Source organism: Panthera leo, chromosome E1 (genome assembly GCF_018350215.1).
Source record: "Panthera leo isolate Ple1 chromosome E1, P.leo_Ple1_pat1.1, whole genome shotgun sequence".
Taxonomy (NCBI): Eukaryota; Metazoa; Chordata; class Mammalia; order Carnivora; family Felidae; genus Panthera; species Panthera leo.
In genome coordinates, this window is record NC_056692.1 from 34383378 (window position 1) to 34671065 (window position 287688).

General features: G+C 45.3%; 3 protein-coding genes, 3 long non-coding RNA genes and 1 pseudogene across 12 annotated transcripts; 3 read left to right on the plus strand and 4 right to left on the minus strand.

Moving 5' to 3' along the window:
* Window positions 1-23125: 23125 nt before the first annotated feature.
* Window positions 23126-155214, plus strand: SPAG9 (sperm associated antigen 9). 5 transcript variants are annotated; one of them, XM_042917270.1, is made up of 30 exons: window positions 23126-23534; window positions 56705-56825; window positions 74870-74940; window positions 82209-82303; window positions 87867-88017; window positions 107097-107304; window positions 107814-107913; window positions 113319-113440; window positions 119984-120041; window positions 121049-121201; window positions 121636-121687; window positions 124401-124531; window positions 126832-126888; window positions 127908-128081; window positions 129175-129304; window positions 131194-131283; window positions 131840-132007; window positions 132448-132619; window positions 134636-134854; window positions 135135-135330; window positions 136712-136837; window positions 138103-138183; window positions 139139-139206; window positions 141407-141555; window positions 142851-143022; window positions 144902-145015; window positions 146662-146700; window positions 147646-147822; window positions 149547-149696; window positions 151629-155214. In XM_042917270.1, the coding sequence occupies exons 1-30, from the start codon at window positions 23232-23234 to the stop codon at window positions 151742-151744; spliced, it is 3963 nt and encodes a 1320-aa protein (XP_042773204.1). In that variant the 5' UTR covers window positions 23126-23231; the 3' UTR covers window positions 151745-155214. The 5 variants fall into 5 exon arrangements, with proteins under 5 accessions (XP_042773204.1, XP_042773205.1, XP_042773207.1 ...); XM_042917271.1 differs by lacking the exon at window positions 146662-146700 and having other exon boundaries at window positions 23127-23534; XM_042917273.1 differs by lacking the exons at window positions 23126-23534; window positions 56705-56825 and adding an exon at window positions 58544-58678.
* LOC122207421 lies at window positions 45710-45810 on the minus strand (annotated as a pseudogene).
* A 2894-nt stretch (window positions 155215-158108) lies between the features above and the next one.
* Window positions 158109-164491, minus strand: LOC122206667. 2 transcript variants are annotated; one of them, XR_006196546.1, is made up of 3 exons: window positions 164337-164491; window positions 158849-158998; window positions 158109-158400 (listed from the first exon to the last, which is right to left on the minus strand). It is a non-coding gene; the product is annotated as an uncharacterized LOC122206667 (long non-coding RNA). The 2 variants fall into 2 exon arrangements; XR_006196547.1 differs by lacking the exon at window positions 164337-164491 and adding an exon at window positions 162380-162410.
* A 52739-nt stretch (window positions 164492-217230) lies between these two features.
* LOC122206644 lies at window positions 217231-240555 on the minus strand. Its single transcript, XR_006196538.1, has 2 exons — window positions 240129-240555; window positions 217231-217891 (listed from the first exon to the last, which is right to left on the minus strand). It is a non-coding gene; the product is annotated as an uncharacterized LOC122206644 (long non-coding RNA).
* TOB1 (transducer of ERBB2, 1) lies at window positions 239684-244599 on the plus strand. 2 transcript variants are annotated; one of them, XM_042916024.1, is made up of 2 exons: window positions 239684-239868; window positions 243251-244599. In XM_042916024.1, the coding sequence occupies exon 2, from the start codon at window positions 243402-243404 to the stop codon at window positions 244437-244439; it is 1038 nt and encodes a 345-aa protein (XP_042771958.1). In that variant the 5' UTR covers window positions 239684-239868; window positions 243251-243401; the 3' UTR covers window positions 244440-244599. The 2 variants fall into 2 exon arrangements, with proteins under 2 accessions (XP_042771958.1, XP_042771957.1); XM_042916023.1 differs by lacking the exon at window positions 239684-239868 and adding an exon at window positions 241009-241301.
* An 8893-nt stretch (window positions 244600-253492) lies between these two features.
* LOC122206643 lies at window positions 253493-254301 on the plus strand. The gene is made up of 2 exons (XR_006196537.1): window positions 253493-253676; window positions 254129-254301. It is a non-coding gene; the product is annotated as an uncharacterized LOC122206643 (long non-coding RNA).
* Window positions 254302-261188: 6887 nt separating this feature from the next.
* On the minus strand, window positions 261189-267644 carry WFIKKN2 (WAP, follistatin/kazal, immunoglobulin, kunitz and netrin domain containing 2). The gene is given in 3 exon segments (XM_042916890.1): window positions 261189-263668; window positions 263671-264070; window positions 266780-267644. Coding segments are annotated over 3 exon segments (1719 nt in total). The 5' UTR covers window positions 266981-267644; the 3' UTR covers window positions 261189-262550.
* Between the last annotated feature and the right edge of the window lie 20044 nt (window positions 267645-287688).

The following is a 287688-nucleotide window of genomic DNA, read 5'->3' on the forward strand; positions in this document are numbered from 1 at the left end:
GTCCCCCCCTCTCTCTGCCCCTCCACTGCTCAGAAATAAATAAACATTTTTTTTTAAAAAGAAGGGAACTTAAAAAATTATTTGTAATATTTTGATTTTTTTTTAAGAGAAAGAGAGAGAGTTTGAGCTGGGAGAGGGGCAGAAGGAGAGAGAGAGAGAGAGAGAGAGAGAGAGAGAGAGAGAGAGAGAATCTTAAGCAGGCTCCATGCTCAGCTCAGAGCCTGAAGTGGGGCTCGATCCCATGACTTGTGAGATCATGACCTGAGCCTGAATCAAGAGTGTTCAACCAAGTGAAACACCCAGGTGTCCCCCCACCACCAAAAATCTTTAAATGGAATGAGAAAAACTGATTGAGACTACACTGTTAATCCAAGTGGGAGATGATGGTTATGACAAAGGAGAGAGAGAGACAAATGGTTGGTGCGGGATATATATTCAAGGTTAAGCCCATAGGTCTTACTGATGGATAGGATATGAGATATGAGGGGGGGAAAATGGATGTTGGCTCCTAGTTTTCTTTCCTTTTTTTTTTTTTTTTAAGCTTTTTAAAAAATTTAAAAAATTTTTATTTTACAGAGAACGAGAGTGTGTGAGCTGGGGAAAGGGGCGGGGGGAGAGAGAGAGAATCTTAAGCAGGCTCCACCCTCAGTGCAGAGCCTGATGTGGGGCTCGATCCCATGACCCTGGGATCATGACCTGAGCCAAAATCAAGAGTAGGACACTCAACCAGCTGAGCCACCCAGGCATCCCAATTTTATTTTAGTTTTTTTTATACTTTTTTTTTTAAGTTTATTTACTTTGGAGGGGGAGTGGGCAGAGATAGAAATAGAGAGAGAATTCCAAGCAGGCTCTGCATTGTCAGCTTGGAGCCCATGGTGGGACTCAAACTCACAAACCGTGAGACCATGACCTGAGCCAAAACCAAGAATTGAACTCCTAGCCAAATGAACCACCCAGGTACCCTTACTTTAGTTTTTTTAAAGGGTGGTTTTGTTTTGTTTTTGCCTTTAAACTTTTTATCTTTAAGCAATCTCTACGTCCAACATGGGGCTCAAACCCACAACCCTGAGATCAAGAGTCACACCCTCCACTGACTAAGCCAGCCAGGCACCCTTAAGATTTTATTTTTAAGTAATCTCTATACCCAATGTGGGACTGGAATGTGTAGCCCCAAGATCAAGAGTCACAAGCTCTACTGGCTGAGCCAGCCGGGTGTCCCCTAGGTTTCTTCTTTTTCTTTTATTTGGAGGGATGCATTAAATATGAGTTCAATAGAGTTATCTACAAAGGTCCTTCTTAAGTGGCTGGGGTCCAGTGCAGTAATGCTTCTAAAACCTCTATGTACAAACAAGTCATTTGTGGAATTGTTAAAATGCAAACTCTTGATTCAGTAGATCCAGAGTGAAGCCTGAGAGTTTGATGATTCAAATGTTGTTGACTGATAAACTCTACAAGACCGTGTCCTAGAGCCAGGTTCTTTTAAAGACGTTTAAGCCTTATTAGGTGGGGAGGATCTTGCCCAGGCAGATGCTGGGGAAGAGGAATGGGCAGTAAAAAATGTGAAGATCTCATCTCTTCCTGGAAGCCATCCTAATTACATGACTCAGCCTCACCTTCCTTTCCCAACCCAACCCTTCAGGCTTCCATAGGTAAATGCTTCAGCAAACCAAATCAGAAAACAGCAAGCTTTAAAGCTAACAGTAACCTTTTTTTTTTTAAGTTTTATTTATTCATTTAAGAATTTCTACACCCAGCATGGACTCAAACTCATGACCCAGAGATCAAGAATCCCATGCTTTTCTGCTGAGCCAGCCAGGCGCCCCTAAACTAACAGTAATCTGAATGGGCATATGGATCGATCTCTCCAGAAACCCTGGCAAAGGGTTCCAGTTTCTGCTTGAAATCTCCAAGAATAGGAATTCACTACCTCAGACATCTGATCCCCGGCCTTCCACCCTCCCCTTGCTTAAACAGCAACAACAATAAACTTGCAAATTGAATATATTCACCTGCCCCCAAAATTAATAACAGGAGTAATGTTTAGTGAACTGCACTAATGATATCAACTATTGTGGAGAAAGGAAAGAGTGGTCACTGGGCTCCCTTGATAGAGAAGGAGGAACGGGGCACCTGGGTGGCTCAGTCGGTTAAGCATGTGACTTTTTGGCTCAGGTCATGTTCTCATTTCGTGGGTTTGAGCCCCACATCAGGCTCTGTGCTGACAGCTCAGAGCTGAAATCTGCTTCAGATTCTGTGTCTCCCTCTCTCTCTGCTTTCCTCTGCTCACGCTGTGTCTCTCTGTCTCAAAAATAAATAGCAAACATTTTTAAAATTTTTAATACATAAATAAACGTTAAAAAATTTAAAAAAAAAATCAGGGGTGCCTGGGTGGCTCAGTCGGTTGAGTGACCGACTTCGGCTCAGGTCATGATCTCACAGGTCGTGAGTTCGAGCCCCATGTCAGGCTCTGTGCTGACAGCTCAGAGCCTGGTGCCTGTCAGATTCTGTGTCTCCCTCTCTCTCTGCTCCTCCTCTGCTCACACACTGTCTCTCTCTATCTCTCAAAAATAAATAAACATTACAAAAAAGTTGGGACTGTAGTTAATGGAAATTCACAGAATCTTTGAGGGTAAAACAGTGACACGAGAAACATCTTAAAATTCTAGAACTCAGCGGTTCCTGGGTGGTTCAGTTACTTGAGCATCAGACTCTTGGTTTCAGCTCAGGTCATGATCCACAATTCATGGGTTCAAGCCCTGCATTGGGCTCTGCACTGAAATGCAGAGCGTGCTTGGGATTCTCTCTCTCTCTCTCTCTACTCCCTCCACTTGCATGCATTCTCTGTCTCTCTCTCACTCTCTCTCTCTCAAAGAAAGAAAGAAAGAAAGAAAGAAAGAAAGAAAGAAAAAGAAAACCCGTCATAGCTACCTAATTCACTCCCTTTACAGAGATACACACAGACCAAAAGAGATGACTCAATTTATTCTAGATTACAGGTGTTTATGGGGAAAGTTCTGCTTTAGAACAGCGAAGAATCTAGCTATAGTTTGGAGGCTAGATTGGACGGGGAGAGGCTGGAAGCAAAGACTCCCATAAGGAAGATACCGGCATCACCAATAATCAAGATATGAGGACTGAAGTGGTCAAAGGAATGTGTGTGCTAAAATTCATAGGATAAACCCACAAGATTTGGGAACTGATTAAGTACAATTAACAAAGGATGGAGAGAAACTCTATCCCAGCAATGATAGTGCTGAAGGTCATGAATCTGTTCTCAAAAGATGTAGAGGCACTTCTTAGCTCAACCACATGTTAGTTATGTGACCTTGGACAAGATATTCAACATCACCAAGCAAATCTCAGTTTCTGTTTGTTAAATGGGAGTAAGAATAGTCACAACATCTTAAGAGTATTGTGAGGATTACATAAAGTAATGCAATGAAAATTTTAGCAGTGCCTGGCACATAGTATATAATAAATGTCAGCTGTTTGGGCTTTTTTTTTTTTTTTTTATAGCTCAGGGTGACAGAATCTTACACCTAAGAACTGTGACAATTATGATATTAACAGAAATAGGGAAGACTAGAAAAAACCAGCTAGAGGAAAATGAGTTTGGTGTAATGCAGTTGATGCAGGGAGATACAAGAGAGAAAATATACAGTAATCAATTGGAGACATTTATCTGGGGGTCAGAAGCGATGCTAAGGCTTAGGAGAGACATGAGGGGATTATTTGCATAAAAGTGATCTGTAAATGCCTTGAAGCTAAACACAAAGCATTGGCAAGATTCTTTTTTTTTTTTTAAAGGCAGACTTTTTTGTGGTTGTGCAGGTATGAATTCCAATGATATTTTATAACTAACATGCATACTAACAAGATGTCACATTTATACAATTATACATTATGTGCTATAATTTGCTGAGCCTAGAGTCTTTTAGAAGTGAAATTATTAAAAAAAAATTATTTTAGGGGGACCTGGGTGGCTCAGTCGGTTAAGCATCCAACCTCGGCTCAGGTCATGATCTCACGTTTCGTGAGTTCTAGTCCTGCATCAGGCTCTGTGCTGACAGCTCAGAGCCTGGAGCCTGCTTTGGGTTCTTTCTCCCTCTCTCTCTGCCCCTCCCCCACTCACGCTCTATCTTTCTCTGTCTCTCAAAAATAAATAAATGTTAGAAATAATTTTGGGGGGCGCTTGGGTGGCTCAGACGGTTAAGCGTCCGACTTCAACTCAGGTCATGATCTCGCAGTCCGTGGGTTTAAGCCCCGCAATGGGCTCTGTGCTGACAGCTCAGAGCCTGGAGCCTGTTTCAGATTCTGTGTCTCCCTCTTCCTATGACCCTCCCCTGTTCATGCTCTATCTCTCTCTGTCTCAAAAATAAATTAACTTAAATTTTTTTAACTTAATTTTTAACTTAAAAAACTAAAAATTTTTAAATTATTTTACTATTCTAATGTACGTTATCTAAAACTGACAGGGGTGTCTGGGTGGCTCAGTTGGTTAAGCATCTGACTTTGGCTCCGGTCCTGACCTCGCAGTTTGTGAGTTCGAGCCCCACATTGGGCTCTGTGTTGACAGCTCGGAGCCTGGAGCCTGCTTCGGATTCTGGGTCTCTCTCTCTCTCTCTCTCTCTCTCTCTCTCTCTCTCAAAATAAATAAATAAACATTTTTAAATTTAATTAAAAAATAAATAAAACTGACATTAATTATACTGCTATTAAAATAGTCTTAGAAAAAAAGGTGACCTGTGATATTAAAAATTATCTTTTAGTTTTAGTAGGCTCCACACTCAAGGTGGGGCTTGAATTCATGAACCTGAGATCAAGAGTTGGATGCTTTACCGACTGAGCCAACCAGGTGCCCCTATTACACAGTATCTTAGGGGGCACCTGGGTGACTCAGTTCATTAAGCCTCAGACTCCTGGTCTCAGCCCAAGTCATGATGTCACCGTTCATGAGATCCAGCCCCAGAGAATCTGCTTGGGATTCTCTCTCTGCCCCTCCCCCTTTCTTTCTCTCTCTCAAAATAAATACATAAACTTTTTAAAAAAAGTATCTTAAAAGAAGTAATAATTACCATTCGTTACACAAACATGAGTAATAATGGCCAACCTTTACTGGAAGAAGATTGCTCTGTGCCAGGCGCAAAGTGCTTTGTGTATTGTAATGTGTACAACTGCATAATGAGGTTAATATTATTTTTTTTAGGTGGGGAAACTGAAGCTCGTGGCGGGTAGGTGATTTGCCCGAGTTCAGACAGCTAGGAGGAATGGAACTAGGATTTAAAGCCAGTCACTGTGAGGTGCAAAGAAATCATAATTTGAAACCAGTGAGATAGCTAGTTCTAACACGGGGCAAAGAATAGGACTGATTCAGATCATGACTTTCCTGCTATAAATGATTTATGGAATCAGAGCAACTAATGCATTATGCCCACGTGTGAGAAACAGAAAGGCATCTTGGGATGCAGGGCAAAGAGAGGCCATTCATAATACTAATTAGGAATGAGTCCCGAGGGAATCTTCACTGCCCATAATCAAGAATGAAGAATGAAGCCTCCCACTTTTGACTCCAGAGTCAAACTACAAATCAAGCAGCAGGATCATTCAGTGAAGGTAATTGCCTCTGCTTCACAAAAACTACACACAGGTCATCTGTCTGTCTCTGGCTCTACAATATGCATAAGAAAACTGCCTCCTCAATCTTCTGAGCGACATGCTGATCCTTGAGGGAGGGAGGGGAGGCGATTTGGGGGAAACCTGCAAAATTTGCTGATTGGGACAAGAAGTCGTAAGGGACTTCTCACGTAGTCTGATGCAACAGCCGTATGAGGTGGGTCTGATTCTAATTCCAATTTTACAAATGGAGAAAATGAGGCACAGGAAGGTTCAATAACTTGCCCGAGGCCACAAAACCCCTAAGCGGCAGAGACTGGCTGTGACTCTATCTCACTCTTGCTCCAGCTCCCATGCTTAACTACCATGCTGTGCCGTGGGACATCATGTCCTCAGAAATTATACACTTCCCTGGCCCAGTGAGACCACAAGGATTACAATGCAACCCAAATTATATCAGTCATCTCTTTTCTTTCTATTCAACTGTACCGCCTTCCTCTGACTTTCTGCTCTTGACTACGAGCAATGACTCTAATACCATTGATTTCTTTCTCCGTAAGCTCCTCAATCCCATTTATTTTTACATTCTCTTACAACCCTCCTCTTGTTTCCACTTTCTAAACTTAGATATAATAAAGCCTTGAGCAAAGACATGGGCTCTTTGCCTGTAACAGTCTTTCCACTTGCCTTGACCCAGGTCTAGTCTTTCCGACTAAAACTCTCTGGGGGGGGAGGATTACATGGCTGAAGAGGCTCCACATTCCGAACAGCGATTTCACATTAGTCTCCCTCTTGCTTTCTTGTAGTTTGATTCCCCAGGGCCCCTAGTGGGAGTCTTTGACACGGGCCTGGTGTCTTTTGTCAATGACCATGACACTGGGACTGGTTCGATTTGTCTCCCCAGTCTCTCCAGATTACGGTTGAATGTCACATGATCTGTAATTCCTCTGATACTATGATTGGAGTGCCTTTTGTATTTGTCGGGATAGGCTACCGTGTGCTACAGCCGAAAATCAATCACAAGGCTCAGTGGTTTAATGCCTTGGTCCATCAGACTTGTATAAAAAACCACAATGGACTGGGTGACTGCTAAACAACAAACAACTTCATTTCTCACAGTTTTGGAGACCGGGAAGTCCAAGATCATGATGCTGACAGATTCAGCATCAGCAGATTTCCGGTAAGTTTGGTTTAGTTCAGTGCAGTGGACTGAATGTTTACATGTGGTCTGGTGAGAGGCCCCTTCTTCCCTTCCCACTGCAACCTCACGTGGTAAAAGGGGTGAGGGCTCTCTCCGAGGAGGTTTTTTTACACTGGCACTGCTGGGGAGCAAGAATTTCCTGTCCCTTTCAAAAGTCCTTTGAAGGCTGGACAAAGAACGAAATTGACACGAGACGGATTAAGAGGAGAAAATCAAATTTCATTTCATGCCTACGGGGAATCCACACAGACATGGAAACTCCAAAGACAGTCAGGCAAAATGAGGTATATATGTCAGCCTGAACTCAGGAGAAAGGGGGAGGGGGTCTGGGACTTTGAAGAGTAGGAATGCAATTTATAGGGCTGTAAGAAAAAGAGATGTTTGCTAATTAAATGTTTGCCCTACAGATGAGTCACTCAGATAAATTTATCTCTGTTTCTAATCATTATTCTGGGAAAGACCCCCAATTTTAGAATTTTTTTTTCTTTTAGATTCTTCCATGTAGTTAAGGGAAGGGCAAAAAGTTTCTCTTGAGCCTGCAGGCTCTCAATATTGCCTTCAGCTCAGAAAAAGATTCATGCTAAAATGGTCCACCTTGGGGTGGCCCCTGTACCACTAATCCCATTCATGAGGGGCCCACCCTCAGGCCTGATCACCTCCCAAAGGGTCCACCTCCTATTTTTTTTTTTTTTTTTATGTTTATTTAATCTTGACAGAGACAGAGACAGCAGGAGTGGGGAAGGGGCAAGGGAAAGAGGGAGAGAGAAAATCCCAAGCAGGCTCAGCACTGCCAGCACAGAGCCCGACACAGGGCTCGAACCCAAGAAACAGTGAGATCATGACCTGAGCTGAAACCAAGAGTAGGATGCTTAACCAACTGAGCCACCAAGGAACGCCCCCCAACATTTTTTTAATGTTTATTTTTGAGAGAGACAGAGACAGAGCACAAGTGGGGGAGGGGCAGAGAGAGAGGGAGACACAGAATCTGATGCAGGCTCCAGGCTCTGAGCTGTCAGCACAGAGCCTGATACGGGGCTCGAACCCACAAACCACGAGATTGTGACCTGAGCTGAGGTCCAGCAAACGCTTCACCGACTGAGCCACTCAGGCGCCCCTAGGCTCCACCTCCTAATCCCATCACCTGGGGGGGTTAAGATTTCACTATATGAATTTTGGAGGAAACATGGATTCCATTGCCTTGAACAAAACCAAACTTACCCAAAATCTGCAGGGCTAGCACCTCTGCAGTTAGATGCCCCTCTTCTAGGGATTCTGAGAACCTGTTTTTTTTCCAATCTGTCATCTCAATACAAAGCCTATACGCAGCACAAGAGGGCAGAGATAGCTAGGTGGGGGGTGTCTTACAGTAGCTCTTAAACGGTTGGCTTAGGAGTCGAGCACCTGACTTTGGCTCAAGTCATGATCTCGTCATTCATGAGTTCTGCTGTCAGTGTAGAGCCCGCTTCTCTCTCCCTCTCTCTCTGCCCCTCGTCTGGCCTGTGTTCTCTCTCTCTCAATCTCTCTCTCTCTCTCAAACATAAATAAACACTAAAGAAAAAAAAAGAACAAAAAGAAAGTGGTTGCCTTGGCCTGGAGGTCACTGCTCCTTCCGACCCATTCCCCAGAACTAGTCGATTGGCCCTATAACTCTAAGGCCCCTAGAAAATACAGAGGACCACACAGCATTCTGTGGGCAGGAAATGTCTCTGCCTTCTTCTCATTCCTGTATCCTACAGTGTAATCCCATCTCTTCTTTTCCCAGTCTGGTCCCAGCCATCAGCCTGTACCTTGAACTTTAACCTTCGACCTCTAAATCCACAAATTATAGTTTATTCCAGTTCTTGTTCTTTGGAGTATTTTAACTCCTGCCAAGTGACCCTGCCTCTGCCCTTTCCCTGGCATATGCCTCGTGATCGGAATGTTTTCTCCTTCATCCCCATGTCTCATTTTGCATCTAGTCATTTTCCAGGAGCCACACCTCCGAGAGTGGTCTGGAAAGACCTCCCCAAACTTTCTAAAATCAAAACTGAAGTTATTGGGGTGCCTGGCTGACTCAGTCGGTTGAGCATTGGACTTTGGCTCAGGTCATGATCTCACGGTTCATGGGTTCAAGCCCCACAGCGGGCTTTATGCTGACAGTGCAGAGCCTGTTTTGGATTCTCTGTCTCCCTCTCTCTGCCCCTCCCCTGCTCTTTTCTTTTTCTCACTGTCTCTCTCAAAAATAAATAAACACTAAAAAAAAAACCAAAACACACCTGAAGTTATTAAGCCTAAGAAACATTCTTTCTCAGTGGAGTAAAGAAAAGGAGATGGAGGGGACACTGAAAAGATAAAAACGGGTGGAAAGCCCAGAGCCCGGAGCCTGGAAGCCAGAGCCAGGAGTCACCCCTGGTCCCCAACTATCTCCCTAGGACAGTTTTTTTTTTTTAAATTTTTTTAATGTTTTATTCATTTTTGAGACAGAGAGACAGAGCACGAATGGGGGAGGGTCAGAGAGAGAGGGAGACACAGAATCTGAAACAGGCGCCAGCCTCGGAGCTGTCAGCACAGAGCCCGACGCGGGGCTCGAACTCACCTACCGTGAGATCACGACCTGAGCCGAAGTCGGACGCTCAACCGACAGAGCCGCCCAGGTGCCCCTCCTTAGGACAGTTTAATACAGATCAGAGGCGCCTGGGTGGCTCAGTCAGTTGGGCATCCGACTTTGGCTCAGGTCATGATCTCATGGTTCATGGGTTCGAGCCCTGCTTCAGGCTCTGTGCTGACAGCGCAGAGCCTGGAGCCTGCTTTGGATTCTGTGTCTCCCTCTCTCTCTGCTCCTCCCCCACTTGCATGTACACTCTCTCTCTCCCTCTCAAAAATAAGTAAATAAACATTTAAGAAATCTCTACACCCAACATGGGGCTCAAACTTACAACCCTGAGATGGAGACCCTGGGATCAAGAGTCACATGCTCTTTCGAATGAGTCAGCCAGGCATCCCAACATGTTTGTGATTATACCAAACATATCTTAGCAAACAAACAAACAAATAAACAACTGTAGTGACCATAACCTTGCAAACAAATTCTTTTAAACGGATGTATCACTGAGAAAAAAAACACATAAAGTGAATGACTTAGTCATTTATATTTTAGTAAGAATTAGCTTGGGGAGCATTTTTTTTTTTTTTTTTTAACAGCTGCTTGGGATCACTGAAAGTTGGATACAGAAGGAGGTGTAGGCAGCTGGTGGGTCTCTGTGAAGTACTGTGGTATATGACTTTGGGTAGCCCATGGCAGCATGCAGTCACTGGGCCTTGGGGAATGGAGGGCCAATGAGAGTAGAATATTCGAATTTTAAAAGTAGTGGAAAAAGGGAAATGGTGGACTCCAAAAGCAAATTTTGCCAACCTAATAATTTTTTTAAGTTTATCTATTTCAGGGTGCCTGGGTGGCTCAGTTGGTTGAGCATACGATTTCAGCTCAGGTCACAATCTCTGGGTTCATGAGTTCAAGCCCCGTGATAGGCTCTGGGCTGACCACTCGGAGCCTGGAGTCTACTTCAGATTCTGTGTCTTCCTCTCTCTCTGCCCCTCCCTTGCTAGTGCTCTGTCTGTCTGTGTCTCTCTCTCTCACTCTCTCAAAAATAAATAAACATTAAAAAAAATAAAATTTATTTATTTTGAGAAAGAGAGAAGAATGAGCAAGGGAGGGGCAGAGGGAGACAAAGGCTCCCAAGCAGGCTCTGTGCTGTCAGCACAGAGCCCAATGCAGGGCTCGAACTGGTAAACCATGAGATCATGACCTGCACTGAGGTTGGAAGCTTAACCAACTGAGCCACCCAGGTGCCCCGTGCCAGCCTAATTATTTTATTTTATTTTATTTTATTTTATTTTATTTTATTTATTTTATTTTATTGTTTAAAACAACAGACTCTTAAAAAAAATTTTTTTTTGATGTTTATTTACTTTTGAGAGAGACAGAGCAACAGAGTGCGAGAGGGGGAGGGGCAGAGAAAGAGGGAGACGCAGCAGAATCCGAAGCAGGCTCCAGGCTCTGAGCTGTCAGCACAGAGCCTGACGCGGGGCTTGAACTCACGAAACACGAGATCATGACCTGAGCCCAAGTTGGATGTTTAACCGACTGAGCCATCCAGGTGCCCTGTGCCAGACTAATAATTTTAACATCACACATATAGTGAACAGGATCTTGAAACTCACCCATTCCAGCTCCCTTCTTGTTTCCCTTGACCATATTGAAGGAGGACCCTGGCTGCCTCCATTTTGACTTCAAACTTTCTTGGGTTCTTCTTTCCAGCTTGTCTCTTGGCTCAGGCAGAAGACCCTGAGGGCAAAGCATCCCCTGATGGGAACCAAAACTCCCCCTCGAACAAGGAGGACTGCCCCAGTCAGCAAGACCCAACTTGTGAATGACTCCGAGATCCATTTGACATTCACTTATTGCCCTGAGCATCAGCTCCAGCATCCCTGATACGTGCTGCCCACACTAGGCTTGAAGAGCCCCAGTGCTGGCGACTCCGCTATTTCTCAAGATTCCCCCTAACCATTGTTTTAAAGATTTATTTATTTATTTATTTATTTAATCTCTACACCCAATGTGGGGCTTGAACTCACAACCCTGAGATCAAGATTCACGTGCTAGGGGCACCTGGGTGGCTCAGCGGGGTAAGCATCCGACTTTGGCTCACGTCATGATCTCACCATTCGTGAATTCTAGCCCCGCGTCGGGTTCTGTGCTGACAGCTCAGAGCCTGGAGCCTGCTTCAGATTCTGTATCTCTCTTTCTCTGACCCTCCCCTGCTCACGTTCTGTCTCTCTCACTCTCTCCAAAATGAATAAACTTTAAACAAGTAAAAATCAAAAAAAATTCGAAAAGTCACATGCTCTACTGACTGAGCCAAGCCAGGGACCCCCGCTCCCAAGCCATTTTTGGACAACTTCTATTGACTCAAAAAAATTTTCTTTTTTGTTTTAAATTCCAACTTTAAAAAAAAGTAAAAAAATAAATTTCAGCTTTATTGAGATTTAAAAAAAAAGGTGTTGTTTTTTTTTTTAATTAAAGGTTTTTTTCTTAGAAAAAAATGCACTTCCTCACAGGTTTGTTTATAATCCTACCTCTAGTCCTCCTGTAGAGGACATGCTATTTGAAGGAATCTCCTCAAAAGCTGTCTTCAGTAGGGTAATCAGGTTTAGTTACTTCGAGCATCCTTCTAGTGGCCAGTTTGGTTTTTTTTTTAATGCTTATTTTTGAGAGAGAGAGAGAGAGAGAGAACGAGCAGGGGAGGGGCAGAGAGAGGGAGAGAAAGAATCCCAAGCAGGATCTGAGCCGGCAGCCTGAAGTGGGGCTCGAACCCACAAACCATGTGATCACGACCTCAGCCCGCAGTCAAGAGTCGGAGGCTTACCCCACTGAGCCCCCCAGGTGCCCCTTGTGTCCAGGTTTTAAGTTCCAACTCCAACCGTGCCCCTTGTCCCCTGGACATACGTGGTGGCCTCTGTAGTTTTCAATGGATATAATCCCATAGAAATCCTTCCAAGAGAATGGAGACACTGCTATAGACATACAGGGTGTGATTTTGACACAGGACTTGTCACAAGAAGAGATGCCCATAGGAGGTGGAACTGAACTTGGCTCCTTGCTAATAATTCAACAGGAATTAAAAAAAAAAAAAAAAAAACTCAACAGGAATTAATAATGTAGCTCGCGTTTACCGAGTACTTCTGGGCCAGCCGCCATTCAAAAACGCTTTGTGTGCATTATCTCAGTGAAGCTTCACTACAACCCTGTGGGATGGGGACTCTTATTCTCAACCTCATTTTACAGAAGAGGAAACTGAGGTGCAGAGAGTAACTTGTCTAAGACAGCCACAGCTGGTGTGTAGCACATTTCAGACCCCAGCAACGAATTCCAGACCGCTCGGACTCTCTCAGTCACTGGGGTTCGTGGCTTTGTGCGTGGCCAAGATTTTGAATTTTAGCATTGTTACAAAGCAGTAAAGAATATCTTCCTCTCTGTCTTGATTTCTGCTAATCTGATAGTAAATAATATTATTCCCTTATAGCAACATTTACACAGCAGTAGAATGGGACATAGGTCCTCTTCTTCCAGACTTATGAGCTTGTATCCAATGTACTGTATCATTTGGCTTCTGACTTCAGAATTTGAAAAAACAGAGGTCGAACGTGACATTGAACTGGGTCCAGAGTTCCGGATACTAAGTCCAATGCAGTCAGAAGCTGACACGTGACCATGGGTGATCCCTCAGTTGTAAAAGGAGGGCATTGGATTCCACCCTGCGCTAGCTAAGGGATCTCCTAATGCTCAGATCTCACGTCCAAAAGAGTAACTCTCTGCGGGGGGGGTTTCCCGGGAACTGCGGCAGAAGGAAAGAGCAAACATGTATCTTGAAAAAGGCCGACTCTCCGGTGCCCCTTGAGTCACACACAACAAATTGAAATGAACAAATGAGTATCTGTTCCCTGCTTCTGATGTGTGAGACTGTCAGTTGGCAATGGTTACTATGCTTAGGTTTTTCACTGGCTCTGTTGCCCCTACTAAAAATAAGCTGCCAGTGTTGGGGTTGAGTCATTTTCATACATGAATATGTGGAGGAAAAAAGTGACAAAGGTCATAGAGGCTCTGTGTACGATGATTTCCCTTCTGACCAGATACCACACCTTGTTCCCAACACCCAGCCCCTCTTTTTTGTTTTACTTCAGATAAGCCATATGCCTCAAATAGAAAAAATATTTGACCATATGTTATTATGTTTTAGATTGTGCATATCCTGTTCTCTGCTTGTGGATTGGCCTTGTCCTTATTTTTTAGCTTTTCTGAGGAACAGAGGTTGATATTAACAGCATTTGTAACTGAACTTTATAGTTTGCACAGTGATTGCATATGCATATATACATATGCATGGTTTCTTTGGAATAGTCAGCCATGCCTCTGGTGATGTGGCAATCTGACGATGGGTTCCCGGCATTCTTTAAGGGTGGTAAAGTCTTATCAGGACAGGATCCATCCCAGGCAATTTGTAAAGTAACGTCTTGTTTTAAGGGAATCTTTCTATTTTATTATTTTTTAGAATATATATGTATATATATATATATGTTTTAAGTTTTGTTTTTTGTTTTTGTTTTTTTGTTTTTGTTTTGAAGTAGAGAGAGTGATTTGGGAGGGACAGAGAGACGGGGAGAGAGAAAGAATCCCAAGCAGGCTCCACATTGTCAGCATGGAGCCAGATGAAGGGCTCAAACTCATGAACCCCAAGATCATGACCTGAGCTGAAATCAAGAGTCAGATGCTCAACCAACAGAGCCACCCACATGCCCACTTAATATATTTTGTAATGTTATTTATTTACTTTGGAGGGAGAGGGGCAAAGAGAGAGGAAGAAAGAGAATCCCAGGCAGGGTGCACTAATGTCTCAGAGCCCAGTGCAGGGCTCGACCTCATGAACTGCAAGATCATGACTCAAGTGGAAACCAAGAGTCACTCAACTACTGAGCCACCCAGGTGCCTCCCCTTATCATCTTTCTTTGTGATCCAGTACAGAAGGTCTTCAAATAAAAGTGTCCAAAGCAAACATTTTATTTTAAAAAGCAAACTTCCTCCCTGAATTAGCTCTCTTGATTGGGGGTATCACCATCTACTCATTTGCCCAAGCCAGAAACCCGTGAGTCCCTTTCTGTCACCTTCTAAATCCAGCAAGTTCTGTCCATTGGTTCTCTCACATATTTTGCACACCCATAACCACTGCCATTACCTTAACATGGGGATGGGGAGGCAGGGAGGGAGATTAGACAGATACTGATGGAATGCTAAGAGAAATATCTGAGATCAGTTGAAGCATATACACCAAGACGTTAAGCTGGCAAACCAGACAACATTTTTGTCCCCTACCCACAGTATTCTGCTTCCCCCTCAACATATCAGTAGCTTCACCTGCAGAGCTCCCAAGATGGAAAAAAAATACTTTTATTTATTTATTTTAATTTTTTTTTTACATTTATTTATTTTTGAGAGAGAGACAGAGTGTGAGCAGGGGACAGGCAGAGAGAGAGGGAGACACAGAATGTGAAGCACGCTCCAGGCTCTGAGCTGTCAGCACAGAGCCCTATCTATGTGGGGCTCGAACTCACAAACAGTGAGATCATGACCTAAGCCGAAGTCGGACGCTTAACGGCTGAGCCACCCAGGCGCTCCGAGAAAAAATACTTTTAATCACTGCTAAGACTTAACCAGGAGTTGAGATAGAAAAAGAACATAGGGGAAAAGTCCTCACTATTCGGACTAGAAGATTGGTAGGACGGAGGGAAGGAAAACAGGTGTGAAGAAAATAAAACTATCAGATGTAGAATCCACATTTTTCGAAGTCCACGTTTTGTCCCAGGGAGTAAGAGGTGTGTCGAATAAACGAACGTACCACTGACGACTCCACCCTCCTCTCCTCTGGGGCTCAGGAAGATGCTACTCTGAAGACCACCCATAGCAACCTGGGGAACAAGTGCATCAAGTTGCCTGTGCTGCGTGGTTAGGTCCTGGGAGGCCTAGCTTTGCAAGCTAGGCTTAGTTTTGCAAGCCTAGCCTGGGAACTTGGTGGCGGAAGTGGATGGTAGGCAGCAGGTGGCTCTGAGGTGAGGGCTGCAGGGAAGGCTGCCATCACAGCCGGACTTCAGAGACATCTCACATAACATCGGAGTCAAAAGAGGCCAGATGAGACCGGGAGTGATACATGGGGGGGTGGGGAGGGAGGCCTGAGTTGCAGTAGTTCAAAACTTCAACTTTAAAGGCCAGCTGAGTATCTAGAGACCAGGAAAGCAAGGAATATCACTTGCTTGAGACCAGCAAGAGACCAGAAGACTGAGAGCAAAGATCCCTGTGTGGATTCCGAATCCCTGAGAACTTCCTCCAAATAATATACACAAATGAATTGGCATTTAGAAATTGGCCCATCAAGTGGGCCAAAGACACGCTTCTCCCTCGTACTCTAAGGACTCCTAAGGGGACGACCAGGCAGGGGAGGAGTTAGCTAAAAGTCTCCGTATTCTTGTGCAAGGTTGACCACACACGCTTAGGTCCTAAAGGGACTGTTTCAATAATCCCTTTACACCAAGCTTTCATTTGACCTAGGTCTGTTCTGTGAGTGAGGTCTCAGGAAGTAGGTCAGCTTAGGTTCAGACAAGACAAATCATTTTTTCTCTGCTTATCTGAATCTGTGAGTTAACCTCCTAGTCAAATCTCTGTCAGATTACTTTCCCCTTGGTAAAATCCTCCAGGATACCTTCACCTAAATAACCTCCAGAGAGAACTTTCTTCCCTCTTTACCATCACCATACCTTGTACATATTTAGATTGCACTAAGCACGTGGTTTATGCTTCCCAGGCCTGCCTCCCTCACTAGACTGCTCATCTTTTTTTTTTTTTTAATTTTTTTAATGTTTATTTATTTTTGTGAGACAGAGTGTGAGTGGGGGAGGGGCAGAGAGAGAGAGAGAGAAGGACACAGAATCTGAAGAGCCTCCAGGCTCTGAGCTGTCAGCACAGAGCCCGACGAGGGGCTCGAACTCACAAGCCGTGAGATCATGACCTGAGCCGAAGTCAGACGCTTAACCGACTGAGCCACCCAGGCGCCCCTAGGCTGCTCATCTTAAGGGAAAGTACCATGCCTGATTTATCTTTTAAAAAAAAATATTTTTATTTTATTTTATTATTATTTTTTAATGTTTATTTACTTTTGAGAGAGACAGAGACAGAATGCAAGTGGGTTTAGGGGCAGAGAGAGAGGGAGACACAGATCTGAAGCAGGATCCAGGCTCTGAGCTGTCAGCACAGAGCCGGATGCCGGGCTCGAACCCACAAGCCACGAGATCATTACCTGAGCTGAAGTCGGCCACCCAACCAACTGAGCCACCCATGTGCCCCCCCAAAATTTTTATTTTAAAGAGAGAGAGTGCAAGTGGGGGAGAGGGGCAGAGGGAGAGAGAGAATCTCAGGCAGACTCCATGCTGAGCACAGAGCCTGATACAGGGCTTAATCCCACGACCCTGAGATCATGACCTGAGCCAAAATCAAGAGTTGGACTGAGCCAACCAAACAACTGAGCCACCCAGGCACTCCTGGGTGTAGGTATTTATCTTAATCTTGGCCTAGAACCTTCACCCTGGGTCTAGCATAGGACCCAGCATTTACTAACAAATGTTGGCTGAATTGCACTGAGTTCTCAAAGATGGTGAATTTCAAGAGTGTTGTTTGGGATCACTGAGAACTTCCTCCAAATAATATACACAAATGAATTGGCGTTTAGAAAACATAATTTCTTCTCATCTCCATTCCTTTCCTTAGCATGCCTGTTAATAAGTGTGTCAAAATTAATTTCTCAACCAAAATGAATTTGCAGTGTAATCCCCAATGAAATCTTTTAAACACTTTTGGAAATGGGCTTTGGGTTTGTCTGATGTTTCCTAAAATTCTAATCTATTTCTTTCTCATCTATTTACTTAGGAGACTCAAGTGAGGAAGTGGGGGTAGAGTGGGGACCAAAATTCAGGTTTCTTGCAGCAAGTCTCACTGGATGCTTACTTACTCCAGAGAAAACAAGTCCCCTTGTACATACTGGACTCCTCTCCCCAAGGACATTGAAGATGTCCTGGATCGCCCTATAGATTGCCAAATGTTAACCATATGATGTCTGGAAGATGGGATTGTATGGGTGATTTTAATTTTCTTCTCTGTGCTTTTTTGCACTGAGCACATTTTCTATAGTGAGTATGCATCTGTCTGTAATTGGGGGGAAATCCAACCCACTATTTAAAAAATTTATCTTTTAGGGGCATCTGGGTGGCTCAATTTGTTAAGCGTCTAACTCCTGATTTTGGCTCAGGTTATAATCTCACGGTTCATGAGTTTGAGCAGTGCATCAGGCTCCACGCATAGAGTGCAAAGCCTGCTTGGAATTCTCTCTCTCCCTGCCCCTTCTCCCTAGCTCACTTTCACTTTCAAAATAAAGAAATGAACTTAAAAAAAAAAATATATATATATATATATATCTTTTATTCCCAGAATGAACTTCAGTTCTATGTGTAAAAAACATACAGAGGTAGGTGATGGGCCTTTTCTTTCATTTAACCCAAGTCAGAAGGAAGTGGAGAAAAAAACTGACCTGAACACAAATATGACCAATACACCTTGGACCCATTAAAAAGAGCCTTAGATACTGGGATTCTTGCTTCAACCATATGTTCAGCCTCTTCATTTTATTTTTATTTTGTTAAAGTAAGCTCTAGGCCCACTGTGGGGCTTGAACTCAGGACCTCACGATCAAGAATCAAGCGCTCCACCACCTGAACCAGACAGGTGCCCCACAGTCTGCTCATTTTAGCAGCAGTTTCTGCTAGTCTAAAGTTCCAAGTGTGTGTGTGTGTGTGTGTGTGTGTGTGTGCGCGCGCGCGCGCGCGCTGCGCGCGCGTGCACGCGGAGTAGGGGGGCAGTGTTAAGGGGAATAGCTCTTGCCTAGAGGCCTTCTTGCAACTAGAAGCTGGACAGATTTACACATTTTTAAAAAATGTTTATTTATTTTTGAAGGAGAGAGAGACAGAGTGTGAGTGGGGGAGGGGCAGAGAGAGAGACACACACACATACACAGAATCCGAAGCAGGCTCCAGGCTCTAAGCTGTCAGCACAGAGCCCGACGCGGGGCTCCAACTCACAAACCACGAGACCGTGACCTGAGCCGAAGTTGGAGGCTCAACCGACTGAGCCACCCAGGCACCCCCAGATTTATGCAACTTATTCTGACACAAAGACTTTTGAACTCCTCTGAAACTTTTTAAGAGAATTCCACAGCTAGACTGTCTCACCAAGAATATTCAGGTTTGTGCTCTAGTTTGTGATCACTCATCATTTCACACAGCCATAGGTGGAGGGTCTTGGGCACTGGGAGTCCTCGTTTCTCTTCTTCTTTCAGTGACCCTCTCTCCACCTGTGAGCAAATGTAGTTTGTGAAACTGGAGAACTTGATTCACACAGAAATAACTGTAAAATTTCCAGAAGGCTAGACAAACAACAGGACTAGTGATTTCAGTCTCCCAGTGATTATAGTTATTGTGCTTAGGAAGAAACACCTCCCTTCCTGCCCCCATCAACTCCTCCCCTCTGCTTGCCCACACTAGTGTCCTCACTATTTTTGTAAGGCCAAAGAATCTCTTAAAATGGGATTTCCTTCCTTTTAGGAATCAAGAGTAAGCATTGGCTCTAAAGTTCACAACGTGACCTGTTTTCCTGAATGACTCGTAGTCTTAAACAATAATATCAGCCCTAGTGGGTGCTGGAGATTTATCCAGGTGGTTTACAAAAGGAGGTAGGATTACTGTCTACGCAATTAGGTGTTGACTAATGGGACTAAATCTCAAGGCCCTTGCTCCTGTCTTTCACTCCCACCTACAAATGAGAATAGGATTGTAGAATTGCAAGAAATCTTTACAGATTCTGTAACATACCTCGTCATTATGCAGATGAAGCTGAGGCTGGTAGTCCTTACTGCAGCGAATGGCACCCAGTAGGTACTCAGTAACTACAGGCTTTTTTTGTTTTTGGCCTCAGTTGTTCAAGTCCATACCAGTCCATACTAGAACTAGAAGTTTCTCCATGTAAAAGCCATTTTCTTTCTGCTCTATCATATTGTTATGTGCTTCTATTGAGTTTACTATAAAGCCATTATCTTCATAAATTTTATTTAACAGCTTTACTGAGATATAATTCATATACCCCACAATTCACCTTTTTATTTGTTTTTATTATTTTTTTAATGTTTATATATTTTTGACAGAGGGAGCACAAGCAGGGGCGGGGGGCAGAGAGAGAGGGGGACAGAGGATCCCCTCTGTCAGGGGCTTGAACTCATGAACCATGAGATCATAACCTAAGCCACAGTTGGATGCCTTACTGACTGAGCTACCCAAGCACCTCACAATTCACTTAAAAAAATTTTTATGTTTATTTATTTTTGAGAGAGAGAGAGAGACAGTGCATAAGCGGGGGAAGGGGACGGGGGGAGCAGAGAGAGACAGAAACACAGAATCCCAAGCAGGCTCCAGTCTCTGACTGTCAGCACAGAGCCTGATGCAGGGCTCGAACTCGTGAACCATGAGATCATGACCTGAGCCGAAGTCGGACACTCAACCGACTGAGCCACCCAGGTGCCCCCCACAATTCACCTTTTACAATTCAGGGGTACCTGGGTGGCTCAGTCAGTTGAGTGTCTGACTTTGGCTCAGGTCATGATCTCATGGTTCATGAGTTTGACCCCCTCATGGGGCTCGCTGCTGTTAGCATGGAGCCTGCTTCAGATCCTCTGCCCCCTCTCTCTAGGCCCTTCCCTTGCTTGTGCTATCTCAAAAATAAATAAACACTAAAAATAATAATAATAAAGTGTACAATTCAATGGCTTTTAGTATACTCGGAGTCATGTACAATCAATTTTAGAGCATTTTCATTACCCTCAAAAGAAACCCCATACTCATTAGCATCACTCGTTTTCCCTCATTCCCCCACCCAGCCCAAAGCAACCACTGATCTTTCATATGTGGTCCTTTGTAACTGGTTTCTTCTACTTAGAAAAATATTTTCAAGGTCCATCTCTGTGTAACATGTACTTTCTTTTTATTGACGAATGATAAATATTCCAAGATAGACATAGACCATTTATATCTATTCAACATTTGATGTATATTTGGCTGGATTTTATTTTAAACAAATATGGCCTTTGAGAGCTAGCAGAAGCTTAAAATCAAGATATAAACATATGTCATATCTTCCTTTTTAAAGTTTATTTATTTATTTTAAGAGAGAGAAAGTGTGTGCGTTGCATACATGCAAGCGGCTGGGAGGGGTGCAAGGAAAAGGAGAGAGAGAATCCAAGTAGGCTCCTCTGTGCTGTCTGCGAGAGCCTGACACAAGGCTCCACCCCATGGACTGTGAGATCATGACTTGAGCTGAAATCAAGAGTTGGACACTTAATCCACTGAGCCACCTAGGCGCCCCTCTCATATCTTTCTTCTTTGAATTCTTTATATCTATCTATCTATCTATCTATCTATCTAGAGATATAGAGAGAGAATGTTAGCAGGGGAGGGGCAGAGAGGGGAGAGACAGAATCCCAAGCAGGCTCTGTTATGATAGCCAATTTGGGCTCCTACTCAGGAACCATGAGATCATGACCCGAGTCAAAATCAAGAGTCGGTGGCTTTACTGTCAGAGCCACCCCGGTGTCCCCTTTTTAAAATTCTTATTTTAGAGAGATTGTGGGCACGCGAGTGGGGGAGAGGGGCAGAGGGAGAGAATCTTGAGCACAGAGCCCAACAGGGGCTCAATCCCCAGACCCTGGGATCATGACCTGAGTCGAAATCAAGAGCCTGATGCTCAACTGACTGAGCCACCCAGACGCCTTTATAACTCATATCTTTCTTCTTTCAACATTCTTTCAACGTTCTTTCTATGTTGAATTTATGCCTAAAGGAGCATACTTATGAAAACTTTATTATAAACTCATATCTAAAAACCAACACTTCCCCCCTAAATTTTCTTTTTTCCTTGTCTTTCTTTAGTAATCTCCATGCCCAAGGTGGGGCTGGAACTCATGAGCCACTGGGAGATCAAGAGTAGCACGCTCTAACAACTAAGCTAGCCAGGCACGCCTCCACTAAATTTTTTGATGTGTATGATAATATCGTGGAAAGACAAAGTACAGCTTTGCCCTAGCTTTTCCTGCTCCTCTGACTCCCAGGAAAATAAGGATATGTATATTTATATGTATGTATATAAATACCTAGGGGAAAAAAGAAAATATCGGGAGCAAGACTCTTGACACAGTCATATACACTAACAATATAAGGGTGGATGTGGGGTGAGGTGAGAAAGGGGGGCAGTATAGACTGCTATAAGGCTTAGTATTTTCTTTTTCGTCCTTCTGAGTTTACAGGTTGGCCTTCGTCCAACTTCCATATCGTTTTTGTGGGTCTCCAGGTGGGTCCAGATTGGAAGACGTTGGGGGACTAGTTCAAACCTGGTAGGAAGAACTTGAAGTTGTAAACAAGTCAAGGGTATTTATGATCACGGGAGTGGCCTATTCCTCCCCCTAAACCTTCGTTTATCCAAGTCCTGCCTTTTCTTCCCTATTCTTAGAAGAGACCGGACGCAATACGCCTTGAGTCACCTGCCGCGGAGGAAAGGAATTTTTGGGAGTGTCTCCCGCCTCCTCTAGGGAGGGCAAAGAAGACCGGAAGGCGATCTTTGACTCAGCCCGCCGGAGGCTTGGGTGTTGTGTCATTCCCCACACGTGATGCTCTCCCAGGCGGCGGAGATCTCCCGTATCAGGGGACTTATTCACCCCAGTCTCCACCCCTTTCCTCCTGGACTCCCTAACCCCTCCCTTCCCCGCTTTGCCCCTCTTCAAGACTAGAAGAAAGTAGGCTGGCTGGAGCCAGGAAATACCACTCTCCCAAGTTGGACGGGAGAAGCCCCGAAACTCAGTGTTTGGGAAAGTGCGAGATGTGGCGTTGCAGTTTTATCCTCCAGAATGCTTTGCACTTCCTCTGTTTCAGGCTATCCTTACTCTCGTTATCCCCAAATAGTTGTATCGAGACCACCTTATCACTCAGGGAGACCTCGCCTTAGTAAGGTTGCTGTTCCTCTCCCTCAGTTTCCCACTTTTCTCTGAGCCTGAGATTCTTAACCTACACCGGTTTGAGCCCCACATCAGCCTCCTTCCCGTTCTAGCTGCGTGACCTTGAGTGAACCACAACTTTTCCGGGCCTACTTTCCTTGTCTGTGAGACGAACGTCTACCGCACCACGCCTGGTGTGAGGAACAAATGAGAAAGCCCTTTGTGAGCTTAAAAAGGCAGTAGAAATGTTAGCTATGTTAATTCTGGACTGCTAGTCACTCTTCCAGAACCCCTCCCTTTCCTTTGGGACCCGCCCAGCAAATCCCGCCGGGGGCTGACAGTTCTCGCCACCCTCCTCCCGCAGCCTTTCCCATTGGCGAACGCGCCCGCCGCGCGGCGCCCAGTGGTGACGCCACGGCGCCCCCTCCGCCGGCGCACGATGACGCATGGCCCCGCCCCCGGCCGCGCCTGGCCTCCCGCGGGGCCCCGCCCATCGGGCCGACGCGGCGCGGGTCCCGCCCCGCAGGTGACGTGTGGCGCGCGCGGCCCGGCCGCCCCGGCAGTTGGTGCAGCGGCCGTTGGGCTGAGTGCGCTCACCCCACCCCTCCCCTCCTCGGGCCCGGGCCCCCCACCCCGCCGGGCGCAGCCCCAGCCCCAGCCCTAGCCCCAGCCCTAGCCCCAGCCGGGCCCGTCCCGTGCGGGCCCGTGCCGCCTCCTCAGCCGGCGACGCCCCGGGCCGCCCGCCCGCCACCATGGAGCTGGAGGACGGTGTGGTGTACCAGGAGGAGCCCGGCGGCTCCGGGGCCGTGATGTCGGAGCGGGTGTCCGGCCTGGCCGGCTCCATCTACCGCGAGTTCGAGCGGCTCATCGGGCGCTACGACGAGGAGGTGGTCAAGGAGCTGATGCCACTGGTGGTGGCCGTGCTGGAGAACCTGGACTCGGTGTTCGCGCAGGACCAGGAGCACCAGGTGGAGCTGGAGCTGCTGCGGGACGACAACGAGCAGCTCATCACCCAGTACGAGCGGGAGAAGGCGCTGCGCAAGCACGCCGAGGAGGTGAGGGCCCGCCGGCGGGGAGGGCGGGGGCCGGGCCCGAGGGCAGGCCGGGGGGCCGGGGGTCGCGGCCCGGCCCGGCCCGGGAGGGGGCGCGCCGGGCCTCCTGGAGGCGGGCCCGAGGCCGAAGCCCCCCGGGCCGAGCCCGCGGCCGCGAGGTCCTCAGGACCCCGGCCGGCGTCGGAAGCCGAGGCAGGCGAGTGAGTGTCCGGGGGAAGGGAGGGAGGTGAGGAGGCAAGGCCCGGGGAGGAAGCCGCAGCTTGGCCTGAGGGCACCTGAGGTTGACTGAGGGCGATTTTAGTGTGGCTGGCTCTCGCTTGTAGTTTAGGGAAGTTTCCGACCACCGTAGGATAGTCAGATGGCAGTTCAAACTTTTACCATGGTGTGTGTGTGTGCGTGTGTGTGTGTGGAAGGGGGGGGTGTATTTAAACACTTCTGTCCTGGATATGTAACTTCCGCTGGTTCCAGTACCTTTCCAGGGGGTTGCTGCTTTGGGAAGTTAGAGATCTCCCTCTTTCGGTCAGTTTCTTCTTGACGTCTTAGCCCTGTTGAAAAAGAGGTTTTATTTTGTTTTATGTGCCTTGGTTGACACTTTGTCAGCACTTAGATGTTGTAGAGCAACACTCTGTAAATATAGAGAGTGTACAGTTTTATTTTGTTGGTATCTCACACCAAAGCGTTCCTCCGTGTCAGGTGATCACCTTGGACAGTTCCCCGTAAAAACCCTCCCGTTTATTTATAAAGAGGACCGGGGGCGGGGCGGGGTTGAGGAGGTGTAGGCGACTGTGGGCAACCTTGTTCAGACTGCAATTTACAGGTGCCCTTGGCCGGCTGTTAACCCTAGCATCTCTGCAGTGACCTCGGCGCCCTCACTTCGAGTCTGAACCTTTTGGAGCTCTGGAGTAGCAAGTGATAGGCCTTGGACTTCTTGAGACAGTCAAGGATTTAAGCTTTCAGGCTGTGCTGGCATTATTTCTCTTGAACTTAACTAATGCAGGGGAAGTGTCTGTTCATCTTTGTTTGTGAGCATCTAGCACACCTAGCTAAATACCTGGTGATAGAAGGAAGCTAAGTAAGTAATTATTGAACCAACAATATGCTCTCTTTCAAAAATGCTTGAAAAGTTATTAGGATGTGAGATTTTTTCGCAGCTTATTTCCTAGCCCTAATTTAAACTTTTAATTTTGTCACATATACCTTTGTATTAGGTCCAGTAGTTCCTTTTTCTTCTCCTTTAAAAAAAATTGTTTTAAATTTATTTTAGAGAGCACCAGAGTGGGGGGGAGGGGCAGAGAGAGAGAGAGAGAGAGAGAGGGGTGGGGGGCGGGGGGAGAGGGGAAATCTTAAGTAGGCTCCACACTAGGAGCAGAGCCCAATGCAGGGCTGGATCCCAGGACCCTAAGATCATGACCCTGAGCCAAAATCAGGTCCAATGCCCCACTGCCTGAGCCACCCGGGAGCACCATTTCTTCTCTCTCTCTCTTTTTTTCATGTTTATTTATTTTTGAGAGAAGGAGAGAGTGTTGAGTGGGGGAAGGGCAGAGAGAGAGAGGGAGACACAGAATCTGAAGCAGGCTCCAGGCTCTGAGCTGTCAGTGCAGAGTGATGCGGGGCTCGTACTCACAGACTGCGAGATCATGGCCTGAGCCGAAGTCAGACACTTAACTGACTGAGCCACCCAGGCATTCCTCTTCTCTTTTTTTAAAGCTGGACTATAGCAATGATTTTTAGTTCTGATTTTGTGATCCATTTGTCTCAAAGCAATGGCATTGGATTTGCCAAGCAAACTTGGTTTTATTTCAAGAGTATTTCCAAGTACATAGGGAGGAAGGGATTGAAAAAAAATCTAAAGATGGGATTGTGGAGCGCCTGGGTGGCTCACTTGGTTAAGTGTCCACTCTTGATTTTGGCTCAGGTCATGATCTCACGGTTCATGAGTTCAAGCCCCACATTGGGCTCTGTGCTGACAGCATGGAGCCTACTTGGGATTCTCGCTCTCTGCCCCACCTGTGTGTGTTCTCTCACTCTCTCCTCTCTCTCAAAATAAAAAGCAACAACAACAAAAAGATGGGATTGCGATTTCTAGTTTATTAGCACTGTTTATAGAACAGGGGTGTTATACTACCACTGCAGTGGCCTGCTGTGTCTTCATCCTCGTGCAGACCCTCCCCAGTATTGGGTAATGGGAGGTACTGGGAAGAGACATATATACACAGGTGAGGAGCAACCCCAGCATGAACCTATCACCTTGGATAAAAGCAATGCTCCCTCAAGTTTTAAATTCCTTTAGGGCTGTGTGAACATGGCAAAAGGCCAGGATCACACGTGCTAAGAAAAACATCTGCCACAGGTTGCAGAATCAGAAAATAAAACTAACTGCCAGGCACTGGACTGTATATTAATTTCATAAGTAAGTGACTTTTTTTTTTTTTTTTAAATTTGGTCTTGGGAGAGAGAGTGTGTGTGTCATCGAGAGCATAAGCGGGGGAGGGGCAGAGAGCAAGAGAGAATCCCAAACAGACTCCACACTGTCAGCAAGGAGCCCAACACAGGGCTCTAACCCAGGAACCCTGAGATTTACCTCAACAGAAATCAAGAGTCAGACGCTCAGTCGAGCCACCCAGGTGCCCCAGTAAATGACTTTTAAAAAATGAGTTGTCCGATGACTTTTTTTGTAACTGATACTTTTTCAAACATGTCTGTAAATTCTAATGAAACCTTTGGGCAAAGAGCCATGACCTGAGAATAGAGAGCATTGATGAAATGCTAGATGAGCCAATTCCCGGAACATAAAAACATAAAACCACCTTGTTATCCCTTTTCATGTAAGATGATAAATCAAGATTTACCCAGTCTCCAGAAATTCAGTCTTTCTTAGGCCAACATGCAGAAGTGAATTCTGTGTTTAATTTTTTGTGAGTGCTCTGTTTGTGGCCTTTAATATGGAGCCTAAGAGTCTGCTATTACAGCAAAAGTGCCTCCGGGTATTTACAGCAAAAGTATTTGAAAGCCTGGAAATTGTCCATTACTAGAAAGTGTAAAGGAAATTCTGAGCACCTTTGTGGAAATTTAGGAGGGTATATAAATGGTGAGAATGTTTTAGGGGGTATAAAGCACTTTAATCTCTTGCTTGCAGGAATTCTCAGCAAGGGATCGGAAATTTAATCTTTATTCTAGTGGTATTACTTAATTTGAATACTTTTTGTCTTTTTCTTTGCTTTTATTTGAATTTTTTTGTGTGTAGTTAGTCTGCTATTTTTGTGAATCTTTAAAAACGACCCAAAGGAGGGGTGTCTGGGTGGCTCAGTTGGTTGACATCCAAGTCTCAATTTTGGTTCAGATCATGATCCCAGAGTAGTGGGATCAAGTCCGAGCTGAGCATGGAACCTGCGTGAGATTCTCTCTCTCCTTTTCTCTCTCTGTCTCTATCTCTCTATTTCTCTCTCCCTCCCTCCCTCGTGCTGCCCCTCTCCCCACCTCATGCTCTCGCTCTCAAAAAGAAAAAATTAAAAACAACATAAGAAGGGCTGATTTTAGACAAATTTATGATCAGTTTCGAATGCTAATCAAGATATCTATCATCTTATTACTTGCTACTCTCCCCTATGGGCTCTCTGCTCATCTTACATCTTTCTATTTCTTATCTAAGTCCTATGTGATGCCTTTGCCGATGCTGTTCCCTTGGCCTAGAATGATTTTCTTTCTTTTTTTTTTAATGTTTAATTATTTATTTTTGAGAGTGAGAGAGAGAGAGAGAGAGCGAGAGCGAGCAGTGGAGGGGGAGAGAGTTAAGATTTTATTTTTAAGTAATCTCTACCTCCAATGTGGGGCTCAAACTTATGACCCTGAGGTCAAGAGTGGTATGCTCTACTAACTGAGCCAGCCAGGCGCCCCCAATCAGTGTTTTTGTTTTTGTTTTTGTTTTGTAATATATATTTTAAGTTTATTTATTTTGAGAGAGAGTGCAAGTGGGGGAGAGGCAGAGAGAGAGGGAGAGAGAATCCATAGCGGGCTCTGCACTGTCAGTGTGGAGCCCCATGTGAGGCTCCAACTTACCAACTTCAAGATCACGAACTGAGCCAAAATCAAGAGTTGGACGCTTGATCGACTAAGCCACTCAGATGCCCCTATTCGTGATTTTTGAAAACAAAAGTTTTTATACAGAGTGATCTGGAGAGAGATGTTATTCTTGGGAAGAATATGTTAGTGTTTTGATGTTTTTGTTTGTGCAAGTTCTGATTCTTTTAAAATAAACATGATTGCTTTGAGTAACTAAAAAAATGACAATACTTTTCTGATAAGTAGGCAAATGAGTTTAAGAGCCCTTTCCTTAGAAGTTTAGTTCCAAGGGATTCTGTGGGCCTTGTTTCTCATCACCATTATTTTCAAAGTGAGAGTTTATTTAGCATGATTGAATAGAGGGAGACTGCACATAAAAATAAAGGTGCACCCTTTTCAATCCTCCCTTTCCTTCCTGCACTATAGAAGCACGTCTGAAGAGAATGAGCTGAGGAGAGAATATCCTTGCTGGGAGGAAGATTTGCATGATGTTATGACTGCTTTTCTGTGGCTTTTTGCTTAAAAAATTGAGGTGATTAAATGATGAGGTGAGGGGCACCTGGGTGGCTCAGTTGGTTAAGCGTCTGACTTCAGCTCAGGGCATGATCTCGCGGTTCTTGAGTTGGAGCCCCGCGTCGGGCTCTGTGCTGACAGCTCAGAGCCTGGAGCCTGTTTCAGATTCTGTGTCTCCCTCTCTCTCTGCCCCTCCCCTGTTCACTCTCTGTCTCTGTCTCAAGAATAAATAAACATTAAAAAAAATAATAATAAAAAATGCTGAGGTGAGAGAGACCACCAAGAATTTTCAAATTAACTTTTCCCCAGTGAATCAGCACTTAAAGCAGAAACAAAATTGATGTTTTATATGAAGACTTTAATCAAATTGTTTTCTTTGGAAGTGTGTGAACATGGGAGTGATAAGATTTTGGGGCAGGAAAGCAGGCATGGATATTCAGTGTTCTTTTTATTGATATAGTTCTCATTCATAAGAAATATTTTATTTTTTAAAATGTTTATTTATTTTTGAGAGAGAAAGATAGAAAAAGAGAGAGAGGTAGAGAGAATCCCAAGCAGGCTCTGTGCGGTTAGTGCAAAGATTGACATGGGGCTCAAACTCACGAACCAGGAGATAGTGACTTGTGCCGAAACCAAGAGTCGGGTGCTTAACTGACTGAGCTACTCAAGTGCCTATCATAAAAAATATTTTAATCAAACCTGTTGAAGAAGTTAATTTTTTTAAAAATGTGTTTTTATTTATTTTGAGAGGAGAGAGAGTGGGGCAGTGGCAGAGAGAGAAAGAGAATCCCAAACAGGCTTCTCACTGTCAGCACAGAGCCTGATTCAGGGCTTGATCCCATGAAACATGAGATCATGACCTAAGCAGAAACCAGCAGCTGGACACTTAAGAGGCTAAGCCACCCAGGCACCTTGAAGAAGTTAATTTTGATTTGTTTGCAAGGTAATTTACAATGACAGTTAAGTTCATCTCTTTAATAAACACTTAAAAAGGAAAATTTGATGTCTCTTCACTGAGTTATGTGACTTTTTATCAAGGAATAGGAGTGAAGAGTAATTTTGCATACTTATGACTTAAATTTTGTTGATAGTGGCTGCTGAAGACTTAGTTGAAGAACTGAAATTACACGTCTGCCTCAACATTAAGTTTATTTTGTGCCTTTAGTACTGTTGTTATTTAAGTCAGTAATTGTGATGGTTCTTCAGACTTCTAGCCTTAATTCTGTCAACTCTATTGGCTTAAAGAATTGAACTTTGGAGTGCCTGGGTGGCTCAGTCAGTTGGGCCTCCGACTTCGACTCAGGTCATGATCTCATGGTTCGTGGGTTTGAGCCCCTCATGGGGCTCTGTGCTTATAGCTCCGAGCCTAGAGCCTGCCTCTGCTTCTGTGTCTCCCTCTCTCTCCGCCCCTCCCCTGCTCACGCTGTCTCTGTCTGTCAAAAATAAATAAATGTAAAAAAAAAAAAAAAAAAAAAAAGTGAACTTTGCTGCTTTATTTCACAAAAGTAGAGCATTAGGAGAGGGTGGCCAAATGTCAGTACAGGAGAGCAAATTGGTGTCCAGGGAGTATCAGCATTTGTCATCTTACATGTTTGAATATACGTGCTATTTATTAGCTTTCAAACTCCTTCTATTTATTTATTTTTTAAATGTTTATTTATTTTGAGAGAGAGAGAGAGGGCGAGAGAGAAAATCTGACAGTGCATAGCAACGTGGGGCTTGAACTCACGAACTGCGAGATCATGACCTGAGCCAAAATCAAGCATTGGACCTTAACTGACTGAGCTACCCAGGAGCCCCCATATTTTCATATTTTTTTTTTTTTTTTTTTTTTAATTTTTTTTTAACGTTTATTTATTTTATAGACAGAGAGAGACAGAGCATGAACGGGGGAGGGTCGGAGAGAGGGAGACACAGAATCCGAAACAGGCTCCAGGCTCTGAGCTGTCAGCACAGAGCCCGACGCGGGGCTCGAACTCACAGACCGCGAGATCGTGACCTGAGCCGAAGTCGGCCGCTTAACCGACTGAGCCACCCAGGCGCCCCCCATATTTTCATATTTTAAAAAATACTATTGTTGGGGCACCAGGCTAGCTCAGTCGGTAGAGCATGTGACCCTTGATCTCAGAGTTGGGAGTTCAAGCCCCAGTTTGGGCCTAGAGTTTACTTAAAAACAAGCAAACAAATTTTTTTTTCTTGAACCATTTGAATAAACTTCATGCTGCTCCTAGTCAGTCCCTATTTCGAGACCCTTTCTGAAATGAACAATCTGTTTGTTCTCTAGGTGCGTGTTTGAATGTGGTGGCGTTAGGTTGTTGTCTTTTGAAATGGCAGTCACTTAACCATTGATGGTTATTAACTCTTAAGACAGATCTTATCCTTTTTTTACCTTCAGAGATTTCTGAATGTAGGTATATAAGTGAGATACCATTATGTGTCCTTGCTTTAGGGACATTCACATTTTCATTTGGTTAAAATCACAAAAGAGAGGGCATCTGGCTGGCTCTGTCAGAAGAGTGTGATCTCTGTCTGTGAGTTTGAGCCCCATGTTTGGGTGTAGAGATTACTAAAAGAAACAAAAACTTTTTTATTTTTTTTAAATTTTATTTATTTATTTTTTTAACGTTTATTTATTTTTGAGACAGAGAGAGACAGAGTATGAACGGGGGAGGGTCAGAGAGAGGGAGACATAAAATCTGAAACAGGCTCCAGGCTCTGAGCTGTCAGCACAGAGACCGACGCGGGGCTTGAACTTACGGACCGCGAGATCATGACCTGAGCCGAAGTCGGCCGCTTAACCGACTGAGCCACCCAGGCGCCCCAACAAAAACTTTTTTAAAACAAACTTCTTTCTTTCTTTCTTTCTTTCTTTCTTTCTTTCTTTCTTTCTTTCTTTCTTTCTTTCTTTCTTCCTTTCTTTTTTAATTTTTATTTTGAGAGAGAGAGAGAGAGCAAGAGAGACAGTGCACAAGCGGGGGAGCAACAGAAAGGGAGAGAGAGAAAATCCTAAGCAGGCTCCACACTGGCAGCATATGGCCGGATGTGAGAACTCCGAACCTCGAGATCATGACCTGAGCCGAAGTCAATACTCGGACACGTAATTGACTGAGCCATCCCGGTGCCCCAACAAAAACTCTAAAATCACAAGAGAGAATATAAAAACGGTAAGGTACCTAGCTAGATCAGGTAGATCTCTAATGAGAGGATGGATTAGTAGAGTAAGGACTGCTCACTAGGTTACTGTGGTATGTGCCATAGCTTGGTGATCCCGTTCTGTGCCTGAGTCTGCTTCCTGTTTCTCGGACTCCTTAGCTTACGGTTCACTACACACTGCATATTTCAATCATATGGAGACTTTGGTTCCCAGTGGAGATAGTATTAGAATCTAGCCAAAAAATGTGTTTTGTTGGCCAAGTTAATGGCTGAGTTATTTTAAAAATAGTTTTTTGCTGTGTTCAACACTCATAATGAATACAGCTCTTACCTAAATAAATTACTATTTGGTGGAGATCAAATATATCAACATAGACCCAGTTTAATAATATATGTAATGTGTCTATTCAGAAAAGCTGATATTTAAAAGTATGTGCATATAATACTATACATTTTGAGATTTTAGCCAGTGGTATTTATTTATTTATTTTTAGTAATCTCTACACCCAGTGTGGGGCTTGAACTCAGGAACCTGAGATCAAGAATTGTATGCTCTTCCCACTGAGCCAGCCAGGCCATATTTAGTTATTAGGTTTTTGTTTTTTTTTTTTAATTTTATAAGTTTATTTATTTTGAGAGAGAGAGACAGAGACAGAGCGAGAGAGAGAGAGAGGACGAATGGGGTAGAGGCAGAGAGAGAAAGGGAGAGAGAATTCCAAGCAGGCTCAGTGCTGTCAGTGCAGAGCCTGTCAAGGGGCTCAAACTCATGCATTGTGAGATTGTGACCTGAGCTGAGATCAAGAGTCGGATGCTTAACCCACTGGGCCACCCAGGCACCCCTAGTTATCTGAATGCAAGACTGTTTTATTCACTTAGGGATTGTAGTATCTAATAGTTTGGCATAATAGGTGCCTCCAAAAATTTTGGAACTCAACCATGGGAATTTACATATATATTTTTTAATTCATTTCATTTCATTTCATTTCTTTTGAGAGAGGTAACGAGCGTGAGTTGGGGAGGGGTTAGAGAGAGGTGGGGAGAGAGAATCCCACGCAGGTCCATGCTAACAGCCTTGGGGGAAGGGGGGCACTTGGCTTCATCCCACAAACTGAGATCATGACCTGAGCTGAAATCAAGATGCTTAACGGACTGAGCCACCCAGGGGCCCTGGGGAATCTACCTATTAATACAATAGAGAAGTTTCCAAGTTGAGGATATAGAGTTATTAGGAACTTTGAAATATTGTTGTTTTTTTTTTTTTTTAAGTCAGTAAACTTTTTCAGTAAATCCTTCCCCCTGGCTTTTTGTTAGGAAGATGTTCAAACATACAGGAAAACTAAAAGTGCATTGATCATCTGTATATACATCACTTAGATTCAGCAGTTGTTGTATTTATCTATATATGTGTATGTGTTGTATGTGTATACATATACATTTATAGATACATACACTCAAAATTTACACACTTTTAAATTGCTGAACATGTCAAAGTAAATTGCAGATGTTCTGACATTTCACCTTGGTTCAGTTAGTGGAGCATGGGACTCCTGATCTCAGGGTGGCTGGTGAGTTCTAGCCCCAAACTGAGCATAGAAACTATTTAAAAAAAATAAAAATAATTAAAAAAAATTAAATATAATTTGAAAAAGAGCATTCTTACCACATAACCACAATATTATTTACACTGAGAACATTTTCTGATATTATCTAATATTCTATTTGAATTAATTTTTAAGAGGATAGTATTATGTCTGTTACAAAGATAAATAAGTTAGTATTTTTATAATGATCTAATGTACTCATCTGGAAAGGAAGAAATAATTGCAGTTTAGATACTTTTCTATAAGGAATTTAAATCTGAGACCTTTAAGACTGAGAAGTTGGTTAAGATTTTTTATTTAAAGTTACAGCATAAAAATATGAGGGATTGTTTTTCCCCTTTGAAGCCAGAATACAGAAATTGAGAAACTAACCCTATGGTAAATGTTTTCTCTAGTAACCCTTTTTTAGACTTATAATATATTTTCTAGGATATCTCATCTGACTGCTTACCTGCTCCAGTAGGATTATAGATCCTGAGAATTTTTTATTTGGGACTCTGCTGATTGGATTCCCTGAGATAGGTTGAGATTTTCTGTGATACTGCATTCTGTTATTGTTCTTTAAAATGTATTTTCACTGGCCCTTCCTGAAGTTATTTTTTAAGAGCTGGGAGGAAACTCCCATGATCTTCTGGTTCTTTCCTATCCCATTTCCATAGGTAGATAGAAAGATAAAAAGATACACAGATGATCAGAAAGAAGAGGGACACTTGGGTGGCTCAGTTGAGTGTCTGACTCTTGATTTTGGCTCAGGTCATGATCTCACGGTTCGTGGGATTGACCCTTACACTGGTTGGTCTCTGTGCTGACAACACAGAGCCTGCTTGGAGTTCTCTCTCCCTCTCTCTCTGCTCCTCCCCTGTTCTTCTCTCTCTCTCTTTCTCTCTTTCTCTCTTTCTCTCAAATAAATAAACATTTAAAAAATTTTTAAAAGACGCTTAACAAGAAAAAAATAAAAATAAAATTAAAAAAAGAACAAATATTTATTGAGCCAGGCAGTGTTGTAGGCTCTGGGAATATAGCTACAAACAAAACAGACAAGGAAGGTAGCCTGTGCTTTTTTTGGAGTTTATATTATACTAAAGAATAAACAAGCCAGTCACTGTAGTTATAGATTGTGATAGATGCCACACAGAAGTAAAAAAAGGTGATGTGATAAAGAGTAAAGAGGCTGGCACTTTAGATGGAACAAACAAGTTTATAGAAAGGTAAGCTGCCCATGCATGAAAGAAGCCATCTCATAAGAGTAAGGTTTTAGACCTGAAACTTTAGATGTATATAGTCAGTTTCTCCTACCCTTTCATTTTTCTTGAAAATTCAGAAAAGTAAGCAGCTCTCATAAGTGCATTTCTTCTGTTTTTTTTTTTGTTTTGTTTTCTCATACTTCTCAGCAACGTTTGATTCTTTTGGTCACTTAAGAAATATCATACACTCACACTATATATACGATATATATATCGTATACATATATACATTTTTATTTAAATTCCAGTTAATTCCAGTGTAATATTAGTTTTGGGTGTACAATATAGTGATTCACCAATTCCGTACAACACCCTATGCTCATCACAACAAGCACACTCCTTAATCCCCATCACCTGTTTTACCCGTCCCCTCCACCCGCCTCCCCTCTGGTAATCATCAATTTGTTCTCTATAGTTAAGAGTCTGAAGAAACATATTTTGATTCTGTGGCTTTCAACTCTCTTGGTTTTCTGCTCTTTTCTTCTTTTTCCTCCTCCTCCTCCCTCTCCTCCTCTCTATACCCAACTTGGGGCTTGAACTCACAAACCTGAGAATAAGAGCTGCATGCTCCACCAACTGAGCCAGCCAGGCACTCCAGTTTTCCTCTTTTCTGACCACTCTGGATTCCTCTTACGTTGTTAACTTTGGTATTCCTTGGAGTTCTTTCTGAGCTCCCCTCTAGTTCTCATTTTGTGCCCTGCCTAAGTGATACTGTTCATTCCCGTGGGTTTAGTTACCGTTTGTTGACCATTCCAAAATGTATATCCCATTCATTCATTTCATAGATATTTAGAGAGTGCTGCCTGTGTGCCTGGTGTCCACTGGGGATACAGTGGTGAGCAAAGACAAGATTCTTCTCTCATGAAGTTGACGGCCTGTTAAGAACTTTAGGGCCAGATCTGTCTGTCTGGAGTTTCAGATCCACATTGCTGGTGTTTCTTGGATATGAATGTCTCCTGACGTGTCCAGACCTGAACTTCCCTACCAAGCCTGCTGCTGCTCTGTTCTCTTTGTGAGGGATACCGCTGTCTGCCTGGCCAGATAGCTCATTACCATCCTTAAGTCTTCTCTCTCCTTCACCCCCATTGCTACCTTCTTTTGTTTCCTTTTAAATATTTCTTTTTATTTTATTATTGTTATTTTATTTTTTCCAACTTTTAAATATTTCTGGATTCTCTTCTTCCAAATCCACTTCTTCTACTCAGATACAGACTGCCAATGTCTCTTGGCCTGAATCCAAATTCCGAAGAGGTGGGACTTTGTGTCATTCACATTGTCTACCAGTATCTAGCACGAAGAAAGCATCCAGTGAATATCTCTGAATAAATGAATGGGCAACTAAAACTGTCCCCTAACTGATCTATCTGCTTCTAGTATTGCAAACCAATAAATTGCCCATCATACTGTACCAAGTCTTTCCAAAGTGGAGATCTAATCAGATCTTTCTGTACTTAAAAGCCTTTAGTGGCTCTGTCTAAAGTTCTTGAAATGTCTAAAGTTCTTAGGAGACAAGGCATTGTGATCTGGCCACTCCTTATCTCACCAGCCTCATCTTTTCGTTTTTGAGCCCTACTGAACACTTGGGAGTTTGTTTGCAAATAGTGTTCTCTCCAGGCCTTCTTAAAAGCTGCCTCTTTGCTTGGCACTCTGTTTCTCTTCTGTTGCCTGGCTAGCAGTATTCATCTTTTCTTTTTCTTTTTTTTTTTTAATGTTTATTTATTTTTTTTGAGAGAGAGAAAGAGTGAGTGGGTGAGGGGCAGAGAGAGAGGGAGGGGACAGAGGATCTGAAACAGGCTGTTTGCTGACAGCCCAGAGACCCGACTTGGGGCTCAGTAAACTCATGAACCATGAGATCATGACCTCAGCCGAAGTTGGATGCTCAACTGACTGAACCACTCAGGCACCCCTAACAGTATTCATCTTTCAGATTTCAATTCTGGAAAGCCTTTTATGAACACCTAGGTGTGGTTTGTGCCCCTCTTATATTGTCCCACAGCATACCCTGCTTCTCTTCTCGTAGCACTTCCAGTGTTATAGCAAACTAACTGATGGCTTTAATTCCCCCACTAAGCTACTGGGATGCAGTAGGTATTTAATAGATATTTGTTGGTTGGTTGGAGGGATGGATGAATATGCTGAAGGTCAAATGGCTAAGCCTAAGTATTTAAAGTTCTCTTTTGTGCATTCAAGTTATTTGTCCTTACCATTGGTGCCAAGTTATGCTAAAACTTCCAAAAAATTCTTCAATAAGTCCTTTGACTTTTGTATGTAAAAAAGCCCCATGACTTCTGAGGAGAGTTCTTGCAGACACTTTACCTACATTGTCCTATACATAGCAGATATTCCAGAACTATTTATGCGTTTAAAAAACCGAAATGTTAAAATCGTAGGCATTACTTCTGCATTTGCAAAGGTTGGGCTAGGTGATCTTTCTTTTCATTTATCATTTCTAAAAATTTATTTTTTATTTTGTTTTTGTCTTTGTTTTGTTGTTTTCTGTTTGTTTTTGGAGGAGGGCTAGGTGATTTTAAAAGTCACGTTAGCATCGTGATTCTCTGATTATTTTAAACTTAATGTGGTTTTCTTTTGTACTTTAATTCACTTTAGATTTGTTTGAATTGCTGCTTGAGAAATAAGTTTGTCTGAATAAAATTTTCACAGAAATGAACGTTAAGTGCCCAAACTGAATTTTAACTGTTTGCTTAGAATCTTTTGATAGACATTTCTAATTAGGATACAGCAGTAGTACTTACAGTAACAAATAAAATAGTAAAACATTTATTTTTGAAGAAAAGTTCGTCCTGAAGAATAGTGAATATTCTATTTCTTTTTATTTTATTATTAATATTTTTTAACGTTTACCTATTTTTGAGAGACATAGCATGAGCGGGGAGGGGCAGAGAGGGAGGGAGACATAGAATCTTGAAGCAGACTCCAGGCTCTGAGCTGTCAGCACAAAGCCCAGAGTGGGGCTTGAACCCACCAACCTTGCGATCATGACCTGAGTCAAAGTCGGACGCTCAACTGACTGAGCCACCCAAGGGCCCCATGAATATTCTATTTCTTGGGCATTGAAACATATTGGTTAAAAGCATCTGCTAGGCTATTATGGTATAAATAAAGTTTATAATTTTTTTTAATTTTAGAGAGAGCACGTGTGTGCAAGCTGGGGAGGGGGAGGGTCAGAAGGAGAAACTTTAAATGTTTTTAAAATTTATTTTTGAGAGAGCGAGCATGAGTGGGGGAGGGGCAGAGAAAGAGGGGGACAGAGGATCTGAAGTGGGCTCTGTGCTGACAGCAGCAAGCCTGACGTAGGCCAAACCCATGAATTGCAAAATCATGACCCGAGCTGAAGTTAGACACTCAATCTACTGAGCCGCCCAGGCGCCTGTAAAATTTCTAATTTCAGTGATCAAATCCTCAATTTGAATTTTCTTTCAGTTACCTGTTGCCCTAGCCTCATTTTTTGTTACTGCTACCTATTTGTAAACAAATACCTCTTAAAAAATTCAACAGGTTGCATAGAAGTGTGGAATCAAGTAAACAGGCTTTTGTAAAACCAGAAGGGTAACTTTTTCAAAAGGCTATTGTTTGTCTATGGTTCTACTATGAAAATAGTCTACTTGAACTTGTTTGATATGATTTGGGAAACATTTGACAGAAATTACCCACGTATTTGTGGCTCTGTTCAGTTTTAAATCTTTAAAGAATACTTTTATACTAGGATAGGAATTCATCTAGTAATTTACTCAGTTGTTAACCACCTCAAAGCTAGCTGAGGGCCAGGAAGTGAACAAAGATTTCTGAATAGCTAAAATGACTATCTCAAAGTCTGTGTAATAAAGTTCATGATCTTGGCCTCCTGAATAAACATTTAAAGGCAAAGTACTTGTTCATAGTATCCTTATTTTATTTTTTTGTTATTTATCAAAAAAATTTTTTTTAATGTTTGTTTATTTTTGAGAGAGAGAGCTACAGAGTGTGCGCAGAGGAGGGGGCAGAGAGAGAGGGAGACACAATCTGAAGCAGGCTCCAGGCTCTGAGCTCTGAGGTGTCAGCACAGAACCCAACACCAGGCTCGAACTCAGAGCCAGGAGATCATAACCTGATCTGAAGTCTGATGATGCTTAACCTACTGAACTACCCAGGTGCCCCCATAGTATCCTTATTTTATTTTATTTTATTTTATTTTATTTTATTTTATTTTATTTTATTTTATTATTATTTTTTCATAGTATCTTTATTTTAAATAAAATAGTTTCTTAGCCCTCACCAGGTTGTAAACAGCAAATTAACAGAGTATCTATTAGAGGGATGCCTAGGTGGCTTAGTCAGTTAAGCGTCCAACTTTGGCTCAGGTCATAATCTTGTGGTTGGTGGGTTTGAGCCCTGTATGGGGCTCTCCACTGGTGGTGGGGAACCTGCTCGGAATTCTCTCTTCCTCTCTGCTCCTCCCCAACTTGTGTGCGCTCTCTTTCTCTTAAATAAATAAATACACTTGAAAAAAGGTGCCCTGGTCAGGGGCAAGGGCAGTGGGGTCAGATTGCCTTAGTTCAAGTCCTGGCTCTGTTACATTCTAACTCTGTAAGGATGGACAGGTTTCTTAATGCCAAACCTCAATTTCTTAATTGTAAATAAGGATAATAATAGTAACTTCCTTACAGGAATATTGTGAGGATTATACAAGAAAAATGAGCTTTTCAAAGCTCTAGGCATTTGGTTAAGTACTAAATGTTACCTGGATGTCTGATACCAACCTACCTATCCATCCTTCTCATTTACTCATTTGTAAAAGAGATGTTAATTAAACACTTTGTGCCCAGACGTGAGGTACAAGAATGAATAGTCTAGGGTCTTGCCATCGAGGAGCTCATAGTCTGGTGGGAAGGCTAATGTAAATAAGTAGGGCAGCTTTACGTAAGCATTTTAAACAAGTCCTGTTTAGGGGCGCCTGGGTGGCGCAGTCGGTTAAGCGTCCGACTTCAGCCAGGTCACGATCTCACGGTCCATGAGTTCGAGCCCCGCGTCAGGCTCTGGGCTGATGGCTCGGAGCCTGGAGCCTGTTTCCGATTCTGTGTCTCCCTCTCTCTCTGCCCCTCCCCCGTTCATGCTATGTCTCTCTCTGTCCCAAAAATAAATTAAAAAAAAAAAAAAAAAAATTTAAAAAAAAAAAAAAAAAAAAAAAAAAAAAAAAAAATAAACAAGTCCTGTTTATACGAGATGCTAAAAGCCTAACAACCTGAGGGATAGCTTTCACAGAGACAGGGTGGCATTTAACTGGGTTATGTGTCACAGATCCAAAGCATGAGAGGCTTGGGGCACCTGGTTGGCTCAGGTAGTGGAGCATGCGACTCTTGATCTCAGGGTCGTGAGTTTGAGCCCCATGTTCGGTGTAGAGATTACTTAAAAATAAAATCTTTGAACAAAAAAAAACCTCTGAGAGGTTTAAAGTGTGTAACATATTCAGAAAACTACAAAACCTGACATTTATTTTTTTGGTATATTTAAGTAGTAAATATTAGTTTTCCATATGTTCTTTAAAAGAATGTACTAGTACTTATGCCATATAGGGGTAGCAAGAATTGAGGTTTAACATAATCAAGAGTCAGAAATTAAGGGACAGGTATTGTCAAATTTGGGTTTTTATCTGGAAGGCATTACTTACTATAATACAGTATGGCTTATAATCATGATTCACGGTGATTCATAATGATGCTTCTTATCAACATAAGGTTACATTTTATTTGATATGCTTCTTTCAAGGAGGTAAGTATATATGAAACTCTAGAAACTTTTTTCTGTTGGTGGAGAAACCTCTTACATTTTATTTTATTTTCTGTAACAAATTCTAGAAACATTTTTAATTGAAATATGTGATAGGTGATAAGGTTTTGGGATGATGGTGGGGTTCAGAGCTGATGGCCAAGAAAGAATTCTTGAAGAAGTCGTTGGTGCAAAAAGGTGATTTTATTAAAGCATGGAACAGGACACAAGGGCAGAAAGAGCTGCAATGGAGTGGTGAAGAGTGGCTCCCCAAATACTGTGGAGCTCGGGGAGGTAAAGTCAAAAGGGAAGTTTCCAAAGAGATTTTCATATGCTCAAGATGCACTGATTTCTGGAGGCCTGGCTATTGTCAAGCCAAGGTTGTTTTTATGTCTAGCAAAGCATTAACATTAAGGTAGTAGGGAGTTCCTGGAGAAATGTTTCACTCTGCCTGCCTTAAGTATTTGTCAGTGGGCTGCAAGTTATAAGCAAACTTAATTTTGTCTGCCAGTTCCTTCTTGCCTTTGTTCCCCACATCACTATGGAGGGGAGGGTGATACTGAGGCTCCAGGAAACTGAGTCTATAGGTTTCTGGAGATGGGGCTATTGGTAAGATTGCCTTTTTCTTGTCATTTACTAAGATATTTGTATACTGAGACTCTATCAGTTTAACCATTTGTTTTCTGTTGTTTCCTTTGTCCTTGGGCAGCCTGGAGTGCCTGAGTAATGTCACACATACCCCACCTGGTGGGAGGTGGGTAATGCTAGCTTGTGCTTGGGCCTCAGCTTGTCTTATGCTCCCTCATCAATAGGGGGGCCCCTGGGTGGCTCAGTCAGTTAAGTGTCCCAACTCTTTTTTTTTTTTTTTAAGTTTATTTATTTATTTTGAGAAGACAGTGACAGCACCATTGTGGGGGGGGGGCGGTTTGCAGAGAAAGGGGGTTACAAAATCCCAAGCAGGCTCCATGCAGAGACTGACGTGGGGCTCAAACTCATGAAACTATGAGATCATGACCTGAGCTGAAACCAAGAGTCAAGACAAACAGCCGACCGAGCCACCCAGGTGCCCCAAGTGTCCAACTCTTGATTTCGGCTCAGGTTGTGATCTCATGGTTTGTGGGATCGAGCCCCGAGTCAGGCTCTGCATGGACAGTGCAAAGCCTGCTTGGAATTCTATCTCTCCCTCTCTTTCTCCCACTCATGTGTTCTTTGTCTCAAAAAATAAATGAATATGCTTAAAAAAAGTAAGATAGTTGTGATAGAAATGTTTTGGTGTTTCAGCTTTTTCTTAATAATATGGTTATGAAGACTACTTCATTTCTTAGTGATACTAATCAACTGATAGTATTAATATTGTTGACTTTGAAAATTTTCATTTCTGGGGCGCCTGGGTGGCTCACTTGGTTAAGTGTCTGATTCTTGATTTTGGCTCAGGTCATGATCTCACAGTTTGTGGGTTCAAGCCCCACATTGGGCTCTGTGCTGACAGCTCAGAGCCTGCTTGGGATTCTCTGTTTCCCTCTCTTTCTGCCTCTTTCCTGCTGGCTCTGTCTCTCTCTCAAGAAACATAAACATTTTTTAAAAAAGAAAATTTTCGTTCCCTCAACAGACTGCATGTATTTAATTAGATTAACCTGATTTTTTCTTTCTGTGAAAATTGCACTTTATATAGTTGTCAACATATTTTTTCCTTAAAAATTTTTATTGTGATAAAATATACACAACATAAAATTTATCATTTTAACCACTTTTAAGTGCATAATTCAGTGGTATTAAATACATTCCTATTGTGCAACTGGAAGCTCCTTCCATCTCTAGAACTTTTTCATCATCTGAAATTGAAACTCCATACCAACGAAACTGTAGTTCCTGGTTCTCCCTTCTCGCCACTGGCAACTATCGTTCTGTTTTCTGTTCTTACGAATTTGACTACTTTAGGTACTTGGTGTAAATGGAAATATTTGCCCTTTTGTGTCTGACTCATTTCACTTAACATGTTTTTAGGGCTCATCCCTCTGTAATATGTATCCTAATTTCATTCCTTTTTAAGGCTGAATAATGTTCCATTATATGTATATACAAGTCTCTTATCAGATATATAACTTGCTAATATTTTCTCCCATTCTGTGGGTTGTCTTTTTACTTGTTTTTTTTTTTTTTTACTTTATTTTTTTCTAAGTTTATTTAAGTAATTTCTTCACCCAATGTGGGGCTTGAATTCATGACCCTGAAATCAAGAGCCGCACTCCCTTTGGACTGAGCCAGCCAGGCGCCCCTAAATTAACAGTAATCTGAATGGATATATGGACCAATCTCTCCAGAAACCCTGGCAAAGGGTTCCAGTTTCTGTTTGAAACGTGGGGCTCAAACTCACGACCCTGAGACCCAAGAGCTGGATGCTATTCCGAGCCAGCCAGTTGGCCTTTGAGTTATTTATTTTGAAAGAGAAAGGGTGGGGGGGGAGAGAGAGAGAGAGAGGGAAGGAGAGAGAAAATGAATGGGGGAGGGGCAGAGAGAGAATCCCAAGAGCCCACAGGGAGCTCGATCTCATGACCATGAGATCATGACCTGAGCTGAAATCCAGTGCCCCATTGAGTTACTTTTTATATGTGGAGTTCAAATTAATTCCTTTGCGTGTGGAAATTCAGTTCCCCAGTGGCATTTGTTGATGAGACTGTTCTTTTCCCATTGAATTTTCTTGATACCCTTGTTGAAATACAATTGACCATAAATCTGAGGGTTTATTTCTGGACTCTTAATTTTAGCCTTTTGATCTATATATCTGTCCTTAAGCCAATACCACCCTGTTGTGGTTACTGTCATTTTTTTTTTTTTTAATGCTTATTTATTTTTGAGAGAGACAGAGTGTGAGTGGGGGAGGGGCAGAGAGAGAGGGAGGCACAGAGTCTGAAGCAGGCTCCAGGCTCTGAGCTGTAGACACAGAACCTGACACGGGGCTCGAACCCACCCACGAGCAGTAAGATCAGGACCTGAGCTGAAGTTGACCACTTAACCAACTGAGCCACCCAGGGGCCCTGGTTACTGTCATTTTGTAATAAGTTTTGAAATTGAGGCGCATGTCCTCCAATTGTGGTTTTTTTAAAGATTACTTTGGTAAAAGCAAAACAAAACAAAAATAAAGATTACTTTGGTTATTCTGGGTCCCCCTAATTTCCATATGAATTTTAGGGTCAGTTTGTCAATTTCTGCAAAGGAGCAGCTTGGATTTTCATAGGGACTTTGTTGAATTTGTAGGTCAGTTTGAGGACTATTGTCATCTTACCAATATTAGGTCTCCTGATTCACGAACATGGGATGGCTTTCCATTTATTTAAATTTTGTTTCTTTCAACAATGTTTTGTTGTTGTTAGAATAAAAGTTTTACATTTTTTTTGTTAAATTTATGTCTAGGCATTTAGTTCTTTTTGATACAATCGTAAATGGAATTGTTTCCTTAATTTCATTAAAAAAAAAATTTATTTTAAAGGTAAACTCTACCCCCAACGTGGGGCTTGAACTCATGACCCCAAGATCAAGAGTCAGATGCACTGCTGACTGAATTGCAGCTTAATTTCATTTTCTGATCATTGAAAGTGTTTAGAAGCACACTTGATTTTTGTATATCGATCTTTTATCCTGCCGAGCTTATTTATTCTAATAGGTTATTTACATTTGAGAAAGAGAGAGAGAGAGAGAGAGAGAGAGAGAGACACTGTGAGTGGGGGAGGGGCAGAAAGAGAGGGAGACAGAACCTGAAGCAGGCTCCAAGCTGTCAGCAAGGAGCATGACGTGGGGCTCAACCCCACAAACTGTGAGACCAGGACCTGAGCCAAATTTGGACATTTAACTGACTTGAGCTACCCAGGAGCCCCAAGCATCTGACTCTTGATTTTGGCTCAGAGAGCCCAATGCAGGGCTCCAACTCCTGAACTGTGAGATCACGACCTGAGCTGAAGTCGGAAGCTAAACAGACTGAGCCACCCAGGCACCCATAGCTGTTTATTTTTACTTAAGATACTTATCATAAATAAAAATACAGAACATTGGGGCACCTGGCTGGTTCAGTCGGTTGTGTGTTTGACTTCCGCTCAGGTCATGATTTTGCGGTTCTTGAGTTTGAACCCCGCATCGGGCTCTCTGCTGACAGCTCACAGTCTGGAGCCTGCTTGGGATTCTGTGTCTCCTTCTCTCTCTGCCCCTCTCCTGCTCACGCTCTGTCTCAATCCTTCTCAAAAATAAATAAACATTAAAAAAAACTTTTTTTAAAATACAGAACATTAAAGACAAAGGTAAAGTTGCCTTCTGGAAGGGCAGTGGTACTGGAAGGAAAATAAAGGTGACCTATGAATTTGGTGTATATTTTATCTTTTTTTTTTTTTTAGACATTTTCTACAGATCATCTATAAATTATGTGCCGTATTGCTTTGGGATTTTTTTGGGATAAGTATTTTTTCCCTAAATATTATTACATTTTCATATAATTTTATAGTTTGTTTATTCATTGTTTTTTTTTAACCTGTCTATGATGATACATACATATATATCTAGTTCTTTTGTTTTAACTGCTGTGCATACCATCATATGAATGTGCCATATGCCATTATCCATCCTTCTATTGATGAAAGTTCTGAGTTATTTCCTATGTTATATATTACCACATTATGTACTACAAACTCTGCTGCAGTAACATTCAGTGGACATGTAAGAGCTTCTCAAAGATACATACTTTAAAATAAGCTGCCAGATTTTAGAATATTTGTAAACTTAGCTAGGTATGGCCACAGAACTTGTCAATGGGGTGTAGTGATTTATATTCCAACTAGGAGTGTGTAAGAGTTACTTTCCTGTATCTGCCAACACTTGACACACTCAGACTTTTTGGCTTTAGTTTCTAATCTAATATTTGTGAAACAAGCTTTTGTTTTAATTTGCTTTTCTCAGATCACTAGTGTGGTTGAGCATATTTTCTTACATTTATTCTCCCTTCCTTTTCTGTGAATTGCCTGTTCAGTTTCATTTACTCATAACTGGCAACAACCTATGACTAGATAGATCAAAATTATACTTTACAGTGGCTTTATAGTATTCCCTTATATGATCGTCACTGGGGAACCTGTACTTAATTTTTAATCTTAATTTTATTTATTTTTATTAAATTCTTTTTTAATGTTTATTTTTGAGAGAGAGACAGAATACAAGTGAGGGAGGGGCAGAGAGAGAGGGAGACACAGAATCCCAAGCAGGCTCCAGGCTCCAAGCTGTCAGCACAGAGCCTGACACGGGGCTCCAACCCACTAAACGTGAGATCATGACCTGAGCTGAAGTCAGAAGCTTAACTGACTGAGCCACCCAGGTGCCCCAATTTTTTTATTTTGAGACAGAGAGAGAGAGAGAGAGAAAGTGTGTGAGCAGGGGAAAGGGACAGAGGGAGTGAGAGAATCCCAAGCAGGCTCCATGCTCAACGTGGAGCCCAAGGTGGGCTTGATCTCATGACCCTGGGATCATGACCTGAGCTGAAATCAAGAGTTGGATGCTCAACTGACTGAGCCACCGAGATGCCCCTGTACTTAATTTTTAAATTTTATTTTAAAGTTTTACTTACTTATTTTGAGAGAGAGAGAGAGAGAGAGAGAGCGAGAGAGAGCAGGGGGAGATTAGAAAGGGAAGGAGGGAGAGGATCCCAAGCAGACTCCATACTGCCAGCAGAGCCTGATGTGGGGCTTGATCTCATGAACCGTGAGATCATGATCTGAGCTGAAACCAAGAGTTAGATGCTTAACCAACTGAGCCACCCAGGTGCCCCAATTTTATTTAAAAGAAAGTTTAATTCCAGTACAGTTAACATAAATATATGGAATGCTTCAGAAATTTGTGTGTCATCCTTGCACAGAGCCATGCTAATTTTCTCTGTATGTTTCTATTTTATTTTTATTTTTGAGAGAGAGAGAGAGCGAGCGTGCACATGAGCAGGGAAGGGGCAGAGAGAGAGGGTGACACAGAATCTGAAGCAGGCTCTAGGCTCTGAGCTGTCGGCACAGAGCCCGACTCGGGGCTCGAACTCAAAGACAGTGAGATCATCCCAGAGCAGAAGTCAGATGCTCAACCGGCTGAGCCACCCAGGCACCCCCCATCTCTCTGTTTTATGTGTGCTGCTGAAGTGAGCGTGGGGAATCTGTACTTTAAGAGTCCTAAGAGATGTATCATCCAAATGCAACGTAGGCACTTTGGATCCTGGCCGTGAACATTCATGAGATAACCAGGAAAATCTGAATGGTGACTGGATATTCCCTATTATTTCATTAAGGATTGGGAAATGGTGCTATTCTAACTCAGTTATTCCTTCAGCATTTTTACCTGATTTTCTTATAAAAGAGAACTTCTCCCTTATCAACTGTTCAATTACCTAAGGTATAGTTTGTACACGGAAGATAGGCTAAAGTGCTCTATTCTTCAGTTCATACTTTTATAATCTCTAAGAGCTCTTCCTTGTTCTTGTTCTTCCCCTGCCCCCACCTCTTTCTAAAAATAGCATACTGTTCCGGTTTCATGGATGCAGTGAGTTTTCTTTGGTCTCTGAGTATATTAATTATAGTTTTCATTTGTTCCCTGTTTTGTCTGTTTCCTCAGAGTCCCATTTTTTTTCTGATAGTTTTGGTCTCTTTTTCAGGTTTGAGCTTCAAGTGCCTGATAACCCTTAATTATCTCTTCATGTTATAAGCGTGAGGCACTAAAAAAAGGACGGCCAGAAGCTTTGTGTATCTGGAAGCAGTTTATTGCCTATTGGGAACCCAGATTTCAGTATCCCATGGTCTTATATCTCAGAGGTATTTGAGTTTTGCCAAGGAAAGATATTCTCAGGAGGAGTGAGTGGTAGAGAAGCTGAGTCACTTGAGAATCTGGGTGAGGGCAGGAATGGGAAGGGGACGGTCAGTATTGCTACTTGGTATGTAGATTTTTACTTACTTCATTTCTTTCCATTTGGCACCTATTTGTTACCGCTATTTCCTTGTCTAGCATCTCTCTTACTGAGTTTATTCTGAAAACACACTTCCCGTGTAGGTGGACAGAAGAACCACCTGGGTGCTCTGGGATGGCACTGGGGATGTATTAGGGATGTTACTACTAACTTTTACTAGTTCTTTTAGACTTCCACTTTTCCCCCATTTTAGCCCCATCCTCACCCCAGCTCTCTAATTACATAGTTTTCATCATATGCCTCTGTCATAATGTATTTATCCACTATCTGTTGATGGACATTGAATTACCTTCCAGTTTTTAGCTTTTATTACAAATAGTGCTTCAATGAATATTCTTGTACATGTGCCTTTGTACATACTTATTTGATTAAAAAAATTTTTTTTTAATTTTTTAACATTTATTTATTATTGAGAGACAAAGAGACACAGCGTGAGCAGGGGCAGGCTCCAGGCTCTGAGCTTTCAGCACAGAGCCCGACGTGGGGCTCCAACTCACGAACTGTGAGATCATGACCTGAGCCGAAGTCGGACACTCAACTGATGGAGCCACCCAAGCGTCCCAAATTATTTCTTTTTTTTAAAGTTTATTTATTCATTTTCAGAGGCAGGGGAGAGGACAGAGAGAGGCTCAGTCTCAGAAACCATGAGCTCATGTATGACCTGAACCAAAATCAAGAGTTGGACGCTTAACTAACTGAGCCACTCAGGTGCCCAATAAATGATTTCTTAATAATATTTAATGTTTAATCAGTATACACATTTCTCAGTTGTCTCATAAAAATAGTTTTTAAAAATTATTTTATTTTATTTATTTTTATTTTTGAGAGAGAGAGAGAGAGAGAGAGATAGAGACAGAGTGCAAGCAGGGGAGGAGCAGAGAGAGAGAGGGAGACAGAATCCGAAGCAGGCTGTAGTCTCCAGGCTCTGAGCTGTCAGCCAGAGTCCAGCGTGAGGCTCGAACTCATGAACTGCGAGATCATGACCTGAGCTGAAGTCAGTCGCTCAACTGACTGAGCCACCCAGGCACCCCAAACAAATATATTTTTTAAAATGTTTATTTATTTCTGAGACAGAGAGAGACAGAGCATGAGTGGGGGAAGGGCAGAGAGAGAGGGAGACAGAATCTGAAGCAGGCCCCAGGCTCTGAGCTGTCAGCACAGAGCCCGACGTGGGGCTCGAACTCACGACCTGTGAGATCATGACCTGAGCTGACGTCGATCACTCAACCAACTGAGCCACCCAGGCGCCCCTCAAAGTTACTATTTTAAAGGGCTTTTCTTTTTTTGGCTCTTGAATCTTTACTCCAATTAGGAACAGTCCCTAGGGTTTTTTTTTTTGTTTTTTTTTTTTAAACTTTGTGAGCTTAGCTTTTCAAAGTATTCATTTGTTTTTTTCTCCACAACAGTGGAGAAAAACAGCCCCTATAGGCCATCTGGACTTGAAACCATTTTGCTTCATCACAAAGCTTATTCTTTTTAGATCCTAACATAAGTCTGTATTGTCTATGGAGTTTTTGTTTTGTTTTGTTTTTTGTTTTTGTTTTTTTAACAGTGTCTAGTTGGTCTCAGGAGAGTTGTGTCTGAAGTTAATGTCAGTGTTGTTGGCTGATTAGTAATTGAGAGGGGCAAAGGGTATCTAGTGAAGAGGGATTTATCATACATGCTAAAAAAAAAAAGCCATGTATGCATGGGCTCTTACTCTCCCCACCGCACACTTTTTTAAAGAAGTGTGTTGGTGACAGAGGACATAAAGAGGGAGACAAAAAGGGGTGAAGGGAGGGATGTGTACTCCACAGCAACATACCTGAGTGGCTCTGACAGACTCCCGTGCTGGAGGGGAGTAGCTAGAGTTTTCCAGGGTTGGATGCTTTTGTAATTTGAAAAACTGCCCTTCTCCTGCCTTGATTTTGATATTGCCCTAACCCCAGCATTTGCTAAATGTAGTGGAGGCAGACCAGCTTCATGAAGTTATTCCACTGGCAAGAAGTAAAGTCACACTTAATCAATTATGAATGCCCATAGGCTTCTATTTTTAAAATAATATATACTGTTTATGTTTGGGAGAGAGAAAGAGACAGAGACAGAGTGCAAGCAGGGAAGCGGGCAGAGAGAGAGGGAGACTGAATCTGAAGCAGGCTCCAGGCTCTGAGCTGTCAGCACAGAGCCCGACACAGGGCTCGAACCTATGAACCTTGAGATCATGACCAGAGTCAAAGTCACTTAATCGAAGTGAGCCACCCAGGCACCCTGCCAATAGGCTTCTTTTTAGTATCCATTTACTTTGTTTTTGAGCATGTACTTACTTTCCCCGCCCCCTCCTTCAAAATGTCTCCCGCTGGGATAAAGCCTCAAGACCTGTAAAAATACAGCATTAGATGCAGATTTGGGTTGATAAAAGGAAATCTAGTTGTAATTGGAACTCTCTTGTAAGTACCTTTATAGGAAAGAATGATATCTATAAAATGAATCTATTTTCTACATTCTTTTTAGAGTCTTTCTGGGATGGATCCACACTTCTATATCTTAGTGCTGACATACTCCACCCTGTATTGTAACTTTTGACTTCAACAGATCTAGTGTAAGGTCATGGCATATAGCATGAACTGTATATAATTAAAGTGGAATTCTCCCTTCACACTGATTTTCCTCTCTCAGTATCCTATTTCAGAGTATGGTTTTGATTAATTGTATTTAGAAAAGCACCCATAATCATTTTTGGTTAGTTAAGCGGTAATATTAATGTTTAATTTGGCAACTTTCTAAGCTGAAATGTAAATGAAGGTTCATGTTTAGCTTCACTACCATTGAGGAGGTATAAGCCTTCAGTATGCGTTTTTCCACTTTCCTTTATTCTTTTAAAATAATGTAAATAATACATATTTATTGTACGAAAAAAACCCCAACAAACAATGCAACTTTAGGCTACTTAAGGATAAGGGCTATTAAAAAAGATAAAATCACCTTTAATCCCACCACTGCTAAATAACCACTATGAGCATTTTAATATATGCTTCCACATCTTTTCTTTTGCTTATTTATTCCTTCAGTATATAAATTTAGGATCATGCTACATATAACAAAGTCCTTAAAGAATATATGAAAAATAACACTGCTCTCATACGTTCTTTAAAGCCTGTGATCCATATTGCTAACCTGCAGGTGGGTTGTGCTAGTTACACTCCAAATAATGAGATAACTTATTTACAAATAAAAATCCCAAGGGGCAGTTGCCTTAATCAATTAAAAAAAAATCAATTTTACGGGCACCTGGTGACTTAGTTGGTTAAGCATCTGACTTTAGCTCAGGTCATGATCTCACGGTTCATGTGTTCGGGCCCCAAGTCAGGCTCTGTGGTGACAGCCTGGAGCCTGCTTCAGATTCTGTTTCCCTCTGTCTCTACTCCTCCCCCGCTCATGCTCTGTCTGTCTCTCAGAAATAAACATTAAAAAAATATATATCAATTGTATTATATTAACTTTTACCTACTTCCTTTGCTGTTTTAGTTTTTACTTAAATTCCAGTTAATGTACAGTTTAATATTAATTTCAGGTGTACAATATAATGATTCGACATTTCCATACATGACCCGGTGTTCATCACAAGTGTTACCAAGTCTGTTTCTTTGTTTGCCTCTCTCTCTTTTTCCCTTTGCTCATTTTGTTTCTCAAATTCCACATATGAGTAAAATCATATGGTATTTGTCTTTCTCTGACTTACTTCACTGAGCATTATATTCTCTACCTCCATCCATGTTGTTGCAGATGGCAAGATTTCATTCTTTTTTTATGGCTGAGTAATATTCCAGTGTATACATATATGCCACATCTTCTTTATCCATTCTTCAATTGGTGGACAGTGAGGCTGTTTCCATAATTTGGCTATTGTAGCTTTGTTTATTTCAGATAAGCAATATCACCAGCTCCATCATTGGTTAAGCCGGAAATCGGTCTTCTTTCCTCATTTTTCCTTCTCTCTTCTCCCTTACGTTCTTTCAGTCACCAATTGTGTATATTTTCCCTCCAACAAATTATCTTGAATTCATCCTTGTCTCCATTCTCCCTGCCACTGTTCATAATCCTCTCTCATTTGGACTATTGTGGTGACCTTTGGTCTCTCTCCCTTTACACACCCTGGTTCTCCTTTCAAACTCCCTCAGCTCCCTCCATTGAATTTCCCATATGGTCTCACACTGAGCTTTCCAAAGGAGGAGTGGAGTTCAGTATCTCTGATATGATCCAGTATTCTGCAAGGTCCTGTAGGATTTGGTCCTTAATTGCCCAGCCTCATCTCCAGCCATCCTCTTTAACTTGTCTTTGAGCTTGGCCATTCTGGATGCCCTTGGTTTCTTTCAGCCTCTCTTTGCTTGATGAATTTTTATTTATCTTTCAGGTCTCAGCTCAAATGTCTCAGGAAGGTTTTCCCATAGTCTCTCGTATCAAGTTAGTCCCCCATTTTATACTTCTCTTTTTTTTTTTTCAATTTTTAATCAGTTTGTTTGTTCGTTTGTTTATAATGTTTCTTTATTTTTGAGAGAGAGAGAGAGAGAGAGAGAGAGAGAGAGAGCGTGCGCGAGTGTGGGGGAGGGGCAGAGAGAGAGAGAGAGAGAGAGAGAGACAGTGGGCTCGGCAAGGACAGCAGAGAGCCCCATGTGGGCTTGAACTCACAAACCGTGAGATCATGACCTGAGCTGAAGTCGGGTGCTTACCCGACTGAGCCACCCAGGCGCTCCCCTGCCCGCATCATTAGTATTTTAAATGAGGGTGGCAGATGTACATTTCCAAACCAAGATATAATAACACATTTAAAATTGGGACTTTTATGAACAGAGAGAATTTTAAAAGATGATTTTAAAAGAAATCAACATTGACTATTTTTATAAATGGTGGAAAATCATTCTTGATTTCTTGTAGACCTTGAAGATGCACTAAGTCTGCGTAGTTTTATCTTTCATATATTTGTCTTCCTGAGGAAAGGATCTATTTTCATAAGATTCTCCAAGGAGTTCATGATTCCAAAAAGCTTAATTTAGGATCTGCTGTTTAGAATAAGAAAGAAAACAAACATATACACCCTTGTGAGAGATGGTAGTTCGTTTTGTACTCTCTAAGTTTATGTTTTAATTTGCTTGAAGGAAAGGACTGGCATTATGTATTTGCTTTGCAATATTTTCATTATTGCCAGTCCCTTCCCGTGAAGGGAAACTGCAGAAACAAGAGATTTACATTTGGAGATACATAGCCCTGCCAGTCCGTGAACTGTCACGTCATTTTGGGGCGGGGGAGGGGGGGATCTCTTTTTTTTTCTTTTGCTGTATTTACTTGAGGTGATATAGATATAAAGCCTCAGTAGTCATAAAAAAATGTGAACAATATTGAAACATGAATCATCTAGGTAGGTGTAAATAATGCTTGTACAGTAAGCAGATAGTAGTGTAGTGACTGCTAAACGGTTATGGATTATTCATGCCCTTCTGTAGCCAAACTGGGTCGCTAAGAAACAAAGCAAACATGAAGCTGTGTGTTCATGATGATGTTTCTTCTATCAGAGGTTCTGAATAGGCAGAATAGTAGTAAGGCTTTTTTTTTTTTCCAGCTTTATTGAGAAATAATTGATGTATAACATTGTGGAAGGTTAAGGTGTACAGTGTAATGAGTTTTAAAAAAATGTTTATTTATTTTAAGAGAGAGAGCAAGGGTGAGCCTGGGAGCAGCAGGGAGACGGGGAGAGAATCGTATGCAGGATTCTGAGCTGTCAGCTCAGATCCCGACACAGAGCTCGATCCCACCAACCGTGAGGTCATGACCTGAGCTGAAACGAAGAGCCAGATGCCCAACCCACTGAGCCACCCAGGCAACCCTATAATGATTTGAGATATGTATATATTGCAAAATGATTACCACAAGTAAGGTTAGTTAATATCATGTCACATAATTAGTTTTTGTTTTTGTGGTGAGAACTTACAAAATCTTCTTTTAGTGACTTTCAAATGTATAGTTCAGTGGTGTTATCTATAATCACCATTCTGTACATTACATCCCCAGAACTTACTCATCTTGTAACTGAAGTTTGTGCCCTTTGACCACCTTCACCATTTTCCCCTACCCCTACCCTTACCCCCTGCTCCTGGCAACTACCAATCTGTTAGTGGTAAAGATTTTTGTTAGAAGTTCAGTAGCACGTCATTAAAAATTTTTTTCTTAACATTTATTTATTATTGAGAGACAGGGAGAGACAGAGCATGAGGATGGGAGAGGCAGAGGGAGGAGGAGACACAGAATCTGAAGCAGGCTCCAGGCTCTGAGCTGTCAGCACAGAGCCTGATGCGGGGCTCAAACTCACAAACTGCAAGATCATGACCTGAGCCAAAGTCAGACACTTAACCGACTGAGCCACCCAGGTGCCCAGTAGCACATCATTTTAAATGTTACTTGGTAAACATCTACTGCATGTTTTTTTTTTTAAATTTTATTTTTTTAAATTTACATCCAAATTAGTTAGCATATAGTGCAATAATGATTTCAGGTCTACTGTCTGTTCTTTAAAACAGCCTTTTATCCATAGCACAAAAGAAGCCTAAAATTTCTGCTTGCTTAACCCAGATATAGCAGTTCAGTTAGCCATGGGAGCATCATTTTCAAAGCAGGCCAAAAAATAATTACTTTTTCTTATTAATTCTTAGTCTTTGCTTGTATCCTCTGGCAAAATGTTGAAATAATTTATACAGACTTCATCAGCAACATCCTATTATATAGCTATTGATTTTCTGTTCAACATAACCTTTATATCTCCTGTTTGCATTCAGTTTGTAGCCAGTGAACACCTTCTGAAGGCAGGGATAGTGTGGTAATCACAGTCATGTTCCATGTGCCCTGCACAGAGTAGATAGGAGACATTTTTTGAATGAATGAATGAATGATTTGTCCAGTTGCCTCTTGTCTTACATTTACTGAAACTTTTACCCCTTTTACTTAGGGTCATCTTTGGGTTAGTATTCTGGAAAAGTAAACAATGGTGGTTTGAGGCTTCCCAGAAGCCTCACAAATATGGAATATGTTAATAAAATGTATAGGGCATGGGTGCTAAATGTGTGGTTTGTGGAAGGACTTAAGGGCTCCCTGAGTCTCTGAGAAAAAATAGGCAGAACTCGGGTTGGATGCAGGCATTTTTTCTGGGGAAACATGGTTCATGGATATATCAAATTACCAAATGGGTCTGTGAACCTCTGGATGATTAAGAACCAATGTTTCCGAGGTTATAGGTTTCAAACGTCCAAAGATCAGGAAAATGTTCTCTAATATAAGGAAATCAAATGGCTCTTGAGGGAAAGTAGATGAGTATGTTAGGGTTCTTTCAGTTTCTTATGCTAGAAGCCATCTCAAATAAGCTTATGTAAAATAGGAATGCATTGGGTTATGTAACTGAAAAAATAAAAACGACTGGAAAATGCTGGCTCCAAGAACTACTGAATCTAGGACTCAAATAGTACCTTTGATTAGGATTTTATTCCTCCTTGCTCTTTGTTTTTCTTTATATTGGCTTCATTTCTCAGGCTCGTTCTTTCCATATGTTGGAAAAAAGATGTCCCTCTGCAGCTTAAGCCTGCTAATAAATTCTTAAGAGTTTGTGATTCCAGAGGAAAAGAGGTAATATTCTTTCTAATAACTGGCAGGTACCCTGGAGAATGACCTGTCTGGCTCAAGTCATATGCCCACCTCTAGGGAGATGGAGTCCTCACCAATTAAATTATATGGACTGAATAGAGTTAGCGTGGAACTGGAGAGAAGTTACAAAGGAGGGCAATGTGTGCAGACAAAAAACAGTGTCCACTATAGTGACTGAAAAGTTTCAGGACAGATAAAGCAAGTAATGAACAAGAAATTTCATATTAAAACTAGGGTGTATTTAGTGATATCTAAGTTTTCTTGTGAACTCTATATTTTTCTATAGGGGCTTCAGTTTTTTACTCTGAAAGTTTTTTAAAAATTTGTTTATTCATTCATTTCTTTAACAAATATTTGAGCTGTCATCATTCTTTGTACCGGGAATACAACAGCAAACAAAACAAAAATCCCTACCCTCATGGAGTCTACATTCTAGTGAGACAAAGCAGATAATAAATAATTACCGAAATTTATAGTATGTTAGATGAGAGTAAATGCTGGAGAGAAGAAAAGCAGAGAGGTAAGTAGGGACTGGGTAACTGCAGTTTTAAATACCACATGGAAATCTTAGTAAGAAGGTGACATTTGAACAAAGATGTTAAGGAGGTGAGGAGGAAGCAAGCCAATTGGATATGTGGAGGAAGAGATTCCAGACTGTAGCAAGCAACTGCAAAGGTTCTTCAGGGAAGCTTGAACTAGACTGTGAGGGAGGTGGGGTGGGGAGAAGAAAAGTAGAAGAGGATGATGTAGATTGTGTTGGTCATGGGAAGCTATGGTAAAGATTTTGGTAGAACGTAAGTAATCTGAGGATTTTGAGCAGAGGAGTAAAGTGATCTGACTTACCCCCCTTTTTTTTAAAGTATTTATTCGTTTCGTAAAGTAATCTCTACACCCAACATGGGGCTTGAACTCAAGACCCTGAAATCAAGAGTTGAATGCTCTACCAACTGAGCCAGCCAGGCGCCCCATCTGACTTACTTGTTAAAGGTTCACTCTCACTACTGTGTTGAGAATGTGTTGTAGGGGCAATGGTGGAAGTAAGGACATTGGCTAGGAGGCAGTTACTGTGGCCTTAATCCAGGCAATAGATAATGGTAGCACAGACCACGCTGATGGTGGTGATGATGAAAAGTAGTTGGATCTGAAGGTAGATTTGCTAATGGATTGGATATGAGGTGTTAGAGAAAGAGAAGACTCAAAGCTGACTCAAGTTTTGAGCCTGAACAATTGACCACAGTAATTAAATGAGCTAGCTAGCACCAAGAGGAGCAAGCTTTGACATGTTGAGGTTAAGATGCTTATTAGACATTCAGATGAAGTTGTTCAGTAGGCAGTTGGACATGTAAATCTGGAATTGAGGTCTAGGCTAGAGACTGGACTAGAAATTTGGAGGTTGTCAGCATATAGTTAGTATAGTTAGCCATGGAACTGGATGAGATCATCAGAGAATAAGAGTAAACAATGAAGAGAAAAAGTTATCCAAGGACTGACCTTGTGAATGTTAAGAAATTGGGGAGAACAGAAAGAACCAACAAAGAAGACCAAGAAGGAACCACCAGTAAAGTAGAAGGAAAACAAAGTCCTGGAAGCCAAATTAAAAAAAAAAAAAAAAAAGAAGTTTTAAGGAGTGAGTGATCAGATGTCAAATGATACTGATAGAAGAATTAAGATGAAGAGACTGAGATTTAGTGATAATCTTCTTGACAAGAACAGTTTCAGTAAATTGAATTTTTGGTGAAGTTATTTCTAGTGAGTGCTCTTTTTCTCAGGAATTTAAACTCCATAGTTCAGGTAATCTAGAATCATTAAACAATTGAACAAATATTTATTGACACATCATCATTCTATAGTTCTCCATTTGTTGCACATGTTCTGTACAGCAATATGTAAAAAATTGTCTTTAACTCATGAATATGCAAATATGCTAGTTAAAGTATTCATAAATTTGGAGTAGGATGTGTGTATTTTCTTTGGAATGCCAATGATATGAAGTAGAAGCACTTCATAAACTACTGTGTCATCTTTTTCCTTCTATATTTGGATGTTTTTATAGAGAAACTAAAAATCAACCTAAGTTCCTGATTCTGAGATCTTTCTGGGTAGTTAATGCCTAATTGTGATTCTTGATACCAAGAAACACAGGAATTGATAATGTTAAAAAATTTTCATTTCTCTAATGAAAATAATTTCTTTTTCTATTAGAAATTCATTGAATTTGAAGACTCTCAAGAACAGGAAAAAAAGGATTTACAGACCCGAGTGGAATCTTTAGAATCTCAAACAAGACAACTTGAACTCAAAGCAAAAAACTATGCTGACCAGAGTAAGTAAAAATACTTCTCCTCTGTAATTGCACATTAAAGAGTGGGCTCTAATAGTGCAATGACTCATCTTGACATTTGACTGGTGTTCCAAGTATATGCTTGGAATTGTCATCCCAGGCTGAAGAGTGAGACCTGGAAGCTAGGCTTAGTCCTTTTTTGTTCACATTTTCACATGGTACTGATGTCTACAGAAATGACTAAATCAAAGATACATTTAAGACTCTCTTCTTCAATTTAGCTCTGAGCCTTTGTTGGTGGTTAACATTATACTATATCCATTATTCAGGATTCTGATGTGTGTGCATGTGGATCATTTCTTCTGATTTTGATCAGTTACACAAAGTGCCATTGCTTTCTGTATTGCTTTGAAATTTAAAAATGTGACAAAAACTCTAGCTCTGAAGTGTGTGTAATAGAATTACTGACTTCTGGGGGCATCTGGCTGACTTGGTAGGGCATGTGACTCTTAATCTCGGGGTCGTGAGTTCAGGCTCCACTTCGGGCACAGAGTTTACTTAAAAAAAAAAATACTGACTTCTTCATTTCGTTTTTTTCTAGTGGAAAACCGAGGGAGTTTAAAGGAACAGAATATCATTTTTCAGAATTATTTCATTTTTAAGTACAATTTTATCTTATTTTTGATTTAAAAATAACTATTGTTTCAAACTCCGAGGATGATTTCTCTTTTTGGCTAATGAAAGTGGACCTAATTAAGTCAAAATTAGAAAAAGAAATGGGGAGAAACTTCATGGCCTATTTTCGTGTTTGATTTGGGCAGGCAGAGGAGCTCTCCAGTTTTCCCTCCCAGCACTGTAAACTCTCAGAATCCTTGGGAGTGAGAGGTGGCCCATAGTTCTTCCTGCATCAACCATTAAGGCTACATAGTGACATCTGCTGTCAAGGACAGGAATTCGTGGTGGCTAAACCTCACTGACTACCAGGCTTGGAGTGTGATAACTGACTGCTTCTTCTAGCATTCTGGAATGGCCTAATAGAGCTAAATCTTGAATCACTTGGAATCTGGAGTTCAATCATTGTAGAATTCAAGGAGAACTGACATGGCTATTAAGCAGATGTCATAGAAGGGAGCCAGTGGATGTTTGGTTACAGAAGCCAAATACAGTGAGACAAAATGAGCCATATGTCTTCTCTTTGTACTTTTAGGCTTGTAGATACCTAGAGGGCCCTATCTTTTCCTTTTTTCACATTGAATGTATCGAATGACTTCTGTGATTCCACTATAGAAATTTAAGGGGGGTAGGCGCCTGACTGGCTCAGAGTGTGATCAAGACTGGCTCTTGTAAGCCAGTTGTGAGTTCAAGCCCCAGGTTGCATGTAGAGCCTTCTTAGAATAGAAAAGAATGGATTGGAATGAATTGGAATGGATTGGAATGGATTGGAATGCAATAGAATGGAATGGAATGGAATGGAATGGAATGGAATGGAATGGAATGGAATGGAATGGAATAAATTATTTCAGGAATTTAAGGTCTTAGAGAGCTGGATGATGGACTCCACAGTGCATACACTAATAAATATATTACTGGAGTCACATTGCTGAGTACCACTCCTCTAGAGAAACAGTCTTGTGGCAGTCGCAAGCTTTTGGTACATTTCAAGAGTTGAGCATTCTCTATTTAAAGAAGAAAAATTAGCTGTTGAGATAATATTTTAATCCTAACTTGATTGTGTTTTATATCAGAGATTGTATTGTATTTTAGAACCAGACACTAAAGGCACAGTTGACAACCTCATTGTTCTACTTACTGTATTTTCCTCTTGATTCCTGAAGAGTTCCAAATTTTGGATTAAGACCTAGAAAGGAACTTCTTGTCTAGAATCCTTTTATACAGTAAGTAATCTGTTCGAATGATAAGGGAGATATTATAGGAAGAATTCCCCTGAAGCATTTTTCTTACGTTCAAAGGAAATACTGCTACTTTTTTCACAAAAGTACCTAATTGGCATAAATTACTAATTTTTTTCACATACACTTTATCCCTTTAATTACTAAAATTTCAAAAACCTGCTTCCTGTTCCTTTCTAGTAAATATAAACAAAATAAGCAATCTCTTAATTAAGATTTGTTATCCAGTCCAGTGAATCATATACAACTTTTTTGGAATTGTCATGCTGGGTGGTATCTTTCTTCTCATTTCTCTCTGAGAAGTACTGATTACTAGTGTTTTCCATCTTAATTTAAAGTAATTAAAAAAATAAGGTATCATTTAAAAAATAATTGCTAATTCTCTAGGCAATTGATGAAGAAATTCTTCAAGTAGATGTGGTCTTTGAGCTAAATTTAATCTGAAACTTTTTATTTAATTTTGTTAATAATGTAATATCCCACCAAGAAATTCTCTCCCTGGGAGTTTATCCCAGTTTGAAATAAATCTTGGTGTCTAAATAACAGTTAAAAAGAACTTGTAACTGTGGTTAATCAAAATTGACCGTTCAGATGCACAAAGCTTGTAACACTAGATTTCTTGGCTTGTGAGCTGAGGCTTTAATGAGTCGTGTTTTATTAATGCTTGTCTCCTCCCTTTTCCTTTGATATCTTGGAATATTTTTCTTTTGCATCTGGTTGCTTTCTTCTCTCTTCCTTCTGTTTTTTCTTTAAGCTTTAACCGGGCATAATATGAAATCTTAGTGTATTTTAAAATTTTCTTCCAAGACTTTATTTAACCACATTTAAATATCTGAAAAAAATTAGGGGAGGAAAATAATTTGAATGTTTTTTCATTTTATGCTCTTAGTTTTTCTCTCCCTCTGATCTCTAAATGAGTCAAAGCTCCTTATTTTTAAAAAAGGTGGTGGTAGGAGGTAATCTTTTCATTTATATTTTTACCCTTCCCGACTTACTGAGATGTAATTGACAAATAAGATGGTATATATTTCAAGGGTGCAGTGTGACAACTTGATATACATATACGTTACAAAAGGACTCTCACAATCAAGTTAACAAATCCGTCACCTGAGAATTATGTTTTTTTTAATTTTAATTTTTGTGGTGAGAATGCTTAAGATTTAGTCTCTTAAAAATCCAAATATATACTGCAATATTATTAACTGTAGTCACCATGTGATATGTGAGATCCTAAGAATGTATTCATCTTATAACTTAAAGTTTGTAGGCTTTGGCCTAGATCTCTGATAGGAGATAATCTTTAAGTATCACCAGTTCCCTACCCTTTTGGAAAACCAGGATGGGAAATATGTTTTTTAAAAGATGAAAACAGGTGCCTGGCTGGCTCAGTCGGTTAAGCGTCCGACCCTTGATTTTGGCTCAGGTCATGATCTCATGGTTCACAAGATTGAGCCCTCTGTTGGGCCCTGCACTGATGGCATGGAGCCTGCTTGGGATTCTCTCTCTCCATCTCTCTGTGCCCCCACCTCACTCGTGCATCTCTCTCTGTCAAAATAAATAAACTTAAAAAAAAAAAAAGATGAAAAAAATGTAAACCAGTGTACGTAAAAGAGTATATGAATACTTTTTTGTATGATAGGCAACAGAATATCCAGACTACTTAATCTTATCAGTTTTTTAAAAGAATATATCGTGATTGTTACAGTTACTGTAATGCAATATATATTTGTATTGTCTTAAACTTTCAGTTTTGAGTGTATTTTTTGTGTTTCTAACATCTGTAATAAAAACTTAAGGCCACAGAAATTACTGATAATGATATTTATAATAGAGGAGGGATGGGTGCAATTTTTTGTTTAGTGCCATTTTTTGCGTACAATATGATAGCAGTATCTTGTCTAATTTCTATGTTTATATTTGTATGTTAAGAGTCTTTAATTTTAGAGACTCTCTGTCACTTGTGATTAATATGTTTTAGGACACATATCCTCTTTAAAAAGTAGCCACAATGAAAGTCCCAAGTTCTGCTTTGAAGATTACTTCCTGTATTAAAAGGGGAAATTTTGGTTGTAGTCACTTGCTGTTGAGAAGCAAGAAAACATCAAGAAATAGGAACTGAATTAAAGCACATACTTTATGGCTTTTGATAGCATGGAATCTCTCAGGTTGTGGTATGATTTCACAATGTTGAGAAGTTGAGTCTATAAAAATTTTGTTACAGTTTTGTGGTCATGTTTAATTTTGGAGATTTCTAGTTGCTCTCTTTTCAAAATTTGAACTATGTAGGATATGTTTTGGTTTTTCCAACATGAATAAAGCATTTTTTAAAATGCCACTTTATATGATTTCTTATCTGGGAGTAACAATAATGCTTCTTTGTAGTTAATGTCTTGTGAGCCTTAAGGAAGAATCAGAAACATATATGGAGTGGAAAAATGAAATTGTGGGTTGAGAAAGGCCTGTCGGTTCTTGACAACTATGCAAGGAGTCTATAATCAGCCTTGCTATTCAAGATGTGGCATAATGGGTTCTTCATCACAAAATATTTATATTCGTTAGTTCTTTTGTATATTGAGTACTTCTGTCTTGTAAGCCAAATATTACCTTAAATGAGCCAAGTAAATATAGATAGTTTAAAATATCATACTACTGTATGCCTGGCATTTAGCTTGGTACAGAAGAGTATGTTTGTGGTACAGAAGAATGTAATATGGTCATTGCAGTCAAAGAACTCCATATCGTGGGGGGAAGGGCTGTATGTGACCATCTAGTCTTTTCCCACATGTGCTATGTTTTTATATCACTTCAGTTAGAGTGTATGTATAACTTTGTATCTTTTCCTTAACTCTGTCATGTTTCTCTTGTATAATCTTTATTCTTTTTTAAATATGTGCCTACACCCATCATCCGGAAGCTATGCCATCTATTATCAATTCTTGTTTTCTCTGGAGAACTATGTTTTCTCCTTTATTCTAGTGAGCATCATTTAATGGCCACTTTGTTTTTTTACCTTGGCTTCTGGAAACTCAGAACAAACTTAGAAGTGCAACCATAAGGACTAGTTTGTTGGACCTTACCTGGTTGGCATTTTTAAATTGTTTCTTTTTTTTTTTTTTTTTTTAATCTGTATTTTACACACTTATAATGAATTGTTAGGATATGTTCTTATAAGCTATCTCAAATCCTTTGTGGAATGAAAGAATGAATCATGGTAAAAATAAATACAGGTAAACTAAAACAAATTTCTGTTGGCTAGTTGGACACTTTTTCCAGTGTAGTGAATCATATTGGAGTAAATATTTTTTCAAACCAATAGGGTTCTTTATCTTTTGGTAATTTTCTTAGAATATATTTAAGGAAGCAGGGCAAGGAAGAGGAATATTTTAGTGGTTCTTGATTTATAATAGTGTTTGGTCATTTTTAATATGAACAGAATTGGAGAAGTAAGGTTTACTAGCATATTTCATTTTGTTCATCATAACTTATGACTTTGACTCATTATTTGCAACATTAACACACAGAGCTGATATGGAATCATTTATTGTTTGATTCTCTCTTGAGAAAACTGTTTCCCTTAAGCTCCTTGAATTTATAACAGGTGACTTTCCCTTGAACTGTGGAGATGATGGCAGTGATTTTAAGCTACTTAGGAAGTATTCTCTGAATCTGGTCTTCCTTCCTTTGAATACAAACCTATTTTTAAAAATTAAACGGAAAAATGATTTTTGGATAATTGATGACATTTGTGGTGGAGCTGTATTCTGACCTTTATCTCTTTCCACCCCCTCCCCCCAAATAACATCCATTTGTTTTTTAAATTTGGTATCAAGGTCATAGTCTAATAAGTAACTTTCAAATACCTTGAAACATATATTATTATTGGAAGGAAAACACTTTATAAGTATTAGCATATACTAGGTGGAAAGCATGGGGAGGTATTAAAATTATTAATGTACATATTTTCTTATTTTAAAGGAATAAGAGGATTAGGACAGACTTCTAATTCGAGGATTATTCATAAGCCAGGTCTGTCTGTTAATAATGTGAATGGTCAATTGAGAATTTTCACAACACAGAAGAAAGAGAAACCATTTTTAAGTTACCAGGTATAGATTCATACCAGTTAATAGTTAGAAGAGCCTAAATATTTTCTGTCACTGTTTTTCAAATCACTTAGAAAAAATGCCTTCAGGTTAAGAAAAGGCTTTATTAGTGCCTTTCCTGGGCTTTGTGATTGGCAGTAAATGTTAATATTCTGAGAATTTGAATAATATTGTAATAAGTCACTTTTTCCACTTTAATTTTTTCTTGTCATTAGGCAATCTCTTCTGTGTTATTTTTACAATTATTAAAATAGAAAACTGATGATTTGTATTTTTGTTGAAGGCACATTTTTAATAAGGCGGCTTTAGGAGTTTTATATCTCCTGATTTAAAAAAATGGCAAAATAAGGAGTGCCTGGGTGGGCTCAGTCACTTAAGTGTCTGACTCTTGATTTCAGCTCAGGTCATGTTCTCACAGTGCATGAGATGGAGCCCCACGTCCCGAGCGCAGAGCCTGCTTGGGATTTTCTCTCTCTCTCAAAAATAAATAAATAAACTTTACCCAAAAAAAAAAAAAAAAAAAGGAATACATTATACAGAAAGTTTGTTGTTTTTTTTTTTAAGTCACCTTTGGGGCATTTGAATGGCTCAGTTGGTTGAAAGTTCCAGTTCTTGATTTCAACTCAGGTCATGATCCCAGAGTTGTGGGATTGAGCCCCACGTCAGGCTCCACGCAGAACTTGGAGCCTGCTTAAGAGTCTCTCTCTCTCTTTTTCCCCTCTCCCCCTCCCCCCAATAAAAAATAATAAAAAACTAAAAAATATTTTAAATAGCTACTTTTTAAGTTCATTTAGCTTAAATCTACTTCTTTGCAATATTAAGAACCTCTATATGTTTAATAAATTTTATACAAGGGTTTCTTTTTTAAGAGCCTATATCTGAGAGGGAAAGTAGAAAATTAAGCACAGGATAATTGATGCAAACACTAGCATTTTATTACTTCTGCTTCATTAAGTAATATCCTATGTGGTCTTCAGATCTGTTTTGTGTTTCATTGTCTGTATTTGGACTCTCTCATTTCTGTAGTCTAGTGTTGTCTATTGAGAAGCTTAAGGTTATAGTTTATAATTAATATCCAGAGCTAAAGTTTCAGAGAAAATTAATTTTATGACTAACGGTGAAGGGATTTATGGTGATTTAGCTTAGAGAACAGAATAAAAAATGATTTGATTACTTCAAACATGTAAAGTTATAGGTAAAGAAGATACCAAGTTGTTTTTCTGTAATTTTGGAAGGTTAAATTAGAGAAAATATATTTGTTGGTTTTGGTTGATCATGAGGAAGTATTTCTTAACCTTGAAGGTAAGGTGATACATAGGAATGTGTGCTAGGGGAAAGCATGGACTCTTCCTACATAGAGACAGGTAGGAGAGTAGCCACCTTTCGGACGTGGATGGATTAGGTAACATCTTCAAGACAGAGACTAGGTCAGATCTCTACCATGGAGATTCTTTGAAGTTACTCTACTCTGTTTTTAGGATAGGATCATCAATTCATGAGAATTCTTTAGCATTTCATGTTGTCATTGATTAATAACATCTATCTGTCTGAAAGTCTTTTGAATTTTAGAGACACGGTGTAGGACGTAGTTGGCAGAGGAGAGGCTTTTATTACTGTTTTGGTGTGGTTGTCTGAGATTTGTTTTCTCTTAAGTCAGCATTTGATTCTTGCTTACCTGTTGAGACTTCTGATGCTCAATTGTTCAAGGAAAGGCTTCTGAAAGACCATTGCCAATCTTTTGAGGCCAAATAACCATTGGATTATCTGCCTTCCATGAACAGTAAGCACTGATGATTCCTTTTGAGAAGGCAAATAATGAGTTGGATACGGCATTCTAGCAGGTCTGTTTCTCTTTCTTCCCCCCATAGGCCTATCAGCAGTCTGATGGGGCAGAAGACAACAGAGATGGAAGGTGTTCCAAACTTGGCAAAGGCCATCAATCTGAGGAGGTAAGCTCTGATTTTGAGCAGGCAGAGCAGGTGGCTCTTCCTGCCTTAATCATGTCGTCTTGCTCTTTGGAAAGATGGATAGAAAGAAAGAGCATTCAAAACAAGGCTGAATTATCTCTGTTAGCTATTAAAAGGGGAAATTTTTGGATTAGTCTTTTGATTCTTCTATTTTCTTGCCCTCTTCCCCCTTTTCTTTTTAGATGTCCTGATTCATTTGATTTATTTGTTCTTCAGAATAGTACCAGTTTTTTAAAAAATGGCAGATTAGTTTATTTGTTGCTTTAGGGTAGGAAGGATGAGCAGAATCTTGTTTATTTCCTCTTAATCTCAGGTTGTGACTAGTTTGATGAATAAAATGACAAGGCTTTAGGATTTTTCCTGGGATAATTGTCACATTTGGGTACACATGGGAACTATGAAACAAGAAAAGATCTTTTACGACACCTCAGATATAATGCAGCAATAATGGACAGAGGTGAACTTCATGGTACCTGAGGCTTTCGGGGGTGTCCGCCATCCTTGCCCAGCCGGGCCTTTCTCTCCTGCTTTTCCCGGTCCATCCCGCTTCCCTTTTCTTTCCCCTTTACTGATTATTTAGTGGCATTCAGGACTTTGAAGAGGTGGTTCTTCCCAGCATTTTTAAAAGTACTTCTCTGTTAAACACCATTCTATCTCATGTGGCCTAGGCCTTGAGAAAATGGAGTCCATTGACTATGCTGTGCCGAGTATTTGAAGTATTTTCAAAAGAGTGAGAGGTTCTGAATTTGTATTACCTGATCTTGGTGGTTAACTCATATACCTAAAAAAATAATACTAATATTTTGAATTACAGGAGAGGTAAAGAAAACATGAAATACAGTCGTAGATAGTTTCTACCAAGGTACTTTGCTGGAGGTTTTAGGTTGGAGAAAATCATCACCTTTAGAAAAACGTCCAGAAAATCATCCAAAATAACAAATTCATAAACTGTTTAAAATCACCATGGGGTAACATACCTTCGATGATTTAGAACGTTTAAGAGAATTTAGATTTAATGAGTGTTTATAAGCTGATTTATGGGTTAAAGTAACTGTAGTTGCTATAGTAACCAAGCCACAAAATACATATGTAATGACTCCAATGTTATGTTATTTCTTGTTCATGTGAAGTTTTAAACAGATGTTTCCAGTAGAGATGCAGGCTCTTTCCAACTTCTGGCTCCCAAGTTCATCATACTCGCTTGCAGTAAGGTAGAGGAGAGGGGAAAGGGAATGGACAGTTGTGTATGGAAGGTTTCTTTTGGACCAGGCCTCAGGAGTGGCGCACAACAGCATTTGCATCTACTTCAGTGGCTGTAACTCAGTCAGGAGCTAACTGTAGAGGCGGGGGCATGCCATCGAGCAGGGTGTCTAAGAGAAAGAGGAAATTGATTAGTATCTGGCCAGTCTTTGCCTCAGTTTAAGAGCTTTAGTAGGTGGCGCATGACTTTGCTCAAGTGTTGAGGCAAGAGAGTGAATGTACCTACAGCTTAGCGATAATCTGCCTGTTCTTTCTACTTGTGATTTATCTGAGGAAGGAGAGATGGCAAATTTTAATGAAAATATAGTATTTATAATTTGTGCTCTTATATAATCTGATTTTTAAAAAATTAATTTATTGTTTCTGAGAGAGAGAGAGAGAGAGAGAGAGAAGACACAAGACACAAGCAGGGGCGGGACAGAGAGAGGGAAACACAGAATCTGAAGCAGGCTCCAAGTTCTGGGCTGTCAGCACAGAGCCTGGCGTGGGGCTCTGCGAGATCACGACCTGAGCCGAAGTCAGACACTTAACCAACTGAGCCCCTGAAATCTGAGTTTTAAATAACTTCAGTGTTATTCTGGCTTAATTTTTATTATCACTTTAAAATTCTTCGCTGCATTTTCATTTACTCAACAAACATTTACTAAGTGTTGAGATTTTCTTTTGTTCTCTTATCATTTGACTTCCTGTCTTTTCCTTTAAAAAATAGGTTACTACTCAATTATGTCATTTTCTGCTGCTTGTGTTAGGAATAGGTTTTGAATGACATCTTGTCACTTTAAAAAAATATATAATTCGCAAGGTGCCTGGCTGGCTCAACTGGTGGAGCTTGCAACTGTTAATCTCAGGGTCTTGAGTTCAAGCCCCATGCTGGGTGTGGAGCCTGCTTAAAATAAAAAAAAATATATATATATATATATAATTCACATACTGTTCAATCCACCTTTTTAAGAGTGTACAAATCAGGGGTTTTTAGTATATTCACAAGGTTGTACAGCCACCACAAGCACCTTAATTCTACATCACTTTCGCCATTCCACATAGAAACCCATACCTATGGTACCTGCTCCTCGTGCCCTTCCTCCCCCAGCCCCTGGCAGCCACTAATCTGTTTTCTGTTTCTATGGATTTGCCTATTCTGGACATCTCATGTAGGCGGAATCATACAGAATGTGGTCTTTTGTAACTGGCTTCTTTCCCCTGGCAGAAGGCTCATCCGTGTTGGAGCGTGTATCAGTAGTACTTCATTCTGTCTCAGGGCTGAATGATATTCCATTATGGGGACCTACCTTTGTGGACCCCTCCCCTTTCCCCCTGCCTTTTAATTGCCTGTGTATCCGCTAGTCTCAGAACCAGAAAAAAAACCAAACTCTAACTTGGCCATCTGAAAGCCTATGTAGTTTTGCAGAGTTGAGGATAATGAACAACCCCTTTGGGAAGATATCCCTTGGGATTCCGATATCCTGGCTTGTTTAGTTCTGAGTTCATGCATGAGAAAGTGGATAACTTAACGTATGAACCATCTTTGTAATGGTGTGGCTACTACTTAATAGGTAATGTATTTTGGTGTTTTGTTTTGATATATATAATTAGCTGTCAATGATACATTCTGGATATAATGATATAAAGTAACAAATTTAAGTTTTCTGCTTAATCATAATGGGATACAGAAACAAATCACTTAAGAACCTCAAGTAAATAGACTGAGATGAATAGACTATAATTTATTCTTACACTGGAGTAGAGAGGAGGGTGAAAGTGGATGATACTTAGGCTAGAGACGCTGATTATCATTTCTACAAGTTTAAATCTATCTTATGCAGACATTCTAACCATGAGATAATTTGCCTGTTTTTATTTTAAAACTCAAGGTGGAGGGGCGCCTGGGTGGCTCAGTTGGTTAAGCATCTGACTCTTGGTTTCGGCTCAAGTCATGATCTCGCGGTTCGTGGGTTCAAGCCTCATGTCGAGCTCCTTGCTGATAGTGCAGAGCCTGCTTGGGATTTCTGTGTCGTCCTCCTCCTCCTCCTCCTCCTCCTCCTCCTCCTCCTCCTCCTCCTCCTCTCCCTCCTCCTCCTCCTCCTCCTTCTTCTTCTTTCTTTTTTAAATTAATTAATTTATTTTTAAGAGAGAGAGAGAGAGTGTGAGTGGGGCAGGGGCTGAGAGAGAGGGGGACAGAAGATCTGAAGCAGGCTCTGTGTTGATAGCAGAGAGCCCAATGTGGGGCTTGAACCCATGAACGTGAGATTATGACCTGAGCTGAAGGCAGACACTTAACCGACTGAGACACCCAGGCGCCCCTCTCTGTCCCTCTCCTGCCTGCTCTTGCTCTCTCTCTCTCTCTCTGTCTCAAGATAAATATAAAATTAAGAAATAATAAAATAAATTTAAAAAATAGGGAAATGAGAGATCAAGCCCTGAAAAGATACCGAGGAACCCCAAATGCGTATTACAGAGTAAAAGAAGCCAATGTGAAAAGGCTACATACCGTGTGATTCCAGCTCTGTAGAGATTCTGGAAAAGGTAAAACTATGGAGACAGTAAAAAAGATCAGTTGCTGCTAAGGTTAAAGGAGAGGGATGAATAGGTGGAGCACAGGAATTTTAAGGCAGTTAAACTATTTTTATGAAACTATAGTGGTGGTTACATGTCATATATATTTGTCCAAATCTGTAGAATATTCCACACAAAGAGTAAATCCTAATGTACATTATATATGGACTTTGGGTGATAATGATGTGTCAGTGTAGGTTCATTGACTGTAACGAACATACCACTCTTGTGCAGGATGTGAATAGTGGAGGAGGTTGTGGCAGGCGGGGGAGGTGGGTATATGGGCGCTATGTACTTCCCACTCAATTTTGCTGTGAACTTAAAACTGCTATAAAAAATAAAGTTGAGGGGCACCTGGGTGGCTTACTTGGTTAAGTGTCTGAGTCTTGATTTTAGCTTAGGTCATGGTCTTGAGGTTTGTGGGTTCAAGCCCTATGTTGGGCTCTGTGCTGACAGTGCAGAGCCTGCTTGGGATTCTCTCCCTCTCTCTCCGCCCCTCTCCTCTCTAAAATAAATAAGTAAACATTAAAAAAACAATAATAAAGTTGAAAAAAAAAAGAAAGTTGATTAATAAAAATAACAAACAGGGTAAGGGGCAAGTCATGTGTCACCAAATGTAGTTTGCATGTGCTAAATGCCTTTTTTTTCTTTAACTTTTTGACATTTATTTTTTAGAGAGAGAGAGAGAGAGAGAGCGAGCGAGCAGGGAAGAGGCAGAGAGAGGGAGACACAGGATCCGAAGCAGGCTCCAGGCTCTGAGCTGTCAGATCTGAGCTGTCAGCACAGTCCAACGTGGGGCTTGAACTCACGAACTGTGAGATCACGACCTGAGCCGAAGTTGGACACCCAACCGACTGAGCCACCCAGATGCCCCTAAATGCCTTTTTTTGTATGATGTATGCTAAGAAAAATAGAAATGGACAATTTCTATGAGATTAGTAAGTATATTTTGAAAGAGGTGGTTAGAAAATGGGTTGATAATCACATGTTATTTTTGAGGCAAAAGTAAGAATGTGATGTCAAATGGAAATCAATTAAGCAGAAACCCGAATGGGCTAGAAAACTATGGGCGGAGGCTTAAGGAAGTATAGATAGGGATAATCCAAAATGTTTAAGGGAGAGCAAAATGATTAATAGGACTTCTAAGGAATATTTATAGATGAAGCTAAGCCAGTTTCAACAATAGTCATGTTCATTAAGGTAAATGTAGGAAATCTCTGCCAATCATGGTATACTGGGGTTTTATATCTCCTTTCACACGGTCTTGTTAAGTAGTAATACACTGCAACAAAGCCAAACCAACATTGATAACCAAATTGCCATCAAACCAGCGAGGACCTGTTTCTGTAAGCTTTAAGCCCAGCTCTGTCCACATCACTTGTACAAACTTCAAGCTTCTTTCCAAGGTGACGTTGATGCTTCGTTTCCTATATTGCTCTGCTAGGGCTGCCGCAACAAAATACCCTAGAAATTTATTTTCTCACTGTTCTGGAGGCCGGAAGTCCAAGATCAAAGTGTTGGCAGGTTTGCTCTCTTCTGAGGTCTCTCTCCTTGGCTTGCAGATAGCTGCCTTCTCTCTGTGTCTTCATATGGTCTTTTCTCTTTGCATGTATGGAGAAAAAGAGCTTTTATAAGGATACCAATCCTATTGGATGAGGATTCCACCTTTATTTTTTATTTTAAGATATAGCAATGTACATTCAACACCCTTCCGTTCAGTTCTAGGCGCCACCCCATGTCAGCACATGTATATACAGCGCATTCCTTTTAACAGTACCTTTGCTGAATTTGAAAAACACATGTGTGCCAGGTGCTATTCCTGATACCAGCTCTAATGTACTGTCATTATTTGTCGAGTATAAGTAAGGACACTAAGGCCCAGAGAGATTGATATACTCAAGGTAACATAGCTAGGAAGTAGCAAAGCCACCACGTCATGTCCATTGTATGATTATTATAAATCACATCACCAACCAGCTAATGACAAATTTGGTTCCAATTTGGGAGTTGTTATAAAATGTATTGCATGGAACATCCATTTTCACATCTTTGGGCTTTGCTGTGCTTCTGTAGGGGTAAGTAAGAGTAGTAGTGCTGAGTCAAAGAATATATACATCCCTTATTTTATTAGATATCACCAATATGACCTTCAAGTGGGTGATTCCAATATATTTTCCCATGATGCCCATCTTTTTTCTTTCTTTCTTTTTATAATTCTCCATTCTGGTAACATTTTGCTCATCTCCCTATACTTTTTTTTTTTTTTTTTTTTAGTTTATTTATTTATTTTGAGAAAGGGAGAGAGAGTGAGAGTGGGGGAGAAGCAGAGAGAGGGAGAGAGAGAGAGAGAGAATCTGCACTGTCAACGCAGAGCCTGTTGCGGGGCTTAAACTCAGGAACTGTGAAATCATGACCTGAGCGAAACCAAGAGTTTGACGCTTAACTAACTGAGCCACCCAGGCATTCCTTATATCCCTGTACATTTTATTTATTAAAAAAATTTTTTTTTAATGTTTGTTTATTTTTGAGAGAGAGACAGAGACAGAGACAGAGCATGAGTGGGGGACGGGCAGAGAGAGAGGGAGACACGGAATCCAAAGCAGGCTCCAAGCTCCAAGCTCTCAGCACGGAGCCCAGTGTGGGGCTTGAACTCACAAATGGTGAGGTCATGACCTGAGCTGCAATTGGATGCTTAACTGACTGAGCAACCCAGGCACCTCTCCTTATACATTTTAATGGAAAATTGGCACAATTTGTTTGTAATGGTTCTGAATAGTCTGTTTAAATCCTCTGCTAGATGTTGAACTCACAGAAGTTGTTGGATAACATAAAGAATAATGAGTATTGAAGTCAAAGAAAATACCTATGTGAGTAGGTGTACATTGTATTTGGACTAGGGTAGGGTGGGATTGTACACACAGTAAATTAATCAGGTCACTAACTCCTCCCCAAAGGTAACCACTACCCTGACTTCTGACACTTCAGATTAATTTCAGATTAGCTGTGTTTCTTTGAACTTTGTATTCTTTGGCTTCTCCTTCTTTCCCTCAGTCTCCTGTGTGTGATATTCGTCCATGATGTGTGCAAATAAGTTCTTCATTCTCAGGGTTGAATAGTATTCCAGTACAGGAATGTTTATCCATTCTGCTGTTGATGGACATTCGGGTTGTTTCCAGGTTTGGATTATTACAAATAATGCTGCTTCGAGCATTGTTTTAAATGCCTTTAGGTTGGGGGTGCCTGGGTGGCTCAGTCAGTTGAGCGTCCAACCTAGGGTCAGGTCGTGATTTCATGGTTTTTGGGTTCGAGCCCTGCATCAGGCTGTCTGCTGTCAGCACAGAACCCACTTTGGATCCTCTGTCTCCCTCTCTTTCTGCCCCTCACCTGCATTCTCTCTCTCTCTCAAAAATAAACATTAAAAAATTTTTTTTAAAAATGCCTTATGCATTTCCTGGCAATGAACTTGTTTTGTCACGGGGTTGGCAAATAGACAACTCTATCAAATCTTGCCAAACAGTGTTCAGATTGGGTCTACCGGTTTTTATTCCCACAGCAGTATATGAGAGTCCCATCTTGCTCCTTATTCTTACCAGAAGTCGGTGTATCGTGTTTCTCATTTTAGCTGTTCTGATGGGCATGCAACAACTGTGTTACATGTTGGTTTTAATGTGCACTTCCCTGATGATTAATAAAGTTAGAGCCGTATTTTTCTTGGCGGTTTGATACCTTTCAGCCATAGTGTCTGTGGCTAGGTTCTTTCCATAAGAATGGAGGGTGTTTTTGTTTGAAGCCAAAGGAGCAGTGTCTATACAATTTTCCCCCAAGTGAAATTTTAAAGTAGTCTCCGATATATGAACAGATTAAAAGGAGTATTTCTTGAGAGGCAACATAGCATGGTAATTAAAAACAGATTCTGGACCCAGACTCCTCCATTAGGAATCTTATAGTTTTGCCATTTACTAACTGTGTGTGACTTCGGACAAGTTGTTTAACCTCTGTTTGCTTCAGTTTTCTCATCTCCAAAATGAACGTAGTATTAATATTTCATCAGAAGGTTCATGTCAGGCTCAAATAAATTTGTGTATAGAAAGCACATAGGACAGTGCATGGTCCGTAATAAGCACTATAAAATGTTAGCTTCTATTAGTAGTGGTGGTGATGCTGATGTCAATCTGTTTTATGAATTCATGTCGAGTGAGCTGATGAAAATAATGAGGCTGTACTGTTGGGCACAAATTTAAACTAGAAGTTTATGGATGATAGTTGAAATTTTACTTCAGACTCAACCTCCAATTTTAGTTTTGTTGCACGATACCAAGAAGATCTTGATAAACACAGATGAACACTTAAAAATAGATAAGGTTTGGGTCGCCTGGGTGGCTCAGTCGGTCAGTTGTCTGACTCTCGATTTCAGCTCAGGTCATGATCTTACAGTTCGTGGGTTCGAGTGCCGCATCGGGCTCTGCACTGACAGTGAGGACCCTGCTTGGGATTTTCTCTCTCCCTCTCTCTTTGCCCCTCCCCCACATGGGCTGTCTCACTTTCTCTCTCACAATAAATAAAAACTTAAAAAAAAAAAAAGATTAAGGTTCACCCAGTAGTCTCAGGTTTAAGGTTTTAGATCAATTTAATTGACCAAAAATAGTAGAAAACATTGACATTTTTTACATTTTTTTACATTTTTTACATTTTTACATTTACATTTACATTTTACATTTTTGAAATTGTAACTAAATATCTATAATTTGCTTGGATTTCCTGTGTGTAAATGAAAATCACAGAAGCAGCACTAAAAATTATTATGGTTTCGGTATCTACTGTGTTATCACAATACCTCTGCATTACAAGTTTGCTTCTCATTGCTTTCAGCCACAGGCCTACAGTTTCTCTAATTAAAGACATTTTCAAGATATTCAAACAAAGGTGGCAAGTAAAAACGCACAGACCAGAGATGAGGGTCCTGGCAGCACAAGTTAGTCACTGTTCGGGGTGCGCCGTGTGAACATTCGGTGTAGGAAAACATTTCGTGCGTGCACTGTTCTGCTTCGTAGTGGTTACTCAGACAGCCATCTGCCTCGGTCACAGGCCGCGGCTTCCGAGCGGCCTTGCATGTCTGCAGCTTGCTGACCCTCCCTCACACCAGAACATTTCCAGTTAATCTGTCTTTTAAACAGACTTCAATGAGTATCTTGACAAGCTCCTGTGGCACCAGCTTTATTTTTCCCCATCAGATTGTCCCTCACTGCCCCTTAGCTAGTACGGGCTGCTCTGGGCTGGCCAGTCTCCCCTCTGCCTCGCCACCATCGTGGTTTTGTGTCCCCTTCTCTGTGGTAACGGTGCCCGTACATTCTCATCACCATCTGTCCTGAATACTGGAATTTAATTTCTTTGTGGTCCTGCTTGAACTCCACGTTCTCTCGGAATCAATCCTGGCTGATACCATTATTTCCTATGAAATCCTGTCCTTATATTCTATATCTCAGGATCTAAAACTTTAAAAAAAAAAAAAAAAAAAAAAAAGTATTGTAAAGATGTACTCTGTGAGCACTGCCCCAAATCAGTGCCACGCACAAACTCCAGCAGGGGGAGCTAAATAAAAGAAGATGAGTCCCTGAAATTACGACCTGAAGCAGAAAAAGTACTTGTAAACAATGATGATTTCGCATACTGCTCAGTAGTGGAAAAGAGCTTGAATAATGTTAGAAATCAATGATTTGGGACCACAGAAGTTAAAACTTCTATGAGGGGATTTGTAAAGTACTTTTGAAAGAGGATTCTGTATCATGTTGAAAACTTATGTAAGTGGGATGACTTTATAAACATCTGTATATTAGGAGAAGCAATTTGATGTTTAAATTAAAAAAAATTTTTTTTAACATTTATTTATTGTTGAGAGAGAGAGAGAGACAGAGTGAGAGCGGGGGGGGGGGGGTGGGAAGAGAGAGAGGGTGACACGGAATCCGAAGCAGGCTCCAGGGTCTGAGCACAGAGCCTGACTTGGGGCTTGAACCCACGAACCCATGAGATCATAACCTGAGCCGAAGTTAGATGCTTAACAGACTGAGCCCCCCAGGCGCCCCATAGGGGCTTTTTTTTTTTTTTTTAAAGCCAGTTTATCCCCCGTACCTGAAAGTTTTATTTATCAAGGATGGTGAAATGAGCTTGATTTTGAGAAGCAATGAGTCCTAAAGTTGCTAAGACTTAGGGATAATCTATTCCAGGTTTTAGAGATGGGATTTTCAAGTAAATTTCTTATATTTTGTTCTGATTAAATATATGTATCTTAATTTCAGTTAGCAGACTTGAAGAAAGAGAAGCAGAACTGAAGAAGGAATATAATGCATTACATCAGAGACACACTGAGGTGGGTTTCTGGGTTCTTATCATGCTAATAATTAAATAAAGCCATTAACCTTAGAAGTTATGTCTTGATTTTTCTTTGAAAGTGAGCTGGTATAATTTTGGGCGGATTATGTCCAGAAAACATTAAATTTCCTGTAGTATTTACCTCATTACCAAATGTTGACTTTTATTGTTTTTTGTTTTTTTTTTTTAATCTGGAATTAACTTTTCATGTGAATTAGTGTGCCACAGAATAATGCAATTGTTGACAGTTCCAATAGTTGTTTCTTTGACTGGCTAATATGTGCATAATAAAAAGTCTACATGATGCTAATATGACAGAATTAATTTGTTACCGGTTGGGATATGATGGATTGGTAAATTATTGGTAAGAGTTTCTGTATTTATAATCCAGTATAAAGGACTTATTTGCACTAAGCTCATAACAAATAACATGAACACAAATGGTGTATTAAATCAGAATGACTCTAAAACAGGTTTTCTGCATGAAATTTCATTATTTTAAATTAATAACTTTAGCATATAATCTCTCCAACGCAAATAAGAAAATGTACCCGAGCATTTTTTTTAACCTTTTTATGATTCTCTGTCAGCCTTTCATATGTTGTTGTTGTTACAGTCTCCTTAACATGGAAATGATTTTTGTGTTTCATGGTCAGTCTGGGGTTCACAAGACTCAATAAAATAGACTTTTCATAGACTCAAGCATTGTTGGTTATATGAAAAAAGTAACTCCTCTTTTTTTCCCCTTTCTCATCCAAATCTCTCCCAAGATATGCAGATGGTTCCAATTTTCAGCTTCCATTTTTCTTTCACTAGTTTGTGATCTCTTAGCCTGCCCGTGGTGGGAACCTATATTGTTGCTTTTAAGGAAGATAAAACCCCACTGCGTCCAGTTTCATTTGCTTTGGAATAATGTGCTTAATACTTTCTTGAGGAGGGGATGGAATTTCTGACATATGAGGTTTGATTATTACGATTTTAGTTTTTCTAGCCACACATGAAGAATTGACACTCAGTGATGGAGGGAAAAGATTGGCCACAGAGGGCTGGACCCAGAGGGCTGGAACCGTGGAGCCCTGAGAAGACAGGAATAGCTTAAGCAGCAGCCTTTTCAGTGTGTGAAAAATACCCACATTTAATAAGATGACATTTGGTGGATACTAAGACTACTCAAAACCAGTTGATGGGTAATCTTGTTGTTGGTTCTTTTTACACCAGACCAGTGCCTGAACAACCCCCAGTGCTCATCAGTGCTGTAATTAGAAATATGTCTGGGGTGCCTGGCTGGCTCAGGCAGTGAAGCAGCTGACTCTTGATTTCATCTCGGGTAATGATCTTGGGGTTCGTGGAACTGGACCCATGTCGGGTTCTGTGCTGACAGCATGGAGCCTGCTTAGGATTCTCTCTCTGCCCCTCTCCAGCACACATGTGCGCTGTCTCCCTCTCTCTCTCTCATAAAATAAATAAACTTTAAAAAATAGAAATATGTTTGGGGGAATATGTTTATTGCCACAGATAATCGATAGTGATGAATAATGAAGAATCATTTTGTTTTCTCGTCGACGTTCTAACCTGTGTAATAATTGAGGATTGTTAAATTGAAGTATGTATAAAATGAATATATGATTTAAAAAAATTACTGTGAAGTGAAATTTCATATTTTTCTCATTTATTTAATAAAAGTGAAGATATGTTCCTACAGAAAAAAGTCTGACATCTTAACTTCTAATGAAAAGATGTAATAAGTTTCCTATTTCTCTATTCCTTCAGAGAATGACACTCTAGGAAGAAAAAGAGATCTCAGGAAGATCTTAAATACCAAGTTAGAGTTGGGCCAGTCCAGTGTCTAAGACAGGTTTCACATGTAGTACACAGCTTTCCCCACGGGGTCCCCTCCCTCAATCATAAGCAACTTCTTTTCCTCTGCCCTGATGGGCTCCTCTTATTTTGCTCTGCCCTCAGGAAGACTTATGTAACACAGATGTAGCTGCTTTGAAATATGGGTCTGTCTGCCTTAGACCACATTTTCCTGTGTTTGCACATCTGTACTAGAAATGCCATTATTAATTTAGCAATTAAAAATAGCTATCTATGCTAATGAACTAGATATCCTGAAGGTAAATTCTGGAGACCTTTGGGGAAAGGAAGTTTGAAGGATTTAACCTTATTTTTTTATTATCACTTGCAACTAAGGTAACCTTTTTATGCTCACATAAAAGAATTGTTTAAATTTAAGGCACTTTTGGGGTGCCTGGGTGGCTCAGTTGATTAAAAGTCTGACTCTTGATTTTGGCTTAGGTGATGATCTCAGGGTTTGTGAGATTGAGCCCCACGTCAGGCTCTGTGCTGACAGCGCAATCCTGCTTGGGATTCTCTCTCTCTCTTTCTCTGCCCCTCCTCTTCTCTCTCTCTCTTTCTCTCTCAAATAAACTTTAAAAAAAATAAATAGCACTTTTATCAAATACCTTGTTTTCTGCCTAAGAGAAATCTCCTATGGTTCTTTTTATAACGTGAATAACTGCTCTGTCTAAACAAATCAAAAATTTTGTACCAATTACTGAATATACTTAAAAGAAGATATTGCCTTCAAGAGGGCAGTGGAGGAAATAAAAACATTAAGTAATTGTGAGGCACTTGGGACACATGTGTACATACTCTTATATTAGTTACCCAAAACTTGAACTCTGGTGTTACATCAGGGAGTGTTTAAATGCATTCTTATTTCATCCTGTGGCCAAACTCCCATCATCCACCCCACTTTACAGATTGAAGTTTAGAAAGGGAATATGAAGTGATTTGTTCCAAATTCCATGCTAGTATGTGACTGGATTTGAACCTACGTCTTCATATTCTGTTGCCTGAATCAATCTTTTTTTCTTTCTTTCTTTCTTTCTATTTTTTTTTAGGTTTATTTATTTATTTTGAGAGAGACAGAGTTGGGGGGGGGGCAGAGAGAAAGGGAGAGAGAGAGAGAGAGAGAGAGAGAAAATCCATGCTGTCAGCATGGAGCCCACTGTGGGTCTCAAACCCAAGAAATGGCGAGATCATGACCTGAGCCGAAACCATAGTCACCCAGGCGCCCCTGTTGACTGAATTTTCTTTTATTTTTTTATTAAAAAAATTTTTTTTAACGTTTACCTATTTTTGAGAGAGAGAGACAGAGCGTGAGCAGGGGAGGGGCTGCGAGCGAAGGGGACACAGAATCCAAAGCTGACTTTAGGCTCCAAGCTGTCAGGACAGAGCCCGATGTGGGGCTCGAACTCACAAACCATGAGATCATGACCTGAGCCAAAGTCAGAAGTTTAACCGACTTAGACATCCAGGTGCCGCTGCCTGAATTTTCAATAACACTTTTAGGTACGGAACATATAAATGTTAAAAACACTAGAAATTTTTCTGTGCCTCTTTGCCTTCCTTATGGCATTGCAACAACTTTAAGAATAGTGGCTTTGCAGGTATAGATCTATGATTCTTGGGCTGCATATGGAGAGATTCACGACAACACGATTAGAGGAATACATGCCACTTGTCTCCAAAACCTCGCTTACTGCCTTACTTTTCAGTTTTAGCCAAGATCAAGATGACAGTCAACCTCGGTAGTGATGTCTCTATGTGGTGGGGATTTAGGGTTTTCCAGACAGTGTGCTTGGGATCCTTCTTCATGACTCCCTATTGTTTGTTGCTGAATCGACTTCTGAATATGTGTGAATTACTGTGCTTACCTGAGAAAATGGAGAATTACAGCTAATGAGATCAGGAGGGATAGGGCCAGTGGACCCAATAGTAGATTATCTAAAGCATGTCTTCTTTTACTTTCTTACCTCTCTCTTCTGTCTGGCAGCACTGATCCTACCCTCCCACTCACTTTTTTTTTTTTTTTTTTTAAACAGAGCTATATTGTGAAGCCCTGTAATTAGAATCAAGATTTTTATGTGCAGTTTATTTTTTCTACTTTTTTGGTGCATTTACAGAATATAGTGCATATTTTATTTCAGATGTCAGGAAATGCTTTAGGGTGTGGGGTTTTCTTGTGGGTGTGAGGAAGAAAGAACAATGAGCTTACCGCCTGCCTAGGAAATTGACTAAAAGGGCAAATACAAAACCAGTCCTGTAATGCTTAACTTCTTAAGTCCACTGTGTCAGAGGGACCTGAGTTTTGGCCCTAAAGCCAACTAGCTAATGGCTGTTAGAACACAGTTGATCATTAACTAGGTGGTCAAATTGGTTGGGCAAGTTATTTTAACCATAAGTTGGAGTTTATAAAACTGTAATATTGTTGTGAGGATTAAATGAAACAGTAGCTGTAAATGCACTGACTGAGTTGTGCTCAATAAATGTTAGCTGCCATTTTGTTATTATTCTGTACTTTATACAGAATACCTAATATATCTGGGATATGTCATTTGAAGAAGGGGTCAGTCTTTTGAAGAAGGTTTAGAATTCAACATTATGTATAAACAAATAATTCAACATGGTATAAATGAAAAACTATTTAAATTTAATCATTTAAGATAAGAGTCAATCCATAGAATGGACTGTTTGAGGGCGGGGGTAGAATGGATTCTGTCTTTGCATTTATAATTTTTATTTTTCTATATTGAATAAATAGATTACTCTAAAGGCAGTCTAGGGGAGGTGTCTATTTTCATCATCTGAATGCTTAGGGAAACAGATTCTTTCATCTGAGTTAATCAGTTGCATATGATTACTCTCTGGTTTATAAGAATTCAACTTAGGTTTTCTAAAATCTTTTGAAAATTTAAGTTGTTACATATTTGGCCCAGTCATCACTTTGTTATATTAGTTTCATTTTTTTTCCTTAAAGTTCATTGTGATACAAAAAGAAAACAGTTCATTATTTCTGATGTGCTGACACAGAATCATAAACTGTATTTCTGCAAGTATGTTCCTTAAATGAGGTTAAAGAGAAAAATCTGTACATTTAAAATAGAAAAGGGGGTGCCTGGATGGCTCAGTCATTTGAATGTCTGACTACTGATTTCAGCTCAGGTCATGCTTGGGATTCTCTCTCTCTCCCCCTCTGCTGCTCCCTGACTTGTGCTCTCTCTCTAAAAAATAAAATGTTAAAAAATGGAAAGTGTGTTTAAATTTAAAACTTCAAAAATTGCTTTCAGGAGCGTTTGAGTAGCTCAGTTTAGTGTCCTACTCTTGATCTCGCTCAGGTCTTAATCTCAGGGTTATGAGTTCTAGCCCTGCTTTGGGCTCTGGATGGAACCTAATGTCTACTTAAAAAAAAAAATGCTTCCATATACCATATCCCTGTAATTCTACATTAATTTTTCTTTGCCCGAAATAATTCTTGTTTAGACTAGTCTTAATTGGGAAGCAGCTGATTAATTTCCTCAGTTTTTTTTCTTATTTGATCCCGCGAACCACAAGATCAGGACTTCAGCCAAAATCAAGAGTCGGATGCTCTAGTGACTAAGCCACCCAATTAATCCCTGATTAATTCTTTTATAATGTTTGACTTGACAGATTACTTGCTTAATTCATGCATCAGTTCGGCCTTTTGTTTATTTGAAGTAAATAACACTTTCAAGCTGATTTACATATTTCTTAATTTTTGTACATGCATGCCAAGTAAAAATTTCCCCATAAAACGTGCTTTTTAAAAATTTTGTAGATTTGGGGCATCTGGGTGGCTCAGTTGGGTGAACATCCAACTTTGCTCAGGTCATGATCTTGCCGTTTTTGAGTTTGAGCCCTGTGTTGGGCTCAGTGCTGACAGCTCAGAGCCTGGAGCCTTCTCAGATTCTGTCTCTCTCTCTCTCTCTCTCTCTCTCTCTCTCTCTCTCTCTGTCCCTCCCCCATTTTTTCTCTTTCTCTCCAAAATAAACATTAAAAAAAATCTAAACAGAAATTTTATAAATTTGTTCAAAATCTCATTTCTTTCAATAGTTATCCTTTTAATGTGCTACAGTGCATATTTTGTTATAGTTGAGATGAAATCCATGATCATAACAGCTAAAGTTTAGAAGCTTACAAAGCTGTTCCATGCTTTCAAGCATTCAAAGAACATTCAAATTTTAAGAATTCAAGGGATAGTCCTCAGAAAGACAGTAACCTTTTCTTGTTTACTTTTCAAATTTACATTCCTTTAGATTGCTAACATATCTTTTTTTTTCCTTTAAATTCATTTTTTCTTATAGCACATTAGTATCTAGCAAAGGCCTTTTGAGTTTATGATTAAAATTGCATTTTACATGTTATAATGCCAGATTTAGGATTCTTTTTAAAAATTTTTTCAAAGTGTATTTATTTTTGAGAGAGAGAGAGAGGGAGACTGTGCATGGGCAGAGAGGGAGAGAGAATCTCAAGCAGGCTCCACGCTGGCAGTGTGGAGCCCAAAACGGGACCTGATCTCAGGAACTGTGAGATCATGACCTGAGCTGAAATCAAGAGTTGGTTGCTTAACCAATGAGCCACTCAGGCACCCCAGATTTAGGTTTCTTAAAAGTGAAACTATAGATGACCAACAATTAAATAGAAATACTGGATTTCTTGGCAGTTTATATACTTGATACTCTTGAACATATTCAGTTGTCTATCTTATGGCTCCTTATCCAAGATTTAAAATCAAAATGCTGTGATTTTTCATTTACCTTGCTATTATTATAGATGATTACATCAAACAGTGATACCAATAAATTAACAATCAAACAAAAGAGAAAATATTTTAGCATCCTTTCAATGAAGTCTGTAAACACAAGAAATAAACATCCTGGTATTAAGTTAAATTAAATTAAATTACTTAATTAAATTAAATTGAAAGTGATAATACTCTGAGTTCTTTGTAAAATGGGAAAAGATCACCACATAAGGAAGGGTACAGTTTCTTCTCAAGTTTCACATTAATTTCTTTTTTGTTTCCCGGTTTAGTGCATGGATTTCTCAGATGCCCTCTATTATTTTTAATCAGTGATCTCTTATCACTGGCTCCACAATGTCTGTATCCTAACTTGTGGTATTTATGTCAAAATTATATCTTTTGGTAACATCACATATTAAAAAAAGGTTTTTGCTATGCTAAGCAACATGATGGCTACTTCTTTGGATAGCAGCATCCCTAAATGTAAGCATTTGCATATTCCTTTGCCATTAAAATTTTTTTCATACTTAATAATCTTTTACATAGAACTGTGGGTAGTCTGGTAAATAAGTTTCTACAAAAATGTTTCCCTTGTTGTTTTCATTCCAGATATTAGCCTTAAAATTTTGCATATTTTTTTTCTTTCTTCAAAATAGATGATCCATAATTATATGGAACACTTAGAAAGAACAAAACTTCATCAGCTCTCAGGGAGTGATCAACTAGAGTCCACAGCTCATAGTAGAATTAGGTAAGCTTTGTTAAACATTTTGCCTTGAGAAAAATCGAAATAATCTGTTTGTTTCTGTTTCTCTCTGTTCTTTAATCCTGGAACAATAGTTAGGCTGATTCAAAAAGCTCTCTACTATGGTTGGAATGCTATAGGAGAGAATAGCATAGAAAAATAGAAACAGCCCTCACTGTTGAAAAGGTAAATCGTGAGCCATACCATATAAGCAGCATATGCATACCGAGGTATTTTGATTGTTTTGTAATACTTAATGGAGATTATACTAGGTTTAAGTTTTTCTGATTCATGGGAGTGCTGAAAGATTTTCATTTCTCCTGTATAACTGGTTTAAAGTCCTTTTTGTGTACAGAGGCGTGTTTGAAAGGGTTAGACTGGTGTTTGATGGAGGAGTGTGAATAAATTATGTAGATCTCCCAAGCACTGTAGCCAATGAGCTAAGCCAGGACTCTGAGCGGAGAGGAAAATAGTTAATAGGCTGGCTGTCGCTCTAGATTGCTGCATAAATGCTAGGAGCAGCAGCTCTATGGTTGTGCGGTGGGGAGGGGAGAGCAGGATGACGTCATCGCTTCGGGGCTGCTGCAGGATGGAGTGGAAAGCTGCTGCTGATGGCATTGTTTTTGTGGCAGCAGCTGAATGACAGATCCTCACTACAAAGATATCCCTTTGGCCCCTGTGTAGGCCTCCTGGTTCGGGTGTTTCACCATGCCAGCACAGCGCCATGAGTCCTGGATGCATGCTGCTGTTTGTGTTTGGCTTTGTTGGCGGGGCGGTGGTCATTAATTCTGCTATCTTAGTATCTCTCTCTGTTTTGCTGCTTGTGCACTTTTCTATTTCTACCGGTGTGCCAGCTCTGACGCAGAACCTACCAAGGATACTCAGGTACTCTAGTCTCTCTTAGAAGCCCCTGTTTAGTTGGTTTTTCTCAAATTTTTAGCTTCACAGGTCTGCTTTGTAACCATTTCTGTTGCAGATTGAAACAATGGAAAATGGCCTGAAGCTAGGATTTCTGTTCTTATTTATAGTAATTTATAGGCCATCACCTAGGGACGCGGCTTTGTCTTTGGAAACCGCCGACTTACGAAAAGGATTTTCATAATTGTACTTATACACAAGTACAAGGTCAGTGTGGTCTTGTTTTAAGCAGTGTTCAGAGAGTAAAGGGAGAGCAAGAGTAAAACACCGGGTCCAAGTTTATACAGCCTCTGCGTTTAGCATATGAGCATTTAGGGGCAAATATCTCTTATGCTTAGACTTGTAGTCAATTAGACACAGGCTCTAGGTATTATTCTGTTCAGTTATCCTTTGACTGAAGAACATGCAGGCGTCAATTTTGCAGTTTTTGGTAATAACTCCCAGGACCGGACAATTTAAATATTTTCTTTCTAAAACAAAATATATTTTAAAGTGAAAGGATTTAAACCTTTTAAGGCCAGGAATGCGGCTTCCCTGCATTATTTACACATCAAAGTTGTGAAAGCTTTACAAAGCCTATTCACTATTGTTTTGTCAGATGGTGCCCTTTCTTTGTAGACTTGGGTGACAAATATCCGTGCCTGCTTGTGGGGGTAGTCATTAATCTCCAGAGCTTTGCTGCTGTTCACTCTCCTTTGCACCCTGTGAGAACCATCTTCTACATTTCAGATATTTAAGGGTTTGGTTGCCTTTTGTTTCCTAATTCATCACACCAAAAGCATCTGATTTGTTCAGATTTCTGCCTTGTGCGCGGTTTTAAATGAAGGCTCATGGTGTGTAGCTTTTATTATTTAAATGTTTCCTTAAAATTCTCAACTTCTAATTGTGGATTTAGATAAATTAAGATGAATTAAACTAGTAAATTCCCTCAATGTGTTCTTTATATTCATAGATCAGTTCATGTTTAATATTAAGGCCCAGAAATTAAAATTTCATCTGTGGTCTAAAATTAGATACTTGGTCATTTATTTTCTTTCCTCATTTTATAAAAATCAGAAGAGATCTAACTACTTTTATATGTTGAGTACATAAAAGATTTGTTTATATGTATATTTAGGCTTTTAGGAAGTTAAAAAGACCTTAACTCAAGAATATATAGAATATTGAAATAAGACTAATTTGAAAGGGCCGTCTTAGGTTTGGGTTCTGTCTGAGAAGGCAGTGCCGCGCAGTGGGCTTTGGAGCTGGGCTGCCTTGCCAATAAATGCTCTGCCACATGTGTGCTGTAGGACCCTTCTTACCCCCTTTGGATAGTTTTAAAAATTGTGAGATTATTGTTTTGTCTTCAGTCAGTTGCAAGATATTTAGTAAGCCAAACAAGTAAATAATTTGCAGTCACTTACACGTACCCCATCTGTAGCAGAACTATTTCCCAGAACTTTAGCTATTTTACTGATAAAATACCTTATGACTAAATTCAAACAGTTTCTTGATGCAAAAATTGCCGATGATCTGCTTGAATAAAGATATTAAAATCTTCAACATTAAAATTAAATTGTCAAGAAAATAGGTAGGTTCCAAGGAAGCTACATGCGCCTTGGAGGGCAACAGGTCTGATTCTGAGTCCCGCTTCTGTGGATCACTAGTGCCTCATGTCTCTGAGCATCACTTTTCCTAATTTGACAACTGGGAAATAATTCCTATTTTCTTATGAGGGTTAAATGAGATAATGTAGCCAGACCATCCTTCTTAGGGCTTGCCACATGATGAGTGTTGAACAATCCTTTAAAAATTTTATTTATGGTTATTTGTTTTAAATGTCTGTATAGCCAAAAAGCTGTTTCAAAACCTAATTGGGAATTTATACACAGCTAACATTTAAATAACCAACTGAGAAGCGGAAATATGGAACAAAGCCAGTTTTTAAAAGAATGTAACAAGGGTTCTGATAGTCAAAGATGGCTTTGTTTCTAGACCGTAATAGCATATGGAAACACCAGGCATTTAAACCTGTCACTTGATATTTTCCCACATTGTATCCCATTCTTTGGTTTCTTCTGTGAGTTTCACTGGAGCATTTAACGTGTAGAGTATTAAACACGCAACAAACATTCAACTTTCAGTGTTTTTTTAAAAGTAGGATTCTGATTGACTTGCATAATTGCATGTCCTTCCTCCACTTAACTCTCATATAACTTCTCAGTAAATAAGGAGAGAAGGCATGGATGTAGTAATATTTTTTCCAGAGTTGGAATCTTATAACCCAGATCGTCAGGTCTTGATCAGGTCTCTGAAGAAAAATGCCCTCCCTATAGAGCAGTTTCTAAATGATTAAGAAAAGCAATATAAACAGGTACAAATTCTACTGGTATTTTGGATTATAGGCTTAGTTAACAGGAGGGGAAAAGCAAAACTTGGATCTATAGCAGGCTCCTTCCTCCAGTTGTTTCTACTTTTACAGTACTTGCTATGTGTGAAAATGAAGTGCTGTCATTCGTATAGGAAGAGAAGTCTAACTAACGCCTGGCCTGTGTTTTGATTTCTGTTAGCAGTGTGATGGATTTGCATGAAGTCTGTATTATCTTCCTGGGTGGGTTAGAGAACTTTCCATTGAACTATCTGATTAAATTCACACCTTTTTGCTTAAGTTATTAAGATATGTTAAAAAATAAGTGAGTGGGGCGCCTGAGTGGCTTAGTCCGTTAAGCGTCCGACTTTGGCTCAGGTCACGATCTCATAGTTCTTGAGTTCGAGCCCTGCATCAGGTTCTGTGGTGACAGCTCAGAGCCTGGAGCTTGCTTTGGATTCTGTGTCTCGCTCTCTCTCTGTCCCTTCCCCACTCGTGCTCTGTCTCTCTCTGTCTCTCTCTCTCAAAAATAAATAAACATTAACCAAAAAAAAAAAAAAAAAAAGTAAGTCATCTATCTAAGTAGCACTTAGACCCTCAGATTTTTGGTTCCCAAAATATATTCTTCCCAAATTGAGGGATAAACATCAGGTTAACAACTTTTTATTTTGTCAGGTATGGACATTAAAACAAAATTTGCTTTCTAAACGTTGTCACCATCGTTTGATGAAAAGGGATTTTAAAATCAAGGAAGCAGAAAAGATGTAGAAAAAATCCATCATTCTCAGGAAGGACCAGGTTCTATGATATATGGAAATGTATATGTGTACAATATGGCCTATGTTATCCAATAAGGATATTATAAATAATGTCTCTTTTCACTACAGACTTATAAAAACTTTACTGCTGAGGCAGCAGTAGGGAATAACTGGTCTAAACAGAATAGCTGAGTAGTTAATTTCGTTTTTGTCGTTTGGATGTTCTGGAAGCTCATAGATTGTTTATAAACAAATTTGTTTTAAAATCTAGCCTTTTATTGTCCTCCCTACCTGCATTTGAATTTTCCCAAATCAAATGGGAAGAGTATTCCACATGTAAAGAAATGATCAATAAGTAATAGAGAAAAGTCCTGTTTTACTTTCTGGTGCACACACCTTTGACAAAATGCAGTCTCTCAATCCTTTTCCTTCATCCAGTCTTTAAGAAGGTGTTCTAGCAATTTTACTAATCCTTTGATTGTAGTTTGGAATGGAAGAGCATATATCCTTTGTGTTAAGTGAGGGCACATTTCAAGTGGCTTAAGTTTCTTGGTATAAAAATGAGTTTAGAGAATAACTTAGCAAAACGGAGTATTTTCCCGCTTTTATTTACAGCCTTAGTGTTTCTATTCTAATTTACATTCTTACCAGTAGAGGTATGAGTTCCAGGAGGCCCCAAACTTTTAGTGTCTCCTTTCTTGCCAGTTTCCACTCTTTTGAGTTAATGACCCAGGATGACCTCTTCCTAGGCTGGTTTCCACCCTATAAAAAGTCCTTTGATTTGTAATCTGCTATGCCTCACCAAAGGATGTGTTTCTAGTTGAAATTCTATTCTTATTAAAATTGTAACTCTTGTTCATTGAAATTTCCCACAAAGCACTGGAAACTCTACAGTCTTTTATAGAATTTTTTTGGCCTCCTTGTTTGGAAAAACTGACAATGGTTTTCTCATAAGTACTGTGATTGAAAGGAATGCATATACTGGTTCTGTAGAAAAATACCGCTTTCCTGCTGTTAAGGATTAAAACTCTCTTGAGTTCTTTTTATCAATTAATTGGTAGTCCTGGTTTAGATTATACACAGATTTTCCTCTAGGCAGAAAAGATGTACCCTGAAGAAGCTTGGGTAAGCATCTAGGTATGAGTTTGAGGATTTGGGAAGTCTAGAAGCAAGGCTTGTACTTCCTTCCAAAGGAGGAGGTTGGCAGTTTCCCGATGGCTAATGTAAGCGGGAATGAAAATTTAGTAGCTTTTGTTGCTATGAAACCAGACCACTGACTGCTTCCCGGGGAAGGAACTCATCAGTAACTTAGAAGGTTTCTTAAACTATTAGTTATTACTTTTCTTAATTAATTTCTTGGGGCTAATTTGAACTTCTGAGACTGTCCTTTCTCTTTAGTAAGTCTACTTACTTGTTTAGATAGGCAGACAGTATTTTTTAAGAGTTATTATTCCAAACCAGTGACAGCCCAGGCTTATTACTTATAGTCATGATAATTAAAATAAAAAATGAATGAATGCTTAATTTTTTCTCCCCTCTTCAATAGAAAAGAACGTCCTATATCATTAGGGATTTTCCCATTACCTGCTGGAGACGGATTGCTTACACCAGATACTCAGAAAGGTGGAGAGACCCCTGGATCAGAGCAATGGAAATTTCAGGATTTAAGTCAACCACGTTCTCATGCCAGCCTGAAGGTAAGCTTAATTTTGATGAAATCTTAATTTACATTGTGATGAAGTTTTGGGGTCATGGTTGGGGGGTGAACCAGAGCCGACAGCCAAGAAAAAATTCTTGAAGACGTCTTTGGTGCAAAAAGGTGATTTTATTATAGCATGGGGGCAGGACCTGTGCGCCGGAAGAGCTGCATTGGGGTTGTGGTGGGTAACCCATTACATACCCTCAGGTTGGGAGGGGGTCAGGGATAGAGCAAGTCGCGAAGGAATTTTGGAAGCAAGGTTTCCAGGACCTTGAGGGGCTAGATGTTGCTAAGGAAACACCATGTATTAATGTTTAGTAAAACCTCAGTCATGAGACCCTTCAGATGTATATTGGGGGCCCTAAGCTTGGAGTATGTTTGCCAGCATATATCTTGGGGGAGTTGAGATAAAGGACGTTTCCAAAGGAATTTTTATATGTTAAAATAGACTTACAGGTTCCTGAGAGGGGCGTCTGGATATTGTTAAGCCAAGATTCTCTTTTGCCCCTAGCAAAGTGTTATCATCATCCAGGCTCCTCCTAGAGGGAGATTATTCTGCCCATTTCAAGGACTTGTCAGTGGCCTGTAGGCAGTAAGGGAGTTTAATTTTTCATTTGCCTTAGTTTCCCACATCACCATGGCAAGCACTTAAACCCCTTTCCTTTGTTCTTGGGCAACCAGGAGCATCCGAGGAATATCACACATATTCCACCTGGTGGGGGGAGGGGGGACAGGGCAGGCTGGGGCAGGCAGGGGCAGGGAACTGTTAGCCTGTACTTTGCCCTTAGCTTGCCCTATGCTCCCTCAACACATTGTATAAACTTTCTAACCCAAATTAGAAGTGCTAGACAGCTGAAACATAGTAAAATGAAAGTTTGTATGCATTTTAGCTTGTAAAACTAATGCCTTTGTTTTAAATTAGCAATGAGTTCTTCCCAAAGAGTTAGTGTTTTACTGTTCCTTTCAGGTTATATAGGAAAACAAAGTCAAGCATTGTTATATCTTGATTAGTATACTAATGACATTAATAACCAAAATTTCTATTTGATTTAGGCTATTTTGATTTTTATTTGATCATATAAATTTTAGATGGGGTGACTAGTGAGTGTAATGTTTTTTAGAAATGAAAATCATTGGTGCTTGAAATCCTTGGTTCACTGTTGGAAGCTTCACAATTTAGTAGGGCTTCACTTTTTTTTTTTTTTTTTTTAATGTTTATTTATTTTTGAGAGAGAGAAAGAGCATGAACAGGGGAGGAGCAGAGAGATAGGGAGACAGAGAATCAGAAGCAAGCTCCAGGCTCTGAGCTGTTAGCACAGAGCCTGATGCAAGGCTGGAACTCACGGACCACGAGATCATGACCTGAGTCGAAGTCAGACATTTAACTGACTGAGCCACCCAGGCGCGCCTTCACTTTTTTTTCTAAACATGTTTTTTTCCCCTCAAAATCCTTCATAAAGCAATATTCAAAAGTGCATTGTGTTTAGCTAAAAGGCCTTGTGGTTAGTTATTATAGATTATATTCTTGACCAAGAACATATCAAATAAATTATAATTAATAATAAACTCTAAGAGGGGAGATATACTAATAGTTAAAAAATATATGAAGTTATATTTTGTACCTTACAAAGTGATATATTTTATAAAAATATGTATATATTATATATGTACATACATACATATACATATACATTATATATACATATATATTATATATATATGTATATATAATTTTTTTAATGTTTATTTTTGAGAGAGAGAGAGAGCACCCAAGTAAACAGGGGAGGGGCAGAGAGAGAGGGAGACACAGAATTTGAACAGACTCCAGGCTCTGAGCTGTCAGCACAGACCCTGATGTGGGGCTCAGACTCACAAACTTTGAGATCATGGCCTGGGTCGAAGTCAAACCCTTAACTGACTGAGCCACTCTGGCGTCCCTGGGTTATATATTTTTTATGTTTATTTATTTATTTTGAGAGAGAGAGAAAGAGGAGAAACCCAAGCAGTCTGTTCTATCAGTGCAGAGCCCGATGTGGGGCTCAAACTCACAAATCATGACCTCATGAGATCATGACCTGAACTGAAATCAAGAATCGGACATTTAACCAATTGAGCCACCCAGGCGCCCCCTGCGAATATTGATTCTAAAAGAACCTTGTTATATTATAAAATCTACTCTATAATAAAACAGATAGGCTACCTACAATGAATACAAATAAATTTCTTACATCTTATCTCCTGTTCTTTCTTCCCCCCCCCCCCCAAAGTACTTATCATGGTCTAAGTACTTTAAAGGTAACTCTGATACTTTTAAAATACTAAGCCATTTACTTATTTAGTATATTTCCCTCCACTTAAAATCCATGTGATTTAGTTACTACTGTATCTTTAGCATTTAGAAAAGTGCCTAGCACATAGTGCCCACTCAGAATGTGTTTGTTAAGTGAATTATTTGTTTTAGATGTTAGGAAGACTTTTTTTGGATAATATAAATGGTCTGTCAGCTCCAGTAAGTGGAGGTTTTGTGTTTTTTGTATTTTGTGTGGTTTGTTTTTTGGTTTTTGTAGGGGCATTTAGAATCATTCCATTGATCTTTGATATGTGCTCGAAACAGTAAGCAGTCAATAAATATTTGATAGCTTTTCTCCCACTGAAAAGTATTTTTAACAGTAAGACTGACTTCACCTTTTCCCCTTCTCTCTTCCGTATCGTTCAATTTATTAGAATCTAACCATGCGTATGCTTGGTGGCAGTCCACATCGATGCCTCTAGGAGACTCTCTAATTCTTCACTGCTACTCCACTCTAGCTTTTTTAAAGCATGCCTGTAGGTTTAATAGATCTTCCAGAACACCCCTCCCTCAATACACCTACTTACTGTGTCCCTTTCCCAAAACAAAATTAAGTAGGAGGGATACTTTTAGTACATCAAAAATATATACCATATGGTAACTATATTTTACTTATATTCCAAAAAGGAACCTTAAAGAAATGATGATTGTAATTCTCTTATTTATTTAATCCAGCAACATGCTGTGCCAGAACTTCACTGACAAGTTATAAACTGATTAACAGATTATTAATATGGACTTAAACCTGGGAGGGTTTTTTTTGTATCCTTCCTAGAGATACTAAGGCAAGTATTTCCCATAGAGTTTCTAGAATAAAATCCTATCTCTTTCTACTCTGGACACAGAGCCTCTAAATGATATAAAGGTCTCAACTAATAATTTCCAGGAGTGAAGTGGTACATTACAAAATAACAAAAGTCTAGTTTCTAAAGTTTGTCTAATAATTAGAACATACTTTGTTATTTACCTAGGCCCTTGTCATAAGCCAGACGGCTTTCTCTAACTTTACAAAAGGCTAGGAGTTGGGTTGAGGAGTTTAGAATTTTTTTTAACATTTATTTATTACTGAGAGACAGAGACAGAGCCTGAGCATGGGAGGGGCAGAGAGAGGGGGAGACACAGAATCCGAAGCAGGCTCCAGGCTCTGAGCTGCCAGCACAGAGCCTGACGCGGGGCTCGAACTCACAAACCGTGAGATCATGACCCGAGCTGGAGTCGAACGCTTAACCGACTGAGCCACCTGGGTTTAGGAGTTTTAATGATGGACCACTGGTCTTGGTGTCCATGTATGACAGGAAGTGGGCTAGGCTATCTCTGATTTAAAGTTTTCTACAACTTTCATTTCTCTGAGAACTTTGGGGATGACCTAGCTGGATTTAGGGTATGCTCTGCCATTGTGAACAAGAAATTGAAGGTGAGAATTATAATTAATATTAATTTTACTAAACAGTTTTCTCTGAAGTAACGTTAAAGTAAAAATGTTCTGTGAGAAAACCACATGATGGGTTATAACCAAGGAACATATAGGTTCCTATAGGAAGCTTCGTGGCAGAAGAATGGCAGTACGGGGGGGTTGCCAATGATTCTAACATTACGGACCTTCTTTGTTGCTGTATTGCACAGTTCGTACCGCCAGAGAATTGTAGTCAATAAGGTTGTATCTTCAGAGGCGCTTGCGTTGCTCAGTTGGTTAAGCGGCCCACTTTGGCTCAGGTCATGATCTCACGGTTCATGGGTTTGAGCCCTGCGTTGAGCTCTGTGCTGACAGTGCAGAGCCTGCTTGGGATTCTCTCTCTCTGCCCCTCCCCTGCTTGTGCTCACGTGCATGGTCTCTCAAAGTAAATAAATAAACTTAAAAACAATAAGGTTGTATCTTCAGGTACTAGAAGATCTTTCAGGAATGATGCATCCAGAAAAATGTTTAAGTTGCCCTTAAAAAGTGTTTGTACATGTTATTCCTTCATGTATCGTATTCTTGTAGGAGAGATTAACAAATAAATGAAGTAACAGATTTCAAGTATTGTGATTTACTGTCTTGTGTGTGTGATATACTGTTTTGAGAAAGCAAGGTGTAAGGGGCTAAAAAGTAATTAGTGGGGAAGGGTGTTTACTTAGGAAGGCCTCTTGGAGGAGGTGATTTGCATCCTGACGGGAGGGATGTACGGGTGTACAGAACAGTCTAGAGGAATACATGTTTCAGGATGACCAAATAGCATCTGTAAAGGCTCTGAGGCAGGGACAAACTGGCATGTTTGAGGAATGGTTTTCACTTCTCTTCTCTGAGACTTTTTGTTTTAACTACTGTGTTGACTTAACCCTTTTGTAAGGGTTACCCAGAACATCCATCTTTACAAATATAAGGGGAAATTCTCATTCCCACCCTACCTTGTAGCAGCATTGACACACTCAAATACTTTGAACTTCTTGAAATGCTTTCTTCCCTTTGCTTCCAGGACACCCCCTCCCCTGGTGGCTCCTGGACCTCTAAGTGTTGGAGTTCCCCAGAGCTTAAAGCTCAGCCCTCCTCTCTACATAATCTGGGTAGCTCAAGTCCCATGTCTGTAAATGCCCTCCACACGTCTGTTCACAGATTTGAATCTCCGGCCCTCAAGCCTTTCCTGAACTGCTGCATCCAGTTGCTTTCTTTTATAATTTTCCCACATATATATTTCTGACCTGCTTAGGTTACCCCCAGTAGAAATAGCCTTCTTTGAAGGCCAATCAAAATGCCACAGTTTATGCAAAGCCTCACCTGACACCCTGTTAATGACCCTCAGATCTAGTTTAGAGATCAGTTCAAGGCAGAAGTTTATATTGCATCATTAACAGACATTTCTTCCTGGAAGTGCTTCTAGTGAAATAGGTCAGAAGCAACTTGTGTTGAATCACCTAAGCTGTTCTGCTAAAAATGTATTATAGGGGCACCTGGGTGGCTCAGCTGGTTCAGCGTTGGGCTGTTGGTTTCAGCTCAAGTCATGATCTCACAGTTCAAGGATTCGAGCCCCGAGTCAGACTCTGTGCTGATAGCACAGAGCCTGCTTGAGATTCCCTCTGTCTCCTTCTCTTTCTGACCAACCCCCCCCCCCCCACGCTTGTGCATGCTCTCTTTCTCTTTCAAAATAAATGAACTTAAATAAATAGGTAAGTAAGTAAATAAAGTATTGTTAAAGTGCTAAGTCTGGGAATGGGCAAAAAATGTTACGGTAGGGTTGTTCATCCAACTGAATTATATTCACCAACAAGCTGCAAAGAAAGAAGGCTTGGAGACCAAAAGACCAAGAATAACCCAAGACAGTCCTGAAGAAGAACAATAAAAACACTAACCTGCCCTACTAGATATCAAGACTTACTATAAAGCTGTAATTATTTATATTTTGTAGTATTGCATCATCTGCCCTTCCTGTGTCCTTTCTGCACAATTTAGTGCTAAAGCTGGTAGTTAGGGCAGAGCAGTATGAAGCACCATAGGGTGAAGTGGGGTGGGGGTTGGGCAGTATGTAACCCACACAAGCTTGGGAGTATATCATGAGGGAATAACCTAGTGGAGAGAGGTGCCAGGGCCCTGGCAGCGTGAAGGACATCCATGCAAAGGGGCAGGCTGGCTTTGGGTGTCAGATCTTAAACAGGGTGACAAAGACCTCCCCAAGAAAGACACCCTAGGCATAGGGTGTGAGAGCCTGAGCAGGTGAGGAAGGCAGCATCCACATAGAGTGGGGATGGGGGAAATCTGGACTGGAGACTCAGAAGATGTATGTGGAGAGAAGGACACTGGCTGGAAGTGGCAAGAAAGAGAGACCGCAAAAGATTGTGGCCCTGGAAGTCAAAGGATGAGAGGGCTTTAGAATGGAAGCAGTCGTTAGCAGGCTCAGCTGGTGTGGAGACGTCATGTAGGATGAAGATCGAATTTGTAGGTGTAGGTTTGAGCAGTTTGAGTTGCAGGGCCAGTAACAGGAGTGAATGTTGAAGTCAAGAAAAGAGGAACAAGAAAGTGTCAGGGACTCAAAACAGGTAGTTGTAATGGGAAGAGGGAAAAGGACAATGTGAGTTGCCTGAGCAGTGGAGGGGGTGGGAGGGAAGGTACTCTTAGTATGGGAGGGACCTTGTTGCTTGTGTACTTAGAAGGGTCCAGTAGAAAGAGAAATTGAAAACAAAGTAGTGAAGGAAGATCATTGATTTATCAGAATCCTGGAGGAAGGGCGGAGGCGAAGGGTTCACATATCCTGGCTATAATTAAAATCTACTTTGATGGGACACCCCAGTTTTTCCTAGTCCTTTGCTATTATAAACAATGCTGTAGTGAATAACCTTACACATAATTTTATGCTTGTATTTATGATTCCTGTAAGTGGGATTGCTGGATCAAAACATACATTTAAAATTTTGATAGACATTGCCAAACTGCCTGCCAAGAGCCCTTTGTCCTCTCACTGGTGATGTATCGTACGAGTTCTTTACTGTTGGACACATTTCGAGTTCAGACATCCCTTCCTTACGCACAGCTATGGAAAGAGAGAGAATGAGGTATTTAAAGAATCCTGTACTGTACATAATGTTTTCATGCTGTTTTCTAGCATATACTCCCCCCCCCCCCCCCCCCACCAAATATCTTTTTCTTCAAAGAGTATCCCAGGTTGGTGATTGTTAGTGGAATATGACGTTTAGAATTGAGAAAAACAATTTCAAATAAAAAGCAATTGGAGGGGGACCTACTTGTCAAAAGTTTAAGAGTTCTTTTAAAACCATATGACTTGAAATACTTTTGGACTGCTGTGAAAAGCTCTTGTTAGCAGGGTTTGGTATGTGAAGCCAGCCAGTGGTCAGTGTGTGGCTGCATTCTTCAGGGGATGTGCTTAGCATACAGAACAGGAAGTGGTAACAGAGCCAGCATTCTTGTGCAGAAGAATCTTCCATCCTCCTCCATTTGTGGTTGACCATTTAGTTCCTATTTCTTCACTTTTTCCAAACTTGAATTTGTATAGTAGTTGAACCTTATCCTGTAATCTTTTGTGATTAAAGATTCCTACTATAAAATGTGTGTAGTTAAAAATATCTAAACAGTTAAAGGGCTCAGTTTTTTTTTTAACTTCTCATTTTGAAATATTTTAGACTTTCAGAAAAATTGCTAAAGCAGTACAGAATTCCTGGTTACCCATCACTCATCATCAAGTGTTAACTAACCATAGTATATACAGTTATTAAAACAGACAGTTGAATGGGTACAATATCATTAGCTAAACTGTAGACTTATATTAGGATTTTGCCAGTTTTTCCACTACTGTCTTCTGGTTCAGGATCCAGTCCAGCATCCCACCTTGCACTGAGTTAAGTGTCCCCAGTCTCTTCCAACATGTGACAGTTCGTCAGTCTTGACCTTGAGGCGTGAAGAGTATTGGTTAATTATATTGTAAAATGTCCCACGGTTTGAGCTTCTCTGGTGATTTTTCGTGATTAGATTGAGGTTATACGTTTTGACAAGAATGCTGCAGAAGCAGTGTGCCTTAGTGGTGACTACTAACTTAGATTGCTTGGTGTAGCTGGTATGTGTTGGCTTTCTCCACCGTCGTTGCTGTTTTTCCCTTTATAGTTCATAAGTGTCTTGGGGGATCTCCTCGGAGACTGTGCAAATATCCCGTTTCTCTTCAAACTTTCAGCTACTTATTTTAGTATCCGTCACTGGATCTTACAGTCATTACTGTAGTGATCCAATGCTTATTTTCTGTTTTCTTCATCCATTCTACATTAACTTTAATTCTTCTGTGAGGGTGAGCCCCTTCCTCCCTTCTGCCTGCCTGCCTTCCTTCCTTCCTTCCTTCCTTCCTTCCTTCCTTCCTTCCTTCCTTGAACTCACGGATATTTATTTTATTCTGTAGGTTATCTAGTGGTATCATTTATTTTGTTGCTCAAATTGTTACAGCTTTAGAATTGGGGAGCTTTTTTCAGGTTGACTTATGTATCTTTCACTTCCTTTCTGGCACCAGCAGATGCCCCCCGCTCTTTTATTTTTCTGTGTCCCCTCACTACAGTTCACTGCTGCTCAGGGATTGAATGTGCTTGTTGATTGAAACGTGATTGCCTGTAGCATTTCTTTGATGCTTATGTTGTGTTTTTCCATTTGTTTACACTATATATTACCTCCTTTTGGATTTTTGTAGTAGCGTTTAGAATAGGGTAAAATAAAATACAATTTTAAGAAAAATGGATTATATGTTGTAATATTTCATGATTTTGCTTGTGACAAAGGATAAGGAATTTCTTCTGTAACTTCATTTATTGTATATAAGCTTTTTTCCTCACATATATCCTCATATGATAAGTTCAGGAACCAGCCACAGCTGATGGTTGGGGTTCGAAGAGAATAAAAGATGGAAAATTTACTGCTTTTAATCTTCAGTACTTTCTCCCTATTTATTAATTAATTAATTTATTTATTCATCCATCCATTCCTTCGTCTTTACTGAGGTACAACTGACAAAATTGTAAGGTATATACGTTCTCCCCCTTTAAAATCTTGCTTGGAGAGGGGCGCCTGGGTGGCTCAGTTGGTTAAGTGACTGACTTCGGCTTAGGTCATCATCTCACGGTTCGTGGGTTCTAGCCCCGCATCGGGCTCTGTGCTGACAGCTCAGAGCCTGGAGCCTGCTTCAGATTCTGTGTCTCTTTCTTTTCTCTGTCCTTTGCCAGCATGTGCCCTATCTCACTCTGTCTCTCAACAATAAATAGATGTAAAAAAATAAGTAACTAAAATCTTGCTTGAGAAGGGAAAATGGAATTAGTTCCTTCTTAGTGGGTGTTTGAAGTGAGATTTTTTTTCTTTTTGGCATACTTACTGGGTAGTGTGTTGACCAAGGTGCTAATGTATGTTGAGAATGAAAATTGGTAAAAATATAAATAAAACCATTTGAAAATTATGGTTTTTTAAAGCTTGCATCAAAGATGGCTTCTTTTGAAGTAATTGGCACTTAAGTATTTATTATATTCTTATTGATATTTAATGTTTAGACAAGCTTTTAGAATAGGAAAAATAACTAATAATTTCATGTTGAAAACTGAGTACTTTGCTTTTTGTGTTAAAAAGTATTTATTGGGTGCCTGGGTGGCTCAGTTGGTTAAGTGTTCGAACTCGGCTCAGGTCATGATCTCACGGTTTGTGGATTTGAGCCCCACATCAGGCTCTGTGCTGGCAGCTCAGAGCCTGGAGCCTGCTTCAGATTCTGTCTGTCTGTCTGTCTGTCTGTCTCTCTCTCTCTCTCTCAAAAATAAATAAACATTAAAATCTAAAAAAAAAAGTATTTATTTAGTGCCCACTATACCAGATACTAGAAATATTATTAAGGTGCTCTCTGTGTCCAAATATTTTATAAAACAGTATTCATAATTTTTTAATATTAACTCAATTTCCCAATTTTAAATAATATTGAAGAATCTAGACTAAAATTTCTCCAAGCCTAAATTCCCTACTTTTCTGTAGTCATTGTGAATCGTTGGCATATCTGTCCTTAGACCTTTTTCTTTTATATATGCACATAGATAATAAATACTTATAATATCTTTGTAAGATAAATGGCTATATACTCTTAAGTATTTTCCTGTAGTTTGCTGTTTGTTTTTTATTAAAAAATGTGTGTTCACAGTTTTTCCATTTTGATAAAGAGCCACCCAAAGCCCCCCCCCCACCCCACCCCCCTGCCAGCTTTTGATAAATTGAACAGTTGAGAAGGGTTAAAGATGATGATGACCCAGAGTCAAAGATCATATAACAAACATTGAAAGGCAGTGTGTTTTTTATAAAGTGAATCATGCCTTGATAATCTATGGCTTTTTGAGAGAATTAACAGAGAGCTAGCAGCCGTATTTTAGGCTTTGAAAAACACTTTGATGAATTTCCAGACCAAGAATATTTAAAGCTTATGGTTGCTTTGTGTTTGAGAGAAACACTTGTCTCATAGAGGGCAAATGTAGAGATAGAAACAAAGAAAATGAACAAATAGTTGTTTTTGTGAAAAAGGATTTCAATCTTGGTCACCCTTCGATTATTAGTGATATCTAACAGTTCCAGATATGGCAGTGGGGTGAGAGGAGGGTGCAGTAAACATTTCCAAGTGTACTGGAATGTTTTGCATGTTAAATATGCAAGATGATTAGAATAGATTTCAGGAGGGTTTCAGAGTTGTGTGAAAAGACGAAAGGATTAAATGGTGTGCCATTTATTGGTAAAGAGTTAGGTAAGACATGATCCAAGTGCTGATTTCTGAGCCATGATTATCTTTTAAACTAGAGGCTTAAGGAGGTGTTTTTAAATCAAATTAAAACAAAGCCCCAAACCCTCATTTTAACAGAGTAGATTATGGAGCACCTGGGTGGCTCGTTCGGTTAAGCATCCAACTTTGGCTCAGGTCATGCTCTTGTGGTTCATGAGTTCGAGTCCCACATCAGGTTCTCAGCACAGAGCTGGCTGTGGATCCACTGTGGATCCTGTGTCCCCCTCTTTCTTTGTCCCTCCCCTGCTCGCTTGCTCTCTCTCTCTCAAAAATAAGTAAACATTAAAAAAAAAAAAAAGCCCCAAACAACAACAACAACAACAACAACAACAACAACAACAACAACAGGTTACAGAGATCTTATTATCCTGAGAGGTAGAGCAAGCCAGATATACCCAGTAAATACATGATCTTGTTATCTCTTGTATAATATTTCCTTCTTCCCAGGAGTGTTCCTGAACCTCTGAAGGCTGTAGAACAGGATGTGAGAATGGTGTTTCAGATCACTTTACAGAAAGTAAACAAAAGTGATTAACTATTGGTTATTTACTCATCTGCTGTTCTCAAGACTACTGATGTTTTTCACTGAAATACAGGAGAAAATTATATTTCCTCCCCAGTGGTTGCTAGGGCTTTATTGTAATCTATAAATGATTCCTCCCCTAAAGCCAGCATTTTAAAATAAAGGAGAGAAAATATAAGTAAATCCTATGGAAATTCAGCCTATTTCCATCTATCCATTTCCTAGGTAAGAAACATACAGATACCCCTGTACAAATTTGCAGATGCCTTCTTCGGGACAGAATGAACATAACTTGTATGTATCCTGGAGACTGCCCCAGCGTGTCATTTTCCCATGGGCTGCCTCCCTAGTTGAGCAGATTTCTTTAGCTTCAATCAGGGCACCATTCGGCTTTATTGACTAAACAACTGTTGTGAGCCTTCTTCACGTCAGTCTTGATACGCTGGGCACTGGGGATAGGATAGGACAACAAATAAGATTCTCTGCTACTCACTACTCACCCAGGTCCATGGAAGCCCTTCATCTCTCAGTGACAGTGAAACAGCGCCCCCTTTGTTCAGAAATATCCTCAGGGCCAGGACATTCATACCTCTCCTTTAGTAATCAGAATTTTCTTAAACCCAAAGTATAATTAACATCTAGAGTTAGTCCATCTAACTGTATCTAGAGTTAAGGTCCTCAGTGTTTCTTTGGGTCACACACTCCTTTAAGAATCAAAGTTATGAAACTTTCCAGAAAATAAATGTACACACAGAATTTTGTGTTTCTCTTATGCCATACAGAGAGTTGTAAATCAAAAGAGCTGAAGAACCACTGCTTTAGACATTTAACTTTTACTTGTGGAGAAAGTAATGTAAACATAAAAATTAAGATATAAGGTGATAAGTGTTATAGTGGGGATTCATGGAGCTGGTTACCTCTTGTAATTTTGTCTTTACTTTCATGAGACTTAAAAATCTTTGACTCCAAAAGACAGACTTAGGGGGCGCCTGGGTGGCTCGATCAGTTGGGCATCTGACTCTTGATTTTGGCTCAGGTCGTGATCTCGAGGTTTGTGGGACTGAGCCTGCTTGGGAGTCTCTCTCTCCTCTGTCTCTGCCCCTCCCCCCTGCTGGCTGGCGCACACATGCTAGTGCTGTGTCTCTCTCTCTCTCTCTCTCTCTCTAAGTAAATAAACAAACAAACAAAAAAAGACAGACTTAGATAACAGAGTTGCTTGCACTTTTATTTGGCTTATTTCAGATGAAGTCAAGCAGGCTACTTAGGAAAACACTGGACATTTCCAAGTTGTCCTTCGTGGAATAATTTATCTTCAGTAGTTGTAAACTTACAGTGTCTCAGAACATAAATACTTATGGGGCAGTGGTGACTAACACATGACCTATGTATTCTGTACAGGACTGAGCACACGAGGGAGGCGTTTGATGAATGGAACAACTGAAAATATTTTCTAAAGGCTTGTAGACTTTTAGCCTGATCTCTAAAACCAGTAAGGAAAGGGCACAAAGACCAGATAGCTTTCGCCATGGTATCTCAAGTGAAGCTAAAAGTAATGACACCTGTTTTCTTTTGTGTGTAGTAAAATACATACAGTATACAATTTACCATCTTACTCGGGGTGCCTGGGTTAAGCGTCTGACTTCAGCTCAGGTCATGATCTCACAGTTGTGAGTTCAAGTCCCGCGTCGGGCTCTGCGCTGACAGCTCAGAGCCTGGAGCCTGCTTCGGATTCTGTGTCTCCCTCTCTCATAGTCTGTATCTCTCTGTCTCTCAAAAATAAACTAAAAATTTAAAAAAAAACACAATTTACCATCTTACTCATTTTTTAAAGTACACAGTTCAGCCATGTTAAGAATATTCACATGGTTGCGAAACACATCTCCAGAGGTTTTTCGTCTTGCAAATAAGAAACTCTGTACCTATTAAACAAGTCGCTCTTTCCGCCTCCTCCCAGCTCCAGTAACCACCATTCTACTTTCTCTTCTATGAGCTGGACTACCTTAGGTACTCATCTATGTGGAATCATGTGGTATTTGTCTTTTGTGACTGGCTTATTTCACTTAGCATAATGTCCTCAAGATTCATCTCCATTGTAGTATGTTTCAGGATTTCCTTTCTTTTTAAGGCTGAATAATAAATACTCCATTGTATATATAGACCGCATTTGATGTATCCATTCATCTCTTGATGGACATTTGGGTCTTCAACCTCTTGGCTATTTTGAATAATGCTGCTATGAACATGGGTGAGCAAGTATCTCTTCATGATTCTGCTTTCAATTCTTTTGGATGTATATCTGGAAGGGGTATTACTGGATTGATCATGTGGCAGTTCTGTTTTTAATTTTCTGAGGAAATACCACACTGTTTCCAGGGCAGGTGTACCATTGTATAATCCCACAAACTGTGTACAAGGGTTCTAATTTCTCCACATCTCACCAACTCTTGTTATTTTCTGTTTGTTTGTTTTGATAGCCATCCTAATGAGTGTGAGGTAATATTGTAGTTTTGATATGTATTTATCCGATGATTAGTAATGTTGAGCATCTTTTTGTGCTTTTTGCCTGTTCACATAACATCTTTGAAGGACGCCTATTCTATTAAAACACAATTTAATATGCATCGGAGCACCGTTCCCCTATAGGCATAGCACTGGAATCCCAAATCAGCGTCCTTCTTTTTGTGGACATTCTCCAGTGACATGCTCAGCCTACAATGTGAGAATCCCGTAAAAACTGGAGGGGGGAAATGGGTTACAAAGTCAGTACATTTGATAGAGATTTGACAACCATGTACGGCACCCAGTGCCACATGTTTGAAGAGGATGTGTTAAGGATAATTGGAATTGATAGGGCAGTGGTCTTCACATAAAGAGGCAATTGTAATCGAGACTTAGCTAAACAACGGGTGTTGGCGAGGGTGCAGAGAAAGGGGAACCCTCTTGCATTGTTGGTGGGAGTGCAGACTGGTTCAGGCATTCTGGAAAACAGTATGGGGGTTCCTCAAACATTTAAAAATAGAACTACCCGATGATCCAGCAATTTGCACTACTAGGTATCTACCCAAAGAATACAAAAATACTAATTCAAAGGGTAACATGCACCCCAGTGTTTATAGCAGCATTATCTACAATTGCCAAACTATAGAAGCAGCCTAAGTGTCCATCGACTGATGAATGGATAAAGATGTGGTATATATATGCATACACACACACACACACACACACACACACACACACACACACAATGGAATAGTACTCATCCATAAAAAAGAATGAATCTTGCCATTTGCAAAGACATGGATGGAGCTAGAGAGTATAATTCTAAACAAGTCAGTCAGAGAAAGACAAATACCATATGATTTCACTCATATGTAGAATTTAGAAAACAAAACAAATGAGCAAAGGGGGGAAAAAAAGAACAAATTTGATGGTTCCCAGAAGGGAGGTGGGTAGGTTAAATAGGTGATGGGGATTAAGGGGTACACTTGTTGTGATGAGCACTCGGTGATGTATGGAAGTGTTGAATCACTATATTCTACACCTGAAACTAATATTACACTGTATATTAACTCACTGGAATTTAAATAAACACTTAAAAAAAAAAAAAGACCATTAGCTAAAACAGTACAACTTGGCGAATGACTGGTATAAAATAGGAATTGGAGGTCTCCACAAGTCACAGACTGAATGTCAAATAATAGCATGCAACTCCCCTGTAACTTTATATTGAATAATTTATATAAATGCTCCCAGTTTCCATTAGGTTCTAATAAGAATTTTCTCTCATTTTGCACATGCTATCTTATGAACCTACTGTTGACCAAAAGTGATGTGTTTTATCTTTTAACAGGTTACTATTTAGGCTTGTATTTCTTCACTGTATCTTAGTTGGAGGCATTGTTAGTGACAGAATTTCATAATTTCTTTTGTAGTAGGTGCAGTGTAAGAATATTGTGCCTCCAGGGGCACCTGGGTGGCTCAGTCGGTTAAGTGTCCGACTTCGGGTCAGGTCATGATCTCACGGTTCGTGGGTTCAAGCCCCGCATCGGGCTCTGTGCTGACAGCTTAGAGCCTGGAGCCTGTTTCAGATTCTGTGTCTCCCTCTCTCTCTGCCCCAACCCCCACTTGTGCTCTGTCTTCCTCTGTCTCAAAAATAAACATTAAAAAATTTTTTTTCTTTAAAAGAACATGGTGCCTCCAAGCAAACACTGTAGCAGATACTTTTCCTGTCAGTGCTTTTACTAATCTCAGGAGCTTTATGTCACCACTGCTTGGGGGACCAACAAGAAATGCCACTTTTGAAAACTGTCCCCTGAAATTCACAGCTTTTCCCTCCTCAGCTCTCATGCTGTGTCCCTGAGATCCAGAAGTACAGCCCACACAGTGAGCTATTTTAATGAGTGTAAAATATTTTTATATGGTAAAAGTATAAAAGGGAAGTAAGTTACAGATAAAAAAACCTCATGTTATTTGGATAGCCCATGACAAATATAAAACATTTTCTTCGTGGGGTGCCTGGGTGGCTCACTTGTTTAAGTGTCCGACTCTTGCTGACCCAGGGCTCCATCTCATGAACTGTGGCATCATGTCCAGAGTCAAAACCAAGAGTTGGACCTTTAACAGACTGAGCCACCCAGGCTCTCCACATTATAGCTAATTTTATCAGCATATGGTTATTTAGTGTTGCACTTAAGGTGACAGATAAACAGTTATCTTAAACTTACAAGGCAGTAATGAATGGATAGCTCCCAATTCATTAGTAGTATGAATGGTTTTCTCAAAACTTTCTTTCAAAGTGAAAGATAACTTCATCTAGTTATACTAATTCAAATTTATTTTATTTTTTAAAAAAATTTTTTAATGTTTTTTTTTTATTTTTGAGAGACAGAGCATGAGGGTGGGGGGTGGGGGAGCGGAGAGAGAGGGAGACACAGAAGCTGAAGCAGGCTCCAGGCTCTGAGCTGTCAGCACAGAGCCCGACGTGGGGCTCAAACTCACAGACCGCGAGATCATGACCTGAGCCGAAGTCGGATGCTCAATCGACTGAGCCACCCAGGCGCCCCAATTCAAATTGATTTTAAACTTAATTTACTTTTTTCCTTTTTATGATAGTAATGCGTGCCTACCGTTAAAAAATTTAGAAACCGAGAAATATTAAAAGCAGTAAAAAGTTTTTTTACCTATTATCTGTAGCCACTTTATATAGCTAGAAGTTTGAGACTACATATATAGATTTATATTCTGAGTTTTGTAATTTTTTCTACTTACATGTATATGCATATATGTATGTATATATATGTGTGTGTATATACATATATATATGCCAACAAGGGCAAAAGAAAAAGCAAAAATCACTCATTATCCAACTACCCAGTCGCAACCACTATCAAAATCATCATTGTTGTAACAGAGCTTTTTCTAGCCATATTTTTTTAAATTGCTCATACTGTACTGAATTGTTCTTTGTTCTGTTTTGGTTTTTGAAAGAGAGAGAGAGTGTGCGTGTGCACGTGAGTGGAGGAGGGACACAGAGGGAGAGAGAGGATCTCAAGCAGTCTCCTTGCTGAGGGACTCAATCGTATAACCGTGAGATCATGACCTGAGCCAAAATCAAGAATCAGATGGTTAACAGGCTGAGCCTCCCAGGCACCCCTGCACTGAATTCTTTCAGTTCCCAGTCTCATTTGCAAAATATTTTGAAAATTTTCCATTTCAGGAAGTACCCTTCTACAACACAGTTTTTAATTGCTGCATATTAGTCTCTTATATGGATATGGTGTAATTTGCTTAATCTGTTTTGAAGCATTTAAGTTGTTTGCAGTTTTTTGCTGTTACAAATTATGTCATATGTACACTCTTTCTTTAGAAGTATATATATGTAGGGGCGCTTGGGTGGCTCTGTCGGTTAAGTACCTGACTTCAACTCAGGTCATGATCTCATGGTTTGTAGGTTTGAGCCCTGCAAACTGTGCTGACAGCTCAGCCTGGAGCCTGCTTCGGATTCTGTGTCGTACCCCCTGCCCCCGCCCCTCCCCCACTCACGCTCTGTCTCTCTGTCTTTCAAAAAGAAATAAATGTGGAGAATAGCACGCATTTTCTGGGATGAAGGTCATTGGCAAACACTTGAGTTTTAACCATGTGTTAGAGCTCAAGCCCACCAATAGAGCCACGATACTCAGACTCATAAATGGGTAACTCATGCTGGAGTGGCATTCACATTCTGTGATGTTTTACGTCTCTCATCATTTACAAACAAAAATCAGGGGGAAAAAATAACAACAACCCTCAGAGCCTGGGATAGGGATGAAGAGTTGGGGGCAGGACACTGTGGAAGGGATAAAGAACTTTTTTTAAACTTTAATTTCAGTTATTTATTCAGTATATATATATATATATATATATATATATATATACACACACACACACACATATACATACATATACATATATGTATATATGTATGTATATATATGTATATATATGTACACACACAAATATATGAATATATATATTCAGTCATATCATGTCAGTTATTTATAAATATTTAGTCTCAGTGTTATATTTGAGACTGACAGTGTTATAGTAGTTTCAGGTGTATAAGAGAGTGGTTCAACAGTTCCATATACTCCTCAGTGCTCATCAAGATGAGTATACTCATTGATCCCCTTCATCTATTTCACCCATCCCTCCACCCACCTCGCCTCTGCGACCCATGCTTTTGTTCAGGATAGTGAAGTGTCTGGTTTTCAGTTTGTTTCCCCCACACCACTTTGTTCATTTGTTTCTTAAATTCCACATATGACTGAAATCGTATGGTATTTGTCTTTCTTTGACTGGCTTATTTCACTTAGCATAATATTCTCTAGCTCCATCCATGTCGCAAATGGCAAGATTTAATTCTTTTTTTATGGCTGAATAATATTCCATTGTATATACACACCACATCTTCTGGATAAAGAGCTCTTGATTTGCCACAGCAAATACAATTTACATAAATCTATATTCTCATCTGGTAATTGGTTTTATATTTGTTCAGCCACTCTTGGTAGTGAAATTTGCACTACATCAAAATTCATGATAGCAAATTAATATTAGGAGATGATAATGAAGGTGAAAATGTTCTAATGTTGTAAAGCTAAGAGTTTGGGTAATAAAGTTCTCCAAGTTTGATTGCTTTCATTGTCATTTCTGTCCACCATAGCACCAGTAGTTGACCGTATGACAAAAATGCTTTCTTATACTTGGGTAGAGTTTTAAATTTGAATTTGAACACACTCTGACTTCTCAGCACCAAAACCAACCTAAATCTCTCAGATGGTGTAATACAAAGCTTAGAGTATGCTTTAATTTTGATTGGTATATTGTTAGTTTTTAACAACGTTCTTTAAAAGTTAAAAAGGATAGCATTTTAAAGGGAGAAATAAAAGTCACTAAAGATCATCCCCCACCATAGCATAATTTAATTTTTTAAGTTACGTTTATTTATACTTTTGCCTTAGGCCATGTGTTTCAGAACTCTCAGAGTTGTGCAGAGTATATTGTTATAAATTGTAATAATTGCTAACACTTTAAATAGTATGTGTAAGCACTTCACTAAGTCTTTTTTTTTTTTCTTTAATGTTTATTTATTTTTGAGAGAGAGAGACGGGGTGAGCAGGGGAGAGCAAAGAAAGAGGGAGACACAGGATCCAAAGCAGCCTCCGGGCTCTGAGCCGTCAGCACAAAGCCTGACACAAGGCTCCAGCTCACAAACTGTGAGATCATGACCTGAGCCCAAGTTGGTTGCTTAACCAACTGAGCCACTTGGGTGCCCTTCAGTCAGTGACTGTTACTGATTTTTTAATAGAATTTTCTCTCTGTAAGTCTTTTCCTTAACCCATTTAAGAAAACGGTTTAAAGTAAATGAATCATTTAAAGATTTTACCATAATTCTTTTTATTTTGTAGGATGAACTTTCTGATGTTAGCCAAGGAGGATCTAAAGCTACCACTCCAGCATCAACAGCTGCGTCAGATGTGGCAGTAATTCCTACAGATACTCCCTTAAAGGAAGATAATGAAGGATTTGTGAAGGTTGCAGATACACCAAATAAGCCAGAGATAAGCAAGCATATTGAAGTACAGGTAGCTCAAGAAACTAGAAATGTATCAACAGGTAAGTGACCTCAGTTCTTTACTTTCTGGCAAAGATCATGTGGGTATGAAAAGATACATTTTAGGAGTGTTACTGCTTTAGAGTTATAAAATTATCTTCAATTGTAAATAAGCTGAAAAGAGGTGATGATCAAATAAAATTTTGGACAGCTGAGTTTGGGGAGCCTGAAACGCAGGAGAACAGTCTTTTTCTGCCCCTGGCCTTAGATCATAAGTCTTCATCTTTAATTTCTCTGTGTTTCACTCCTTAGTTAGTAAAAAACAAAAACAAGGCGTTCTGGCCTGGGATACAATGGACTGTATCCCAAGAAACCCAAAACAAACCGGTTTCTGATATTGACTGTTAATTGAATATGACATGTTGTCTAACCCCATGTTTCCTAGAACCCACTCCTTAAAATTTTTTTATGTTGAAATGATGAATTTACAACCATTAAAGCAACAGGATTTTTATATTAGGGGCAGTATGGGATATATGTATTATTTATGTCATCTTGTCCTTTTCCTAAGGTTCTGCTGAAAATGAAGAGAAGTCAGAAGTTCAAGCAATCATTGAATCCACTCCTGAGTTGGATATGGACAAAGATCTCAGTGGATATAAAGGCTCGAGGTACCGTAAATGTTAAATTAAGACATCTTATCCTTCCTTTTCGCCTCTCCCAGAAGCATATTGTTCTCTGGTCTCTGGGCAGAAAAAATGCATTCAAATGTTTTGCTGAAGAAATGTTGGTATTATATTCCAGTTTCCACTTTTGAAATGGTTTAAATATTTTGTGAAATGTTGCCATTGCAGCATCAGGGGTTAGAAACATATGGAAGGACAGGGGAAAAAGACAGCCAAGGTGTAACCAATACTTTCTGGAATTTGAGGAAACAGAAACAGGAGTAGGGGAAGTAACAATGTGAGCAAACTTTGTTCCTTCCCCCAGATCAGGAAAACGATTATGTACCCCCTTAAAAAATGATTTCAGGGTGCCTGGCTGGCTCAATTGGTGGAGCATATGGCTCTTGATCTCAGGGTCGTGAGTTCAAGCCCCGTGCTGGGCGTTGGAGCCTACTCAAAACAAAAACGACTCCTCCCACCCCCTAAACTGTAATGCTATCATTATTGGAAGAAATCAGTCTCATTTTACATGGGGAGGCTGTTTAGTGGTGGCAAGAGAATTGTTATGTGTCATCTAAATCTTAGTCAATGTCATCTAAAGCATGTGGATGTTCAAGAATGTCACACAGGAGCTACTTCCCTTCTCCTAATTTCATCTATAACATTTATCCTTTAATAATAATGACTGTAAAATTACCATTGATTGATCACTGCAGTCGTGGTTAAAAGCATGAACCTAGAGTAAGACTATGTGGGTTCAAATACTGCCTTGGATTTGAATCTGAGATATATTTTTTCATCCATAAAAGAGAATTCTGGGGTGCCTGGGTGGCTCAGTTGGTTAAGCGTCTGACTTCAGCTCAGGTCATGATCTAGCAGTCCATGAATTCTAGTCGTCCATGAACTCGAGCCCTGTGTTGGGCTCTGTGCTGACAGCTCAGAGCCTGGAGCCTGCTTCAAATTCTGTGTCTCCCTCTCTCTGCCCCTCGCCAACTCACGCCTCTGTCTCTCTTTCTCTCAAAAGTAAATAAACATTAAAAAATTAAAAAAAAAAAAAAAAGGAAGGAATTCTGATAATACTTAAGATGATTGTGAGAAGTAAATGTATGTTAAATCATTGGCAAAGGGCCTACTTTAATAAAATGTTAGCTGGTATTGTCATTATCCTCATTTAATATTTTATATATATATATATATTTATATATATATATAGTTTATATATATATTATATGTATATATATATTATATATATATATAGTTTATTTATTTTGAGAGCAAGTGGGGGAGGGGTAGAGAGGGAGAGAGAGAGCAAGAATCCCAAGCAGGCTCTGCTCTGTTCAGCACAATGCCTGATGCGGGGCTCAAACTCACAAGCCATGAGATCATGACTCGAACCAAAGTTGGACGCTCAACCAACTGAGCCACCCAGGTGCTCCTCATTTAATATAGTTTTTTTTTTTTTTTCATTTAATATAGTTTTAATTGCAACCTTATGAAGTAAATATCTTTATCCCCATTTAACAGTCAAGGAAGCTCAGAATTGTATAGTAACTTGCCCAAGATTACCAAGTTAGCAAGTGGAGCTGGCATTCAATCTAAGACTCTCTGATTTCAAAGGCTGTGTCCTGTGAAAACATCTTTTCTTTTTTTTAATTTAATTTTTTATTTTTAAAAATTTACATCCAAATTAGCATATAGTGCAACAATGATTTCAGGAGTAGATTCCTTGTGTCCCTTATCCATTTAGCCCATCCCCCCTCCCACAACCCCTACAATAACCCTCAGTTTGTTCTCCATATTTATGAGTCTCTTCTGTTTTGTCCCCCTCCCTGTTTTTATATTATTTTTGTTTCCCTTCCCTTATGTTCATCTGTTTTTTCTCTTAAAGTCCTCATATGAGTGAAGTCATACGATTTTTGTCTTTCTCTGACTGACTAATTTCACTCACCATAATACCCTCCAGTTCCATCCACGTAGTTGCAAATGGCAAGATTTCATTCTTTTTGATTGCCGAGTAATACTCCATTGTATGTATATACCATATCTTCTTTATCCATTCATCCATCTATGGGCATTTGGGCTCCTTCCATATTTTGGCTATTGTTGATAGTGCTGCTACAAACATGGGGGTGCATGTGTCCCTTCAAAACAGCACACCTGTATCCCTTGGATAAATGCCTAGTAGTGCAATTGCTGAGTCGTAGGGTAGTTCTATTTTTAGTTTTTTTGAGGCACCTCCATACTGTTTTCCAGAGTGGCTGCACCAGCTTGCATTCCCAAAAACATCTTTTCCTTACTGTTTATTTAAAGGTGTAAACAATGCAGAGTGTAAAAAGTGAAATTTACTTTTTATGTGTCCTCTCCTAAGCCTAGGAGATGCTGCTGCTTATAAGCACTTGTGTGCTTTTGTCATTCTGAACCTCTGTAAAAGTTAAAAATATTATTTTTATTAGACTCTTACATGTATGCAGTATTAAGGTCAAGTGGTAATAATACAAAATTTGAAGGGCAGTAGTAGTCCCTTGCCCCTGCCTACCCCTTGTTCCCATTCCCAGTAGGCAGTGTCTCTCTCTTCTTCATTATCTTTTTCTCTCCCACCAGCCCCCACCCCCCGCCCCCACAAAAGTGGCTCAACTTTTCTGGGGAAACGAACAGGGCGAGGAAGGCTCTCTGTAGGAACTCGCCTTGCTGGGCAGGACTGCCAGGCCCCAGGTCTGTCTAGAAGGCAGGAGAGGGATCAGCGTCATGCCCCCTTTGGTCCGTCCTGGGAGCAGGGATCCAGGCCCTTGCTACTTGGGGCCGAGGTGGGAAACAGCCTTGCCTGTTTTCCCAGGGTCTCCAGCGAGTGTCCATGCTGTGCTCAGAATTGATACCAACCTTCTTGTGGGGCAGGTCAATGTCGAGCTCAACTCTCCCCCAGCATGTTGAGCCCCAATTGACCTCACTAGAGCAGCCTTCACAGGTTGTCCATGGAGAACTTGTGCTTCGGCACAGCTGAGACTGTGGTGTGGCGGCAGCCACGTCTTAGTTCTCTTTTGCCATTTTTCTTCAGGTATCGGAATCATATCCTGATGGTTCTCTTCCTTGCTCCTTCTGTTTCTCAGCTGAGATTCTGTGAGAAAATTAAGTCCTAATGCCCTAGGGCATCCCTTGTGCTAATGAATTAGCTACACTCCTGTGCATCTAGAATGGAGACAACGGTCACTCAAATCACTTTCTGTGTTCTGTGGATTAAATGAGGAACCTGATTTTATTTTATTTTTGTAATTAAAAATTTTTTTTAAATCTTTATTTTTTTTTTTTTTGACAGAGAGAGACAGAGACAGAGAGTGAGAGCAGGGGAGGAACAGAGAGAGAGGGAGACACAGAATCTGAAGCTCCAGGCTCTAAGCTGTCAGCACAGAGCCCGAAATGGGGCTTGAACCCATGAACAGTGAGTTCATGACGTGAGCTGAAGTCGGATGCTTAACTGACAGAGCCACCCAGGTGCCCCAAGGAACCAGATTTTAAAAACGCTGATACTAGCTGTTGGCTTTACAGTGAAAGATGACAAGGATAGCTCCTTAAATCACCATCCTTCCTTTCATCTTCCCAATATAATTCTGTCTCTGTGTTTGCTAAATTAACATTCATTATTTAAATCATCATGACTATATAAATACTGATCACAGCTTAGCCACAGAATATATTGATTACATTTACTTTCTTTTACAACTTTGTTTTTCTGGACTCAGTAAAACCCTAGTGGGATTTTGTTTTGTTTGCTTAGGCTTAGGTTAGTAGCAGGGCGGGGGCAGAGAGACGGAGAGAGAATCTTAAGCAGACTCCATGCTGACATGGGGCTCAGTCTCATGACCTTGAGATCAGGAGCTGAGCCAAAAGCAAGAGTTCTCTGGGGGCGGGGGGGGGGGGGGGGGGAGGTGTCACTGTTCCGGAGGATTGGACCTCACTGTCATAGGGTTTCTTGTGCTTTTGTCCCATCCTTCTGTTTTAGGCTCCCCCTTGCATGCACCTGTCTATAGATTGCTGGTTCCTTCAATTCCTGGGCTTCTCAGAGGTTCTGGCAACGTGCTGTGTTCATTCCTCCCTAAACCCCAGTGGCTTATCGGATTTTTCTGGTCTGTCAAATCCGTTTCTGTTACTGGCCTGTTTTCTGTCTTAACAGAATTTTGTTCACATTTCGTCTGCTGCAATTTCTTTATCTATTTTCTATGTCCTATTGGGTGACAAATGACTATGTCTAGTCCACCAAGTTTAACTAGAAATCCTGTGCAGGATAATGTTAGTGCACACACAAACATTTCCCCATTTCCTTCCATATTCCTGCAATAAAGGGCTTATATATACACTGTTTTGTAACTTGCTTTAAAAAAACAAAAACAAAAAGCACCTCTATATAATGGGCTTCTTTAGTTTGTAAAGCTCTACTTTGATGTTTTTAACTATAAAGTTAAAAGTTTTTAACTTTTATGTATATCCATAACTTACCTCTGTCCTGTTAATGATCAGTTAGGTCATTTCAATTTTAGCTACTATAGGAATGCTACTCTGATCATCCTTTTACATTTGTAATTTCCTTCTTATGACAGGGTTTTTTTATGAATTTTTTTAGACATTGGCTTTTTGGGTCAGTGGGTATTTATATTATAAATTTTAATAGATTCTGTAATTTCCCTTAAAAGAAAAATAAAACAGCCATGCCAAGTTATACCCAGATAACATATAACACGGTAGTTAACATCATGCATTCTGAAACCTGACTGTCTAGGTTTGAATCCTGCCTCTTTCTCTCATTTGCTGGACAATCTTGGCAAGTTCCTAAATCTCTTTAGTTTCCTCTTCTATAAAATTGGGATGATAGCACCTCCTTTATAGAGTAGGTGCGAGGATTCAGTAAGGCATTCTTGGTAAGGCGCTTATACAGTGCCAGGTGCCACGCAGAACAGTGCTCTGTTGGCTGTCATTCTGTATTTTCATTCTGTATTTTCTTCCACAGTTCTTTTGTTTTTTTTTGTTATAAATGTTTATTTATTTATTTTGAGAGAGAGAGAATGCTGTTGGGGGGGGGGGGGCGTGGGGGGGCGTACAGAGGGAGAGGGAGAATCCCAGGCAGACTCCATGCTATCAGCACAGAGCCCAGCGTGGGGCTTGATCCCACAACTGTGAGATCCCGAGCTGAAATTAAAGTCAGATGTTCAACCGACTGAGCCACCCAGGCACCCCTCTTCAGTCATTGTATCTGTGAAATTTGATGAGAATTGCTTAGGAAACCTTTCAGAAATCTTTTGAAATTATGTTTTGTATTAAATATAAATTTAATAGGCAATTACTTGCCTATTGTATTCATTTTACACTGTTGACAACGTCTTTGTAACATTTGTTGATTTGTTTGTGTTGTTTTTGTTGCATAGCACTCCCACCAAAGGCATAGAGAACAAAGCTTTTGATCGCAATACAGAATCTCTCTTTGAAGAACTGTCTTCAGCTGGCTCAGGCTTAATTGGAGATGTGGATGAAGGAGCGGATTTACTAGGTATGATAGCTTATCTGAAGAAGTATCATACTGTTTTAAAAATAGATTTTAAATGATTTAATTGAACATTACTTTAAAATGTCCTCAACAGTTCAGTAGCACACAGTGATTGCACTTTCAGGTAATTAATAGGAAAGTATTCTTTGAGATTATGAAAATTTTAAATGAAAGCATCTTTGCATGTGGATATCTCTCAAATTGAATTGCATTTAAATTTGTATTTTGAAATTCACATAGCACATTTTATTGAGTCTGTGCTATATTCCAAGAACAATATTACACATAAGGAGCACAGTGGGGTGTGTGTGTGTGTGTGTGTATGTGTATGTGTATGTGTATGTGTATGTGTATAGACTGATAGATAGTTCCTGGCTTAAGTACATTTCTTTTCTTTTTTCTTTTTTTTTTTTTTTTAATATTTACTGATTTTGGGGAGAGTGCAGGTGGGGGAGGGGCAGCGAGAGGGGGCCAGAGGATCCAAATCAGGCTCTGTGCTGACAGCAGCAAGCCTGATGTGGTGCTCGAACTCACAAACCGCGAGATCATGACCTGAGCTGAAGTCAGGTGCTCAACTGACAGCCACTCAGGTGCCCCTTAAGTAGATTTCTTTAAATTCTGTTGACTTTAATTAAGTAAGAGTATATAATACTTGTTTTTTTTCTGAGATTTCACAGAGTATTCTGTTTTAGCTTTATGGGATGTAATCAGTTTTGAGTTTGTGTTTTTGAAGAACACCTGGTTTGAAAAGAATACTGCATTTAGCTCTTCCAGTACTTGTCTGGTGACCTTTGCCAAATGGCTTATCCTCTCCCAATCTTAGTTTCTTAACTATGAAATGAAGGAACTGGATTCTTGTTCAAAGATTGAGCCAGCTGTGGCTCACTGACCCAAATCCAGCTCCTCTCCTGTGTGTATGAATCAAACTTTATTAGAACACAGCCACTATCATTTGTTTACTTATTATGTGTAGTTGCTTTGGACCCAACAGCAGTTCAGTAGTCGGTAACAGAGATCATATGGCTTACAAAGACAAAAGAGTCACCATCTGACCCTTTACATAAAGAATGTGGAGACTCCTGCTCTAGGTGATCCATAAAGTTTCTTTTAATGATAATTATGAGATTCTGACTTAATGTCAGTTAGCTTTGATGTACCCTTCTTATAATTTAAAACCTTACAGAAATTGAAAATCTTACAGTATTAAAAACCTATGCCTTTGGAATAGATACTGGTCTCTAAAAAAAGTTTTTGTATCTATTAGTGTAATTATAATAAAGACTATATAGTGTTCTCAAAAGGTGCTCTTTGTTAGTTCTTGTGAATATAGAATGGGATTGCTTGCGTTAATTTGTGTTAAATTTATTGATTACCATTATGTCCTCAAAAGTTTGAAGTATTTTTTGAAGGAAATGTAAGTTGTGTCTAAATGGAGCTCACAGTCTATTTCACAAGGGAGATTGAAAGTTTATCATAAATAAAACTATTCTCAGTTAGTCATAGACTTCCACTGTTAAAGTCTAAGTAAAAGATTGGAAGCAGTTGAATGAGTTTGCATTTCTCAAGGAGGGCTAAAGATTAATTCTTAAGGAACACTCCATTTTTTAACATTTAAATTTACACTGTAACTTTAGTTAACATTTAATTATGCATAAAAAGTTCTGTTTAGGAAACTGAGTCCCTGGCAAAATTGAAGGGTATATGCAAAAAATGTTAGAAAGAAGAATTTTTAAGTGTTTATTATATACAGTAAGATTCACTCTTTATGGTGAATTTTTTGAGTTTTGACAAATGGGCACAATTTATAATCACCAGCAGAATCAATATACCCCCCAAAATTCTTTCATGCTGCTCTTTGTATTTAACCAGAGTGAAGCACTTTTTTTTTTTTTAAAGTTTATTCATTTATTTTGAGAGAGAGAGAAAGAGAGAAAATGAGGAAGCAGAGGAAGGGCAGAGAGAGAGGGAGAGAGGAACCCAAGCAGGCTCCATGCAGGCAGCGCAGAGCCTGATGCAGGGCTCCAACTCACTAACAGTGAGATCATGACTTGAGGTGAAATCAAGAGTCAGATGCTTAACCGACTGAGCCACCCAGGTACCCCATGAATGAAGTGCTTTTTTAATGTATACTCTTTATTACTTCATAATCCAATATTGAATAATATAATTTTTGAGGTTGGTGGTTCCAAACTTAACTTTTTGTAAAGAGTTAAGAAGCCACATAGTATTTAGAGATAATTGTGGTCTTTTAAATCAGATGAAAGCTTCCACTCTTTAAGTCAGAAAATTAAGCATAATGAATAGGTTAACAGCAAAATCCTGATAACTCTGGTTTCCTTTCTACTTCGAAAATAAGAAATAGACTGTAAACTAGTGTCTTTTCCCTTTTTCAGATACCGATATATTTTTCTCTAGAATGTTCCAGATTAGAAGATTTTACTCTATTACCTTAAGTGTAGTGACTCATGCTTACATGAATACCTTGTGGTCAAAGATGGTAAATGAAATTTCCAAGTCATACATGTGTTCCCTGGCTTCTCTTCTGTACAGTTCTGTGATAGCAATTGAAGTGTAATACTAAATGGAAGATAGTGAAACTAACAAAATTGTTTCCCAAAGTTCTTTAATTGACTTGGGTTGATAAATAAGTACATAGTCCATTTCTGTGATTCATTATTCATTTTCTTAATTACTATATTATTGTAGAACTCTTTTCTTGTTCAAGGATATAAATTTTCGCAATCATTATGCCTATACTCAACATTTAGAGTATTTTTTTCTGATTTTAATTTAAAAGAGGCACCTCCCCCCACCCCCATTTGTCCTTATCCTTTGACTTTATTTTCATCAGTTCTTTTTCTATTCACTTTAGTCATGTATTCTCTATGGCCACTTTCTAGAACTTGGAAATCATACATCCTACTCTTGGGATTTTCTTTCTCTTGTTATCTTCTATATTTTTAACTTTTCTGTCTTTACTTCTTCTATTCTCATTTAAGCATGTTCAGATCTTTTCCATTTAAAAATCAAAGTACTGCCCTCTTCTGACCCTATACCTTCAGCACCTTTCCACCCAGTCGCTCACTTTCTTTGCATTTCTGCTTTATGCAGCAGTATCAGTGAGGTATCTCCCAGATGCTTGTGATACATCAGTGAACAAAGCGGACTTTTTGAATGTGTAGGTACTTTAAATTGGCAGGATCTCCCTTTTCCCACTCGCACCTCTTCTCCTGCAGTCTGTGTGGACATTCTTCCCTGCACTCTCCTTGCCTGAAACAGCCTTCTTGTTTGCTATATCCAGCGGTTCCTTCTGGTTCCATCTACATTCTTTCATATGACTTCTCAGGTAGCATTTGTCTTTAACACCATCTTTGCTGAATTTCTGTGATAACAGACTTTCCTGCATTCTTTCCTGCCTCTTTTCTTTTCCAGTCTTCTTTACAGGATCCTCTTCTCTCCCCACCTTTCAGATATCAGTGCCCCAGGCATGCTTCTTTGCGAAATCTTATTTGCTCTTGTTTCTTGGCTTTCATAGAAAAGTGCTCCACAGTTTTTATCTCCTTCTAAGATCTTTTTCTAGAGCCCCAGACTACTACTTCCAGGCAGGCCACAAGACACCTCTAAGATGATTTATAGGGCTTTACACTTGATGTGCCTAAAGCTCAGTTCATCATTCGTTGTCCTGTTCCTCAAGGCTATTCCTACCCCAGCGTGTACTGTCTCAGTGAATGAATGAGCTCAGTGTCCACTCAGTTCTCCATTCAGGAACTCTCCTGCTTCCTTGAGAACCAATCACCAAAGCTTGTTTACTCCCTTTCTTTAAAAAAAAAAAAAAAAAAAAAATCTATGTATCTATGTCTTTCTATATCCCCTTGCATATCCTCTTGTTGGAATTCTGCTTTGATCCCCTAGTTAAAGCTCCATTGTCCATGAAATGTATTCTCATGGACCTCACTTTCTTCGATGTGCCACACTTTGTTCTTTACTATAATTGTATACATACTCCTTTCCCTGGGGCTCTAAGCTCTGTGTGGCCAAGACAACTCTGTCCTTTGCTCACTAGTGAGTCTTTAGCACACAACACAGCAGTTTAGTGAATGGATTGCTACGTAGTTCTATTAGTTTTATTTCACCTCTAAATCTGTGATTCTTTCACCTTTTAGAATTAAAACTCCTTTATGGGAGAATTTGTAAGAAAGCAGTGTACTTTTGGGAAAATGCATGTATAGGTAGACAAAATTGTGCATACTTTCTCAAGGGATTAACAGATCATTTGGAGGCCCAGCTATGGACGTAGCTTGAGGATTGGTACTAACATCCAAGGGAGACTTCTATGATTTACAAAACTGCCAGGCAGTTTGCTTGTTTTTTAATAGGTAAAGTTGGCAAATATGTTAGATCTACGTTTATGTTTGGTTGAAGCCTTGAATAGAAGTGGGGCCACTTCAAGTTATGTTTTTCTTATAGTTAGGAGTTAGTTTTTATCAGTACATTTCAAAGTGAAAATTTTGCACAATCCTATTGACCACATATTAAATTTATACACTCGATTTTGAGAGAACTCTTCCTGAGAATGTGTAAACTTTAGAAACTACATTATCAGATATGATTCCCATATGGTACATATTTCAAGATTTTTTCTTATTTATAATATTTACATTGTGTTCAGCTAATGGTTTCTCTACATCTTTTAAATTTTATTGTCTCCTTTCTCTCATTTTGAAACAAATGAGCATAGATCTTGCTTTCTGAAAACAATCTAATTGTGATTCTCATTCATTTTTCTCTTGGGCTGCTTACCCAGGGGAATATTCTGGTGTGTATGCTTTTAAATACTTTAATATTACTGCTTTTTAAGCTAGGTGTTCTTGGCTGCTATCCTCATGTAATGCTTTCTCATCATTTTTTTCTGCTCAACTATTTTTTTTTTTTTGCCTTCCATATATTTTCAGCTTTTATGCTTATCTCCCTACATGCTTGAGAGTTTATAGCAAACGCAGTCATTACATAAGCTTTTTTCAACCAATCTAAACCCTATTTCTTCTGACTGTAAAGCTTTATTGGAAGTTAACATTAGTGTTTAAAGCACATATTTCAGCAGTATCTTGCCAAAATTCATTTTGGAATTGGAATCTGGAAACTTTTTTAGTTTGTCTTTATTTTCACTTTTTGAAGAATATATAGATGATTAAATAAGCTACTGTTTCTGACATTTAATTCTTCATGGTAGAAGTACCCTGATCTTTGAGAGTATTTGAGATAATTATAATAGACAAAATATGAGTTCCGTATATGTAAGCATTGAATTTTTAGCATTCCTAAGTTGGTTTTGTTTTAAATAATCTTTAAATCATTAGAAATACTACCTTTAAAAAAAATATTTAAAGAAAAAACAATTCCTTTTCCTTATGTAGTTTTCTTTAGAAATATTTCTTTAGGATATTTCCCTTCTGTTTTGCTGGGTTGTGTGAATATTACTTCTTCCGCTGAATGTGTATTTTCCAGCATTAGCTGGGTTAAGTGAGTGATGGGTCTTTTGTTTTGCTTTATTTTGCTTTTTTGATTTGGTAACTTTTTGAGGTACATTCCCTAGTGTGTTGTTTTATTTCTTCAGTTTCTTATAATTAGCAAATTAAATAACTTTCTTCTCCCTAAAGATCATTGCATTGGATCTTGCATTGAATGCTCTGCCGACCTTACAGTCCTCGTTAAATTATTAAACAGGATTCTGTAAAGTAATAACTGAACATTATCATTTCAGAGGTGGCACTTTGAGGGAAACTTTATATTATTGATGTGGGGTTTTCATTCTAATCCGTTTTCATTGTGTAAAAGAATTGGTAAAACATATCAAAGAGCATCCTTATAAATGAAGGAAATCATCTTAATTTCTGTCTTTTGCACATCATTATGCATTAAATCATAACACTGTGATTCCAGATGTATTTCATATCATGCATAAAACTTTACAGATTAATAATCTTTTTTCATGCTGTTTCTTACATAAAACATTTCTTGTTCTTTGTTTTTGCTTTACATGGAATGCATGGGCTTTAAGACCATAATTTCTTTGGTAAGGTTTCATCTGCATTGGGGTTCCGTCTTTCTTTGGCCTTGTTTCTGCCAGTTCTCTCTTAGTAAGACCTAATTTTTAGGCAAAAGCCTACAATATCAGCAGTGATTTGGAAATGATTTTTGATCTGTATTAATGCTTACTCTTTTTTTTTTCTCTAAGTACTGCTACTTTTTAGAATATTTGGCAGAAAAGTCTTAATCATTTTGAAATACTATCTATGAGAAACAAAATATAGACTAACAGTTATAAAGAATTGGCTAACAAAATCTTTAGCTTTGTTTTGTGATTGATAATTATAATTTTATAACCTACACAAGTAGATATATCAAATGAAATTATAGACAAAATAAGGTTACTAAAGGACAGGTAAAATTTATAAATTAAAATTTGAGCCTATAGTTTACTATAATACAAGTTTATGTAATTATTGATAATGTGTCTTGAGAGTTCTTATTTTATTGTTTTGGTAGGAATGGGTCGTGAAGTTGAGAATCTTATATTAGAAAATACACAACTGTTGGAAACCAAGTAAGTATATATCCAAAATTTTAACAAGAAGCACAAGATACTGAATTTTCTCATCTGAGTCAGTGACCCTTGTTCAAATGAACACAGCATGCAACTGCAGGCTCGCTACCCTATCTCGTTCCCCTTCTGAAATGGGTGATGGGACTTACTTTCACTGATGGATATGTTTTGTTTGCTCTGGTTTTTGCAGAAATATTTTTCATCTCCTTTCCATTCTACAAGTGTGCATGCCTTTCTCTTAACCTTCTGCATATGTCCTATGCTTTTTTTGCTCCTTCCCCTGGAATGCCTGTTTTCTTACCTTTTTCCTCTGGGGTGTCTTTATTTCTGCATACATGTTTCGATGTATACCCAGGCCACCTTTTCAGAGCTCTCCTCCATAATTGGAGGTTTTCAGGTATAATTTTGGGGGTCTTAGGCCCTCAGACATATTGGGCTCAGGCAGGTTCTGAGTCATGTGGCGAAGCAGACTGTGGCCCTTTGTTAATTTGCTGTGTCAGAGCATCTTTGGGACACCCAGGTATATCCAAAATAGAATGCAGTTAGAGGCACTATACCTACCTGTACCCAAAAGATCTATATGTTAGATTTTTTTCCAGTTTTTTTTTTCTTTAGACTTTTTTTCCTCATCAATTATTAAAGGTAAATTCAAGGATAAACCTTACTTTATTGATTAGGTAATATTTTTTTTCAGAACTTAAGAACAGTACACGTATGGATGATGCCATTTTGTAAAAATTTAATCTTAGTTAATTCTGTCATTTTCATTAGTTGGTGACCTGCCTTGCTTTATCCGTGTATTCTTCGATAAGTGAGAAGAGTAAAAACTTAGATGGTTGCTCTTTTTTTTTTTAATCTTTATTTACAAATGGCACCACATGGAATATCTCTAAAGTATTCAATTATTCAGCTTTGGTTGTATAATTACTTGAGTCTGTAAGAGAATAAGCTGAAAGACAGAAAGAGTATTTATTTGTAATGATACGCTGGAAATATGTGTTTCTTAGAAATGCTCTGAATGTAGTGAAGAATGATTTGATAGCAAAGGTGGATGAGCTGACCTGTGAGAAAGATGTGCTACAAGGGGAGCTGGAGGCTGTGAAACAGGCCAAACTGAAGCTGGAGGAAAAGAACAAGGAGCTGGAGGAAGAGCTTAGGAAGTAAGTTTTCTCTGGAATCTTCTGACCCCACCTGTCTTTGCCGGTATACCACAGAGGGGCCCAGGCGTCACCCCGAGACGGGTACCAGCTGCCTGGGAAAAGGCAACTGTGCCGTGAGCCTGCCCCTCCTCTCACCCCGTGGTACCACGATCACATTCTGGGTCTGTCATGATGTGAAGAAAGTTAGTAGAACCATTCTAAAATTTGCTAGTAAGGAAATTAGCAATAGTCATTATTTTCCTTCACCCCGCTTTCTTCGACACCGGTTTTTTCCCTGAGAACAGTGCTACATCAATGTTGCCCTAAGTGAAAGCAGCTAAATACTCCGGAAAGAGACAGATAATCACTTAGTGTTGATTAACATTTGTGACCTACTCTTTTAGTCCTTGAAAAGATGAGTGCAACTCAAATAACATGTTCCGTTTTTCCCCTAGAGCTCGCGCAGAAGCTGAAGATGCACGACAAAAAGCAAAAGACGATGATGATGTAGGTTTACAATCTTGGACTGTTTTTCTTCCCACATTTTGGTATTTCAAGAAAATCTTGTTAATCTTTAGATATAGCATTATAAAAAGAAAGTCGGGGGGCATCTGGGTGGCTCAGTTGGTTAAGCGCCCGACTAGTTCAGCTCAGGTCATAATCTCACGGTTTGTTGGATCGAGCCCCCCATCTGGCTTAGCGCTGACAGCATGGAGCCTGCTTGGGATCTTCCCTCTCCCTCTCTCTCTGCCCCTCCCCTGCTGGCTTGTACCTGCGTGTGCATGCTCTCTCTCAAAATAAATAAAAGTAAACTTAAAAAGAAAAGAAAAGAGATGGTCTGTTTGTGGTCTTGAATAGGATAGCTCGTGTTCCCACATGGTATCCAGGTGCTGAGCTTTCTGGCGACCTGTGGCGTGCTTATTTTTTCCTGTGGCTCTGTGCCTTGACCTGCATTTGCATGTTCAAGCTCAAGGACCAGTCGAAACATTTTGGGATTTATTATTGTTTGTTTTGTCTCAGATTTTGAATTTGAAATATGAAAGCTTAATAATAAAAGTTGTTTAATAGTATTAAACAAAAAGATGAGCTCTAGAACTTTAATAGGAGTCAATCAGCTTATATTGTTTTCAACATATGCAAATTCAAAAGACTGAATATGAGTTTCTTGCCAGTATAATTAGCATACTAGTAATTCTTCTGGCTTCTAGATTATTATTCCTATAACAGGTGTCTGCTGGTCAAGCATCAGCCTTGAGGTATGTGGGTGCCCTGTAGAAGATGCTTAATTGATGCCCCTTTAGTCTCACTTTTTGTTTAAAAACTTTTTTTTTCTTTTTTTTTTTTTCTTTTCTGAGAGACAGAGAGGGGCAGAGGGAAAGGGAGAGAGAATCTTAAGCAGGCCCCATGCCCAGTGCAAAGCCCGATGCGGGGCTTTTCTCACAACCCCGTGAGATCATGACCTGAGCCAAAACCAAGAGTTGGACACTTAACCAGCTGAACTACACAGGTGCCCCTAATATGTAATACTTGATACATACCAAAAATATACATAACACATGTAAGTTACAAAACATAATAAATTAACATAAGGACCCCACCACCTAACCTAAGAACTAGAACATTATCAAACAGTGAAGATACCCTATGCAACCCCCTTCCAGAGGAGACCACTGTCCTATATTTATCATTTTCTTACCTTTGGAAAAAAAAAAAAGAATTTTATCGGGGCACCTTCCTGGCTCCGTCAGTAGAGTGTGTGATTCTTGATCTCAGGGTCATGAGTTCAAGCCCCATGTTGGGCGTAGTAGAACTAACATAAAAATATATTTAAAAACAATTTTTTTTATCATATCATACATATATGTATCACTACAAAATATGGTTCAATTTTCATTGTTTTTTATTTCATAGTTGAAGATTTACTTGTTATTTATTTTGAGAGAGAAAGAGTGTGCACGAACACAGGGGAAGAGCGGGGTGGGCGGGGGGTGGGAGGGGCGGTAGAGAATCCCAAGCAGGTTCCTTGCTGTCAGAGTGGAGCCTGATATGGGGCTTGAGCTCACAAACCGTGAAATCATGACCTGAGCCGAAACCAAGAGTCAGATGGCTAACCGAATGAGCCACCCAGGTGCCCTAAGATTTACTTCTTTTGCTCAGTATTATGTTTTTGAGATCACTTGTGTTACCGTATAATGCTGTAAGTTTTGCATGTTCACTGTTTTATATATATCCCATTGTATGAATATATTACAATTTAAGTATCTGCTTTCCTATTAATGTATATTTAGGTGGTTTTCAGCTTTTTACAACACCACAAACAATGTTGTTGTGAACAGTCTAGTACAAGTCTTCTGCGAGGGTAGATAACCTTGTAGTGTGGTTACCATGTTGCAGATTCGAAGTCCTTTCATCATCTGCTGTTTGACTTCTGTTTAAAGGAGAGGACAAAGTAGGAGACTCCTGAGTGCTAAGCTCAGCCTCTTTCTTAACTTTTCCACCCTTTCCGTTTTGATCCCCAATGTGTGTACTCTGCTCAGCAAAACAGAAACCCTGCAGTTAAACCAACTTTCCTCCCCAGAAGAGCATTTAGGAATTACAGTAGAAGGAAGTTGACTTGAGCATGCCTTCTTGGGTCTTAACCACAGTCACATCCTTTCCTGTCTTTAAGAAGAATTCTAGTTAATACACTTGTTGTATTTCGGTTGGTGCTTCAGTGACTCTTAGAGTTGGGCACCTCGGTAATCTAACTAAGCTGTAAGCTTACTGTCTGTGCTAGCCTTGGATATGTATATGATGGGTAGTCTGAGGTAAATGAACCCCTTTCAGAATTAAATTGTAAAAATTGCTGAATAATTAACATTTGTTGTAGAATATCAACTGAAAATAATGTTATTAGAGGAACATTTCCAGGCGAGCTTGTTAAGTCTATATAGATATATTTTGTTAATCTTTTTTGGTTGTAGTTCAAAATCTACACTGTTCTTTGTATTTTCCTTATGGTATATTCAAATATCTCTATTTTCAGAAATTAAATTGTATACCTTTCTTTATCATAGGTAATTATTTAAATCTCTCTATTGATTTTATTTTTAGAAGATTATTTCTCTTTAAATGATCCAGTAGATTAGAAATTAAGAAATGTTTCAAAGCTTTAAGTTTAACATAACACCAAAACAGACATAGTCTCCCAGAGTGATCTGCAGTGTTCTTTTCGTTACAGAGTGATATTCCCACAGCCCAGAGGAAGCGGTTTACTAGAGTAGAAATGGCCCGTGTTCTAATGGAGAGAAACCAGTATAAAGAGAGATTGATGGAGCTTCAGGAAGCTGTTCGATGGACAGAGATGATTCGGTGAGAAGTGCCTCTTGGTGTTTTTCTAGTATTGTTTCCTAGGTTTGAACATTCCTTCACTCAGAACTAGAGTCTTGCCTTGGGGATCCAAACCTCTTACTCTGTTTACTAGGAGATACCTTTTTTTTTTTTTTTTTTAACTTGGATTTTTACAGAAGTTTACTTATTTTGAGAGAGAGAGATCGCGCAGCCACAAGTGCGCAAACGTGGGAGGGAGAGACAGAGAGAGAGAGGATCCCAAGCAGGGTCCCACGCTGTCAGATCATGACCTGAGCCAAAACCAAGATGCTTAACCTACTGTGCCACCCAGGCACCCCACTAGGAGATACTTTCTAAAGTAAAACTAGGAATTAGGAACAGAATGTGATCAAAGTGGGTGCCTTTTGAACAAAGGGCCCTTGGCAAATGTTCCTATGACCTCTAAAAGGTAATTGTTATTACTTATGAATCATGGTCATTTTTCAAAAGAATATAGAAATTGACACTACTTTTGCAATAATGTCAGGAAAAGATAAACATTTCTTGTGCCAAACAGGAAACTAAGTCATTTTTCTCAGTGTCTTTCTGTAAAATACTCTTGTTTGGTTTTCCCTCCTTTCTGACTATTCATGCAAAATGTACCTTCTGTTGACATCTTTGTTGGTTGGATCTTAGATCATACCTAGTGCTGCCATCTTATGGTCATACTTAGTAACAGTGTTCCTTACTTAAATTTTTTTTTTTTTTTTTAACATTTATTCATTTTTTGAGAAACCGACAGACTGCAAGCAGCGGAGAGGCAGAGAGAAGGAGAACACAGAATCCAAAGCAGGTTTCAGGCTCCAAACTGTCAGCACAGAACCTGATGCGGGGCTCAAACTCACGAGCTGTGAGATCGTGACCTGAGCCGAAGTTGGACACTTAACCAACTGAGCCACTCAGGCACTCCGCCCATATTTTTGAGTTTAGATTCCCATGTCAGATTTACCAATAACAGTACATATACACCAATACATCATATTAAAGTTTATAAGCATATTTTTTAACCTCCAACTTTTACTTGTTTGTGATTACATTATTTAACAGTTTATACATCTTTTACCAATGTCGTACTAGAATGAAAGTACTTTGTATAGCACATTGACAATTTGCTAAAATTGTAATTGCTTATAGCTGCTAACAAGGAGGGAGATCAGAATTTGATCTTCATTAATTGGTCAAAGAAACTGATGTACTAATAAGAAGCTTGTTCTTAACTCTCACCTTTAATGGATATTAAATAAATAATGGATAAATATTTTAAAAATTGAGGTATATAGACAGGTTCTACTTTTCATGGCTATTTTTTTTTCATTTTTTTAAATGTTTATTTATTTTTGACACAGAGAGAGAGGGAGAGACAGAGTGCAAATGGGGAGGGGCAGAGAGAGAGAGACACACACACACACACACACACACACACACACACACACACACAGAATCAGAAGCAGGCTCCAGGCTCTGAGCTGTCAGCACAGAGCCCGACATGGGGCTCGAACCCACGAACTGTGAGATCATGACCTGAGCCGAAGTCGGACACTTAACCAACGGAGCCACCCAGGCGCCCCATCATTGCTATTTTTAATTCTAACAGCCATGTGGTGTTCCACAAAAGAAATGGTAGCTCACTTTTAACTTTTTCATTGAATTAAAAGATGTTTTAAATTCAGTCCTTTAAAAAACCGTGAAAACTGAACTCTGATAGTGAAAGCGGAATCCTTACCACCTTACTAAATTGGTATGGAGTCCCAAATTTCTGAAATTTTCTTGGACTACCAGTTTATCCCCATCTCTGGTGATCTTTTCAGTAATGGGAAAGTTTTAGTCCTGTGAAAAATGACACATCAGAACAGTAAAGTTACAGGTTATTTTATGAGAACTTAGAGCATGAGATGATAGAGACCTTTATGTAAAGATAAGGATTTAGTATTTATAAGACAGTATTTTGACATAAGGGAGAATTGGAGGATATCTCTTCAATAAAAAATTTTAATATTAACATTCAGGCATGTTAGCTGCCTGTTTAGCACACATAACAGTCTTGTCACTGTTAGCAGACTGAACTCTTGATGAAGGGATGGTGTTTTATTTATCTTAGTTGTATTAGCCTTTACAGGTTGACTGACAGTTGATAGGTCAAAGCAACTACTTACTGAATTTAATTGCTGATTCTCCTTTGTGTATTTCATGAACTTCTTGGGTCCTCTGTTCTTCAGATAGAAAGCTAGAACACCTAACTGATAAAACATTTTTTCTTTCTTTGTTTTTCTTTTCAAATGTAGTGCATCAAGAGAAAATCCAGCCATGCAGGAAAAAAAAAGGTCAAGCATTTGGCAGTTGTAAGTATCTAAAAACACATAAAGATATCAGAGGGCACTTTGAAACAAGAAGATTACAGTCAGAATTTTTTTAAGTGTGATTTTATGTCTTCTTTCTTTTTAAAATTTGGAGTATATGGCTAAACTGTACTTCTTCTTTTTAATATGTAGCATGCCAGCTCGGTAAGGCTATTCTTGAGGACAAAACATATGCTATCGTAAGCTGCATCATGTTGGTTGTGCATTTGGTGGAATCTCCTGCTAAATTAAATAAAAACTATTGGAAATTATTCATAAAGTTGATAATTACCTGGATCCTCAGTGAATAAGTTAACGTGGATTCGCTGGTTCTGTGATTGTATGGAACTTGACAAAGTAAAGCTTAGAAATTTAGTGTCTGTAGGTTTGAGAAGTGTGTATATTTGTGTGTTTTGGACTTGAATTATGTTCCTGCCAGAAGTACTGTGCATTTACTATGCTTAAAACATCCATTTTTTGGTGAATCTGCTATTTATTGGAAGTGTTCATTCTTTTCAGTGGATGTGAAGGTAGATCTATGATTTGAGCTTAATAGAAATATGTATAAGATGTTAAAATGGCAATATGTGTTCCAGTGCTTTCTTACTATTTTTAGAATTGGCAAACTAAGCTTCCGTTCAAATCTTGCAGCCATAACCTTGCTATTTAACCACTACTCACCGAGTAGGAGCTAGGAACCATCTTACTTTATTTCTTTATTACAGGAAGTTCCCTGTACTTAAGACTTTCTTCCTTTCATTATGTGAATTGCTAATTGAAGAACAAGGGTCTGCCATTTTAAGCAATAGTTTCTCTTTACTGAATGTGTGAGTTTGGCTGTGAGTGAGTTAATTGCTAAGTAGTATATGACTACAAAAATCTTTCTGCCAGTTTCTAACTCATTGCCTTGTAAAAGCATTCTAACTTGTGGAAAGTTATGGATTGTTTCTCACAGTGCATGTAATAAGGCTCTTACTGTCTCTCACTCACTCACTCTCTCTCACTCTCACTTTTTTCTTTAGTTTCAGCCGACTTTTTAGCTCCTCAAGTAATACTGCTAAGAAACCTGAACCACCTGTTAATTTGAAGTACAATGCACCCACCTCTCATGTTACTCCTTCTGTCAAGAAAAGAAGCAGCACCTTATCTCAGCTCCCTGGGGATAAGTCCAAAGCCTTTGATTTCCTTAGCGAAGAGTAAGTATTTTCCAGACTTGTGCTTATGCTCTAAAAATAAGTTAACAGTTAAGATATTCTTGCCGCTTATCAGATCAGCTATAATATGGTTCACAATAAGTCTATAAAGAAACCATTTTTGTATTGTGGCTGCGTACCTTTAATTAAATTACTTGTAGTCAATATCTTTTATGAAAATTGCATGTCAGGGCTTTCATAAACAGAGAATTGCTTTAAAATGTCTCCTTGGTGCTGGTATAACAACACTGACAAATATCAGTGGAGTTAAAGGCCTATATGAGCCTATATCCTGGATGTTTGAACATTTCCTTTGGTGTCACAAGTAGCTGAATTTCTCTCCTGACTCTACTCCTTAGGTCCATGACCTTGGACAAGCTAACCTCTCCGAGCCCCAGTGTCCCTGCCTGTAAAATGTGAATGATAACCTGGCTCAGGGACACTAGGGTTAAATTATATAGTGCTTTATATATAAAGTGTCTGGCACACAGACTGGTTAACTACCACCTACACAGCAAATCACCTCACAAAAATTTAAATAGCCCAAAGAAAGACCAATTATTTTCAGGATAGTTTTCTTTGATATTTTACCCCATCGTTCACAAGCTTATCCAGTCAGTTTGCACTTTTGTCTTCGGAAACAAATTGATGGGGCCCAGAAACGAGCCTTTTATTATCTTCCTAAGACCATATTGATTTATTGATCTTCAGTCACTTCTAGTACATTCCCAGGCATTAGAAAATTCTCGGTAAATGTTTGTTGAATGAACAAAAAAGGGAGGAACTAAAGATATTTAAGAATTTTTCCCTTTCATATGGCCAAAATCTGAAACCTGATAGAAATCTGACGGCTGATGTTTAAACATAATAAAACAGACTGCTTGCTAATCTGTTAAAGCTTGAACGCTGTACCCCCCGCAAAACTTTAAACAGACCAGCTTTAGGATAATACTTCTTAAGGCAAAAATCTGAAGTAAACTCTTCTGAAATTATGTAATTTTTTGGTTGTTATTTTTGCTCTCTTAGTGGGAAGGGGGAGAGACGCTGTTGTTATTATATCCCCTTAATTAAAAAGGGATATCTCTTTTCCTTTTAGAACTGAAGCTAGTTTAGCCTCACGCAGAGAACAGAAGAGAGAACAGTATCGCCAGGTAAAGGCACACGTCCAGAAGGAAGATGGTAGAGTGCAGGCTTTTGGCTGGAGTCTGCCTCAAAAGTACAAACAGGTAACATGTGAACACGGTAAGAGCCTCTAATGGAAATGCAGGGGGAGAGGAGTGTCCCTGGGCACGAAGCAATTGACATACAGGTCTCAAAACCTGCTCATTTCAAGTTCATTGATTTGGCACGCATTTAGAGAAGGGTTCAGGGTAGTGGTTCTCAGGCTGTTTTCTGGAGCCCCAGAGCCCAAAAGAAGCGCCTGAGTCGGTGAGGAGGGAGAGGGTCAACAGGAGGTTTCTCAAGTGTGTGAGACTTGAGGTAGCCTGCTGGTTTGTTTCTTGTGTTTTTGTTTTGTTTTGTTTTTAGTGAAGTATGGTTGACATATAGCATTATATTAGTTTCAGGTACACAACATAATAATTTGATATTTTTGTATATTTTGCAATGACCACCGCAATAAGTCTAGTTAATAGTTAACATCCACCACTGAACGTGGTTTCAGATTTTTTTTCTTGCAGTGAGAACTTTAAAGATTCCTCTCTTAGCAACTTTAAATGTGCAATACAGTATTATTAATTATAGTTGTCGTGCTGTACATTACATCCCCATGACTTATTTTATAACTGGGAGTTTGCACTTTTTGACCGCCTTTACGAACCACTTCACCTACTTCTCACCCTGCCTCTAGCAGCCACCGGTTTATTCTCTGTATTTGAGCTTTGTATGTTTGTTTAAGATTCCACATATGAGTGAGATCATATGGTATTTGTCTTTCTCTGTCTGAATTTATTTCACTTACCATAATGCCCTTAAGTTCCATCCATGTTGTCACGAATGGCAAGATACCATTATGGCTGGATAATATTCCATTGTATTTGTATATCGTATTTCCTTTCTATGTTCTTTCATCAATGGACACTTAGGTCGTTTCCATGTCTTGGCTGCTGTAAATAATGCTGCAGTGAACATAGAGATCCATATATCTTTTCAAGTTAATGTTTTTGTTTTCTCCAGATAAATACCCAGAAGTGGAATTGCTGCATTGTATGGTAGTTCTATTTTTAATTTTTTTTGTAAGTAATCTTTGTGCCCAATGCAGGGGTTAAACTCACGACCCCGAGACCAAGAGTCACATACTCTACTGGCTGAGCCAGCCAGGCACCCCTATTGTTAATTTTTTGAGGAACCTCCATCCTATTTACCACGGTGGCTACACCAATTTACATTCCCACCTACAGAGGCACAAGGGTTCCCCTTTCTCCACATCCTTGCCAACACTTGTTATTTCTTGTCTTTTTGATAATAGCAATTGTGGTGTGAAGTGATATCTCACTGTGGTTTTGATTTGCATTTCCCTTGTGATTAATGATGCTGAGCATCTTTTCATGTACCTGTTAGCTGTCTGTATGTCTTCTTTGGAAAAATGTTTATTCAGATCATCTGCCCATTTTTTAATCCAATTTGGGCGGGGAGCTATTGAGTTTAATGAGTATCCTGCCCTATTTCAGTATTTGAAGATTTCATTTTTTAAAAAAACACATCTATTTTTTAGAAGTTTTAAGAAACCATTGTCATGGAGCCTTTCAGACTATTGATGTAAAACTCAGTTCACTTCTACAGGAACTTGTCTGCTTCCATATTTCCTCCGCTCAAAGACTCAGCACATGTGTACACATGCACACACATACATGCTCCTGAACGCACATACGCACGAACATGTTCATGAATTAGTGTATCTCTTATGAGCTCTCATAGTATCTTGTTTATTGTTTCTAATTGCCACTTGATGACTTTCTGCTTATTTTTCAAATAAGAATAACAAAATTAACTTGAACTTGATTTCAAAGAATAAATATGTACTACCAGGGCTTGCTCATGGCTCACTGGTTCTGTGAATTCACTTTTGATTGAGGCTTACCAATGTGTCTTTTTCTCTCCTCTTCCTAATTATTAGGTAACCAATGGCCAAGGGGAAAATAAGATGAAAAATCTACCTGTGCCTGTCTATCTCAGACCCCTAGATGAAAAAGATACATCCATGAAGGTAGATTAATTTTGGAGTTAAAGAAAATATTTCTTAAGCTTTGGGTGGATTTTTTCCCCCTAAAACCAAGAAAATTTAAATTCTACTTCTGTGAGTGACGTTATTATTTCTTTTGTAGTTTTAAACTGGGATACTTTGAATATTAAAGACCTGTATTCATGGGGTGCCTGTCTGATTCAGTTAGTAGAGCATGAGATTCTTAATCTCAGGGTATTGAGTTCAAGCCCCATGTTGGGGAGTACCCAGTGGGAGTAAACCCCACTTAAAAGGAACGAACGAAAGAAAGAAAGAAAGAAAGAAAGAAAGAAAGAAAGAAAGAAAGAAAGAAAGAAAGAAAAAGAAAAAGAAAGGGGAGGAAGGGAGGGAGGAAGGAAGGAAAGAAAGAAAGAAGGGAAAGAGGAAAGGAAAAGGAAAGGGAAAGGAAAGGAAGAAAGAAAGAAACAAGAAGACCTCTATTCCTAATCATTAGATTGTTAAAGACATGTGAAATATTCTCAACATTTTTAGAGACAAAATAGATGTAATACCTTTTCTTCTTCTTCTTAAACCCAAAAAGCTGTGGTGTGCTGTTGGAGTCAACTTATCAGGTGGGAAGACCAGAGACGGTGGTTCTGTTGTTGGAGCAAGTGTCTTTTACAAAGATGTTGCTGGTTTGGATACAGAAGGCAGCAAACAGCGAAGTGCATCACAGAGTAGTTTAGACAAGTTAGACCAGGAACTTAAGGTAAGCGTGTGCACTGACATCTGACCTCTTCGTTTTTGCTCTTTGGTCCAAAACTGTTTTCTGGACCAGCTTCTAATTGGGATTATTACGCCTTTGCTTATTCCTTGTGCTCTTTTCTAGAGCATATTTTACATACAATAAGCTATATATACACTTGAAAATGGTACAGTTCAAAGAGTTTTGACAAATGTATGCACCCATTTAGAAGCCATCACAGTCAAGAACTAGAACATTTTTATCACTGCTATTTTCTAGTCTACTAATTAATATTGAAAGGTGGTTATATTTTTAATCTTTCAAATAATCTGCAAACTCAAAATAGCATTGGCCTTTACTATAATAGCACTGACCTTTACTATAATAGCACTGACCTATGAAGTATACATACGTATTATTTTAAACATTCTTTTTTTTTTTTTTTTTTTACTTTGTATACATAGGAACAACAGAAGGAGTTAAAAAATCAAGAAGAATTATCCAGTCTAGTCTGGATCTGTACCAGCACTCATTCAGCTACAAAAGTAATCATTATTGATGCTATTCAACCAGGCAACATCCTAGACAGTTTTACTGTGTGTAACTCTCATGTTCTCTGTATAGCCAGTGTACCAGGTAAGGGTAAGCCACACCCTTTTCTCCCTACCATCTGCATCTTTGTATTGGCAGGAACTGACTTATTTACTGGAGATACGGTCATGCACCACTCTCATGGAGTTTATGTTCTAGTTGGGGAAGACCAAAACTAAACTGGAAACAATGACTAAACAAGATATTTTCAATACTATGAAGAAAGTGAAACACGGTAATATGAGAAGATGATTGGTGGGCAGAGAGTAAGAGCCTGTTTAGATTGATTGATAAGAGAAGGCTTTCTAAAGTTCTGTATTGAATATTATGTGATGTTTAACCATTGGTTTAAACATGAAACAGGTTGGTGATATGTCTGCACAATGGAATATTACTCAGTCATAAAAAGGAATGAAATTCTGATATGTACTACAACATAGATTAATTTTGGAAACATGCCAAGCAAAATATAACCCAGACACAAAAGGACAAATGTTGTATGATTCCATTTATATAAGGGATCTAGACTAGGCAGATCACAAAGACAGAGATGGAGTAGAACTTACCAGGGCTGGACCAGGAGGGGCTCGGGGAATAGGGAGTTACTGTGTAATGGGTACTGATTTTCTGGGTGGGTGATGGAAGAGGTTTAGACATAGATAGTTGTGGTGCTTGCATAACATTGTGAATGTAATTAATGCCACTGAACTGAACCCTTAAGAACATTAAATTATCAAGTTTTATGTTATATATGTATATCTTACTCCAATAAAATATTTTAATGTCTATATAAAAACAGCTTTCTAAATAAAACTGAAGGGATTTATCTTTATATGGCAAATGCTTAGTTATTAAATGTATCACTAATATCCTAAGACACTGTATACACCTAGGGTGATCAGTTTTTTTTTTTTTTAATGCTTATTTTTGAGAGAGGGAGTAAGAGTGGTTTAGGGGCAGAGAGAGAAGAGGGAGAGAATCTCAAGCAGGCTCTGCACTCAGAGTCCTGACAAGGATCTCAATCTCACAAACTGTGAGATCATGACCTTAGCCGAAATCAAAAGCCAAATGCTTAACTGACTGAGCCTCCCAGACACCCTAGGATGATCAGTTTTTAATAGTATGGGAAGTCCATATTTTATTTTATCATTTTTGTTTATTTTAAAGTTTATTTATTTGGAGGGAGGGAGGAAGAGAGAAAGAGAGAGAAAGAGAGAGAGAGAGAGAGAGAGAGAGAGAGAACAAGAACCAGTGGGTGAGGGGCAGAGAGACCGAGACAGAGAGCCCAAGGCAGGGCTGGACCCTCAAAATGTGAGATCATGACCTGAGCCGAAGTTGGACGCTTAACTGACTGAGCCACTGTGGCACCATGGAAGTCTTTCTTTTGTTTTGTTTTATTTTGTTTTGTTTTGTTTCGTTTCGTTTCGTTTTTTTCATTTCAATTTCTTTATTTTATTTTATTTTATTTTATTTTATTTTATTTTATTTTTTATTTAAATGTTTATTTTTGAGAGTACGCACATAAGCAGGGGAGGAGCAGAGAGAGAGGGAGAGAGAATCCCAAACAGGGTGTGCACTGACAGCAGCGAGTATGATGAGGGGCCCAAACTCACGAACCATGAGATCATGACCTGAGCCGACACCAAGAGTCGGACGCTTAACCGACTGGGCCACCCAGGCACCCCCAGAAGTCCAGATTTTAAATAGTAATCTTGATAATTAAAAAATTGTTCTTGCTGATTTGTCAGATAATAGATTTCCTTGTTTTAAACCTCATTAGGTGGCTGCTGAGGAGCTCCTTAAGAACAGAAGTGTCACTTTGTGACATTTTCATGTTTACTTGTGCTTGCAGGAATAGAAATAACAATTTTTTAAGCTACTTTCTCATTTTGTGATGGTTCGTTTAAATAAAATTTAAAGTTACCCTCCTGGCAGTGTATTCGAGTAGCTGTTTGTCTCCCCTCCATAACCTCATTTCAAACCTATAGTTGCCTAAATGGAGAAAATGCTACTTACAGGGGTTTACTTAGCTATTAGAAAAAGGTTTATCTCATTTTTCAGGAGCCAGAGAAACAGACTACCCTGCAGGAGAGGAGCTTTCAGAATCTGGACAGGTAGACAAAGCGTCTCTGTGTGGCAGTGTGACCAGCAACAGCTCAGCAGAGACAGACAGCCTGTTGGGGGGCATCACCGTAGTTGGTTGTTCTACAGAAGGTGTGACAGCAGCCGCCACTTCCCCTAGTACCAACGGTGCTTCTCCAGTGATGGAAAAACCACCAGGTATCTCTCTTCTCCTTACATGTCTTCAGTGTCCGGAGTCTGAGCCTGTCTCACGTGCCTCATTATGGACTCATACTTAATGTAGATCTTGAAGTGACGAGGATGAAAGAGCTTGAAAGAAGACACTGTGATGACTGTTAAGGATTCTAGTGTCTCATGATACAGTGTGGAGGAGGACGGGGTCGGTGGAGTGGAATTCTACAGGGGTGTTTTGTGCGGGGAAACTATTGGGAGGAAAGCTCAAATTCCGAATGGCTAGCATGTGTTATTTATTTTGTAGAAAAGGAAGCAGAAAATACTGAGGTTGATGAGAACGTTCCAACAGCAGAAGAAGCTACGGAGGCTACAGAAGGCAATGCAGGGACAGCTGAAGACACCGCGGACGCCTCCCAGCCCGGCGTCTACACAGAGCATGTCTTCACGGACCCTCTGGGGGTTCAAATCCCAGAGGACCTCTCGCCTGTGTATCAGTCAAGGTATATGGATGGGTCGGCAACTCAGGAAACCAGATAAGTGTTTATGTAAAAAGAACCAGAATCCTCTCAAGCAGCCACGGGATTCCCGCTAATGGGATCGTGGCAGACTGCGGTGTCATTATGTATTCCCAGTGTGTCTGTGTCTCCACTTAACCTTCCACTGCATTCGCTCTGGATTTCCACTCCCTCCTTGCCCCACTTCAATGTGGTCTCTATTCTAACAACTTAAAAAAAAAAGTCTTACCTGGTCAAAATCTTCCTGGCCATTTTCTCCTCTCATACGATTTCTTTTTTCATTTCCATTCAAACTGTGATTGTGCCATTTTCCTTCCAGCCCTCCTCTTACTTCAACCCTAGTTATCTACAAAATTGGCAGTTTAGATTTCCCACGTGGGCTTGGATGACTTTTGTAAAGTTTGTTTTCTGGCAAACAGCTCTTCCTTTTTATTTTTTTATTTTTTTTAATGTTTATTTATTATTGGGAGACAGAGAGACAGAGCATACGCATGAGAGGGGCAGAGAGAGGAGGAGATACAGAATCCAAAGCAGGCTCCAGGCTTTGAGCTGTTAGCACAGAGCCCGACTCAGGGCTTGAACTCACGAACCGCAAGATCGTGACCTGAGCCAAAGTCGGATGCTTAATCAACTGAGCCATCCAGGCGCCCCAAACAGCTCTTCCTTTAAAGTGTTTGATAATACCGGCCCATTTAGTGAATTCTTTAATTTTATTTTCTGCCTTCTCTAGGCCTTTATAGAAAGCTGATGGGGATACATTTAAATGTGATTCTTTTTACAATTTAATAGTCTTCCTCTTAGTTTATAGAACAGTCAAGGGCCTATTAACATTTGTTAATTTAAGAATAAACTCATCTTTTTAGAATTAACAGGTATGTTTTGGATTTGATAGCTCAGTTATCTTTTACTGACAATCCAAAAGAAAGAAGGTCTTGGGAGAGAATGCAGGCATGTTTTAACTTAATACTTTATTTTAGAAAATTCTTTATACTCATTCTCCTTTGTGTGTGTATATGATTTTTAAACAAACCATCCTTTCCTCTCCTTCCCCCCCCCCCCAAGAAAAAACTTATAAAATGAAAAAGTAACCATAAAGGAGAGCCATAATTATAGTCTGGATATTAACTGCTATATTTCATTGCTGTGTCTTAACTCCTTTTTGTGCACCTTGGTCCTCTCTAGTATGTTAATGTTACTTCTGGTATAACTATTGAAATACTTATTATAAGCACTTAAATTTGGCTTTTCTGGAAGTCTAGTGTTTGATTTTATTTTTTCCAAGTGTTAAACTAAAATATAGAAGTGTTCAGTCCCTGGAAACTAGCTAAGCTTACTACAATCTTTTGCCTTTCCCCACCTTTCCCAGTAATGACTCAGATGCGTATAAAGATCAGATGTCAGTATTGCCAAATGAACAAGACCTGGTAAGAGAAGAAGCCCAGAAAATGAGTAGCCTTTTACCAACTATGTGGCTTGGAGCTCAGAACGGCTGGTAGGTGCTGGCTCTTTTAATATTGAAGTATCTTTAGTTTTTGACTCTTGCTTTTGGAATCAGAAGATAAGTAAGTAAAATGTGGTACGTCGGCGTACAACGAAATATGCAGAGAACTCAAGTACATGCAGATTTTGCGATGATGTTCCAGCTACCTCATAAACTGGACTTGCGCTGCGTATGAATGGTAAATCATATAGTTCTTTGTCATAGAATGTTCTCTTTATATAATTCTCTTGGAGGAAGAGGTAAATAAAACTTTAAAATCTGGGTGATCCAGAAATAGAAGATCCTGGACAGCACAGAGACAGAATTATTGATGCACAGAAGGTTTATATAGCTAGAGTGTATTCAAGAAATACCAGTGATTAAACGAATCTTTTTGGCTGGGGGAAGGGCCAGTTCCAAACATAACCACTTGGTAGAGTTACTACGAAAACCAGGACAGATCCCTGTCTCAAAGCCTAGGAGATAACTAACATTACATAGCTTATTCACATTCTAGTGCTGTGCGGAGATTCAGAAAATTGTGCTTGCCTGCAGGTCAAGCAAGGTCACTAGTGCGTCTTTTCCATAGGGGTCTAATACTACAAGATGGAGGGACAGCAAACTTTTCTATGAAGGATCAGATAAGAAATACGTTAGGCTTTGTGGCCATATAATCTCTGTAGCAACTTCTCAACTCCACTGTGGTGGCACAGAAACAGCCATGGCCGTGACCGTGCATAAGTAGATGAGTGTGGCTGTGTTTCAGTTACACTTCACGGACGCTGAAGGTTGAGTTTCACATGTCTCAGATGTCATAAAATACTCTTTTGATTTTTTTTTTCCCCAACTGTTTAAAATGTAAAGACCATTTTTATCTTGCACACTGTACTGAGGCAGATGAAGGGCTAGATTTGGCCTGCGGGGCATAGCTTGCCACTCTCTGATGTAATAAACCAGACTGTTATCAGACAGTTATAGTTCCGTGTGGTAGAAAAGTAAGGTAATTTTTTAAAAAGGAGGTTAGCCAAGGATCCTGAAGTATGTTGTAACCTGAAACTAACCAATCATGTGTTATTCTAGTTCTGGCTTTTCATTCTTCTGTGTTTCTGTTTGCTCAAGCAGCTGATTTCTCTGCATTAGACTCTTGCTGTTTGTTATTTCCTAAGATTTTTGTGGTAATTCTTCTTTCCTCCTAAAGGGACTTTGTGGTCATTGTGAGATGTAAGCAGCGACTTGATGTTCTCTGTGCCTTACCAGTCTTGATTTTGCTCTTGCAGTCTGTATGTGCACTCTTCTGTAGCCCAGTGGAGAGGATGCCTCCATTCCATTAAACTTAAAGATTCGATTCTCAGTATTGTGTAAGTTTTATTTTAGAAATTCTTCCTTGTACAAATATGTATTTTGATATAAACTATCTTTTAAGACTATTAAAGCTGACATGTGCTTCACGATTAAGTCAGTATCCAGATTTTTTTTTAAACCCTCTTCATGGAGTCAGAGAAGACGAATGAGATTCAGACTCTTACTAGAAAGTAAAATAGTCCTTTTTTTTTTTTTTTTTAATGTTTATTCATTTTTGAAAGACAGAGAGAGACGGAGCACAATCGGGGTGGGGCAGAGAGAGAGGCGGACACAGAATCTGAAGCAGGGTCCAGGCTCTGAGCTGTCAGCACAGAGCCTGACGTGGGGCTCAAACTCACAAACTGCGAGATCATGACCTGAGCCAAAGTCAGATGCTCAACCAACTGAGCCACCCAGGTGCCCCGAAAGTAAAATAGTTCTTAAGTAGAGCTTTAAGTGAAACTTGCCAGGTTGATTCCTCACCATAGTGTGAGCTCTTTAGTACTCTGGAACCTATTTATGTTTGTTTTAGGATACTTTTTATACTTTGTACTTTGTGAATATGTTGATTGGGGCACTGATTCACTAGCCTGTTTCCATATGTTGACTATCAAAAACTCCAAAGTCCACTCAAGGAGTCTGTCTCTGGTCTGTGGACCTTTTGCAGTGAGAAAAGCTTGGGCCAGAAAGTAAAACCACCGAGTCACCACACAGGCTGTTTATTTAGTTCAGCTGACATTTTCATAGCAAGACTTTCTCAATCTGTTGGTCTCGGGGTTGTGAGTTTGAGCCCCACGTTGGGTGTAGAAATTACTTAAAAATAGAAAAGAGTGTATTATTTGGGTTCTGGTGTAAGCTCCTTGTCTATCATGGGTTGGCCCTCTGAGAGCCTCTGAACTACTAGCTCAGTAGCATGTGGCACCTCCCACATTCCCACACGGAGCGCTCTGAAACCCCGTTTCCTGTTCGCAGACATGTGAAAGGGATTGTGTTAGTGGCCCTGGCTGACGGCACCCTCGCAATCTTTCACAGAGGAGCTGGTGAGTTGTTACGAATATAGAGTGTGCACTAATCTGTTGCTTTGCAAAAGCATTTTCTAGCAGATTAGCTCTGTTTTAAAGAAATGATACTTAATAGGAGAAAGAGTAAGGGTTTAAACTGAGTGCTAACAGTGTATGACTTTAGTAGATATGTGCGTGCATATAGTTTATCGTTTCAAGGTGCTCTTGCATAATGTGATATGGAGGCACCTGTTTCTCGTTAGTATACTTAATTAGGAGAAGTTTAGGGAGAGGAAATGCTTTCTCTTTTTCAATATTTTAAAAACTAATTTACGACCACTTAGATTTGGAAAGTTTTTAAGTTTTTAATTGGATATGGTGTAATCATTTTCATGTCATGTTATTTATATCCTTCCTCTTTTTACAACCAGTATATCTGTCATCAGCAGACAGGGGCTGGTGGAGGTCCAGAAACCTGCCTTAAGTTAAAGAAAATAGGGAATTGAGCCTGCGATACTTCCTGACTCCTTGGTACATGTATCAGCCAAAATGATCATTCATTTTCTAGGTAGAAATTAGATTGCTAGAGCAGGAGAATATTCTATAAACATAGATACACTGAATTCAGATTTTAGCAGGGCTTTTCCCAAAGTCTCCTATCCTTCTGGGCTTGGGAAAATGTGGGGTAGATGATGTTTGGGTGTCTTTGTAACCGGTCCCTAGAGATTGCTGGTTAATGACTCCGTATCGTCAGAGAGTGAGGGCGCTCAGTTTTACGTTGCTCCGACCCTTGTAGACTTTGTGTGAGCTTAATCCTCACAGCAACTTCTGAGGAGGGTCCTGTTGTCATCCTCATAGGTGAGGAAAGTGGAGGCACAGAGGCTTTTATTCACGCCACAGTCAGCTAATAAGTACGAAGGCTTAGAAAAAATGTGGTAGTAAATGTTTTGGCAAGCTGAATCCAAAATTATAGTAAGAAAACAGACAAAATACATGTAATATGTTTACATACAAAGTTCTGCATTGGGGTTCAGAAGAGTAAAAAGGGGGGCAACATGTCTGAAGAATGAAAAGTACCTAACGGTTGACCACAAGCTCAGTATGAGTTACTAAACATCTTTTTATTTTTTAAGTTTATTTATTCATTTTGAGAGAGAGAGCACAAGTGGGGGATGGGCAGAGAGAGGGAGGGAGGGAGAGAATTCCAAGCAGCCTCCAAGCTGCCAATGCAGAGCCCGATGTGGGGCTCGAACTCAAAAACCGTGAGATCAGGACCTGAGTGGAAACCAAGAGTTGGACACTTAACTGACTGAGCCACCCGGATGCCCCTGAGTTACTGAACATATTAAGCCTCGTAGAAATCCATGTGCAGGACAGGGCTGGTGATAATCCTGCCCCACTCTGGTAGACAAACAACATGTTAAAGGAACACGGACAAGGCAGAGTTAGGATGAAGGGTCTGTAAATTGGGATGTGTACAGAGCACATGGCAAGAATGATTAATTTTGAGAGGAGAAAACATAGGGCAGTAACAAAAAAGTGGGACTGGATTATTCTATTTCCATTGGGCAAAACTACAGACTAATGGGTGATTATATACAAGGAGGCAGACTTGAGCTAGTCAGGCATGGGGAATATTTTTTCCGACAATTCATAGCTTTTGCAAAATGCAACAGCTGCTTTGTGAGGCAGTATGTTTTCTTTCACTGAAGTAGTTCAAGCAAGGTCTACAAAGCAAGCTTACAGTGGTTGATTCCCATTTGTATTTCTGTCATCACTAAAATGACTATGTGCATAATTCCTAAAGTGTTAGCAACAAGTTGTCCTTAACATCTACCCAAGAAACATCAAAATGCAAGTGAGTGAGAGAGATATTATCCAAAGAATTATACTAATTCTTAGTGGAATAATATGGAATAATAATTATTCCATTCTAATTCTGAAACTATTATTATAAGCAGATAACTTCTTGCTGATTTATCCCATCACTGCTGTTGTTAGTGTGGAGATCCAGGCACCAGGTGGCTCACAGGACCAGATGACCTGTGACATCTCTTTCCCAACTTTGCAGTAGACAGAATGAGAGTCTGTCTCTGCAAAGAAAAGATAAAGTGACTACATGGTATTTTGCGGTGCTTCATCAATAAATGTATCAATTCACGCAAATAGAATGTTTCTTGTGTTAAAATTGAGGAAAAGGTGATGTGCATTAACTAATAATCCATTTCTTGTTTTAAAGATGGGCAGTGGGATTTGTCAAACTACCACCTGTTGGACCTTGGACGGCCTCACCATTCTATTCGGTGCATGACTGTGGTCCATGACAAAGTCTGGTGTGGCTATAGGAACAAAATCTATGTGGTTCAGCCAAAGGCTATGAAAATAGAGGTAAGTGAACCCATGCACGCTTCCAGTACTTACTGAATTCGTATTTTCTGAAGACGCTAAGACTCTAATTATTTTTAGATTCTTCAGAAACTGTTTTCTGAGTCTGTGTGTTTTAGGACACTTGAGTGATGATATTGGACGACACCTTAGCTTTCTGTGTTACTTCATCTCTCTTGCCACTTACGACTGTGGTGGGAAGTGGTTTGTTTTGTTTTTTTAGGAAGGAGGATGCACGCATGAATTTTTTTAATTTTTATTTTTTAATTTTAATTTTTTTTAATGTTTCTATTTATTTTTGAGAGAGAGAGAGAGACAGAGCATGAGCAGGGGAGGGACAGAGAGAGGGGGAGACACGGAATCCAAAGCGGGCTCCAGGCTCTGAGCTGTCATCACAGAGGCCGACGCAGGGCTTGAACCCACAAACCATGAGATCACGACCTGAGCCGAAGTTGGCCGCTCAGCCGACTGAGCCACCCAGGCGCCCCCACACATGAATGTTTAAATGTGTGTCTGAATATCTATGAATACATATGTGTATGATTTGGACACAGGGTTCTTGATAGGTTTAATTTTGTGTGGGTTGTTTGGGACGAGGCTTCTCCAGGCTCCGCCGCCCCACATGTATGCAGGCAGACCCCTCTCTATGTGTCCTAGACTGAGAAATAAGATTGCAGTGGGAATTTGTTGTGAAAATAAAAACCTCTCGGCATTGCTTTCTTACAAGTTTGGCCACAATACGTAAATTCATTCTAATAATTTTTAAAAAAGGAAAACAGCAGGAAAATTTTAAGGTCAAAGTCCTTATTCCTTTGTTCCCAATCCGACTCTGTTCCCTGGAAGTCCCAAAGTTAATCACTTGGTGGGTTTCTTTACCCCCAAATCCGTTTCCTCCATGCAGGTATACACACGCACAGGCAGCATTGTAGGTTCCTTTTTGTTTAATTATAAACAGGCTCTTACTTCATGCTTTGCTTTACGACGATACAAAATCCTGAGATCAAATTCAGCCTTTTTGTTGGACTTGTTACAGAGTCCGGATATGCCAGTATTCCTTTCGCAAGTTGATCCCTACACAGTGCTGAAATCTAGCACCCGTTGTTTGTTCTTTGTTTTGTTTTGTAGTCTGGAGTAAGAAAAGTGTGTATGTAAGAGTAATCATATTTATTTAGTAAATGCTATTTAGGCTCCTCTTTTAAAATATTCAGTCTGTCAGATTGTTGTGTAAATTAGCTCAGTTTTTAAACACGAACTCTTACATAATCAAAGTAACATTGTGATTGAACAATCTTTCCTAGAAATCATTTGACGCGCACCCCAGGAAGGAGAGCCAGGTGCGGCAGCTTGCGTGGGTGGGGGACGGAGTGTGGGTCTCCATTCGTTTGGATTCCACGCTCCGTCTCTATCATGCACATACTTATCAACACCTACAGGATGTGGACATTGAGCCTTATGTAAGCAAAATGTTAGGTAAGCTTCCAAAGCATTCTATCTTTATCGGTTGGAGAAAATGTTTTATTTTTAAATGGTCTCAGATGCTAGGTAGAGCCAATGGATAAGTTGCCTCAGGACTAGTGAGCCATTATCACTGGACATGCCAGGCAGATGCCCCATGTGCTCCGTGGTCCTTGACAGAAACTTGGGATCATTTTTGACTCCCCTCTGTTCCCCACACCTAATCCATCACTGGGAGCTGGTCAAGTCTGCCTCCAAAAATACCTTAAATCAGTTACTTCTTTATCTCTACCATCACATCCCTGTAGGCCAGGCTGTCTTCCTTACCCCCCTGGATATCCATGAACCTCCTAACCGGTCTCTGTGTTTCCACTCCAGTCTGTTCTCTGCGTAGTAACCAATGTGCAAAGACCACCATGACATACTTATGTAATGCCAGCCACTTCTAGAATATTCCTGCCTTTAGGTGAGGTGACGTTTTGTGACACCACCACGAAGAACTGGTCCCATGGCTTGGACCACTCTCAAGCTCACCAAGTTCTTGCCCATTTCAGGTCCCCCACGTGTGCTATTATACTGTGCCTGAGAAGTTCTTTTTGGCCCCTTTTTACTTGGCTTTCAGGTCATAGCATATATGTCACATCCAGGACAGACCTTTCCTGATCTTCTAATTTGATTTAAGGTCCTCTTCCTACTTTTTCTTCATGGGATTATCATTATTGTGGTTGCACCAATACTATTTACTATTTGATTCTTGTTCATTGTCTCTCTCCCCCAAAGACCATAAGCCCATGAAAGGCAGGGACCATCGCTGGCTTGTTCCCTGCTGTAGCCTAATTTAGCACTCTGTGATGGTTAGGAATGTCATAAACACAAGCCAGTTTCAGGGTATACTATGACTATAGGTTAAAGATCTCTAGCTTAGACTGAATGGTCGTTAAGGCTCCTTGTAACTTCTAACGCTCTGTGATCATGTTCTCGGTTCCTATAAGTAGATCCTGTGAGTGACTAAATGCTATTTGTCTTCAATGTATTATTACCTATTTATGAGTTACTCTTTCAAGTCTCAGAAAATAAGATCAGTCGTAGAAATTCCCTTCAAATGAAAAAGTACATCCCATCTCCCTACATTATGTGTCTGTGGTACCTAAAATTTCTAAACTGCTGCAGAATCGAAGTATGTAAACAAGGAAAGAATACACGTTTTGACTAAGATTGTTTTTATCTCTGCAAGGAAATTTAAGGCAAAGCAGAACTCTTACAGCTTATAAAAACAAAGGACATTTGATTTTCCAATCTAGCAAACTCTGTTTTTGTTGAGTTGTTCTTTGTTTTATTAATTTTTTTTTAAAGTTTATTTTTACTTATTCTGAGAAAGAGATATTGAGCAGGGGGAGGGGCAGAGAGAAAGGGAGACAGAATCCCAAGCAGGCTCTGCACTGTCAGCACAGAGCCCAATGTGGGGCTCAAACTCACGAACTGTTAGATGTGACCCGAGCTGAAGTCAAGAGTTGGTTGCTTAACCGACTGAGCCACCCAGGTGTCCCACTGTGTTTTGTTTTATTTTGGGTTTGGTTTCGTTTGGAGTTTGGATTTTGCAGCTCCCTAATTAAATCTTGTGTCCTACCTCCTGATCAACAGAATTTTCTTTCTGGATGGTAATTTGATGTCAGCCACTCTTCGAATTTTCTTTTTTCGTTAGCCGTGAATTATCAGACAGGTGTTGTAAAGCCCATTGAAAATGTGCTTTGATGTGCACCTTCAGGAAACATCCAACCAGCTCTGGTCGACATTCCCGTCTCTTGTGTTAATCCAGCCATTCTGTGAGGGGCTTGGAACCTAAAACATCATTTGCTCTAGTTTCTCAATAAAAATTTTCCCCCCTGCTCTACAGGTACTGGAAAACTGGGCTTCTCGTTTGTGAGGATCACAGCTCTTATGGTGTCTTGCAATCGTTTGTGGGTGGGGACAGGAAATGGTGTCATTATCTCCATCCCATTGACAGAAAGTAAGTATATTTTTAGCTGAATGCCACAGTACAGACAGAAGAGTTGCAGGAGGTAGTTGTGTCCAGAATTCAGGCAGAAGGAATGGTTTTGGCATTGGCAAATCTGTGGTAATTCAGAAAATCAAGCCGGTGACAAAGACCTAACTATTGTCCTTTCGTTACTTATACAAAACTTATAAACTGTAGCGAGTACCAGTGTCCCTGCATCAGGACCAACATTTGTAACTAAACACGTTGCATTGCAAGAAGCTCCTTTTCTCAATTCAGGAATCCCAGTCCTATTTCCTCCTTTAGAAGAAGGTTCGAGTCCGGAGTCCGGCTTTCTTCCAGTGTTAATACATCAATATCCGGAACCAGTGCCTAGAATCATTCTGGTGTTTCATCTCCAGCTGTTACTTTACTTCTACTCGGTTTATTTGAGGTTTAGAAAATGTTGTGGGAAGTTTCTAAGGTCAGCAAGCAAGCACTTATGCTGGAGACAAGCCTTCTCTCCTGTATGTGTAAATGGTGTGAACAAAATGTACATTGTATGTTTTTTAGATTATGTTTCATTATTGTTACTTTTGTGAACAAAGTATACATTGTATGTTTTTCATATTATGTTCCATTACATTGATTATTCATCCAGTGAGCATTTTTGTGTTACAGAATTCATGGGCAGGGAATGTTTTGAAAACAAGTGCCCTAAGTCCATACACAAACATCCCAGAATTTCCCTACCTTTCTTCAGGGGGCAGACAGGAGGTGTGGAAGGTGGTTTATCTGGAGCTTTTGAAGAACCTTAATTCTTTTTTGTTTTCTTTTTCTTTTTTGTTTCTTTTTACTTATTTTGAGAGAGAGAGAGATAGAGAGCAAGAGGGGGAGGGGCAGAGAGAGAGGGAGACAGAATCCCAAGCAAGCTCTGCACCATCGGCACAGAATGCAAGATCATGACCTGAGCTGAAGAGTCGGCCGCTTAACCGACTGAGCCATACACGTGCCTCTGAAGAATCTAAATTCTTAATCCCAGCAGTCTTTTCTGTAATTACTTATAAATCTACATGAGTTCATTTCAGTTCTTTGTAAAAGAGAGTTCCATTTTAGCAAAGCCATTTGAACAAGATTTCTTCTTCTTTGTTTTAAATGTGTATTTAGTTTTAGTGTTGAGAGAGAGAGTGAGCAGGGGAGGGGCAGAGAGGGGGTGGGTAACAGAGCATCTGAAGCAGGCTCTATGCTGACAGCAGCAAGCCCAATGCAGGGCTTGAACCCACGAACCATGAGATCGTGACCTGAGCTGTCAAAGTTGGACGTTCAATCAGCTGAGCCACCCAGGTGCTGCTTGAACAGGATTTCTTAAAGGAAAAGGGGAAATAATAGCATTTAGAAAGTGCTCTCTGTTAAGTTCTTCTTCTTTGAAATTGCTTTATAATTAAGAAAAGCAAAATCCCAGTAAATCAAATTGTCCTTTTTGAGCAGAGATATTCTACAGAGGCTTTGGTAAGAACTTTTCGTGTTGGTATTATACCAAGCTGGACTTTGTTAGTGTAGTCAGGAGCTTGGAGTGCCAAGCTGGCAGCTGGAAGAGAAGCCGCGAGAGTGGAGGCTCATGGTGGTGTTGTCCCCTGCCGTGCGCCTCTCCATGTCCCTTTCCTCCTCTCTCACTGTAGCCGTAATCCTCCACCAGGGACGCTTACTGGGGCTGAGGGGTAAGTGCAGATCCTGAACCCAGCTCTTCTTCCTGGCTTCTGATGGCCACTGGGAGGCTGTCCTCTGGCTCTAGATGCCCTCTTGAATGTTCTTAAATGCCATCCACTCGCAGTCACTGCATCGCAGCAGGTGTCCTGTCCGTTTTGTTTTTTAATATTTGTTACACGGCCACCAAACTACTGCTCAGCGGCTTAGTGTATTTATCATCTTTTGTTGCAGCTGAACTTTCTTTCGGACTTTGTTTTCCTTCCAGTAAAAACACGAAACATCTCTTAAAACTGTCATTAATCTCCATTGTTTACTCTTGTTACCAGCCATGTTTCTTTCATTCACTTACTGGCCCATGGAATGGGGATGTTTTGTGAGTCTGGTTGTTCTAAAATAATGCAGCAAACCATCAGTCTGGTATAAAGAAAAGCCACCTTATTGTCGTGGCTGGATCCTTTAAACACAGCTTTTTACCACCCACCACCCACCTCCCAAGAGAGATATTCTTACCACAGGGGAGAAAAATCAGAAGGTAGACTATGAAATTTTTATTGAAAAATGTACAAATTTACTTTAAACTGTGTAACTGGTTAGTCTTCTAAAATGGGGATTAAAAAAACAACAACAACATAAAATAGACATTCCTAAGATTCAAATCTGGTTTTTTTTTAAATGTTGCCTTTTTTTTTTTTAATTAATAGATATGTTTAAAAAGTAAGCTTAGTTATTGCTAGACTGGCAAAATCCCCTACTCCATTTACTGAGGTACTTAAAAATAACTAGCATGCTATATTATCTTTTTTTTCCCAGCTTTGTCTTGAGTTGGCATCGCTGCCCTTGTTTTTATCTCAACTGGCTGTAGCTTTTAGATAATATCATAAGGATTAACCAGTAACATCCTGCATTATCACTGTTTCCTAGGGGGAAATATTTGGTATTTGGTTTTTCTGTTGCAGCAAATAAAACCTCAGGAGCACCAGGAAATCGTCCTGGAAGTGTAATCCGCGTATATGGTGATGAAAACAGCGATAAAGTGACTCCGGGGACATTCATACCCTATTGTTCAATGGCACATGCCCAGCTTTGCTTCCACGGGCACCGGGACGCAGTGAAATTCTTTGTGGCAGTCCCAGGTGGGTTAGATTATTCTGTCGAGAAGTTGCATGTAATTATTTCTATCCCTTGGTCCACTACCTAGCCTAATGCTAAGTACTGGTATTACAGATAATTCCAATATATTATATGAAAAGTTCTATAATTGGAGGTTTTTTTATAATGGATAAAGCACTATAGGGATATTTGAATGAAATTGCTTTGGAATCTCTCCTCTCTCCCCCAAGACGAACTTGTTGATTTTTATGTAAGAGACTTGCTTGCTTTTGAAAAGCAGTGGTACTATTTTGTCACCGCAGGGTACCAGAAATGGTCGTGGCCTAATAAAGGAGATGGCTAGAAGGAAGCCCCTGTCATCAGAATTGTGTACAGGAAGGGATGGAGAACACACTCCAGTGCCTGTAGCACTATTGTGGCAAAGAGCAGCAGGCTAGGGGTCCCTGCCTTGCTGCTCACGTAGTTCTCTTGAGCAGGTCATTTAACCTCTGCGCCTGGTCCTCATTTCCTTTTTTTTTTAATTTTTTTTTTTTTAACGTTTATTTATTATTGAGAGACAGACATGGAGCGTGAGCAGGGGAGGGGAAGAGAGAGGGGGAGACACAGAATCTGAAGCAGGCTCCAGGCTCTGAGCTGTCAGCACAGAGCCTGATGGTAGGGGCTTGAACTCACGAACTGTGAGATCATGACCTGGGCCGAAGTCCGTCGCTTAACCGACTGAGCCACCCAGGCGCCCCCTTTTTTAAGAATTTTTTTAATGTTTATTTCTTTCTGAGAGAGAGAGAAAGACAAAGCACAAGCAGGGGATGGGCAGAGAAAGAGGGAGACACAGAATCTGAAGCAGGCTCCAGGCTCTGAGCTGTCAGCACAGAGTCCAACGTGGGGCTCGAACTCACAAACAAGGAGATCATGACCTGGGCCGAAATCAGACCTTCAACCAACTGAGCCCCCCAGGTGCTCCTCTGGTCCTCATTTCCTAAGTGGATGTGACTGATCTCTGCTCTGCTCACCTCACTTGTGGTGAAAATTAATGAAAGTGCTCTAGAACTATAAAGCACCATGTAGGTGAGAGGCGTAGTGGTGATATCCGGTGACAAATGTTCTGCCCACTGACGATACTAAACTGATGTGACTGACCACCTGCAAGCAGGACCCATGCCTGGAAGTTTTCCCCCTAGGGTTTCTGTCCCATTTCATGCTCAAAGATTCGACCTTACAACTTAAACTTTAGAGTAAATGGCACATGTACTAGTAATTTATTTGCCTAATCTAAATTACAAATAAGATGTATTTTTCTTAAATATGAGAGGAAAACCATGGATTTGAAATACATTTAAATATTAATTATGAATATCCAAACTCCTAGCACTTAAGTTGAAGACCTTTTCCAGTGTCTTACACAAATGCACATGTACCTTTTCTGGAGCCCCTCAGATCAAACGATGTAGATTGTAATACTCTGAAGCAGCCAGCTAAGGCCTGCCTGGCCATACACAGGTCTCATAATGGATTTGGATCCATTCCTGCTTTGGCGCAAAATGGCTCTACTTAGATTTTCAAATTGGGTTCTTATGACTCTTATAGGTGTTTTCTGATCATGTAGAGGCTTCTGGCATTCCCAATACTTTGGTTGTATCATAATATATTTACCTTTTTATTCAACTTTCTGAAAATATTCAGAGAAAATGAGCCTTCCCCCACCCCAGTCCGTGGTAAGTAATAGTCACTTCTTTTCTGGCACAAATAGGTCAAGTCATCAGTCCACAAAGTGGCAGTGGTGGCACAGATCTAACAGGTGACAGAGCAGGGCCATCTGCACAGGAGCCTGGCAGCCAGACGTCCTTGAAGTCTATGCTCGTCATCAGTGGAGGAGAGGGCTACATTGACTTCCGAATGGGTAAGTCGTTGGTTCTGGGAGCTCGGTTTCCACTGTGTTCTGTAACCCCGTGCTGCCAGCATGGAGCCCGACCCAGGGCTCAGACTCCCCAACCACGAGAGCATGGCCTGAGCCAAAGTCCACAATTGAACACTTAACCGGCTGAGCCACCCAGGCACCCCTAGCATAACGTTTTTAAATGTAAAAACCAGACCAGAGTTTTTACGTTCTTAGATCGTGTCTTGAGTCTTTTAAAGCATGCCCCAGCACACAGTTTGACCTTGCTGTGGGAGGAGGTGGGTAAAGGAGAGTCTGGCCTGCAGAGAAACATGCAAACCTTGAGGTGCTTTTCCGCCGTCCCTGTTCCCGTCCCTGTTCCCGGCTGATGGTAGCGATGTTTTCTTTGCCCCGCTGACGTTCCGGGGAGACACGTGACAGAACTACAGCAGGTGGGCGGTGTGTCTTGGCCCCTGAGGCCAGAAGTAGGGAGGGTTCCGCCAAAGAGCCTGTGCCGTGAGACCAGTTGTTCAGCTGGTTAGAATAGCCCTGCTCTGCTGCAGCAACACCGCTGATGCACCTTTGCTTTTGTTTTTGTTTTTTTTTTTATTTTCTTTACATGTTTGTTTATTTTTATTTTTATTTTTTAACATTTATTTATTTTTGAGACAGAGAGAGACAGAGCATGGATGGGGGAGGGTCAGAGAGAGGGAGACACAGAATCTGAAACAGGCTCCAGGCTCTGAGCTGTCAGCACAGAGCCCGACGCGGGGCTCGAACTCACGGGCCGCGAGATCATGACCTGAGCTGAAGTCGGCCGCTCAACCGACTGAGCCACCCAGGCGCCCCAACATGTTTGTTTATTTTTGAGAGAGAGACAGAACGTGAGTAAGGGAGGGGCAGAGAAGGAGGGAGACACAGAATCGGAAGCGGGCTCTAGGCCCTCAGCTGTCAGCTCAGAGCCTGACTCGGGGCTTCAACTCAGAAACCGTGAGATCATGACCTGAGCTGAAGTCAGGCACTTAACCGACTGAGCCCCCCAGGCGCCCCCTGATGATGCACCTTTGGAGAGAGGAGTATGGTTTGCTTGCACGGGGCCTTGGAGAGCAGTGTCTTTGATCAGGACCTCATTTCTCGAGCTCACTTAGCTATTTCTGGGAGAACCTATAGCCTGTCTGTGACTTCAGTCGCATTTCTTCATCACCACACTGTCCGCTCACTACCTGTCCTAAACTTGACAGTCATGGGTTGAAGAAGCTCAGTGTCAGGGTGCCCTGCTGGCTCAGTCGTTAGAGCGTGCGACTCTTGATCTCAGGGCTGCGAGCTCGAGCCCCATGTTGGGTGTAGAGATTGCTTAAAAATAAAATCTTAAAAACAGAAAAAAACCCAAAAACTCAGTATCTCAGTACAGTGAGTGGCGAATCTGCTGTCTCCTACTGCTAGGAGTATGTGAAACAGGCAGTTTCTGTTTCTGTGTGCTCTTATGGGTTGTCTCTGATGGGAGAGCTTTACTGTCACCGACGACAAGCAGGGGTTGTTTGGATGTAGCTAGTTTGGGTGCGTGGGCGCCATCTCCACGCTTTCACATTTATAGTCCCATTTAGTCTCACTTCTCAGTTTGAAATAAATGAGAGTAGACCCTGTCCCTTTGGATCGACAGAGGGTTGGATGGCTTTGGCTTCTTGGCTTCTCCTCATTTCTGTTAATGTCAGCGTGCAGACGTATTGGGGTGAGTTTCCAATGTAGTATAGTGAACTCACTTTTATCCTTGTGGTCTGAAAAATGAATTCGCCTTTTCAGAAGCTGGGCGAGTGAAGGTTCTGACCCAGGGTATGTGTTGTACTGTGTGCTCTGGAAGCGGAGTCAGCCGGGTTCTGTGCACACCGTTCACAGACCTGTACATGGGCTTGCGTGTTCCATGCTCCACCTAACCCGAGTCTCCTTATCGCCCCCCAGGTGATGAAGGTGGAGAATCAGAACTTCTTGGAGAGGATCTTCCACTTGAACCTTCTGTCGCCAAAGCAGAAAGGAGTCACCTGATAGTGTGGCAAGTGCTGTACGGCAATGAGTGAGCACATAGGAAACCGGTGGAGACAGGGAAGCTGTCTCTTCTGCATGGTTTATTTTCCCTTTCCCCTTAATTTAATGCTCTCTTTGTGAAATCAGTTTCACCACATAATGTGTGAGCATTTTTTTTTCCTGTTAACTTTCTATCACAAGACCTGTCCTTCCCGTAACAATACAGGAACTAGCTGTTTTACTGCACCAGTGTTCCGGGCGATTTCAGTACGTTATGAACAAATCAAAGAATGTTTACTCTCTGCAAACTGAATTCTAGGAAGCAATCCAGATGTGGTTCAGTCTGCCACAGCTGATGTCACTCACTTCGTTTGATGGGGTCACTTTTGAGCTGTCGCTAATAATGGCATCCATGGGAACACTTGATAAGTGGAACTAGACCATTTGGTACAATTATAGTCTTCCCCGTGTATTATAAAATTGACACAAACTAGTATCAGGTGGATTATCAGGAGGTCTCTAAGTGTCCCAGGGGGCTAAAAGCTAATTGTAAATTACTTTCACTTTCAAATCTGACAAATCTTGTTTATATATGGTATATAAAACCTTGTTTTCATCAGATTTGGGGGGGGTTTTATATTGAAGAAATTAAGACTACACTATTTAAATAAAAGATTCCTGTTTCTGACTTATTAGAGCTCTACAGTTTATGAGGCCTGCTCTCTGGATATTGTGATGATGATTCTTTCTGAGACTAGTCTCCCTCGTTTTCATACTGACATGTCGGAAAGGGTTATCGTTGATACGGCTCAGAAGATCGCTTCAGCAGTGGGAGGATTTGTCTTTAAGGAAATTGTGTTTTGGGTTCCTGTATCAATGGATGGTGGTGGTTGGGGAAGGTTTCTCCAGGTAAAACATTCACCTGTTCACCAGTTGTGCTGGGACTGCTCTTGCCGGTTCACAAGAGTAAAGCAGCAGCCGTGATACAGTGGCCTGTGAACTGAAGGAGGGACTTGATTAGAAACAGTATTTTCTCTGGTTCTGTGTAGAACCACAGAACAACTAGCACTTGATGTTTTGTATGTAAGTGACACCTTGAAGCTTTTGTGCCCTTTTGAGATGAAAATGCCACCAGCAAAGAGGAAGGCGATGAAGGGGAAGAAGACAAGGCCAAGATACCGTAAAGTAAGAGTTGACATGTTTATCTTTTTACTCATAACACCCATTTCAAAAGCTGAGTCCGGGTTTCACGGATTTTCTTGTTTAATAAGTTTTTAAAGACCATCACGCTGCAGTTCTCCCCCTCGCGAGCTTCTTGAAAAAATGCGTGATTTACCATTTCTTTAAGCAAAGCTAAATGGAAATTTAAGTGTTATTTTAAAAATATAAACCTGTTGAGTAAGGGCCTCCGATCCCCAGAAGGAGTGCTTGAAGGAAAAGTAAGCAAACACAGGTCTCAGACTGTGTAAGTGGTCGGAAGCACCGGGTGTTGGTTGTTTCTGAGCTGCCACGCAGAGGTATTTGTAAAAAGCGTGCCGCTGTCCTCAAGCATCTACGTGATTCAGCTAATTGATAAATACGTGGGATTTAATGAGCCGGAGGCAGCCTTTGGATCCCCTGCGCCACGATGTGTCTGTGAGCACATCGTGTACACGATGAAGCGGTGGCCACTTCAGACGGCCGGGAGAAAGGAACCCCCTTTGGCAAAAGCTGCAGTGAAAGGCTGATTTTTTTGCTCGAGATACTTAGTCACTTTTTCAAGGCACCAAAACTTAGGCCCCCTTTTCATAGCGTTCAGCTATATTTTTATTTTAAATCTGAGCCACTTTGGGCACTACCTAAAAAAATCCCCACGTCATTACAACATTTTGGGGGAGGAATTGTATAAATTCACAAAAAGGAGACACCAAAGTGTTTGGGAATTTTAATCCCAAGAAATAAACATCCCAGAGTCAGACCCCACTTGCTGTTCAGTTTGTACACGTTTGTGTGATCAAATGTAATTTAGGAAATCAGGAGTTAAAAGATGAAAAATGCGTACATGTTACAGTGGTTCTAATTGTTCTTACTGGCTTTAGTATAGGGGTGTAGCTATTTTATCTAAAGCCGTCAGATTATCTGTGGCCCTGTTAATTAACATCAGGGACTAGAGAGAGTACAGAAATGGTTGTACAATTTGTTTTAAGGGCTTGTCCTTATATAATTGTAATATCGTTTAAGTATCTTCTGCAGATCACTTTACTCCCCTTCCCCTCCCTTTCCCCAACAATAGGTTTATATTCTTGTAACGTTCACTTTGGTCAAGGTGGTAACATTCACTTTGGTAAGAACCAAAATGTAAGCCTCTTGCGAGCAGCGAAGCGTTGGTGCACACTGCCTATAGCTTCCAACTCGAGGGTAGAGAAGAGGCTTGAATACCTCGGGTTGGTCTCTCCATGTAAAAAATACATGTATTGCCCCTGTTGGAAGAAATAAGGGATACCCGAGAATTTTCTCATTTTGTTATGCGCGGGTCATGTATGAGGTTGAACCATGTGAAGTTGCCGACGCTCGACCATTGCTAATCTACACAAATGTCAGTATCACATACCCCAACCCGATGCTTACTATGAAATGCAGGTTAAAATCCCTGGGAGGCAAAGGGAGAATGTTCTTGAAGAACTACACCATTTTGAGAGTGTTTGTCTCCAACCTGTGTGGATCTACATTTTTTAAACAGGAAGGGATATCTTAATAGATGCAGCTTGTTGAGAGTGTAAAACATTTTGAGCACAAAGTATGCAGCACATAACTTTTCAAATGAAGTGTGTTTGCATAGAAAAGATGAAAATACATTCTCTCAGTTGCTGTATTGTTCATTTCTTGTAAAGGTCTTACTACATTTGAGAATAGACCCTTTAACATAGGCTGCCTTAGTAACAAAACAAAGCAAAACAATTGTCTCATAATATTAACTGTCCTAAAGAATGTGCGTCTTTCTTGCAAATGCTGTGGAACTGAATATTTATTTCCTTGTGAGTATTATGACCGTTACCAAAGGACTCCACCAGATTTAGGGCTCTTCTTAATTGATCATGTTGAGAAAGGGACTCGTTTGGCCCCCGTTTGTAACATGGGAAGAGTAGAGAAGAGAGAATTAAATGTGGAAATCATCAGTGCTTTTCTAACAGGGTGACGCTGTTTTGTAACACTAAATGTCTTCTTCTTTCTCTTAAAAAATTAAGTTTTTATTATTAATTTTGTCGTACATTTCTCAATATATTTGAATATATTTTAACCATTTTATGTTCTGAATTTGTTTTTTTGTCCTAGACATTTTATCCAGACTTTTACTGGCCTCTATAATCTGAGAAATGGGTTCTAGAGTGTCCCACTTGTTGTCTCTTAGAGGCTGAGGCTTCATTTCTATGAGCAAAAAGCTCACTTAGCAATGTAGTTATTTCGGTATTTATTTCTATTATGGAATCCCTGGGGTTCGGAATGTAACTTTGTACATGAAATATATATAAATATGTATATGAAACACGTATGAGGTCCAGTGTATTTTGTTTTGTTTTTGCCTTTCCTAGGGGTCTGGACTTGGTTTTTATTCAACAGTCTAATCATCTCCCCCCATCACACAGGGCATTTCTGAGGGTGAGGACTGTCACCCTTTGACACTGACTGAAGGTGAGCAGTGGGGAATGCAGGAAGAACATGTCTGCTCGGCTCACATGTTCAAATGAGATGTGAGTAATAGACAATAGGGCTTTCTAGAAATGTGGGCGTGCTGAGTAACAACCCACGCATGATACAAGGCATACCATTTGCCAGGTTGACTCAGTAACGAGAGGCAGGCTGTAATGTAGATGTTAATAATACAGTGTGCTTACTTGTGACCCATTTGCTTGGGAGAGACTCTGGAAGGAAGGATGATTATAAAACTAATCATGTGGTAGCACGATGTGAACCCACATTCAGTGCAGTGGTATTCAGTCCAATCCGGTGTATTTTGTTTACAAGAAACGCGGGGTTCTGACGTGACGGTAAAAGTAGCCCCGATCAGCATATTAACAGGACAGTTCACTCGGTGAAGGCACAGCCGTCCATCCAGTTGAGGTTGGATGCCCTAGAGTATAACTAATAGCCTGGCTCATTCCTGCTTGACAGGACCTTCCCCAACTGCCCCTCAGTCCTCCGGGGCCTGCCAAGTCATTGTTTTGGAAACTGATGAATTCTTTTCAGCCTCATTCAGACATTTTACTGAGCCAGCCAGGCTTCAGGTGAGAAGCCAGGGGAGCAGCACAGGAAAGGACACGTTCATTGTAGTTTTTTGTTGGGGGAACGGGACTGGAACACTGTCCTCATCACGGGAACTGTGGCCGGCAGTCCCACCCTGTGGGGAAACTGTCTTTCAGGCCCTCATGGAGAGAGACTGCTTAAGCCCCGAGCTCGCCCTCACCAGGCCCCCAGGCTTCTCCCATTCTGTGTAGGCAGGAGAGCCCTGGTGACCACAAAGGGCACGGGCTTAATTTTCTGCAGTGGCCAATTTGTTAGGAAAGATTTTGCAGTGAGGGACTTCTCGGAATGTCTTAAATACTCATAATAATATAGTTCAGTTTTATTTTTAAGTTTATTTACATATTTTGAGAGAGAGAGAGAGCACAAGCTGGGGAGGAGCAGAGAGAAGGAGAGACAGAATCTCAAGCAGGTGCCACACCGTCACCGCAGAGCCCTGTGTGGGGCTGGAACTCGTGAGAGCATGACCTGAGCCGGGACAGAGAGTCGGACACTTAACAGATTGTGCCGCCCAGGCACCCCAATACAGTTCGGTTTTAAACTCCTTCCCTTTAGAGACTTGGGTGGTATACAGTGGGAAAGAAGTCTCTAGACCTGTCCAAGCTCTACCCCTACGGTGACCCTGGGCAAGTCACTTTATTTAACGTGGCACCCCAGAAACACTCATAAAGGCATAAAACTCCACCCCTGAATACTGAACTGGACTCTGCTGGGCCTGGACCCAGGCATCTGTGAGGCGTCACAGGTAAAGTGTGATGTGTGGCTTCTGCTGAGGAATAACACCTGCGGACCTTCGGTCTGTCACATGTTAAAGGAGGGTGGTGTATCCAGGTGATCTGAAAAAGCCCTGGCTCCAGCCCCCTCTGCTTCCGTGACTCTGGCTCTTTGGCCTTGGTCTGTTGTCTGTACAAATACCAACCATACCCGCCTGCCTGCACACCCAGGGTTTTGCCCAGTCCCCCGGGAGGCCCAGATATTTTAATTTCTTAAAATGTCCAATTTATCAGAACGACACTCGTCGACTTTATGTCCCAGCAGAACACTGGCTCCTAGCCACAGACAAAAAGTACTTGTGATTTGATCTGAGTTGAGGCCCAAAGGAGAGGCAGAGCACCAAGCCCCTGCCTTAGGGCACCAGCAACTTCCTGTAGGAGCTGCAGCTCTGCCCACCCCCCCCCCACCCCCCCGCCAGGCTGGGGGGAGGGGGGGAGGAGGGCAGGGGTACGGGCAGGCTCACCCGCGAGCTTGTTCCAGAAATTGCTTCCTTCTTCCTCTCCCGTCAGAAGTGTCCTATTCTATTGGAGTATTTGGAAAAACAGATACCGGGTGATTCTGCTCCTTCCATCGGGAACAGCTGCTTGAGAGGAGCTCAAGCCCATCTGGATTCAGACACATCTGTTTTCCAGGAGCAGAAAGCTTCATTCATTCTTAGCTGGTTCTTAGCAGCACATGGTGACCCACCAGCAGGCGTGATCACCCCAGGCTCAGCCCATTACTCTGTACTTTTTGGTTCATGGATACTGGAAGCTTAGGGTACTTTGAACTTACTGCTACCTTAAGAGTGTAAAGGGGATATTTCGTCTCCCACTCGGTCAGGCTGTCTTGTCACACACACACACACACACACACACACACACACAAGCCCCGACCCTTCAGATGTTACCATGACTAGCCTGCATTTGCGTAACATCTAATAGCACTTTCTGAAGGTGTTTACTCATAAAAGTAAATGAGGTGATCCAGAGGCCTGGCTGGCCCTGGGAGGGGCCCTTTGCCCATTGGTAAACAGGTCCAGCTGACAGAAGTAAAGGCTTCGGGTCTTCACTGAGGCTGTAACCAGACGACTCCACCCTCGAGGCCACCGCAGGCGTGTTGAGAGAAGAACCAGATCTCAAGCCAGACCTGGGTGTGAATTCTGGGTCTACTGTTGCCTAATTTTGTGACCTTTCACTAGTCACTTACCCATTCTGTTTCTTTATTTCATTATTATTATTTTTTTAAATGTTTATTTGTTTTTGAGAGACAGAGAACGAGCAGGGGAGGAACAGAGAGAGAGGGAGACACAGAATCCGAAGCAGGCTCCAGGCTCTGAGCTGTCAGCACAGAGCCCGATGCGGGGCGCGAACCCACGAGCCGTGAGATCATGTCCTGAGCCGAAGTCAGACACCCAACTGACTGAGCCACTCAGGTGCCCCAATGCAGCGTATTCTTATTTCCAGTCCAGCAGTGTTCTAGACGTTGTCTGTCCTAAAAGAAGTGGGTTAGGAAGCACAGGTAACATGGGCCTACATCAGACCTTTCGGTGAATACCTTTCTCGTTGCTCTGCCCTCCCCAATTTAAGGACAAGGGGTGTTCCATGAAAATTCAACAGCGGAGGAGACCCATATTCTCTTTCGCATCGAAGAGTTCATTTCATCCTGTGCAGGCACCCTGAGGGAAAGATTGAAGCATGAAAACCGTGGTAAGGTTGACATTTTTGGATGCCACCGAAACATACTTATTCCCAATATCTGTTGCTTTATGGGAAGAATGAAATTCCCAGTTCCCGCATATACACGGGTTGGGAGCGGACATACAGAATTAAACAAAATATTAACATCAGATGCACATCAGATGCACAACATCAGATGCACATCTGTTAGGATTTTTGCAGGACGATTCCAGTGCAGACACACCCAAAGAGAGTGGGGCAGTCTTTCAAAGACTTGAATTTCCTCATCCGGAGTATTGTAATAATGATACCTCATTTACAGCATTGCTGGAGATTAAGTGAGATAATGTAAAGTACCACTAACAGCCCAGCATTTGTATCCTTCGCCCACTGAGGCCTCAGCTTCTTTCCCTGTTGGCCTTTTTTATGGAGCATGCTTCCCCTTACCTTTGGCTAGCCCAGGTGAGGGACAGGTCCCAGAGCGAACTTTCAGCTGCTGCCTTTTGCCACCTGTTGTTGGCCTGTTCTGCTTCTGTGGACACAGGCTTTTTATTTTGTAGGCAGTCTACATTTCTGTGTTGGGGAGGTTACCTGGGACTGTAAATAGGGAAACAGGAGCAAGTTTGACTTTTTTATTTTTTTTTAACTTTTTAAATTATTTTAGAGAGAGCGAGAGAGAGCAAGCGGGGGAGAGGGAGAGAGAAAATCCCCAGCAGGCTCCATGCTGTCAGCACAGAGCCTGACACGGGACTCGATCCCACAACTCTGGGATCATGACCTGAGCCGGAATCAAGAGTCGGACGCTCAACTGACTGAGCCACCCAGGCACCCCAGAAGTTTGGTTTGTTTTTAACCAGAAAAGACGCCACTGCTTAGTGGCATCTCCAGCATTTGCCCTTCCTAGAGGAGCCTGGCAGAAACTGGGCAGATGCCTCCGGGCAGCTGGGCTGATCTAGAGACTTGATCTAGAGTCTTGGGCTTTGCCCAACTGAGGGTTTATCAGACCATTCTGCCCCATATTGAGGCCCTGTTTCTGGGGCCCCGGGGACAGCCCTCTCTTCCAAAGACCCCTCTGGCGTGATAGGACGCGAGCCCAAAGTCAGCATCTCAAAAGCCAAGTCGCAATACAAAATTGTTCATTCTAGCCCCTCTCTGCCCTTTGATCCATTAAAAGTCATCTCCTGCCTTGGGCCCTCAGTTTTCCTTTAAGAGCCGTGGCTTGGCTTGGATGAACTCCAAGGCTTCTTCCAAGGTGACACCTCTCTAGGGGCAAGTCATTTGTACCACGTGCAGTTTCAGTTATGAGGATGAGTAGTAGCCTTCAGGCCCCGCCAGACCCTTGATGGAGGGAATTCCTATAACCTGTACCACCAGGTACAAACCAGCCGCTTCATTCGATGCACCAGTTTGTCTCTGAGGCGTCAAGGCATTACTTCTGTGAGTGGGAGGACTATTGTCTTAACTAAGAAGACAGGGACACCTGGGGGGCTCAGTCGGTTGGGCGTCTGACTTTGGCTCGGGTCTTGTGGCTCCTGGGTTCGAGCCCCATGTCGGGCTCTGTGCTCACCGCCCGGAGCCTGGAGCCTGCTTCCGATTCTGTCTGGGTCTCTCTGCCTCCCCACCCCCCCACCCCCCCACCACACACACCCTGTGTGTGTGTCTCTCTCAAACATAAGTAAACACTTAAAAAAATATTTTTTTAAATAAAAAGAAGACAGAAATTGTTGAGTTCTCTGGGTGCCGTGCTTCTCTGGAGCGTCTACCTTTTCCTTCTTGAACCTGGGAAGAGTCTACTTTAGGACGGCAGGTGAGCCTTCAGAGAGACTCTCCCTGGGGCCTCTCTGGCATCACCTGGGGGAGAAGAAGTGGGCGTTGACAATTGGGTCCTGGGCTTCCCAGTACGCCCCCCCCCCCTCCGCCCAGAGCAGAAAAGGGGTGGGGGCATGGGAAATGAACTTGTTCTGGAAAGCTGCCTTGAAAGAGAGGCTGGGCTCTGCTCCCTTTCGAACACAAGGTGGCATCGCGCTGGTGTTAGCCTCGCGTGTGTCAGCACCCAGAGAAAGACTGCCAGCCCCTCATCCCAGGCCAACCCAGACCAAGGAAGGTGCCTACTGGGGGGGCGGGTCACCTTGTACAGATAAGGTAAACACTTCCCGTTCCTAACAAGCATGCTGGGGCCCAGAGTGGCTGTTACGCCGATAGCAGAGATCTGACTAGAACTCTCGACCCTTAGTTCAGGGCTCTTTCTACGAGGCTGCCTCTTGATTCTCAACAGCCCTGAGTTGCTCTTTCATTCACCGGGGTCAAGGAAAACCCCTTTTCTCAGCCTCCCCACCAAGGCAGCCCACAGGCTGGGGACCCGAAGGGAAGGCAAGGTGGGCCCACCGCTGAGGTGAGCGGGGGGTTCATACGGGCGAGAGGAACATTGGCCCAAGGGATTAAAGAAGGGGGGTTTTGAAAGCATCCACGCCACTGATGGTTGGCCTTTGAAGTCACAGAGGAATTTCTGCTGTGGCCACCTATGAATAAGGCTAAAGGAAATGTCACGGAGTCAGCTTAGGGAGCTGCTTCAATAGAAACTTCAGCCAAGGCCAATAATAAATGGGAGTTACATAACTCAGCAGGTCACAGCACTAACTAAGCCCTTTATAGGCCATCAATCCACATTTGTTTCCTGGATTTTATAACTGCTGCTGAAAAGGGGGAGCGGTGGGGGTGAGGATTAGAGGAAGAGGGCTGTGTGGCTGGACTCCGACTCCAAGCCCACACCACTGCTGGGGTTGGCCCTTGGGCATCCAGACGAGGGACCTTGTGCCGGGGAACCCGGACTCCCCCGTCTCAGACTGCTCTGAGGAGCCACCAGCTTCAGGTGGCCCTCAGTTTTCTGTCACATGACAGGGTTGGGCAAGATGAGTTCTAGGATCCCTTTCCACCCCACGGTTCTAAACATCAGGAGCAAAAGGGTAGGAATCGGGACCGCCTAGGGCCGCTCCCACCCGCACCACCACCACCAAAGGTGGTTGCAAGAAGCTGTTGGGTCCTCTTGGTGGCCAAGGGGGAGAGTGAGACTTGAAGCTTAATGGGGGCAGGCCCAAGGAGGAGATGAGGCCAGCCTGGGTGGGCTGGGAGCCAGGTCCCTTGCTGCGGCCTCCTCCGTGGCCTGCAGGTGCTCTACACCAGAAGGCCCCCCATGCACGCGTGCGCGCGCACACACACACACACACACACACACACACGGGTCTGGAGGACAGTGGTATCTCGCGACAGCATTTGCCATCCTCGGGCCTGGGGAGTTCGACGCCTGAGAGTGTTCAGGGTTGCTCCAGGGCCCTTGTCAGGTGGTTATGAATGTCCCAAACCACAGCCAACAGACTCCATAGGTGGCTTCTGCCCCTCACCCCCCTGGGGTCTGGAAGACCACTCCTAATCACCCGCATGCCGTTCAGTGTTCCTCCGTCCTTGCCCAGCCTCCTGCACAAAGCTGCAGCAGAGAGGGCCCAGTGCAAAGCCGGAGGAAGGGCCTGGGAGCCACGCTTGGTGGGGGCAGGAGGACGGCAGAAGGCTTGTGGCTGTGGAGAATGGCGGGAAAGCTGGATGCGAAAGCTGGATGCGAGTGCGAACAGCCAGAGGGATGAGGGTTCTCGAAGCAGCGACCAGGCTGCCCGGCCCTTCTTAGGGGCCAGAGCCCAGAACTTTCCTGATGGGATCACACCTTGGGCAGGATGCCCCTGGCCAGCCAAGGAGCCCTCACAGAAGATGTCGGAGGTGGGATGGTCCACAGCCTCAGCACCCCTGGGAAGGCAGGAGCATGGGGCGCTTGGGAGGAGGTGGGCAGTTTCCCAGGCGTGCCAGCAGCACAGCAAAACTACAGAAGAAAAGGGAAAAGTCGGGGTGCCCCACCATCAGCAAGGAATTTCCAACTTAAGACAAAAACGTGTCCTCAGAGAAGAGACTCCTGTGGCAGGAGAGTGCTCCTACCTGGAGAATGGTCCAGACCCTTTCGTGAGGCCCTTTCACTGGTACTCAGCCTGTCTGAAGTCCTTGGGTCTGGCCTCCGCCCTTCCTCAGTGCTTGCCCCCCCCCCACCCCCCCACCCCCGGGCCGCTTCCTGTTCAGGAACAGCTGCAAGTCTGGGCTTGTCCCTCTGGTCAGCTGGGCTTCCAGACAGACATCCCAGCCTGACACCTTTGCTGGGGTTTGGAAGGTGGTGGTGCCCTGTCTGCCCTCGACACCCACTCCCTCCTCGCACCACATTGAACAGGTGCCTTAAGCTGAGACCCAGAGGTGGGGGGAAGGGGAGGGGTGGTTGTGGTTTGAATCCCCTGGATCCCCCAGTCTCAACAAGAGGCCTCCAGAAAGGGGGTCACAGGGTCCCACTCTTTCAACTGGCCTGACCCACCCTCCTCGAACGCAATCCCATAGGCTATTCTACCTGAGTCAGGTGGACCAGCAAAGCAGAGCTCTGGCCAGGGGGTAAGGGTTCTGATCCGGGCACCCCGGCCCCGTCTCAGGGGAGACGGCAGCGCCTTATTTGGGAACAGTTTTTGTAGCGAAGACACTTGACCCCACGGCCGCTGAGGCTGAAGGAAGGGCAGGTGCCAGCTGAAGTGAGCTGGCCAGCTCCTGGCCTCAGCTCCACACCACCTTCAAAGGTCTTCTTGGTCATCCCCCTGCCTCTGCACAGGGCTCCTCCGACACAAATCCTCCTCTCCGCCTGGGGTCTCCCTGCTGAGTCTGAGGATTTTTTCCTCCGGTCGTCTCCCCTCTCTCTGCCCCCCAAGTGCAAGCGAAGGGGGTGGGCGGATGGATTAAAAAGAGACCGAGGGAGACCCAAGGCTTGAGAGCAGAAACGGTGAGTGCCCAGGTTCCAACACAATTTACATGCCAGGAGGGCGAGCTCCTCCTTCCATGGCCTGCTTTTTCTTTGTTGAAAGGCTTAAGTGAGCACCGGATGGACTGTTCTAGAAACTCTGCCCCAGGCAGGGTAGAGCAGAAACACCAAAAGCATTGCAGAAAATTCTGTGACGGTGAGAGGGTGGTCGGGATGTGTGCCCATCCCCCCTCTGCCCACCTAGGCAGAGCTAGGCTGTCCCAGGCCAAGAAAAGGCCTTAGGACAGGAAGGTCCTTTGCTAACAACACAGGGCAGGAGGTGGGCCTGGTCCCGGGTCCTACGTTTGCATTGCTTTCCTCAACCCTCGAGGCAGTGGTGAGGCAGGGGCTTCCCCAGCGGACAGAGGACTCCGAGACCAGGGTCTCTCTCCCCGGACACGAGGGGCAGGGGGAGACTCTCTTGTGCGACCTCTCTGTATTTAGCGGCCTCCTGACCTCTACTCACCAAATGCCAGTAGCACATGCCGTTGTGAGAACCAAAAATGTCTCCTGGCATTGCCAGATGTCTCAGGAGCAGACGCGCACCCGCTGGAGAACGGCTGTCTTACCCAGCAGGCGTCCAGAGATTCTGGGACAGGCCCACGTTTGAATCTGGATGGTCTGCCGCCTCTTTGGGGGTAAAAGTCCCCCTTGAAAATCTCTCCCCAGAATAGGGCTCCCACCCTCAGTTTCAAGTTTATGGGCTCCAGGGGCTCATTCATGGAGTGACTGTTAAGAGTATCTGCCTCCAGAGAAAGCGGGTCTGGATGGAAAGCCGGCTGAGTCAGCCGGCCCACCTCCCTTTGGGGGGGGGGTGCCTGCTGTGAAGGCCCCTTGGGGACCCCTTGGGGGTGAGTGTGAGCTGGGAGAGAGACGTGAGGGCGGGGCAGTGGGAGGCGCCCCCCCCCATGTGGCCACGCCCCTGCATGTCCAGCAGCCCTGAGGCTGGGCAACCTCCCTCACCGGCTCGCAGATGGGTCGCCCTGACTCATGACCACTGGATGCGACCTGGCCTTGTCTCATTCCAGAAGATCCCTGCTATGACTGAGTGACCTCAACACTTACCCAGGTGGACCTGCCCCTAGAGGCCAGTGGATGGGACCAGTGGACTCAGGAGGTGGCCTTTGGTTCTGGGTTCTGGAATGCGATGACGGAGGCAGTGGTGGGGAAGCTTGTAGACTCCAGGAACTTCCGCTCCCCCTGCTCTGTCGCATGCTGTAAAGACACCTGGAACGCAACACCAGATGCTAGTTCTCATTCCAGCTCTCTGGCCTCGGGTCCCTGGTCTGTGAAATGGGGGCGTTGGACTGGAGGAGGGTCTCTGACAGCTGACGTGCACTGAGCATGTCCTATGTGGCAGGGTATTTACGTCCATCCTATCATATAACTCATGCAACGCTCTAGGAGGCAGGCACTGTGATTACCATCCTCATCTTACAGCTGAGGACGCTGAGCTCAGAGAAGTTCAGTAACTCGCCCAAGGCCACACAGCCAGTCAGTGGAGGGGGCTGGGCACGTACCCAGGTCTGGCCCAGCGTCATTGCTGAGGGCAGCCGTCGCTCAGGTAAGAGGCCGGCTGACTGGGTAGTGGCCATGAGTATCAAGGATGGAAGAGGGAACACAGAGCGAGGAGGGGCCGGACCAGGCACCCAGCCCAGTGCTGGCAGGAGTGGAAGATGACTCCTGGGTTTGGAGCCCGAGGGACAGGAGGGCGGTGGTGCTATTAATAGACAGGAGAGTCAGGAGGAGGGGCAGGTTTAAGGCGAGATGATAGTGCATTCTCAGACACGCTGATGCTCATGTGCTCATAGTGGGACATTCAGGGCGAGATCCAGTACAATTAGGAAAGTTCAGCGCGTACAAAAGTACCTCCAAACACCAGCAACCCCGCCCCCTTACCAAAATCGAACCCCCAGAGCCCTCGGCCCCCAGCCCCGGGCTGAGGCTGCCCAGCGGGGTCTGCCCGAGCCCAAGTTCAAGTCCCACACTGACCGCTGGGGGTCACCACTGCCGCACAGAGGGAGGTGCGGCGGGCGGGCGTGCCACAGGGTCCACCTAGGGGAACGCAGCGGGGCAGAGGGGGAAGAGGTTTCGCCTTGTTTTAGGCGTGGGAGGGGAGGCTCACAAGACTCCGAGCTGCTGCTTGTCCCCAGGTTCCCAGGCATCTGGCAACACCACGGGAATTTCCGATTTACCTCCCGTCAAGTTCTGGGGACCTTAGAGCCCGAAGAGGAGAGGGAGCGGAGGAGCCCCCTTCCCTGAGGGCGCCGGGAGCGCCACGGGCCCAGCCGGTGGGGGGACACCATGTCCAGGGCGCTGGGGGCCGGCGACCTCGGGCAGCTGAGCCGGGAGCAGGAGCCCAGCTGTTCCCAATCTCGAGTCTCCCCTGACATTTGCGTCAGCAGCTCTGCCCTTTGACCTTTAATTCCCGGGAGTGGAGGGTGGAGGCAGCTTTGGCGATCAGGACTAATTATTTGCAATTCGATTCAACCAGCAGTTTATTGGGGTTTGGCCCGGCCGCCTGCCCTCCTCTCCGCCCCCCCCCCCCCCCCCCCCATTTATAGCCTTGGCCTCCTTCGGAAGCTGGAAAGAACACAGGGCAGGGGTGGTTCTACCTGGGACACACCCCGGTTCCTCTTGTCTCCTGCTCCTGGGAGGGGCCTGTGGGCAATGACGCTTATAAAAGTGCTTTGAGACCCCCGGACAGAGGACGTGTCCCCATGGACACACCCAGCTCTGCCCGGTGCCCCCCGGGGCCGGCCTCCGGCTCCACTCCGGGCTTGCTGGGACACGTCCCAGGGTGGGTTGGCCAGGCCTGGAGGCGCTGGCCTCCCAGCCGCCTGTGAGTGGGTGCAGGGCTAGGAGGGGGGCAGACACCGCCCCAGCCACGGGGCTGCCCAGGTCCCGGGTCTCCTGTCGGTGTCCGGTGTCCCTCTATATTTGTCCTCTCCAAGGGGCAGGCAGCCAGCCGGCCCCATGACGTCTCCTCCGGGCCTGGGCTATTTTGGAGCCGGCCTTGGGGGGCTGGGGGAGGCAGGGGTGAGCGGTAAGGGAATGTTTCCTCCCAGCTCCAGGTCAGAGAAGAGGCTGAGGGCGTGTGGCACGGGGAACCGGCCCTGTGGCCTTTCTCAGAATTCCCTGTGCGGCTACTCAGATGTTCCTTCTGCTAGGGTTTCCTGGGGATGCCTGGGCTCCGGGGCTGTGAGGGCTGTCTGGGCAGGAACCCCAACCTCTTCTCCGCTCTCGGGGTTTTTCCAGCCATTGAGACATCGTCCCTCAGTGAAAACACAACTCCCTCCACTCGGGGTCTCACCTAGGACCAGAGCTAGCCCGGTGGCTCCCATCCTTCAGATTTCTCAGGGCACTGACATTTCCAGAAAACAACCTAGGATCTGACACGGTCACCAGGTTTGTATTTTGCTGAGTTAGGGACATTAAAAGGACATGTCAAAGGAAAGGTCCTTTTAAATACACACGTGCACACGCACGCACACAAATGAAAATATATAGTACAAGTGAAAGGGCCTTGCTTCACATCGAGTGGGTCTGGCTCTGTGAAAACCTCACTATGTTGTCCTTATTTTTCTCATTTTGCCACAAACAGATGAGAACATGGCAACAGCTGGCAGTGGGCACCCTGTCCGTGGGCTCACATTCCAGGAACCACTGGGCCCTTGCGGTCCCCACCTGGGCCCAAGGACCAAGGTCAGCAGGGGACCCCCTCCCCCCACCACTACCCTCTCCCGCTCCCATGCAGCACTTTGCTGCTTTCCGTCCCCCCCCCACCCCCAGCCCCAGTGTTCGCTGGAAGGGAGGCTGAGGACTGGTCTTGACACAGCTCTCAGGCTGTCTGGTCACTGTGCTGGTCACTGGTGCGGCCTGGCTGTCCCCGTGCCCCTTTGAACCCCATCTGGACAGAGCCTCAGGCACCCGGAACATCAGCCACGTCCCGGCCTGTGATCTGAGACTAGTCTCAAAAGCTCCCTCCCTGAGCGTCCGTCCGTTCCTTGTTCTGTAAAATGGGTATACTGACTCCTCGTGAGGATTGAGTGAGAGAGTGTCTGTGAAAGTATTTTGTGGACTATAAAGCTTGGGCAGGGGTGGTTATTATTATTATGAGAAACTAGTAAATGGCTGAAGAAAGAGCACCCCAAAAGCTGATCTCAGCTTCTGGGCACAAAGACAGTGCTTGCACCCACCCCCGTGTCTGTGATCTCGGGGCCCCTCCAACCCCACAAAGGAGCCAAGCAAGTCTGATCCCTGTGAGTCAAGGCGGCCTGGTCTATACCAAGGTCTTCTGCTTGAAATAGGGCCCGACCTCTGGCCTGTGCTCAGAGAAAGGGTCTGCCACTGGCAAAGGCTTCCATTTACTTGTGGTGGCCCCCCTGCGTGGTTATGGGTGTTGTCACCCCCTCAGTTGTGGACAAGTGTGTGGAAAGCCTCCCCAAGAAGGAGGCCCTTTGGGGGGGATAAGGAGCCTTGGGTCTGAGGACTCCGAGAAGGTCCCATCCCTGAACTTCAAGGTATCCACAAAGGAGCCGATGTGAAGGACTCCCTGTCCCCCATCATCCTCTGTTTCTGGGGCAGAGACTAGGAAATACACCAACCCGTGTTCCCAGGCCATTTCGACCACTTCCTCTGGCGTGTGGCTTCAGACACATCCCTTTGCCTGCCTGAGCCTCAGTTTCCTCATCCGCAAAATAGGGATAAGAGTCCCTAACTCACGGGGGTTGCTGTAAGTGTCCATGGGATTATGTGTGAACGCCCCTGGAGGGGGCTCGCTCAAGAGGTCCCCCTCCCACCCTCCCACGAGGCCTTGGCGTAGCCACAGCTCCCCCCCGAAAACAACCAAAGTGTCCCCAGGAAGCGTGGGCCCGTGGCTGGGCTGCCTCCTCCACCCAGTAGAGGATCCCCGGGAGGTTTCCTCGTCCCAGCCAGGCCCCGGCTCCCCCCCGCCCCTTCCCCCCAGCTGCTCGGCAGCCAGTTGTCATGAAGTCATTGCCACCTTCCCCAGCCTGCAGCACCCCCCCCCCACCTCCGCCCCCGTGCTGACATCCCATTTGGCAAAGAGGTTGGAAAAGCCGCTGACTCTTCCAGACCCTGAGTTCATGGACTGGTCAGGGCCTGTCAGCCACAGGCTGACCATGTGGGCAGAGGGGGTTTACAGAGCGAGGGAGAGGCCCCTCCAGGCTTTCACTCCCTGCCTCAAGCTAACCCCAGCTTCTGAGACACTCCTCCACTCCTCCAACACAACACACACACACACACGCACACACGCACACACACACACCCCTCCATGTATATACCTGGACCTAGGTACGTGTGACTTGCCCCCCCCCCCACTTGTATACACACTCTCCCCTTTCTACTCCCACGGAAACCGTCCTACACACACACACCGAGATACCCACTCCCGCTCCATGTATAGAGTCTTTTACTCAGCCACTTACCCACGAAAGCACACTCTGAACCCACGTGTGGCTGCACGCACACATGCATGTGCCCACACGGCATCTTCTGACACACTGCATGGGTTCCCGGCCACCACAAGCCGCTCAGAGCTGGCCATTCCTGACTTTCACCCCCGGCCTGTGCCCTTGGGCCCCTTCCAGCCGAGAGGAACACTCACAGACGGAGCCAGACTCGGAGTGGAGAGTCTCTGAGTCCCTAGACCAGGACCCCAGGCAGCCAGAGCCGAAACGGCTCATTCCAGCCGACCCCCCTCAATCTTATTTGTGGAAACTGTGGCCCAGAGAGGGCAAGGGGATGGTCAAGCCACACAGCCGAAGTTCTTCCAAGTATTTCAAAATGCCTGAGAGCAGGGTGGAAAAGGAAGGAAGCACCCAGGCTCCTCCCTCCCTCACCGCCAGCCCCCTCAAACCTCCTGACTCAGTTCTTCCCTTCCCTGGGCAGAACCAGCCCCACGGCAGAACCATTCCTCCAGGATGACTGCCAAGACCGGGTGTTGTGCGAGACGTTCGCCCTCTGCCCTGGGTGCGGGTCACTCGAAGCTGCACAGGGGGAGGGGACCCACTGTTGAGATAAAACCTTCCCGGGCCCTCTTGTTCCCTGCCTCAGTTTCCCTCCTCAGGACTCAAGACCCGCAACAGCTGCCTGGACTGTGGCTCCAGGCACTGCCTTTGTGCCCTAGACCATCAGCTCCACAGGGGGAAGGATTTCTGCCTGGAACTGTGTCTGGCACCTAGCAGGTGCTCGGCAAAACTGTATCGCATGAATGGAGAGGCCCTCCCCACCCCAGCCTCCTTTGTCATAATCAGGGGGCCTGGTGCCCAGCTACTTCCCATCGGCCAGCAGTGCGGGATCTGCCATGGGTGGCCGTGTCACCGTGGGCCAGTCACTTGCTCCCCAGAGCCTCGGCTGCACGGAGGAACGAGGGGCCACTGCTGCGGGGGCGTGCAGTTTATCTTAGGTGATTCCAGGGACCGTGTGGGGGGAGGGGGTCCAGTCTCGGGGCTGCCTCCTTCCCACTAAAGGAGGGAGCCCTCTGAGCAGACAAGGCTGGGGAGCCCCCTCTTAGAAACAAAACTGCCACCCAGAGCAGACCAACATTTTCAACCTGGGAAGCCACGGGACGAGAGTAGTTCTGAGTATTTCTCACACCTTTCCCCCAAACGCACCCACCTCTCCCAACTCACACGTGGCGGGTTCACCTGAGGGAGCCACGGGGCACCAGCTCCGGCCAACATCCTGCTTCCTGCAGGGCCCGGGGCGGGCACACAGGGGTGTTTGTTCATAATGGGCGGCAGGAGATGCTAATCGCTGCGGCTCGCCGGGCCCCAGCTGAAGGTCAGGAGGTAAGGCGACCCGTGGTTATAAATAACCGTGCCTGGCCCGGCCCCAGAGGGCAGTGCTTCATCTGCGCCCCTCACCGGGTCACCCTCCTCGGTCCCTGACTGTGGCAACCTAGCCTCCCAAAGCCCCAACCCGCAGGGATCTTTGGGGGCGAGGCGCAAGGTCACATGGGGCCCCTGGGCTGCCCTTGCCCGCGAGTGGAGGAGACGCAGGTGTTCTCTGCTGGGGGTGGGGCGGGAGGCACCGAGGCGAACACAGCCTCACCCAGGGGCCCAAGGTGCGGAGAGGCCGTGGACGTAACCCGGGGACCCAGGCAGCCCGTACCCCTGCACTCTCATCTCCCACGCCAAGCCTGTCCCCCAAGCCCTGCCTCCCAGCTCATGGCTTGTGACAGCTGGTGGCAGGGCCGCCCAGGGTAAGGCAGCCAGGGAGGGCTAGCCCCAGGCCCGCTTCTAGGGCCTAAACTGTAACGGTGCCATTTACCTTGGGAATTGACTCCGGAGCTCCCGGCATCCTTGGGGCTTCACGGAGCCAGAATCCCCAGTCTGGAGCTTGGGGAGTCTCGGAAATGGGGGCAGGGGGAGAGAAAGTCTGGTGGCACCAATGAGGGGCAAGCACAGCACAGGCACGGTAGACATCTGCCCACCACCTCCCTTTGCACAGAAAAAACAGGTGGGGTTAACCTGCTCCAGGGTGTGTGTCTTTTTCTCCTCCTTAATTTTTTTCTTATTGGAGTTAAATATACATATAGAAGATTACATACGGAAAACCGCATGAGTCGGAAGTGTACAAGCTCAGCATTGCCCGGGGAACCAGTACGCAGAAGTCCCCTCGGGACGCCCTCGCCACCCCCAGAGGGACCTGTCTCCCGACTCCCAACCCCACCTCAAGATTATGTTGGTGACATTCACCCATATATATAGGGCATTTGCTCTCATTACCGGTAGCTTGCCTGCATGTGACTTAACATTTTCCCGTGTTCTACTGTTGATGGACATTTGGGTAGGTTCCAGTTCCTGGCTGTCATGAATAGTGTCACTGTGAATATTCTAGTTCCTGTCTTCGTGACTCTATGGACACATTTCTGTCGGGTACACACTTATGAGGGGGGTCCGGGGCGTGCATCTATCTGTCTGTTCGGCTTCGGATGATACAGGAAGAGTTCCTTTTTAATCGACATTTTAATAAAAGAATGATTTTGCAAGGTAAAGTTTTTGTTTTTTAGTAAAAAACTTTTTTAATGTTTATTTATTTTGAGAGAGAGAGAGAGAGAGAGCAAGCAGGGGAGGGGCAGAGAGAGAGAAGGAGACAGAATCCGAAGCAGGCTTTGCACCACCAGCACAGAGCCTGATTCGGGGCTCGAACTCACAAACCACGAGATCATGACCTGAGCTGAAGCCAAGGGTCAGACACTTAACCAACTGAGCTACTCAGGCGCCCCGGAGTTTCATTTCAAAAAGTGAGGGGCGTACATGATTTTTTAAAATAGGAAAATATAGGGGCACCTGGGTGGCTCAGCTGGTTAAGCATCCGACTCTCAATTTCGGCTCAGGTCATGATCTCATGGTTCGTGGGGTCGAACCCTGCTTCGGGCTCTGTGCTCACCGCGCGGAGCCTGCTTGAAGTTCTCTCTCTCTCCCTCTGTCTCTCTCCTCCACTCATGTTCGTTCTCTCTCTCTCTTAAAAAAAGAAAAAAGTTAAAATAGGAAAATACAGAAATGCAGAAAAGGGAAAAAAATCACTCAGAGCTACTATTTAGAGTCAGTCATTCAACCAATCAACGGACATTTCCCAAGAGCCTCTGCTGTATCAGACCCTGAGCCAGAGACCCAGGTCCCCCCTCATGGAGTTTAGGGTTTGAGGCCAGGTCGGAAGCGGTGGTGCCAAGGGACAGACCAGGGGACCTGCGTCTTTCCACGGCTTCCACCGGCCCCATCTCACCCACCACAGCTGCTCCTGATAAACACGTAACAGAGCAGCAGGCTTGCCATGCCCGGCAGCCAGGCTGCTCCCCAAGAACTCAAAATGGAAAGTCAGTGGCAATAACACGATTAACTGCCATCCTGCAAGAAGAGGGCTGCAGAGAGGAGGGCCTGTCGGTAGGGCGAGGGGAAGGCGGCAAGTGTTGGGGCTGATCCCAACAGGCACACAGAGGAAGGAAAACTGGGGGGTTAGCCTGGAGAGGCCGAGGGGCTGGAGGCAGACACATGGGACTTTGGGCTTTTTTTTTTTTTTAATATTTATTTATTTTTGAGAGAGAGAGAGAGCGTGCACCAGCAGGGGAGGGGCAGACAGAGAGGGAGACACAGAATTCAAAGCAGGCTCCAAGCTCTGAGCTGTCAGCACAGAGCCCGAAGTGGGGCTTGAACTCACAGACCGCAAGATCATGACCTGAGCTGAAGTTGGACGCTTAACGGACTAAGCCATCCAGGCGCCCTGACTTTGGTCTTTATCCTGAGGACTGGAGAAGGGATTTAAGCAGGGGAGGGAGCAGTTCAGACGTACTTGTTAGCAAGATCGCTTTGCATCCCTATGGCTCGTGGTGACACAAGAGACAAGGCCAGAGACCTTCTGGGGCCTTGAGCTCATGAGCAAGGGGACAGTGTCCTGGAAGGACCTGGGGCCTGTCTGGTGCAGGCATCAGGAAGGTGTGAGGTTCAGCCCTGCAGAAGGGAATGGGGAAGGCACGGTGGCATCGCAGATGGACAGAGGGTGTGGCTGGCTCCGTTGAGGTTTTGGTGGGTTTCCTTCCCATGTTTAGCAGGTTCTGTGTAGCTCCGAGAACTTGTGAGAGCCAGGTGCATTGTACCGGAAGAGGGCGGCCTGAGCCATCCCTAGGAGGTGAGAGATGGTTATTCATTTATCTGACAAATGTGTAGGGAAGACCTACCTGTCTGGGGGTTGTTCCAGGTGCTGGGGATACATTGCTGGGCAAAATAATTCTAGTAGAGAAGACATACAAATATATATAAAGTGGGGATGAATCTTAAGAAAAACCAAACTGGGTAAAGGGAGTAGTGAGTGACAGTGGCGGGAGGGAGTCTATTTCAGATAGGGTGGTCAGAGATGGCCTCTGAGCAGGTGACATCTGAGCTGGGGGAAATGGTCCAGGTAGAGGCCACAGCAAGTGCAAAGGCCCTGAGGCAAGCAATGTTTAGTGCGTCAGAGGAGCAATGAGGAGGCCAGTGTATGAGGACTGGAGTGAGGACCAGAAGGTAGAGGGAAGGCTGAACAGGGCTGAGGGGAGGTCTTTCCACTCTGGGGCTGGTGGGGAGAGCCTGTGAGGGTTTGTGGAGGGATGGCCTGATCTTGTTTTGTCTTAGAACGATCGCTGCTCTGAGAACAGACTGTAGGGGTGCTCTGAGAACAGACTGTAGGGGTGAAAACAGGGCATGGGGCATGGGGGAGGCTCTTATAGAAGTACGAGTCAGAGAAGGTGGTGCCCTGACCAGGGTGGAGGCAGTAAGGGTGGTGGGAAGTGGTCTGACTGCATGCATCATGAGGGCGGGGCCCACAGTGTTTGCTGATGGGCCCACGTGGGGGTGAGCAAAAGCGGGGAGGCAGGAAGGCCCTACTGATGGTTCCCATTCGCCAGCCTAAGAACCCCGAGATGGGCCCAGGCCTGCCAGCCTCCCTATATCTCCCCTGTCTCTCCCTCAGAACTCCCTCTCCTCTTATCACCTCACCTCTCCTCCTTTCTGCCCTTCTCCCTGGCCCCACCTCCATTTTTCCTGTTTCAGGAGTCCAGTGACCTCATGCCATCACCTCCCACAGACCAGGGAGGCTGCCCTCAAGAATATGTCCTCCAGGGGCGCCTGGGTGGCTCAGTCGGTTAAGCGGCCGACTTCGGCTCAGGTCATGATCTCACAGTCCGTGAGTTCAAGCCCTGCGTCGGGCTCTGTGCTGACAGGTCGGATCCTGGAGCCTGTTTCGGATTCTGTGTCTCCCTCTCTCTGCCCCTCCCCCGTTCATGCTCTGTCTCTCTCTGTCTCAAAAATAAATAAACGTTAAAAAAAAAAAAAAAAAAAAAAAAAAAAAGAATATGTCCTCCATTTACTCTGCATTGCTGATGACCGGCCAGGCGCCCAGAGGCTGGGAAAAAGTAGATATGGCCCCCAAGTCTCATCCTGCTAGAGAGAAAACCCATTCTCCACTTAGGGCATTTCCATGCTCAGGGCCCCAGACGTAAGGGTAAATCCTGATGTAAGCAAAGCCCGGGGTTCTTTGGGAGCTGACCAAGCACTGGCTGGGATCTGGGGCTAGGTTGCTCAAAGCCTCCTTTATCTGCTCACGACTGAGAGCCGGCTCCTTGGGCCTCTGTTCAGCTCTGGCTGAGGGCGTCCACACCACACGACCCTAAACCCACTGCCTGGAGGCCACCTGTGCCAGGGGAGAGGGCTGGGAGGCGGGGGCCTGCTTCTCACCCGGGCCTTGGTCCCATTTCATACTTCCTGCCCACCCTCTGTCCTGAACTCCAGACTGGGTGCAGGAGGGGAGTTTCAACTAATGTGTCCAAAGTGTGAGCTCCCAGGATCCCTCCAAACCTGCCCCTCCTCCAGCCTGCCCCCCCCCCCCCCCAACTGCCTTCTTCCAGAATCGGGCAAACCTTAGCACAGTCCTTCCAGCTCTCACCCAGCATCCAGTCTATGAGAAAATGCTGTCTCTCTGCCTTGGAATTAGTCCCTCACCTGCCTCTGTCGCCATGACCTGATCTAAGCCAACATCATCACAATGGCATCTGCCCTCGGCCCCTTCACTCTATTCCCAGCACAGTAACTAGGGATTTTATTAAAAAATAAGTTAGATTAGGGATGCCTGGGTGGCTCAGTTGGTTAAGCGTCCGACTTCAGCTCAGGTCATGATCTCCTTGTTCCTTAAGTTCGAGCCCCGCATCGGGCTCTGTGCTGACGGGTCAGAGCCTGGAGCCTGCTTCACTTCGGATTCTGTGTCTCCCTCTCTCTTTGCCCCTCCCCTTCTCATACTCTGTCTCTCAAAAGGTGAATAAACATTAAAAAAAAAAAAGTTATATTTTGTCACGTGCCTGCCCCTACCCTGATTAATCTGGGGAAAAGCCACAGTCCTTTACGATTGTCCCATCTGCATCTCCCCCACCTCTCCCATATCCTCCCCTGCGCCTCTCATCTGGCTCTAGCCACACTGGCTTCCTTGTTCCTTGTATACACAATGCACATGCCTACCTCAGGGCCTTTGCACTTGTGGTTCCTCTCCCTGGAGTGCTCGGCCCCACCCCCTGCTCCCTCCAGCCGGTGTCTCCATGATTTGCTCCTCACCTTCTTCAGGTTTTCACTCATACGTTACCTTTGGAGAAACTTTCATTAACTACCAAATTAAAAGTTAAAGAACACCCCTCATGCCCAGATATTTCTCATCGTCTCCAGTAAAAGGAACCAGGGATTCTTGAGAAATGGCCAATTCTACGGCTGTGTGTGGAGACACGCGAGACCAGCCTGGACCATCTCGTAGTGCCAGAAAGTAAGGAAATGCTAACAAACAAACAAACAAAGCTAATGCAGGGAGGACATGCCAAAGGGCACCAGAGCCACGCGAAAGAGCTCCCAGCAGCCGAAGCTAGAACAATTTGGGCGACAAAATGAAATGCCACTGGATTATAACACAAATGTAAAATAAACATCCATGAGTCCATTATAAATAAGTGATTGGATACATTAACAAATGGGGAAGAGGCAACTTTCCCATGTGAAAGAATTTATGTCCTACACACAACTAAGTATAAGGTAGTTTCCTGGATGGACTCCCAGGACAACAACAACAACAACAACAACAACAACAACAACAAAGGAAATTAGGTAAACTAAGGAAATCGGAATAAACTATAGATGTTAGTCAATAATTATGTAATTAATCGTAACAAATGCCCCATTATAATGTGAGATATCCTGTAAGTCAGTAAGAGGAGAAACTTTATGTAGAAGGAGTGGTCTGGGAGAACTGTTTGCACTGTCTTAGTTTTTCTGTAAATCTACAACTGCTCAAAAAAATCAATTAAAAATGACCACCCCCGGGGGCGGGGGTGTGCCTGGGTGGCTCAGTCAGTTAAGCGGCTGACTTCGGCTCAGGTCATGATCTCGCAGTTCAGGGGTTTGAGCCCCACGTCGGGCTCTGTGCTGACAGCTCAGAGCCTGGATCCTGCTTCGGATTCTGTGTCTCCCTCTCTCTCTGCCCCTCCCCTGCTCGCACTCTGTCTCTCAAAATATAAACATTAAAAAAAATTTTTTTTAAGTACCACCCCCATACCCCACATCCCTTCTCCCCACCCCTTTCCCGTTGCATTTGTCACCCCTTAAAAATAGTATTCATTGAGCCAAGGAATTTGTTCTTTTCTGTTAACTCTCTAGAATATAAGATTCCTGAGGGTTTTGTCCTTTCCCATTATAACGCGGCACCTGAAACAACAGTCTGACAAACAGTAGGTGCGCAATACATATTTGTTGAACGATAAACTTCTAAAGATAGGCACTGTTAGCTTTTCCAGTTTCTTCCCTCTGCCTAAATACATTTATTATTGTTTCAAAATAAACACAAAGTCGTAATGTTTCGCTTATTGGCTCTCGTCACTCGCTAGCTCCTGGTTATCATTCCTTGCTATCAGTCTTTGCGTGATCATTCTCCTTCTGTGCTATTAGTCATTTTTTAGAAGGTGCTGAGGTTTGCAGGCCTGGTGGGAAGCAAAATGGTTGCGATTCAAGAGAAGGCTCTGGGTCTCCACTGCTCTCCATCGGCTCCGCCACGCTGCCATGTGGGCAGGAAGGATGGAGCGGTGCCAGGGCCGCCCTCTGACATCAGATCCGTGGGCACTAGATCCTGCTTGGTGGTGAACTGGGTGCGTCAGAACCCAGGGATTAAACAGCTTTCGAAATCCACCGGCCTGTCTGCGATCAGCCAGCGGGCCACAGGGCACATGCCCAGCCCTTCTGCCAGCTCAGGGACGGTGGAAAACGCCATCCATGCATACATGTGGGGAAACTGGGGAGAGGCCTCTCACTGGCTGAGCCCAGACCCAAGGATGATGGAGAGCTGAGCTCCTGAGCAGGGGGATGGACTGGGGGCTGGCAGACCCTCTCCCCTCTCCCCGGGGCCAGGGGGCCGCGGAGTCTGCCCTGCTGGCCAGTTTCCTGGTGGGGATGGGGGGTCCTGGGCAGGCTTCCGTTGGTGGTGGGGGGTGGGAGGCAAGGGTCCTCTGCACCCAGGGGCCATCTGCTTTAAAATCCAGCCACTTCTGCCCTCCTTCCTGGTAGCAATACGGAGCCAGCCAGACTCTGCTAGACGTATGAGTGCTAAAGATAAAAATACTCGAAGGACACATGCCTTCTGCAAACTGCTTTGCTAAATGCGCTGTTCCTTCTGAGCCACATTTCACTCCACCCCCCGCTGGCCCGGCTCACGGGAAGAAGCAGGGACCCGTGGCGGCCTTAAGAACCGCTGAATGTGTGGGGCGCCTGGGTGGCTCAGTCGGTTAAGCGTCCAACTTCGGCTCAGGTCATGATCTCACAGTTTGTGAGTTCGAGCCCCGCGTCGGGCTCTGTGTTGACAGCTCGGAGCCTGGAGCCTGCTTTGGATTCTGTGTCTCCCTCTCTCTCTGCCTCTCCTCTGCTCACACTCGGTCTCTCTCTCTCTCAAAATAAACATTAAAAAAAAAGAGAACCACTGAGTGTGTGCAGGCACAGGTGTGCCCTCTGGGCACATGCCCGCTGGCATCCGGATTCCGCCACACGGACCCCCCAGGGTGTGCCCACGAGTGGGGGTGTGGGTGCTGTGAACATGCGTGCTTCTGTCTGTGCTTCGGTGTCTTTTGTGGGCTTGCCCTCTTGCAGGCGAGCTCCCGTGGGTTTGCCTGGGCACGAGGGTTTGTGTGCGTGTGTGCCTGGGTATGTACACGGACGTGTGCAGTGAGCCTTGTGAATTGGTGTGTGTGAGTGTGCGTGAGTGGGCGTGCCCCCGTGAAGAGCTGTGTGTATGTTCTTACAGGTGCACCTGGGTATATTCTGTGTGAGCTTGTGATGGGTGCGGAGGACTCCGGCATGTGCCTAGGGGGGTGAACGTATGTGCATGTGCTCAGAGGTCAAGCCCTGAGAAAATAGATGAAAGGGGCCCTGTGCACCTGCTCCGGGCCCACATGCCACGCCCACACATCCTATGGACAGGACTGTGGTTTTGAATCTCTCGCAGATGAGGTGACCTCTGTTTTTTTCTACACATCCTTATACTTAATCATCCTTGTCGTAAATGTCCTCAATCTGTGCCGGAGACTGCCCTTCACCCTCCACATCTGGTCTCCTGCTTCACTAGCTCATTGGTTTGTGGCTCTCTAGGCCCTCTAGGGTCTCTAGGTTCCTGAGTCACATATTTTTGGTAAAAGCTCCATTTCGTACACCCTTATGGACAGTCTCGGTGTGCCTGAGTATACTGAAGGCTCAGAGGAGTCCTCACATGAAGAAACCTGAGTAAGTTAACTCCATACAGGGTTTCCTGGAATGATCTGGAAACTGACATGAAACGATAGCACCTTGCTGGAATCAGTGCTCACTTGGGGGTGTCTGCCGTGCGCTGTGGAGATGCCCCCGTGGTCTACAGGCAGCCTCCAAGTCAGGGGGCACTTCTCTGGGAGTGTCTGGGTCCTCACTCTTGGCCCCAGGCCTCAACGCTGGTGGCCGGGCAGCCACACCTTGCCACCCGGCCCTGGCCTGGCTGTCAGGGCAGAGGATGCCAGAGAAGCAGGGAGAAGTGCGACCTGGCCAGCAGAGCCAACCTTCCAGGACTAGAAGCCAAGTTTCGGTGCTCTGCCCCTCGGCGTTGCCCTGCCAGGCCAGGTGCCCATCGCTTCCTCAGCCCCAAGACTTCCAGCAGCCAGGATGTGAAAGCACAGTGGTCAGGGGCTGGCGGAGAGCAGAGACTTCCAGCTGTCCCACTCCTGACCTGACCTGACCACTGCTTCCAGAGAATATACTAGAGTCCTGGCTCCCTGCTCTTCTCTCGGCCCCGCCCCCAACACTGAAAGCAAATGATACAAGTAAGACATGAACACAGTCTCTTCCTAGGAGTCAAAGAATACAGAAGGAAAATCCAAAAGTCTCTAACCCCTCCTCACCCCGCCAATCCTGGTTCCCACCCCAGAGGGGGCCACGTTCACAGTTCCATGTAGCTTTCCACTTCCACGTTTATGGATTTTAAACAACGCAAGTGGGACACACTCTGTACTTTTCCGGGACTTGCTTTAAAAAAAAAAAAAAAAAAATTAACGATCTGGTCCACGTCAATACATGTTAATCTACCTCAGTATTATTATTATTATTTTAAATCAGTGCTGACGTTCCCCTCACTTATTGGATCGCTCCCCACTGATAGACGTGTCCTTTTCCAATTTTTCGCTACTCCAGAATAGACAATGGTGTAACTAACATCTTTCAACAGATCTCTGGGTGGGAGCATCCGCGGGAAAGATGGATTCCTGCGCCCGGCACACAGGAGTCAGCGCCTGAGAAGAAAAGACCCGGGAGCAGGCGGAGGTTCCGAGTGGACCCCAAGCAGCTGCGATCGCGACGTCCCCCGCGTGGGCGGGCGCCCCAGGCCCGCCGCCCTGCTTGCACTCCCCTCCTTCCTCTCCGGGCCATCCCAGGCTCTCCCCCCACCCCCCACCCCTCCCCGCTCCGGGGCGGTCCGCCCTGCTCTCCCCGCCTTCGGCCCCCGCGGCTGCAGAGCGGCCCGCGCCTCAGAGGAACCAAAAAAAGCCGGCGCGTGGTGTGCGCGCGAGCGGCGCGGGGCCCTGGCGCTGCTGTTTTTAGTGTGCCTGGAGCCCAGAATATAGACTTAATCACCCCCAGGAAACGCGGCCATAATATTTTTGGTTGCATAAGCAAACTAAATTAGAAATCTGGAGCGCATTCAAGACCTTTAGAGGCGAGCGCGGGGGACCAGGGGAGAGACAGATGGGGATTAGGCGAGCTGAGCATCAGGAGAATAATTTCCTCTTTTAATTTGGGTTCCATCGACCAGGAAAGCAGCATTAGCGGCCCACTTACGTAACCGGCGTCAGGGCCCGCTCGGATGTGCGGCAGCAACGAGCCGGCCCCGGCCCTCCGCCTCTGCACCTGCCCGCTCTGCTTGGCCTGCAGGCGCCCCCACTCAGCCGCCCGGGGAGGCGGGCGCTGGCCTTACCCTGCTCCTCCAGGAGTTCTCAGAGAGGGCCAGTGAGTCAGTCCCGGGCCACACAGCTGGGAACTGCACTGGGGATCTGAACTCGAGTGGCCTTGAGAGAGGCTCCCAACGACCTTGCGCAGAAACGGCGTGTCCCGCAGCCTCGCAAGCCCAGGGAGCGCTGAGCACAAGCCCATGGCAGCCTTGTATGGAATAATAGAAGATTAGAAACCTAGAAGATGTTTGACAGTGAGGAGAATGGGCAGGTGAACTCCAGAGCGTGCATACTATGGCATATTCTAGAGCAGTGCAACAAACTGGGGGGTGATCTCTCCATTCAGACATGGACATCTGCCCCAGACAGCTGCGAGGAGAAAAGAGCAGGTTGCAGCGCGACACGAGCAGTAGAGTCCCATTTATATTAAAAAACAAACTGCCAATCCCTGCAGAACTCTTTTTTTTTTTTAATTTTTTTTTTTTAACGTTTATTTGTTATTGAGAGACAGAGAGAGACAGAGCGTGAGCAGGGGAGGGGCAGAGAGAGAGGGAGGCACAGAATCCGAAGCAGGCTCCAGGCTCTGAGCTGTCAGCACAGAGCCCGAGACTGGGCTCGAACTCACGAACTGTGAGATCATGACCTGAGCTGAAACGGACTGAACCACCCAGGCGCCCCGATGCGGAACTCTTTCTGCATCTGCAGTGTCCACGAAAGTGGATGCCCTTCAAAGAGCCACAAGGGTGGTCCCTGCACCGATGGGGGCAGTCCCCTTTGGGGGAGGGAGGCAGGGCCTGAGGGAAGGTCATGGGGAATTCACATTTGACTCGCCCCAGAATGTGCTGTGTGTGCTTGTGTTATTAGAAACCGACCCCCAAAGACACGAAGGCTGGGGGTAGCCTTGCAAATGGCAGCTGAACTCTGCCTCCAGCCACCTTTGCAGAAAGCAAGACGGAAGGTGTGCGCGTGCCTCATGCTGGAGCAGGGAGGGGCTCAGAGAGTGTCTGTTCCAGCATCTTATGATCTGAACAGGGAAACTGCAGCCCCGGCCTGGGGAGGGACTGGCCCCAGCACCCCACACCAGCTGGCAGCCGGCATGTGGAGGCAGGAGCCGTGAGCTGTTAGCCTGTGGTTTTTCTACCACTAGGTTGCTCTGCCCTGCCAATTCTCAAAAATGCTGGGGTCAGGGTGGTGCAGGAGAAGGAGGCAGGCAGGAAGGAACTACTAGGCATCCATGGCGGGGGAGGGGAGAGGTGCAGAGCAACCTGACATCCATCCATCCAACCGTCCAACAAACACGTTGAGGGCCATGGTGGATTTATAGCACGTCTGCAAATTCTTCCACCCTCTTCCCATTGGAAAGTGGGGTCGCCGTCTCTTCCCCCGAATTGGGCTGACCTTAGTGACTCACTTGTAACCCATAGAATGCAGTGGGAGGCTGGGTCAGAAAAGACCACGCAGCTTTCTCCTGGCTGTCTTAGGACCTTGCTTTGGGGGAAGCGAGGCTACGGAAGAAGGCCAACCACCACCCTGGAGAGGCCACATGGAGGACTTTGGTAGAAAACCCAGCTAAGCTACCAGCCAACCACCAGCATTAGCGACAGCCACGCGGATGCACCATCTTGCGTGTCCAGCCGGGGAGAACCTTCGGGTGACCGCAGCCCATGGCAGACCCCAAGGGAGAACTGCCTGGCTGACAGCTTCCCAGATTCCGGATTCGCGAGAGCACGAGCAAAAATAAAAGAGGCAATTTTAAACCACTAAGTCGTGGGGTGATTTGTTACAAAGCAGTAAGATCTGAAACGAGGGTTACTCCATGCCAGGCACCACGCACAGAGGAGTAGAATGATGAATAAGCATGGTCTCTGCCCCCGTAAACTAACCATTTAATGGCGAAGCCGGACACATAAGCAGATAATTATAAAATAATGCGGTAAGCGTAAGGATGGAGTCATGCACCGGTAATATGGGAGCAGAGCCGGAGTCTGTAATCTAGGCTGGGTGGGGTCTGAAAGTTTTCCTAGGGGAGGTGACATCGAACTGGCTTTGAAAGGTGAATAAGGCTCGTTGAGGTAGGAGATGAGGTGAGGGAGGAAAGGTGTCTCTTTCAGAGCCAGCTGAGTGGCAAGAGTAGAATAGGGTCAGCCCGGGGTGGGGGGTGGGGGTGGGGGTGGGAGCTCCTTATGAAGTAGGAGACAGACGGAAAGGAAAGGAGGGGAGACTGACCAGGTGGCAGGGATCCCAGATCAGGAATGAGTAGGCATCAGGTGGTCCTTACGCCCATTATGTTGAATGTGGTGTCAAAGGGATGTGGGATGGGCCCTGGGGCTGGCTCTTCTGCTGAAATTGGCCGGAGACGTGTAGGTGGGAGCCAAGTGTGGGAGCCAAGGGCCTGGTGATCCATGGTCAAAGTTCCCAGAATGTGTCCCAACAGCTAAGCCGCCGAGAGAGGGCAAGGAGGAAAATACAGAAGTCCAGGGATTCAGGTGGGTTGGGATCCAAGAATACAGTCATTTAACACCTACTGTGTACCTGGGATTATGTTCTACATATATTGTCTAATTTAATCCTTAGGCCAACCCTTCATTGATTCAACAATATCTGTTGAGCAATTACTATATGCTGGGCACTGGACTAGGTACTGGGAACAAATATACTGGTGATTAAAACAAACACTGTCCTTGTGCTCATAGAGCGTAGTGTATAGGAGGAATCTCCATTTGATAAAAGCTCAGAAAGACTAAGTCACTCGGCCAAAGTCACACAGCTGGTGAAGAGTAGGCTGTTTGACTCTATGTCCAGGATGGTTCTGGGCACCAAGGCATGGCAGCTGGCAGAGGAAAGAGGAAGGCTGGGGCTTGAGGGCAGAGGGCAGCCTGATTCCAGGGGCCCAGGTCTTCAGGAAGGCTGAGGAATCGTCAAGGCGAACTTGGGGTTGGCCAGCACCCCATCTTAGGGCACTTAGGCTCCGTAGGACCCTACGAGGGCAGTGGGATCCCTGTTTGTCAGGAGATGCATCTCGGGACTGGGGGGAGATTTCAGAAGATGAACAGGGCCCAGGGCACAACTTGAGTATCTCCTCAATGATGATGATGATGGTGGTGACCCCGGAGTATCTACTGCCCACAGGGCTCTGCGCTCAACGCTTTCCACACTTCAGCTGTTTGCTATTCACAGCAACCCATTACCAGCCCATTTTACATGTGAGAACACTGAGACTCCCTGGAGGTTAGGTGACCTGCCCGCGGCTACACAGCCAGGGAGGTGGCAAAGCCACAGGAATGGACCCATCTGGCCACCCACAGTGCCTCACACTGGAGCTGGTATACGAACTGGGTGGAGTCCCAGAGAGCCCAGCCTGGAGGCCTGGGGGTGAGACCAGGTACAAGCCATGAGTGTGCCCCGCCGGGCCCCTTCCCTAAGCCTCCTCCTCTTCCTCCTCCCAACCCACGGCTGCCAGCTGTGGAGTCTTTCCAGCTCCTATAATGGAAAGGTCCCAGGAGGTCACCTGGCAGGTGAGGAAACTGAGGCACAGGGAGAGGGTGTTAGTCGTCTAAGGTCACCCTGCAAGTCTCTGACAGAGCTGAGTTTTAGTCTAGTGCCTGCCCTGCCCTCCACCCCACCCCCAGCCCCGATTTTCCAGGCTAAAAGTAGGGGCCTAATCTCACTCCTCAACACCCAGCACGCGCGCGTGCCCGCGCGCGCGCGCGCACACACACACACACACACACACACACACACACTTCTTTCCCCAGGTCTCCGTTCTCCAGTGGAAAGTATCAATCTGAGTTCCTACTTGCACATCACCTGTGCTTTTCATACCTGCCCCCTAACAGGGGGATGGCCGCCAATGGCTCCACGAAGCAAAAATCAATGAGTATCTCAGGCCAAAAAGAGCTGATAGACCAGGAAGTGATATGAACTCTGGCAAGTGTGTGCCTGTGAGGAACTGGACATTGTCGCATGCCCAGATGCCTGCTCAGAGGAGCCAGAGGCTTGGTTTTCTGACCTCTCTAATTTAAACATCAGCGATACGCTTACCAGCATTAGCAAACAGTTTACTTGGTTTCAAAGATGCAAGTATGGAAGTCCACTTTGCATGGGACTGTTCCCCTCTGGCCCTCAGACACCTGCTGGGTGGCAGGCCCCAATGTGGGAAGGCTGAGGAGGTGGTCCATGAAATCCAAGGAGCCCTCCGGACCTGAGGCACCTTAATTATGCCTGGTGGCTCTTCCCATAAAGCCGGTGGTTCTCAATCTGGTCAGTACTTTAGAATCACCTGGAGGCTTTGACAAACCTGATGCTCAGGCTGCACCCAGACCAATTAAATCACAGTCCTGGGGGAGAGTCCAGGCACCAACATTCGTAAATGCTCCTCAAGTAATCCTCACGCATACCAGCAGCATCAGCATCATCACCGGTAGCTGGTTAGAAATGCAAATTCCCAAACACCAACCTAGAACAACTGAATCAGCACCTCTAGGGTGGGGCCCAGCAATCTGTGGTTAGCAACCCTCCAGGGGGTACTGAGCCTCATCATTTCAGACCCATGAGGTGTAGGCACAGGTGCTGCCTGCCAGTAACTCGACCCATCTGAAAACGAGCAGCTTAACAAGATACATTCCATTTGAGAGAGAGAGAGAAACAGAGAGAGCACCACAAGCAGAGGAGGGGCAGAGAGAGGGGAGAGAGAGAATCCCAGGCAGGCTCCCCGTTCTCACCCTGGAGCGGATGCAGGGCTCAAACTCACCAACCGTGAGATCATGACCTGAGCCGAAATCAAGGGTCGGATGCTTGACTGGCTGAGCCACCCAGGCGCCCCAAGACACATTCAATCTAAAGATGCTTTTTGGAAAGAAAAATCTTCTTCTGGCTTATTCATTCCCAAGGGTCAGAAAGCACTACAGTTGGGCTCTTCTTCCTTATTCACTTGGAAACCTTCGCCCACCTCCTCGCCCGCTCTGACCATCCCCCTCCTTGCCAGTCTGGGGCCAGAGGCCCTCCTCTCCTCATTCCTCAGATTCCCCACCGCCAGGCTGTCACACAGTAGGTGCTCACTCAACATCAGTTTCCTTCCTTCCCTTCCCCCCTTGGGATTTAAAGAGCAGTGCCTTTACATAGGTCTTCCTGCTGTTTTGATTTATATTGAAATTAATCACATTGCCCAAGTGTCCTGCGTGGGGGTGGCCAGCTGTCTGGGATTAGGAAACACTGGGTCTCATCCAGTCCAGGCTGGTTGTCCTTAACCTTTGCTGGTGCCGAAGGATCTACAAGGAAGTGCGGAGAGCTGGGAGGCAGACCACACAGATGATTTTACTACAGCTTTGCAAAATGACCTTTCCTTGATTCTATGACACAGAAGATTTACCAAAAGCTTTCTTCTCTTCTCTTTTCTTTTCTTTTCTTTTCTTTTGTGGTGGAAAAAGAAAATACAGGCACATTATGTGTATCCATCAATTACAAAACGCATTTGTATTTTAGAAGTGTGAAAAATGTTTATTTTCAGAGGCAATGAAATAGGACTGTCCTGTGAATAATGGCTGGGAAGAAGCATGTGGAAATACTACAGAATGATGCTGTGGGCCACAGACTATCTTTTGGTCATTTGGGGTCCTTCTCATGGGTATTACCATGGGCTTTGTGTAATGATTACAAAATAAAATTTACAAAGGGAAAGAAATCCCACAAAGTCCCCTGGGGGAGATATGACCAGAGACGGTGTTTGGGAAATCTTCGATACCGTGATCCTGTGTCTTAGGGCTCGACTTTAGTTCCTATGGAACCCTGACAACTCACTCTTTGGGCTTCAATTTCTTCCCTAGCAGTAGGGATCGGGATCATCTCTGCCTGGCCTGCTTCCTGGTTGCTTAGGGAATCAAATGCTGGGATTATTGAAGGGAAGAGGAGGTAGAAACTCTAATCTGATTTAGTTTGGGAAGGAGGTCTTTCCGGGACACCCTTCTCCCCCAAGTCCCAAGCCAACAGCCCTGTAGCGGACCCTCTGCAAGTTCAGGACAGAACTCATAACCTCTGCTTCCAGAGAGGCCCCCATCTCATCTGCTAGCAAAAAACTCAATGCCTCAGATCGTTGCCAAATCTCGAATCCACTGGTGACTGAAAATTCATTGAAGGGAGATGTGGTTGGTCAGCACAGGACACACAAATGCCTGGTGCCATCCAGGGGCAGCCAGAAGGCCTGAGATCCCCCCTACTATGGTCTCCCCTTTGGAGGAAATCATTCCCCAGAAAGGCCCCGATAAGGTGTAAAGGTGTTATTTTAACAAGATCAATGCTAAAATTTAGAACATAGATTGCAGTCTGCAGGTGGAACTTTGGGCCTTCACAGGGTTTTTTAAATGCCTCAATTTCCCACAACACAGCCCAAATCGTTTTCATTCCCCTGGCCACTGTTTGGGGTGTGGTGGGACTGGACGATGAAGTTCCAACAGGGGCTACCTGGGCCCCAGGGCACCGGGAGAAATTTCAGAGAACTTGGGCCATGGGCTTGAGCTACAGCCTGTGCTGGAGAATGTGAGGAGGGGAGAAAGCCTCTCACCCAAATTATAAAGAAGAGGATGTTTTACAACTCTGAAATCATACCGAGGGTGGTTTCGAACCCAGTAAGGGAAAATGGCCAGCTTCAGCATTCATCCTCTCATTCAGGGGTGTTTACTGAGTACCTACTATGTGCCAGGTTCCTTCTAAGGACCAAGGGGCCAGTTATCTCATTTAATTCCCCCAGCAGCTTATGAAAGAGGTACTCTTGTTCCCGTTTACAGATGAGGAAACAGACCAAGAGGCCAGGTTCCACTGGTGTCCCTCCCCTTCAGGAAAGCTGTCCTCCATTTCTGGGCTCTGCTTCCCCAGGCTGGACAGGGTCAGGGCGGAGGCCCTCTCGGGCTGGGGTCAGAGTCTCCAGGGGCCCCTTGGCCTGGACTCAGCCCAGGCAGCCTCACCCACCCTGCAGAAGTAGGGTTGGGGAACCTTATCGACTTGCCTGGGTGTGCCCCTATTCGGAGCCTGCTGACCTCTGACCCACCCTCCAAACCCGCTGGAAACGCCACGTTCTTCAGAGGCTCCTGAGAAACACTCATGTTCACTGGGGGCAACTCTGCTTACAGGGTTTGGCAAAGGTATTTAAAAGTCACCCTCGATGCCACCAGCTAGAGATGACCGTGGTTGGTATTTGGAGGTATCTCTCCTTTCTGTCGCAAGGTGATGTTAACCGTGAAATACAACTAGATTGTATTCCTCTATGGGGGCAGGGATCCTAGGTATTCGGGGCTTTTTTTTTATCCCCTCCATCCTTTTTGGCTTGTTTGGAGACTTTTTTTTTTTTTTTTTTTTTTAATCCTTCTTAGTACGTAGCACAGACTTCAGGAAATACTTCTTCAGTGGAAGAGTGGCAGGCAGAGCCCGGTCACGGTTAGGGCCAGAACACTGGCTGGCTTCCGTCGCGCCCAGCACCGGGCGGAGAAGGCCCCATCGCCATTCACTGCCCAACCATTCCTGGCATCCCTGGCTTGTGCTCAGCCCTCACCCGACCTCGCTGGGGTTTGTCGACGTTTAAGAAGGGAGATGCAGGTGCAGAGGGGGAGCCCTGACCTGGCGGAGGAGGGTGGGGGGCGGGGAGGGACTTGTGTTGTCAGCAGGGGTGTGGACCTCCTCCCAGAGTCACAGGCAGCATAGAACCCCGAAAGTAACTAACGTGCAGGGATCCTCCCCTTTGAGCGCCCGGAGAGGTCGTTCAGAAAACGGGGGCTGGTCTTCAAAGAGAGAAGGAGGTGTGGGGGTGGGACGCAGGAAGGCAGTCAGCTGTCCCGTCGGCTCCGAGGCTCGGCAAAGGCCAGCAAAGGTCGAAGAGTTTCTCTTTTGGAGGCTTCCAAGAATTGGGGCATCTGTGTGCACTGGGTCAGCAGCCACCTACCCCCGGGGCATGGGGGAGGGACCAGGGACTTCGGGAGCCCTTCCAGAGAGCCAGGAGGCCCCGGCAGGCTGCGAGCGAGGAGGGCGTGGCGGGAGGGCCCCGGTGGGGGAAGGGCAGGCCATCCTCCCTGGGCCCCGCAGGCTTTCTGAGCCTCTGCGGGTGGCCTTGCGGTTGCCGAGGGGCCCAGCGCTGCGCTTCTCCGCGGGCTCACGCTCCTCTCAGATCTGGGAGCTGATGGGAGGCTTCGGACAGAGCTGGCGCACTCTACGAAGGTACCTTAGGATTCTTCCTGGAAACCCAGCAGGAGGAGGAGGCTAACGATGTCGGGCTGCCAGCCCCTGCCAGTGGGGAGGCCTGCGGGGGAGGGCCTTGGACCCCTGGGTTTGAATCTAGACTCTGCCACGTCCAAGCTTGGAGACCGTGGGCAAGCAAGGGATTTACCTCTCCGAATTTTAGCGTCTTCCCCTGTACAATGTGGATTAAAACACACACACACACACACACACCCAAAAAAACCCCAAACTTATTTCCTCTGTTCACCTCCCCCTCTCAGGACTGCGGAGAGGATTATGCAAGATAAATTAGGGAAAAGGTGCTCAATAAACCTCATTCTCTCCTAGAGGGTGGTTCTCAGAATTGACTGCACACCCGAATTGCCTTGGGGACTTGGTTAAACCACAGCTAGTCCCCATCCCCTGCCAAGGGGACTGCGGTGGGCCTGAATTTGACTTTTCCATAAGACCCCAGCCCAGGTGATCCTGAGGTGGCAGGACCCCAACAGAGCACTAAAGATGATAAAAGGCTATCTCCAGGCAGGGGTCCTGTGCAGGGGTGCAGGGTCTCCCCTCCCACCCTCAAAGCCTAGCCTGCGGCCCCTCCCTCCCAGGGGCTCGGTGAGCCCAGTCGTGAGCTGCTGGTTGCTGGGATGCGATGTGGGTTTTTGTCTGCTTTCTCCACCCCTTGCCAACCCGCCCAGCAGGCCCCACTGCCTTGGCAACACATTGCAAAGTCCACACAAAGGGAAACTGTGCCGGGGAGGCTGGTCCTGCCCGACGCCCGGGGAAGGGTTTCCATGGCAACGCTGACATCACCAGGCTCCGCTGTCTGCAGAGCCAGGCCCTGAATGGAGGCGCCTGGGTGTTCACGCAGCAGCCCCACAGAGGAGGGCGACCAGGGGGCTCTACGTGATGCTGGGGCGGGCCTTTCCCAGTCCCGGGCCCCACGCGGGAACTCGGCCCTTCCCCTGTCTTGCCAGGTGACTTTGAGCAAGCCACAGACCTGAGACCCACTCTCCCCATCTGTAAAATAGAGCTAATGATATTTACCTTGCATGAAGATTAAACAATCAGATAATAATACGGGTGCGTGGTAAATTTCTAAAAACCTATTCCAATGGTGAGTGGGAACTCTAGGTTGTTTCCAGGGGAGCCCCCTGAATGCCACACCCCTTGATATAGGATCCTGGAAAGGAGCCTGGGAACAGAGGAGGAGAAGCCACAATTATTCATGGGCTCCCCCTGGGAGAGGGGAGGATGAGGGGGTGGCATCTGGTGAGGAAAGTCATGGAATGGGGCCACTGTTGGTCCGGATGGTGGCTCAGGGCTGTTCTGGTCTCATGTCCTGGGTTCACAGGTGAGGATTCAGGGGTCCAGAAAGTAGGGGTGACTGGCCCAATCATACCCTGAGTTATGAGGGAGTCAGGATGGGGATATGGGTCCCCCTGGGCCCAGTGGGTGGGCCCTGGGGTGGAACCACCTCTGTGCTTTGCACAGTGGGGAGAACACCGATGGTTCTGTGGGAAATCGGGAAATCGGGAAATGGAGAAATTGGGAAATCAGGAAGTCGGGAGTTGGAAGCACAGTGCAGGAGAGGGCGTGAGCTTCAGAGAGCTCACCCCCGTGTGGTGTGCAGGCTGGAGGGCCCTGAGAAAGGCCGTGGGGGCTTCCTCTTTGCAGCCTCTTCCTCTGAGGCTCTTTGCAGGGGCCGGGCAGCATGCTCAGAAGGTTCCCTCAACCATTTCCTTTCCCAAGCTCTGGCCAGGGGCACCGTCTGTTTTCCAGCTGTGCCCCCAACCCACCCACTCCATCCCAGCACACAAGAGGATGGGCTGTTCTCGGAGGAGGCCCCGCAGCCAGCTCCCTTCCACCACCAGCTTTTCCCCTCCTGGCCCATCCCCCTTGGGGTCCAGCCCTGCCTGAGGCTCTCCATCTTCGGGCAAATTGCTGGGGCCTGTCCTACTCACAGAGGCTCAGCCTCAGGCCGGGGATCTGGACCCCTATTCTGCCAGGCTTTGTTCAGCTTCCACGCAGACACCTGTGCCTTCGGGCTCTCAGCTCCCTTGGAGGGTGGGCAGACCTCCCACCATGCCAGGGGTCCCTCATCAACCTCTCGGGAGGCTTCTGTGAGTTCTAGACAGCCATTCGGACCCAACGGTAGGACGGCCGCAGCCCCTCATTCCGTTTCCCACTCCTCCTTTACCTCCTAGGGTGAGGGGCCCCAGCCTGCTGCTGGGGACGGAGGGCGTGGGCTGCTCAGTAGCTGAGTGAGATAGGGCCAAAGGAAGTGGGGTTGCTTTCCAGGCCGTGTACCCAGGGGAGGACAGGAAGGAGCTTTGCTGTACACATATCATGGTCTGCCCCTGGGTCCCTATGGACCCTCCATCCCTCGCGGCCTTAAACTGACTTATAGTCACCTGCTGTGGCCTCCTGCTTAGATGGACTGTGATGTGACACTGTTGGTTTCACCCTGGTTGTGTAAGGGCCGCCCCAGTCCAGTATGCTGGGGGTGCAGAGTGATCCACAGGGGTGCCCTGAGGGAGGCAGGCACCTGTGAGCAGGAGCACCGGAAGGCGTGGGGAGACCAAAAGCCCCTTTTGAAACAGAGGCCCGAGGATCTGCCCCGCCCCCACCCCCCCACCACATACACAGAAGAAGAACATGATGGCCACTTGAGACATATTCTTTCTCAGCAGAAGGGAGCTGTCTGACTGCATCAAAGGGCAGTGGCTGGACTTGGCCCCCCCCAGGACACGAGCCACACCATTTCCCATTCTGGCTTTCCCCCAGGGAGGCAGGAACTGGGTCAAAGGTTGGAAGCACCTGACAGGAGTTTCCAGGGCTGCATCCTTCGGCCTCCTCCCCGTGGGAAGGTGGGCCCAGTGTCGGGGGCCGAGGTCTAGCACCCCGCTTCCAGAACACGTCTGCCAGGGCCACCTGCTCCAGCTTCAGGGAGGCTCCCGCAGAGGCTAAATGATGATTCACACAACATGGCTTCCGTGCGGGAGAAAGCGAGGTCAGCCTTCAGTGTGGGGGGAGCCCCAGCTGCGGCCTGCTGTGGGCTGTGGGCGGCTGTCCTCGGCCCGCCCTCCCTGTGACCCTGGCTCCCGCCTCTCACCGACCTCTAACAGAGTCCTCGGTAAAGAACCTGTGGCCCCAGCTCGGCATCCGGTGGCCTCGCTGGAGCAGGAGCCAGCTCGGGGGTGAGGATGCCATGCTTCCTCCTGGGGAAACCCCGGGGGGCCTCCTGGGGTGGGGGGAGGGCTCCTTCACATGCTTCAGGCCGTTGCACCTGCACAGGACCCGCTGAGGAAGGTGGCGTCTTTTCCAGGGTACCAAGAAGGAAAGGGAGTCACAACTAGGACTCCACGGAGACCGGACGACCCAGGCCTGTGTTCTGTTGCATGTAATCTCAGACTAGGGAGCGCCGCCCGCCCTGGGCACCTCAGGGCTCACACGGACTGAGAGCGGGTGTGTGGGCCTCGCCAAGGTCTCCAAAAGCTGGAAAAAACTCCCTCTGCCTGCCTGGAGTTGTGGGCTCGGGGTGGGGGCCCTCCACCTTCCTTCTTCTCACTGGAGCGTTGACACCAGGTGAGCACATGGTGACCAGTGAGACCCTGATGCTTGAGGAATGGCCAGGCCGACCACAGTAAACTCGGCCGGCACTGGCACCCTGGCAGTGAGCGGACAGACTGTGCCAGGGCAGAGACGGGCTAACCTAGCCTGAAAGGGAAAAATGGAGGGCTGTTCTGGATCCTTGCTCTCCAACTGACTGTCCATTCCGAGACAAATCTTGGTGGGTTGTTAGCACGCATCAGCCCAACACTCAGACCGGAGATGTTGTGTCCCGGGGTCCTTCTGCCAGGAGCAGGGACAGGCCTGGCACCAGCCTGGGAACCGCAGACATGTCCGTGTCCCAGGCTGGCGTCTGGAGGCCTGGTCCCCCTCGGGCTGACCAGCTGTGACACTTTGAACAAGGGCCCTAATCTCGCTGACTCTCAGTTTCCTGGTCTGTAAAACCGGCCCTGCCTACGAACAAGGTTGTTGTGGGGGCAGATGAGATCCTGTGTGCCCAGCTCTGTAATAAGGCAGGCGCTGAACAAAGGGAGGAGGGTGGCCCCCACCCTCTGACCACACAACTGAGGGGATCAAAGGCCAACAAGGACAGTCGACTCTGTTGGAAGAACCAGAGATTGTCAGGCGAAGCCTCTGCCCCCACCCCAGCCTGCTCTGCCTCTTTGGCTCGGCCCTATGGAGCCAGGTCTGAGTTAGGCCAGGAAAGCCAGTGACTCATAGTGACCTCACTCTTCTCGGCCTCTGTGGTTCCTTCTGTAAAATGGGCACAGTGGCTCTTGGTTAAACAATCTCCCAATGAAAGGCCCCCGATGGCTGTGGAACTCTGTTATTACCATCACCGCACCTCCTTGCTCCTACACATCTGCCCAGGAAGATGGGTGAGAGGGGGAGAGTACAGAAAAGAATAAAAAATACAGAAAATAAGCTTCACACACGGTCCCGAAGCCAGAGCTAGCTGGGTCTCGCACCCACTCATCTTCACAGCTGGTTGTTCCTCCTCTGTCCCTTTTCCACAAACAACCAAAGACAAGTTACCATTTAACCAGGCTGTGGGAATTGGGGCCAAATTCTCCAAATGGCAAACCAGCAGGACCTGTTTGCTGGGATGAAATAACCCCACTGGACCTGGTGCATGGCTGTCCTCCTACAGCCTTCCACCGCCTGCTGTGCCCAGCCCAGCAAGATGACCTTGGCAAGTCTCCTAACCTTCCCCTAGCATCCAGCATGTGCCACGGCAGACATGGGAGGAGGGGCTGCTGGGAGGAACCAGAGACAGGGCTCGTGGGGAGTGCACAGATATCAGAGGGGGAAGGAAGCGGTGTCTTCCAGACCTGGCTGGGCAAGCCCAGAGCAATCTGAGTGTACTGGAGAGACAGACTGGGATGGGAGCGGGTGATTCAGCAAGAACTGGCTGGGGGGGGGGGGGGGGTTGCGAAAGGCTACAGATTGGGGGCCATGGGGGCCAGGGGAGGGACAGATCCTGCCTTCTCCCTCCCATTGGGACCAGGTCATCCAGGGAAGGTCTCTCCTCTTGGATTTCTCCTGAAATCAGGAGTCAGGTCTTAATCACCCCGGACGCCCCCACATGTCTGACACCCATAGGTACAATCAGTGCTTATAGAATAACTGCTTGGCTCTATTTCTTTTCCCCAAAGCCCCGACCCTTGGTTGATTCAGCACCTGGATTCCGGGACTATCAGAGCAGGAAGGTGGGAGGGGTCTTAGGGAGCATTGGGGTAGGGGTGGGAGGTTGGAAAGGAGAGGGTGGGAAGGGAACTTACGTTTGACTTTGCTATTTTTTTTTAAAAAATTCTTTGCCTAAAGTGACATCAGATTATATATGTTTACCCTTTTTAAAGTTTTAAGTAAATTTAAATTATAAAATATTTCAAACATACAGAGAAGTGCAGATAGCCACACGCCCAACCTTAAGCTTGAACAAATGTTAACATCTTGCTATATTTTCTTTAGGTCTCCTTTGGTCAAAAAGTTAAATGTTGACAGTAGAACCCAAGTGCCATCCCTAGCTTGTGTCCTTCCTCCCTTCTCAGAGGAGGCCTTGAACTTGAAATTGATGCATTTTCCGTCTGCATTTTCTTACTTCTACTATAGACATGGGTCCACAAGCAGCCTACCGTGTTGTTCTGCATGTTCACAAAATGATGTGTGAAATGTGACCTCTGGACTGAGTGTCAGTGCCGGGTTTTCCTCTTAGGTCCTCTGGGGCCTGGGCTACGAGGTACCTCCAGGGCTGGGGCTGCAGGAGGCCGGGCCCAAGCTCACACCCTCTTCAAATGACAGCAACTCTGGCCTCTGATTTACACGTGGGCTTCTGTGTGAGATTTCCTTGGAAAAACAAGTTTCACTGCTTGAAACTTTCTAATAGAAACCCCTCTCCCGGCAGAGCATGGGACTGGGGCCCAGAGAGGGCAGGTGACTTGTTCAAGGTCACACAGCAGGTTGAGTGGCAGTGCCCACTGATGCCCAATTCAGGGCTCTTGGCCTCCCCACCGGCCTCCCTCGAGAAACAAAGGTAAGATAGACGATTGCCCAGCCCCGAAGGTTGATTTGCTCCTGCACTGGGGAAAGGTAGCACAGTCTGGAGACCAAACGACCGCCCCTTTGAGGAGTGGCAGGCGTAAGGGAAGCCTAGGGCCTGTGCTGCCAGGCATGGTGGCCACAAGCCACCTGCGGCTGAGGAGCATGGGAGAATGGATGTAACCCAAACCAGCGGGTGCTGCACGAGTGAGCTACTCACCAGCTTTCAAAGACTCAGTGCAGTAAAAGGGTGTAAAAGATCTCGTCCATTTTGATGTTGATCACACGTTGAAATGATAATATGCTGGATATGTTGGGTTAGGCCCCACGTGTTCCTCACATTAACTTCGCCTGTTTCTTTTGCACTTTTTAAAATGTGGCTGTAGGGGCGCCTGGGTGGCTCACTCGGTAGGGTGTCTGACTTCGACTTGGGTCAGGATCTCATGGTCTGTGCGTTCGTTCGTGCCACTCATCCGGCTGTGTGCTGACCGCTCAGAGCCTGGAGCCTGCTTCGGATTCTTTCGCTCTCTGCCCCTCCCCCACTCACGCTCTGTCTGTCTCTTTCTCTCTCAAAAATAAATGTTAAAAAAAAATAATAAAGGGGCGCCTGGGTGGCGCAGTCGGTTAAGCGTCCGACTTCAGCCAGGTCACGATCTCGCGGTCTGTGGGTTCGAGCCCCGCGTCGGGCTCTGGGCTGATGGCTCAGAGCCTGGAGCCTGTTTCCGATTCTGTGTCTCCCTCTCTCTCTGCCCCTTCCCCCGTTCATGCTCTGTCTCTCTCTGTCCCAAAAATAAATAAACGTTGAAAAAAAAAATTTAAAAAAAAATAATAAAATTAACAAATAATAAAATGTGGCTACAGAGGAGTGCCTGGGTAGGGGGGGGCTCAGTCGGTTAAGCGTCCGACTTTGGCTCACGGTTCTTGGGTTTGAGCCCTGCCATCCGGGGCTGACCAGCTCAGGACTTGGAGCCGGCTTTGGATTCTGTGTCTCCCTCTCTGCCCCTCGCCCGCTCGCACTCTCTTTCAAAAATAAGTAAACATTAAAAAATTTTTTTAATTTAATGTGGCTATAGAAAATTTTAAGTTATATATGTCCTAACACTGGATTCCTGTGGGACGGTGCTGCCCTAGGCCTTATGTCCAGTGGCCAAAGGCAAAGCAGTCAGACCACAGAGAGGGAGGCTGGGGCTGGGGAAGGACGGTCTCCAGGAGCCCTGAGCTGGGGACCCTCTTGACACAGGCCACACCAGGGTGCAGGATTCTGATCAGGAGCGGAGGGAACAAGCAAGCCTCCCCTGCCCCCGCACCAGCAGGGGCTCCTCTATGAGTTCCTCCCAGCCTGGTCCTCCAGGATCCAAGATCTTCCCGGCCTCTGTCCTCGAGAGCCTTGACATTCCCACCCTCCACCTCGGTCTGCACAGGCTCTAGGGATTTGAGACAATGTGAGTCCCCTCTCACGGATCTCTGGCCTCTCTTTTCTGTAATGACGACAGGGATCTTTGCTGCCCCCACCCTATCTTCCCTGCCCTGTGGGAGTTGAGTGCTAGAACTGGACTCTTCCTCCAGAACCTCCCCCAACACATATCACTTGACCTCTGGGAGAGGGTCCCCGGGCTGTCGTGTGGCCTGCAGAAACTGCCCCCCTGGCAGCAGGCACCCCGCCCCCCACCCCGGTCCAGGGCTCCTGGGGGTGAAAGGGGCCACTGAAGGGCCTGAGTGTCTGGATACAATGCCTCTAGTCCGGCCTCAGGGGAGATGTGGAAGCCCAGCCCCAGGGAGACTTCCTCTAGGACTGTCTCCTCTTGCACCATCACCCACGTCTGTGATTCCAGCCAATTGCTCTGTCTTCCCCAGCGTTGGCAAAGCATGACGCTTCCCTATTGGAAATTCGCAGCTATCTCCCTGTGCAGCTGGGACCTGTCAGTCAGCAGCTTTCCTCTGTGAAGGTAGGGGGGAAGAGTGGGGGGTGGGGGGCTGCACCGCCTATCAGAAAATGAGAAAAATGTCAGGCGCTTAAGTGCATATGACAGATAGCAACCTTGTCTCCCCACGGGGGAAATAGAATCCAGAATGGAACAACTTTGGAGTTCTCAATGTGTTGGTGGGGGGCGGGGGGGGGGGGAACCCAGCACCCTCCACCACAACAGAATAATGCATCCACACGTAGTAAAATATTCAAATAATACAAAAGCCCCCAAAGTTTTTAAAAGATTGACAGGTGATTCACCTTTCATCACTGGCCGCTGCAAATCCAAAGGTGGGTGCTGGCGGGAAGCTCTGGAACTCTCCCCCTACCTTGCCCCACTTTGCTTTGAGGAATCAAACTAACTGAATTTTACAGGACACTTCCCTGGAAATATGCTTTCTAATTTCGAAAAAGTCATCAGCCGAGGACTGTGCTCCAGAAAGCACAGACTATGAAGAATGAGCATACGTGTTGAGAGTTCGCTGTTTTAATCAAATAAAACCTACAACAAAGTTAATCTGACACACAGTTAATGAAATAATCATTGTCGCGCTTCACGGGAATTAGCCATTAATGGGAAGCCGTTTTTATAAATGATGGTAATTATACTGCTGCCTTTACTCAGCCAAAATTTTAAGGTTTGTTTTTTTTTTTTTTCTTCTTGTTTTGTTACTTCCCTCAACTATGCTGTCAGCCTCTGTGATGAAGTTTCCTGTGGGTTTTCTGTGCCATCTCGTCACGGTCGCTGCCCTGCCCCACCCCCACCCGGCTCACAGGCAGACAGCAAGGTTTTCTTGAGCACCTACCATGTACCGCTCTGCGAAGCACGTGGCTCGGATTATCTCGTTTAATCCTCACCGGAATCTCCAAGAATAGGCATTTTTAGCTCGGAGTCCACAAAAGAGAAAAAGGAGGTTCAGGTTGGTTATAGCTGCCCACAGTCCCAGAAGCAAGAACGGGCCGACCGGCACACGCTGACCCTGCCGCTGGGGTGACACCATAGTGACGGGCAGCCCCTCTCCCATGTCCTTGGCTGGCCTCTGCTCCCTGGGGACAGCCCGGGCTGGGCAGTTGAAGGCAGCAGAAGCGTCAGGCTCTGTGCCCGCCCGGGCTCCAGCGGGAACAAAGGGGATCAAGGCGGCAAGGACTTTGCAGCCACGTGGACCGAAGTTCAAATCCCAGCAACTCATGCACTGGGCGTGTGAACCCCTCTGAGCCTCGGCGGTGTCCTCATCCATCAAGTGGGGAGGGGTTCAGGGCGCCTGTGATGATAAAGGCTTAGTGCAGGCCAGACACACAGGATGGGTGACCAGGAGCAGGCCCCTTCAGTGGGGTGGGGCACAGGTGTGGCGGCAGGGACGGGGTGGGGGGGGGGGGTGGTGTCCAGCCCCCTGTCTGGGAGCCGTGACCCAGGGCCTCGGATCCAGTGAGGGAAACAAGTGAGGGAGCGTGTTTCCCCTTGAGCTTTGTGATCAGGGGGCACCCAAGAGACAAGACAATGACAGGCTGTCATGGGGACCAGGTGCAGGTCAGTCCAGGTTTCACGAGCAAGGAGAACCCCCGCTTTTATTCCACGCCTCCCCTGAAGAGCCTGAAGTCCTCCCTGTAGTCCTTTTCATGCTGCTCTCTGGGGTATGAAGGGTCAAGCCCCGACGTCCACCCGAGGCACAGGGAGGGGTCAGCCAGCAGAAAACCCCGAGCGGAAGGGGAACAGAACAGAGAGGCCGCAAAAGGTGTCTTAAACAACCTTCTGCCACCTTACCATTTTGCCCTGGGCCTGACCTATTTGCTGTTGCCAACGGGGGGGACAAAGAGAGGTTATGTGCAAAGGGACTTTGTGTCCCTCTGGCAAGGGGCCAGCAGGGAACTCTTGTCACCATAGGCTGGGGACTCCAGGTCACTGTCTAAACCACCAGGGTTATTGGCATAGCAGGACTGAGTGGAAGGCCTATTGTGTCACAAAGCCTATTGTGGCCCCCGGAGGGGCTGCTGTCCTCGGGCCTGGGGCCGCAGGGGCCACCGAGACTGGCAGGGTCACCCGGGGCCAGTGGAGTCCTGGGCACTGATGAGCTCCTCAGCTCCCTGCCATCTTGGCTGCAGACAGAGCACAGAGATCAAGGGGCACAGGGCTGCATCTAGACTTTCGACTCGTCTGCCATCTTCCAGCAGTGAGACCCAGGGCAAGCGACTTATTTCCTGCTGAGTCCCAGTGTCCCCATCTGTGAAATGGGGCTAGTCGGTGGAGCTGTTGTGAGGATGCGTGTACTCATACTCGCATGTCGAGCCCGGTGGCTGACTCACACGAGGGCTCCGTCAACGTCAGTCATTCCTAACAACAATAAATATTATGATAGTTCCTTCCGGAAATACCTGTGGGACACCTGTGGCAGGCCAGACACTGCAGGGTGCTCTTGGAGCCTTGAAGGTGAGTAAGAGGAGTCCTGCCCCTCCTAGGGGGCATGGGCAGGATTAATTCTAACCTAAGTCTGAGAGGACGGAGTGACGTGAAAAGAGGTGTGGCAGGATAGGCATTCAGGGAGGGCTTCCTGGAGGAGGCAGCATTTCAGCTGGGCTTGGGCAGGTGGCTAGGACTGTGGAGGTAGGGGAAGAGAGGAAGGGCATGAGTGCATGAGGAAGGAAGCTGGGCTGTGAAACAGCATGCTAGGGTACACGGAAGCTCTGTGTGGCTGGAGCACAGTGTCCAGTAGGGTAACAGGGGAGTGGTCAGAGGGAGAGCATTACCGGCCCGTGAACATGCCAATCTGCTTCTGCCTTACAGGGTGACCCTGAGCCAGTCACTTCCTGTCTCTGCACCTGATGGATGACTCCTCGTCTTTCCCTCCAAGAACTCAGGTTACTCCCTTTATGTCTTTCATTCTCCCTCTCGCACAGGCTGAGTCTCTGGATGACGAAGTCATTAAAGATTTTGACCATGGCTGTGAATGATCAGTCCCAGGCAAAGTTCAAAAGCTCATCTGATTCCAGTGCGGGGGGTGGGGGGAGGGCGGGGGGCAGGTGGGACCCGACCACGGTCCAGGAGGGCTAGATGAGGCCTGGGCTGAGGGAGTGGAAGACAAGATGGGCCAGGAGTGGGGGGCTGCAGAGAGGTGAAAGAGGAAACCTTATTAGTGCCTGGAACCCTGGCCTGGAGATCTGGAGGAGGGGCCAGGAGGAGGAGGAATCAGGGATGCCAGATTTCCTGGGTCAGAAGCAGGACTGGGGTGACAGGTGGCTACCTGCAAAGCTGGGGAACCCAGCCAGAGGGACAGTTCCCCTCCACCAGAGAGAGTAATGGGCTGGTTTGAACAGGTTGAATGGGAAGCACCTGTGAGCCCCTGAGGTGGGATGTTCAGTAGGGAGGGTAGGGAGGGGCTAAGTGGGGCCAAGATTGGAAACGCAGGTTATCCTGTCCAGCTCAGGGCCTTTGACCTAGTCCATGGGAACCTGAGGTACAGGGGACAGAAAAAGAGAACAGCATGAAAGTGACACCCCTGGGCCTCGCCGTCTCCCATCTTTGGAACAAGGTCTTGACGGGGGTTGTAAGGAGGTCAGCTCTCCTGCACCTTTGCTTTTTTTTTTTTTTTTTTTTTTTTTTTTTTTTTTTTTAACGTTTATTTATTTTTGAGACAGAGAGAGGCAGAGCATGAACGGGGGAGGGTCAGACAGAGAGGGAGACACAGAATCGGAAGCAGGCTCCAGGCTCTGGGCCATCATCAGCCCAGAGCCCGACGCGGGGCTCGAACTCACGGACCGTGAGATCGTGACCTGAGCTGAAGTCGGACGCTTAACCGACTGAGCCACCCAGGCGCCCCTGCACCTTTGCTTTAAACCCTGTGAGATGGTCTAGAGAACAGCCTCTGTCCCCGGTGCTGTCTTCTGGCCAAGGCACCTGTTCTCTTTCCCTTGGGAAACTCCTAAGGTGTCCCCAACTGTGGCCCCTTCCTGCTTCCACTGTTACTGCCCTGAATTCTTGTGGGTTGGATAGGCAGACAAGGAGTAGAGAGGTTTGTGCTGGGACAGGTCCTGGGGCCCAGGTCCTGGTCCTGCTGGCCATTTTCTTTGGTATTTGATGGGAGGCCTGGCACTGGTAGGCGGGACCAATGATACTGTGCCTAATGAGCAACTGATGTGCTGGCCAATGGGACACACTGGGGCTTGCTAACCCAGCAACACAAGGGGTCTTAAAGATCACCTGTCCCTGACTCCCCATTCCCCCCACCCCCAGAAAAGAGTGAGAGGGAGAGACCTGGGGCTGACTTTTTTATCTTTTGAAAAGCCTAGCAGAAATAGAACGCTTATCTGTGTGAAGGCTACACAGGCTTAACTAAAATGTCAAGTTTCTTTGCTGGAATTATAACGCGGAACATGATAAATGTACATTTATTCAGTAATTACTAATTCAAGACCCTGTTTTATATGAAAGAAAACCGTGGCATGCAGCTCAGAAGCTCTGATTGGTTTTGTTTCATACGAAATTGGCTCCTGGGTTAACAATTACTGAATAAATGTAATTTGATAGCCCTAAACTTTTAACGTTTTTTTTATTTTTGAGACAGAGAGAGACAGAGCGTGAGTGGGGGAGGGTCAGAGAGAGGGAGACACAGAATCCGAAACGGGCTCCAGGCTCTGAGCTGTCAGCCCAGAGCCCGACGCGGGGCTCGAACCCACGGACCGCGAGATCATGACCTGAGCCGAAGTCGGCCGCTCAACCGACTGAGCCACCCAGGCGCCCCGATAGCCCTAAACTTTCATTTTTTATTTATTTATTAAAAAAAAAAATTTTTTTTTAACGTTTATTCATTTTTTGAGACACAGAGAGAGAAACAGAGCATGAATGGGGGAAGGTCAGAGAGACAGGGAGACACAGAATCTGAAACAGGCTCCAGGCTCTGAGCACAGAGCCCGACACGGGGCTCGAACTCATGGACCGCGAGATCATGACCTGAGCCGAAGTCGGCTGCTCAACCGACTGAGCCACCCAGGCACCCCGATAGCCCTAAACTTTTAAAACATGGAGAGAGAGAGAGAGAGAGAGAGAGAGAGAGAGAGTGCTGGGGGGCGGTGCAGAGCTGAGATAACAGAGTGACGGTGTTCTCATTTTATAGATGGGGAAACTGAGGAGCAGAGGATGAGTGGCCAGCTCACGGTCACATCGTGTGGCAGGGGCCACGTGGCAGGGACAGCCAGACGCTGGACTTCTTGAGCCCCCTAACCCTGGGCTCTCCCTTGTGATGTGTGGCTATTGGGTTACTGGAAGTGCAGCGGGTAAGAGGAGAGGAAGAGCTAATTTTGCACCTTTCAGGCCAAGGCCAACAGCTGCCTGGAAGATAAGGGGAGGGGACCCCTGGGAATTCACAGCCTGTGGATTGGAGAGATTGAGCAGGGCAGGAAAAACAGGTGCAGGTGATAACAGGGAGTGGGGGAGGGGAAACAAACATAGAGACAGAGATGGATGAAACCAGACAGAGCAGAGGAGGTGAGGCTCTTGGGGCCCTTGAAGATCCCCTGCGGTCCAAAAGGGCAGATCTCATGGTGAATAGAACCTCTCCGAGATCCCACAGAGGGTTAAATGGGCCTCAAAGGCCCTGAAAGGCGGAATCAGAAAGGTCTGAATGGGACGCCCGGGTGGCTCAGTGGGTTAGGCATCTGAGTTTCGGCTCGTCATGATCTCCACGGTTCGGTTCGTGAGATCGAGCCCGGCATCAGGCTCTGTGCTGACATCGTGGAGCCTGCTTGGGATTCTCTGTCTCCCTCTTTCTCTGCCCCTCCCCTGCTCTCTCTCTCTCTCTCTCTCAAAATAAATAAATAAACATTAAAAAAAAAAAGAAAGAAAGGTCTGAAGGGAGGACCTTGGCCTCAGCCAACTCTGGCCTCAGCCAGTGGGCAAAAGCGATGTCCACTTTGACAAACCAGCAGCCACAGAACTTCCTCCCAAGGGCCATCCAGCCATTGTGGCACACAGACCCTTTGTTTCATAGGCCCTGTCCCGGAGAGCTCTTGCTCAGAACCAGCCCCATTAAAAATCCCTCCCCTGGCAATACCTGGGAACCCAGTCCAGTGTGGAGGAAAGGGCACTGCGCTAAGGGTTCAAAGTCCGAGGCTCCAGGGCCTGTCCTGTCACCAATTCTCTGACTCCCTTTGGGGGCTGTTCAGCCAGCCCCATTCAGAGTAAAGGTCTCGGGTGACTCCCGGACTCCCTGAGCTTCGCTGGGGGGCTGGGGCGTCGCTTCTTTCCCCTGCAAACTTGCTCTGCAGGCAGAGAATGGGCTGGGCATCGGGAGGCCTCTCTCTGCCCCCAGCAGGGCTGTGGGGACCTGCTGGGGCCCTCAGGTCCTGTGCTTGGGCAGCAAGCTGGCACCTGTGTGAGGGTGGCTGGGCATCCTGCCCGGAGCTGAGGAGAAGCTGCCGGGGACTGAGCCCAGGCCCTCTTGTTCAGCCAGAAATTCCAGCCTTTTAAGGATCAAGGGCCAGAGAGGGACCTTTTCCAGGCTGCCAGGGAGCTGTTTTTCCAGCTTGGTGGTATTACCAGGCCTCGAGGGAAACTTCCCTGATCTTTGATTGGGCTTTCTGGAAAGGCGTTTGTCTGCACCTCGTAGGAGGAGCCGGCTGGCCTGTGGCCACTTCTGTCAGCGTGGAGGCTCCGGCCCCCTCATCCAGGCCCTTGGGAAGGGATGATTTTTTAAATCAACTTTATTGAGTTCTGATTTACGTATAATAAAATGTACCCGCTTTAGATGCACTATTTGAAGAGTCATAAATGTATGTGCTTTGTACCTAGCACAATAATCAAGGTCTAGAACATGTCCATTACCCTAACACCTTCCCTTATCCCTTGCCAGGCATCTGCTGATCAGCTTTCTGTTCCTATAGATCAGATTTGTCCGTTTCATGTATATTACCAGACAGTTTGGACCCTTGTGTCTTTTCACTCTGCGTAATAATTTCGAGATTCATCCATATCCTTGTGTCTGTAGGTAGCTCTTTCTTCTTTCTTGCTGGGTAATATTCCACTGTATGGATAAATCATAGAGTGTTCACTGGTTCCCTTGTTTTTGGACATTTGGGCTGTTTTCAGCTTGCAGCTATTGTGAATAAAGCTGCCATGAACGTTTGTATAGCAGTCTTTATGTGGACGCAGGTTTTCATTTCCCTGCATTAGTACCTAGAAGGGGGATGGCTGGGTGGTATCATAAGCTTGTTTAACTCTTTAAGAACCACCACCCCCCCGCCCCCCCTGCCCAAACCTGTTTCCCAGAGTGGCTACACCGTTCTACAACGTATGAGGAGGGAGGGATTTTGGATGCTCCCCTTCCCTGTCTTGGCCTTTTCTCTTCCCCAGAGACCACGCGGTACTTTATGGTGGCTTGGTGCTTCCGGCCTGGGGAGGGCCCCCTCACCTCACCAGAAGACAATGCCCAGGGGTGGGGTTAGGGTTAGGCCCCCTCACTTCCCCAGAAGACAGTCCCCTGCCCCCTCCCCGTGGCTGCTCACCGTTGAGATTCAAGTGTTATGCTGAGCGGAGGAGGACTGAGGATCTATTTATACCTGAGTTTAAGCAGATGCATTGTTGGCTAAAATGCTGTAATTATTTTCCTTTTGCTAGTTCGCGCCATTATGTGAGAATGTGTGGGGTTTTTTTTTCTTAATGTTTATTTATTTATTTTTGAGAGAGAGAGAGAGAGAGAGACAGATAATCCCAAGCAGGCACAGAGCCTGACACGGGGCTAGGACTCAAAAACCTTAACACCATGACCTGATCCAAAATCCAGAGTCAGACACTTAACCAACTGAGCCACTCAGGTGCCCCCGAGAGCGTTTTTAAACAGAGCAGCGGCCACATTGGCAGCCTCACTCCCATCCCCCTGCCTACCACCCCCCAAGATGAAACCATTTCTTTTCAAGGCCCAGGGTCGTTGAATGCTTCTGTTCGCGGGTCCCCCTTCTCCGAAGTACGGGCTGCTAGTTGGGGTAGGTGATGTGTATGGCCAGAGGGCTTTGCTTTTTTGCTGCCTGTGGCCCCGTTCAGCTCTCATGTCCCCTCACCTTCGCTCCAGCCTGCTCCCACTCACCAGAGAACTCCGGGCTCCCCTAGCTGCTGCAAAGGACGCAGCTGCCGGAGAGAAAGGGTGAAGCTTCCTTGCTAGTTAGTTGCCAAGAGGTGCAAGTACAGGCAAAAGAAAGGCTCTTCCGATGGAGTAAGAATTAAGGAAACCAGGGGGCCGGGCCCTGCACGTCTGTTGAGTTGGGCCTGTTCCAGTCCCTGATCTGAAGTTTTTAGGCCTGGGCCAACAGGTGGCTGCTTCAGGATAAATTAAGATCTTCTTCCTTGTAAGACTCTTTCCCTATAGTTTCCCTCAGATCTCAGGATACCCGGGAAAACGTTGTCCCCTGCTTGGGAAAATACCATTGCCCATCCCAGGAGTAGCTCATTTAGCTGCTTTCATGGTCCAAATTTTTAGAAGGCACTTACTGGCAAGATCCCTCTGGTCCCAGCATGTTTTAAGCGAGCCCACAGATGCTAGGGCCCTGGATGGTCAAAAGTCAGACTGGATGATGACCCTGTGATATTACCCCAGTCTGAGCTATCAAAATAACATTGAACCCCTTATTATTATTACCATTAGCATTTGTGTTTTTCAAAGATTGCAATATAGTTATGAGGGACTGAATTTGACACGGGTAAGATGTCTTTAGGCTAAATTTTATTCTAAAAATTTTTTTTTAAACTTTTATTCATTTTTGAGAGACAGAGACAGAGCGTGAGTGGGGGAAGGGCAGAGAGAGAGGGAGGCACAGAATCCAAAGCAAGCTCCAAGCTCTGAGCTGTCAGCACAGAGCTTGATGCGGGGCTCGAATGCACCAACTGTTGAGATCCTGACCTGAGCGGAAGTCGGACGCTTAACTGACTGAGCCACCCATGTGCCCCCGGGCTACATTTTATTCTAAATTGGCTTGATCCAAATCTGTGCTGTCCACTATGGTGACCACTAGCCACATGTGGCTGTTCAAACTTAATTAAGTTAAAATTAGTTTCTTGATTACACCAATCACATTTTTAAGCACTCAATACATGCTCACATGTAGTTTAGTGGCCACCATGTTGGGCCATGCAGACGCAGGACATTTCCAACATCACAGAAAGTTCCATCAGCTAGTGCTGGTTGAAACACTTGGCCAGGTATGCAGTGACAGCTTTATCATCTAGCACATTTTTTTTTTTTTCTTTGTATCTTCTACACTGGGTCCTTATCTGGACTGGGCCTTAAAGAAAAAACATCTCAGAGATAACCATCCCTGTCCCAAATGCATCCACAATTCCAGAACGACACAGTGGCACACAGGATTGTAGACAGTGGAGGACCAATATTAGACCGAGCAAAGATAGACATACAGGGGCAAGAGATAGCAGCGGTAGAGAGGTGAGTGTAGGGCGCCTGGGTGGCTCCATCGGTTGAGTATCCGACTTCGGCTCAGGTCATGATCTCGCAGCTCGTGAGTTCAAGTCCCGCGTCGGGCTCTGTGCTGACAGCTCGGAGCCTGGAGCCTGTTTCAGATTCTGTGTCTCCCTCTCTCTCTGCACCTCCCCTACTTGTACTCTGTCTCTCTCTCTCTCTCAAAAATAAATAAATGTTAACTTTTTTTTTTTTTTTTTTTTAAATAGAGAGGTGAGTGTAAAGTCCCTTGAAAGCTCAAAGGAGGGGCAGCTGTAGGAAACTCATTCGAAGAAGAGGTATTGGGACTGGGCCTTGCAGGGTGGATAGAAGTTTTCCAGGTGAGGAAGGCAGAGGGATATTCAAAGAAGAGGGAATTCTATGTGCAAAGGCGCAGAGGTGTGAGGGACTGGCCATGTTTGGGATTGCCTTGGAAGTGGACGGGCCAGGTTACGGAAGGCTTTGTGTGATTCTGGTGGGGGGCGGGGGCGGGGCATGTAATTTTCCTAGAAGGCTCACAGGCAGGGGCAAGACGTGGAGAGACTTGCATTTGAGGAACATTGCTTTAAACAAAGTGTGATAGAAAGCATGGAGAGCAGCCAGCGGGAGCAGGGAATGGTGGACACGAAAACCACACTGCCTTGAACCTGAGCCTGGACAGTGGTCATGGAGAGAAGGGGCGGGTCTGAGAGACTCCCGGGTCCAGCCTGGACGAGGCAGATGGAAAGAGGTTTATACCAGGCCAGGGAAGGTTTCATGCAGGAGACGTGACTTCTGGAATCGACTTGAGGCTCGGGGCTCTAAATTCAAAAGGCTCCTACAGTAAATCCCTAAGCTAATCCGTCCCTAGAAGACCGAGGTTGTCAACTTGATTCCTTCCTTCCGGACAGTGAAGTGTGAGGATCCTCTGAGACGTCAGCTTTCCACAGGAGCCAGTGAAGCAACAAACCTATAGTTGGAAAATGGGTTCTCCGGGGAGGGTGCTGGGGGGTGGGGGTGGGGGCTGGGCTCATCACGGCACAGAATACACAGCCACTGGTCGTCCAAACCCTCCACTTGGCTTTATTTATCATCCTAATTACACCCTCTGGGAAGAACAATGGCTGATCAGCCCAGTTACAAATTGAAGTTAATAAAATGAAGAGCCAATCGAGCAGGTGCAGCTCGCAGTGTGTGCAGTGACGGTGGGGCTCTTTGCCCCTCTCCTCCCACGTCACCTTCCTTCCCCTGGCTGCGGCCCGGGGCACCCGGGGTCATCTCCCATCAGGCCCGGCAGGCTTCACGTTGCCCCAGTGGGTCCCCACCGCCCCACCCCCGCTCGGGCCTTCCCCTCCACCCCTGCCTGGCCCAGCTGTCGGTGCGTTGTTTGGAACGAGGCTGCAGGAAGCAGAGACAGGAAACAGGGCCTCCACTTTTAGGCTCCTTCCCCAATTTCTTTTGTTCCTCTTTGCTGCTCCCTTGGCTATATTGCCGTCTCTCATTTCCCCTTATCGCTTTCCCCACCCACCTCCTCACCCTGTGGTCAACCTTGTCGGTCCGCCCTGAATGTTCTGAGAGGGGGCCCTGGATTCCGTGGGCGTCCCGAACGGTCAGGCGGGCACTGTCCGCTTGGCTCAGCGGCTCGGGCAGCTTAAACACAGCCTCTAGCTTTTGCTGACCCCATTCATTCCTTTTCTCTTTGTGAAGAGAGGAAACTGGAGAGGGAGAATGGGGGACAACCGTCTCTCACAGGCCCTGTTGTCTGTGCACCGGGCTCCTGTCTCTACCTCCCCGGGAGAGAGAGCCCCGTCTTCATTCCTTCCGACCCACAGCACACCCAGATGGATTGGATGCGTTACCTGGGAGGCCGAGGGAGGCATGTGGGGACAGGGCCACTCCTCTGCAGCATTGAGGAAAGGCACGTGGTTGGTGCCCTACCTCTGTGCCTTTTTGCCAGTTCCCAGAACCCATGCATAATATGCAGACCAGCCTTTCAGGGGAAACAGCAAATCCAATCATCCAGCCCTTCTGGCTTGTTCTTGCCTCACATCTGCTGGACTCTAAATGCTTGGTTCTGCCTCCCCAGCCCTGGCCCTTTGGACTAGGGGTTTCAACCCAGTCCTCCTGGCCTTTGGCTCTTGGGCTTTCCAGAGGGGCGTTAATGTGGCCCACACAGTGGGACGCCCCGTTTCTGCACAGCTGTAATAGGAGCTGTGCCCAGGCGCCAGCCCTGCCAACCCCGGAGATCCACACCAGAGGCTCCTGGCCTCGGCCCTGGGGAAACCAGGCAGGACAACCCAGGGAAAGGTCTTTGAGCAGGAGAGGGGCAGAAAGGAAACTGGTGTGGCTCCAGGGTGGGTCAAGCCAGTGGAGCCTGCCCTCAAGACCTTCCTCCAGCCATCAGACATCAATGGCCTGACTCTGTGGATGGCCCACCCACTCCTTTGTATTGTAATCAGTCCACTGAAGGATCTCTTCCTCCTCTATTCCCACTGGGGTTGATGCCAGCCAATTTACATGAGGCCCAAGGGAGAGGCTTTAGCGCCATCAAGTCCAGTTGATCTACTTTTTTTTTTTAATGTTTATTTATTTTTGAGAGAGAGAGAGACAGAGTGCCAGTGGGGGAGGGGCAGAGAGAGAGAGAGAGGGAGACACAGAATCCCAAGCAGGCTCCAGGCTGCCGAGTGGTCAGCCCAGAGCCCGATGCGGGGCTTGAACTCACAAACCTGCGAGATCATGACCTGAGCCGAGGTCGGGCTCTCAACCGGCTGAGCCACCCAGGCGCCCCGGGACCTGTGCATTTCTTGCCTCGTTAATTCCAACCAGGAATTGGCTCACTGATTCCTGGCTTCCTTTTTTGATTCTCTCCACTCCCCCCATTGCTCACAGGTATAGCACAAATCGAATCATGCCATTCCTGTGTTTAAAATACCTCTCCTTCCTCACGAAATAAAGTACAATTCCTTTAGATCCTCTGTGATTGGGCCCAACCGACTACTCAGCCCATTTCTTGCTGTGTTCCCCTGGGACCCTGTGAGCCAACCCCCCGGAATTTTCACTGTTCTCGAGCAAGCCAGTCTTCCTCCACTCCACACCGAATTGCCAGTCCCTTCTGTACGAGCTGTGCTCCTCGGCCAACCCCGCCCTCTCTGAGCTACTGACCTCGTGCCAGTCCTTCAAGACCCAGCTGAAGTGTCACCTTCTCCGTGACTCCTCTGATGTCATCAGTGAGCCAGCAAGCATCCTTTTCTGATGTGTCTTTTCATCTTGCACATGACCCTAGCATAGGGGAAGACCAGAGTACTGCGGTGTTTGCTCCAGGTTTCTATCGCATGAGCACATAAGATCCTTGAGGACAGGACCTGTGTCATACTCACCTCTGTGGACTCAAAGCTGGCAGAGTCTTGTGCCTGGGAGAAGAGGCAGTATCTGATAGGCTGTGTGGCCTTGGGCAAGTTACTTACCCTCTCTGTCTCTCAGTTTACTCATTTGTAAAACTGTCTTCATGGCTCCCGCCTGAGGGAATCCTCAACGATGAGGATTAACCGAATTACCACTTGGAAAGCATCTGACCAGTGCTTCTCACATATTAAGCCCTCAATGAATGTTAGCTACTGTTATTAACTGGGATTATTTGGCCCTCTGTACGTGTTTTTTGAATGAATGAGTGAATGAGAGCCTACAGAGTCTAGCAAGGCACCTTCTGGCAACAAAGAACATTCAGTATTAGCATCCTTCTGTTAGGATCTTCAAGACAGGTCAAGGTACCAACTATGTCACCTGGATTGACAGTATCTTCTTTGTGAGGAACAATTTGCCGTTTTTTCAAGTTGAGCAGAAAATGTTTGGTTGAGGAAAGATGACCGGAGCAAGCTTATCATACTTGTGAGACAGGGCAGGAAAGAACAGGACCTTGGCAACTTGGACACAATCGTGGAAAGTCAGCAGGAAAGTAGCACCAGGGCCATCGCTCCATCCACAATTTATTCACAAACTCCCTGATTACCCTTTGTGTAAGGTTTTTTTTTTTTTTTTTGAGAGAGGAAGAGAGAGAGCATGGGCGAGTGGGGGCGGGGCAGAGGGAGACCAAGGGAGAGAATCTTAAGCAGACTCCATGCCCAGTGCAAAGCCTGACATGTCGCTCTGTCCCACCACCCTGGGATCGTGACCTGAGCCGAAATTAAGAGTCAGACGCCTAACCGACTGAGCCACCCAGGTGTCCCTTTCCTGGTTACCTTTGAGAAGGGATGTGAACCCACGATTACTCCGCGGCTAAATTACACAGAACCAGACGGGGAAACAAATTTCTGCATCCAAAAAACCTTAAAGACAATCAAATCCCAATCATTTCTTCAGAGAATGGTCATGATTTTTTTAACCTCGGTTCAAATTCTGATCCATTATTTACTGCTTATGAGATGCTGATACATCCCTGAATCTTGCAGCCCTGGAACATGGAAATCATTCCCGTCTCATGTGGTTGTTGTGAAATGAGATTAAATGAGAGAATTTACACAAAATAAAGCATGTGATCATAGGTGTGTACAAACTTAGTGTCTGAATCAAATTTGCAACCTACGCTCTACCTCGATCTGATAAAAATGCTCACCTTGTCAGCAACAATAACATTGGGCAGCTACAGGTCTATTTCTCATTCTTACATTCTAGACTGAAAAAAAAAAAAATTGAACTGAGTGTGTACTATGTGCCAGACATTTTGTTAGTGGCTAGAAAAACAGAGTTAAAACAAAAACAGTAACAAAACAACCAGGGCCCTTGTCCTACTGTAGCTCATAGTCTGGACAAGACAGCAGGTTTCTAGTCATAAGTTCTACAAGTACCATGGTGTACCCACAGAGAGGAAGCTCTAAGCTGAGATGGGACAAGGTTGGACATGAGGTAGTTAAGGAAGGCTTAATTGAAGGAAGAGTAGAAGTTATCCAGTCACAAGAGGGGGGGAGGAAAGTCATTCCAGGAAGAGGGAACAGTAGATACAAAGATCCTGGGGCACAGAGAGCAGCCCCGTTCTAGGAAGAGCAAATTGCCTGACAAGGATAGAGGGGTGTACCCTTCGTGCAGAGGCAAGTGAAGAGACAGGAAAACAAGGCAGCCTCATGTCACTAAGAGCCGGTGGCACCAGGCTAAGGAGTCTTGAGTCTATCCGGAAAGTAATGGATGGCCATTGAAGATTGCAAGCAGAAGAATGAACTGGTGGCATTAGTGTCCTGTGTGGTTCACTCTGGAGGCTGGAGGACAGGAGACCTGGGGTGGAGCAGTGATTCCAGAAATGCAGGCAAGACATTTTCACCTGGAGCTACACCGAGGCCATAAAGAAGCTGGCTTCACAATCTAGATCCACGTAGAAATTAACAAATATGTCCCATCCTATAGTAGATCCTCATTAATAAATGACATCTGCACACTTTCAATATACCAGGCTGGTGGGGAGGATCCTATCGGTGGTGCCCCAGCAAGGAAGGAAGGGGACGGAGGTAAACTTTGGAATATGGGGAGGTAGGTCCAAGGGGATGTACCCCCAAAATGTTTATAGAGACTACTTATAAATATAGAGCTCTATATAAATATAGAACAGGATTATGGGTGACTTGTATTCCTTTTTCTACAACAAACATGAGTTATTTTTATTTCTTATTTTTTAAATTTAATTTAATTTAGTCTTTTAAAGTAAGCTCTAGGCCCAACGTGGGGCTCTAACTCACCACCCTGAGATCAGGCATCGCATGCTCTACCGATTGAGCCCGTCACGCGCCCCAGACATGAGTTATTTATATATTTTTTCTAAAGAATTAAACAACTGGGGCGCCTGGGTGCCTCAGTCGATGGAGCGTCCAACTTCGGCTCAGGTCATGATCTTACGGTTTGTGAGTTTGAGCCCTGCCTTGGGCTCTCTGCTGTCAGCACAGAGCCCACTTTGGATCCTCTGTCTCCCTCTCTCTGTGCCTCTGCCCTGCTCTCTCTCTCTCAAAAATAAATTTAAAAAACATTTTAAAAAAGGGATTAGGGGGCGCCTGGGTGGTTCAGTCAGTTGAGCGTCCGACTTCAGCTCAGGTCACGATCTCACGGTTCATGAGTTCAAGCCCCGAGTCAGGCTCTGGGCTGATGGCTCAGAGCCTAGAGCCTGCTTCCGATTCTGTGTCTCCCTCTCTCTCTGCCCCTCCCCCATTCATGCTCTGTCTCTCTCTGTCTCAAAAATAAATAAACATTTAAAAAAATTAAAAAAAAAGGGATTAAACAAGTAAAAAAAATAACCCAAGAACTTTGGATAAAAGAGAATTGGAAGATCCAAGGGCGCTCGTTAGGCACAGGAAGATGGCTAAGTAGGAGGTCTAGTTCCAGTTTGGAGCCAATGATGCCGGGAAGATTTAGGGGGAGACCAAAATCTGTCCGCAGGAGACCCAGGCAGGAGAATAAATGCCTCACTTTTGGGGGGATCCTGGTGAGCAGAGTCGAGATTCCGCCAAGGTCAAGCAGAGTGAATCCATCAAGGTCGGGATGATGCTCCCTTTGGGCATTTGGCGGAGGAATGGGGAGCCAGCGTTCAGACCGATTTTTCAGTAGGTGGCTGAAAGACACGGGGAAAGATTGTGTAACTGGGTTGTGGGGAGGGAGAATAGTGGCCCATTGTTGGAGACTGATAAACAAATTTAGAGCATTCGTCTTGGGGGCGTGGGCCTGAAATAAGGTCCAAGATAGCTTAATTATCCATCCCGGGTCTGCTCCTGGGATGAGTCACCGGAGAACTGTATTAACCCAGTTCAGCTCTCCCTGTCCCAGCGCCCGCAATAAAGCAATGGAGATACCGCAGCTGAGCGGCTCTCACCTCGAGGCCTCGGGCCTGCACAACGGGGGAGATAAAACCAGCCAGCCTCGTCAATCATCCCTCGGCAGGCCACAGACCTCCCCGTTCAGTTCGCACATTCCAGATTTGCATAATCAGGCACCTGATGGAGGTGAGGGTCCTCCCCACTGCCGGCCGCGCTCTAGCCACGAGGTGTAGGTGGACAGCTGCTCAGTGGGTCCAGGTCTGCTCTGAGCAGCCGGGTGTCATTAGGAGGAGCCTGATTTTTGCAGGCGTGGACAAATGAGGTCGGAAACTGGTAGCTCGCCTGGGAATCACAGCCAACTCTCGTCACATCAGAAATGGAAATAAGAACCACTGGAAGATGGGGCGTCTGGGTGGCTCAGTTGGTTGAGCGACCAACCGAGCGACTTTGGCTCGGGTCATGATCTCGCAGTTCGTGAGTTCGAGCCCCGCGTGGGGCTCTGTGCTGACGGCTCGGAGCCTGGATGGAGCCTGCTTCGGATTCTGTGTCTCCCCCTCTCTCTGCCCCTCCCCTGCTTACGCTCTCTCTCTGTCTCTGTCTCTCTCAATAATAAATAAACATTAAAAAAAAAAAAAAAGAACCACTGGAAGAAATGGAGGAGCGGGTAGGTCTTTCACCAGGGGCTCCAGACTTCCCTTCTGAGTCCACCTACCCAGAAGCCCTGTGGTATTAAGCATATCATTCAACCCCTCAGACATGCTTCGTTTCCTTGACTAAAATGGTGGTAACGTACACATTCTCTTAACCTCAGAGACTAACAGTGGACCCTTATGAAGAACTTATCGTGGGTGCCAGGCTCAAAGGTCTATATGTATATTATATTATATTATATTATATTATATTATATTATACTATAGTCTCTATAATAAGCAACAACTCTACATGAGGTAGGTATTACAATACGGTTATTATCACCCCTACAGATGAGACAACAAAGGCATGGGCAAGTTAAGAAACTTGCCCAAAGTCTGGGCGCCTGGGTGGCTCATTCGGTTAAGTGTCTACTCTTGGTTTTGGCTTAGGTCATGATCTCATGGTTCATGAGATCGAGCACTTCACGGGGCTTTGTGCTGACAGTGTGGAGCCTGCATGAGATTCTCTCTCTCTTCCTCTCTCTTTCTCTCGAAATAAATAAGCTTGAAAAGGAAACAACTTGCCCAAAGTCACACACTATCACAGAGTCCGGATTGGAACCTGGGCAACCAGACTTCAGACTCCACGCTTCAAGAACCAACATTCACCTCCTCCGTCAGCTGCCGAATGCTTCACGGATAGATGGCAGGTTTATTTTTCTCAGTTGAGACGGACATTCTCAGAGTGCTGAATTAAATACCTTAGGCCCCACTCACAGCATGGTGTGGTCACCAGGGTTTCACCTCAGGGAAGGAGGGGGTGGGGGTGGGGGAGACCATTGTGTCCGCTGAGTGTCGACCCTTGCAAAACCATGGCAGGCACCAGCACGGAGACTCAGACAGCTGGTGACTTCCCACAGTCATGGGGCTCAGAAGCCAAAGAGGTTCCTCTGATTCCAAACTTCCCAGTACAGGGCTTCTCAGACATTTTGGAGAAGCCAAGCGATGTGGTAGAACCTTCTAGAACCTGGGTTCAAAGCCCACTTCTGCCACTTCTCGACTGTGTGACCTTGAGCAAGTGACTTTACCTCTTTGGGCTTTGGCTTGCTGATCTGTAAAACGAAGAGTCAGTAATACCTACCTCGTAGGGTTTTGGTGAGCCGCACAGGAGTTGGCGCGAGCCATTCGTAGAACAGTGGCACATGGCATGCTCTCAATGGTTATTGAGCAACAGCTCCAGGCCTGGGGCAGAGCATAGTATTTTTTAAAAAATTTTATTTATTTGGGGGGGGGGCAGAGAGCAAAGCGGGCTCCAAGCGGGGACAGCAGAGAGCCTGATGCGAGGCTCAAACTCACGAACCGTGAGATCATGACCTGAGCCAAAGTCGGATGCTTAACTGACTGAGCCCCCCAGGTGCCCCAAGAGTACAGTGCTTGACTCAAAGTTTGCTTTGCTTAGAGGAGGCAGGATAAGGGCTATACCCAGAACCTTCACACGGTGGTGGGGCATCTGTTTGGAGAAGATTCTAGCAGGAAGCAAACGGTAAAGTCAGACTGCTGGGATGATAGAATGAGGGCCCCGGAGGGTCGAAGGTAGGTAAATGAGGAAGGGACTAGTTGGACTGGTTATTTTGGGGACCCGGAGCTAGGCAGCTGGGTGCTCTCCTTCCAGGGATTGTGCTCAGTATTCAGAGGGTCTGCCAGTGTCTGGGGAGGATGCCCAACAAGGCGGGCAATAGAAGAGTCTGGTGAAGATTTGGCTGCAAGGAGTAGAGACACAGCCACTAGGTAGGAATTTTGAGGTGAAACTCTACTTTCTAGGTGACTGGGGGTTAGGGGAAGGATTATGACACCTGCAGTAGGGAAGCCATCAGCACCGGAGTTTCAGTTAGCTATCTACCAGACATTAGGTAGATATAGGGGGGCTGGGAGTTCACACCATGGGCAGGAGGTAATTAGCATATGCAAAAGTTTAGGGTAGTGCTTGGCTCAAAGTGTGTGCTGTACATGTGTTGGTGACAACGACGATGATATTTTGGCAGCCAGGATCTGTGGCTGAGGATTTCTGACTGACAGGATTTCAGTCCCTTAGAGCAGAAATATCCGGACTGGGATTTGATGTCTTATTATTTCCCTCCATCAATCTGGGGACCCAGTGCTGCCAACTTCTTAATTTAGCCAAGTGAGACTATTTAAACAACCGAAAACATGCATCACCGACCATCACCATGATTTCATAAAAGATCCATCTCATCACCAAAAGTAATACAGACATAATCTCAGAATAGACATTTAAAGGATTTTTTTTTTAATTTTTATTTTTTTAATGTTTATTTGTGAGAAAGAGACAGAGCGTGGGTGGGGGGGAAGGGCAGAGAGAGAGGGAGACACAAAATCCCAAGCAGGCTCCAGGCTCCGAGCTGTCAGCACAGAGCCTGACGCGGGGCTCGAACCCACAAACCGCGAGATCATGACCTGAGCTGAAATTGGACACTCAACTGACTGAGCCACCCAGGTGCCCTAAAAGTATATTTTTAAAAAACGTTTATTTAGGGGCACCTGGGTGGCTCAGTCGGTTAAGCGGCCGACTTCGGCTCAGGTCACGATCTCACACGGTCCGTGAGTTCGAGCCCCGCGTCGGGCTCTGGGCTGATGGCTCAGAGCCTGGAGCCTGCTTCCGATTCTGTGTCTCCCTCTCTCTCTGCCCCTCCCCCCTTCGTGCTCTGTCTCTCTCTGTCTCAAAAATAAATAAACGTTAAAAAAATTAAAAAAAACGTTTATTTATTTTGAGAGAGAGAGAGAGAGAGAGAGAGAGAGAGAGCAGGGGAGGGGCAGAAAGAGAGAGAGAGAAAAAGAGAGAGAATCCCAAGCAGGTTCCACACTGTCAGTGCAAAGCCCAATTTGGAGCTCCATCTCACAAACCTGAGATCATGACCTGAGCCGAAATCAAGAGGTGGATGCTTACCCAAATGAGCCACCCAGGCACCCCAGAATAGACATTTAAATTGGAAATGGAAATTAACTTTACAAAAGGCTCATTGACACTGTCTTTTTGTCAGTGCACAGAAGACGGAGGGAAACTTTGTCGTGGAGCAGGGCTGATGGGCAGAGCAGAGTCTAGGACACGTTCCTGCCCAGGGCTCCCCTTCCTGGGACCTGGGCTACCTTGTGGGGCTTGGTCGGGAGGAACACAAGAAAGGCTCGGTGGCCACGTACAAGGTGTCTGTCCTGACCCTGGGCTTTCGTGCTCACAGCTAGCACCTCTGCAGTCCTGTGCAGACACTTCCAGGCCACTCACTTCTGGACCAGGCTGACCCCACTCCATTCCACGGCCACTTGGGTCCTCTTCCTCCTATAGCCCCTCCACATGGCCCTGTGGACATGACATCTGAACTTGCTTTCTCCTGTTCGACCTTTGGCACTTTTTAAGGGCCCTGGCTGGCACCTGCCTTCTGCCCCTCCTGCTCCTGCCCCATTCCCCACCCCTGGACCTCGGCCCTTGTCCTCGAATGCTGAGGACCTGCACGGAATGTTAGAGCTTCCATCAGACCCTCACAGCCACTGCAATACGGACCCCACACTTCTTCCATCCATGTGCTCGTATTCTCCCCACAGAGGTGAGCCACAGAAAGACCAGACTGAGTCTCAAGTTCGGTCACATCCAATAGAAATCAATAGACCCCCCCCCCCCCCACGGCAAGAGCTAGGTGGGTAATTAACCCACATCTGTGTCGGAGTTTGTCTCTTGGATTGATGTGTAAGCTCTTTGAGGTGGGCGATATATCCTGACCACCTGTTCTTTAATCTTTTATTTCCTACCCATTCCCAATTTCCCATGGCCGCCCTGCCCCCAAAACCAACTAGTGAAGTCCATCTGACACATGTATTTATTTGTTGCCTTGAATTTGATTCCTCCATTCAATACCCATTTACTGATCGCTTGCCAAGAATGCACTACCACCGTAGGCACTCTGAGAGACACCAAGACAAAGGAGATAAGGACGCTGCCCTCAAGGAGCCTTCACCCCCACAGGGGGAGGACACGGCCATGGAACTGGAAATGAAGTCGAAAATACAGACTATTTCCAAACGAGCCTGAAGGCTGGGCTGAACTGATTTCACCTCCAAGGGCTTGGGTGGTTTGGCCCATATGGGTCAGTCCAGACCAGAAAAGAAATCTCCCCACTGGGTCTCCAAACACGTCCCGTTCGGCCTTGAACGCGGCTCTGAGCCAAGGGTGAGTCGGTATCCCAACCATGCAACCACCTTGCTTTGTGTTCAGAGAGGTTTTTTCTTTTCTTTTTCTTTCTTCCTTTCTTTTTCTTTTCTTTTTTGTCTTGCTCTGCTGGGGCTCCTTCTCCCTGACCCCTCTCCCACACTCACCCTAAACAACACCAGCAAGAACTTTCCTTGAAAACAAATGTCTCCCCATTGCAAGATAAGGGTGCTCTTGGTGTGTTATTTTCATTAATTTCTTGACGCTTGTTTTCCTGCTGAATTTGGTTGGCCTTGTACTTGCTTTATTGAAGCCTGAAGGTTGTTTCAGCAAAAGGACACAAGAACGGGGAAAACAAATCAAAGAAACACTTAAACTCTTAACAACAACAAGAACAAAACTAAAAAAAAAAACCCAAAAAACAACAACTTCACTGCTGACTGACTGTAGTGGGGGGCTCAGACCTCCTCTGGAGGTTAGAGGGAATGTCTCCAAGGGATTCGGCACTGCCTTTCAGTGTCCCACCAAGCCTTGAAGCTACGCCCAGCAGGCTGCCTTCCGGCTGTGTCCACTTTCCCAGGGTAAGGTTCTCCCAACCTCCGTGAGTTTTTGGTGTCAGAATGATCACTTTCTTCCCAACTTGTGGCTTACAGAGTGGGGGCAGCCTGAAGGTTGTGGGGAAGCATTCTGAAGCAGAAGTCAGGAGACCTGGGTCCTTGTCTCGGCTGCGTCCCTGACCAGGGCAAATTCCCTGTCTTATCTACATCAGTCTCTGATGTTTGCTGGGTCTGTATCTGCTTCTGTGGTTTTAATTATGTAATTATAAACTGCACGCATGTTCACCGTAAGAAAGTGGAGATGGTACAGCAATACATCAGGACAGGGTCCCTCACCCCCACCCACCATCAGCTCCAGAAATAACCACTATCTGTTAGGTGAGCACCCTTTCAGAAATGGTCTATGCCCACACACAGACATCACTGGGTGTGTTTAATGTTTATTTATTTTTGAGACGGAGAGAGACAGAGCATGAACGGGGGAGGGTCAGAGAGAGGGAGACACAGAATCCGAAACAGGCTCCAGGCTCTGAGCTGTCAGCACAGAGCCTGACGCGGGGCTCGAACTCACGGACCGCGAGATCGTGACCTGAGCCGAAGTCGGCCGCTTAACCGACTGAGCCACCCAGCCGCCCTCACTGGGTGTGTTTAGACCCTGCCTAGTTTCAGGGGCTGCCACGGCCTGCCTCGTGGCTATGGGGATCCCCATCTACCCGAACAAGACTCTGTCTTCGTAACGCATTTTATTCTTTCAACACCGAGAAAGGTTTTGCTTTTTTTTTTTTTTCTTTTTAAATCCACATTCGCTTTTTCTAGAAAATTCGGAGATAAGGAAAAGGTGTGCAGCTGGCTTGTGAAGGGCCAAAACTCAATTATGCATATTGATTCCAAACTCCTCATTCGGTGATGTCACATTGGTAGCTTGCAGTTGGCTGTGGGAGGGGTATTTGCACCCGAGAAACTGGCTACAAATCAGGACCCTACGGCTACCCCAGTCTAGTTTACCAGCACACCACTGGGGCCTGGTGAGGACAACTCGAGGGGGTCAGCCAAATGGTGCTATGTAGTCTGGTGGGCTCTGGAACCCAGAGCCTACTGGATCCCGTAGGCCACGTTGTGCTGGCAAAAGATAACAGAACCCTTTCCAAGATCATGGAAATAGATGCTGGCAGAGAAGAGGGACTTACACCTTCTCTCTCCGGCTGTCCTGAAGCAAACGCTTGATACGTTATATCTTTTAGGCCTCTGTGTTCTAGATTGTTCGAACAATGGCCCCAATGAATGGCACCTCCTTCTATCTACACCCCTTGGCTGTGTGGTGCTGCTGCTCCCCCACAGTGAGCAGTCCAGTCAATTTTGCCACCCCTTGAATGTGGATGGGCCTCATGACATTTTTCACCAGCAGAATATGGCAGAAATAACATGAAAAGTCCGGAGCTTAGGCCTAAAGGGGTCTTCCAGCTTCTACTATCACCCTCTCATAACCTTGAGAGCGCCCCTTGGAGGCCACTCCAAGTGGATGAGGCCACTTGGAGAACGGACAAGCTGCACCAACGGCCAGATGTGTGAATGAGGCCGCACTGGGCCCCCCAGCCCAAGTCAGGTGACCGTAGCCACGCGGGTGACTGCAGCTGAGACTAAAAGGACCACCCACACGGCCAACCCACAGCATGGTGAGAAACAAATCACTGTGCTTTGTTACACGGCAATAGCTAACTGAAACAATCTCAAAATCTAGAGACATCAGCAGGGCCTGGAAAGATGGCTGCCCTCCCATCCCCCCCCCCCGCCACCCACTATAAAAGAATGGCCAGTAGAGTTGATAAGTGGTCAGGATGTAGTGAAGCTCTATTCCTCCCAGGGGCTCATGCCGACTCCGAAGCACATCTAACCTTCTCTGTAGCCACACCAAACAGGCCCAACCCCCCAAAAAAGAGTGCTGGAGGAAAAAAATAGACAAGGATCCCAAAGATGACAAAACCTTGTTTGAATGTGGTTTCCCTCACTAGACTGCAAGCCTCTTGGAAGCAGGGATCATGAGTTACTCGCCTTTATGACTAAGAGCCTAGCACGGGGCTTTGCACAGAGCAGACACCCCATAAATGCTGTTGAATCGAAGTGCAAATTCAGATCCAAAGAACAGGCTGGGGAGCACAGAAGCCAGTCATTCCCATAGTTCTGAAATTTTGAAATGTTTGAAATGTCCATGGACACGGTGGCATCCTGGCCTTGCGGGCACTCGCCTCCCCTGACCCCCACCCTGGGCAGGAGTCATTGCCCTCACTTGGAACACTGGGAACTTCAAGGTGAGGCTGCAAATCCTCGGACCTCAGTGGCTCCCTGAGCCCCCTTACTCAGCAACCTTGTTCAGAGAGAGGTGACTTTGCCTGGCTTGGGAGAAGGTGGAACCTGTTTGTGTCCCAGAGCTGGATCCCTGGAATCAACCCTTCAACTGCCCTGAGTGAGGCAAAGGCAACAGCGCAGAAGAAACCCTGGACGGGGCCAGACCCTCAGGGACCCTCCCCAGGCACTCGTCAGTGGCTCTTTCAAGTTGTCATTCTCGCTAATGAGTCTCAACCTGACCTAACTCCTCCCTCTAGCCTCTGCCCTTAGGGCTCAGGGCCCTGGGTGCTTGGGGGGCTCCCAGACACCTCTCTGGGTGAAGGTGGTGGCGTTGGGGAGCATCTCTCTTTCTACTATGCTAGCTCTGCTTCGTACATCTGGGGACAGGGCTAGGAAAAGGGGTCCGTTGAGCACCGTCCCTTCCAAACGCCTGCTGCTTCCTTCCCAACCAAGAGCGTGCTAGCCGGCACTTGGAGGCATGGTTCCCTGTCTGCAGAAGGAAGGGAAGCAAGGAAGAGGGGGTGGGAAAGGCAAGGGAGTGGGGAGGGACTCCCTACCAACCTTCCCAGTTTCCTCCATTACCTACAGAAGAAAGTTTAAATCCTTTTTTGGTATGCAGAACTCTAGCCAGGCTGGCCAGTTTTGTCTCTGCCTCTCCTCGCTCTGACGTGACAACCACAGGGGTCTACATCAGCTTCTGCAGCTCCTGAGTCTGAAATGTCCTTGTTTCCTCCCTGCCTGTGAAGAGATGCCCACCCTTCAAGGCCTCCTTCTGTTCTGCAATGCCTCCCTCACCGCCCAGGCAAAGACAGCCTCAGCATATTCTGTCTGGTGTTTCAACAGCATCACTCATTCATTCGCTCCTCCCTCCCTTCCTCCCTCCCTCCCTTCTCTCCTTCTTTCCTTCCTTCCTTCCTCCCTCCCTCCCACCCTCCCTTCCTTCCTTCCTCCTTCCCTCCTTTCCTCCCTTCCTTCTTTTTTCCCTTCCTTCTTTCCTTCCTCCTTCCTTCCTTCCTTCCTTCCTTCCTTCCTTCCTTCCTTCCTTCCACAAGTGCTCACTGAGCACCTGTGTGAGCCAGGCTCTGTGCTTGGCTCCAAGGATACCACAGGGAACAAAACAGACACCATTCCTACCATTATGGACCTTATAGACAGCCTTACAGACAGCTATTGACTGATGGGGGCAAAGAGCTCGACCAGTGAGGGTTGGGAGTTTCCCGTGAAGAAGTGAAATAACAGCTGAAAGCTAAGTAGAGGTTAATGAGGTCAGGGTGGGGTGAGGGGCCCCAAGGCGGGAGGGAAGCTGGTAAGCTTGAGGAAGTAAAAGAAGGCGGAGGAAGGTTGTGTTAACTCTGGGCTGTGGGCCTTGCAGACCGCAGTGAGGTTTCTGGTCCCCTTCCTGTGAGAAATGGGAGACACTGATGGGTTTAGCCTGGTGGGGGTGGAGGGATGGGGACATGTCTGATTTGCTTGTGGGGTGGTAGGTAATGGGGCAAGAGTGAAGGCCGGAGAGGCCCCAGGAGGCTGCTGCCGTGGTCGAGGAAAGAGGTGCTTGTGTCCTGGACAGTGGTGGGTGGACCAAATCAACAGGTAGGAGGTCAGACTGAGGGGCTCAGTGGCAGGTTAGCAAGAAGGGGTATCCAAGATGGCTCCCTGGTTTCTGACTTGGGAACCGTCTATGCCCCCACTAGCCTGGGACTTCCTCAGTCTTATAGCCTCTGCACCCAGCATAGAATCTTACTAAGAGCTTGTGCAAGGAAAGTCCAGACACCAGGGAACAAAAAGGGAAAATCTATTAGGGAATATGTCAGGTGTTAAGTTCTAGCCATTTTAGCCAGACTATTCACAGAATTCTTGTAACTAACAGGTACTCCCAAATACACAAAAATCAGATCCCTTCCTAAGTGATAAATAAACGCTTTTGGAACGTAGGCAGCTAGGTGGGGCATAGCATTCTGTTCTCATTTTTGCAAGATAATAGTTTGAACTAATAGTTCTTTTCTGGGAAAAAAACCTCACCATATAAACAAAGAAGTAAGCTCCAAATATAAAGGTATTTTGAATATATAAATTAGGAGCACTTGGGTAGCTCAGTTGGTTAAGTGTCCGACTTTGGCTCAGGTCAAGATCTCGCGGTCGGTGGGTTCAAACCCTGCTTTGGGCTCTGCGCTGACAGCACAGAGCCTGGAGTCTGCTTCAGATTCTGTGTCTCCCTCCCTCTTTCTGCCCCTCCCTTGCTGTGTGTGCATGCGCTCTCTCCTTCTCAAAAATAAACATTAAAAAAAGAATATATAAATTATTTATAATATGTTACATAATATATATTAAAATATATTTAAGATGATATGATTTTAATTGCAAAAATGACTCCTTGCTGTGAAAAATTCCAGCAATATATAAAGAATGGCGTTAAAATGAAGTGCCCGTTCCAACACCCCCAAAGTTCTCTATCTAAATGTAAATATTTTTTCCCATGCACCAAAACATGTTTCCACTTAAAAATTATTTTATTTTATTTTATCTTAGAGAGAGAAAGAGACAGCTCTTGAGCAGGGAAGAAGAACAGAGAGAGAGAGAGAGAGAGAGAGAGAGAGAATCCCACGCTCAGCATGGACATGGAGCTTGATTCCACCACCCTGGAATCATGACCTGAGCCGAAATCAGGTGTCAGATGCACAACCGACTGAGCCACCCAGGTGCCCCAGTTTCCACTTTTAATAAAGATGAGATCGTTCAATATTTGTGGATTGATTTTCTTCCCAGTATATCATAGTCATATGGAAGCAGGATTTAGGGTCATGGTCAAGCCACAGGCTATGGGGCCAGATCACTGGGGTTTAAATCCTAGCTCTGCCAACCACCTGTGTAGGTGAACGACTCACCCCACCGTGCCTCAGTTCCCTCGTCTGTGAAATAGCTCAAATTATGGTGTCTTCTTCATTGGGCTTCTGGGAGGATTAAATAGACATAAAACATGGAGAACAGTGCCCGGTACATACATGATCTTCCCCCATCAGTATGGGTCCACCTCCTCGGGAGCTTTCAAGTACAAGGTGGATCAACATTATTCAACTACCCTTTGTTGGCGGACACTTAAGTTGTTTCCATTTCCTTTGCAATTCTAAACTGTAATTATCTGTAAAGTATCTTTAAAGATAGATCTTTGGTTCTTACTACAAAATGGCTTCGGTGCTCACTCCTACCCTCCTACTTAATCAGTTTGAATTCCTGTTAGAGATCCTTTTCCCCACTCTTTTGTCAATGCTATTAGCATTGACAATTAATATTAATATTAATTAGCAATTAGCAATTTGGGGTGTCATCAAACCAGTGGATAAGATAAAAAATCTCATCGTTTTCATTTTTGTTGCCCATGTTATTTATGAGATTGTCATTTTATGTGCTTATTAATAAGTTGGGCTTTTTTTCCCTCACTGAATTGACTCCATTTTACTGTTGGGCAACTTCCATTGAGTTTATATCTTTCAGTTGTTGATTTGTAGAAGTTCTTTATATATTGTGGTATCAGTCTTTTGCTCTTTGCTTAGGTTGCAAAGTTTCTCTCAGTTGGCCATTTGTCTTTTAATATAGTTTATGGTTTCTTTAGTTATACCAAAGATTTAAATGTTTGTTAATCTGCTTATCAACGGATAAATCTATCTGTAGTCTATCTGTTGATCATTTCCTTACGGCCTTTGGGATTGGGGACTTCCTTAGAAAGGCCTACCCTGACTCAAGATGCGAAAAATAAAAATATTTTTATATGTATCTCTTGTTGATTTATAGGCTTTGAAATGTTTTGATTTTTAAACCACCTATAATTTGTGTGCATGTTGTGATATAACTTTTTCCTCCTAAAATTGATAACCAATTGTTTCAATACCATTTTGCCCCATAAATTGTAACTGCCATCATTATTATAAACTAAGTTCCTATTTATACAGGATATACTTCAGGGCTCTCTGTTCTGTTTCCTCACCTCTTTGGTTATTCCTACATCAATACCTCATTTTTTATTCTTGTAAACATTCTTTTTTCTTTTTTAAAATTTTTAATGTTTACTTATTATTGAGAGACAGAGAGACAGAGCATGAGCAGGGGAGGGGCCGAGAAAGGCGGATACACAGACTCTGAAGCAGGCTCCAGGCTCCGAGCTGTCGTCACAGAGCCAGACGCAGGACTCGAACTCACGAACTGCGAGATCATGACCTGAGTTGAAGTCTGACGCTTAACCAACTGAGCCACTCAGGCGCCCCTCATTTTTTGTTCTTATAACCTTTGTTATCTTTGTTGTATGTCTTGATATATAACAGGAGGTACTCCTTGCATTATTCTTCTATTTCAAAATGTTCTTGGCTATTCTCGTATGTTTACTCTTCCAGATGAATTTCAGAATCAGCATATCCATAAAAAGTCCTGCTAGCATGTCAATAGGAACTAATTTGGAGGAGAATTAATATCTCTTTAATACTGAGTTTTAAAAATCATTTTCAGAAGATAAGCTGTTTCTCCATATATTCAATATTCATACATACTTTAATAAAGTTTTATAGCTTTTGCATAGTAAGTCCTGTATATTTTTTGATAATTTGTTCTGAGTGCCTTATAGTTTTTATTATTAATATGATTCATAACCGTTTTGATCATACTTCCTAATTTATTATTACTGACAAATAGGAAAGCTATTAGCTTTTTCTGGGTGTATATGTTTCCTTCCTGATTTACCACCCTGTTAGGTTCTTTCATAAGCCACAATCATTTTTTAAGGTGTTGATCTTGGAGGTTCTGAATGAATAATCACATCAGCTAGAAATAATGCCATTTTGTCTCTTTTCATGTTGATATGTACCTCTTTTTTTTCATCTTACTACAATGACTAGGTACTCCAAGCTTGTTTACTAATAACAAATAGTATCAGCTCGGTTTATCTCAATCCTGACCTTGAAGAAAATGTTTCTAATACTTTGCCATTCGGTTTAGCATTTGCTGTAGCTGTAGGTTCCTGATGGAGACTTTATCAAGTTAACGATGTATTCTTTCTTTTCTTTTTTTTTTTTAGTTTACTTAAGTAGTCTCTTTTTTTTTTTAATTTTTAAATGTTTATTTGTTTTTGGGAGAGAGAGAGAGAGACTGAGTAGAGGAGGGTCAGAGAGAGGGAGACACAGAATCTGGAGTAGGATCCAGGCTCTGAGCTGTCAGCACAGAGCCTGACGCAGGGCTTGAACTCACAGACCATGAGGTCATGACCTGAGACAAAGTCAGACAGTATGCTCTACCAACTGAACCAGCCAGGTGCCCCCAAAAGATATTTTCTTTTCTGCTTCATTAATAAGAAGGTTTTTTGTTTTTGTTTTTTTCCCAGTCATCAAATGATATTGGATGTTATTAATTTTTTTTATACCAATTGAAATGATCAGAAGTTGTCTCTTTGGTGTATTAATGTAGTACATTTCATTAACAAATATCTTAATGTTGAACCATTCTTGCATTATTTAAATACACTGATCCAATTTGCAATATTTCATTTAGGGTTTTTAAAATCTGTGTTTATAAGCGAATTTAGCTTTTGATTTCCTTCTTTGTTGTTCTATGTTTGTCTGCTTTGGTAGCAGCATTATGTCAGCCACCTGGAATGAGTTTGTAAGATCCTACCATATAAAACCACACTAGCCTCATTTCTTTTCTGTGGGTAGATTTTACTTTTTTTTTTTATACCCAACATGGGGCTTGAACTTACAACCCCGAGATCAAGAGTCACATATTCTACCAACTAAGCCAGCCAGGCGCTCCACTGTGGATAAATTTTAAGTTAGTTTTTTTTTTTCTTCACTTTTTTCTATTGTTGGTGGTCTATTTAGGTTTGATACTATCTCTTTTTAAAAAAATTTTTTAATGTTTTTATTTTTGAGAGACAGAGAGACAGAAGTGAGAGCTGGGGAGGGGCAGAAAGAGAGGGAGACCCAGAATCCAAAGCAGGTTCCAGGCTCTGAGCTGTCAGCACAGAGCCCGATGTGAGGCTCAAACTCATGAACCACGAGATCATTACCTGAGCCAAAGTCAGACATTTAACCGACTGAGCCATCCAGGTGCCCCAGGTTTGATACTATTTCTTAAGTCAATTAAGATAATTTAAATTTTCCCTATTTTCATCCAGATTTAATCCAGTTGTACATAGTATCTTCTAAATTATTTAATAGCCTCTGCTTCTTTTTTTAAAAGTTTATTTCTTTATTTTGAGAGAAGGAGAGAGGACACATGAGTGGGGGAAGTGCAGAGGGAGATGGAGAGAGAGAATTCCAAGAAGCCCCCATGCTGTCACAGAGCCTGATGCAGGGCTCAATCCCACAGACCATAAGATCATGACTTGAGCTGAAATCAAGAGTCAGACACTCAATCGACTGAGCCACCCAGGTGCCCCAATAACCTGTTTTTATAATCACTTTCTTCTCTTGTTTCTAAAATCATCAGTTTGAGGGAAGCCTGGGTGGCTTAGTCAGTTAAGCGTCCGACTTCGGCTCAGGTTATGAACTCGCTGTTCTAAAATCATCAGTTTGAGGGACACCTGGCTGGCTCAGGTGATAAAGCATGCAACTATTTTTTTTTAACATTTATTTATTTTTGAGAGACAGAGAGAGAGAGAGAGAGAGAGAGAGAATGAGCGGGGGATGGGCAGAGAGTGAAGAAAACACAGAATCTGAAACAGGCTCCAGACTCCAGACTCTGAGCAAGCTGTCAGCACAGAGCCTGATGCGGGGCTCAAACCCACAAACCATGAGATCATGACCTGAGCTGAAGTTGGACACTCAACCGATTGAACCACCCATGCAACTCTTGATTTCAGGGTTGTCAGTTCAAACACTATGTTGGGTGAGGAGCCTATTTTTAAAAAATAAATAATTAATTTTTAAAAATAAATAAAATCATCAGTTGGAGTCCTTTTCCTTTAATCAGACTTGTAAAAATTTTATCTATTTTATCAATCAGCAGCTTTTGATTTTAGATACTTGATGTTTATTATTTTATCAATTTTATCTTTATTAATTTTTACTTTCTACTTGATTTAGGTCTATTTTTGCTTCTCTTTTTCTTTCTTTCTTTCTTTCTTTCTTTTTTTTAAAGTTTATTTATTTATTTTGAGGGAAAGAGAGAGAGAGTGCAAGTGAGTGAGAGGCAGAGAGAGAAGAAGAGAGAGAATCTCAAGCAGGCTCTGTGCTGACAGTATAGAGTTTGACTCGGGGGTTTGATCATGACCTGAACCAAAAGCAAGAGTCAGATGCTTAACTGGCCGAGCCACCCAGGCACCCTGCTTCTTTTTCCTAGCGTCCTGAACTGCATGCTTAAACTAAAACTTAGTTTTAGTTTTTCTCATTTTCTAATAAGTGTGCTTAAGGTATTAAATTTCCCTCTGATTATCACTGGGTCTGTATCATATAGAACTTGGTATGTAGTATCTGTGTTGTCATTAGTCTAAAGTGATCCGCGTTTCAGCTTTGATTTCCTATTCAGCTACAAATTTCAGAAATTTCAGTTCTGATTTCCTCTTTAATGCCAAGAGCTATTGCAAAAAGTGCTTTAAAGTTGCAAACAAATAGATTTTTTTTTTTTTTTTTTTTTTTTTTTTTGCTATGTTGATTGTTAATTTCTAGTGTTAAGGTTCCGTAGACTGTTGGGTCAGAAGGTTTCTACTTGGGAATACGGAAATTTTCTTCATGATGTGTTACGCAGGCAATTTTAAACTATTTCATGGATATCTGAAAAGAACCTCTGTCCTTGGAGAGTCCTACAAGGATGCAGATATCTACTGAATCAAGATTACTATTCAAATCTTTACTTTTTATCTCATTAATATATCAGTTTCTGCCCATGATTTCATTATTCCGTTCTGGTTGTTTTCTCTGGTCTTCACTTCCAGAATTCCTATATTGGTCAATATCAAAGCTCTTAGAGCTACTCTACCTGTCGCTTAATATTTGTTCTTATTAACCATAGTGAGAATAGAAGAACAGTGATTTAACTTTAGAATCCAAATCCTGCTGGACACATGAGATCCTGGGGTGATTCACTGTGTAAGTACCGCCCAAACGACAACTTTTAACAGGTTAAAACAACAGCATATATTGGGAAAAGCACATTGGGATGCGAGAGGTCCAATAGCAGAACGCTGAATTTTAGGAAAGAGTCAGTTCAGCCAAATACTCGGTAAGCATTCTGTAAATGGCACAGGCACAGGGCAGTAGAAGCTATGCCCCGCACTTGCGGCCATGCAGATCTCTTGGAGAGATAGGACATGCACCAATACAGTGCAGTTAAGTACCACAAAGACAGCACACACTTTTATGTCAAGTGGATGGCCCAGGCAGAGAGTGTTAACAGCAGCCTAGGGAGTGGGGAGATGGGAGTTGTAAACACAAGATTGCTTATGCAGAAACCTAACCCAGCTGGCTTTAGTGAAAAAGGAACTTATTATCAACTCAGGAGTATCAGGTGCCTCTTAGGCACCACTTAGGTTCTCTCGGCCTCACCTTCTCTCCTTCCAGAGGCTGTGACCAGATCCGCACAAGCTCTAACTTCACAAGGGGAACAAGTTGATGGCTCTTCGGCTCATGCTGTGTCACTGGCCTCCTGCCTCAGGACTCCCCAGTTGACGTAGAGGTGCAGGACCTTGCTCGTCTTCCAATATCCCAAACCCAGAAATGTGGGAGCGTTAACAGCTCATGGTACACACCCTTTGACCAGTGGAAAATGGGAACTAGTGAGTAAATTCTTGGCTGTTTCTTTTCTCAGATGGATTGTCCTGGGATGCAGTTTATGCAGCTTCTTGGAGGACTGGTCTATGGGGGGCAAACAGTTGTACTCAACAGTGGCTGGCCCAATAATGCAACCTTGGGTTGGTTCTCCCTCCTTTGCTGCTTTATTTCCTTTGTCCTTCACTCCTGCTCCCTAGTATTTCACGTCCTGTTAAAGTGGTAGCACAGAGCCCTTTGGTCAGGCTCTGCTCTTTGGGGGGACCCATGCTTAGACAGCCTGTAACTGAAAGTCCAGGTGGAGGTGATGTAGGGGCTCAAAGTCTTTTTTGGGTACTTGGTTTTCCTTCATGTTTTGCCTGTGTTAGCTGAGTTCTCCAGTAGGCTCTCTTCTGATGGTACTAAGATGGCCACAGCAGCCTCAACAATGGATGCTTCCAGGCTCACGTTTCATGGGAAAGAGTCCATATTCCCAATACCTCAAACACAATTGAGAGTTACTGATTCTGTTTGGCCTAACTAGGTCAGTGACTATCCCTGAACCCATCACAGTGGCCAGGACAATGCCATGTTCCAGTTGTCTTCAGCATTGATCTTAGGACCCAACAGAAGGAGATGGATGGAGAGTGGCAGAAGGGTAGATGTTCAAACAGAACCCAGGACTGTTGCTGGAGGAAACAGGAATGGATAGTGTCTAAAATACCCAGCACGGGCAGAAAAAGTAGAGATAGAGGGAACTAATCTTCCTGGGGTCCCAGCAGAATTTTCCACAGAAAATTTTTAGGTTTTCCAGAAACCAAAAGCTTTGGGCTTATACCCTGCCAGAGAATTGTTCCCTTTTCTTTTGTACCAAGGTGGGTAGAAATACTGGTCTACAGACAGGGTCTATTTCCTTGCTAAAAGACAAAGTATTTCGTCTTCAAAATAATAGAACAAGTGAAGAATACTCTATTGAATGATAAAAGCAATTAAACATAGACCGATAGGGCAATTCCTGTGTACCAAGCACTGTACTAGGCTCTGGGGTTCAGAGCTAAATAAAATATGCTCTAAACAGAATTCCAACAATGTCATTTCCCTACTGAAAAATCATTTGATGTCTTCTTGTCTGTTAAAGGCAAAATTCCCAATTTCCTAACTCAGGGCCCTCAGTATCTGGCTTCTGCCTATCCAGCCTCTTCTCTAGAGTCTCAGTACCTTTCCCCTTTCTCACATAGTCTATGTTCTTTCACTGGATTAGGCAACTACAGAGCAAAGCCATCAGTCAGTCAATATTGATCGACTGCAGGGTCCTACAGAGTTCATGTGCAAAGACATAAAAAAGCTTGGAATCAATCCAACATAGGAGACAGGACATAAACACATGGAAAGCAAGATAACCTAAGAATTAAATAACAATCTAAAACACCAAAGCATAAGGTTCTGAGAGATGTTTTGAAGACGGAAATGACAGAGTTGGTGACACTGTATATGAGAGAAGAGAGTGTCACTAATACCTGTTTATAGTTTACAAGCACTTTCACGTATTTCTTCCTTGAACTGAATCAAATTTCCATTGGACAAAAGAAGCAAAGGAGGGGGAGGAGGAGGAGATGAGGAGGGGGGAGATCGGGAGGGGAGGGGGAACAGGATGAGGAGGAAGGGAGGGAGGAAGGAAGACATTGTTAATATCTACTTAGGGTTTTACAGTTCACCAAGCATTTTCTTCTTCTTTATTTTATTTTATATTTTATTTTATTTTGAGAGAGAGAGAGCATGTGAGCAGGGGGAGGGGCAGAGGGAGAAAGAGAGAGAGAATCCTAAGCAGGCTCCATGACCAGCAAGGAACTCCCATCTCATGACCTTGAGATCATGAGTTGAGCTGAAACCAAGAATTGGATGCTTAACCAACTGAGACACCCAGGTGTCCCAGCTCACCAACCATTGTCCCAGGCATGATCTCATTAGATCTCACACAGCTCAGAGGGAGTTAGTGCTTCTATTCATTACAAGAAGGCTGAGACCCAGTGCAGCCATACCCAGCTAACACCTGGCAGAGCAGGACGTAAACACAAATTCTCTCAAGTTCCTAATGTTTCTACTCTGCTCAACTATAGGTGAGATAGCGAAGAAGTGGGAGCTATGCTGGGTACATCCTATGCCAGAGCAAGAACATGCAAAGTCAAAAGGGAATGTTTCAAGTAGTTACCAGTAAACAGTGTGACACGTGGCAGAAGGATGGAGGAGAAATGAAATTGAGTAAACATCACTAGATTTGTTTGTTTTGCCTTTTTTATTTTTAATTTAATTTAATTTGAGGGGTAGGGGAAAGGGGAAGAGGGAGGGAGAGAGAAAGAGAAAGAGAGAGAGAGAGAGAGAGAGAGAGAGAGGATCTCAAGCAAGCTCCATGCTCAGCACTGAGCCCATTGATGGGCTGGATCCCATGACCCTGGGATCAGGACCTGAGCTGAAATCAAGAGTCCATCCCTCAACCAACTGCCCCACCCAGGTGCCTTTTTTTTTTTTTTAATGTTTATTTGTTATTTTTGAAATGGAGACAGAGGATAAGCAGGGGAGGGACAGAGAGAGAGAGGGAGACAGAGTTTGAAGCAGGCTCCAGGCTCTGAGCCATCAGCACAGAGCCCGATACGGGGCTCCAACTCATGAACCACGGGATTATGACCTGAGCTGAAGTTGGATGCTTAACCAACTGAGCCACCCAGATGCCCCTTGCCTTTTTTTTTTTTTTAAAGCATTAATAACCTTTCAATAAGGCCAAATGCTACAAAGTCTAAAATAGATAAGAAATCAAGGTTCTAGGGGTGCCTGGGTGACTCAGTCAGTTAAGCATCTGACTCTTGATTTCTGCTCAGGTCATGATATTGGGGTTCACAGGTTCAAGCCCCGCATCAGGCTCTACCCTGACAGTGTGGATCTTGCTTGGGATTCCCTCTTTCTCCCTCTCTTTCTGTCCCTCCCCCTCCTCTCTCTTAAAGAAATACACTTAAAAAAAAAAAAAGAAGGAAATCAAGGTTCTATAAAGAGGTAAAAGACCCATACTCTGAAAATTATAGAACACTGATGAAAAAAATTGAAGATGACCCAAAGAAATGGAAAGATATTCCATGCTCGTGGATTGGTAGAACAAATATTGTAAACATGTCTATACTACCCAAAGCAATCTACACACTTAATCCAATCCCTATAAAAATACCTATAGCATTTTTCACAGAAGTAGAACAAACAATCCTAAAATTTGTATGGAGCCACAAAAGGCCCTGAATAGCCAAAGCAATCTTGAAAGAGAAAAGCAAAGCTTGAGACATCAAAATTCTGGACTTCAAGTTATATTATAAAGCTGTAGTGATCAAAACAGTATGGTACTGGCACATAGATCAATGAAACAGAATAGAAAACCCAGAAATAAACCCACAACTATACAGTCAATTAATCTTCAACAAAGGAAGAAAAAATATCTCATAGGAAAAAGTCCTTTCAACAAATGGTGTTGGGAAAACTGGGCAGCAACTTGCAAAAGAATGAAACTGGACCATTTTCATACACTATATACAAAAATAAATTCAAAATGGATTAAAGCCCTAAGTGTGAGACCTGAAACCATAAAAGAGAGCACAGGCAGTAATTTCTTTGACATTGGCTGTAGCAACTTTTTTCTAGATAGGTCCTCTGAGGCAAGGGGAACAGAAACAAAAATAGACTATTAGGACTACATCAAAATAAAAAGCTTTTGCACAACGAAGGAAACATTCAACAAAACTAAAAGGCAACCTAAGCAATGGGAGTAGACAGATGCAAATGACATATCTAATAAAGGGTTAGTATCCAAAATACATAAAAGAACTTTTGAAACTCAACACCCAAAAAACAAATAAACCAATTAAAAAATGGGCAGAAGAGGGGCACCTGGATGGCTCAGTCAGCTAAGTCTCCAACTTCGGCTCAGGTCATGATCTCTTGGTTTGTGGGTTTAAGCCTTGCATCGGGCTCTGTGCTGACAGCTCAGAGCCTGGAGCCTGTTTCAAATTCTGTGTCTCCCTCTCTCTCTGCCCCTTCCCCACTCGCACTCTGTCTCCCTCTGTTTCAAAAATAAATAAACATTTAAAAAAATTTTTTTTAAATGGGCAGAAGACATGAACAGACATTTCTCCGAAGAAGACATCCAGATGGCCAACAGACACATGAAAAGATGCTCAACATCACTCATCATCAGGGAAATGCAAATCAAAACTACAATGAGGTATCACCTCATACCTGTCAGATCGCTAAAATCAGCAACACAAGGAACAACAGGTGTTGGTGAGGATGTGGAGAAAAAGGAACTTTCTTGCACTGTTGGTGGGAATCCAAACTGGTGCAGCCACTCTGGAGACACAGTATGGAGGTTCCTCAGAAAACTAAAAATAGAACTACCCTATGATCCACTAACTGCACTACTGGGTATTTACTCAAGGAATACAAAAACACTAATTCGAAGGGATACATGCACCCTGATTTTTATATTAACATTATTTATAATAGCCAAGATATGGAAGCAGCCCAAGTATCCATTGACTGGTGAATGAATAAAGAAGATGTGGTATATATTGACAATGGAATATTCTTCAGGCATAAAAAAGAATGAAATCTTGCCATTTGCAATGACATGGATGGAGCTAGAGAGTATAATGCTAAGGGAAATAAATCAATCAGAGAAAGACAAAGATGATATGATTTCACTCATATGTGGAATTTAAGAAAAAAATAAATGAGCAAAGGGAAAAAAAGAGGAAGAGGCAAACCAAGAAATAGACTCTTAACTACAGAGAACAAACTTAGGGTTACCATAGAGGAGCTGGGGTGGGTGGGGAATGACTGAAATAGGTGATGGGAATTAAGGAGTATACTCAGTGTCATGAGCGCTGAGTGATTAAAATAAAAACTTAAAAAAATAAAAATAAAATGAGTAAAAACCATCTAGAACATTTGGGGAAGTTCTAAAATGAAATTTAAGATCAGAATCATGTTCAGCAAACTATTTGTCACACAATATGCAAGGTGCTCACATGCATTAAAGAGGAAAAATTCAAAGACCTCTCATAGAAATGTGGAGAAAAAGCGTGGCTAGAAAATTCATTGAAAGAGTAGTGCGAAGAACTGACAAATATGTGAAAACATATTCATCTTACACATGATCAAAGAAGTGTGAATCAAAACAACAAACAGATACCATTTTATTTATCAAATAGCCAAGAATAGAACAAATATCCTAGTGGTCAATGCTAGCTAGGATGTAGTGAGATAGACATAATTATACACTGGGAGTGTAAAATAGTACAGTCTTTCTGGAAAATGGGTTGTCATTATGTATTAAGAGCCTTAAAAATATCCCTTCTGGGGTGCTCATTTGGTTAAGCATCCTACTCTTGGTTTTGGCTCAGGTCATGATCTCACAGTCTTGAGATTGAGCCCCATGTCAGTCTTTGCACTGGGTATGGAGCCTGCTTAGGATGGTCTCTCCCTCCCCCTCTGCCCCTCTCCCTACTTACTCTCTCTCTCTCTCTCAAAAAAAAAAAAGTTTAAAAACTATCCCTTCTCTTTGATATCTGATAAATACACTTAGGGAACAATCCCAAAGAAATAATCAGAGATGTAGTTAAAGATTTATATGTAAAATGTGTGCATTGATAGATGAATGAAAAAGAAGATGTGGTATACACACACACATACACACACACACACACATACAGGCACACACACACAGAGGATATAACTCAGCCATAAAAATGACTGAAATCTTGCCATTGGTGGCAACATGGATGGACCTAGAGGGTGTTATGCTAAGTGAAATAAATCAGAGAAAGACACGTGCCATATGATTTCACGTATATATGGAATCTAAAAAACAAATGAATAAACAAACTAAGCAGACTCTTAAATGTAGAGACAGATGGTGACTACACTTATGATGAACATTGAGTAATGTATGTAACTGTCAAATCACTATGCTGTACACCTGAAACTAATCTAACATTGTAAGTCAGCTATACTTCAGGAATAAATTACTGAATTACAAATTCATTGATATTCCTCCCTTTGGAGGTGGTGGGAGTGGCGGTGGGGGGGAGCTCTGGGCTTTCCTCTTGAATCTAGACAGGCTTCCGATTACTTCGACCAATGGAGTATGGCAGAAGTGGGGCTTTGTGAATTCCAAGGCTGGGTCGTAAAAGGCCACGCGACTTCCATTTTGGCTCTCTTAGAATGTTCGCTCTTCAGAAACTCTCTCTTGAGGTGCTTCCTCTGAGAACCAGCTGCCATGCTGGGAGAAGTCCAAGCCACAGGGAAGGTTCAGAGGCCACGTGTAGACGCTGCAATACGGTGCCAACTGAGCCCAGCCTTTGGGTCGTCCCAGACCAGGTACTAGACAGATAAGTGAAGAAGCCTCCAGACAGATTCATACTGTTCTACTCAGGAGCCGCTGGCCACCTGTGCTAATTTAAATGTACATTTAATTAAAACTAAATGAAAGCTTTAGTTCCTCAGTCACTCTGGCCACATTTCAAGTGCTCAGTAGCCACCTGTGGCTAGTGGCTGTCATATTGGACAGCACAGAGATAGGCCGTTTCCATCATTGGGGAAAAGTTCTATTAGACACATCTGGTCCGGATGATTCTTGAATGTTCAAATCTTCCTAGCTGAAGTTCCAGATGTTGTGGAGCCTAAAAAGGCCATCTGGTCCCCTCTACCCTGTTTGAACGCCTGACCTACAGGATCCCAGAACATAGTAAAATGGGTGTTTTATGATACTAAGTTCTGGATGGTTATGTAGCATTAGTAACTGGAATAAGTTCCTTTGATAAGAAGAGCAAAGCTTTCTCAGAAACCCTCCCCACTGACTTCTGTTTACACTGCTTTGTCAGAACAGTGTCACAATGCTAATTCCACTGCAAAGAAGCCTGGGAAAACATGTAGTTAGCTCTTACAGCTGTGTGTGTGTGTGTGTGTGTGTGTGTGTGTGTGTGTGTGTTCTCTCTCTCTCAAATACAATATATATTGTTGGACCATGTGTATCTTTTCTAAACTAGAATTTTGTTATGTAATTCCGTTTGAGTAAGGAGAGCTGCGTAATAACGGATGCAATCTATGCTTGAAATTGACATATCATTTTAACAGAGCATTTTCCATTTTTCTTAGCAGACAGGCTACAACAGGTGAAGTCTAGAATTCATACGTTTAAAGTATTCTAACACTATTAGCTCACAGAGGCTTTGAATAAGTGTTCTTTGCAGGTAGAATGTTATAAACACTGTATCATTCCCAGAATCTGCAAATGTAATCTGTGCCTGAGATCAAAATCCTCATCCTTGGCTAATGGAGAGAAATTCAAAGATTTGGTCTGGATTGTTGTTCACCAAGATAACAGGGAGTAAGCAAGTTATAAGGGCACCTTCTCCTGTTGGACCCAGTTGCTTCAGTGGGATTGCCTGTTCCAAGGATAAATGAGTTTGTTCAGTGTTATCTAGTTATCTTTCAATTACAATGTCCGTGTTCCCATCTCTTTTAGACAACGTATGGCTCTCCTCCACTAACCCATATGAGAAGCCACAGGAAACCACACTGAGGTTTCCTCAGTCATAAGTGTGTGACTTCCTTTGAAAAATGTTTAGGAAAGGGGCGCCTGGGTGGCTCATTCGGTTGGGCGTCAGACTCTTGGTTTCGGCTCGGGTCATGATCTCACAGTTTGTGAGTTTGAGCCCTGTGTCAGATTCTCTCTCTTTCCCCTGCTCTTGCTCTCTTTCTCTCTCAAAGTAAATAAGAAAAGAAAAGGAAAGAAAAATGTTTAGGAGAGAATTGGTTTACTTGGTTTTTAATAACTCAATGATTATTTAATAATTGGTCCTTCTCAATAATATTAAAGTGTGCATGACAGTCTGCAAGAAACGAATGACAATGATGAGAAAGATATCATGCTTGTATGCTAACTTTCAAATAAAGATAAAAGTTTGATTCTCTAGAAGTAAAATAAGCCTTGATAAGTACACATCAGGAGATGGTGACTCTCCTGTAATCCTCAGTTTGCAAAGAAACAGAATGAGAATTACAAGGTTTAGGACACATCTGTCAGAAATCAAGGCGGGAGTGTGTGTGTGTGTTTGTGTGTGTGAAGAAGATAATAATTCAGCGCACTTTCAAGAACTGTATTTCGCAATGATATTGGAACATACTCGTTTACCTTCAATGTAAGGCACTGCTCTAGGAATCTTGTGGAATGCAAGGTGGGGAAAGGCAAAGACTGTGATTTTCAGTGACTATTACTCGCCCTGAGAGAGGAATACCTATTGTTGCGATATCACCTGAAACCTCCTATCGAACGCTTATTTTTTTTCCCTCCATAAATCAAAATAGTCATTTAGCAGTCCACTCCCCTGAACAATTCCAAAGTAAATGTTAAATAGTAATAAGCCATATGAGGGGGGTCCTTTAAAGTGTAAACTTGCGTAAGGGGAATTTTATACCTCGTGACTTGGAGGAGTATGAATCTGGTTTCCCTGTATTTGCAATCTATATTTTTATTTTTTATTTAAAAAAAATTTTTTTAACATTTATTTATTTTTGAGACAGAGAGAGACAGAGCATGAACGGGGGAGGAGCAGAGAGAGAGGGAGACACAGAATCGGAAGCAGGCTCCAGGCTCTGGGCCATCAGCCCAGAGCCCGACGCGGGGCTCGAACTCAGGACCGTGAGATTGTGACCTGAGCTGAAGTCGGACACTCAACCGACTGAGCCACCCAGGCGCCCCGAGCGATCTATATTTTGAAAATAACTATGTTATTTACTTTAAAGGCATTGAGTTTTAAATGTGGAATATTTTAATTGAAAGAGATGTTAGAGATTATGTCATCCAATACTTTTTATAGATGAGAGATATGAAGGTTGATAGAAATGGGTAAAATTCAGATACCTGCCCTTCAGGACTTTGCCCAGTATATCATGGGGCCTCCACGTGTGTGTGTGTTTATACCTGCTCTGAAAAGTCCTCATACCCTTGGACTGAGCTGCAATAACTCATACAGTGTTGACATTTAAATTTTTTATTAAAAAACTCTATTTACCGCTATTGATAATTAATCAGAACCTATCAGACGACTGCTCTAGAGTTTTAAGCCTGGGATTATAGATTGGGGACATTCAGAAAAGAGAATGTGTACCTTCCTTTTGCGAATTCTTGAAAAGTATAGATAAGGTAGACAAAATTACAATTCATCTATCTTTGGTTAGACATTTTAATCTCAGCCAAGCCTAATATGCTCCTCTAATTATAGTGATATATTTTCCAAATTACAAATCAGGACACATGACCTCACACATGGTCCTGCAATTCTGGATGTTTGGTACAGTAATATCATTTGCCTAATGGTAAGCGAAATTATGCTCTGGAGCACATGAAAAATGAAGTGCTTCACTTGATAAACCATTCCCCAAATTTCCCATCTTGTTACCTGTAATTTCTGTGCTCAGCTAATCATAAAATTAAAAATAACTCATTTTTTATAACAAATGGAAGGAATGCTCATTATAGAAAACAAAAAGTTACAATTGAGCAAAAAGTAGAAAACACTGAAAGAATATCTTGATGCAGAGAAAGGGGAGTTTTAATTTAAAATGCTTCCGGGGTGGCTCAGTGGGTTGGGCGGCTGACTTCGGCTCAGGTCATGCTCTCACACTCTGTGATCAGGTCATGATCTCACACTCCGTGAGTTCAAGCCCCATGTCGGGCTTTGTGCTGACAGCTCAGAGCCTGGAGCCTGGTTGGAGTTCTGTGTCTCCCTCTCTCTCTCTCTGCACCTCCTCCACTCGCACTCTGTCTGTCTCTCTCTCTCAAAAATGAACATAAAAAAATTTTTTAATGCTTCCAAGAAATAAAATAAAATAAAATGCTTCCATACTTTCACAATCAAATCCCACTTTTCCTTGTTACAAAAAAATCCAAAGACTAAAAAATCAGGCATTGAGTAAAATTTCTATGTTCTTAAAACAGACTGCAGGAGTTTTAGGAATCTGTACAATAAACATTAAATCGGCCACCTGACCACTCCCTCCCTCAAACCATCCTACAAACCAATCTTCCTCCCACTCCCACTCCCCACAATGGCGACTTTAGAAATTTCCGAAATACCCTCTACCAGTTCGGTTCCTTCTAAAGGGGACCAGGGATGGAGGCACGAGGGCACGGGAGTCATAGTGGAGAAAAAGGCTACAGGCCTAAAGCGTAAAGTCTCTAGGCCTAACACCTAAAGCGGATGTGTGCGGGCACAGCACAACCGGTCTACACAGCCGGCTCCGCGGACACCCCACTCCTCGGGGAGTTGCGCTTTAAGTTCCTTATAGCAGGTTGAGAGTTCAGGCCCCACAGTTTTAAGAGGAAGGCGGAGCCCCAGCTGGTGTTTTTCCAGGAAGCACTTCTTGAGCTCAGAGGAAAGCGGGGAGAGAAGGCCAAGCGCCGGGCGTTTCATTCATTGCTCCTCTTTCTCCCCCTCCCTACCATCCCTCCGCCTAGACTTTCTCTCCTCTTTTCCCAGTGCGAGCTTGACGTCTGTCTCCTGGATACCAGACAGCCAATCGCCTAGTTGCTAAGGGAGAAGGGCGGCCAATCAGGCGTCGTTGCTACCTGTGAGTAATATTTTTAGCCGAGAGGGACGCTCGGTTCCACTCCCACTGTAACTTCGTGTATTTCTCTGCTGCAGGTTGTGAAAAGGGCGCTTACCCGCCTCCCTGGAGTCCCTCTCTTTCCCCGCTCCCTGTTTACCCGCTCACATTTCAACCGAAGATTATCTTAAACGTGCATTACAGGAAGGCACCGTGTTTATTGTGTGTATTTATGTTCAAATACATTTGAATACACGCATGCATATATATACTTGGATACGTACGCAGTTTGGCACGGAGGCCTGGGTTGGGACCTTTGGAATAAAATGTGATTCTTCTTACAGTCTCAAGCCACCCCACGTCCGAGTTGCTGCCAGATCGCATGGGGAGGTCTGAAGTGGGATGCAGAGGCAGTTAAACTGTCACCTGGGCGGGAGGTGTGGCCAGGTGGTCTCTCTTCCCCACCCCCAGCCTGGCACGGCAGCTTTGGGTTCTGCTGTTGCCACTCTCTGGGTGGCAGTTGGCCTAGGCCCCTGAGGTGATTAATATTCAATTAATCGGGTGCACGAGTCCCTGTCACAGTTCGCCCTTTCTCTAGGCTCTCCTGGGTGCACTGGAGGCCGATTTGGTAGCTCGTTCACGAGTGGGATTTTCCTGGGCCACAGTCCCACTCGGGTAGTGCATTTTTGTAAACTGTCCCCTCCTTCTCGAGGCTCTCCTCCCGTTCTTCCCCGCCGCCCCGCCACCTGCCTCGCTCCCCTCCCCCCTCTTCTCTCCGGTGCTCTCCTCCCAGATTTAGCGTCAGCCGCCCCACCCACTACCGTCGCCCTCACTGGCACGTCTGCCCCCCAATCCCGTTCCCAGCTTTCTCTTAATCCCACCCACAGTGGCTTCAGAACGTCGGTTCATTGGCCATCGTGGAGCCCGAGGGGTGTGGCCTTGTCCACTCAGCCCTCCGCCGCCCGTCAGGACATGGGCAGGCGAGACTTGACCAATGGCATCGGGGGGCAGGGCAGGGGCGGAGCCGCTGCTGAGGGTCTGGGGTGCGGGGCCGCAGGGCGGGGAATGGTTACGCGGCCCGGAGCTGTGTGACGCGAGGCGGGCGCGCGCGCACCCCTACGGGAGGGGATGGGGGCAGGGAGGAGACTATAAAACGAGAGGCGGGGCGCGCGCCGCGGCAGAAGGAGCGAAGCTCTGGCCCGGCGCGGAGTGGGCGCACTACGGGGACGCTGGGCCGGGCACCGGGCTGTGTGGAAAAGCGAGCGCGCTCGCCTGACCCGTCGCCGCCACCCCGAGCCACAAGGGTCGAGTTCCTGAGGCCCGCGCCGAGGCCCCCGTCCTCCGCCCGGCGGCGCCGTCTTGCATTCAGCCAGCTGGCCGCTGCCGACCCTCCCGAGCCCCCGCCCTGCCGCCCCTTCTCCCCCGCCCAGCGGCCGGGTCTGTGGTGGAAGCAGCCAGTAAGTATCGAAGGGCGGCGGGCGGGGTCCGGAGGCGGAGGGGCTGCAGCGGCGTCGAGCCCGGGGCCCTCGGGGACGGCGGCGTCGCGGCCCGGGCGCGGAGGGGAGCGGCTCCGAGGGGCCCCAGCGCGCCCGGGGCCCGGAGGCGGGGCCGGCCGGCGCGTCGGTCTCGGCTCCGGCCGGGAGGGTGAGCAGGGAAGGGCTGCCCGGGCCGAGCTGACGGGAATCGGGGGTTGGGGCGCCCGGAGGAGCGGCGAGCTCGAGGGGGACGCTGGGGTCCGCGGGGCCGGTGGCCGCCGGGACTGAAAATGGTGCGGGGGAGCCGGTGCTCCCGGGCTCTGGCCGGGTCCCAGGAGCCTCGGGCGGGGGGCGGGGGGCGGGAGCGGCGGGTCAGGTTACGGCGGGGGGAGGGGAGCGGCTGACCCGGAGCGGCCGGCGCCCCGACCTGCCGGGTGCCCGGCCCCGAGTGGTTGCTTTGCCATTTCTCGTGGCCTTCCTCCTCCTCCTTTTCGGAGGAGACTTGTACTCTCCTCCTCCTCCTCTCTTCCTCCTCCTCCTCCTCTTCCTCCTCCTCCTCCTCTTCCTCCTCCTCTTCCTCCTCCTACTCCTCCTACTCCTCCTACTCCTCCTACTCCTCCTCCTCCTCTTGCTGCTGCTGCTTGCTGCTGCTCCAGCGCTTGGGCTCCGAGGGCTGTGAGCTGAAATCTAATGAGACCCAACTGGCTGTTTATGTAATTCTTCACACTCCTGTCTTAAGGCGTTGCTTTAAAACTACCTTCCGCGGAGCCTGAATTTCGCTCGGCTGCACCTTCAAGCAATTTGGCTTAATCAGCTGCCTTCGCCGGCACTCCGGCTCTGGGCTTGCAGAGTGTAGTTTGTGGGCCGCCGGGGATCCTTTCCCTTTGTCATCACGAATATGGAACATGGAACAGATGGATTAATACCAACTTGAGTTTTAAATGTCCTTTTAAATCAGCCTCAGTGTACGAATAGATTCCTTTTGCAAATATCTTCTGTTTGCCCTTGATCTTTTCTTCTCCCCACCCAGTGCTGATCCAGCAAACGTTTAAAGGTCGACCTTATCGTACCAGCCTCCCCGGCTGTTCTCTTATCGTGAAGGAGGGAGGTGGTTTTGAAAATCAGAATAAAACTCAGAAGCCCTCCCCTTTAAAGAGAATAATCAATAGAGTGTTGAAATTAATTATTGCTTTTGTTGCACTTGCTGCTAAAGAGAAATTTTCAGACTTAGAAAAATATACATTGAAAAGAAAAGGCACAGAGAACCTCGATTATTACAGTGTATGCCCTTAGTATTCAAGAGGGTAGCTATATGGGATAATTTGTTTCATAATTATCGTTCACAAGGTCGGCAATTCATTTAGTATTTAGTATTTTTAATTTTAGCATCATGTACTTTGGAAATCAAAATAATTTCCCTAACTCCTCAAATGTCTAAATGTTTAACGATACAGCAGATTGAAGCAGCATAAATCCAGAATGAATTGAAATACAAAGTTCACTTCTAAATTGGTGAATAGGAATATGATCACTTTCTAAAACTGGTATATATGTGTGTGGAGGTGGGTGGACGGGTGTCTGGAGTAGTTTCCAATAAATAATCTTGTGAGAATTGAGGGAAGAAATACGCTACATGCGCTAGAGAGATACTGTTTTTTTAGCACTGTATTCAGGAAAAGAAAAAAAAAAAGTAATAGGGTTGAAAATTTTGTTTGAAGTGTAAATCCTAAGTTTTCCCATGAGATTTTGAACTTCAATAAACAATTTTCTATTGTACGTTCCTTTATTTTGTGCTATTTATATTTTTCTGACTTGCTAGCCTATTAAACTTTTCCTAAAGTAACGTTACTCTGGGGGTAGAAGAGGTTGTGGGACTGAGATTTATCTTATTTGGACATGTTTGTTTTTGTTTTGTTTTGTTTTTCTTTAAGGAGCAAGACCACTCAAGGTGAAGGATAACCTACAGAATACCAGCACTCTGAATGAGAATTTGTTTCTCTGCCACAAACTGAACACTTGTGTGTGTGTGTGTGTGTGTAGGGGGGAGTTGAAACACAGAGCTCACTTTGTGGCATAGCAGCTATGCAGCTTGAAATCCAAGTAGCACTAAATTTTATTATCTCGTATTTGTACAATAAGCTTCCCAGGAGACGTGTCAACATTTTTGGCGAAGAGCTTGAAAGACTTCTTAAGAAGAAATACGAAGGGCACTGGTATCCTGAAAAGCCATACAAAGGATCAGGGTTTAGATGTATACACATAGGGGAGAAAGTGGACCCAGTGATTGAACAAGCATCCAAAGAGAGTGGTTTGGACATTGATGATGTTCGTGGCAATCTGCCACAGGATCTTAGTGTTTGGATCGACCCGTTTGAGGTTTCCTACCAAATTGGTGAAAAGGGACCAGTGAAGGTGCTTTATGTGGATGATAATAATGAAAATGGATGTGAGTTGGATAAGGAGATCAAAAACAGCTTTAACCCAGAGGCCCAGGTTTTTATGCCCATCAGTGACCCAGCCTCATCAGTGTCCAGCTCTCCGTCGCCTCCCTTTGGTCACTCTGCTGCTGTAAGCCCTACCTTCATGCCCCGGTCCACTCAGCCTTTAACCTTCACCACTGCCACTTTTGCTGCCACCAAGTTCGGCTCTACCAAAATGAAGAATAGCGGCCGCAGCAACAAGGTTGCACGTACTTCTCCTATCAACCTCGGCTTGAATGTGAACGACCTCTTGAAGCAGAAAGCCGTCTCTTCCTCAATGCACTCTCTGTACGGGCTTGGCCTGGGTAGCCAACAGCAGCCGCAGCAACAACAGCAGCCATCCCAGCCACCGCCGCCCCCACCGCCGCCGCAGCAGCAGCAACAGCAGAAAGCCTCTGCTCTCTCTCCTAATGCCAAGGAATTTATTTTTCCTAACATGCAGGGTCAAGGTAGTAGTACCAATGGAATGTTCCCAGGTGACAGCCCCCTTAACCTCAGTCCTCTCCAGTACAGTAATGCCTTTGATGTGTTTGCGGCCTACGGAGGCCTCAACGAGAAGTCTTTTGTCGACGGCTTGAATTTTAGCCTAAATAACATGCAGTATTCTAACCAGCAATTCCAGCCTGTCATGGCTAACTAGAAAAAGAAAAAATGTATCTTACGAGTTGAAATGCACGGGCCCAAGGGGGATTTTTTTTTTCACCTCCTTGAGATTTTTTTTTTTTTTTTTTTTTTTTAAAGCTTATAGTAAAGGATACATTCAGGCTTGGTTACAAAAATAAAACATGCATCATTTTTCATTTGCCAACCAAGCACAAAGTTATTTTATACTGACTGTATATTTTAAAGTATACTCTCAGATATGGCCTCTTACAGTATTTAAGATATAGCAAGGACATGGCTGATTTTTTTTTTATAAAAAATTGGCACTAATAAGTGGGTTTATTGGTCTTTTCTAATTGTATAATTTAATTTAGTACAAAGTTTGTAAAATATCAGAGGATATATATATTGTTTCTACGACATGGTATTGCATTTATATCTTTTTACTACAGTGATCTGTGACAGCAGCAGCTTCATGTTGTATTTTTTTTACTGAAATTGTAAAATATCCATCTTAAAGACATCAACTATTCTAAAAATTGTGTACAGGATATTCCTTTAGTGGTGGAATTAAAATGTACGAATATTTGCTTTTTCAAAAAAAATGTATTTTCTGTTAAAGGTTTAAAGATTTTTGCTATATATTATGGAAGAAATGTAATCGTAAATATTAATTTTGTACCTATATTGTGCAATACTTGAAAAAAACGGTATAAAAGTATTTTGAGTCAGTGTCTTACATGTTAAGAGGGACTGAAATAGTTTATATTAAGTTTGTATTAAAATTCTTTAAAATTAAAAAGCACTTCTTGTGGTCTTTATTTTGAAGCTGTTGCCTGGCCAGTGCTTGGGATGATTTTCTTCATTCATTCATTCATTCATTCATTTGCAGCTTTCTTCAGCCCACACCTGTCTCCCTGTGATAGGGATGGTTATGCTACGGCTAGTCAACCCTATTTTACAGCAAGTTTTAAAGTGTGTCTGCTGACATGTAAGAGAGTCACATGATAAAATGAAATTCACTGGTAACCTGAGAGGATTTATTTGAAATGTATAGGGGGAGGCCATTGGATCGGTTTTCTGTTTCTGCATGGGAGATGAATAACTCAGAAACCTTGCTTGGACAAAACAGCTGACCTAACTAAGAAGATTAGGTGTGTTTACTAATTCTCACACTTAAAGTTCAGTCATATTTAGCTGGAGAATATATGATCAAAATCTGAAGATTGGACAGGTTGCTCAATGTTAGTATTCCGTGTGCATTTTCCCAGAAAGTTTACCTTTTTTTTTTTTTTTTTTTTTTTTTTCAATACACTTGGATAGCCAACCTGCTGCTTTGGAAGTAGAGGGGAGGTTCAAAGATTACTCACCTATAATACATCAAATTGTAGTGGCTTGGTAAGGGGGTTCTTAAAAAGTGAGGAGTCAGAAGAGAGAGACGCTATTTTTGAAGTAAAATAAGTCATTTCACTGTTTATTTATTTTTTTTTTCAACATTTATTTATTTTTGGGACAGAGAGAGACAGAGCATGAACGGGGGAGGGGCAGAGAGAGAGGGAGACACAGAATCGGAAACAGGCTCCAGGCTCTGAGCCATTAGCCCAGAGCCTGACGCGGGGCTCAAACTCACGGACCGCGAGATCGTGACCTGGCTGAAGTTGGACGCCCAACCGACTGCGCCACCCAGGCGCCCCGTCATTTCACTGTTTAAATGTCCATTGATAGTGTGTTGACATTGTATCGGTGAGAAATTTGCCTTGAATTGGAGGAAAACTTTGTACATATAGTAGGAACCAACACTGTCTGGGTTCCTGGTGAAATAAATTTGGTCTTAAATGAGTTTTTTTGGACACCAATGTACAAAAAGCCTTTTGTCTGTTACCCATGCAGTTTAGAGCAATAAAAAGTTTTAAAAAACACAAGCACTAGGCATAACCGAGCCGAGCTGTCTGCTCCATGGTGAGCCCTTTGTCCTTGAGTGGACAGAATGAGGCTATGAAGAGGTACTGGGATAGTGAGTGGAACCGGGAGATCCGGTCTGCCAGCACCATCAATTATGTGCTTTTGTGATCCCCAACTTTGAATAGCTATAAGAACACTCACTAATGGTTTTAAGTTCTAGTATCTGCTAGAGACTTTTGGGTGAGGTTTTAGGCTTACCAGAAAAAATGCTTTACAAATCTTTTTTTTTTTTTTTTTTTTTTTTACAAATAAAGACTCCAGTTTTAACATACTTCTTCTGACCATCAGAAGGCAGCGGGACAGTAGATATACATAGAATTTGTAACAATCTGGGACACTAATACGTACAATCAGATTCTAAGTAATTGAGCTTAATGTAAATATGAATATCTCCCACATCTAATGGATGTGTGTATTGCCAAAAGATCCTAGAGAAAATTCATATTGGTCCATATGTCGGTCTTGATTGGCTTCAGAAAAATCAGTTCAATTTGAGCTTGGTGTCCTTGAAGGCTTTTTTTTTTTTTTTTTTTTTTTTTAAAGAATGAACAGAGGCACTGTTTTCATGCCCTTTTTGCTCATTAGGAATGGAAGTATGTTTTAAATTTTTATTTTAATTCCAGTTAACATACAGTACAATACTACTTTCAGGTATACGATATGGTGATTCAACACTTCCATACATCACCTAGTGCTCATCACAACCAACGCACTCCTTAGTCCCCATCACCTGTTTTCACCCATCCTCCCACCCACCTCCCCTCTGGTAACCATCAGTTTGCTCTCTGTAGTTAAGAGTCTGGTTCTTAGTTTGTCTCTTTTTTCCCCCTTATTTGTTTTGCTTATTAAATTCTACATATGAGTAGAATCTTTGTCTTTCTCTGACTTCTTTCCCCTAGCATTATACTCTGTCTCCATCCATGTCGTTGCAAGTGGCAAGATTCCATTTTTAGGGCTGAATAATATTTGTGTATATATATATGTGGACATATACCACATCTTTATCCATTTATCAACCAATGAACACTTGAGCTGTTTCCATAATTTGACTGTTATAAACATCAGGGTGCATGTATCTGTCCCTTTGACTTAGTGTTTTTGTATTCTTTGGATAAATACCTAGTAATGCAATTGCTGGGTCATAGGGTAGTTCTATTTTTAACTTTTTGAGGCACCTCCATACTGTTTTCCAGAGTGGCTGCACCAGTTTGCATTCCCACCAAGAGTGTGTGAAGGGTTCCTCTTTCTCCACATCCTTGCCAACACTTGTTTCTTGTGGTTTTGATTTTAGCCATGGAATGGATATTTTTCTTTTTAAGATTTTATTGTTAGGTAATTTCTACACCCAACATGGGGCTCAAATTCAACCCCGAGATCAGGAGTCACGTGCTCCACTAACGGAGCCAGACAGGCATCCTCAGGAATAGAAATTTTTCAAAAGGTACTTTTGTCAGGGGCACTGGGTGGCTCAATTGGTTGAGTGTCTGACTTTGGCTCAGGTCATGATCTCACAGTTGGTGAGTTTAAGCCCCACTCTCTGCTGTCAGCATGGAGCCCACTTCGGATTCTCTGTCCACCTCTCTCTGCACGTCCGCTGCTTGCATTCTCTCTCTCAAAAGTAAATTTTTTTTTTTTAAAGTACTTTTGTCTAGCATACCTTATAAAGCCTTAGAAAAGCTGACTTAACATCTTGGTCCCAAATCTTTTTCTCCCCATTCTGCTGTCACACTCTTGACCCTTTGTGGGAAATGTTTTAGTTGACGATTTGATGAGTTAATTTTTTTTTTTTTTTTAAGATTTTATTTTTAATCTCTATACCCAGAGTGTGGGACTTGAACTTACAAACCCTGAGATCAAGAGTCTCAGGATCTACCACTAAGCCAGCCAGGCACTTCTGATGAGTTAATTATCTTCATAGGTCTTTCTCATTGTTTTTACTTCTATAACTATGGATACTGTCGGTATAGCAGCCTCTGAATGGCCCGTTCTTGGTGTCCAAAATACTGTCTTACAGATTGCATAGCTCATTGATGATTGAATAAGATGATACCAAAAAGTAGCTCTTTGGGTTTAGAATATTCCTTATTGCCTGTCTTTTCTAAAATCAGGTGTATTGTTAAATCTCCTTTGAATAGCTTTAAGCCTGTATTAGATGGCAAATTAGACCTTCAGTCAAAATGCCTCCTTAAAAAAAACAAAACAACAACAACAAAAACGCCTCCTTAAAGATAATGACAATCTTTATTTACCGTGGTTAACTTCTTAGCTTTGGAAGGTGAAACTAAAGGTGTCCTAAGTGTAAAATGTTCCAATGTGTGTTTGTGTTAATTTCATTCTCATATAGCTGTCTTATGTACAGGCATTTTAATTGAGAGATTCGCACAAATGTTTAGGAGGTAGGTTATTTTAAAACAAGTCACTGTAGGGGTGCCTGGGTGGCTCAGTCAGTTGAGTGCCCGACTCTTGCTCTCTGCTCAGATCAGATCTCACTGTTTATGAGATCGAGTCCCACTTTGGGCTCACCCTGACAGCACGGACCCTGCTTGGGATTGGGATTCTCTCTCTCTCTCTCTGTACTCCTCCCCCCATCTCAAAGAAATAAACTTAAAAAAATAGGGGTGTCTCAGTCGATGAAGCATCCAACTCTTGGCTTTGGCTCAGGTCATGATCTCTCAGTTTGTGAGTTCGAGCCCTGCGTCCTTAGGCTCTGTGCTGGCAGCACAGAACCTGCTTGGGATTCTCTCTCTCCCTCTCTCTCTGCATGTGTGCGCTCTCTCTCTAAATAAACTTAAAAAAAAAAAAAGTCACTGTAACATACAGAAAAAAGTATCTCTAGTTGGACATAGTCAAGCTAATGAGGTAAAATGCTGGTTGGAGATCTCCCATACCCTTTCCCTACACAGAAAATAGCATGGGTATGGTAGAGTACAAATGCATCTTTGGTTGACTACAATGCATGCTGTTATCAGAAGGATAATAACGCTAGGGCAAGATCAGGTAAGAGGAAAACAGCCTTATTAGAAGACAAGTATGTAAAATCGCCGTTGCTGAATAAAACTGTTGATAGTGTTCACTATGCCAATCAGTTGATGCTTAATTGATTTGGCCCGGGAGGCCACTTAAGATCCAAGGTCTTCAGTTTTTTCGTGTGTTATATTAGGAAGACACTTTCTTCATGTTTAACGAACCTTGGATCAGTATCTGTGCATATACCTGGAACATCAGTACAACACTTCCGTTAAAGCCATGTAAAAAAACCTTTTAAATCATTTGAGTAACAAATGCTCATAGAGCACTGACTACATGCCATGCACAGTTCTGACGCAGTTCACAGAAGCGGGGCTGAGACCGTTCATCTCGCCCACGATTGTGGGGCCGATAAGTGGCAGGCTTGGAATTCAAACTCAGTGAAGTTCCAGAATTTAGGCTCTTCAACTTGATGCTTTGTTCCCTGGGATTAGTTGTTCTTAAGATCTGACGTTAGGGGAATAAGACTATTTTTGATGTGTTAGCCACGTGGCTGGTAGAATCCCTACAAGGGCGTTAATGAGAAGAGTCTAATGGAAGGTTCTTGACCATGCTCAGAAGTCTTGATGATGTATTGGGGGAGATACACATGATATTTCCGGTGGCCATAAACTATGATTACAGGCTATCTGGAAATGTTTTTAGAAGTCATTAAGTCAGTGCTTTCGTTGATCTTCTTAATTCAATAATGTAAGTTGCTTCTCTCGTTTTAGAGCCACTGGATGATATCTCAGACTAAGACAATAGACTTAGTGGCCCCATTACTTCTAAGTAGAATTATAATTGTTGACCTCCTGCAGCTCTTTTCTCACACATTCCTCACCTTGCTCTTGTCTTCAACAATGTGTTTCTAGGACCTGTGATTTTCTTCTAAATTACTTGGACATCCGTGACTTCTGTATGTATAGATATTGTGGTAAATGGTCTTTTTGCCCTTAATTTTAAAACACTAAGGAAACCAAATGACCTCTTATTCCAAACTGGTTCTGAAAGCCTCCCTTGAAAAAGAAATCAAAATACACTTAGGTTTATAAAATTACATTTTAGGGATGGGGGCCACTCCCTGGCTCCTAACACAACGCACTAGGTTCGTGGGGAACCTAGTGCTAAACCATTGTCAGATGACCGGCTTCTGAGTTAGGGTTTCGGACACAGCAGAGCAGCTCCCTCAATGCGATCTATTGAAAGTCAGCCCTCGACACAAGCATTTGTAAAAAGTTGCACTTTAAAAGCATAAGCTGTTATGGATGAACTTGCATTCCCATTAGTGTTGTTATGAGTTTGGAACATGTTTAAACTGCACAATAAACAGAAAAACCCATTAAAAATTTTTTTAATGTTTATTTTTGAGAGAGAGAGGCAGAGCATGAGTGGGGGAGGGGTAGAGAGAGGGAGACCCAGAATCCAAAGCAGGCTCCAGGCTCTGAGTTGCCAGCACAGAGCCCGACGTGGGGCTCGAACTCACGAACAGTGAGATCATGACCTGAGCTGAATTTGGACACTCAACCGACTGAGCCACCCAGGAGCCCCAGAAAAACCTGTTTTTAAAATGGCTGAAAAGAATTTCAGTAGTTTCTATATGGACTAAATTTCGTTAGGCTGAGTGCCAATTTTTAGGATTTAGGGTTAGAATTGGATGGACTAAGGATTGCTGAACCCCTGGCTGGGCTTTTGGAGGTTTAGCTTGGGCTAAAAGTCGTGTTATTAGTGGAATGTGAAGTAGTAAACCTCTACTAAATATTTCTCAATATTTGAGGTTCAAGATTTATATTTTAGAAGACTTGCTTTATACATAGTCCGTAAGTGGAGCTTTGAGATCATCTCACAATCGGGCAAACCCTAGAAGAAAACATTTAATCAGGCGGCAGCTCATGCCTGGGGGCTATGGAGTCTAATTCCTTCCTTAAGCATGTTAAGTTATTTGACTCAGATGACTCAGTTTCTTCATCTGCAGAATGGGTGCGATGATATCAATATACTTCCTCAGGCAGTTCCTGAGGTGCTAATCCCCTCGCTATGAAACGTTGTCAGTGAGGTAATGGAACATGTGTTCTTAGGGGTTTACAGTATTTAGAAGGCACGAAGTCCTGACTTTCACCCTCAGTTTGTTGACCTCTGAAATCAGAAATGTAAATGCAAACCATAACCATCATTTGTTATATCAACATTTTGTTGTCCCATCTGTAATTTGCATCCACCGAGAATTCAATAAAAATCCTACAGTAATATCCTAAAAGCGATTCGATTCATGTTTTGGTGATAAATACCCCCGAGCGTGTGTCTCTAGTTTTGAGGCGCGGGTAGGGAAACCCATGTTTCAGCATTGTTTTTCATTCAATCAGCAAGTTGATTTAAACCCAGAATACAAGTGGACGTTTCTTTTGGGAGCAGCCAAACGGTCCGTGCTGTTGTGAAAAGTCCTGAAATGGTGGTTCCTATTTAAACAACACTGGCTTGAGAATAGGAGTAGTTAAATGTAGTTCTGGCGGCAGATACGTCCTACGGATAACGGTGCTAGCTTTATTTTAGTGCAGGTAGAAACGAAGAGGAGGTTTGCTTTCCAGAAGGGAAAAACATGGAGGACTTGGAAGGAAAAACACATTCCTCCTGGCATTACGAGTACTTTACTTCACTGATAAAATATGACCAGTGTGCAGAACAGAGAACAGGTGTAAAATATTTTTAGACAAACCTTGGCAAATAGTGTAGGTCGCATCCCTTCTGTCTATACACTCGAGTCTTTCGAGAATAAGTGTGGAAAGACCACATTTACAGAAGAAGCTAGGCATTGCTTTTGTGGTTTTTAGGTCCTGGATGTTCAAGTCAAACATAAACTTCCTTGCCAGCCATCAGGTTGCAGCTATTTTAAAACCCTGGGTCCTCCGCATGCCCTCCTAGAGCTGTTGAGTCTCCTTTTCCTTCCTGAGCACTGTTGGGAGAGCTGGGAGAATCCGGGGCCATCGCCTCTTTGGGCGCACGGAGAAAGAAATGTGGCAAGCACGGACGTCGCCTCAGTCTAGCTTAGTTTGTAGCAAATGGGTATACATGGAGGACTTCTGGACACTGATGGAAGGGAACACTGGATACTCCTGTCAGTATAGGTCACGAAATGGAATCACATGGTCCATTGTAGCCCCGATGCCCTGCGATGCAGCCTCATGCCTATGTTTCTACCTGCAGGCACCCCTTTCAGACTGCTTATCCTCGCCACCCCTCCACCGCCCACCAATTCACTGCTAGCAAGGATGAAAGTTGGATTTCGATCTGTTTTGTAATGAGTGTGCCTGTTCTTCTTTTTTTTTTTTTTTTTCATGTTTATTTATTTTTGAGAGAGAGAGGAGGGGGGAGGGGCAGAGGGAGAGGGAGACATAGAATCCAAAGCAGGCTCCAGGCTCTGAGCTGTCAGCACAGAGCCTGATGCGGGGCTTGAACTCACAAACCTCGAAATCATGATTTGCGCCAAGGTTGGACGCTTAACCGGCTAAGCCATCCAGGCGCCCCATCTTTTTTCACTCAGATTATCCAGATCTGCCTACTGACCCCAGAGCTCTTTTCCCAAAAAGAACACTCTTTGTTTTGTAAACTACCTGTCAAGGTAAAGTTCGGTAGAGTCCTGGGGACCGACTTTCTGCTAACTCCTTTCTATTTCTAGGAAACATGATGGGATTTCCAAACCACTTCAATCCAGTGCTTAAGACAGCTGTGGTCCCTGGGCGGCCTTTCTAGAAACTAAGGTGTCACCTGAGGCCCTTTAACTAAGGACTTTAAGAACCACCCAGTTTTCAGAAGCTCACCTAGGGAATGTCATCTTCCTGAAACCTACAACAGATTGGAAGATACAAAGGAAACTTTATTTATCTATCTATCTGTCTATCTATCTATTTATTTATTTAGTACTTTAGGAAGAGATGTTTTTTGGGAAGGAGACTTATTATCTGAGCCACAACTGTTCAAAGAACTTTTCAGATTCTGCGTAAAAGGAATAGAGAGATGGAGGTAAGACCTTACCTCCCCAGGAGCCTCTGCCAGAGGGGAAGGGTCTGGCAGCCGGTAGGAAGGTGGCTAGGGTGTATCTCCTCTGTCTGCCCTTCCTGCAGGATCTGGGAAAGGTGAGAGAACAGTGAAAGAGGACGCCTCTGGACACACGGCCTTGGGACTTGTCCTGGAGATCAGTTCCCCTTAGTGGAGGCTTTGCAGAATTTCGGGGACCCAAGACAACTACACCTGGCACGGGCACATCACATTTGCCTGATGGCTATTGTGTTCTTCCAGACTTCGAGGGAGGGTAGGTAGCTGTGCCTGTACCTTGCATGCTGCTTATTTGGTGATGATGATTTGGGCATTATTTGGACTCTTAGGGAGTCCAGAGGGAATAACCAAAGTCAGAATCTCAGTAATAATAGCCAACACTTTATCAGATTTACTACATGCTAGATATTGTCCTAAGCACTTGTACTTTTTTAAAAAAAGAATTTACTACTTTTGAGAGAGGCAGCATGCGTAGGGAGGGGTAGAGAGAAAGGGAGAGAGAACCCCAAGCAGGCTCAACGCAGTTACAGCACAGAGCCCATCGCGGGGCTCGAACTCACCAACCGTGAGATGGCGACCTGAGCCGAAATCACGAGTCAGATGCTTAACTGACTGAGTCACCCGGGTGCCCCCAAGCACTTGTACATTTTAACTCACCTAACTTTCATAAGGACCCTCTGAAGGTTGTTCTATTTCCCTCATTTGTAGATAAAGAAACGGAAGCAGGAAGCTTGTGACAGTTACGGCCAGTAGAGCCAGGATTGGGTTTGAACTGTGGGATTCTGTTTGCAAGGTCTGTGATCCTTCCCCACTACACTATCCTGCTCCTTTGGTTGGCCTCAATAGGAGGGCTTTATGAAAGAACCATACTTGATTATTTAGGGGACATGATCTAAAATGCACTTTGTGACAAGACCCCCTGAGTACCCAGCATGGTCCCGCAAGAGGTGGTTTCCTCGGCAACCCTAACCTCATTTGAATATCAGCCTTTGCCCGGCACAGCAAGGAAAGGGAAATCAGCAAAAACACGGTGGAGTAGGCTGTGAGAGTTGAAGGTCACGTGCTAGTTGTATTTATCCACATCACTACTACTGTCTGGGTACTCAGATTCTTTGAGAGGTAACGCGAGGTGCTGCACATCCCTGAAGTCTTCAGTCCCGGGCTTTTCTAGTACTTACATAGCAAAAGAGTGAGGTTGACTCAGGAGCCTCCCTGGGGTCCGAGTCCACTCAGGTCCCTAAATTGTCTCAGGCAAAGGGAGATGCCATTTCAAACAACACCTGTTTCATCCACTCAATATATTTATTGAGCATCTATTGACGTAGGAACTGGTGATGATACATATAAACATTTAGGACCTTTCAAGAGGCTTACATTCTAACAAAAGATAACACCCATGCCCAAATAATCATACACAGGAGAATGTGGAAATATGTACAGAAAAAGGAGAGGCGTGTCCATCAGAGGGATTCTAGATTGCAAGGGGAGTTATGAAGTGATAAAGAATGGGTCATCCGGGGAAGCATGGGCTCCCTCCAAGTCCCAGCCCTGGTGGAGGGAAAACCTGGTTCTGGTCCTTTTCCTCCATCTGATGTGTCCACAGCGGGAAGAATGTGTGCTAAGCCTTGGGGTTCGCAAAGGCAGAGGGCATCCAAACTGGAAGCTCAGCTGGCAGCCCATCACTCCCAGGAGAAGCTGTCTTTGACTTTGGATATTTTAAGTGTTTTCCTTGTTCCAAGTTTGTATGTATGTATGTATTTAGAGTGCTCACGAATAGGGGAGGGGCAGGGATAGAGGGAGACAGAGAGAATTCCAAACAGGCTCCGCACTGTCAGTACGGAGCCCGATGCGGGGCTCGAACCCCCACACCGTGAGATGATGACCGGAGCTGGAATCAAGAGGCGCTCAGCCAACAGAGCCACCCAGGTGCCCCTCATTGTAACAAGTTCTGACCAGAAAGACACCGTGAAAGAGAGCTGGTTTAGAACTTTATTCATCAAACCCAGACGTGGGATGGGGAGATCTGGTGAGGAGTCCAAGAGCGGAAGTAGGTTGCACACGGGGATGACTCTAATTCATATCTTTACAAGATGCTTACCCTGGAAACCTCCTCAGGCTAGAAGCTCCCTCTAGGGGTCATCTCATTTGTTTTCTTACCTTTAGAGACAAAACTCTGTTTTTGTAAATATCAGGGCTCCCAGCATGTAGCACCAGCTAGCACACCGAATTGGTGTGGGTGGAACGGGTATGTTCACTGCACACACACCCCCAGGGCACGCCCACCTGCCGTCCTCTAACCCCATATTCTACTAACCAAGGGAACAAGTCTTTTCAGAGCTCAGCTGTTACATTTTCCAGTTTGGCTTTTTGGATGCCTACAGTTATCTTCCAGGTTGAGCATAAATCAAAGAATGAGGCTTTGGAGGAAAAGCTTAATGAATATCTAAGCCAGAAATTAACAGCCCCAAGTAACTTTTCTCCTGGGTCACTCTCCCTAGTCAATGCCCTTCCCTAGGCTCCCCTAAGTTTCCTTTGTAGCTGAGCTACTCCGTCATCCTCTGAAAATACCGCCACAAGCTGGCCAAGCCCCTTCATGGGACCGGCGCCTGTGGAGAGAGCATCACTGCTCTGAAAGAAGCATGCATCTGGATTTAGAACAGGAAACCCCAGCGTCTCATCCATGCCTCAGCCCACCTTCCCCAGCAGGGTTGGAGCTCTAAGGCCGCACAGTTTTCCCTACGGGATCCTTGGTAACTGCTATAAGAGGCAAGTATGAATGTTCTAGGGGCCTCATTAAGCCTCCAAATAAAACTATTCCCAGTAACCCTGTACCAGAAAGAATATGGGCTTTGGAGTAGGACTTTGAACTGAATCCCAAACTCACCCTTGAACTCACCCTCTTAAAGCTACGCAGCCCCAGATTTCCTCTCTGAAAAGTCCCACTTGTTATGGTTCTTGTGAAGATTGTGTGAGATCTGTAGAGCATTAAGCATAGGGAACAACCTGAACTCTCTCCACTCTTCTGTGAGGTGGGGCTTGACCCCCCCCCTTCCCTCGCCCCCACTCTCTCTCTTCCTGTGGCTTAGCTTCGAGGGCTTGTGCTTAGCCTTCTTAGGGGAGGTCAGCTGGCCTCAAAACATGCATTTTCATGAGAATCCTAGGCAGTGAAACTTAATTTTGGATTCGCGGGGAGGAGAGAGGAAGCAAAAGCGAGAGCAGACCATACTTCACTCTTCTGTGGTGGAAGATGTTGTACATGTGGTTGAATGCACGGGCTCTGGAGTCTCCCAGACCGACCTAGGCTTGGTTCCTTGCCTGGCCAAGGGGCCGTGGGCAATCTATTCAATCTCTCTGACCCCCAACGTCATCGTCTCCGAAATCGTGGTAAGTAATAACCACCTCACAGGGTTGTGAAGATTCAAGGAGATACTGTATGAGCACATATTAGGTGCTGTTAGCTATTAGTCATGGTAAAGGGGCATCTGATTGCTAAAGGGCACCCACCTTCTGGGGCGGGGACGAGTCACCATCTGTGCAAGTCTCACGAAAGCTGCGTTGCGCTCAACCATGAACACCAGCTTTCTCCTCTTGTTAGGGTCACAAGGTGAAACCGTTGGTTACGATGATTGTTAAGGACTGCTCTGAATCTGAGTTATTTGGTCACATCAAGACTCCAGGGCTATTATCCCCTTTTATTCTGTTGGCCCCTGTGGTGCATTGAGATGTGGAATAGTGCTTGAAATAGGAAGTCCATAAGAGCTCAGCTCCCTGCTCTGAGGTGTCGAGGCCAGGAACGAAGGCTGGAAAAACACTCTTAGAGCCTCCGTGAATGTCCCAGAGGTTCCCACCTCGACTCCATTACTACGTTCTGTGTCTGCTTGCTGGTCCCCAACCGCGCAACCTAGAGTGTCTCTCTCTCTCTCTCTCTCTGTGTCTCTACTTTTTTCTCTCTTCTCTCCCCTCCTCTCCAGCTGCCCTCTGGACCCTTCGTCGGCAGAAGAGATTGCGTCCATTCTTACACACCTGCTTGGGATTCTCTCTCTCTCCCTCTCTCTCTCTCTGCCCCTCCCCCACTCACACCCCCCCTCAAAATAAATAAACTAAAAAAAAAACCAAAAAGCCAATAAAGTGCCTGATCCGAGCTGTCATCAGTTAAGTGTCCCTTCCCTCTTTTGGGGGGCTGTGCTTCTCTCTTGCTGAGGGTCCCTGCCAATGCCCCAGTCCCCCCTGTTTCCTGGCTGCCCACACAGAAAGGAGACAAAACAGTTCCCATCTTCAGACAGAACGGGGTGCATCCCTCACACCAAGACCGCAAACGAATGATCAGGATGATCAGGATGGGTACATCTTCACATCCTGTCAAGTCTCTGGTAACATTAAGACTTGAGAAGGGCGGGGAACAACCAAGCACCCCCCCCCCCCCCCCCTGCTGCTGACAGACGTGCTGGAAAGAGGTCCCACCTCCAGGAGGGTCCGGTCTAGGAGATGTTGGAGCTGAGTCCTGTCTTCCCTTCACCTGAGTGGGGTTGAGGGTGGCCAGGGTGTTGCGGGAGACCGCGATGCCAATAGTCCTGTCCTGGGGTAATCTGGGATGTGGACACAGAGATTCCTACTCAACCCTGAAATAGAAATGCTGAAGAGCTCAGGAGCCAGAGAGGCGGGAAGGAGAGGGGAGAGGGCCTGCCCACCTGCCTGCCCTTCCCTCTCCCTCCGGAGAATGCCAGCTGGAGGGTTATTCTTCCTTCCTCAGCCCAAGAGATGAGTGTCACTTGACCTCAGGGCACATTCCAGAATGAGGCCACAGCCAAGAATAGGACCCAGGAACCCTACCACCCATCCTGCCTATATTAATCACACATTCCCAGAGCAGGAGAGAGACTTCAGCCTCCTTGAGGCGGTGGAAGGAGGAGGAGGAAGGGGAGGGGGAGGAGGAGGGGAGGGAGGGGAAAGAGGAAGAGAAGGAAGAAGAGGGAGAGGAGAGGGAGGCAAAGGAGGGGAAGGAGGCAGTGGTATCAGGAAGTGGAGTTGGGAAAAAGCAGGGAAGACCCCAGAGAAGCCCCTTCCCAGCCCTGGAGCCTTCTGGTGCACCTCGTGGCCCTTGGCCCCGGGACCCTTTGTTCATCCAGCAAATCCCTGGCGAGCCCTGGGTGCTGGCCCCCCACCCCGCGCGAGCCTCGGGGGGGCCCCCAATCGGTGCTTCTGGCCTGGATGGCGCAAGCGCAAAGGGGGACAGCGGAGCTGAGTCTCGGAGGACGAGTAGGCGCAAGGCCGATGTCTCGCTCAGGAATGCCGGCCACGACTGCTTAGGTGTGTGATAGAAGTACCGTGGCACGTGGCACGTCGTAAGAGCGGGCCGTCTGTGCGCGTGTGCGTGTGGCCGACGCGCTGGATGTGTGTCCTACACTGCGAGAAGCAGATGGCCTACATTCGAGTCCTGACTCTGCCACGTAGCGGCTGGGCGACTGTGGGCAAGTCTCGGGCCCCCTCCAGCCTCAGTTTTGCCGCCCGCAGAGCAGGGTTCTGTCCTGTACGGTTGTGGCGGAGGCAACAAGAAACGGTGTCTGAGCCCCCGCTCGGTGCTGCTGTTATTACAACAGGACCGTTGGCGACCACGCGTTCTCCCCCCCGCGTTCCCCCCCCCCCCCCCCAAGGAAATCACCATGTGGCTGTGTGTTTGTTCTCCCTTTTCTTCGTCAGGTTCCGCCCCTGGTCCCTGCTCTCTGGCCCCACTGTCCAGGGGGTGACATCAGACTATGGAGCAGCTGGCCAGACAATGGAGCAGAGTGTCCTAGGAGGCTGGAGGTGCTGGGGGAGGCGGAGGGTGGAAAAAGCCAAGCTGTCCCGCCCCAGAGGCCTCAGGCTGGTCCGGAGACAGCCGGCGCCAGACCAGGCCTCTGAAGAGGCGAACAGAGGGATGGACTGGAGCAGGGAGGGTGGGGAGGGGAGCCAACGGATGCAAGGAGGGAAGGAGCTAGTGTCCCGTGTAGACAGGGGGGCAGGTGAGTCTGGCCTCGGAGCTGGAGGAGAGCTCAATCCCCCGACACCACCCCCCCCACACACACACCCGCTTCACTGTGTCCTGGGCCCCAGCTGGGGAGCCTCCCCAGTTTACCTGGCAACCAGGCCCCGGGAATTTAGCTCAAGCTCTACTGAGCACCTATCAGAGGTCAGTTACTGGGTAACACTTGAGCAACGGAGATCAGAGACTCAGGCTTGGTTTCGAGGACGAAAAACTGAATGCCATGTCGTAGGCCCAAAATTATAATAGATGCCCGTTCCCTAAGTGCCTATAGTTTCTGAACCCCACATCAGCCCGTGAGGGATGATCAGTTTGAATGTGCTCTGTGAGCAACAGAATAAAATGTTTGAAGCTGTATGTTCACTGCGTCCGTGAAACCCCAGGCCCCACAGGATGCGGCGAGGGCTTTAGGTCCCGGGGGCCTGCTCTTGGCCAGGGGGCTGCTAAGGGCAAGGAGGAGGCCCGGGGACAGCCATCTGTGCCAGACTCCTTCTCCCGGTTTGGCAAGGTTAACAGGGTCAAGCTCCCCAAGTCTCCAGGAAGTGCACTTATCACCCTCTGTTTTACAGATGAGGAAACTGAGGTTCCGAGAGGCACCGGGAAAGTGTCAGAGCCCACATTCAGACCTAGGTGGATTTGAAATCGGTGTCCCCTGAATGTCACACCTCCACCAGGCAGCCACTAGGGCTCAGGCCCCATATCCGTGCAAGGGAGGGGGCGGGGAGAAGGGAGGTGACAGGTGCTAGCATGTGGACACTTGACCCCTCAGGCTCTAAGGCAGTGTGTCATTTATTGGGGCACCCCCGCCTAGAAGCAGGTGCAGCAGAACGTCCCCAAACTGCTGAGGGCAGGTGAGGAGCTGAGTCCTCCCCTACCTCCCTGGTTCCCTGACCCAAGCAGGAAGGGGGCCTGGGGTTAGTGCTCACACCTCCTTGGTGGCTAAGTGTTGTGCCTAGCATCTTCCCCAAGGTGACCTGAGAAGCCCCCACTCCTCTGGCCTCTCTTCTCTGTCGGGGAACAGCTTGTCTCCCGATCCCGGCCTCCTCCTTCCTGCAGGAATTATCTCTAAGGAGGGATGGGCCAGACCTGGCCAGGCTGGATGGGGCTGGGTGTGGATTCCTCCCGGAAGACCCCCCCGGGGAAGTGGAAAGGGGGCTGGGGTCCCTGGTGCTCTGCCGGCTCACAGCCTCAGGGACAGACGAGATGTGGGGCATGCCAGGGCCACAACTCCCAGGACAGGGAATAGCCACAGGCGCCCGACACCAAAGGTGCTGCTGTCCCCATTTTGGGAACAGAGAGTTGTGCTCTGAGCACATGTAGGGCTTCGGGACCCGGACTCACCCAGAGGCCCCCTAAGGAGCCACAGCTGGGCAGCCTGCCTCTTCCTGCCCCACTCACATCTCCTCCAACATCGTGCTTCCAAACACGACACCATCAGTGGAGTCTGCCCCTGGCCCGCCATGCTGTCGTGACGGGCAGGGAGCCTGGGACCTAAGTCCGAACATCCGGGCCTAAGCCCCCTATCTTCCTGGGTAAGTCACCTGGCCTCTCTGGCCTCAGCTTTCCTGAGCTGCGGTGAGCACCACATTAAGGAGCCTCAGAGCTCCAAAGTGGGGCGAATGTTAGTGTCCCTCTGTCACCCATATATGGTCCCGTTGGCCAGACTTCCCTCCTGCAAGGTCACCGGAGCAAATGACACTACCCCCCCACCCACCCACACACGTTAAGCCAAACAAATCACACAAGAAGGGCTTTTGATACTACGAGCTTTTAATTGGAATCTTCCTCCCTACATTTGAGGAAGGCTCCACAATGACCTTCTTTAGCTTTGGAGGGGCCAGGACAGAATGAAGGGCTGAGGAGGGATGGGGGGCAGATGTAGAGCTGACGGTGGCTTTCTCAAGTCCTTTAGTGTGTGTGTGGTGGTTGGGGGGAGGGGGTGGCTGGTCCTGTTCAGGAAGTCCAGAAACAAGAAGTCACCAACAAGCTGTCCCATCCTCAAACCTGCCCTGCCGGGCTGCACCTAGAGCTTTCCTCAGGTCCCTGCAGCTCCCAAGGCCACCACCAGATGGAAGCATCGAGCAACATTCCTTTTCTTTCCCAGGACGGTCTCCCCTCCTCCTTCCCTTCTTTCACTTACCCACTCCCCCCAACCCCGACTTTTCCTCTTCCTATATTTCCTTTCCCACCAGGACAGATCCTGGGGCTTCTATCTGCTTTCTGTCCGAGGGAGCCAGTGGCAGATGCAAATGGGGAGGGCCAGCCATGGGTCTGCTTCGGGCCGGGTGGGGGTGGGGGTGGGAGCCCTGGGATCTGGACATTCACGTTCAGCCAACTAGGAGCTGGGCGGTGACTAATACCTCTCTGTGCCCTAGCACCTGGCACCCAGCAAGTGTTCACAAAGCGCCCACTGAGTTGGACTGAACAGAGCTGAATTCATAAATCGACCGTCAATAAACCAATCAATAAAGCCAAGGAGAAACACAGAACATGTGTATTCTGCTGGTGCCATGGTGGCCTCAGGGACCACAGAGCCAATTTGGCCGAGGCACGGGCTGACCGCCACCTCAGGGCCAGCTGTGTGCTGGGTCAGACCATGCCTTGCCCTTCCCACTTCCCACAAGCCCTCACGTGAAGCAGTCTCTGCCCATAGCGGCTGTGGGGAATCTGTCCGAGTCCCTGGGCCCTCCTTTTCTCCCCACCTACCCCTTTTGCAGACCAATCCATTCCGTGATTCCGGTGACCACCGTGCAGATGCCCTCTCTGGACCCCTGGCTGGGAGCCAGCTGGGGACGGGGAGCCAGCGGAGGGGGCTGGCCAGCAGAGAGAGGGTCATCCACACAAGCAGACTGGTCACCAGGAATAATGTGCGTCTACAGGCTTCTCCTTTTGTCCCCCTCAGCTAAAGAAAATACGGGCCCCTTACTGAACCCAAAGACTAGTTGATCTAAGAACCTCTGGTGCCATTTTTTCCACCATTTTTCACCGATTGCTGTTTCCCTGCTGGCCTAAGACCGTCTAACCTGACCTTGCCCAGCTTTTGGACCAAGGGGCGTCGGGGGCGGGTGGGTGGACGAGGGCCAGGGAGGGGGCCGGGGAGGGGCCGGGGCTTCAGTGCAAGCCCAGAAGCTCCTTGAGGACGTCGCAGGTCTTCTTGTGCATGACCTCGCGAAGCTTCCTGACCCGCCGGCTGCTGGACGCTCCCACGAAACTGTCAGGCCGCAGCATGGCCATGCCGCCGTCCACCTCGCCCATGATGATGAGCGGCGTCTCGCCCACCGTCACGTTGGGGCAGGGGCAGGTCCAGTCCACGTGGAGCAGGGTGACTTCCAGCGGCTCCCGGCCCAGAAACTTGAGGCCCATCTTCTCATCCTTTAGAACCTCGTCCACGGTCACCAGGGCGCGACCCGAGTCGGGCTCCTCGGTCAGCTCGGACACCCGGCCCAAGATGACGAAGTCGCTCCGACAGAAGCTGGTAACGAGCTTCTGCCTGGGCTTGCAGGCCCGGCAGCGCTGGTCCCCCCGCGGGAAGGGGCAGGACTCCTCGCAGGCCTCGCGGCTCTCGAAGTTGTTGCTGTTGCCCTCGCAGCCGCCGTACACGAAGGACTGGCACTGGCCCGTCTGGCTGTTGTAGGCCCAGCGAGGCGCGTAGGCCTTGCAGGGCCCCTGCAGGGCGGGCAGGCTGCACGCGGCCAGCGGCCCGCTCATGCAGGCCAGCATGCAGGCCTCGTAGGTCTCAAAGTGGTTGCGGTTGCGGTGGCAGTGGCCAAAGGTGAAGGTGACGCAGTTGTTGGCCTGCGCGTCGAAGTGCCAGCGGGTCTGCTCCTCGCCACAGTCCTCGCTGTCGGGGGGCTTCAGGCACTCGGCCGTGGGGAAGGCCGTGCCATTGGGGCTGCTCTCCGAGGTGGCCGCGGCCTGACCCCCCCTGACCACTGACAGTGGGAAGTCGGCCCGCAGGACCCCGGCGGCATTCCGGGCCGTGCAGGTGTAGATGCCAGCGTCCTGGGGCTGGGCGTTATAGATGACCAGCTGGGCGATGTTGGTGACCACCACGTTGCCGCGCACGTGGTTAGGCCGCATGACCACGTTCTCCCGGTCCTCCAGCTGCTTCTCCCAGGTGATCTCGGGCCGGGGCCGGCCCACCACATCGCAGAGGAAGCTCACCGTCTCGCCCACAGTGACCGACTGGTGCACGGGGTGGTTGAGCAGAGCGGGGGCCACCATATCCGGCCCGGGGTCTCCGGGGAGGCCGTGGTGGGGCGCACAGTGGTCTCGGGCGGCAGGGGACTGGTGTTGGGCCAGGTGAAGTGGTGGCGGCAGGTGACGACGGCCAGCGTGATGCCCTTAGAACAGGCCTCAGCATCCATGTAGCAACGGTTATAGTAGGTGAGGCCGTCGGAGGCACACGTGAAACTGGGCTCCTTCTCACAACGATCTTTGCACTTGCACACGGGCTGGCCGTCCCAGATGTCACACTCGGAGCCCTGCTGCAGACACATGAAGTGGTCGCATGTGGCCTCCTTGGGCATGCCCACCGGGCCCTTCTTGCCTCTCACGTCCATGTACCGGGCGGCCACGCAGCTCTTGGTCCCGCACACGTTCGGGCAGCATTTCTCGGGGGTCTCACACTCCTGCAGAGGGAGCCAGATCGAGAGGCCTGAGTGAGGACCAGCCGGAAGAGCGGACAGGCTTCCCCCACCCCTATCCCACGGTTCCCGTGGAAGGGAGCCGGTATCTGTTCACTGCCTACCGTGAGCCAAACGTGCTGACAGTAAGAGTGGCTGGCGTATCCATAGCTCCTGCTATCTGCCAGGGCGGCACGAAGAACGTTTCTGCTTGCTGACTTAGGCTCATCACGAGCCCGGGAGGTGGGCCCAATCATTATCCTCCCCTGACAGGTAGTGATAGCTGAGGCACAGAGAGATTAGGTAACTTGCCCAAGGTCACACAGCCAGTAGTGTGAGAAGAGGCGGGCCACGTACCTCTGGGAGGGGAAGTTTTCTTACTACCATTTCACAGATGAAAAGGCAGAGACTCAGAGAAGTGACGCCCGAGTCCATAGAGCCGGCAAGTGGCAGAAAAGGGCTTCAAGCTCCAGGTGGATGGGGTTCTGAGGTCTAGTTTGGAACAAATGAGCCTGCCTTTCTGTCTTTTTTCCACTGGGGTGAGGACGCCCTGGCCGAATTGAAGAGGTCACACCAAACCCTAAGAAGGAAAAATCGGACACCTCCGGGGCAGAAGTTCGAGGCCAGCCACACACACACACACACACACACACACACATACACGTCAGGAACGACAGCTCTGTGAAGGGACCGCATTCGCTCAAAGCCAAGGGGAGGGACAGGCCGGACAGGCCCAGGATGCCAGGTCTCACCACGGAGGGCTGTGCCAGACCCAGGTGCTCAGTTCCGACGTGTGGGACGTTTCATGGGGAAATCAACAAGGAAAACAGTCCCCTTGGGTGGCAAAGGTCAGCAAAGCCGTCAGCGAGGACTTACTAGGCTGTAATCCCCCCTGATTCTCTGTGGAGCCACATAAGGCATTAGTTTAATTCCTCGAAATTAGCAACATGCTCTGGGGCCGACACAAACAAGGACTTCACGTGGTGTTTTCGACAATAACACATCGTACTCGCTGGGCAGGCGGGCAACGGTCCTAATCCTTCGCCCTGGTAGTGGCTCTGTGAATTACTCCCCACTAGGGCTGGCCTCTTGTGGTTCTGACTTTTATTTCAGCCTCTTTGACATTCCACATCAGCTAAGAGGGGGGAAAAAAAATCCCCCACCGGAGCTGTGTGGAGCCTGCCCGCTTGACCTGTTTACTGTTTTCCCCTCTCGGCTCAGAATGGGGACTTTGTTTTGCAGCCCTTGCTTGGCATAGACTTCTGGGCCACACCAGGCGAGGCTTTGGTCCGGGGATGGGCGAATCTCGGAGCTGGGGTCTGAGGGCGAGAGACCCAGTGGGGGCTGGAGGGCAGGAGGGACTGGGAACAGACAGGAGACCCGGCTCCTTGGCCCGGGGGTCATAAAATTCCTTAAGAACTGGCCCAGGAAGCTCCTTTAGGACCCCGATGGTTCTGAAAGGTTGGGTCCTCAGAGACCAGGGGCAGGTGTCTCTGGGCACAGGGAACCTAGGAGGAATTCTTAGAACAGTTTTTGCTTAAGGGCCCAGAATATACCCAGAGGCTCATGAATCCCGAGCCCCACACAGGTGCCTTTTCCCCAAGACACGCCAAATCAGCCAGAGTCTCCCTGTCCCACGCGCCACCTGATTTATCAGGCCAGCCTGAGCCACTGAAACAGACTTCCCTGCAAATGTAGCCAGTGAACCGCGTGACCTCAGCTGAATGGGAGTGCTCTGCCTCCACACTCCTTATCTCCCCTTCCTCCGTCACCACCATTGCTCACTGCCAGCGTCTGGCCCGAGTAGTCTGACAATTGTCCCCTGGACACCATGGGGCAGAGGCCACTCTCTGCAGGGCTATCTTGGGCTTTTCTGGAGATTCCATGCATTTGGAAAAGGCCACACCAGGGTCTCTCCCGTGCCCCGGTGATGCCCAGCCCAGCCCAGCCCAGCCCCGAGCCCTAGGAACTGGCCAGGCCGGCAGGAAGCGCCTCTGTCCAGGCAGCTGCTAGGTACCAGCACACTCTCCATCCCCTGTGGGGAGTGGCAGGAATGGCCCTTGGACTCGGGAGCCGGGAGAGAATTGCTCTAACCCCAGCCCTGCCCTGCTTGGCCCAGGCTGCTCTGATGAGAGCAGAAGGGAGGACCGAGGAAGCTGGCAGGTTGGAGCTCACTCCACTTCCCTCCCAGGGCCAACCAGAGAGTCTATTTAGAGCTGTTCCTGCCTACTCTCCCCATCAGCCTGGTCTGATCTCCGGGTCAGGGTGCAAACCCCTGGGCAGGTGGCCTGGAGGCCTCACTCTGTTGTCAGAGACACGCAGCTTCTATGCCCACCCTCCCATCCCTGGCTACGGGACCTTGTGCCGCTCGCTGCACTGCCCTGAGTGTCTGCTCTCACCTGCTGATGGAGGGCTGAAGGGCTGGACCAGACCACACGACACGCCTGGCCTAGTTCTGGCTCCGAGCAGCCTTCGGCAAACACGAGACTGGGAATCCCAGGATTCCCCATCCCTGATGGGCTTGGACATCACACCCACCTCTTCATCGGGGCCTCGGACCCGGACAGACATCACGCCCTACGTATCTCCATGCGGCCTGGGGCCCAACTTCCTTTGTGTTCCTGGGCCCTGCCAGGTGCTCCTGAGCCTCCCCAGCCCACGGCCCCCACTAACACACTCACGTGGTCCGCGTCCGGCGTCTGGATTCCCACTCACCTGGTCCGTCTCACACTCCCGCTTACAGGTGCTCTGGGCGTCCACCCAGAGGTTGGGGTTCATGTCGTTGGGGCAGATGCCAGCGTGAGAGTAGCGGATGGGTGGCACTGCCAGGCCTCTCAGGGGCACCCCCAGCAGCAGAAGCAACACTGTCACCTGCGCCCAGCAGGACCAGAGCCGGCAGCACCCCGGGGCCCACATGATCGGTCTATCGTGGCTAGAGACCTCCCCTGGGACGAGACCAGGGGCTGGAGCCCCTCAGGGCCTTGTCCTTCTCTGGGCTACAGACACCTGCCCTCTCCGCCACCCCAGCAGGCTTCCTCGGTGGGGCTGCCTCCGGCTGCCTCCAACAAGTCAGTGCAGCCCGCTGGGCCGTGCGGCTTCAGATAAAGGAAAGGTCTTCGCAAGGAAACTCCCTCTCCTGAGTGTGCAGGGAGAGGAGCCGCGGCGGGGGCCCGAGCCTGGATTTATATCCTGGGCGCGCCACCCAAGTGGGAGCGAGCTAACCTGATGCCTGTCACAGGCGGGCTGCTGGCTCCTCTGTCCCGTGGCTGATCACAGACTTGTTGCAGAAGGGGAAAAAAAAAGCTGGAAGCGGTTTAGGCGGCGTATCTGGCACGGTGGGACACCTGCTTGTTTTTGACTCCAGGAGGCCTTTTAACCCCTTCAAGGGCCAGAAATGGCATGTGCTTTGGGGGGGAGCTGGCTCCGGGACACGCAAGCTCACTGTAAAGGAGCGGTTTGTTTCCCTTTCCCCCACCTCCGCGGGCCGGGCCCCCTCCTCCCCGTGGCCACCTCTGAAGAACACACAATCGCTTGTTACGAGGAGGGACCTGCAGCCACAGGGTTAGCATCGCCTGGCCCGATAGCACATTTGAGAGCAAATGACGTGGAAAAACAACAAGTTCACGGCCATTCCAGGGCGGGCCTGAGCAGCAGCGCTGTGCCGTGTAAGCCGCCTCCCGCCCCCGCACCAGGTCCCCCTGCGGGGGGTGTGCGCTCGGACAGCTCCCTATCTCTCTGTCCCGGGCAGTTCACGGCTCAAGTTCCAACTTCGGTGAATTGCCCCCAAATCATTCCAGAGACACATACCAGATATGCTCCGGCTCCCCCAGCTGCCGGGACCTATCACATTCCTCGCTCCTCGATTGACACACTCGTCCGCTCCGAGAAAACCTCCGCGGTGAGTGTCTCAGGACAGCGCTGGGCGGCGGGGCCGCCCTCGCGAACCACCACACAGGTTCCCTGAGCCCTCCAGCGGTGCAGGGTACTTCGGCCGTCCTGTCACTTCCCCCCACTTTACAAAGGAGAAGGTTCCGGGCTGGAGAACCTCGCCCAAGGTCAGCCACCGTGGGCAGTGAGAGTGATACTCATTGCTAGTGTTTACCGGGCTCTCAGGATGTGCCAGGCTCTCCGCACACATCACGTCCCTTCATCTTCACAACCAACTACCCTCGTGGCAGATTTGAGGAAGAGACACCCAGAGAGGCTAAGCAACTCACCCCCCGTCGCACAGCGCTATGGGATGCCACCGTCGACCGGGAAGACGGGGCGGCCAGTTTGCGGGGTGCGGGCAGCGGCCTTTGGGAACCTCCCTTCCCCCACCTGGCTGTCAGGACTGCTGTTAAGGTGCAGCTTCAGCTCTGGTTTTTACAGGCCGGAGGGGCAGTTGGTGAAACATCAGACGCTGTCTTGGTGGAGGGGGGCAGGGAGAGAGTCAGAAGCTGCCGGGAGGTTAGGGACCATGTCTCTCCCGTTTGACAGGAAAGGGCAGGTATGTCAAACGCCCCCGAAAAGTGAGCTGGCCAAAATGTTTTTGCGTTGGTCACTTGACCCCCAGAGGGCGAGAGGTGGCGGGGAGACGGATCCCCAGAAAAGAGAGGTACCTTTTAAAGGCCAAACCACACAGGAGTTGAGGAGCGGCGACCGAGATGCTGTGTCCCAGGGAGACTAGATGGCGTGGTCCCAGCACTAGTCGGAGCCAGAAGGGACCTGGAAGGCCCCCAGCAGTGCTCTCATTTCACAGACGGAGAAACTGAGTCCGGAGCCCAGGCCCCTCCTTTCCCAGGTCCACTCTCCCCTTCAGGGCTAGTGTTGGCCATCTAATTTGACTGTAGAAAAAGCACAACCCTTTTCTCCACCCTGCAGACTTTTCTTCTTCCTCCAGGCGTGGTGTATGGCCTTTTCCCTGCCTGTACCCATCCTTCCCCACAGTGCGGGTCGTTCCGCAAGATCTGTCTTTTCTGCTTATGTCAAAGAGCTAATACAGGGTGTCGGGTCCTAATTCCCTAAATCATTGGAATAAACTTCCCCCTCCAAGGCCGGTCCCCGTAATGAAGCCAGACAGTGGCGACGCCGGCTGCTCTGAATTGCCTGTAATTTCATAAACCCGTGTTCCAGCTGCTCGGAGCGGGGCCTCAGCCCCGCACTTGACAAATGCAGTTTGTGCAGCCTCCTTTGAAATCACAGAGGGAAATGGACGGTGACACATTTCTAAGCAGGGCTTAGAGGAATTGTCACGGCCCTGTTACTTGGGGACAAGTATCCAGGGAGAAGAGACTGGTTTCTGGGGAGTCACCTGAGACCACTAGAGGTAATGGGGGGGACAGGGGAGTGGGGACAGAGCAGAGGTGGCAGAGACGGGGAGGCTCCCTCCCACCCCCCACTCCTTGGGGTTGACTGAGAAAGGCCTGTGTCCTCCCAGCTCAGCCCTGTCAAGGGCCACGGGCCTCTCTCCCTCCCAGGGCCCCATTTCTGGCCATTCCACTCTGAGAACTTTCAAAACAGCATCGGGGAAGAAGGGGCCTACAACGCCCCAGCTCTCCCTCTCAGCCCTTCCAAGTCTCCCACCAAAACACAGCTCAGAATAATAAATAACATCTGATCAGGGCTCGGAGCCCACACGGTGTCTTCACCTACATCATCCCGCCGACCCTCACGCCAGCCCCAGGAGGGAGCCCGGGAGATGTCGCTGTGAGCTCCTCCATTGTACAAGAGAGGAAACCGAGTCACCGAGCGGCTAGCTGGGCCTGCCCAGGGTCCCGAGGCTCCCACCCTCCCTGCTGCACCCCTGTCCTATGCTTTTCACACAAGCCATGCTTGCTTCCAGCCCCTCCAGAAAGGTCCCCCGCTGGCCACCCCCGCCAGCCCAGCTTGTTTATAAGCTGTTCTGGGAGCACTTTGAAGTGTCCTCCTGGGCCCCTCCCACACTTCCTCAGATCTGACTGCTTCGTGTCTGTCTTCTCTGGAGGGCGGCAGGGACCCCACCCTCACCACACCCCTGGTACCATCCCCCAGGCCTCCTTCCCACCAGCCAGTGTGAGCCTCCCTGGAGCGGAGCCTGGGCTGAGTCACCTGAGCAGGGCCCTGACCTCCGGAGTGTCACCTGCCTTCCCCCCCTCCCCGGGGGGACGGCGGGCACGCTTGGACTTGAACTCAGGAAGAGCTCTCTCCGGCTCCCACCGCTGCGGAGGTCGGAGGCGGGGCGGCCACAGCCCCTTCACCCTCTCCAGGGTGGGTTCAAGGCCAACTCTAGGTGTAGCTGCAGGAAGCCACCCCGGACAGTGGGCTCTGGGTGACCCTTGACCTCAGGCTCACCCTTCACATAACAACTCCCAAGCCGCGGGGGCCTTGACGGGACAACACAGGAACACCACTTCCCAGATCGCCCAGGCCTCTCCCCTCTGGGGACCGGCCACACATGTGGGGACACCCAGATCAAACCTCTTACCTCTCGAAGCATCTCCTCCCCCTTTCCTTCCTTGATGGTTTTTAAAGCACCTACTATGTGCTTACTCCTAGGTACACAGAGATGACCGTCCTTGTCCACAGAGAGAGCACAGCATGCAAATGCATGATGAGGATAGTGAGGGCCATCTTGGTGGGGGGGGGGGGTCCCTACAAGTGCTGGGGGGCCAGGGAAGGGGAGAGAGGCCCAGGGCTGCTGTTGTGCAGATGTGAGGCACGGTGGGTCCCAGAGCCTGAGCAGCAGGCAAGATGGAGCACAGAAGGTGCTTTCCGGCACTCACTCCCCCTCGGAAAGGCCTGGCCCGTAGCACCGACTCCTCGGCCAAGGCCCTCCCTCTGCAGGGCCCAGGCCTCCAGAAAGGGGAGGTGAGGGGAAAGTCAGTAGGTTTGGGAGACGGGGTGGGGGTGGGAGCGGCAGGTCTTGCTTCTGCGTGGAGCGGCCCCAGGAAAGGCAAAGCAGCAGCCCGCGCTGATCCACCCTGCTTGGGCCCCTGGACCCGAGGCAGCCACGCTCTCTCCCCAATGGCTGGGGGAGGCCAACCCCCTGGGAGCCTCCCTGCCCTGATCCTTGCTTTAAACCTCTGTGGGAGGAGGAAGAATGTAAGAAGCCAAGAAGCAGGGTGCTGGGGAGAAAGCAGTCCCCAGCAAGGGTGCTCAGAGGCCTTCTCAGAAGGCCCGGGCTGCATTGGCTACAGGCTGTGATTCGTCAGACCAAAACCAGGGAATTCAATAAAGCGGGCAGCTCATTACCCAGCTGGGGACCCCCTGCCAGAGCGGCCGCGGGCCTGGGTTACATTACAGGGCTGTGTGAACTCTCCCCTCCGAGTGAGACTGCACTGGGTTTCGGAATAATTATGGGGCCTCAGCAGATGGTGGAGGCGAACAGGGGAAGCCTTCAGCTGTGGGACACGTGACTCCAGGCATCTGTGCGGAGCAGGACATGGGAGGGTCCCCACTGGGCCTCGGGGGAGGCAACACTGAATCGAGATCTGAGAATTATGGGGTTGGCTGTGGTGGGGCATAGCCCAGCCCCCTTGGCCGGCCTGGCCTCCTTAGACCCCTGCCCCTAAGACCCGGGACAGGGGGCTGAGTCCCTGGAAGCTGGTCAGTGTTTGAACAGATCTGTGTGTCAGGAAGCAAGGACAGGAGACACAACTTCTGGGCACTTTTGAGCCCCCAGACGCCTCCTTGGAGAAGGTGGGCATCAGGTGCTCAGTGGATTTCGGCCCCGTGTCGGACCCCTCGCCCACATGGGAAGCTCCATGTTGCTCAGGCTGAGCACTCCCGACTGTGCGAGGAGTCAGGAGTCCTGGGTTCGCAGCCTGGTCTGCCATCAGTTCACTATGCGACCACCCCTGCTTCCCCATCTGAGGCCCCTTCCAGCTCCCTCCTCTGCGATCCCATGTCCTGATTCCTCCAGCTTTGCCTTCATGGAATCAGCTTCAAAAAGCCCCAAACAGCTCTCAGCCAAGACAAACACGGACGCGTAGAAGCCAAAAGACCACAGGGCTGCAGAGTGACTGTCCATTCCACTGCTCTCCTCTGCTGGGGGAGAGCCACAGCCCCTGTTTCCACTTTTCCCAGGCCTTGGGGCTCATGGGAATGCTACGAATAGGGGCACAGCCTCCCTCCTGCTCAGCCCGTCCCTATCCTAGAAGCTTCTTCCGGCTACCCCACCCACACACTCCCTCCTTCTCTGCCTTACTGTTTTTTCCCCTCCAGACGAGAGAGAAATGAGAAGGTCTCAGACCCTTGGGTCTCCCTGCTCACCTACACGCTGCTGCACAAAGGGACACATGTTCCTAAAACCAGATGCATTCCTGACCCCCACTGTAGGGTACCACATGGTGGGGGTGGGGCATGAAAAACAGGCCTCTTCCCGACTGAACCATTACTTGAAGACTTCCGGCTTAAATATGGCTTCCCCGGGGCGCCTGAGTGGCTCAGTCGATTAAGTGTCCGACTTCAGTTCAGGTCATGATCTCACGGTTCATGGGTTCGAACCCTGCGTCGGGCTCTGCGCTGAACAGGTCAGAGCCTGGAGCCTGCTTCAGATTCTGTCTCTCTCTCTCTCTCTCTCTCTCTCTCTCTCTGCCCCTCCCCTGCTCATGCTCTGTCTCTCTCAAAAATTAATAAACGTTAAAAAAAAAAATTTAAAGATGGCTTTCCCACCTCTTCAAGATGAAGGCCAAAGCATTTAACCCAGATCACCATGAATGAACTTCTGCCTCAGTATCCTTCTCCAGTCTTATCATTTCTCAAACTCTGGAAGCTGCCTCATTCAGATCCTTAAAAAGCTCCACGCAGTCTTCCCCCCGCCCCCCCCCAGCACCGCCCCCCCCCCCCCCCCCCCCCCCGACATTGTCCTCTGCCATGGACACTCTTCCTTCTCCGGGCCAACTCCTTCCCAGCCCATCCTGGCAGCCCCGAGTCTTTCAAGAGGCATTCCTGATCTCAGGGGCTGAGGAAGGCCCACGCCACCTCTCGTTTGCGGAGTTCCTGGTATTGGTTTTACAATGAAAAAGCAAAACAAAACAAAAGGCCAAAACTGGGGTATAAAACCCGTGGCAAGGTTTAATCATTCCACGCTGTCAGGACAGGTCGCTGTTCGTTTGAGTGTAAATTGGTTCAGGGATAATGTCAAAAATCCACACTTGAGGCCCTTTGTGAGGATGGCCTGGCCCGTCACCTTCCTGGGATTGCCCATGATACACCTGAGCACCGTTTATGCGGGGCCGAAACCGTTTATTTCTCATCTATCACCCAGACTGGGCTGCGGACCCCTGGCAGGGAGAGAGCAGGCACTCTACCCGTGTATGCTGAATGAACGGACGATCCCACCAAGCAGACCGGGCCCTTGCAGGGCAGGAGTGAATATTCCTGGAGTCAGTCACACCGGAGAGAGACCAGTGGTCCTAGGACAGGAAACCAGAACTCCAAAGACCAGCTTTAGGCAGGCAAGGGAGAGTATGCCCATCCCTGGGCCCGCCAGCCATTCTGGGCAAGAAGGAACCTAGAGTCTGCAGGGGGCATCCCTGGAGGCGAAGGAAGGTGCCCCAGTGGGGTCCACCACTCCCACCATGCCGCGGCCCTTGGTTCCTCCCCAGGCTTCCATGAGCCCCTCTTCAACCACGCTCTTCTCTGCTTCCAGAGTCTTCTTTCCAAATTCCGAACTCGAACACATGCTTCCTTGCTGTAAAGGGTTGAATGGCGGCTTCCCAAAAGTTATGTCCATGTCTTAACCCCCAGAACCTGTGAATGTGGTCTTACTTGGGAAAGGGGTCTTTGCAGAGGGAATTAAGGATCTTGAAATGTGCTCATCACGGATTATCCAGGAGGGCCCCAAATCCAGTGACGGTTGTCTTCGCAAGAGAAAGGCAGAGGGAGATCTGAGATGCCGAGGTTGGGGCGGGGTGGGAGGGCACTTACAGAAGGAGGCAGATGGGAGTGATGTAGCCACAAGCCCAGGAGCCTTTGAGCCACCAGAAGCTGGAAAAGGCAAGAAAGGGATTCTCCCCTAGATCCTCCAGAGAGAACGAGGTCTGCTGACACCTTGATTTCGGCTTTCTGGCCTCCAGAACTGTGAGACAATACATTTCTGTTGGTCTAAACCACTGTGTTTGTGGTGATTTGTTATGGCAGCCACAGGAAACGAATACACCTGCTGAAAGCTTTTCAAGACCCTTCCCGGTCAGAATTTAACGGCCTCCAGGGCCCTCTGAGATCTGCCCCTACCACCTTTCCAGCCTCACTGCTCACCCTGATGGTCCAGCCGGACAGAACGACTGGTGTTCTCCAAATGTCCCACTTGGATGACCAGCCCTCCTGGTTGGCCTGCGACTAGCCTAGTTTTAGCCCTGAAACTCCTCTCTCCCAGGAGACTCCTTAGACCCGGGCACACCAGAACAGTCGGCCCCCTATGTGTACCATACGGTCTATACCTTTGTTCAGGCCATTCTCTCTGCCCAGAATGTCCAAGAAGCTCTACTGAAGGGTAACACCAGGAAAGGGGCTGGTGGGGCAGTCCAGAGCCCTGGGGTAGGCCTCAGGGAGTCACAGCTGGACCACACAATGAACCATGAGACCCCTGGGTCTCGCCGGGGACCCAGAGTCAGCTGGCAGCAGAGGTCAGGCCCCAGCCGCCGGGAAGGGCAACAAGGGCTCAGGATGGGGTGGCAGCTGGACTGTCGCTCTGTCCTCCTGGGCGGTGTTACAGCTGGCGCTGGTGCAGGTGAACGGAGACAGAAGGGTGACTGTGGGTGGGGGTCACCGCCATGGCTGCTGGGTGTGGGTGGGGGAGGCACGGTCACAGGCGTTTTGGCAGAAGGAAGCCAGTGACCCTGAGCGTTAAAGATCAACGGTCAGAAGAACCGTCAAGTTGGAGTGCCTTCGGCTGCGTGTAACAGATGCTGAGCCGCTGCGGCTTAAAGAACTAGGAGTTTACTTTTCTCACAGAACAGGAAGCCCCAGGCAACCTGGCTGATTCCTCAGGGCCCTGACTCCTGTCTTTTCTGTCACCCTCAGCATGTGGCTTTTGTCCTTAACACCCAATGGTGGCTGCTCCCCTGGATACTTCCTCATTCCAGACCCAGATTAGGGGGGAGGGCCGAAGCCCCTGGAACTCGTCCATCTATTCAGGGAGGGGACAGCTCCCGAGAGTGTGGCACGACCACACCCACACGCTGGCCAGCACCGTGTCACATGACTGTAGCTGCAAGGGAGTCCGGAGATGGTTCTTGCTTTGCAGCAAGGGGAGAAAGAGGTTCTGATTGGCTTTGGGCGGGCCATCCACAGCTGTCACAACAGCCTGCCCGCCTTCCCGCCTTCCTGCCCTTCTTCCTTCCTTCCTTCCTTCCTTCCTTCCTTCCTTCCTTCCTTCCCCAATAGCTGGAGGGGTGTCTCATCTTGTCTGCCCTGTAAACTAGCTTCTGGTTTTAGAATTGGAAAGTCAATTGCTATGCAGGATGATGGGGTGTCGGATAAAGATGGATGCGGATTCTCAGCGATCCCTGTGGGTCTGTGGGATACCAGTGGGCTACAATAAAGCCAGGTTGAGCCAGCCCCAGAGGCCCTGGATGCAGAGGTTGGTAAGGTGCTCGGTACACAGAGGGTTTGACGGGCTCTGGTAAGCAGAGCTGGCTCGTGACTGTAACCCCAAGAGAACCGGAGCCAAGGTGGTATCTGGGAAGGGGCCTTTTAGCTCGCCTACCCTGACAGTGAATAAATACCTCACAGACTGAACCCGGCCCTGAGGGAGGAAGGGAGGCCAGTGTCAGGGGAGACCAGAGCTTTGGGGGTGTGTTCAAGTCTACAGTCCCAAGTCTGCGTCAGGATGGAGCCCCAGAAACTGAGGCAGGGGGGTGGGAAGGGGGTCAGGAGGGGGTCAGGTGGGTGGGGGAGTCGCTATACAATTCACAACGTACCAAACATTGGGATGATCATAGGGGTACCGGGCCAGCCGCAGGGAAATGGGTTGTCGTTCAATAATCATTCACTGGGGAAAGACTGATTTTATACCTGCTGCGTGCCGGGTAGTGTACGAGGCCCTGGGGACAGAAACCAGGCTTAGCCTTGGTGCTCAGGAAGTGGACGGTCCAGATGGAGAGAAAGGTGTGGAAGTCACGTGCTCAGGAATCCAACTACAACCAGTGCATGTTGGCAAGGGGCCCGGGGCGGGGGAGGGGGGCAGGGAGCCCACCAGGAGGGGAAGAGTGGGTCAAGCAGGGTTCAGTTGAGGTGAGGAGAGTCTTAACCAGCTCAGACGCAAGGCTGGTGAGGCCGGAGCCCAGAAGGAGAGAGAAGTCGGGGCGCCTGGGTGGCTCGGTCGGTTGAGCGTCCGACTTTGGCTCGGGTCACGATCTCACGGCTGGTGGGTTCGAGCCCCGCGTCGGGCTCTGTGCTGATGGCTTGGAGCCTCAAGCCTGCTTTGGATTCTGTGTGTGTCTCTCTCTCTGCCCCTAACCCACTCACATTCTGTCTCTGTCTCTCTCAAAAATAAATAAACATTAAAAAAAATTAAAAAAAAAAAAAAAAAGAGAGAGAGAGAAGTAGCCAGTGGCTGAGGCTGCCAAGGTGGGCAGGGGCTACACCCTGCTGGGCTTATAGATCATGGTGAGGGGTTCGGACGTAATTTTAAGGTTGGACTATGTCACTGAGACTCTGAAAGGTGGCGAGGGTCAGATGCGGCAAAGAGGTGATGGGGGAGGGTGGGGAGACTTAGGGAGGCCCCGTCACCCGGAGCACAGCACTCGGGTAGGCCCTGGGTTAGTATCACAAGGGAGGGAGGGAGGCCGGCTCTCTGCTCCAGGCTGAGGCTGGAGAGGCAGTGGAGAAGGGTGGGCCACGTGTCATCAGTGACTGCGGGCTGGCAGAGAAATGGCCCAGTGGAAGCTTTGGTTGATGGGCTGGGGACAGCCTTTTCTTTCTTCCAGTTTCTTTCAGGGAAAGGGAGAAGGGGAAAGAGAATGACATGACTAGCCCCTTGAAAGCGAAGAAGAGACTCCTTCCATGTAGGACAGCACTCGCCGGGGAGAGATGACGATGGGATTGAGCTCACAATTGGATTTCCTCCCAACTTCCTCCACCCAGCTGAGGCTGATAAAGGCCCCCGAGTTCGGAGTGGCTTAGATGCCAGCCCGTTGCCAGACCTCACGGAAGACTTTCCTGCCCAGTGAGCACGGGGGCTTGCTTCAATCAACCCTGCACAAACCTGTGGACTCATGCTACCTAATCCAGAAGGCCAGGGTCAAGGCTTCATTAGCATGACCACTGTGACCTGCCCCTTTGAGTGCCTCCTACACTGCCCAGCTAATTGCTTCCCTGGAGTGTGTTCTCTTCTCTGTTTTACTCTTTATCAGCTGAGGGTCAAGATGGTCTCAAAGTAAAGGCACCCAGCAGAACCTGGGAGGCCAGAGCAGTCGAGAACGTGGCCCAGCAGCTGGAAGCCTTGACCTGCCCCATAGGGCGAGAGGGTTGCTGGCATTGGAAGGATCACAGGAGGCAGGTGCTGAGGGAGAGGCTGAACTGAGCCCTACCTGCCGTCTGGGACCCTGGGGAAGGGAAGTGCTCTACGGCTGAGGCTCTCAAATGTTTGTTCTTAGTTGTGATTCAGGACACGTATGCATGTGCATAACTAGAACAAGGGTTGTACAACTTTTTTTTTTTTTAACCATCAACAGACCCTAAGCCTCAACCACCCTTTGGCTGATTGATTGATTCTTCACTTATTTACACAACAAGCACTTCTCAGGAGTCAGAGTGTGTCCTGTGCTGTACTTAGAACTGGGGAGACAGATGGAGTGAATTAAAGGGCCTCCTGGGTCGTGGATTTGGAATGTTGGTGGAGGAGACAGATACTAGACAAACGCTCACACAAAAGGTAAATGGCACATTTCGGGGGTGATTAAAGGAAATATATGGGCTGGCCTCCTCTGCCTGGTCCGTTTGTCCACCTGCGAAGGGTGGGAAGTCAGCTGGAATGGACTCTGAACACCTGGCTGGCTCAGATTCCAGGAGGGAGGGTCAGGGTTTAGGAGCCCTGTTTCCAATTTAGAGCTGGGGTCAGGGAAGGGCTTCCAGGGGAAGTGATGTGGACGTTGGGCCCCTGAACGATGAACTGTAGGCAGCCAGGCAAGGGGAGAACAGCACATGCACAGGCTGTGAGGTGCCTGATTACATGGACCATTCAAGGAACTGGAAGACAGCCATGGAGGCCGGAGAAGAGAGAGCCTACACGAGTCCCTGTGGTCTCGGCTCAGAGGGAGAGTCTCTAACCCATGCCTACACCACCACCAGGAAGGAAGCCCTGATTTTACCTTCCGTTTAAAAAACTGTTTCCTGGGGCGCCTGGCTGGCTCAGTCGGTTAAGCGTCCGACTTCAGCTCAGGTCATGATCTCACGGTCCGTGAGTTCGAGCCCCGCGTCGGGCTCTGTGCTGATGGCTCAGAGCCTGGAGCCCGTTTCAGATTCTGTGTCTCCCTCTCTCTCTGCCCCTCCCCCGTTCATGCTCTGTCTCTCTCTGTCTCGAAAATAAATAAACGTTAAAAAAATAATTAAAAAAAACCTGTTTCCTGTGGCGCCTGGGTGGTTCGGTAGGTTAAGCATCCAAGTCTTGTTTTCGGCTCAGGTCATGATCTCATCATGATATGTGGGTTAGGCTCTGCGCTGACAGCATGGAGTCTGCTTGGGATTCTCTCTCTCTCTCTTCCTCTCTCTTTCTCAGAATAAATAAATAAACTTAAAAATATATGTTTAACGGGGGCGCCTGGGTGGCTCGGTGGGTTAGGCGTCCTACTTCGGCTCAGGTCATGATCTCGTGGTCCGTGAGTTCAAGCCCCACGTCGGGCTCTGTGCTGACGGCTCGGAGCCTGGAGCCTGCTTGGGATTCTGTGTCTCGCTCCCTCCCTGCCCCTCCCTTACACTCTGACTCCCTTTCTCTCTCAAAAATAAATAAACATTAAAAAGAATATATATATATATATTTATGCAAATATATATAAATAGTTATTTATATATATCTAAAAAATGTTTCCTTTGCACTTTGGATTCTGTTTTGGGCAGGTGTGGGAGTGGGGATTTGGGAAAACAAACAAACACATGTAACAAACCCGGTGTGCGGCTCAGTGAAGGCTGGACCACAGGAGACCGGTCGGTTAAGCACTACTCTCGCCAGCTGCCAGCTGAAAACATAAGAACCACTCACTGTGTCGGTATTTGGGAATCTCCCGTGAGCGCGAAATAGGCCGGGGTCAGTGGGACACAGAACAGGGGCAGAGAACGGGCCAGGCCCCTTCATCAGGAGCCACCAGGAGGATGTCCTGCCAGGGAGGGCCCTGGACGAACGGGCCTCTCTAACGCCGAGCCCGGCAGGCAGGCATCATGGCAGAGGACAGGGAGGGCCGCCCCGAAGATTTGTGAGGTGCTACTCCCCAGTCAGCAGCAGGGAAGTGCGGGTGAGCGCGAAGGGAAAGAGGGGGCACGAGACGCCTGTTCTGGGGAGTCGGTCCCTCCCTCCCTTCAGGTTCCAACCCAGGAGCAGTGACCTGGAATCTGTCCGTCTGCCCAGTGTGGCCTCAGGAACCCAAGGATCCGAGGAGGCAAAGAGCCCTCCACTGAGGGCAATGGGCATGAGGGGGTCGGGATGAGGGTTCCATGTCTGAACCCGACGGCTAGTCCTCCCCTTGGGGATCCCCGACCAGGGGACCTGGTGCTAGGACCTAGCACAGTACCACATTCATCAATCTTAGCATCTAGGGGCTGTGCCTGAGCCCCTTTCTCTCTGCAAGACTCCCTAGTAAAGGAGACCCAGACCGAGGGGGCAGCTGGGGCCAGGACCCTCAGGACGGCTCCGACCTCCCAGCTTCCTCCCCAGGGTGCGAGCCGCGGGGTCAGGGCGGGCTGACTGGCCGGACACCCGGCCCCAGGTGGCGAAGATGGCCCGGAAGAGGGCACAGCTGGGGCCCCCACCAGCGAACCTGTCCTGGGACAGCGGCTCCAGTTCTGGCTGTCACGGGGGAGAAGAGAGGAAAGAGAAAGGACCAGACTGTTTTCCTGGAAGAGCGGAAGTGGACCCGAGGGCATGTGTCAAGGCCACACACGTGCCCTTGAAAATAACCCCATCCACGAGTAAACGGTGGGTGAGTGAGTGTTCTCGGAACCCGCCTGGTAAGAGGAGCCTTCCTCCTTTGTCCACCCTCTCCATCTTCCATCCTGTCACAACAGATGACGCGTCCCTCGATTGAAGGGGTTTTTCTTATTTTTTTTTTTTGTATTTTTTACATTTATTTATTTTTTGAGAGACAGAGCACAAGCTGGGAAGGGGCAGAGAGAGAAGGAGACACAGAATCTGAAGGTGGCTCAGGCTCTGAGCTGTCAGCACAGAGCCCGACGCGGGGCTCGAACTCACCAGCCGTGAGATCATGACCTGAGCCGAAGTCGGACGCTTAACCGACTGAGCCACCCAGGCGCCCCTCGATTGAAGGTTTTAATGTGCTGGATGCCTCCCCTTCCCTCCCCTCCCCTCCCCTCCCCTCCCCTTCCCTCCCCTTCCCTCCTCTTCCACATTCTTAGCAACTTGATATCATCATTTATGTCTCCTCTCTCCCAAACGCAAACGCTCACTGCCTCCTCTCTCCTGCACCATTTCCATTAGCATTCGGACACACTCAAGTCTCACCCATCCTGCACAACGAAATCATTCCCTTGATCCCACATTCCCCTTCCATCTACAGCCCTGCCTCTCTCCCCGCCTGGAGCCTCGGTCTGCATTTTCTGTGTCCATTTTCTTGCCTCCCGAATCCACGTGCTCCCATCCAGCTTCCCGCATGCACTTTGCCAATGCACCTGCTGCTAAAGCCACCAGCGGCGGCCTTGACCCTAAATGATATACCCAGTCCCGGTTTTCTCCATCTCTCTGGAGCCCGTGACCTTTAGACCCTTTGCTCTAGGGATATGAACCCCCCCCCACCCAGGTTTCCACTTACTGCCCTGGTAGCTCCTTCTCCAACTCCTTTCTACCCCACATTGTTGTGCAGAGAGGTTTGTCCCCGCTGCGTCCTCAGTAACCCCTCCTCTCACATCACGCTTCTCCTCCCGCCACAGCAAGTGGTTCAACGCTGGCTGCACCTTCAGAATCATCTGGGAGCTTTTAAAGAGTACCGGCACCTAGGGGCGCCTGGGTGGCTCAGTCCGTTAAGTGTCCGACTTCGGCTCAGGTCATGATCTCCTGGCTAGTGAGTTCCAGCCCCGCGTCGGGCTCTGGGCTGACAGCTCAGAGCCCGGAGCCGGCTTCGGATTCTGTGTCTCCCTCTCTCTCTGCTCCTCCCCCGCTTACACTCTATGTCTCTCTCTCTCTCTCTCTCTCTCTCAAAAATAAACATTAAAAAATTAAAAAAAAAAAAGTACCAGCACCTGAACGCTACCCTAATTAAGTCAAAGGCACAAGCATGGGGCCCCGGTGTGAGAGCTTTCAAGCTCCCAGATGATTCTGAAAGTGCAGCCAGGGTTTTGAGCCGATTCCCCAGATGACCTTGATCATGTAAGCGCCAGGAGACTTCAGAGTCCCATCTGCACATCCTGCGACATCCGGAAGCATTCTTGGTTCGCAAGAGGCATCTGGTCAGATGTCTTCTCATACATGGAGTCCATTCAGTTTACAAACCACTCCAAAGTCCAACAGCTTATTCTAACACTGAGGTCATATGGTTCTTCCTCTTATCTACGGGTAATCTTCCATAATGGGAAGATATTTTCTCTCTCTCTGGCCTAAGACTTTAATAGCACATCCAGAACAAAGTGTATTATTTTTTTTCAGTAAGCTCTATGCCCAATGTGGGGCTTGAACTCATGACCCCAAGATCACATGTTCCATGGCATGTGCCAGCCAGGCACCCCCAAATTTATTTTTTCCCCAAATTTATTATTTTTATATCTTGAATCATGAATGAAAACCATCGAGAATGCTAAAATGCCTTTGATGGCGTTATGATACTCTGGTGCATTTCTCTTCTCAATTTGTCTCTCTCTCTCTCAAAAAAAAAAAAAAAAAAAAAAGTCACTGCTTCCTGCTTCCTGCTTCCTGCTTCCCGCTTCCTGCTTCCCTGACCTGGGAAGCTGTCCTGTTCATCCTGGTGACTACATGTTTCCCCAGCCAGACCTCAAGATCTTTGGAGGCGAGGCAGGGACCATGCCTTAGTCACCACTGCGTCTCCCACACCTTGCATGGTGCCCAGTGCAAAGTTTTGTTGAATGAATAGGTGCATAAAATTTTACAAGTATAGCCCACAGAATAAGCCACCACTCTGGCTGGTTTCCCTGGGTGGATTCGTAAAGAGGAGACACGAGCTCTTACTCTAGAAGCTGTAATTTAGAAGGCAGACCTATACTGTCTGCAGAAAGTACATGGTCCTCGTCTGAGCATGAACTTGAAGGAGGGTCCTGTAGAGAATCCGGAGCCTGGCACACGTAAGAATCACCCGGAGGGCTTGCAAAACTTGTCCTGATCCCACTGGGGTAGGGAGTTTGTCTCTTCACACGCTCCCACCGGCTGCAGACCAGAATTGAGGGACGTCTGGCAGTCCCCAAGGGCAAAGTTTCTATCGCTCAAATATCTAAGGAGTAAACTGAAGGGAAAAGCACTGCAAGGTGGAAATTCACCAGCAGTCCAGGTAGAAAACAACTTTCCGGCACCAAACTTGCCCCAGCGCCCCTTGCTAGGGTGGGGAAGCCCCACGTGGGCACAGAAGGGACGCCGCAGACATCATCCAGGGGCTGACCAGCGGCCTCCCTTACCGGGCAAGGGGACCTCCTGTCTCCCCAGGGAGGATCGAATAAATCATCCAAATGAGGGAGACAAGACAGGGTTTAAAAGGTACTTCCTGGGTCCTGTGTGCTCCTGGCTATATTCGCCAGCCCCTAGCATACACCTGCCCTGTCAAGGAGACCCTTCTCTGTTCCAGAATAGATGTCGAAATGTGGTATCTATCCACGCAATGGAATATTATACTATTAGTCAACCCTGAGAACATGATACATGCTATAATGTGGCTAGGCCTTAAAAGCATAGTGCTGAGTGAAAGAAGCTAAGTGAAAGGCCATGTATTACACGATTCCATGTGTATAAAACGTTCAGAACAAACGCAGAGAAATGGAAAGCAGATTAGTGGTGGCCAGGGGCTGTGAGGAATGGCGAGTGACTGCTAATGGGTATGGAATGTCCTTTGAGGGTGATGGAAAGGTTCTGGAACCAGATATGGTGATGGTTGCCCGATAATGTGAATACACTAAATGCTACTGAATCGTACCCTTTAAAATCATTTAAATGGGGGCGCCTGGGTGGCTCAGTCGGTTAAGCATCCGACTTCGGCTCGGGTGGTGATCTCCCGGTTTGTGAGTTCAAGCCCCATGTCAGGCTCTGTGCTGACAGCTCAGAGCCTGGAGCCTGCTTCCGATTCTGTGTGTGTGTCTCTCTCTCTGCCCCTTTGCCACTCATGCTCTGTCTCTCTCTCTCTTTCAAAAATAAATCAACAGTAATTTAAAAAAAACTTTTTTAATGGTTTAAATTGTAACTTTTATGTTATGTGTATTTTACCACAATTTTAAAAAAAAGAACACGTACGGTTGTTCGTAAGCAGAGTGTTTTCTGTGGGCCCCTCGTGGTTCTGTGAGAACCCCCAGGGCTGGGCCCCACCGGTCAGCTCAAAGGCTTAGGGGTTCAGCCCAGGGGCTGGTCTGGTTCCCCAAACCAGGTCAACAGCCAGAACGCCCAGAAACAATAAGACCCCTGTGCCTCCCAGTCACCCACGACCGTGGTCTGTTTCTACCCACAGAACACTTCTGACACCAAATGCGGGCCGGGTGGGGGCCCACACTAAGCAATTCTCCAACACCAACTGGGCGTCCTGCAGTTTAATTCGATTCCGACCCTAAGTACCTGGAGTTAGCCTCAGACCCCACAGGCTAAGGGCTCCGTCCCCCAACACTGCCCCGGCTTCAGATGCCAGTTGCACGTCTTGGGCCACCGGGACTTCTGACTGAGGAGCTGTAAATTCGGGGGGTTCCCACCGCCTCCTCCCCAGGTTTGATAATTTGCACAGAACCCAGAAAAACAGTTTACGTACTGTTCCCAGTTTATTATAAAGAACACAGCACAGCTCAGGCACGGTCAGATGGAAGAGAGGCGTAGGGCCAGACATGGAAGGATTTCTGAGCCCTCGCCAAGTGCACCCTTCCCCCCCCCCCCAACCCCCACCAGGACCGGTGTTCACCACCCGGAAGCTCTCCGAACCTCCTCGCCACCCCATCATCTGTGGTGAGGGGTCATAGCGATTTCATTACTTGGGCAGGATTGAGTGAATCATGGCCATTAGTGATTAACTCAATCTGCAGCCCCTTCCCCTCCCGGGAGGCTGGGGTTGGGCCGTGGGGAGCTGACCTCAGGCCCAGGGCGCGTGCAGAGCAGCGAGGGAGCAGCAGCGCGGACACAGCGGACTCAGGGTCGTCTCAGAGGAGGGGACGCTGAGGAAGCCCAGGGCGGCCGGTGAGCCAGACCAAGGTGGCCCGGAGCACTGCAGAGGAGGCAGCTTGCAAGGGGAGTCAGAGTCTGGCAGGTGAGGGGTGAGTAGAATGTTCCAGGCAGAGGGACTGACCGGCCGAGGGTAGAGGGCAGGAACTGAAAGATGCACACAACTGACGGGATTCTAAAGACCGAGGAGATGAGCGGGCAAGGATGTGTCTGGAAGGACGGGCCGGGGCCATGGAGGACAGGGCTGTGTGGTCCACGGTGACGCGTTGGTTCTCGACTGTAGGGAAATCTGCGACTCCTCTCTGCTTCATCCTCTCTAGTCGAGTGACTCCCGAGTTGCCTCCAAGATACCTATTGCCTGTCTACTTCCCTTGTCCTCCTTGTTATGAATCTAGTTTATGACACCATCGTCTTGTCCAAGAGTGGCTCCCCTGCTCGCTTTTTCTGGTTCCTCGGAAGTCCCTCAACATCACTGTCGCAGGGAATCCTAACCTTCCCCTCGACTAACCCCAAGGCCTCTTGGCCTCTTCCCACCTCCTGTCCCCCAAGGATGGCTCTAAGATGAAGGTTGTGACTGGAGGTCACCTGCCCTCACCATGTTGCCTTGACTCCTCATGGTCACAAAGTAGCTGCAGCAGTTCCAGCCTCCCCCCGCCAAAAAACAAAACCCCACAAAACACCAACACACCCAGAAAGAGCTGGGACATTTCCCTCAACAGCTCTTTCTAGAAGAGGATTAAATCCTTCCCAAAGGCATCTCCACAGTCTTCCCTTCAGATTCCATTCCTAAATCAATCACTGGCCAGAGGAGTGAGACATCATGATCCCCCCCCCCCCCCACCAGGAAGGAGCCCACAGGGCCCAGGACTGCTCACATGAGAAAGAACCAGAGTTTTCTCAGTAAGAAGGTGAGGACGGCTCTTGGCCAGGAAACAGCAGGTCTCATTACTTCCTGTGAACACTGCAATTTACTCACAAATCTACTTTCCCTCTCCAGGACAAATCCATCCTAAAATATACCTTTGTTGCATGCCGCAGACCCATAACACCCCACCCACCGGCTTCCTTCTGCAGCATCTCTCACGGGAGATCTGTGAAGACCCCAGCCTGGTCCTCCAGCCCCGGGCCACGCTGGAACATCCATCCTGTTCGCCACAGCGGCCCTGTGCCCAGACCACACAGTCCTCTTCCAGAGAGTAATTCCAGACACCCACCGCTCGGGCTCTGGAGATTTTCTCTTTGCAACATTGTTCGGCCGACAGTTTAGCAGAGATGGAACCCTGATGCGTGCCCTGGCTTAGTTCCACTAACGCAGTGACTCGAGGGAGGTTGGACGCCGCCACACTTCCGTTCCCAGCAAACCCCGAATCTGACTGTGTCCTCAATGGTGAAGGGAGGGATGGAACTTCCTCTTAGTCAAGACAGAACTTTGGCGTTGTCCGGGAAGGGATACTCGGAGCCCAGAAGGATGGAGAAAATGGGTCATCAGTTTTGAGTAGTGTCTTCCACCTGTACCGACAGTGACGTGCTGGAAAATGGCTAATAACCAGTCCTTATCTTTCTCCCCCCTCCACACACCTCTCTCTTTCATCTATCTATAATGAACTTGAGGGGCGCCTCGGTGGCTCAGTGGGTTGAGCGTCCGACTTCCGCTCAGGTCATGATCTCGCGGTTCACGAATTCGAGCCCCGCGTCAGGCTCTGTGCTGACGGCTCAGAGCCCGGAACCTGCCTCGGATTCTGTGTCTCCCTCTCTCTCTGCCCCTCCCCCACTCGTGCTCTGTCTCTCTGTCTCTCTCTCTCAAAAATAAATTAAAAACATTTATTTATTTATTTATCTCTGCCACCTGGGTTGGGTGGCAGAGACGCTCATGGGTCTTCAAACCCTCCAGCTGCTCCCCCAAATCCTTGGAGCCACAGTCCTGAGAGTCCATTCCCCTTGGCTCCTTTCCTTCTATCTCCCCCCACACACTCTGTACCCTCACTACCACGACCTAAATCGGTGCCAGAAGGCTAAGGGTCTGCTCTGTGCTTAATGTGACCAGTCAAGAATAGAGAGGAAGCATTGTGAATAACCCAGGACCAGGAGAACTGCATGGAGCCTCTGGACCGCCAGGCATTTTCACAGTCTTCATTTCGAACCACCAGCCTTGACTCCCCTTCCTGGTCTCTCAATTCCTATTTGTTCAACCCTCAACAGCCTTGTCCTACTGGAACCGGATACTCAGCCTCATTTCCCTGGAAGTTCTGTTCTTGCCTGTCCCCTCCCTTTCAGACTGTTGCTCTGGCTCCAAATGCTTGGGCTACTGAAGAGGCACAAGTCTGGAAGTGTGTGGCCCCGACGGTTACTTGCCTCCCTCCACATGCAGGAATTTGACCCCTCAGTCACCTACCTGAGGAAAGGGGATCCAGTGAACTGAAAGAAGTTTACTGCATCTGGTGCACAGGGCACCCGCTGACAGTCGTCAGTACACCAGCATCCAATGGATCTCCCAGGGAGGTCACTTGTATTGACCACGCTGGGCTCCAGGAAACAAAAATTGATGTTATTTTGAGCGATGCAAAATGTCAGAACTTTTGCAGCAAAAATGACATCCATGTTGCATTTCCAGGAAGACAGAATATTGTACTAGTTGTGACCTCATGATAGCTCTGTGTCACCGTGTATTAGTTTTCGGTGGGTGCTATAACAAATTACCACAAGTATGGTGGCTTAATTCAAAAGCATTTATTATCCCTCTTGCTCTGGAGGCCAGGAGTCTGAAATCAGTTTTTGCTGGGCAAGGATCTAGGGGAGGACCCATCGCTGGGCAAGGATCTAGGGGAGGACCCATCGCTGGGCAAGGATCTAGGGGAGGACCCATCGCTGGGCAAGGATCTAGGGGAGGACCCATCGCTGGGCAAGGATCTAGGGGAGGACCCATCGCTGGGCAAGGATCTAGGGGAGGACCCATCGCTGGGCAAGGATCTAGGGGAGGACCCATCGCTGCGCAAGGATCTAGGGGAGGACCCATCGCTGGGCAAGGATCTAGGGGAGGACCCATCGCTGGGCAAGGATCTAGGGGAGGACCCATCGCTGCGCAAGGATCTAGGGGAGGACCCATCGCTGGGCAAGGATCTAGGGGAGGACCCATCGCTGGGCA

What these genes read in the sequence shown, in the direction of transcription:
- SPAG9 (XM_042917270.1), top strand. Translation starts at nt 23,232, where the DNA reads ATGGAGCTGGAGGACGGTGTGGTGTACCAGGAGGAGCCCGGCGGCTCC. An exon ending in ACAGCTCATAGTAGAATTAG is followed by an intron (nt 82,304 to 87,866) that starts GTAAGCTTTGTT and finishes CCTCTTCAATAG; the next exon opens with AAAAGAACGTCCTATATCAT. An exon ending in CTACATTGACTTCCGAATGG is followed by an intron (nt 149,697 to 151,628) that starts GTAAGTCGTTGG and finishes ATCGCCCCCCAG; the next exon opens with GTGATGAAGGTGGAGAATCA.
- TOB1 (XM_042916024.1), top strand. Translation starts at nt 243,402, where the DNA reads ATGCAGCTTGAAATCCAAGTAGCACTAAATTTTATTATCTCGTATTTG.